Source organism: Schistocerca gregaria, chromosome X (assembly GCF_023897955.1).
Source record: "Schistocerca gregaria isolate iqSchGreg1 chromosome X, iqSchGreg1.2, whole genome shotgun sequence".
Classification (NCBI taxonomy): Eukaryota; Metazoa; Arthropoda; class Insecta; order Orthoptera; family Acrididae; genus Schistocerca; species Schistocerca gregaria.
The window spans coordinates 357,963,029-358,251,386 of record NC_064931.1 but is presented as its reverse complement, the minus strand read 5'-3'; the positions used below and the strand labels follow the sequence as shown (position 1 = coordinate 358,251,386).

General features: G+C 42.3%; 1 protein-coding gene across 5 annotated transcripts; it reads left to right on the top strand.

Moving 5' to 3' along the window:
- Positions 1-64,079: 64,079 nt before the first annotated feature.
- LOC126298991 (adenosine receptor A1-like) lies at positions 64,080-240,367 on the top strand. 5 transcript variants are annotated; one of them, XM_049990618.1, is made up of 4 exons: positions 64,080-64,301; positions 160,019-160,452; positions 198,506-198,706; positions 239,367-240,367. In XM_049990618.1, exons 1-4 carry the CDS (start codon positions 64,275-64,277, stop codon positions 239,368-239,370), a joined length of 666 nt encoding a protein of 221 aa, XP_049846575.1. In that variant the 5' UTR covers positions 64,080-64,274; the 3' UTR covers positions 239,371-240,367. The 5 variants fall into 5 exon arrangements, with proteins under 5 accessions (XP_049846575.1, XP_049846571.1, XP_049846574.1 ...); XM_049990614.1 differs by lacking the exon at positions 239,367-240,367 and adding an exon at positions 237,406-238,575; XM_049990616.1 differs by lacking the exon at positions 239,367-240,367 and adding an exon at positions 237,406-238,575 and having other exon boundaries at positions 64,103-64,276.
- Positions 240,368-288,358: the final 47,991 nt, after the last annotated feature.

Below are 288,358 nucleotides of genomic sequence, written 5' to 3'. Positions count from 1 at the left end.
ACACCAGTATCCAGCGATCACAGGCCCTATAGACCCTGCAGTACTCCAAAGAACTGCCTCCATTTCTTTTCTGTTTTGTCGTCGGTTCCTCCAGGTGTCTTCAATCCCCAGCGCTGCCAGGTCCTTCTCCAGGCCGTCAGGTTCTTCTGCTATTCAACTTCTGCGGGATTGTTGGTTGCCACAAGAAGAGGTATATTTGGTCATTCTTCTTCTTTGTTCATTCTTCTTTACCTAAGATGGGTCCCCATATGTTCGTTATTACTGTAAGAGAGCAAAAAATTAAAAAAAAACACTCATTGCAATGAAACATAAGGGTCATGTTCGGTTATTATTAGTTTCTTTTTACACCGAGAGGAATATTACCAAAACTTTTTAGTTGGTGGGAAACACCTCACCAAGAGTCATCATGTCTTAGATAAAGGAGTGCAACGTAATAGCCTGACATTCTGACAGTTAATTTACGGGCATGAGGTATTTCCGATATACTTGTTTCTTTACTCACAAAACAAACTGTGGCAGGCACTTCGGAGTAATCTTCACCTATTTATAAACTGAATTGGATTAACCCCTGCAGACTGTTTCTTGCCAATGGTTAATATTGCAAAGAGTAAGTGCGTTGAAGCTGCCTGTGCTTTTTCTCTTGCTACAATAGTAACTATGTGCTAAGTGAAACAAACGTGTTTGAAAAGGGGGGAGGGGGGAAATGGAAGGGAACAAAATTAAAAAGTAATAGAAATTAAAATTGTTGATGGTTGTCGCCTGTCCCATCTTATCTTAAAAATTCCTTAGAGCAGAAGGCTCAGGCAACTGATCGTCTAATCCAGTGACAGTCACGGCGATGCAGACAACCAGTTGCTAAGCTTCATCATTTCGGAGAATCTACTGGGTTTCTATACCTGTTTCAGGTGTGTGGAGTGTAAGTCGACAAGACTTCAAGTGGGTCTTTTGAGAAGATTAAAGCATTCGGAATACCTGAACGTAGCGGTTGTTGTAGCCAGGTTCCAGATGAAAGACTTTCAAAACAGATGCTTGTGTTCTGTCAAGGTGAGGGAAGATCCAGGCCAGACTACGAGGGCATCTTCCCACTCGTGTAATATTTATCAGTGCCCAAAGGCACTATACCTCGTTAAACAACAACGTTACATACATGGCAGACGCAATTGGAACTTGTTTCAGAATGCTTAACTCTAGATCGAGCATGCACTTGTCAGATGAATTAAGTGGTTTCAAAGAGGTTTCCGTGGGGTGACAGAACTATGTAGGATAAAATATAAAACATCCTTGAAGAATATTCAGAAGTCACATCTACATCTAGATCTAGTCTTCCCTGCCGTCCAGTATCAATCAATATAGCTATTTTGCTTATCTGCCTTTAAGAAGCTATTTCTTGAACTTACTATTGATATGGTTTCCACTATGTTCTCCAGCGTTTGGCTGAGGCAAAAACAAAGAGTCAGCCCCTACCCTGTTTTCTTCACAAAAATATCCAGGGTATGGAGGACTAAACTTAGCTCTCTTACTCTCCATGGTGACAGACTTTTCATGGCTGAACTAGGATCAAATCTGCCGTGCAAAGCTGGGTATACTTACGTAGTTCATCATGCCGTATATTCGTTTACTTCCTTTAACTCGTTATCTTTTCTAAAGTCGTCACAATCTTTGTTACCGCACTAGCCCTGTCCAAGGAAAGGTCAACATTTTTTTTATATGTGGTGCCGTTCCCCCACTTCGAAACATTAAGTCCTTATGCGGGGGTAAGCTGGTCCATCGAACAGTGATGCCGATTCTCTTGTGCACCGTATCTTAACTTCGATGCCCTGAGATCTAGTTGTCCTTCCTGCTGATGGAAAGTATTTCACACTCGCTATGCGCGTGACACATTGCATATACATTCGAATATTGTGCCTCGGCTCAATCCTCAGCGATCGCTAACTGCTGCGGACGTTACTAATTGAGAATTATTGTCATGGTCATCTTTGTGTAGGTGACTCGATCACAAGATTTTTTGACCGCCATTACGTTCCATTTCAATGAGAACTCATCCTTCGCCGTCAGTAGTTCTGACGCTCGATCTATCTCTCTCAATGGAACACTCAATAGCTGTCAACGGGCCCAATCAGGTACGCGTTCATGTTATGACAGTAGTCCCTCCTGGCCCATAAAGGGTGAGATTCTGGGTACCATACGCTTTTTAGAACCAAATATAACGCGTCGTTCCAAATTTCGGATGGTAAGAGGCTCCGGTCATAATCCGGAGCTTAACCTGCAGCTGTTGCGCCCTACCGAAGCACTGCAACAGAAATTCACTGTGTTATTCCCTGAGAATCCCGAAAAACTAATCTGTCAAATCTCGCCAAAGCTTTTTGTGTGATACGGGGTTTCAACTGAATTATATAAACTTCTGGGTATCTGTCAGCAGAGCAGAGGCAGATTATTCCCAAAAATATTCAACGAAATCAAGTGGGTGTGTTTGGAAGCCGAAACCTTCATATTTTTCCCATGTGAAACTTAAATTTACGCTTGGCGCAGCAATCACTTGCATGAGTTTGCTTGCGTTTTCCCTGCTAGCTATTCTAATTACTTTTTGGTCACAAATGCCATCAGCTATTACTGAGTCTGTTGTTGGCTCACAGCATTAAACATGTGCAAATCCCGCTCCTGGAAACGATCTGTGGGCTAGGTTTGCTACCTGCAGACGAGAGCCTGAAATCCTCCTAGGCCTATTCTAGAGCTCCTCCATGACCTTCCGAACTACGCTGCTTTATCAGAGCTCATCAGGGGACTGACCGCTTCTCCACACTTCGGAAATTGTGCACGATAGGCTCCTACTATCCGCTGAGAAATTCCACATGCAGAAACCTGCCTCTCTAGGGATGTGCTGGCCCTATTGACAATCAACAATCTTAATATTTATAGTGTTAACTACTGATTTAACGCTATTCTTGGTGCTACATTCTCTGAAGAAAGTTGATTGAGATTACTGGTGAGAGAATGTAATTCAGTTTTCAATCTCTTCAGTTTTCTCCCTTACTGAAAAGCTTCACTACGGACATCCCCAAATTGACAGGTCAGTGAAGTAAGGGCTGACTTCTGCCGATCTAACTGTATGTTCATGCTACCCATTTTTCTAGACTGCTAATTTAATTTTTATTGCATAACATAGTTTGTTTAAACTATCAGATTATTCCTTAATATGGTTTCTAGTACAATAGTGGTCATTTTCATAAATTTTGACGAAGATAGATTCTTTAGCACTGTCTTCTTCTAAATGTCAGGATCGGTGCTCTGACGACCTTGCAACACACATAAAATCAGCAAAAACTTACAGTAAACATTGAATATCTTTGAGAACCTCAAAGACTTGTTAGCCTGTAATCCTGATCTGGCTATAACAATTTGCCGGACTTAGAGAGTGTGAAATCACAATAAACTCCAGAAAGTGTTGCCACACCTTGCTGCCCTACCAGTTTGCAGCTTACGGCTTTAATAAAGAGTTTCTTTTCTACTCGATTAACAGTTGCTACTCTATTACCGTCACATATAGAAAAAAGTTGTGGAGTATATTGTGCTCATGTGAGAATTCCTGCGAACTTGGCTACCAGTTTATGGTTTTACATACACAAATCATAGCCATTACACAGTCAGTAGGTTACACGCCAAACTGTTTATAAATGTAAATACAGCAAAGATATGACATCTGACATCACGAAACACGCAAAAAAAAGTGGTTCAAATGGCTCTGAGCACTATGGGACTCAACTGCTGTGGTCATCAGTCCCCTAGAAGTTAGAACTACTTAAACCTAACTAACCTAAGGACATCACATACATCCATGCCCGAAGCAGGATTCGAACCTGCGACCGTAGCAGTCGCACGGTTCCGGACCGCACCCCTAGAACCGTGAGACCACCGCGGCCGGCGATACTCGCAAAGAAAGGAAGGAAAAAGTTGTAATAACCTCGACAAGCACATCATTCCTACAAACACACACACACACACACACACACACACACACACACACACACACACACACACACACCTGCGCGAGCGCGCTCGTAAGCACGCATCGTCCTTGTTTGTGTGTGGACTATGAACTCCTCCACGGTGGTGGAGAGCTGCCACTTTTCACAGTTGCTGGTCCAAATGTAGGTCAGGTCTTTTCTGGCAGCAAGCAGTGTGGAGAGGGCACTGCTATTTACGCAACTCGTAAAGTTACCACGGGTGAGCAGGTAAGTATAAACTCTGGATGGTGATTGGCATGTATATCCTCCGCTGGCACCTGGACAAATACAGAGCTCTAAACCACTGAAGGGTATTAGACCGCACACACCCTGATAAGGATGAGAGCTCAGGTTCTCGTAAATACAGCCGAATAATTACAGTCTTATTTCGTCAGGTGGTACCCACACAATTGTCCAGCCCCCTTTTCCTTTGCAAAGTTAGAAGATTAAGCAGTCAACCAATTTGGCGAGACTTGCAGTGGTGTGGTGTGTTACCAACTAACCTATCTCTGTCCAGAGATGTGTTACGGATGGCACTTATGTCGATGGAGAATGCTTAGGGCAGTTGCCTGGCTCATGCCACTTCCTCTTGTGATTGCGCGGGAACTAAAGTGCGGATCAACTGCAAAAGTAGCAAGAACATTAATTTCCCCGTCTTCTGTGGTCACTTGATTCCTTTTGGTACGTCCAGTACGTGTTACACAACACTTTTCCGTAACTGATTGAAGATGCTGATAAATAATAACCAAGACAGTTCACGTCTATGGGGATATCTTGCCAGATACACCGTACAACAAAAAATTGCATTCTTCTTACAGTCTGCAACAGCATAATCATGTCGGCTTTTTCTGCATTGATAAACCCCATCGCCTAATCACGGCCTACTGCCATCAAGTCGCAGTGCACTCAAGGAACACATAAGCACACTCTAAGAAAACATAACATCGTACCTAACAACTACGCGGATTGAGTAGCACAAACAAGAGTCGATGTGGAAACTTTTCACAACATGGTGCCTCGTAAACGAATCACACTGGACTCCTGTAACATATACCACTGACATTCCAATTTACCCAACTGATGTCTACAGGCATTGTTGCATTTAGAGACGTGTACGTCTGCACAAAAAATACACTTTATAACTATTATTACAGTCTGTTTATTGGTTAACAGTACAAACCACTGGATACCAATCCAATCAATCGCATATCAACAGAACTTTCACTTTACCAGAATATTTGCGGAGCAAGTTTTAGATGGTTCATTGGATATACAGAGTTTAGGTAAATTTTAGCAGATTAGCCTTCAATTTGCCTTTTACTACATATTGCAAATAGTAAATGACAAACACCTGGAGTTTCCATGGCGAATGGGGTGTATAATTGAAAATTTTCCATACCAAAATGAACACACAAACATGATTCGCGTAGGCGTCCAATTGCACTTAATGGTCCTTACTCAAATCCTCATGGAGGTTAGCCATTATTTTTATATCCAGACAAATGTAGTCGAGGCAACACAATAATTAAAAAAAACTGACTTGGTAGACCGCTATGTAACTCTTCTGAGCAGCAGAACATTTAATGCTAACATAGCATATATACATGTGTAACAGGCCAAACATCAAGGAATCACTTAGTCTAATGAAAGTTAAATGCTGTGTTCGGAGTTTACCTTGGACGAAGAGAGGAATAGTTGTGAGACCCTACAATGAGTGGATAACATAAAGCCAAGAGTAATCACCCTTGCTGTTTCTTCGTGGGATGGGCAGACAGTAATCTCTGGACGTATTCGCAGTTGTTTTTATGTTCATGATGTACTTTGGAAAAACTTTTTCTATTCTCACAAATGTAGAACTAATTACACAAAATGTTTTGTACACATCCTAGACGGTATGTTTCCAACAAATACACTCCTGGAAATTGAAATAAGAATACCGTGAATTCATTGTCCCAGCAAGGGAAAACTTTATTGACACATTCCTGGGGTCAGATACATCACATGATCACACAGGCACATAGACACAGGCAACAGAGCATGCACAATGTCGGCACTAGTACAGTGTATATCCACCTTTCGCAGCAATGCAGGCTGCTATTCTCCCATGGAGACGATCGTAGAGATGCTGGATGTAGTCCTGTGGAACGGCTTGCCATGCCAGTTGCCTCAGTTGGACCAGCGTTCGTGCTGGACGTGCCCACCGCGTGAGACGACGCTTCATCCAGTCCCAAACATGCTCAATGGCGGACATATCCGGTCATCTTGCTGGCCAGGGTAGTTGACTTACACCTTCCAGAGCACGTTAGGTGGCACGGGATACATGCGGACGTGCATTGTCCTGTTGGAACAGCAAGTTCCCTTGCCGGTCTAGGAATGGTAGAACGATGGGTTCGATGACGGTTTCGATGTACCGTGCACTATTCAGTGTCCCATCGACGATCACCAGAGGTTTACGGCCTGTGTAGGAGATCGCTCCACACACCATGATGCCGGGTGTTGGCCCTGTGTGCCTCGGTCGTATGCAGTCCTGATTGTGGCGCTCACCTGCACGGCGCCAGACACGCATACGATCATCATTGGCACCAAGGCAGAAGCGACTCTCATCGCTGAAGACGACACGTCTCCATTCGTCCCTCCATTCACGCCTGTCGCGACACCACTGGAGGCGGGCTGCAGGATGTTGGGGCGTGAGCGGAAGACGGCCTAACGGTGTGCGGGACCGTAGCCCAACTTCATGGAGACTGTTGCGAATGGTCCTCGCCGATACCCCAGGAGCAACAGTGTCCCTAATTTGCTGGGAAGTGGCGGTGCGGTCCCCTACGGCACTGCGTAGGATCCTACGGTCTTGGCGTGCATCCGTGCGTCACGGTCCCAGGTCGACGGGCACGTGCACCTTCCGCCGACCACTGGCGACAACATCGATGTACTGTGGAGACCTCACGCCCCACGTGTTGAGCAATTCGGCGGTACGTCCACCCGGCCTCCCGCATGCCCACTATACGCCCTCGCTCAAAGTCCGTCAACTGCACATACGGTTCACGTCCACGCTGTCGCGGCATGCTACCAGTGTTAAAGACTGCGATGGAGCTCCGTATGCCACGGCAAACTGGCTGACACTGACGGCGGCGGTGCACAAATGCTGCGCAGCTAGCGCCATTCGACGGCCAACACCGCGGTTCCTGGTGTGTCCGCTGTGCCGTGCGTGTGATCATTGCTTGTACAGCCCTCTCGCAGTGTCCGGAGCAAGTATGGTGGGTCTGGCACACCGGTGTCAATGTGTTCTGTTTTCCATTTCCAGGAGTGTATAAACAGAAGTGCTATTTTGTACGTATTTGTACAATGTAAGAAGTATCTGTGAGAAATATGGACATGACCTTTTGGGTAAAATGCTGTGTGATTTTAAATACACACGTCAAAAATAATTTGCATCACCTCGCTTCCGAGAGTTCAGGAACCTGTACAGAAAACTGGAATAGAGATCGACATAAACATCATTTCTGCCCTTTTTTATTGCTCATGAAAACCACACATTGCATGTTGTACCACTATACAGTGAGAACTTCAGAGGTGGTGGTCCAGATTGCTGTACACACTGGTACCTCTAATACCCTGTAGCACGTTCTCTTGGATTGATGCTTTCCTGTATTCGTCGTGGCATAGTATCCACAAGTTCATCAAGGCACTGCGTCCAGATTGTCCCATTCCTCAACGGCAATTCGGCGCAGAGTGGTTGGTGGGTCACGACGTCCATAAACAGCCCTTTTCAATCCAACCCAGGCATATTGAATAGGGTTCGTGTCTGGAGACCATGTTGGCCTCTGTAGTCGAGTGATGTCGTTATCCTGAAGGAAGTCATTCACAAGATGTGCACGATGGGGGTGCGAATTGTCGTCCATGAAGACGAATGCCTCGCTAGTATGCTGCCGACTACTATCGGTCGGAGGATGGCATTCACGTATCGTCTCCGACGACTGTCTGGTTGAAGGTATATGCGACACACATCGGTGACGAGAACGTGATGTCAGTCCTGAGCGGTCCATTCGACATGTTGTTAGGTCCATCTGTACCGAGCTGCAAGGTGTGGTGGTTGCAAAGATGCAACTCGCCAAGGACGTCGGGAGTGAAGCTGCGCATCATACAACCTATTGCGCACAGTGTGAGCTGTAACACGACGTCCTGTAGCTGCACGAACAGAATTATTCAAAATTGTGGCTTCGCTTTCAGGGTTCCTACGAGCCATAATCGATAGGAAGCGGTCATCCACTGCAGTAGTGGACCTTGCACGGCCTGAGCGAGGCATTTCATCGACAGTTCCTGTCTCTCTTTATCTCCTCCATGTCCGAACAACATCGCTTTGTTTCACTCCTAGCCGCCTGACATTTCCTTTGTTGGGAGCGCTTCCTGGTACAAAGTAACAATACGGGCGCGATCGAACCGCGGTATTGACCGTCTAGGCATGGTTGAACTACAGACAACAGGAGCCCTGTCTCTCCTTCCTGGTGGAATGACTGGAACTAATCGGCTGCCAGATCCTCTCCGTCTAATAGACGCTGCTCTCGCATTGTTGGTTGTATTTTTGGGCGGTTTTAGTGAAATATCTGAACAGTCAGAGGGACTGCGTCTGTGATACAACATCCACATTTAATGTCTTCAGGAGTGATGATAAACTATTTTTGATGTTTGTAATTTAGCTATGACAAACGTTTATAATTATGGAACCCGGTCCACTCTTCTCTTATAGGGGCCAAGGAAGCTGTTTTCACTGATAAATAAACAACACACAAGCAAATCATGTTAATGGAGTTTATTACAGTAATTCAATTGACAACACTTCCGTTTGTACATGATAGTTCGCCAGCAATTGGCGGCATGGAAATAATCAGTGTCCTTTGATAGATACAATTTCGATGCAAGCTAATCTCACAAGTTCATTAGTTACGGCAGTCGCTAATATCACTGCGGCTCCTCTAGTGTCTGTTCAGGTGCCGGTCTACTATTGCGGCAGCGGCTAGGTGGCGCGTCGCTTTTATTCTCTTCGTGCAGATGCCGCTCCTGTCGTGGTGACGTCCTAGTCAGCGTGCTATTCGTTGACGGCATCTCACAGCCCTCTCTGCTGTACCCTTCTTGGTATTCGTGCAGGCACTCGTTGTGAGGCCGGAAGAATGATGTGCTACGTTTTATCCACCTGGTGGCTTGTGAATGGCGTCAGAGTAAAATGAACATGGTTTACTACAAAAAAAAAAAAAAAAAAAAAAAAAAAAAAAAAAAAAAAAAAAAAGGTTTAAGACTTAAATGTGACAGCTAGGATTGTTGAACCGGTTGTCTTGAATAGAAAATATTTTGTACAATTTTGGCTTTTGAGTGGTATTAACAAATCAGATCACCCTTAAATATTCTCATAACGAGAAATTTCAATAAAAACCTGGCGCAGACACTTTGGTGCAATTTCGCAGTGTCAGTAGACTGAGCTGAATTAACGAATGTAGAGGCCTCTTGGAGTGGTCAGTACTGCAAACAGAAGGTGCAATGAAAGTCAGTATTCTTCTTGCCTTTGACAAACTTATTTTATGGCAAGTGAAAAGCATTACGTGGGATAACAAAAAGAATTGAGATCCACCACCTGTCCCAAGGAGATCACATCAGTTTGAAGATACTTATATGCAAATAATCGGACATTAAGAAGTGTAATAGATCAGTGACCGTCATGGTGATGTAGGCAGTTAGCTGGGTCTTGTCTTGGAGGTTATAAGACTAAGGCTTTAATGCAACTTGCTAAGTTGAAACATTTTGGAATATCCACTGAGTACCTGCTCTTGTTTCAGATGTATGGAGACAGTCTTGTAGCAAGGTGTAGACGAAGAACAAAAGGCCTAAGGTACAGCGTAAGTGAAAAACGAGCAGAATTGTTCTGATACAAGTTAGGTGGAGCTATCTGGGTGTGGGGTTAAAGTTCGATATTGCAACAAGTATTAGGAGCGATACAAAATTATGCAGTTTTTTGACAATCACCAAAAAAAGCTATAGTTTTGGTAAAAACGAAAATAACTAAAGATGTAAAATCATCGGAATCGGAAACAATTACAGAGATAGGTACATTGCAACTGAAAATAGCCACAGGAATAGGTTAGTTAGAATCAAAAACGACAAACGTAATATGTTCGCTACAATCGAGTGAAGTAAACTTAATAGCTCTGAGAATAGAAATGCAGGCAGACACTGAATATCAGAAAAAAAAGAGATGTTGGAATCTATTAACAAAGGCTTCGTTTCCGCGAGGACGGTACTGGTTGCTATGAAGACAGGTTCTGATGTGAAAATCGAGACAGTGGGGCAGGAAGGACAAAATTGCCACAACGGGCATGCACAAAACGTTAGGTTAGTGGCTGGGAAATGCAGGCGTTCAAACTGGGTTCGGAAGTGGAATGGGGACAAACAATGTTATAACCCGTTTAACAACCGAGATTCACAAATCACAATACGCAAAAATAAATACTTGCAGGCAATTCTAACATATTTAAAAAGTATCTACGGTAACATGTAACAAATGATATTGGCTTATAAGCTGATGAGCTATCGCCTGCTAAAACAATTTGCTCAGAAAATACAACGGGTATTATCGCACAGGCAAATCACCACCATAAACGGTCCACAAGTAGTCGTACCACAGATGAAAAGTACTGGACTGCCACAATTCCCATTACTTTTCAATACACATGCTGTCCCTGGAGTAGTGGTCAATATTCCGCGGTACGCCAGGAACGACCATTTGAAGCAAAATACTTCATATGGGCTCATGCCCAATTTGACTTGTTTCCGAGAGAGCACATTTAATGTACACTTATCTATTTTCTGTATTAGTCCATGCATTGTCAGGGTTACACATATACTCACGTAGAACAGTTTGTAAAAATTACAGTACTCCTTTTTTTCAAGAATGAATTGGAAATACGTATTTTAAAACACTTACCTCCAATTATTATACTACACATTGTATTACAAATGTTGAAAAGTTGACAATAAATGTTTGCATATCCCACCATAAATTAAAATGCATCTGTACGCTCTTGGAGAACAGGTTATATTGTTTGCTCGAGTTCTTCTACACATTCCTAAATGTTAGCATCAGGGTCTATGACGCGATCAAGCTGTTTATTTAGCGTATTCACCTTTCGTTTGTACGCCTCATACTTCATCCGGTCCACAAACAAAAATCTAATGGCGCAAGGTCTCGCGGTCTTTTGGACAGTTAATTTTAATTCCAAGAGCAATGGAGCGGGTAGAGGAAGTACAGATTCGATGTTCCATCATACGTCTCGTAAAATGTGGAGGAGCTGTGTGACGCTGGCAGTACATTGCAGTCCGTGTGGCCAAAGGAACGTTTTCAGGGTGCCTATATAACGAATTTTCAAAAAAAAAATTCTAGTAATTTTGTACCGTCATATACTAATGAAGAGGTATTGAATAGGATTGGGCAGAAGAGAAGTTTGTGGCACATCTTAACTAGAAGAAGGGATCGGTTGGTAGGACATGTTCTGAGGCATCAAGGGATCACCAATTTAGCATTGGAGGGCAGCGTGGAGGGTAAAAATCGTAGAGGGAGACCAAGAGATGAATACACTAAGCAGATTCAGAAGGATGTAGGCTTCAGTAGGTACTGGGAGATGAAGAAGCTTGCACAGGGTAGAGTAGCATGGAGAGCTGCATCAAACCAGTCTCAGGACTGAAGCCCACAACAAGAACATACTGTTCTAAAATGACTGGACCTGTCAACAACTGGACCTGATCATGCCGGACCAAAAACTGACCAAGAGACGAACTTAGAAATTTATTTCCACTGTATCGTGCCAGTTTTCCTGCAACGATCGCGATTATTACGTGAGTAGTAGATTCCATTCCATGACAAAGTGGCTTCATTAGTGAGTGGTATTAATGGACGCAAATGGTGATTGCCATTTACTCGGTAATAAAATTCCAATCGCTTGTCATTGTCTCCAAGGTGAAGTTTCTGGGCGCGTGTTTATGAAATGGTTACAAGTGTTCAGCATGTAATGTTAGCCATAAACGTGTCTGTGGGACATTGATATGAGCAGAAAGTTGACGTATGGTGGTAGCAGGACCATGTGCCACATTATTATACTGTGTTGCTATTCCAGCACAGGTTGTTGAACTACACGTTGAGAAGAAAAATGCGAACTCACAAGAATACTTTTTCACGCATTGTACTGAAAACTCTGGTAAACACTCGACGATCAGGAATTCGACAACACACCACGTACAACTGTGCCTTCAACGGGATGATTAACGGCAGAAAGACATCTCGAGCCAACGGGTTGAAAGCAAGAAAATACGTTGGGCTAGACTAAGCCGTCAGCGAGGTCGGGTGGGTAAGAGACATTCCAGAGCGTCACTAGCCCGAAAATATATGTACATTAAATGAGTTCTATCTCGCAAACCACTGAGAACAGGGCAGATGTCCGTTGAAGTATTTTGCTTCAAATAAGCGTTTGTGTCGTGTCTCTAAATATTGACCATTCATCCTGGGACACCCTGTATATACTGAAGGGATTTACACGATGTAAAGATTGATAACCATAACATCATGCACTTTGCTAACTACCTATGCATCTGTGCAAAGGGAGCGACACAAAAGTAGGTAATTGAGACATCTATGTAGAAGATTTAGGACACGATCTCACCAGCCGTCTTCGATTACTTGCAGACGATGCTGTAATTCACCTTGTAGTAAAATCATAAGAAGAACAAAACCAACTGCAACATGATTTACTTAAATTTTCTGGCTAGTGCGAGGAGTGGCAGTTGACTGTAATTAATGAAAAGTGTGAAGTTATCCTCATGCGTAATAAAAGGTATCCTTTAAATTTCGGTTACACTGTGAACACCAAAAATCTAAAAGCTGTAAAATCTTCTAAATAACTATATATTAGAATCACGAACAACATAAACTGGAACAATCACATTGAAAATCTTGTATGGAAGGAGAACCAAACACTGCGTTTGAATGACAGAACACTTGAAAAAGATGCTACAGTTTAACTAAACATATTGCCCACATTACGCTTGTCTATTCTCTTCTGAATATTTCTGTGCGGTATTAGATCTTCACGAAACTGGATTGACAGACGACATACAAAGTTCAGAGAAGAGCAGCTCATTTTGTTTTTATAGTGCTAATGGGGAGAGAGCGTCACAGACATAACAATTGATTTGGTATATCAACCATTGTTACAAAGAAGCTTCTCGTTACTGCGAAAGCCTTTAACAATATTTCAATCACTTACATTTTCCTCTGAGTGCTAAAATATTGCATTGACTGCAGCTTACATAGGGAAAACCATCATCGAAATAGAAGAAGAAAAATCACAGCTTGCATGGAAAGATTTAAGTATTTGTTGTTTCCTCGCGCTATTCGCGAAGAGAACGGTAGAGAAATAGTCTGAAAGTGGCTCGGCGAAACGTCTGTCGGCCATCTAAGCGTAAACTGCAGAGCAGATGTAGGACAACTTGCTACAATGGAAATAGCATTGAGCTGCTCGATAGAACTTGTTGCTTGGTAAAAATAAAATTAATAAAATTGTATCTAAAGTACTAATCAGATTTGAAACAACGTTGTGTTGATAGTGGATGCAGCAAATCTAAATAAAATACCCCAACTGCTTGCTGATAGGTTTCAGTAATAATATTTGTTTTCCTTAATATGACGTTAAATTTTGTGTGCTGGTGATAAACTCTACGTAATAAAATAAACTGAGATCTAGTTCGAGCCCAAAAATGGAGCTGTTAGCAAACACGCTATGTAAATAAAATTTGTGGAACACACAGGCGGTGTTCACAATTAAAATTAATCGATATGAAACTCCACACTAACATACGTAAAAGGTATTTTATTCAACACACGATGCAATAATCTTGAGTGCCGAACAGTCACTTTTTTAAACGTCATACTCAGTGCAAACAACTCAAAGCCTAAATCGGATTCTCACGTTAAAGGACAAGTTCTGCTGACCAACAGGAAGAAATAAAAGAAGTCCTTCCCACTACAGAATACCTCTGAGGTCCCAAAGGAATGATGTGAACTACGTCCGTCATGACCAATGACACGAGAGTTTCAGTCACCGGAAACTGTGTTGCTAGATCACCGCTAAGGCTAGCACAAGACAAAAGTCAACAAAAATGTTTCAAATACTGATAAAGATAAAAGGGGTCGAAGCCCTTTTCAGTGTTATTAGCAGGAACCAAAGTAATTCATGATCTCTTAGTCTTCACTAATTGTAGTTCAGACACGTGTGACACCACTACCTTACCGGAACATGCCTGCTCTTTGCACTACCACAATCAGAGGTAGTTTAAGTTTGGTCAGTTTTGAATTGTGGTAAAACCGAACAAATTAAAAAAAATTAAAAATATTAATCTTACAAAATAAATGTTGTAGGTAGCGAGTAATCACGTCTGCCAATACGTACTACCTTGCTATCTATACAGTTGTTTTATATAAAAAGATATTCTAGCTTTAAAAAGAACTTCCATTAAACCGTCTCTTAAAGTTTAATTAGTAATGTTATGAAACATGTGAATAACTCAGTCGGAGAGCATTAACGAGTGCTGCAAATAGCCTGCTGGATCTATTTTGTGTAATAAAAATTGCAAAATTTGTTAATTACTCATTAGATTGCTGTCAAACATATGGAAATGCCGTGAGGCTAGGGCCTCCCGTCAGATACACCGTTCACCTGGTGCAAGTCTTTCGAGGTGACGCCACTTCGGTGACTAGTCAAATGTATGTGCTTGGGGCTATCCAAAGCATAACTGCATATCAAGAAAATCGTCTTCACTTGCTATTGGACATGACATCGTGCTTTTCTGTTTCTAATATAGTTTGCGCTATGTTATCAGCAATACAGAAATTCACAAATATAAAAGCGTAATATCTTATGTTTTGACAGGCTCAGTACATTTGGTACGTTTTTGGCATTGTAAACTAAACATAGAAATATATGTATGTTTAACGTTTCAAAATGAAATGAAACTATATATTCTCATCCGGGAAGACTTTCGAAAGTGAACTAATACTGTGTGTATGTGTTCGTGTGAGACATTTGACACTGTAGTCAAATAAAACATTTAAATATAGACACTGTCTCAGATGTAAGCCAGTCCCTGTGCTCCATATGAGGTGATTAACACAACTAACGCGAATTAAAAACCCAAATTCTCTGGCTTTAAATGCCCCTGCTTTCAGTCTGATGAGGACTTTTGCGGTACTTAGTAGTTTGTTAACAATCGGTCTTTGAAATAACACATTCGAAACCCTTTACATTTACTCAACAAAGCACTTGATATGTCTAAATGCTTACTGTGTTAGCCGTTCCCATGTGTCGTCTGGCGGCACTGCCAGTCTCAGTGCAACCATCATTGTTGAGTTGTTCGTAAACCTTGCCAGCCAGAGCATTCTCTAATTAAGAAAAAGGAATCTGAACCACTAATCTGAACACGCCTCTCATAGGGAACCCAGGCATTCAAAATTCACATTAGAGAAAAATCACATAGACAGAATACTGACCACAACACTGCACCCATCTGAGAACGGCCTCTCACTTTAATCATGGTCTTCACAATGCGAACGGAAAAGTATCGAAACACCAGCTGTCACCATACACAAAAATGCAACAAAAATCAAACCAAAATAACAATTTAAAACAAACACAAATTAATGAACATGCAATGCTACCCCATGGCTAAGAATTTTAAATCACCAGATTAATTACAAAATACATAATAAACACACAATCAATTATAAAATTCACATCTACGTCTTAACATCTACCGTACAAGTTAGTCACCAATCTTTCACCAGCAAGCGAATCTTTACAAGCCTGGTCTGGTAACTGATGTCTGCATTTTTGGTACCAACAACAGTCTTTGTTCACAAATAACGATATCAGTATTTACTCTGATAACAGCTTCACTTTTAATTGGACTACTGTAACTTTCAGTAGTCTTTTTAAACATAACGCAAGTAGGTAGCAACGCTGCATTAACCTTACTATCTACATTATTAAATAATGATTCGGAGACACTACTATCGTTGTCTAACGTATTAATGCATACTTCGCTGCAAAATACAACTTCATCATCGTAACCAAATACTTCGTCAGAATCAAGAGGTGTTGTAGTGGTATAAACTGACTTTCACTTAAACTAATTAGTTTTCTGGCTACTTCAAACTTCTCAGCCGCTCACCTTTGAGGTAACAGCCAACTTTTTAACCTGACCTGCATACTGTAATATACCGATTGGAATTCCCACTCCCCTTTACTGAGCCAATCAGATGTCTACTCAACAACAGCAAATTACTCATTCTTGTCAAGAACAATGAATTCATTATTATCAACAGATATTAATGTTCTCTTTTTATCCTGGCCATCAGCTATGTTTAGACTATTATTACTTTTATCAGAGCCCAGTATTCCACTCACTGTTGGTGTATCATTGTTCACTGTAGTACCCTGCTGTTCAGTGAATATATTGTCAGCACACACAACACGTTTTGTGTGTCTGACCTCTACTTTTCTCGCGGTAGGTTTCACTTCCTGTACGCTAACCGCAAAAACTTTTACTGCTGGAACTGCTTCAACCCGGTCAATACAAAATTTCACACAGCATTCGCTATTGGTTGCCGATATTTATTTCACCCTCTCTTTGTTCAGCATTGGTGCTGCGAATCCGACATCATTACCCCCTTCACAAGGTTCGAGATCAAATAAATCACTTAAATTTACATCTATAAACATAACTTTGCCTCTGTTTCTCTCTAATAATTCTCTCTGTTGCCTCCAGCCCCTCCACCTATCTTCGCTCCTCAGCATTGTTTCCCTATTAAACAACCGAGTTTCCTTAACGTTACGACTATCATTACACATTCTTGCAAATCTATCTCTGGTCTTATTTCCGTCATAGCGAGTCCTACTCCCTTCACGGACCACAGTAGGGGGAAAAATATTTTTGTGGCTGCTGCCGCTGCTGACTTACATTCTACTGTCCACTGCCTCCTTACCTGCTACTATCTGGTCTTTGTCCGCTCAGCTGACTTCTGTGGTTAAGCAAATGATGCTGAAAATTACTTAAACCTCACTGAAAGCGCTCCTGTTCTGCACTCTGCAGTCCTTGCCAGTTCCTCTCTCCTCTGATTTCTTCAATATTTCTTAGATTCTCAGTTACGCTGTAGCGGTAAAATATGGCACCATGTATTCACTCAAGAAAGTGAACGAAACCGTCAACTGTTTTAGTGAGCCTGAGGACCAAATCCAAAGGTAAATAGTAAGGAAATCGTCTTAAGAGTGGAAAGTACGGTAAGAGTACCCAGCGCTTTGTCCATATGAACCAACTTTTACTGTTCACACTCACAAACGTCGTACACACTACCTGTCTGAACGACTACTAGAGTTGCCTTTTTACCCCAATATTTGTTTAGTAGAAGAGCCTCAAACAGAGCGTAGTCACAAAATGCTACCGCGTTTTGGTTCTCCAATTTCTGTGCGCCACTGCCGAGCTGCCGCTTCAGAAATTTAATTTTTGCCTTGTCAGGCATGCCCTCAATAAAACAATATTTACACAGTGCTAAATATCTACCGCGTGGTATTTGCTTTCCCCTCAATGTAGTGTAACTTAGGGCTTGCCATGAAATGGGTAGACACTGCCCCTACGTGACACGTCTAAACAATGCTTAATATCATCTTTAATATAGGCAGTTTCTTTTGATCAGACTTCAGCGTCTTTAAGCATGACAGAGTGTAGACTACTTGTCTGTAAATAGGGAATGGTCCAATAAGACAGGTCGAAACCTACCCTGAAATTTTTTACACAGGAAGAAGATAACGAAAAGAAATGTACTATCAAATTTTTTTGCTGATAAGAGACACTGCAAGTATTTAAAAAAAACTTGAAAATAGCCAAATTCATAGTGCACCAGGTGGTGGTAGAAATGTGCACCCCTACTGGAGCTGTAACAACTGCACATGCTCGACTAGGCACACACACACACACACACACACACACACACACACACACACACACACACACACAGCCCATTTCGGTGCTACATTTGTAAACAGCAAACAGAACACAACACGATCGTAATTTGCAAAGGATGCTTCAGGTTACCATTCGTTGGTAGTTTTTCTGACAGTACAGTACACAGTCACTATTCTCTCGAATTAGCCACTCAAAGTAACATCTGTTACAAATTGTCAGTTGCTTTTTGAAGTATTGGTAAGTACTAGTAATACAGGTAAGCTGAATTAATATATATTGTGCTTTCGTAAGGCGTGCCTGCCGATAGTACCTTTATCTTCTTCCAGTTTCACAGTAATGTTGAATCCAATTAACGTTCTCAATTTAGCAATGATGAAACATGAAGAACTTGGTTTCCAGGTGAAATCACCTAATTCTCCTGACGACGTACATATGTGTCATTTTTTAGTTGATATCTACTGATATCGACATTTCGTTTGACATTTTGGGTACTTTAGAAGCAACAGGAAATAACTGTGACGATTCCATGAATTGTGGTTGCGATGACGTCAGTGCCAGTAACAGTTCTGAAGAAGAATACCTTCCAAGCATAAAAAAAGGTACTGCAACAGCTTTCAGCGACAAAGAAAAGACGGTGAAATATTGGCTAAACGAAGGAGGGAAAGAAACACTTAAATTACGCAGTGTGCGAAGGCGTTTTTGTTTCGTAAAATCGTAGCGTGAACTGTACAAATGAAAGAATGTATTACATGAAGTAAAAAATATGCGCCAAACGGAAACCCGAAACCTCCTGAATAAAAAACTGTTCGGAAGATTTAGAACTGGTCGTGAGAGGATGTGCATCGTTACCGATGGAGATCTACGAGACTGGGCCCTCCCAATTGCATCTGACATGAACAGTGCCAATTTCCGAGCTTCGTCAACCTGGCTACACAGGTTCGAGAAATCGTATATAATGAGAAATCTCAAAACGAACACGTTTACATCACGTAACCGTGTAGACCAGCTGCCCGTGATAGACAGTGCTGTAGAGGAATTCACGTTTGACGTTAAGACGAAACTTTCTGTTCTCCCCGCAACTGCTGCTCCTAACGCTGATCATTCAGGTTTCGTGAAAAACTTGCGTGCACACCGCAGTTCATCATTTAGGGGGGACAAAATGACGGAGTCGGTTGCCCAATCAATGAATGCAGTGACACAAGCATATACGATAATTCCTGTGATAAGTATGAGTGGTTTACTGTTTCCGCATCTGTGCATCTGTTTTAAAGAACCGCAAAGCCAATTAGGACAAAAAATAAAAAATGGACTCTTTAGTGGCAAAAATCTTGTAACCGACGTTCCAAAATCTGTAAAAACGGGAAAAAGTAATTTTTAACATTTCGTTCAAAACGTATTCTTACCAGCTGCAGCAACTAATTCATTGCTTTTGTTGGATTCATGGCCTGGATGTAATGACGCCTCTGTTTTTGTGGAGGACGACGACAAATCTGTAGATGTTGTGTGGATTCCACCTAGAACTACAAGCGCGATTCAGTCTCTGGAGAAAGAATTTTTTCGACAGTGGAGGGCATTTTTGAGGAAATTATCGGACAACAAAATTTCCGGTACCTATCTCTCATTTCAGGTTTATCAGCTGAACAGTATTCTTAAACTGCAGTCATTTGTGCATTACCAGCTTTTTTCGCCACGCTTTAGGACTTTGATCAAGCATGTCTGGTATGCAGCTCAACATGCAGAACAACGGCCGGGACCATGTCTCACTCCTTCCCAGTTCTGTCTAAATAAAACTAGTGGTTACTGAAATGTGCCTGACTGCACCAAATTTTCCTTTTCCCGGTGTGCCTGGTGCAAGGAAATGTTTGTTTTTGTCATTCAATAGATACTTCGCATTTTTATGATGACTACAGGCAATAAACAAACAACTGTTTCACACATAGTCAAATGTACAAGATTCAAACATTATTATATGGAATTGTTATAAAATGTGGTACTGTACTGTGGTACTGTAATAAATTACAAGTCTTCATTGATGGAAGTCGTCTGTGGCATCAAACACTGCCATGATTTTATTTTCCCTGCTAGTGACTTATCAGTATTACATGCGCAAGAAATGAACTGTCGATATTAAATTATTCAAAAAAATATTTGTATAGTTCAAGCCAGGTTTTCACCAAAGCAGACAAGCTAACAAGCACAAGCAAAAGAATTCTTTCTGCTGTACCCCATAGGCCTCTTGCAGGTCTTTCAACTGGACGCCATTGCCGCTACTTACGTGTCCCTAACATTACCCAGTTACCTACTATGAAAATGGAGACCTGCAGTTTTGCGTGGTATCCTAACCACATGATTTTGTGTCCACTCCAACGTCTCTGAGAAGTTAAAGCAAGGTTAAAAATCATGGTGAAAAATTTGTGGTCTGAAAGGGATTTGATTTGCCACTAGACCATTTTTGTTTAAGAAAAAAATAATAATATGACCTTACATGCGTAGTGGAAGCGCTAACTGTGTGATCTCTGGAGATCATGCTCGACGCCGGTAATTAGTGTTCTGATAACAAATTTCCCCTCAATGGTAATGAAAAGCCAGGAAAAATAGCAGCCGACGTACAAGAAAAACTTTTGTGCACTGATAAGCCGAGATGGAGATGCAATTCCGTGTAAAGTGTACGATCTCCACACATACCACGCTTCCATACAAATTGAGACACTTAGATTCTTTCTTCCGTGCGCCATTTTACATACGCCGTCAAGAACAGTGCACTCGCCATGCAAAATAATCCTCACTGAATAGCAACGTTTCGCATTGTGGCCGAATATTGGCTCCCAATCTAAAAACTAATAACACAGGGTTCACGGGCAATGTTCGCTACCTCGTGTCCTCTTCCGCTCCATCTAGTATAAACAATTCTACCCAAATACAAGCAAATGGTAGTGAATTTTCTGCAAATGCTCATTCACACGTGTTCGCTTCCATTTGGTCCATTTTAAACCAGGCTTTAGGTGCTTAAAATTTGTGTCTGAACTCCGGATAATCCCATTACCCGGTGCTGGATGAGTGATTCGCCGAGTCGCGCTTTAGGTGGGTAGGGCTGTACAAACCGCTGTTGTAAGCTGTTCTTCCCGCGGCAAAAATATGTGACTTCAACATTTTTTACAAAATAATTGCAATGCCCCTTATCAGCTAAATTTTGGCACTGCATTTTTTTTGTCTTCTTCCTGTTTCAAAAACTTCAGTATAGATATCAACATGTCTTATTGGACCATTCCCTTGTAAGTTCACAGAGTTCATCTCTACTTTGACTTCCATCTGGTACCGATGAACCTGACCTATACTAGCGCACATTCATTTAGTGTAGACTCCGTCTCTTCTTCCTTCTTATCACATCCAATCTGTACAATATCTATCCTCCCACCCAAATCTTCTCCACTGCATCTGTATACCTCACGATTTTTCTCTGCATCACTATTTTGTTTACTAATCCCCTCCTAAATAATATGGGTTTTTGGAATTAACCTCAAAATCCTTTCTAAGCCACTCGGTTGGGCTTATTGCTGCTGACAATTTCTACATCATGCACCGCCAAAGCGTTTGTGCATCTTTGTTCCCCAAATTTATTTATTTATTTATTTATTTTCTTCCCACATGTATCTACCTGAACTTCCTATTTAACTATCTTTATGATCAGACCCACATTCAATGAGCAACTGCTTAATCCCCTCAGTCATTGTTAGCTGGCTGCATCGCCAAAGCTTGTACAGTCACAAATGTTGCTAAGGCTTAACTTATGTGTTCGGTCGCCGTTTGCTGCTGGTGTCGATAGCGGCATGTGTCACGTACCTAGCTCAACGGCGCTATAGATTCACCAACACTCTGAGCATGGACTTCTACGATAGGCTGATGTGGAGGCAACGATTGCGTATCACTGTGAGACGCGCTAAAGATGTACCCTTGGAGCACACATGGACTGAGCAGCTGTTATCATGTGACTACTGTTTTGATGGCGAGAATGCGCGTTCGCTGAGAGAAAATAAAGAAACCCAAGGACCTAACTCCTCTATAGCAGTCCATATCTGATAAACGTAACCTTCAGATCTAGCTGCCTGACAAACGAAATCCCAGAGGAGCCCCTCCCCTCCCACCCCCCCATTGTGACAACTCTAATAGAGCTACATTCTTCTATAAAACAGTTTTATTGATGATTATTGTTTCTTCAGTTATTATAGCTTTAATAATAATAATAATATAAGTAACAAAGTTGTGTCCTAGTACTCATCACATTTGAAATAACGTTAGGATGATAGGTAGCTGCTGCAAATAATAATTCCAACTAGTGGTGGACCGCCGTCTGCTTCACGTCTTCTGTGCAGCGAGCTACCTTAATCTAAGTATTATCTGTATTTTTCTTACTTGTCACTTCTTCTTCTGCGTGTTTTTGCTTTTAGGAAGCTTTAATAGTAGAGTGCTATTAAGTGTTCCATAGATCTAGTGTTTGTTTTGAATACAGTCAGAGAGAGTCCCTTTAGTCAGCCATAGTGCCAGTAGTGTCAGTGTCGCCCTAACCGCCGTCTGCTTCACGTCTGCTGTGCAGCGAGCTACCTTAATTTAAGTATTATCTGTATTTTTCTTACTTGTCACTTCTTCTGCGTGTTTTTGCTTTTAGGAAGCTTTAATAGTAGAGTGCTATTAAGTGTTCCATAGATCTCGTGTTTGTTTTGAATAGTCAGAGAGAGTCCCTTTAGTCAGCCATAGTGCCAGTAGTGTCAGTGTCGCCCTAAGCGCCGTCTGCTTCACGTCTGCTGTGCAGCGAGCTACCTTAATTTAAGTATTATCTGTATTTTTCTTACTTGTCACTTCTTCCTCTGCGTGTTTTTGCTTTTAGGAAGCTTTAATAGTAGAGTGCTATTAAGTGTTCCATAGATCTCGTGTTTGTTTTAAATACAGTCAGAGAGTCCCTTTAGTCAGCCGTAGTGCTAGTAGTGCTAGTGTTTGTTTTCAATACCGTCCAGAGACAGGTAGTGCTATTTTCCTTGTTTCTACAAGAAGTGGTTAGCAATCACAGTTTAGTCAATAATCAACCGCCTTTAGTGAATTAGCAGTCTAGTTAAAAGCTGATTAACACTCTATAGTAAATTGATTTCTTAGGATGGCTAGGATGTGTGGCTGCTGTGTACGGACGCAGGAGGAGCTGGCCACTCTTCGCGAACAGCTGAGCGTGTTGATGGCCGCGGTCAGCCGTCTTCAGGCTGCTGCCTCGGAGTGTAGCGGCAGTGGGGAGTCTGGTGCGTCGCATGGTGCACCCCAGGTGTTAGATGCTTCACCCACTGTCCCTGCTGTCGAGACATCTTCGCGGGTACCGGGCGCGGTTGGGCCACCCTCTCCCCAAGGGGAGTGGCGGGTTCAGCGGCGTTCGCGGCGCACGAGGCGGAGGGTCAATGTGGAGGCTGGCCGTGTGGCATCGCCCGCTCTGCCTGTGAGTGGACATGTGGCTGCTCCTTCAGCAAGGTCCGAGCAGGCACACGGGGGGAGGGGTTTATTAGTTATTGGGAGCTCCAACGTTAGGCGGGTGATGGAGCCCCTTAGGGAAATAGCGGAAAGGTCGGGGAAGAAGGCCAGTGTTCACTCTGTCTGCTTGCCGGGGGGTCTCATCCGAGATGTGGAGGAGGCCCTACCGGCGGCGATAGAGAGCACTGGGTGCACCCGACTGCAAATTGTTGCTCATGTCGGCACCAATGACTCTTGCCGTCTGGGTTCAGAGGTCATCCTCAGTTCGTACAGGCGGTTGGCGGAATTGGTGAAGGTGGAAAGCCTCGCTCGCGGGGTGGAATCAGAGCTAACTATTTGTAGTATCGTTCCGAGAACCGATCGCGGTCCTCTGGTTTGGAGCCGAGTGGAAGGCTTAAACCAGAGGCTCAGACGATTCTGCGGAGAGCTGGGGTGCAAATTTCTCGACCTCCGCTATCGGGTGGAGAAATGTAGGGTCCCCCTGAATAGGTCAGGCGTGCACTACACGCCGGAAGCGGCTACGAGGGTAGCGGAGTACGTGTGGAGTGCACATGGGGTTTTTTTAGGTTAGAGAATTCCCTCCCTAGGCCCGACAAGACGCCTCCTGAGACGCGGCAAGGCAGGAGTAGGCAAAATGCAACAAGGAATAACAATATTAATGTGCTAATAGTAAACTGCAGGAGCGTCTATAGAAAGGTCCCAGAACTGCTCTCATTAATAAACGGTCACAACGCCCATATAGTACTAGGAACAGAAAGTTGGCTGAAACCAGACGTAAACAGTAATGAAATCCTAAACTCTGATTGGAATGTATACCGCAGAGATAGGCTGGACAGTGAAGGGGGAGGCGTGTTTATAGCGATAAGAAGTGCAATAGTATCGAAGGAAATTGACGGAGATTCGAATTGTGAAATGATTTGGGTGAAGGTCACGGTTAAAGCAGGCTCAGACATGGTAATTGGATGTCTCTATAGGCCCCCGGGCTCAGCAGCTGTTGTGGCTCAGCACCTGAAGAATAATTTGGAAAATATTTCGAGTAGATTTCCCCACCATGTTATAGTTCTGGGTGGAGATTTTAATTTGCCGGATATAGACTGGGAGACTCAAACGTTCATAACGGGTGGCAGGGACAAAGAATCCAGTGAAATATTTTTAAGTGCTTTATCTGAAAACTACCTTGAGCAATTAAACAGAGAACCGACTCGTGGCGATAACATATTAGACCTTCTGGTGACAAACAGACCCGAACTATTTGAATCAGTTAATGCAGAACAGGGAATCAGCGATCATAAAGCGGTTATTGCATCAATGATTTCAGCCGTAAATAGAAATATTAAAAAAGGTAGGAAGATTTTTCTGTTTAGCAAAAGTGACAAAAAGCAGATTTCAGAGTACTTGATGGCTCAACACACAAGTTTTGTCTCAAGTACAGATAGTGTTGAGCATCAGTGGACGAAGTTCAAAACCATGGTACAATATGCGTTACATGAGTATGTGCCAAGCCAGATCGTAAGAGATGGAAAAGAGCCACCGTGGTACAACAACCGAGTTAGAAAACTGCTGCGGAAGCAAAGGGAACTTCACAGCAAACATAAACATAGCCAAAGCCTTGCAGACAAACAAAAATTACGCGAAGCGAAATGTAGTGTGAGGAGGGCTATGCGAGAGGCTTTCAATGAATTCGAAAGTAAAGTTCTATGTACTGACTTGGCAGAAAATCCTAAGAAATTTTGGTCCTATGTCAAAGCGGTAGGTGGATCAAAACAAAATGTCCAGACACTCTGTGACCAAAATGGTACTGAAACAGAGGATGACAGACTAAAGGCCGAATTACTAAATGTCTTCTTCCAAAGCTGTTTCACAGAGGAAGACTACACTGTGCTTCCTTCTCTAGATTGTCGCACAGTTGACAAAATGGTAGATATCGAAGTAGACGACAGAGGGATAGAGAAACAATTAAAATCGCTCAAAAGAGGAAAGGCCGCTGGTCCTGATGGGATACCAGTTCGATTTTACACAGAGTACGCGAAGGAACTTGCCCCCCTTCTTGCAGCGGTGTACCGTAGGTCTCTAGAAGAGCGAAGCGTTCCAAAGGATTGGAAAAGGGCACAGGTCATCCCCGTTCTCAAGAAGGGACGTCGAACAGATGTGCAGAACTATAGACCTATATCTCTAACGTCGATCAGTTGTAGAATTTTGGAACACGTATTATGTTCGAGTATAATGTCTTTTCTGGAGACTAGAAATCTACTCTGTAGGAATCAGCATGGGTTTCGAAAAAGACGATCGTGTGAAACCCAGCTCCCGCTATTCGTCCACGAGACTCAGAGGGCCTTAGACACGGGTTCACAGGTAGATGCCGTGTTTCTTGACTTCCGCAAGGCGTTTGACACAGTTCCCCACAGTCGTTTAATGAACAAAGTAAGAGCATACGGACTATCAGATCAATTGTGTGATTGGATTGAGGAGTTCCTAGATAACAGAACGCAGCACGTCATTCTCAATGGAGAGAAGTCTTCCGAAGTAAGAGTGATTTCAGGTGTGCCGCAGGGGAGTGTCATAGGACCGTTGCTATTCACAATATACATAAATGACCTGGTGGATGACATCGGAAGTTCACTGAGGCTTTTTGCAGATGATGCTGTGGTGTATCGAAAGGTTGCAACAATGGAAAATTGTACTGAAATGCAGGAGGATCTGCAGCGAATTGACGCATGGTGCACGGAATGGCAATTGAATCTCAATGTAGCGAAGTGTAATGTGATGCGAATACATAGAAAGATAGGTCCCTTATCATTTAGCTACAAAATAGCAGGTCAGCAACTGGAAGCAGTTAATTCCATAAATTATCTGGGAGTACGCATTAGGAGTGATTTAAAATGGAATGATCATATGAAGTTGATCGTCGGTAAAGCAGATGCCAGACTGAGATTCATTGGAAGAATCCTAAGGAAATGCAATCCGACAACAAAGGAAGTAGGTTACAGTACGCTTGTTCGCCCAATGCTTGAATACTGCTCAGCAGTGTGGGATCCGCACCAGGTAGGATTGATAGAAGAGATAGAGAAGATCCAACGGAGAGCAGCGCGCTTCGTTACAGGATCATTTAGTAATTGCGAAAGCGTTACGGAGATGATAGATAAACTCCAGTGGAAGACTCTGCAGGAGAGACGCTCAGTAGCTCGGTACGGGCTTTTGTTAAAGTTTCGAGAACATACCTTCACCGAAGAGTCAAGCAGTATATTGCTCCCTCCTACGTATATCTCGCGAAGAGACCATGAGGATAAAATCAGAGAGATTAGAGCCCACACAGAAGCATACCGACAATCCTTCTTTCCACGTACAATACGAGACTGGAATAGAAGGGAGAACCGATAGAGGTACTGAGGGTACCCTCCGCCACACACCGTCAGGTGGCTTGCGGAGTACGGATGTAGATGTAGATGTAGATGTAGATAATTTTCACTAGTAAGTTTTGTAGTTCTCGAAATCACACAAAATTTATATGCTAGTGATAAACTCTACGTGATTAAGTGAATTAAAACGTAGCGCGAGCCTCACACAAGTAACTAGCAAACACATTGCACAAGAAAATAAACTAGCAGGAAAACGCAGACGGTATTCACAGCTAACTCTGATCGAAGTCAGACTCCACACTAATACAAATAAATTGAAGTCTAATCGGCACACCATACAATGCTATAATGTTCTAATCAGTGACGAAAACTTCTGTCACCGGAAAGGGTGCAGCCAGATCACCGCTGACGCTATCATAGGTGTTGTTTGTACCAAACAGTCGCAAACAATACCAAAGAGAAATATGGCCCCATCCATTTAAGTCTGGAGCGCACACATCTCTAGAAAATTGGAGTATCATGGTCAATAAATGACTTCATACTATCATCCGCCTCTCCACCAACTTTTTACATACAAACAAAATTAGAAATCTTAATATGCCACCAGATACATTTTAAAAACCTTAGCAAAACAGGTACCTCATATTAAGTTCTACATTAAGTAGTTTGGCTATAAACTAATTTTAAATAATTGCAAATTTGTAGCAACATTAACCAAACTAATTCATAGCCTCTGTGCCTACATTAAGTGACGTATAAGCATGTATAGCACCTTCTGTAGTGATCTGGACACACTGCTCAGCCCAGTCACGCCCACAGTCACTTAGCAGAGGCACGCTCGCCGTGTTCCACGCCGCATTGTGCAAACCAAACAATGCATCCGACCAATATCAAACACTAGTATTCAGAAATGACACTTGGCCTTACAGACTGATGGAGAATATCGAACATTCGCTGCAAAATATCTGTTCGTAAGTATATCCTACTTAGACCTCCATCTGCATATTCACTAGACACAAATGTGGAGACTTCAGTCAAATAAAACTAGGCCCATATACGTTTCCGGTCAAGAGATATGCCAGGGATTTAGGCTTAGAAATGTAGTACAAACTGACATGAAACCCACATACTGGAAGAGTAACACAAAAGTGCGGAAGAGTAATAACTATCCTACTAGCACTTTCGGATATTCCTTAGAGAGCAGAAATTAATGTGACTAAGCATGTGCAGAGCACTGAAGAACAACTTAATTTTAAAAATTTATACAATAGCTTTTAATTACTTATTTGATGATTAGTTTCAGGCTTTTCCCCTTTTTAAAGGCCACCTGTTATTGAAATTTTCAGTACGTTTCGTCTTGTAGCTCTCAAATATTCATGAGCAGTTATTTTCTTTTAAAATTTTATTCCAAAGCTGTTAGTAATTTATTGGCTGAGTACTTTCGGCTTTGCCAATTTTCACAAGTCACGTATTTAGTATTTAGGATATGTTATAAAGGTTTTCAGTACATCATGTCTTCTGCAGCTCTTGAATACCGAAGGAGAAACTTTTTTCAAACTATATACCAAAGCAGCTAGTTAGTTATTGGCTGAGCTTCCTCCAGAGTATGAGAGCTGCAAGACGCGATGTACTGACAAAAAGCTTATAACATATCCTAAATACAAAATATGTGGCTTTTGAAATGGGCAAAGCCAGAAATTAATCAGCAAATAATTGACAACTTTAGTGTAAAATTTTATGAAACATTAGATTGTACTCATTTTAATGGTTGTTGAGCTCCATTCCTGAGGATTATATTTTCTTGATGAATAAAGGAACCACCCTCTTTTTTTATATATTTTTAATTATGCAAGTACGCGTCTCGAGCTTTCAGCCTTCTTCAGTTGGCGTAACAGATATTTGCTTCTTCAGCAAGTACACCTTTACAACATCGACGGCAGTTTGGACGCTGCAGCTAGCCTGTGCAAAATTTAAATTTGTAGTAAGGTCTTATGAGACCAAACTGCTATGGTCATCGGTCCCTAAGCTTACGCACTACTTAATCTAACTTAAACTAACTTAGTCTGAGGACAACACACACAATGCCCGAGGGACGACTCGAACCTCCGACGGGAGAGGCCGCGCGAAACCTGACAAGACGCCCTAGACCGCCCGGCTACACCGCGCGGCTATGCAAAATTATATACTAGCAAAGCTTAATAGGCAAACGAAATTGTTACTTTTGCACACGCCAGCCGCAGCTCCCATATTGCTATCGATGTTTTAGCGATGTGCTTACTGAAGATTCAGCTAGGTATTACCCCAATTAAAGATCGTTGAAAGACAAACGTACGGTGGGCGCTGATAACACTGCAGCCTTTGTCGTAACGTGGAAACATAGCTATTACACATCCAAATGGCCACAATCATTGTCTTTTGACCCAAGGGTAGAAACATTTCCGAATGGCTAAGTATGTAAACTGTTTGCGTGCCTCCGTAGTTAAGGTATGCTATGCATGGGAAAATGGCGTTACCCATAAATGGCGCCGAGGCAACTGCGATGCACCTCAGGCCACAGATGACAAGGGTGAACGAGAGCTGTGGACATACACTGAAGAGCCAAAGAACCTGGTACACGATCCAGTATCGTGTAGGGCCCCCTTGAGCACGCAGAAGTGCCACAACATGACGCGGCATGGACTCGATTAATGTCTGAAGTAGGGCTGGAGGAAATCGACACCATGAATTCTGCAGAGCTGTCCATAAATCCGTAAGAGTAAGAGGGGGGGGGGGGGGGGGGTGTAGAGATGTCTTCTGAACAGCACGTTGCAAGACATCCCCGATATGCTCAATAATGTTCATGTCTTGGTACATATGTGGCCAGCGGAAGTATTTAAACTCAGAAGAGTGTTCCTGGAGCAACTCTGTAGCAATTCTGGACGTGTGGGTTGTAGAATTCTCCTGCTGGAATTTTCCATGTGCGTCGGAATGTACAAGGGATATGAATGAATGCAGGTCATCAGACAGGATGTTTACGTGCATTGTCACCTGCCAGAGTCGTATCTAGATGTATCAGGTTTTTCATATCACTCCAATTGCACACGTCCAGCACCATTACAGAGCCTCCACCAGCCTGCACAGTCCCCTGATTACGTACAGGGTCCGTGGATTCATGAGGTCGTCTCCATATCCGTACACGTCCAACTGCTCGATACAATTTGAAACGAGACTCATCCGACCAAGCAATATGTTTCCAGTCATCAACAGTCCAGTGTTGACGGGCCCAGGCGAGGCGTAAAGCTTCGTGTCGTGCAGCGATCGAGGGTACACGAGTAGGCCTCCGGCTCCGAAAGCCCATGTCAATGATGTTTCGTTGAACGGTACGCACGCTGACACTTGTCAATGGGCCAGCACTGAAATCTGCTAGGGTCGAATTTCTTTCACATTGAAGGAGGCTCTTCAGCCATCGTTGCTACCGTTCTTTCAGTATCCTCTTCCGACCACAGCGATGTCGGAGATTTGATGTTTAATCGGATTTCTGATATTCATGGTACACTCGTGAAATGGTCGTCCGGGAAAATTCGCACTTAGTTGCTACCTTCGAGACGCTGTGTCCTATCGCTCGTGCTCCGATGATAACACCTCTTACAAACTCACTTAAATCTTGACAAAATGCCATTGTAGCAGCAGCATCCGCTGTAACAACTGCGCCACACACTTGTTGTCTTATATAGGCGTTGCCGATCGCAGAGCCGTATTCTGCCTGTTTACATATCTCTTTATACGCGTGTCTATAACCAGTTCCTTTGGCGCTTCAGTTTATGTCCAGGTAAACAGACGTGCAACTGTTAAACAACTGACCTCCCAAATGAACCTAGGGGCTAGTAACAGCGTTTCCTCAGCGAATATACTACGAACATGACTGCAGCAGGCGCCAGGTTCATGCTCCCATGCAGACGGTTGTTCATTGGCGACGAAGACTGGAATATGCACGACAATACCGCAACTGGCCGTGCACTCGGTGGCGATAGGTAGTCTTTTCTGATGAATCATGCGTTATTCTCCATAGGATGTTGGCGTTTGCCGTCTACGGCCCTGTAACCATTGTCGGAAGGGACTAGGCTGCAGGAGAAATAGTTATGGGCTGCGAAAAGGCGCAATGGATTTAAAAAAATACGCATCTATCTCCTTGGGGGCAGTACGTTTTTTTCCTCGGGACGATGGCCTCTACAAGCAGGACTATACAATGTGACGCAGGTCGCAGTGTACGTGAGACAACATCGATTGGCCTGTTCGCGTCATGTATCGTCATTTGCATTGGAGTTGGCATGGCTCCACACGCTGTCGGTACCTTCCAGAACCTCACTGACTGCCTCCCTGCAAATTCTCGCCGCACAAGATGGTTATTCGGTTTTTTGTCAGGTGGTCACATTAATGTGACTGGACCGTGTAATGGTCGAGTACTTATCAGTCTAACTGCACTATTCAAGCATCTGCTGTGGGTCTATAAGCACAACCATCCATTTAAACTATACAAAATACAGCACAAAGGACTGCGTATTTGTGCCGCTGTGACAACAACGAATGTACTGATATGGGAGACATTATTAGCACCACTATACCTCCTACAGCGTTATCTTGCATCGGAGTTCGTGCAAAGACGTAGCCAGTTTACGAGATAGTTGCTTAAGCGGAGTGTCCGTGTGGTATCTCTCGAATTTTACCGGACTATTATCTCAACAAACAAGCGCCGAGATAGATTGTAGATTACACTGAAATATAAGCTGAGTGTGATGCGCACCACAACTCCAACGTGTTACGACAATTGTAATACACCAAAAGTAAACCATTAAACTGACACTGGCCGGCCGCGGTGGTCTCGCTGTTAAGGCGCTCAGTCCGGAACCGCGCAACTGCTACGGTCGCAGGTTCGAATCCTGCGTCGGGCATGGATGTGTGTGATGTCCTTAGGTTGGTTAGGTTCAATTAGTTCTAAGTTCTAGGGGACTGATGACCATAGATGTAAAGTCCCATAGTGCTCAGAGCCATTTTTTGAAAATGACACTAATAATAATTTTCAGAGTATGTTAAGCCGATACAAGAAGTGTTACGACTCACAAAGGACGCCAAAATGCTATATGCAGGTGGGACCAAGAAAGCAAATGGATCCGGGTAGCCGCGCGTGATTAGCCGAGCGGTCTTAGGCGCTGCTGTCCATGGACTGTGCGGCTGATCCCGGCGGAGGTTCGACTCCTCCCTCGGGCATGGGTGTGTGTGTGTGTGTGTGTGTGTGTGTGTGTGTGTGTGTGTGTGTCCTTATGATAACTTAGATTAAGTAGTCTGTAAGCTTAGGGACTGATGAACTTAGCAGTTAGGTCCCATAAGATTTCACACACATTTTTTTGATACCGGGTACCGTTACACTGGCCTATCAACACAACCTTCTCGATGTCGTAAGTTACCTGTGGAATATTTATTAAGACAATAAAACCTAGTACCCATTTAGAAGCACTTAAGTCCGCGGGAAGCTGTATTGAGGGAAAACCATTATCTTCACCGTCTCCTACGCAGCATTCATGGTCCTGGAAAACAATTTTACGCTTCAAGAAAACGAATGAAGAAAAAATGGCTCTGAGCACTATGGGACTTAACATCTTAGGTCATCAGTCCACTAGAACTACTTAAACCTAACTAACCTAAGGACATCACACACATCCATGCCCGACGCAGGGTTCGAACCTGCGACCGTAGCAGTCCCACGGTTCCGGACTGCAGCTCCAGAACCGCACGGCCACCCCGGCCGGCGTACGTGAAGGATTTGGAAGATGATTTCATCCCCATTATCCAAAGTGACCCTCATTTCGACAAGATGTGGTTAATGGAAGACGGAGATAGACCCTGTCGAAGCAGGAGAGTGATGTCCTGGAGGAGCACTTTGGGGACCACATTTTGCTCTGTGGTAACCAGAGGTCACTGTCATGGACCTCGATTGGCTGTTATATTCTCTGTATCTGAACGCAGGCGACTCCTTTTTGTGGGGCTATATTAAAAACAATGTTTACAGCAATAACTCTAGAACCGTTGCTGGGGTGACAGCAGCCAATCAGGAGGTCATTTACAGCATCGATGTTCCAGCACTTCAGCGGGTCATTCAGAATTTCGCTACTCGTCTGCGACAGATCATCGCCAAGGATGGCAGGCATATCGAACATGTCATAACCTAAATCCGAGTATCTGTAGTGACGTTTACACGTTGAACAGAGTGTGTGCAAGCCACAGTTTGTAACTAGTTTACGTTTTTTCTTTTTCATATAGCGTAGTTCTACGTCGATGCTTACTGACGTAGCAAATGTCATGGGACACTAGGGCGAAAATAGCACAGGTGAGTTGTATGCGCACCACACGGGCCCTGTACTAATTGCAGGCCTACTGAGAAGTAGTTGTGAAAGTTATTTGTATAACATGCAACAGCGTCGTGAGCTGACGCCGTTCGAAATGGGTACGGTGGTTCCTGCCAGACGGATGGGAATTTCGATTTCGGCAGTGGCAGTGATGCTGGAATTCGGCTTCACGCTTTCAGTCATGTCAAGAGTGTATCGTGAATGGTTGAATGAGGGCATCACAATCCACAGTAAACACCCTTGACAACCGTGACCGATAACATTGAGACGGATCGTCAGTAGCGACAAAAGGGCAACAGCTCAACAAATCACGGCTCATTACAACACAGGACGTGCTAGACATATCTCCCTTTGGACAATCCATAGGCACATGGATTCCATGGGGCATGGGAGCCGGCGCCACAAACGAGTGCCACCGTTAACCCAACGTCATCGTGCACAACGTCTTGCATTTGTCGCCAATCACAAGCGATTGACACTGGCACAATGGCGTAAAGTAATATGATCGGAAGAGTCATGCTATCAACAACATACCGATGAGAGGCACTGTGTGTGTTGCAAACCATTTATATCTATGTATCGCGCCTGCCAAGAAGGTGTGGTCCAAGGCGGTGGTGTCTATTATGGTCTGGGGTGCATTTTCCTAGAGTGGAATGGGCCCCTATTTGTTCTGGAACGGATTTTGGGATTTGAATGGTTCGCGGTATGTTGCACTGCTCGGGGACCATCTCCACCCGTTTTTGATCTCCCAACACACTGAGGGCTCTGCAGTGTTTCAAGACGAAATTCCTTCTAATGATAGCTTTTTTGCTTCCAAATTTTGTAATTAGGTAGTATGGACGAAAATAAGAAAAAAATATTCCAGTAAATACGGTACCCAAAAGGCGTACCTTAAGAGCTATCAGCACTTGTTCGGCAGAAGAGTTGAGTTACACAGTAGCGAAGATGTACAAGTGGTTATAACGCATCAGGTATGCAGCTTAGAGGCCGTGTTTTGTCGACATTTTTGTTGTTTTGCTGTATGCCATCACCCCTGAAAATATGGAAAACAAAGAGCTTGCTGTAGAGCTTCTGGTTTCAACAGTATCGAAGATTAAGAGGAGCCCATAGCTCTTAAGATAAATATTTTAGATCCCATGCTTCGAGCGATCGTTGCTGTTACGTCCCTGAAGATTCATCATTACTCCTAGGACATTCTGTGTGTTACAAGAAGGATTTTCAGTCCCAACGAGTCATTGTTGCCTCTTTCCATCAAGATACCAGTTTAATAGGAGGAACTGGGAAACAGACACATCGCAATATGTAATCTGATGTTATTAAAGCGAACTTTTTGCTCATACAGTCCATATAGCACCTTCATATAATTACTTTTAGCACCTTCTACCCTGTACATTAATTATTATTGGAGTATTGCATGGGAATGCAGTCAACACTCCCATTTATAGGTATCGGTTTACTAAATAAGATGACGCACATCCTCGTCTTTATTTGTTTCCCATAATAGCGTGACTGCACAGTCTAGTGAAATACACTTATTTAAAGCCCTGAAGTATGTCAATGGCTCATTGTATAGGGTGACAAATGTAACTCGTTCAAAAAGTGGTTACGGTATTTCGTCAATATGCTATCTAAACAGCAAAGAGAGCAATATAAAACTACCGGGAACGAGTCTTAAGGTCAAAAGCCATCGTTCGAGTGAAGGACAAAAATTCTGTTAACATCACATCATTTAGCTGTGACGGCGAAGTTAAAAGATGGTCGTATCAGTAAATTATCAGAAAGTAATAATATGGACGTCTCACAGCTGTAACACTGAATAAAATGTTTTCGGGTTTCCAGCCGCGTCAAGTGGTTAAATTACCATACGCTTTCGGCCAAACAGTCCTTGGCTATTGAAGAATGTCATGATTGACAGCTCTAGAGCAGATCGTACAAGCTTGAATATTAAGCTCATGAAGATAAGTAATTAATTCATCAATAACTGTCAATTAAATGAATATTATACCGTAACGAAGGTACTGAGAGCCTGTTTTATACTATCTGTTGAAGGTTTCACTCGTTTCAAAGTATTTCTCGGAAAAGAACGTAACTTAAGGGCCGGTTTCCGGGTACTTTATACATAGGTTTTCATAGAAATTAAAGACATTTCTTTGAGTATTAATTGAAGGATTTATGTTGTTTTCATTACACGTATATTTAGTATTGCCTTATCGACTCAGGGAATTAAAGGTCTTAAGTTCTATCCTTTATTTCTGTTCACAACGCGTGAAGAACGTATCGCGCTTACACGATCTTAGGCCTTTTTTCGGGTATACAAGTTTTGATTTTTACGTTAGTTTCATTGCATTAAGTTACTATGTTAATAGTATACACAAATATTAGTATTCCACGTAACTTTAGTGACTCTTGTGATTTGTAGTTAATGGAGTATTACTGTTATTGCTTAAATAAATTTTGTAAAAATATTGTAAACAACCATGAGCGAGAAGTGTGAGCTGCAGCAGGAAAGTCAGTTCTGTGCAGCTGTTGTGGCGGATGGTTACATTGGGGTGAATGTAGTGGCATGGGAATCGGCGAAGTAAATGGGTCTGTTCCATTGTATTGCAGATTATGTGGAAGGGATAGGAAAATAGCGAAACAGGAAAGGAATGTTCGAGCCCTTCAGGATGATCTCTATAGTGCTAGGGAGGAACTGATGAGGTTAAGGGTGGCTAAGGGTGAAGACAAGTGGGAAGTAGTAGCAAGGAACAGAAGCCACAGGAATATAGCACTATCTGACAGTTTCATGATTGGCACAAACAATAGATTTTCCTTGCTACCTCAGTCAACTAAAGAAAAGGCTCAAGTAGACGTAAGTCTAGTCATCAGTCAACAGACTTTCACTAGGGAACCAACTCTTGCAAAATAAGTAGAAGGTAGGAGGAAAGTTCTGCTTTTAGGTAGTAGCCATGGGAGAGGTGTGGGACAGATCTTGCAGGAAAAATTACGTTAAGGTACCAGCTCACAACTATTTTCAAGCCTAGTGCAGTTCTTAGCCAAGAGATAGACGATGTAGGATCATTGTGCAAGCGTTTTACAGAGCAGGATCATGTCGTGCTAGTGGATGGAGCAGGAAACAGTACTGACAGGGATCAGGGCTACAATATTGTGTGTGACCTGGTAAAAATAGCATCTGCAACGAACCATAGAAATGTCGACTTGGTTCCTGCTTTCATGCAGTATAACTGGCCTTAACTGAACAGCTCTGTCAGGAGGGTAGATATGGAGCAAGATCAGCTGCTTCAGGCGGCTACTTTGTGAGGCATATGTTTGGTCCCTGTTGATGGTTTTGATAGGCGGAACTTCACAAGACATGGCCTGCTTCTCAGAACAAAAGGGAAGGGTAAACTGGTTGGGATGATAGAAAAATCTTTAAGGGGGGAGGGCACTCAAACTCATGGGAGAACTTTTTTGGGCTAAGATCTATGTCCAATCATCCTAAATTGATTGAAATTAGGCAGTTACTAGAGAGGTGAAAGTATCACAACATTCGCGTAATAGTATAGTGAAAAATAATGTTTGTATGTCACAAGATTCACATAAAAGCACAGTGAAAAATAATGATATATTGCATCAGAATACCAGGGGATTAAGAAACAAAGTAGATGAGCTTGTTTGCTTAGAAGATTTAGAAACTGAGGGTGGAATAGATGTGTTACGCCTGTCCGAACTACATATAGTCACAGGTATGGTAATGATAAATTTAGGTGGATATAGGCTTTCAGCACATGTAAGTAGAGACACTATGGAGAGAGGAGACTTGCCCTATATGTTAAGATCAGTAACAGTGTGAAAAATATGGAAATTAAAAAAAAAATCGTGGAGCAACATACAGGGGAACGTGCATGTGAGATTAAACTAAATAATGGCTCTTTCATAATTGTAGTAGTGAATAGGTACCCATTGCATTTTCTACTATTTTTGAAAAACTTGGATTCTTTGTTGTGCCATCTGTCAGAAAAAGGAAAGCAAATTATTGTTTCTCGGGGTTTCAATGTAGATTTTCTGAAAGAGTCCGATAGAAAGCTTGACCTTGAAGTATTACTTGGGCCTGCTCGTGTGGTACAGGTAAGCAGCTCACTGATAGATAATGTTTTCATAGACTAAGATAAATTTATTCAAATAAAAACTTCCCCTGTAAAGAATGGTCTGTCTAATCATGACGCACAGCTAATTGCAGTATATGATATATCTCCATACAGAAACTCAACAAAGTCCTCCAAACCAGTGCATTAAACTAACGATTTAACAATTTCAAATTTTAGGGAAAGCTTGCAACTGTTGGACTGGGATGAGATGTACAGTGAACATGATGCTACTTTGAAATTTAACCTATTTCATGATACCTTTGTGAGTATATTTGAGAACCGTTTCCCAAATGAAACAGTGAAATATAATTGTAAGAAACCATGTAAAAAGCCATGGCTTACTAAGGAGATAAAAATATCTTGTAATCGGAAATTGTAAATGTATTTTACAGCTAGGAGGAGTAATGATCCCGAAACAGTGAAATATTATAAAAACTACTGCACTATATTAAGAAAAGTTATTAAAAAGTCCAGAGGTATGTGCATTATGTCTGAGATTAGCACATCTGATAATAAAATGAAAACAATTTGGAATATTGATGTGATGTTTGAAATTTTCCCGGCGTACTGTTTGTTCCATAACAACACGGGAGAACTGCCGGAAGTCAGTAAAATCTTACCACGATAATTCGGCACAAAGTCTGTTGTTCACGTGAGTACAGCCGGAGAAGTACTGGCGAATACGCGCTGAGCTCTGCTATTTAAAGCCAAAGAGGGCTGCATTGCCCATGCGCTGCGCAAGTACTGTTAGGCGTGCGCGTTCACCACTCCGTGCTCTGCGCCTGGCGCCCTCCGCGGTGAAAACTTGGCATTTCCATATCGGATCGAATTAGATGCCGTATCAAAGGATATGTTCTATATACATCTGGAATTGGCAGCAAGATTATCTTCTCTGTCATGGGATTGGGTCGACGGTGTGACATGGGCGAAAGCAAATTGGAGCCATGACAAGGCTGTGACGAGGCAAACAGCCAAGATTAATAGACTTTCTACACAGATGCAACAGGGAGCTCCTCGACGATCTGTTGTTAACTTGACAGGGAAAGATTTTGATGATGCGACTATGTCTGTGTTAGAAAAATGCCTGAATTTTGCCGCCACACCTGTTTCACCGCCATTTGTAGACTTCGTCAGTGCCATTGAAGAAGCTGCACGCCGTCTTGATACAGATGAAGCGGAGGAAGTCCGACGTGAGTCTTGTCGTGCGCTGACTAGAGGTGCACCTATGAAGAGTAATATCTCACCTACGGAAAGGAGAGCTCTCCGTAATTTAAGAGCAGATGTGGATACAGTTGTCTTAAAATCGGACAAAGGAAATTCTACGGTTCTTATGACAAAGGATGATTACGTCAATAAGATCAATGTTGTATTATGTGATTCCACCTATCACAAAATTGATAAGGACCTCACGAGCCCAGTTATGCGAAAAACAGCAGAACTCTTGTCAAATAGCACACTGGACTCGAATTCGGGAGGCCAACGGTTCAATCCCGCCTCCGGCCATCCTGATTTAGGTTTTCCGTGATTTCGCTAAATCGTTTCAGGCAAATGCCGGGATGATTCCTTTGAAAGGGCACGGCCGATTTCCTTCCCAATCCTTCCCTAACCCGAGCTTGCGCTCCGTGTCTAATAACCTCGTTATCGACGGGACGTTAAACACTAACCACCACCACCACCATCTTGTCAAATAGTTCTCTATCGAAGAAGGTCATCAAGAGATTGAAACCAAATAGCGCGGTTCCTCCCAGGCTATATGGACTGCCTAAGATCCATAAAGAAAATGTACCATTACGTCCGGTCGTGAGCAACGTTGGGCCAGCCACCTACGACCTAGCAAAATTTCTGGCATCACTACTTAAACCAGTTATAGGCAAATGCCCTCATCAAATAAAAAACTCTAGCGATTTTTTCAGTCGTATTCAGTCTTTACAGCAGCATAGTACCGTCTTGCTGGTCAGCCTGAACGTGGTTTCTCTCTTTACCAAGGCGCCTCTTGTAGATTCATTACACCTGATCGGTAATATGTTTGATGCAGATATTACAACGTTGTTCGAGCATACTCTCTCTTCTACATATTTTACATTCAACAATGAATTTTATGAACAATCTGACGGTGTCGCCATGGGGAGTCCTTTGTCTCCCCTGGTGGCACATCTTTTTATGGAAGATTTTGAAGAGAGAGCTCTCAATTCTGCTACTTTTAAACCGACAGTGTTTTGGCGTTACGTGGATGACACCTTTATAGTATGGCCTCATGGTGTGGACCGTCTCCAGGAATTTTTACATCATATGAATTCCATACATGAAAATATGAAGGTCACAATGGAAACTGAAAAAGATGGTTGTTTGCCATTTTTAGATGTTTTGGTACGGCGCAAGAATTATGGCACACTTGGTCATTCGGTGTATAGGAAACCGACCCATACAGATTTGTATCTGCAAGCTACCAGCTGCCACCATCCGGCACAAACAATGGGTGTCCTTAAAACTTTAATCCACCGTGCCCATACTATTTCTGACGACGACAGTCTTCAAGCGCAACTGAAACACCTGCAAAAAGTATTCCTGATGAATGGCTTTCATCTAAGCCTGTGAATAGAGCTATGCAGTCCTACAAACGACGCAACAAGGAAGAAGAAGAGATCTTCAGGTCAATGTTTTATCTACCTTTTATTGGGAACATCTCGTCACAGATAGGTAGAATATTGAGGAAGCATCAAGTTAGAGTCATCTTTCACCCTCCTCCTAAAATATCATCACTGGTGGGATCCATTAAGGATGACCTGGGCCTACGTAAATCAGGTGTCTACAAGATTCCGTGTGATTATATATATATATATATATATATATATATATATATATATATATATATAGGGCAGACAACAAGAACGGTGTAGGAACGTATTGTGGAACACCAGCGGCATACTCGCTTTCTACAACCCACCAAGTCCGCCATCGCTGAACATTGCATTTCTACTGGCCATTCAATGAATTACAATGATACAAAAATTGTGGCTCAAATTTTAAATTTCTGGAGTTCAATTATAAATTAATCCATAGAAATAAAATTGTCAGACAGTGAGACTCTTATTAATCGAGATAGCGGTTACCAGTTAAATTCCGCTTGGAATCCCGTTGTAGAGAAACTTCGAGGTCAACGTAGTTACCGGTATAAAGATGAAGATCGATCCGATATCGAAATGCCAAGTTTTCACCGCGGAGGGCGCCAGGCGCAGCGCACGGAGTTGTGAACGCGCACGCCTAACAGTACATGCGCAGCGCATGCGCAATGCAGCCCTCTTTGGCTTTAAATAGCAGAGCTCAGCGCGTATTCGCCAGTACTTCTCCAACTGTATTCACCTGAAGATGGCGAAAAGACTTTGTGTAGAAATATCGTCGCAAGATGTTACTGACTTACGGCAGTTTTCCCGTGTTGTTATGGAACAATTTGAAACATGGTTAAAAGGAGGATAGGGCAATTGAGAGCATGTCATTACACACAATGAAAAGTTTAACAAGAAGTCAGCAGTAGAAAACATTTTTAGTAACCATTTTTCAATGTTGTACAGAAAATAGGATCCAGGTATTCGTCAGAAATTGCAAGACAGTATTTGGAAGAGGCAGTACCTATGCAATTTGATAAAATTGAAATTCAACCCACCTCTCCTCCTCAAATTAAGAACATAATAAATGAACTCAGAAATAAAAGCTCACGTGGAACTGATGTCATTTACAACAGAGTAACAAGTTGGTTCCCAACAAATAAGTAGGATTCTCAGCCACATATGCAGAAACTCACTGGAAGAGGCCATTTTTTCAGATAGAGTGAAATAAGCTACTATTAAAGCACTGCACAAAATGTGGGATAGATCTGATGCTAACAACCACAACCCAATGTCATTTATGACAGCTTTACTCAAAATTCTACAAAAAGTAATTTATTCAAGAGTAGCATCACATATTTGTAAAAAAGAAGTACTAACAAAATGTCAGTTTGGGTTTAAGAAAGGCTTTTCAACAGAAAATGCTATATATGCTTTCACTGATTAAATGTTAAATGCACTGAGTAACCGAACATCACCCATTGGGATATTTTGTGATCTCTCAAAGGCTTTTGATTATGTGAATCATGAAATTCTACTAGATAAGCTTAAGTATTGTGGTATGAGTGAGACAGTGCACAAATGGTTGAATTCATACTTAACTGGAAGAATGCAGAAGGTTGAAATTAACAGTACAGAGTCCTCTAACTGGGGAGGTATCAAGAATGGTGGCCCACAGGGTACATTCTTGGGTCCCTATTGTTGTTAATATAGATTAACGACTCGCCACTCTATATTCATGATGATGGAAAGCTAGTTACTTTTGCTGATGATAAAACTATAGTAATCACACCCAACAACCAAGAATAAGCTGAGGAAATTGCAAATAATGTCTTTCAAAAATTTATTAAGTGGTTCTCTGCAAATCGACTCTCATTAAACTTTGAGAAAATACAGTTTATACAATTCTGAACTGTAAATGGCATAACACCATTGATAAAGATAGACTATGAACAGAAGTCAGTTGCTAAGGCAAAACACTGAAAATTTCTGGGTGTGTCCATTGATAAAAAATTGAACTGGAAGAAACACATCGATGATCTGCTAAAACGGTTAAATTCAGCTACTTATACTATTAGGGTTATTGCAAATTTTGATAATAAACATACCAGTAAATTAGCCTACTATGCCTATTTTCGTTCGCTTGTTTTATATGGCATCATTTTTGGGGGCAATTCTTCACTAAGAGAGAAAGTATTCATAGCACAAAAGCGTGTAATCAGAGTAATAGCTGGAGCCTGCCCACGATCACCTTGCAGACATTATTGTAAGAAACTCGAGATATTCACAGTGACTTCGCAGTACATATATTCACTTACGAAATTTGTCATTAGTTACCCATCCCATTTCAAAAATAACATCGAAGTGTATAGCTGCAACACTAGATGAAAGGATGATCTTCACATTCTGGATTAAATCTCACTTCGGTACAGAAAGGGGTGAATTATACTGCTACAAAAATCTTTGGTCATTTGCCAAATAGTATTAAATGTTTGACAGATACCCAGCCAACATTTAAAAGCTAATTAAGAGAATTTTTGAATGACAACTCCTACTCAATAGATGAATTCTTATATATGAAGTAGTAACTGTAAAACCAAAATTATAAAATTAAATAATTTGTGTAAAGGAAACTTATGTTAAAGTGACACGTTCCACATCATTACGAAATGTCGTATTCATGATCTACGGAACAAGCATTAATATATGTGTGTTTGTATTGCCGATGGGCTGCTGGTACGCCCTTAGATACACTACCTGCCGGTAATGATGTCACTAAGCTCATGACATTGCCATATGTGGGGGCATACGTTGATTTGGTTTTCGCTGCCCCACTCCAACCTCGCTATCGCTGGATCCGACGCCAAGCTGAACTGCTGGCTGACGTCTTTATTAGAGGTGTTACCAGTGATTATTATTTCCATGGCTTCTATAATTACATAATCCCAGATGCCACTAGTGCGTGTGATGATAAAGATTAAAATTTGATCCGGTCACCGTTTTTTAGAACATGCTCAGGTGACACCTATTTCTCGTGGTAGCGTAAGCGTTAAACTCCTCACGCTCCTTCCTACGTTGTTCTACACTATACAGTGTTTTTCCACTGTAAGACTGGGTACGCTCGCAAGATATCTTGTGTCCTCAGACATTCCGATACTTTAAGTGTTCCCAGTAGCTGCCGTAATTTTCTCGCAGGCCTATTGATCGATTTTGTTTTGTGTCTTTCCAGCAGGACACGGAGCCACAGAACGGCAAAAAAGCAAGTTTCTTTTCTGTTTCTCGTCTGTGCTCTTATTGTGATTTTTGCTTTGTGGCTGCTAGTTCTAGCCTTCATTCCCAAAGACCTTGCGTTGGTTGTTCAACTCATAGGTCAGGGTATCGGCGTATGATAGCGTTCTTGCACGTTCTACCAATGTTTGTAACACAATTCGCGTCTGTGCCAGGTGATGAAGGATGATGTCGTGAAAGTATAGATCGGTGTGTGTGGGTTTTCTGTAGACGCAGAGGCTAAGAAATACATTTTGTTTGTGGCTGACAGTGACCTTATGGAAAGCCAGTGCATCGTCTTTTCCACTTCCATGGTGAAGTGGATATTACTGTTAATGCTGTTGATATGTTTCAAGAAATCGTCTATAATTACATAATCCTAGATGCTGCTTGTGCGTGTGATGATAAAGATTAAAATTTGATCCGGTCACAGTTTTTTAGAACATGCTCAGGTGACACCTATTTCTCGTGGTAGCGTAAGCGTTTGGGACCAAATAACGAACGTGTTGTCAGTTATTGGAAGAAGAAACTAGGCTTTAATGGCGCCACGTCTAAGGCATTATGCTTGAAATTACCCAGAAATAGCGTTGCAACAGATGGCACATCCCATCGCGACGCCGTCAGTCTGATCGTAATACTGGTCGTTGTACAGAAAGTAACATGATGGGAGAATATGCTTAAACAGATCGAAGACGTCAATCACACAGAATTAAGTTACTAAGTAGTAAGAGATTTTGAGGGGCACATTCGTAAATAACGCCTCCACATCAAAACCGACCGTAACGTCAGCCTCACTAACTCGAAGACGGCTGATTTGGAAGATAAAAGCGGCTCCGTTCTTAATATGACGTTCACAGTGGAGGACATCCAGTCGATACATGTCTCAAGGCAAATTTGCTGAAATAAGAATAAGTGGCCTGTATGTAAAGCGATGTGATTGCAGAAATATTTCGCTGTGTTGTATGTCGGTGAACTAATGGTGGGTACGATGAGATAAAAGAGCACCCCTTCCTTTTGGATCGTCGGTGAAGTACAAGCAGCAGGTGATACAGGTGCCTGAGGGAAAAGCTTCTTGACCACACTGTCTTCCACTAAACGTAACGTCAGCCTCACTAACTCGAAGACGGCTGATTTGGAAGATAAAAGCGGCTCCGTTCTTAATATGACGTTCACAGTGGAGGACATCCAGTCGATACATGTCTCAAGGCAAATTTGCTGAAATAAGAATAAGTGGCCTGTATGTAAAGCGATGTGATTGCAGAAATATTTCGCTGTGTTGTATGTCGGTGAACTAATGGTGGGTACGATGAGATAAAAGAGCACCCCTTCCTTTTGGATCGTCGGTGAAGTACAAGCAGCAGGTGATACAGGTGCCTGAGGGAAAAGCTTCTTGACCACACTGTCTTCCACTAAATTGCGCTTAAGAAGCTCAGATGTCTTTCTTATTATTCTCAATGTTGCGTAGCGTGGAAGCTTCCGGTAACCATTTTCGTCCATTTGCGTGCATATATTCGTATAGTTGTCCGGGTATACCATCATTACGACTGTGTTGCCCTTGTCAGCAGGAAGAATCACAATGCTTTCGCCGTTGCGCAGTGCACCCAGGCCACTGCGCTCAGCGCTGGTCATGTTGGGATGCTGGAAGCTTTGCTTTCGTGAGAATACGGCTATTTTCACGCCGTATTTTGTCCACTGTTTCACCGGGGAACTTGCGAATAACCTGTTCTACGCCACTTACTATTTCACAGGCAGCGATAGTTCTTTAAGTACTCAGCCTTCACTCGTGTGTTGGAGTATGTTTCTAGCCATCAATTTATGACGTTGACTTCTGAAGAGCAATGGTCCGCACCATGTTATGGTTCATAAGCCGGCTGAACTTTCCTTACTGCTTCTCTGTAGTTTGTTCCTGTTGGTGAACCGTAGTCGCATCAACCCAGTGGGTGACCAAACCTGTGAGAGTGCTTGATAGACACTTACGGAAGGACGTAAGATCGCACTTCGCCGAGGGAAGTTCAGAGCGGGTTCAGGTCCAGAGATCTGAAGGGTGAAGCGGGCGCACCGAAGGCCTATTCAACGCAAGCTCAGATATGGCGATGCAGTGAGCACCAGTGGTGTCACAGCCGACAGCTAGAGTGTATAAATGCGTACCGGGAGCCCAGCGACAGTCATGCCACTTGGTAATTGCGAAGGACTGCTTCATCGAATGCTCGTGGCATTTCAGCCAGTCACCGCGGTTTTAAGCTCTAGAACATTTTATTCCATAATGGAAAAGTATCTGAATTTCTATCTTTACCCCTGTTCAGTCTTGTGTTAAAACGTTTATATCAAACTACACGCGTAGATTTCTGCCACTGCGTTTCTGAATGAAGCGGGATAGGAAAAAAACTCCCCACTTTTTTTTAATTCTTGTGGTGAGCCCTTGTTCAGACTATCAGGTAAGGTGAACTCACAGAACACGTGTCATTATGCTTTAGAAAATCTTCATCATTACGTTGAACAGTCGTTGACGAAGTATTGCTACTTGTGTCTGGTGTGCTATTTCTGATCAGTTTTATCTCTGTTACCCCGTATTGCGTCGTATTTCGAGCTGTTGAGTCACCATAGGGTCTACTTAGTAGTAGCTAACGAGGGAGATGGAGCAGCGGTGACGGTAATATTCACATTCGGGAGGAGCAGATTTTAGGTCTATGGCTGGCTACACATATTTACATTTTGCGTAGGATCCATAAACCTGTTTAGGTGAATGACCCAAAAGATGGGTCGAGAGAGACACGTGGAGTCCCCTTCGTCTTATCTCGAGCTGAATAGCTATTTCATAAGCTTTTGACTACTTTATGATACAAAATCCGGCACTTATTCTAGCGCTTTCATTCTTTATTCAGTTATAATAAGAACCCCACTTCTTGCCTGAGACTTCAGTTGTCGTTCTTAGTGGGTTTTACATGCGGATTAACGAGATTGTGGATGTGTGTTTGATATGAACATCAAAGGAAAACTTTTGCCGTACGTTGAAGCATGTAGAATATCAATACAGAAAAGATAACAAAGAGACATAACTATGTTTCGGCCAAATTCCTTTACCGAAGGCCAAGGGAAGGTAGTGACAGGTTCTCGATTAACGTCCTTTTGACACAACGTTCTTAATCCGCCGCAAACGGTCGCTCTGAGTAAGCAGGTGTGTGATGGAAGAAGCACTGATCCTCGCACGGGTTTACAAGTGGTTTTGGCGTTATAAAAGTGGTTGCCTCGAGGTAAAGAAGAGCTGAACCTGAAGCTCTATTTGACTACTACACGAGTGTATTGGGCATTGACTTACTGGGCTGGTACGCCCACGCCTCCCTCCGGACTTTGAACAAACTTACCCACCCAGCTTTAGTGAGACCTACGTTTCAAGAGATGAAAAAGAGCCACCGTGGTACAACAATCAAGTTAGGAAACTACTACGGAGGCAAAGGGAACTTCACAGCAGACAAACATAGCCAAAGCCTTGCAGACAAACAAAAATTACACGAAGCGAAATGTAGTGTAAGGAGGGCTATGCGAGAGGCGTTCAATGAATTCGATAGTAAAGTTCCATGTATTGACTTGGCAGAAAAATCCTAAGGAATTTTGGTCATATGTCAAAGCGGTAGGAGGATCAAAACAAAATGTCCAGACACTCTGTGACCAAAATGATACTGAAACACAGGACGACAGAGTAAATTTCGAAATACTAAATACCTTTTTCCAAAGCTGCTTCATATAAGAAGACTGCACTATAGTTCCTTCTCTAGATTGTTGCACAGATGACAAAATGGTAGATATCTAAAATAAAAAGATGACAGAGGGATAGATAAACAATTACAATCGCTCAAACCCCCCCCGTCTTGCAGCGGTGTGCCGTAGGTCTCTAGGAGAGCGTAGCGTTCCAAAAGATTTGATGAGGGCAAAGATCATCCCCGTTTTCAAGAAGGGGCATCGAACAGATGTGAAGAACTATAGACCTATATCTTTAAAGTCGATCAGTTGTAGAGTTTTGGAAAACGTATTGTGTTCGAGTCTGATGACTTTTCTGGAGACTAGAAATCTACTCTGTAGGAATCAGCATGGGTTTCGAAAAAGACGATCGTGAAAAACCCAGCTCGCGCTATTCGTCCACGAGACTCAGAGGGTCATAGACACGGGATCCCAGGTAGATACCGTCTTTCTTGACGTCCGCAAGGAGTTTGATACAGTTCCCCACATTCTCAATGGAGAGAAGTCATCCGAAGTAAGAGTGATTTCTGGTGTGCCGCAGGGGAGTGTCGTAGGACCGTTGCTATTCACAATATGTGTAAATGACCTTGTGGATAACATCGGAAGTTCACTGACGCTTTTTGCGGATGATGTTGCAGTATATCGACAGGTTGAAACAATGGAAAATTGTACCGAAATGCAGGAGGATCTGCAACGAATTGACGCACGGTGCAGGGAATGGCAATTGAATATCAATGTAGACAAGTATAATGTACTGCGAATACATAGAAAGAAAGATCCTTTATCATTTAGCAAAAATATAGCAGGTCAGCCACTGGAAGCAGTTAATTCCATAAACTATCTGGGAGTTGGCATTAGGAATGATTTAAAGTGGAATAACCAAAAAAAAATTAATCGTCAGTGAAGCAGAAGCCAGACTGAGATTCATTGGAAGAATCCTAAGGAAATGCAGTACGAAAACAAAGGAAGAAGTTTACAGTACACTTGTTCGCCCACTGCTTGAATACTGCTCACCGGTGTGGGATCCGTACCAGATAGGGTTGATAGAAGAGAGAGAGAAGATCCAACGGGGCAGCAGCGCTTTCCGTTACAGGATCATTTAGTAATTGCGAAAGCGTTACAGAGATGATAGAGGAACTCCAGTGGAAGACTTGGCAAAAGAGACGATCAGTAGCTCGGTACGTGCTTTTGTTGAAGTTTCGAGAACATACCTTCACCAGGGGGTCAAGCAGTATAATGGTCCCTCCTACGTATATCCCGCGAAGAGACTATGAGGATAAAATCAGAGAGATTAGAGCCCACACAAGGACTTACCGACAATCTTTCTTTCCACGAACAATACGGACTGGAATAGAAGGGAGAACCGATAGAGGTACTCAAGGTACCCACCGCCACACACAGTCAGGTGGCTTCCGGAGTAGGGATGTAGGTGTAGATGCAGATGTAGATAACTGTCACAGATGAAAGATATGATAAGTGGCACATAATGTCATAGTAATGACCAGAGGCTGAACCGCAGACCTTCGGGTCTGTAGTCTGGCACTTAGCCAGAGCTTTTGTTATAAGACTAACTTCATTTCTACATGATCATTCAGAGGACCATAGTCATAATCATCAAGTAAAATGTGCTGAAAATTGAGAAAAGAAGTAATTATTAGTAAAAAAACAAGATGAAAGGATTCTGAGTATCTTTGCTCATTTTTTTTATTTATTTGTGAAAAAGAAAGAAAAGAATAAAAGAAGGCTTCACGTGATTGGGAACCAGAAACAGGGGTGAATAAGACATAATAGGGGAACTTAACCAATACCCTGTCGACTAAAAATTAAAAAAAAAGCATATTTGCGAAAACCCCTCGATGACGTGGCAACCACTGACACGTCCACCCTCCTAATACTCGCGAAAGACACAGGGATCAGGGTAGTTCCTTCCTTCAGCAACATAGTGAACATAGTGATCCAGGAGCCAGACTATCGTATTCATTTTCGTCCGAGGAAAAAAGGGTACTTCCGGACCAATAAGAAATTCATCCTATACAGCGAATTCAGGCCCTCGGGAAATAACAAGCAACAGTCGACGAATCCAGAGCAAATGATTCCGTCCACAAGAGATCAGTCTATGAATTAAGGTGTCAGTATGATGACGTGCGTCACATCGTACAGTCGGACGAATGCGTGTGCGAGAAAGACGATCGACAGTCGGTGTGAGACGATGACTGACACTCGTGAAAGAACGGGGGTGGGCTGCAATCCCAAAGGATGCATGGCAAATACAGGACGTCCTTGGATCAAGGAACAGTCGGAATTGTAGTTGTAAATTGTTGTAGTTGTGCTGGGAAAGCCCCTGAGCTACAAGCGCTAATAGAAAGCACAGAAGCTGAAATCGATATAGGTACAGAGAGCTGTCTAAATCCTGAAATAAGTTCTGTAGAAATTTTTACAAACTCTCAGACGTTGTTCAAGAAAGATAGATTAGACAGAATTTGTGGTGGAGTGTTTGTGTCTGTCAGTAGTGGTTTATCTTGTAGTGAAGTCGAAGTAGATACTCCGTGCGAATTGGTGTGGGTGGAGGTTATACTAATCAGCCGAACTAAGTAATTAATTGGGTCCTTCTACCTACCCCCAGACTCCGATGATATAGTTGCTGAACAGTTCAGAGAAAATTTCAGTCTCGTAACAAATAAATACCCCACGCATACGGTTATAACTGGTGGGGACTTCAACCTTCCCTCAATATGTTGGCAAAAATACTTATTCAGAACCGGTGGTAGGTAGAAAACATCTTCCGAGATTGTCCTAAATGCTTTGCCCGAAAATTATTTCGAGCAGTTAGTCCACGAACCCACGCGAATTGTAAATGGTTGCGAAAACACACTTGACCTCTTAGCCACAAACAATCCAAAGCTAATAGAGACCATCATGACTGATACAGGGATTAGTGATCACAAGGTCGTTGTAGGTAGGCTCAATACCGTTTCTTCCAAATTCACCAGAAACAAACGCAAAATAATTTTATTTAAAAAAGCGGATGAAGTGTCACTAGAAGCCTTCCTAAGAGACAATCTCCATTCCTTCCAAACTGACTATGCAAATGTAGACGAGATGTGGCTCACATTCAAATATACAGTAGCAACAGCAATTGAGAGATTCATACCTCATAAATTTGTAAGAGGTGGGACTGATCCCCCATGGTACACAAACCAGGTCCGAACGATGTTGCAGTGGCAACGGAAAAAGCATGCGAAGTTCAGAAGAACGCGAAGTCCCGAAGAGTGGCTAAAATTTACAGACGCGCGAAATTTGGCACGAACTTCAATGCGAGATGCCTTTAATAGGTTCCGCAACGAAACATTGTCTCGAAGTTTCGTAGAAAATCCGAAGAAATTCTGGTCGTATCTAAAGTACGCAAGTGGCAAGACGTAATCTATACCTTCGCTGTGAAGTGCCGATGGTACTATTACCGACGACTGTGCCGCTATAGCAGAATTATTGAACGCAGTTTTCCGAAATTGCTTCACCAGGGATGACGAATGGAATATTCCAGAATTTGAAACACGAACAGCTGCTACCATGAATTTCTTAGAAGTAGATACCTTAGGGGTTGCGAAGCAATTCAATTTGCTTGATACGGGCAAATCTTCAGGTCCAGACTGTATACCGCTTAGGTTCCTTTGAGATTACTCTGATACAACAGCTCCCGACTTAGCAATCATATACAACCGCTCGCTCACCGATAGATGTGTACTTACAGATTGGAAAATTGCACAGGTCGCACCAGTGTTTAAGAAGGGTAGTTGGAGTAATCCATCGAACTACAGACCTATATCATTGAGGTCGGTTTGCAGTGGGGTTTCGGAGGATATACTGTATTCAAACATTATGAATCACCTGGAAGGGAACGATCTATTGACACGTAATCACCATGATTTCAGAAAACATCGTTCTTGTGCAACGCAGCTAGCTCTTTATTCGCATGAAGTCGACGGGGGAACTCGGGTTGATTCCGTATTTCTGGATTTCCGGAAAGCTTTTGACACCGTTCCTCACAAGCGACTTCTAATCAAGCTGCGAGCCTATGGGGTATCGTCTCAGTTGTGCGGCTGGATTCATGATATCCTGTCAGGAAGGTCGCAGTTCGTAGTAATAGACGGCAAATCATCAGGTAAAACTGAAGTGATATCAGGTGTTCACCAGGGAAGCGTCCTGGGTCCTCTGCTGTTCCTGATCTGTATAAGTGACATAGGTGACAATCTGAGCAGTTCTCTTAGTTTGTTCGCAGATGATGCTGTAATTTACCGTCTAGTAAGGTCATTCGTAGACCAGTATCAGTTGCAAAGTGATTTAGAAAAGATTGCTGTATGGTGTGGCAGGTGGCAGTGGACGCTAAATAACGAAAAATGTAAGGTGATCCACATGAGTTCCAAAAGAAACACGCTGGAATTCGACTACTCGATAAATAGTACAATTCTCAAGGCTGTCAATTCAACTAAATACCTGGGTGATAAAATTACGAATAACTTCAGTTGGAAAGACCACATACATAATATTGGCGAGCCAAAGGTTGCGTTTCATTGGCAGGACACTTAGAATATGCAAAAAGTCCACTAAAGAGACAGCTTACACTACACTCGATCGTCCTCTGTTAGAATATTGCTGCGCGGTGTGGGATCCTTACCAGATGGAATTGACGTAGGACATCGAAAGGGTGCAAAAAAGGGCAGCTCGTTTAGTATTATCACGTAATAGGGGAGAGAGCGTGGCAGATATGATACGCGAGTTGGGATGGAAGTCATTAAAGCAAAGACGTTTTTCGCCGCGGCGAGATCTATTTACGAAATTTCATTCGCCAGCTTTCTCTTCCGAATGCGAAAATATTTTATTGAGCCCAACGTACATAGGTAGAAATGATCATCAAAATAAAATAACCGAAATCAGAGCTCGAACAGAAACGTTTAGGTGTTAGTTTTTCTCGCGCGCTGTACGGGAGTGGAATGGTTCAAAAATGGTTCAAATGCCTCTGAGCAATATAGAACGTAACATCTGTGGTCATCAGTCCCCTAGAACTACTTAAACCTAACTAACCTAAGGACATCACACACATCCATGCCCTAGGCAGGATTCGAACCGTCGACCGTAGCAGTTGCGCGGTTCCGGGCTGAGCTCCTAGAACCGCTAGACCACCGCGGCTGGCATTGGAATGGTGGAGAGATAGTATGATTGTGGTTCGATGAACCCTCTGCCAAGCACTTAAATGTGAATTGCAGAGTAGGCATGTAGATGTACACTCCTGGAAATTGAAATAAGAACACCGTGAATTCATTGTCCCATGAAGGGGAAACTTTATTGACACATTCCTGGGGTCAGATACATCACATGATCACACTGACAGAACCACAGGCACATAGACACAGGCAACAGAGCATGCACAATGTCGGCACTAGTACAGTGTATATCCACCTTTCGCAGCAATGCAGGCTGCTGTTCTCCCATGGAGACGATCGTAGAGATGCTGGATGTAGTCCTGTGGAACGGCTTGCCATGCCATTTCCACCTGGCGCCTCAGATGGACCAGCGTTCGTGCTGGACGTGCAGACCGCGTGAGACGACGCTTCATCCAGTCCCAAACATGCTCAATGGGGGACAGGTCCGGATATCTTGCTGGCCAGGGTAGTTGACTTACACCTTCTAGAGCACGTTGGGTGGCACGGGATACATGCGGACGTGCATTGTCCTGTTGGAACAGCAAGTTCCCTTGCCGGTCTAGGAATGGTAGAACGATGGGTTCGATGACGGTTTGGATGTACCGTGCACTATTCAGTGTCCCCTCGACAATCACTAGAGGTGTACGGCCAGTGTAGGACATCGCTCCCCACACCATGATGCCGGGTGTTGGCCCTGTGTGCCTCGGTCGTATGCAGTCCTGATTGTGGCGCTCACCTACACGGCGCCAAACAAGCATACGACCATCATTGGCACCAAGGCAGAAGCGACTCTCATCGCTGAAGACGACACGTCTCCATTCGTCCCTCCATTCACGCCTGTCGCGACACCACTGGAGGCGGGCTGCACGATGTTGGGGCGTGAGCGGAAGACGGCCTAACGGTGTGCGGGACCGTAGCCCAGCTTCATGGAGACGGTTGCGAATGGTCCTCGCCGATACCCCAGGAGCAACGGTGTCCCTAATTTGCTGGGAAGTGGCGGTGCGGTCCCCTACGGCACTGCTTTGTATCTTACGGTCTTGGCGTGCATCCGTGCGTCGCTGCGGTCCGGTCCCAGGTCGACGGGCACGTGCACCTTCCGCCGACCACTGGCGACAACATTGATGTACTGTGGAGGCCTCACGCCCCACGTGTTGAGCAATTCGGCGGTACTTCCACCCGGCCTCCCGCATGCCCACTATACGCCCTCGCTCAAAGTCCGTCAACTGCACATACGGTTCACGTCCACGCTGTCGCGGCATGCTACCAGTGTTATAGACTGCGATGGAGCTCCGTATGCCACGGCAAACTGGCTGACACTGACGGCGGCGGTGCACAAATGCTGCGCAGCTAGCGCCATTCGACGGCCAACACCGCGGTTCCTGGTGTGTCCGCTGTGCCGTGCGTGTGATCATTGCTTGTGCAGCCCTCTCGCAGTGTCCGGAGCAAGTATGGTGGGTCTGACACACCGGTGTCAATGTGTTCTTTTTTCCATTTCCAGGAGTGTAGATACCACGACGATGCGAGCTCCATCGGTAATATGGCAAGACTAAAATGAGACTAGACATTTTGCCAGGATATTGACCGGAAAGCTATTTCAATAGTGGAAGAGCAAGATGGTTGACCTCAACGGTATAAGACTCCAGTAGTGAGGTGTGTTTTTGAAACGATATCAGCATCCAGGAAACTGACAATTATGTTTTATTCGCTAATATATTGCTGTTTAGGGCTAATCCATCAGACATGAACAGGAGGAGGCTGGAGACATAAAAATAAATGACATGTAAAGAATACAACACCTGTGAGCATCTTAAGACATTGAGTCGTACAGACAAGATAGACGCCTTTACAAAACAGATGAAAACCAACGTGCATACAACAATGGTTTCATTTCTCGATGTGAAGGGGATAGTCCACCATGGTACCACAGTTAACTAGCGTTGCTTCTTTCTACTGCTATAGCGACAGCTGCCGAAAAAAAAAAACTCTCCGCGTTGTTGTGCTGAAATACTCGTAAATGTCTGCACCCTTCCGAGCACACAGCGTTGGGTGTCGTGCAGTTTTTGGCGAAGAACAAAGAGGAAATTTGTGTGCAAGCTTCTATATTTCCGGAATTGGTTTCTCGTAGTTTATTTCTCTTCTCTAGGGTGAAACGGAACCGAAAAGGACGAGATTCGGTGTTACAGAAGAACTGAAACGGGAATCGCTGGATGCGTTACTCCGATTAAATACATACGACTCTGAAATGTATTTCCATCAAATTTAAAACGTTCGATAAGTGTTTTAAGTACTATGGACACTACCGTGAATGTATCTCTAGTTTTCAAATTTTGTATGATGAACAAAAGGCATACAAGAATATTTGTCCTTACTTTTTCTTTCCCTCTTGTACATCTCTCATTTCTTTATAATAAAGTACTTTTAAAACAGTTGTGAGGTGCAGATAAGAAGGAGAGCATACACACGTAGGACAAAATATACTGAAAGAAATCAATGTTACCTTTTGATGCTTCATCAACATCGAAGTCATTTGAAACTGCTCAGCGTCTCAGGTCATACAGAATGACAAAAAGTATCGACTGTGAACTTTTCGGAGGAAAACTCCGATATTCTCACCCCTCTCTTCCTAGCGTCCATTCCATTGTATGGGCTTCATGATTTGTCAGATTTATTTTGTTTTAACCTTGTCGCAGGAATCTCTTCTGGACGCCACAGTTGTCAAGATAACGTAAGGGGGGCGGGGGGGGGGAAGTCGTGTGTACCATCTGTTTGTGAAAGTGCGAAATTTCATCTTTGTGTTATCGTATATTAACGGCATGTGTACCCAGTTTTTTGAAGTGAAGCTTGGAAACTCCTAAGCATTCATCTAAATGAATGTGGAAAGATGCCTAAGAATCTCAGACATGGTATCAGGTGTGTCAGACAAAAGGTCGTTAGTGCACAGCGCGGATTCGATCCGAGGTTGACTCACCTCACAAAGGGGAAATTGTTTTGCAAGCCTCCCTATCTACCGGAATTGGTTTTCCGTAGCTCTTTTCTGTTCTATAGGGTGAAACGGAACCTAAAAGTCATTCAGTTTGCTTGAAATAAACTACTCTCGATTTTGATTCTATTGCTGTAAGATGCATGATGAAACCTTAGCAATGTTTGTGTCTTTTCCTTGAGTTCCAGAAGGCATTGGATTCTAGTAACAAAATGCGTATTCATTAACATGAGAACGTGTATACTTTTATACTGAACTGAAGTCTGCTTACACAGTATTATCACAGTACATATAAATTATCCTTGTAGTTGAGGTCGATAGCTCGATGAACCTATCCACAGATGGCGCTGTAGTATACTTGAAAGTTGCACCGTTACAAAATTGCCAAAAAATGTAGAATGATCTTGTGAATGCTTAGGAGTTTCCAAGCTTCACTTAAAAAAACTGGGTACACACGCCGTTAATATACGGTCTTGTTGAAGACACTGGCAGTTGTTCGCATCATAAATTAATATACTGCCATGTACGTAAATACACTACTGGCCATTAAAATTGCTGCACCAGGAAGAAATGCTGATGATTAACGGGTATCCATTGGACAAATATATTGTAGTGGAACTGACATATGATTACATTTTCACGCAATTTCGGTGCATAGATTCTGAGAAATCAGTACCCAGAACAACCACCTCTGGCCGTAATAATGGCCTTGATACTCCTGGGTATTGAGCCAAACAGAGCTTGGATGGCGTGTACAGGTACAGCTGCCCATGCAGCTTCAACACGATACCACAGTTCATCAAGACTAGTGCTGGCATATTGTGACGAATCAGTTGCTCGGACACCATTGACCAGACGTTTTCAATAGGTGAGAGATCTGGAGAACGTGCTGGCCAGGGCAGCAGTCGAACATTTTCCGTATCCAGAAAGGCCCATACAATACCTGCAACATGCGGTCGTGCATGATCCTGCTGAAATATAGGATTTCGCATCCAATACCATCACGCTGGGTGATACGCCAGTATGATGATGACGAATACACGCTTCCAATGTGCTTTCATCGAGATGTCGATAAACACGGATGCGATCATCATGATGCTGTAAACAGAACCTGGATCCATCCAAAAAAATGACTTTTTGCCATTTTTGCACCCAGGTTCGTCGTTGAGTACACAATCGCAGGCGCTCCTGTCTGTGACGCAGCATCAAGGGTAACAGCAGCCATGTTCTCCGAGCTGATAGTCCATGCTGCTGCAAACGTCGTCAAACTGTTCGTGTAGATGGTTGACGTCTTGAAAACGTCCCTATCTGTTGACTTAGGAATCGAGACATGGCTGCACGATCCGTTACAGCCATGCGAATAAGATGCCTATCATGTCGACTGGTAGTGATACGAGGCCGTTGGGATCCAGCACGGCGGTCCGTATTACCCTCCTGAACCCACCGATTCCATATTCTGCTAACAGTAGTTGGATCTCGACCAACGCGAGCAGCAATGTTGCGATACGATGAACCGCAATCGTGGTAGGCTACAATCCGACCTTTATGAAAGTCGGAAACGTGATGGTACGCATTTCTCCTCCTTACACGAGGCATCACAACATCGTTTCACCAGGCAACGCCGGTTAACTGCTGCTTGTGTATGAGAAATCGGTAGGAAAGTTTCCTTATATCAGCACATTGTCGGTGTCGCCACCGGTGCCAACCTTGTGTGAATGCTCTGAAAAGCTAATATTTTGTGTATCACAGCATCTTCTTCCTGTCGGTTAAGTTAGGCTATAGTTCACCCTCACTTCATCACCCTTCTGAAGGTAAGAGCTCGTTTTCGCTGTTCTTTTTTGTTTCTGTTTATAAGAACGGAAAAAAACATTCTCCGAAATTACATATTTTGCAGCAGCAATTATTTCGTAATAAACGAATTACCACTCTGACAACGAGATGTAATCTCTAACCAAAATATTGTGTAAGTAATATCTGTATTCCAGCCGACTCTGCTTCAATAAAAAAGTCATTATCTCTGTTTTGTCCTTAGACAGCCGTGACAATGCTAGTTAATGCTGATTACTGGTGCTGACGAGGGTTTGCGTCTTTTAAGCTGTTGAAGTTCGCGTCCGGTGCTATTCTCCTCGGAACTTTGATTTCGTTTTGTAGAGTTTATGACAGCACGAATATCTTCTTTTTCTTTGGTTAGTTCTGATCATATGAATGCCCACAGTTGGATGTAAACCAAATCTGTACTGAAAACGTTACAGATTCTCTTTCATAATCATCTTGTGGTTGAACCTCTTTTCTTGTCCGTATTTGCTTCTTACAATCTAATACGAAAATGTTGCTCTGCCTTGAGCAAACACAATTTTTCTTGTTTGAATACCCGTACGGGTTTTGGAGATGTTTCTCCTTCTTCAGTGGGTTCAGTTATCCTTTGTTAAATGACACATAAAGAAGCTATGTATTATGACACATATCAGTCATTGAGGATACAGTATTTACAATAATAAAAGTATAGACAAGAATAGTAAAAGAAAAAATTATTATGTACCTTCGTAGTATTACATATTGGGGTTCACATGGCTGATGATATTTGCAACACAGCTACCTTTCAGTATGTCATCTGCAATTAAGAAGAGTTTATCAGTTTTTTGTTACCTACTTTGCCCAATTTTAGGACTAATATGAATTTATCGATGATTCTTATTTCTCCATTTTATAGCACTACTCTCTTTGTCCAGTCACATTAATGCGACAAGCTACCAAAAACTTGAATAATCACATGTTGCAGCTCGGACCGCTGCGATACTTGAAACAGAGGTGTCAGATTGTGCAAGGTGCCGACACGAATGTAGAGCCATTCCGACTTTAGTGACTTGGCCATCTGCGCTAGCTTTCTCTGTTGAGGATCCACGAGGTGGTCCCGAAGGCTCTCGATTGCGTTTTAATCCGAGGATTTTGATGGCGTGGGGATTCTGCTAAGCTCATCTCGGTCCTCTTCGAAACACGTACCTGCACTGTGATCAGTGTGACATGTTCCATTGTCTTCCTGGTAGATGGCATCGTGCTGTGGAAAAACAAACTGCGTGTGGTGTTGGACGTGGTGCGTCACGTTTCATGTATCATCCACAGCTAGTCCTTCCATGTGCCATCTGGTAGTGGTTATTACACGATAACATCGAACATAGAAAGTTGATACATTAATGTTACTGTGCAGTCTATTAGCTATTTTACTCTCTGACTTGTTTTTTTGTGTTAAAGTACAAGTGTACGTAGAATGCGCTAAAGTATATGCAGATAACGAATAGGCTTTGTGAACTGGTATGTGGGGACAGGGACTATGTATGTAAATATATGTTGTTATTTTAAATAAATTTAAGATTTTCATGCTTCTACAGTGTGTCTGCTTGAAGCTTCCTAACACACACTGTTTCAACGTTTGTGTGATGTTAATTTGTTCCGCCAGCTCGTTCTGTGTTCTGGGTGGGAATTTTGCAGTAATTGTATGTGTGTGTGTGTGTGTGTGTGTGTGTGTGTGTGTGTGTCCGTATTGTGTGTCTTGATCTGTTGATAGCTCTTGTACAGCTGAGAACAGAGTTCTATTGCATAGTGCTGTATATTCATTCATTATTTCTTTCTTTCCACTATGGCTTTTTCTACATGGTAATTTCCTTCTGTTATAAGCTTCTGTGAAGGGCTATTGCTACATTTCAGAATTTTAAAGTCTGCGCTTATGTCTGTTGGTCGTGTTTCTTGTGCGTGAGGTGATCCGCAAATGTGGACTGACTGCTGTTACTCTTAAATGCCCTTGTGTGTTCAGTATATCTTATGCTGAAATATCTACTTGCTTCTATAATACAAATTGAATTGCAGTCTTGACATGTAGGTTAGTTCGTTTCAGATGTGTTGTGTTTTACCGGTGTTACTGTTAGTTACCCCAGTTTCTTTGGTATGGAGTTGCCTGCTCTGTAGGGAATTTGCAGTGCTGGTTTATTAATATATTGCGTATCCTGTTGACTGCTTTGATGTTATAGGAGAGTGCGTGTCTTTGTTTTTTTTTAAGATCCTGTATGCCTCTTTTCAATGTGTTTGTTTGTGTTATAGCTGTTTACATTCTGTGTGCCTGTGGTTGTGTGTTGGAGTTAACATCTTTGCTGATCTCTGCTGGCTACGTTTTCCTTTAGCTTGCCTAACATGTTTGTTTTGTATCTGCGTAGTGTATGATCATTTTCTCATCCGTTCTCTTTGAGGGGAGTCGTATTCAGTCTGTGTAGCATGTGTTGAAAATCATCCCCCTTAGGTAATTGGATGGTTTGATTTTTGATATGTGGTGTTGCTGGTATTTGTGGGTTTTCTGAATATGGAAAAGTGATGTTAGTTATATTGTTTGTGTATTGTTACCAACCTTTCTGCTTATAAGCTGAATTTATCTGTGGTTTAACCGTGCTTATATACAGTACTAGACATTAAAATTGCTCCACCACGAAGATGTTCAGCTCATAAACCAGTATTCATTGGACAAATATATTATACTAGAACTGACATGTGATTACATTTTCACGCAATTTGGGTGCATACATCCTGAGAAATCAGTACCCAGAACAACCACCTCTGGCCGTAATAACGGCCTTCATACGCTTGAGTACTGAGTCAAACAGAGCTTGGATGGCGTGTAAAGGTACAGCTGACCATGCAGCTTCAACACGATACCACAGTTCATCAAGAGCAGTGACGAGCCAGTCGCTCGGCCACCATTCACTAGACGTTTTCAGTTGGTGAGAGATCTTGAGAATGTGCCGGCCAGGGCAGCAATCGAACATTTTCTGTACCCAGATAGGGCCGTACAGGACCTGCTACATTGCAGTCGTGTATTATCCTGCTGAAATGTAGGGTTTCGTAGGGATCGAATGAAGGGTAGAGCCGCGGGTCGTAACACATCTGAAATGTAACGTCCACTGTTCAAAGTGCAGTCAGTGCGAACAAGAGGTGACCGGGACGTGTAACCAATGGCACCCCATACCATCACGCTGGGTGATACGCCAGTATGGCCATAACGAATACAAGTTTCCAATGTGTGTTCACCGCGATGTCACCAAACATGGATGCGACCATCATGATGCTGTAAACGGAACCTGGATTCATCCGCAAAAATGACGTTTTGCCATTCGAGCACCCAGGTTCGTCGTTGAGTAGACCATCGCCGCCGCTCCTGTCTGTGATGCAGCGTTAAGGGTAACCGCAGCCATGGTCTCCGAGCTGATAGTCCATGCTGCTGCAAACGTAACCGAACTGTTCGTGGAGATGGTTGTTGTCGTTCAAACGTGCCCGTCTGTTGACTCAGGAATCGAGACGTGGCTGCACGATGATTTACAGCCATGCGAATAAGATGCCTGTCATCTCGACTGCTATTGATACGGGACCGTTGGGATCCAGCACGGCGTTCCGTATTATCCTCCTAAACCCACCGATTCCTTTATTCAGCTAACAGTCATAGGATCTTGTCCAACGCGAGCAGCAATGTCGCGATACGATTTACTGCAATGGCGATAGGCTACAATCCGACCTTTATCAAAGTCGGGAACGTGATGGTACGCATATATCCTCCTTACACTAGGCATCGCAACAACATTTCACCACGCAACGCCGGCCAACTGCTGTTTGTGTGTGAGAAATCGATTGTAAACATTCCTCATGTCACCACGTTGTAGTTGCCACCATCGGCGCCAACCTTGTGTGAATGCTCTGAAAACCTAATATTTTGTGTATCACAGCATCTTCTTCCTGTCGGTTAAATTTCGCATCTGTAGCACCTCATCTTTGTCGTGTAGCGATTTTAATGGCCAGTAGTGTAATGAATATATATCACAGATCACACAGCGACATATACACTGAGGTGATAAGTCATGGGATAGCGATATACACATATCCAGATGACGATAGTATTTCGTAACAATGTGTAAAAGGGCAGCACATTAGCGGAGCTGTCTTTTTTACTCTGATGATTCATTGGAAAAGGTTTCCCGCATGATTATGACCGTACGACGTCAATGAACAGAATTTGAACGTCGACTGGTAGTTGGAGCTAGAGGAATGGGATATTCTCTTTGAGAAATCGTTGGGAATCCAATATTCTGAGATCCACAGTGTGAAGAGTGTGCCGACAATACCAGATTTCAGGCATTACCTCTTATCACGGATAACGCAGTGGCCGACGGCCTTCACTTTACTGGGAGCAGCGGTGTTTGCGTAGAGTTGTCAGTGCTTACAGGCAAGTAAGACTGCGTGAAATAAACATATACATCGATGTGGGACTTGCGACGTTCGTGCCCGTTAGGATAGTTTGGCGAAATTTGGTGCTAATGTGATATGACAGCAGACGACCAATGTGAGTGACTACCTTAACAGCACAACTTGGCCTGCAGTGCGTCTCCTCTGCACGTGAGCGAAGCGGTTGGACACTAGACTTTGGCCTGGTCTGATGAGTTTGGATTTCAGTTGGTAGGAGCTGATGGTAGAGTTGGAGTTTGACGCAGATCCCTCGGAGCCATGGAGTCAGGTCGTCAACAAGGCACTTTGCAAGCTGGTGGTGGCTCCATAATTGTGTGAGCAGTGGTTACATACAATGGACTGGTTTCTCTGGTCCAACGTAAACGATCATTGATTGGAAATGGTTATGTTCGGCTACTTTGAGATCATTTACAGCCATTGATTGACTTTGTGTTCCCAACCAGTGATGAAATTTTTATGGGTGACAATGCACCATGTCACCGAACTACAGTTGTTCCTAATTTGTTTGAAGAGCATTCTCGACAGTTCTTGCGTATGATATGCCCACACACATAGCCCGACATGAATCCTATTGAACATTTATTGGACGTAATCGAGAGGTGAGTTCATGAACCAAATCCTGCACCGGCAACAATTTTGCAATTACGGACGGCGATAGAGGCAACGTGGCTTAATATTTATGCAGGGGAGTTCCAGACACTTGAGTCCATCCCACGTCGAGTTGCTCTTCTATACCAGGCAAAAAGAGGTAAGATATGATAGTATGAGGTATCCCATGACTTTTATCACCTCAGTGTATACAGTGTGTTTGTTTTAACTAGATAGCTAAATAGCTCGGTAACGACATATCCTATTGGAGAAAAATATTCTAGGTGGAAAGTTAATATTGTGAAAAAGGACATCAGTCCATGCTACAACTGGCCACCTCCTAACCACCTCTCCTGCGGGGGTGGGGAGACCTTTGTACTTTCCAATGGGAAACACCCACTTTTATTGCGTATTTGGATTCTATGCCAAAACCTACGTCCGGTTCAGCAGACCATTGTTTCTCATTCTACAAATAACAAGTGTGCCTGTTTCTACAACTAAGAAACGACGCACTTCATTCTACATTTAATTTAAGGTATTAATATAAATCTTTGTGTCTCGAAGATTGATGAAGATGTTCAAACGCTCCTTGAGTGTTTTCAGTTGTGACTGTATAATAAAAATAATATGGCTACACACTGACGTGTCTGGCAATTAAGCCGCTTGATTGGTAACATAGTTTACTGTTCCCTGCGAGTTTGAAATTGGTGAGTCTCCAAACCATCGGACTACTTCATTTCGATGGTCAAACTTGAGCCCCGCCGTCAGAGTGACTGATTTCGGTATGTGTTTGCGTCCAACTTCCGTCACTCTGACACTGGCCCCTACGCTGCTACTGGCGGAATAAAAACCACAGCCGTTGTAATAAGGTTGGTCGTCCATGAAGTGAGAGTAAGAGACGCACTTGCTATGGATGCTCACCGAAATCAAGCACCCCAATGATGAGAGGCAAGCAGACTCAACGAAGTCAAGCACCTCTATGGGAACAGAAAACTATTACACCGACCACATCGTTCCTGGGTCACGCTAAACATAGTTTCAAACCATATTTCTCTATACAATCAAATATGCAGCACGACAGTAAATTTCGACTATAAATATCAACTGTTAGAACACACACTTACAGTTACATCGTAAATGAAAGATGATTATGGAAATGAATCTTTGTAACGTTTTCAGTATATATTCTTTTCGTATTCCTGTGGTCTGTGTACCAAAATAGATTATGCAGATCAGCAAAGCCTTAAGGCCAGCAACTCATATGTTCTTACCGAAAAGAGATATTACAAAGATCAGTTAAACAGAAATGAGACAGACAGGGAAACCTAAGTAAGCTGTTTAATATCTCAAAATTAATGGCCGTAACTGCTAATACGTTTATCCTGCTTTGAAACAAGACGGTCAGTGTCTTCATGGAAAAATGTTTGCAGTTGCCTATGGAACCATGATGGCATCCCGGCACGCACATCTTCGCCCGCAGTGTCCTTCTCCAGTACTCCCAAAGCAAGAAAATCGCATGGGGAAAGATTTGGACTGTCTGGAGGATGTGTAAGTGTTTTCCACTGAAACTTCTGCAGCCTACGTGAAACAGCCTTGACAACATTGGGCTGTACAACATATTGCCAAAGTTGTCTCGACTAATACGTTTTCAGAAAAACGATTTAAAAACATTGATAACGAGTTCTTCAGGTGCTTTCCCTTTAACTGGATGATTTTTAGAACTTATGTCGTCTGCAAACATTATTGGCTCTACTTGAATGTTAGGTGGAACCTGAACAGAGGTAATACATGATAGCCAAATTTGGACGGAGACCTTTTCGCCAGCAGATGGTCGAAAAGTTCATCTCCTTGTCCAGAAACTACGGTCACGGTAATTTTACGACCTTGGCCACGGACGCGCGTGAAACTGTATAGTTACGATGACACATTGTTAAGAGCGCGGACTCGCGGATGACATTGAAACTTGTCTGCGCGTTAGGTAAGCGGCTTTCTAGCAAGCCGCTCCAGCCGCCGCCAGTTCTCCACCAGAGAGCAGTGTGAGCGCCGGTGCGGGCGGCAGCAGTAAACATGTTGCACCGAGTGCGTAGTTCCAGCAGCGCTACTTCACCTCATCGCGATTTGTTAATTATGCCGATTCCAACGCCTACGGAAGCTAACTCCCTGTGGAACTGGAGATAATTTGTCGTTCGAAGTGTTATCTTAAAGAACAATGTACGTCTCTGCAGACTGGCATATGGTAAGGCACTAAATTAGGGCAGGCACGGTGATGGGTATTGCAGGAGCGGCAAAGTAAAGAGCACGGCTGATGTTCAAATAATCATCACTTTCTCTTCCCCTTCAAAGTTACTTGTGCTTCTTACGTGAGTAGCTGCCTTCAGCACTGGATTGCAACTGATTTGATTTCATTCGGAAGTTCGTGATGTATCCTTGCACCTTAGATATATTAGGGTTTCGTTGCGAATCCATTTGAGTCATAGGGCATTTCCTCGTTCGTTTTCACTGCAGTCTGTGCAGAATATTCAGTACGTATAGGTTTACCTTAACAGGCTGCGACATGAACGTTTTAAATGCCAACAGTGTGGATGCAAGCACTTGTGATATCGTTCTCTGGTTAGTCAATGTAAATAAAGTATTGTGTGCGCGCTTCGTGAAAACTGTTATGCGGATCTGGCAGGCTGCTCGATGCGATGCTATGGCGTAAGATGAGACTTGTGATCGGGAGTATATTTTCTAATGATTTTCCACAAATTTTGTTGTGTTACAAAACGCTTACTCCTGCCTAGTCATAGATGAGGTTGAATCATGGTTTTAGCTACACTCCTGATAGCGAGAAGAAGTTTCTATGAATTGTTTCTTAGAAGACTTCAAGGAACCGAGGAGTGGATGAAGAACAGTAACCGTGAAGCAGCGTTTTCCAACATGCACACTGATGCTTCTTTTCCACGAAGTGTCATTTTTATTGCTAAATGTCTAGCGATGGTGAATTTGTAGACTGCAGTATTTCATTTGAAATATCGATAACAGACAAGTGAGAGAGCGATTTTGGGTAACAGTACGGAATACACTTCTCTAGAAAGAGTGTCCCTATTCTTCCAATAGATCACTGTGCAGTGTCATGCACACTCACTTCGGGAGACATCTGGAACCGAATCCTAGAAAGGGCCTATAATTTGGTGATTTACTGTTAACCATCACCTCTCACCATCGAGCGACATATGCTGGTGAGGAAAATGTTTTCTGTCAACCAGGTGTTCCACTAGTACATTAGCAACCTTAACCACAGAAACAGATTGTTTGAGGTAAAATACAAGCTTAACGTGAAAAACCATAATGAGCTAAGTTCTGGGATGTCCGTTGTGTTAGGGTGCCATTACTTAGCCAATATTCGATAACCTTGAATTACCCTGAAGAAGAAAACGTGGTGCGTAAAACTAAATGATATCTTAGTTTATCATTTCTTCCTTCTCTTGCTAGGCTTCGTCAAGTATTCAGTCTGTTTTCCAAATATTCCTGATATTAACTAGGAAAAAACCTTACTTAAATGAAGCAAAGTGCAGGAGCTCTCCACTAGAAATAATGTCATATCGAATGTTACTTAGCTCTGGCGAAATTGCAGTCGGCCTCTCTACGGCAGCGGATGTTCTTTTTTTTTGGAATGAAGAATCCATGTCCACAGGGTGCGCGTACCCTAACACACATTATAACATGCATTGCATGTGTACTTTATTTCAATAAGATAACAGTCACTAATACGATTTGTTAATAATTTGGTAGATGTGATTTATTTGTGTTTGTATCGCAATAAGTAACAACTTTGCAGTAATTCAGATTTCGGAAATGTTAAATGCTGGTGACAAGAAGGGCTATGAAACGCTGAAATTTCTTCCCATCATAAGGATAGTGATGATAAGAATGACTGTATATTCCAAACAAAGAAAACTGCTATTGTGTTTATTATGGAGTATCTGTCTTCTTGGAACATAAACAGTAGTGCCCACAACGATTACTATGAATAACAACAGCTATAGATAAAATCTTTCCCGTAAATTGTAAACATCAATGTGGCCACGTGTCCACCAAACGAAATTTTAAGCGCACTGGAGATAATTACACAATTAAAAGAAAAACATTTGGTACAGCGTCGATTGTGTTCAATTGTTCTATAATAGAAATCTGCAGTAAAGATAAACGGGTTGAATACAGGCTAAATTTCAGATTAAAATCACAAGTAATCATGGCACATAAATAAGAAAGCTTAGCTACCAATTCCTATGATCTTATAAGTAGGTCGAAGAACACTCCTATCGAGGCCATAGAGGAGCACGGAATAACATGATTTGACCATAACTTAATCCTTATCCCCACGAGACAAGTGTTAAAACCTGAATTACCAGACTGATCTATATGCCAGGAGCAACTGTTGATAGATCTACGGAAACCTGAGAAGCGGCAGCGTTAATTGAACATAGGCTTTCGTCAGTGGGAAAAACGTCCGTGAAACCAGTGGACGGCAAGGTCGGCAAAAAACCGAAATCTTTGGCTGCTCTATGCATGTTTTCTTCTTCGCACGATTCCTAAATGACAAATAAGAGCTAATGCGATTCGAGTGTCCAGCTGAACCGTTTATTGTAAGTAGATCTGGAAATGTTACAGACACTTTCTAGTATCCCTGTGAACACCTAAATTTTAAATGTACAGTCTTCTAATATCCTTTCCCATTCAGCTTTATTTTTTGTAATCATATAGTCGGGCAGTCAGCGGCCCTAAATTAAACTTCAAACAAAATCTGAGGCGGTGGCACAATAGTGATCGTTTTAAATGTACGGATGTATCAGGTCACAGGACGTCTACTGTGAGTTACAGTGCCTCGCTGAAGCCGAAATACAAGATTAATCTCGCAGTTTATCTCGTCTCTGACGTTTGTGAGTTTTCCTGCAGCATGACTGTACACTGTGTTTTTAACTGATGATTAATCATTGAATTAAAGGAGTGGTCTTTGTTGATACGGTTGTCGTTGTTGTTGTGCCGGACGCCCTTTTTTGCTTTTCTAGAGCTAGTTTAAAAACTAGAAAAAAAATACTTCTTAGCTCTTTGCTAAAATCTGTGTAGGAGACATAGGACAGAGAATTTATGTGAAAGATCCAATAATACGATAAAATCATTAAATGTTGTGGCCTTTTGACTACCAATATAGAACGGAAAGGAGCAAGTCTCTCTGACTTATTTACATATGCTTTCTTTTCACGCGACTCCCAAATGATGAGTAAAATACACACGCAGTTAAATGTTTAAAAATTCTGTAATAGTCAAAGGATGAAATACTTCGAAGTAAGTAATGAAATAAAACGAGTTAATTTTTTTCTAGAAATGGTTATGGTGCAACTCCTAAAGAAAATGGAAAAGAACCAACCATTCCTACGCAAGTTACACACCATTGCCATATTGTTATAGAGAATAGTGCTGTCACTTCACACTTCGTTGGAAACTCGTAGAATCGTCCTATACAATAGGGAGCGAGCCTATATGAAACTATTCCCCCCCCTCCCCCCCCCCCCCCACCCAAGCTCAGCAAATAAAACATAATCAGCGAAAACGTGGCGTAATGCATACTGGCTGGTCACCTCAGTGGAGGAGAAACCTATGCGTCAGCAGAGTGTGTTCAAAACGGAGGCACTTTAACAGTACTTCGTACCATCTCTGTGACTGGAAGCAACAGCACCTCTGTCGGGTGTCTGACTTTGCAAATCACAACTTGTTATGTGATACTTCCACACATTCTTCCTGCCAACTCTGGATTTGAATTTAGCAAGTTGTTGCGCCGAATTCTTGCGTGGCCCAAAAGACGATACCCGTAGGTCACCATAGCGCAGCCCACGTTTCCTCCTTGCTCAGATACGTCATTGTAGACTGCCACGTATCTGCAGAAGTTATATGCAACATTAATAAATATGACTTTAAAAATTTATGGAGTACAATCTCCCTTTTAATTTTTTTTTGTAAGATAATATTCGGCCTGAGAGCAGCCATGGTGACTGACAACTCTAACCTGTGGAAAGATTGATGTATCATCCTGACCAAGCGCCATGACAGAAGCTTTGCCTCTCATCTGTAGTTTAAGAAAGACGATTCCATGGTGACCTTGCACAAGGAGTTACTGCCAGAAGTGTTGTTATGGCTCAGCAGCCTCAGAACGAAAGCTAGGAATTGAGCTGGTCCCGCAGCAACGTGTGAAGTCTTTTATCCCCTCGTATTGGTTTGCATTTGAGATCATTAAACTTAAAGGTTTTGCTGATCCACACACATGGCATCCATTATACACTCTAGAACTCACAAAAACTTTGGCGGTCTCTGTTGTCTTTCCAGGACCTGTAGAAAATGTTAATTATTTTTAGAGACTGGGTTTACAAGTCTCTCAAGAGTGACATCCACATGAGATTTGTAAACAAGGCGCTGAAACATGGTTGAATCTGTCACTCTCAGAAGTGTCCCTTATTATCACGCTGCCTAAATAAATACACACCGATGACGATGGAGGTCTACGCACACTATTTCCTGCCGAGTTCTGTTCACTTTAGCATAACTTGCGACTGACGTGTTGCTGTTGCGTTGCAGTTAAAAGTAACACAGGAGAGAATGATGCTCAGTGTGATCCCTTGTGGGACGCTGTACCCCTATTCAGACCGCTCTGCTACGAGTTCCTGAACTCGTTATCTGAACAACTATGAACCGTTGACTGCGTAGGTATGCCTGCAGCTGGGTCAGATTACCTATGGAGGAATCATATTTCTTGAACTCAAACTAGGGTCAAATAGAGAACCCAAAGAACATGGCAATTCGCCACACATTCAAATAAATTTCCTACACTGTTATTCAGAGTAAACTTACGATAGCCATTCACGCTAGTATCAGATGGAATCTGTACCTCATAGTTCCATGAATCGGAATGAATATCTGTCTTGTTTCGAATATCCTATTTAACACGGCCAAGAGGATTTCTTTTGCATTCTCTACGAGATGCCACACCTTGGTAACAGTGTACTGTGACTATGTGTCGTGTCACTAGTCAAAGTCAAAAAATGGAATGATCGTAAAACGTTGATCGCCGGCAAAGCAGATGCCACACTGAGATTCATCGGAAGAATCCTAAGGAAATGCAACTGCTTGAATACTGCTCAGCAGTGTGGGATCTGTACCAGATAGGGTTGATAGAAGAGATAGAGAAGATCCAACTGAGAGCACCGCGCTTCGTTACAGGATCATTTAATAATCGCGAAGGCGTTACGGAGATGATAGATAAACTCCAGTTTAAGACTCTGCAGGAGAGACGCTCAGTAGCTCGGTACGGGCTTTTGTTGAAGTTTCGAGAACATACCTTCACCGAGGAGTCAAGCAGTATATTTCTCCCTCCTACGTATATCTCGCGAAGAGACCGTGAGGATAAAATCAGAGAGATTAGATCCTACACAGAGGCATACCGACAATCATTCTCTCCACGAACAATACGAGACTGGAATAGAAGGAAGAACCAATAGAGGTACTCAAGGTACCCTCCGCCACACACCGTCAAGTGGCTGGTGGAATATGGATGTAGATGTAGATGTAAATATAGACAATGCTGAATTCAGCTCCTCTATAGAAACCGCCATTTGTAAACTTCCTTTGCGTCATAACGAAAGAGCAACCTGCCCGACTCGGCCACAGTTCTCTTACAATGGAGGACTATAATGAATGAATGATAGTAGCTATCAGTTCTACAAAATGTTCCTTATTTGCCATAGTTATGTCTCCTTTGTTCTTGAGGTGAGAACCATTGGACATTATCCCATTATAGCAGTTACTCGATAGCCCCCATCTCAATCGCAAATACTCTTGATGGTCTCTAATACTAATGTATAAATGCTAGTGAGGTACTGAATTCTTGAATGCCACGATCTCTTTTTGCTCTCTTTAATAATTTTGAGATACTTTTCTCTACACGGACGGCTCCGAAGTTATCTGCAACTTACTGATGATTAAACCGTCGTTGCGCAGCACGCCTGAACCTGACTGCAGAACAGCAGTCCTCGTTCTACCAGGGGTTGGTCGTCTGCTTGGCTGATCTGCTGGCTGTAACGGATGCATCAGTGGTGCTGTGGTTCACAGTCATAATGTGATTCACCCATTCCTGGGTACTGACACCATGTCAGAACACAGACAGTTGGCTGTAGAGTGTCTAGTTATTAATAATTTTATTGTGTTACGCTGACTATGATGTAGGCAGTAAAATTAGCAGTTTGTAGCAACCACACAAATACTTCTGGTGGTGAGTAGATAAGAACATGCTATTTGTGTTAGCATATGGCTGTAGACTACTGTAACTTGCTGTATCAATACTGTGATCAAGTGCAGAGGACCGAGCGATGCCGATTGACCGCCGTGTTATCCTCTGCCACATGTTATCTTGCGAACGGTATATCGAGGGGCATGGCATGGGAACACCACTCTCTCAGCCGTTGTGATTTTTATAGACCTTTGTAGTCGCTACTTCCGAGTCAGGTAGGTCCTCAGTTGGCACCAGTAGGCAGTTCCAGTCCTTGCAACGAGGAAAAATCCTTAGTGGTACAGGTAAATGAACACGAGTTCCCCGCCAAGCTGTCACACATACTGACTACTCATCTATAGAGGCTCATAAAACATGCTATACAAAGTTAGTAAAATGAGTATAATCTTTCTGGGAAAAGCTTTATTTCACTGAAGCACATGTGGTGGTACATTTTTCCTAATTTTCATACTACGGAACAGGAATAGTAAGTTTTTCACTATAGAGATCCCATATTCACTTTGAACAATTGTTTACGACTTTTCAGTCATTATAACAGTTAATTTCCATTAGTTTCCCTTAATAAATACATTTTAATGATAATCATTTGCTTTAATTATTTTACTATTCACTAAATTTCTGTATATTTCACAATATATATAAATGACGTTGTGGAAAACATCGGAAGTTCACTGACGCTTTTTGCGGATGATGCTGTAGTATATCGACGGATTGTAACAATGGAAAACTGAACGGAAATTTCGGAGGATCTGCAACGAATTGACGCATGGTGCAAGGAATGGTAATTGAATCTCAATGTAGACAAGTGTAATGTGCTGCGAATACATAGAAAGAAACATCTTTTATCATGTAGCAACAATATAGCAGGTCAGCAACTGGAAGCAATTAATTCCATAAATTATCTTGTAGTAGGCATTAGGAGTGATTTAAAATGGAATGACAATATAAATTTAATCGTCGTAAAGCAGATGCCAGACTGAGATTCATTGAAAGCATCCTAAGGAAATGCAGTCCGAAAACAAAGGAAGTAGGTTACAATACGCTTGTTCGTCCACTGCTTGAATACTGCTCACTGGTGTGGGATGCGTACCAGATAGGTTTCATAGAAGAGATAGAGAAGATCCAACGGAGAGCAGCGCGCTTCGTTACAGGATCATTTAGTAATTGCGAAAGCGTTACGGAGATGATAAACTCCAGTGGAAGACTCTGCAAGAGAGATGCTCAGTAGCCAGGTACGGGCTTTTGTTGAAGTTTCGAGAACATACCTTCACCAAGGAGTCATGCAGTATATTTCTCCCTCCTACGTATATCTCGCGAAGATACCATGAGGATAAAATCAGAGAGATTAGAGCCCACACAGAGGCATACCGACAATGATTATTTCCACGAACAATAGGAGACAGGAATAGAAGGAAGAACAGATAGAGGTACTCAAGGTACCTGCACCACACACCGCCAGGTGGCTTGTAGAGTATGGATGTAGATGTAGATGAAATTTAGAATGTGTTTGACTACAACATTAAACAACATAAAGTCCGAGTGCAAATGAATTCCAGAAAATTAGAAGTGAAACTTCACCTCTATACTCACAAAATGGTTCCTAGCACTATGGGATTTAACTGCTATGGTCATCAGTCCCCTAGAACTCAGAACTGCTTAAACCTAACTAATCTAAGGACATCAAACACATCCATGCCCGAGGCAGGATTCGAACCTGTGACCGTAGCGATCACGCGTTTCCAGACTGTAGCGCCTAGAACCGCTCGGCCACTTCGGCCTGCTCACCTCTATACTCTGCTGTGTCTATACTACAGTTGCTCAGTCATATATTGACGAACGAGCTGTAGTTTATTGTGACCATGTGTCGTGTCACTAGTCAAAGACAATGCTGAATTCAGCTCCTCTATATATAAACGTGGTTGACGTCATATCGAAAGAGCAAAAGCATTTAACGGAGTTAAAGCTGTGTTCCTCTAGCAGCTAGATAATAAGATGAATACATACACAAGATGTGTGAAATGTGTCATTCTTATGAGACATTTCAACAGAAGTATTTATCTCGTATCTTAGTTGAACGAAGACTTTCACTTTGCTCTCAGTGGTGAGTTATTACATGTTGCAGCTATTCAGTTGTATCTGTTTTAATACGTGGCTCTTAGTTATAGATAGCAACTAAAAAGGAAACGAAATTAATTTGCTTTATTGACAATTCAAGGTCGATGGCTTTTTTATGAATGAACTATTGACTTAGTGTACATTTTCATATTTTCGCGGTCCAAAGACTGTTCCGTTGACTTACTCCTCATCCAGTGTCAAGAAATAGCATGTCATGAAGCAGTATTGGTATCGTAGAAACTTGTACTGTGTTTCTCACGAAGACTGTTGTCATAATGATGTATAATAATGCTTTATAAGATGCACGAGTAAAACTTGAACTATTGCCCTCCACACACTGTGGATTTAACGCCTTATTGGGCCGCCTGTATACTCGACGTGTTGTATCATTTGAAAAGAGCCAATATCGCGACTCGTTGGGGCACACTAGACGGCTCCTGTCAGCTACTGTCCAGTCTGTGTTGTCTGGCCCTTTAAAAATTTCTTGCGTGTTCGAGCATTTACGAGTGAAAACCACCCGTTGTAGTTAGTCGTGCGATTGCTACGGTCGCAGGTTCGAATCCTGCCTCGGGCATGGATGTGTGTGATGTCCTTAGGTTAGTTAGGTTTAATTAGTTCTAAGTTCTAGGGGACTGATGACCATAGCAGTTGAGTCCCATAGTGCTCAGAGCCATTTGAACCATTTTTTTGTAGTTAGTCTGGTGCAGGGTTTCGCCTTCGTCTGTATCACATCAGTCGCTTCTTTGTTGAGATATCTAGTGACCACTGTAGACGGCTTAGTCATGTCAGAGCCCGAGACAACGAGTCACGAAACTCCCACCGTGGTTTTGCTGATTGGCTGCTCTAGCGCTGCCAGTCAGTGGTACTTACGAACACACTGCAAAACGATTGTGTGTTAGGTATATGGAGTGGAAAAGCACATTCATAATACGGGTGATGTCGTGCTTTGGAGCTCATTGTGACGCTATAAATATGGGAAGGCGTTTTCTAATGCGGGCTCAAATAATTGTTCTACGTTTTTTTTAATGTAGTGTGGTATCGATAATAGGCAGGATCGAAACCCACTCCTTCTCTTCAAAGCGAATTAAAATACTCAGTACTGACATATTTGTGTAAGAAGTCAGAACCACGGAAGATGTAAGGCAAATTCACTGTCATCACTGATGTTTATTTGTGCAGTGAAAAGAGAGCGAGGGAAATAAAGGATTATTGTTGAGTGCCAATGACAGAAAACTAGCTATACACAATTCATTAGATCAAGCAACAGTAGTAGCTGAAAGTGAATAGGAACTGGAGTCTGGGCTGAATGTAATGGGATATGTGCTAGCTGTCAAAATGGTGAAGAACTAAATGTTACAGGTGGGATAGTGAATCTAGACTATATACATACAATTTCATACCTACGACGCAGAATACGTAATCATGATAGGTACAGGCAAGTCACAGAAGCAAGGACAAAGCCAAAAGGTTTTTTTTAACAATGGGTAAGACCCAATGGGACTCAGGGCAAGTAAGGTTAGCAACCTGCTTCCCTGGTACTTTAAATATGATGCTGGTAACAATCAGGTCAAAATGCCTCGGACCTTTGGAGGTGACGGAGTCCCACCTCTAACTGACAAACCATTGACTCCTATGATACGACTTGGCAAACAAATGGTAATGAGATGGGGAGCTATTAATATCAATGGGGGCCACTCTGGGAAGAAGGTAGAGCTGGCAGAGGCTGCAAGTAAGATGGGGCTGGACGTGTTAGCTGTTAGTGACATTCGGGTAAGGGGTGAGAAAGAAGAGGAAGTGGGAGAATACAAGGTCTACCTGTCAGGCGTCAAAGCAGGAATAGCACAATAGGGTGTAGGGCTTTACATCAGGAAAGAAATGGATCCCAGCGTAGTTGCAATAAGGTATGCAAACGAACGACTGATGTGGATAGATTTGACAGTGTCTAGCAAGATAATTAGGATTGTGTCAGTATATTCGAATTGTGAAGGGACAGATCAAGATAAGATGGATAGTTTTTATGAGGCACTCAGCGATGTAGTTGTTAGAGTAAAGGACAAGGAGAGTGTTCTGCTCATGGGTGATTTTAACCCCAGGATTGGAAATCGAACAGAAGGGTATGAAAAAGTTATGGGTAAATTTGGAGAGGATATGGAGGCCAACAGGAACGGGAACCAACTCTTGGATTTCTGTGCCAGTATGGGCTTAGTAATTACAAATTCCTTCTTCAAACATAAGAACATTCACCGGTATACTTGGGAAGGCAGGGGAACCAGATCTGTCATTGACTATATAATAACAGATCAGGAATTCAGGAAGGCTGTGAGGGACACACGTATATTCAGGGGATTCTTTGATGACACTGATCATTATTTAATCTGCAGTGAAGTTGGGATTGCGAGGCCGAAAGTGCAGGTGGTCAGGTCCATATGTAGCAGGATAAGAGTGGAGAAACTTCATGATAAGGAAATCAGGCACAAGTACATAACAGCGATCTCAGAAAGGTACCAGTTAGTTGAATGTAGTCTATCACAGTCATTGGAAAAGGAATGGACAAGGTACAGGGACACAGTACTAGAAGTGGCTAAAGTATGTATTGGAACATTAGTGTGCAAAAGCAGGAAGAAGCAAACAGCTTGGTGGAATGACACAGTCAAGGCAGCCTGTAAAAGGAAAAAGAAGGCGTATCAAAAATGGCTACATACTAGAACTCAGGTAGACAGAGAAAGTTATTTCGAAGAAAGAAACAAAGCCAGACAGATAATTGCAACATCCAAGAAGAAATCTTGGGAAGACTTTGGAAAGAGGTTGGAGACTATGGGTCAAGCTGCTGGGAAACCATTCTGGAGTGTAATTAGCAGTCTTCGACAGGGAGGTAAGAAGGATATGACAAGTATTTTGGACAGGTCAGGAAAACTGCTGGTGAATCCTGTGGATGCCTTGGGCAGATGGAGCGAATATTTTGAAGAGTTGCTCAATGTCGGTGAAAATACGATCAGTAATGTTTCAGATTTCGAGGTAGAATGGGATAGGAATGATGACGGAAATAGGATCACATTTGAGTAAGTGGAGAAAATGGTTAATAGATTGCAGTGCAATAAAGCAGCTGGGGTGGCTGAAATTAAGTCAGAACTCATCAAATATAGTGGAATGTCAGGTCTTAAATGGCTACACAGGATAATTGAAGTGGCCTGGGAGTCGGGACAGGTTCCATCAGACTGGACAAAAGCAGTAATCACACCAATCTTTAAACATGGAAACAGAAGAGACTGTAACCACTACAGAGGTATCTCTTTAATCAGCGTTGTGGGTAAAATCTTCTCAGGTATTGTTGAAAGGAAAGTGCGAGTATTAGTTGAGGACCAATTGGATGAAAATCAGTGTGGGTTTAGGCCTCTTAAAGGTTGTCAGGACCAGATCTTTAGCTTACGGCAAATAATGGAGAAGTGTTATGAGTGGAAAGGGAATTGTATCTATGCTTTACAGATCTAGAAAAGGCATATTACCGGGTTCCTAGGACGAAGTTATTGTCTGTTCTCCGAGATTATGGAATAGGAGGCAAACTTTTGCAAGCAATTAAAGGTCTTTACATGGATAGTCAGGCAGCAGTTAGAGTTGACGGTAAATTGAGTTCATGGTTCAGAGCAGTTTCAGGGGTAACACAAGGCTGCAACCTGTCTCCACTATTAATCATATTATTTATGGATCATATGTTGAAAACAATAGACTGGCTGGGTGAGATTAAGATATGTGAACACAAAATAAGCAGTCTTGCATATGCGGATGACTTAGTTGTGATGGCAGATTCGATTGAAAGTTTGCAAAGTAATATTTCAGGGCTAGATCAGAAATGTATGGACTATGATATGAAGATTAGCATCTCCAAAACGAAAGTAATGTCAGTGGGAAAGAAATATAAACGGATTGAGTGCCAAATAGGAGGAACAAAGTTAGAACAGGTGGACGGTTTCAAGTAGTTAGGATGCATATTCTCGCAGGATGGTACCATAGTGAAAGAACTGGAAGCGAGGTGTAGCAAAGCTAATGCAGTGAGCGCTCAGCTACGATCTACTCTCTTCTGCAAGAAGGAAGTCAGTACCAAGACTAAGTTATCTGTGCACCGTTCAATCATTCGACCAACTTTGTTGTATGGGAGGGAAAGCTGGGTGGATTAAGGTTACCGTATCAACAAGGTTGAGGTTACGGATATGAAAGTAGCTAGGATGATTGCAGGTACTAGTAGATTGGAAAAATGGCAGGAGGGTGTCCACAATAAGGAAATCAAAGAAAAACTGAGAATGAACTCTATAGATGTAGCAGTCAGGGCGAACAGGCTTAGATGGTGGGGTCATGTTACACGCATGGGAGAAGCAAAGATACCCAGGAGACTCATGGGTTCAGCAGTAGAGGGTAGGAGGAATCGGGGCAGACCAAGGAGAAGGTATCTGGATTCGGTTAAGAATGATTTTGAAGTAATAGGTTTAACATCAGAAGAGGCACCAATTTTAGCACTGAATAGGGGATCGTGGAGGAATTTTATAAGGGGGCTATGCTCCAGACTGAACGCTGAAAGGCATAATCATTCATAAATGATGATGATGATGATGATGATCAGGAAGTATGTGGCAAGCATGCGTATATACCCACAATCACTTACTTTCGAACTTAAACATATCATGTCACAATGCTGAACAATTTTTTACTATGCGGTTACGACTCGGCTACTGCGAACTGTATGTGTCGTATTACATTACACACAGTTCTTATTATCATGCGTTACCTTTGGCATTAAGTAAGATATTAGTTTAATTATATTTCTCCTATTCGTACTAGCAAATTCGCTACACCATTTAGTGACTGGGAATTATGGAAATAACGGCAATACAGACAGCTATTTCTCAGTTGACGTCATGCTATTCCTCTTTTATTACATGCCAGACTCTTAGAGCGCTGCCACCGTTCCCTTGTCAGTTGCAACCGTGTTCAATAGAACTGAACAAAGAGTATGGACACTTCGTGTTTTCCTACAAAGTACGTTGATAAAGTCAAGGGGCATGCCTCGAACGATTTGTAGGTTTCAAACTCGCTATTGTTTAAGCTATGAAGGAAAAAGGCACACAGAAACGAAAATTATAACATCGGGAATGGATTGCAGACTCAGCATTTTAAGCGCACTTGACTGGAACACTGTCCATAGTAAGACATTGCAAGATAACTTTCTGATTTGGTAGGGATGCATTTAAAAACAAAATCACGTTGTAGAAGGGACACACACTGAAAAACACAGTCCAATTTCCTAAGCTCACAGGTGCTAACGAAAATGTGAGGCTTGAAGAATTCATTTTGGCCTTGAAATAATTGCAGGGGTACTTTTATCAAGATTTTGAAAGCACTATCAATCTTACATCTGTTTCCAAGCTCTTATCGGGACCGTTTGCCACTCCAGTTGAAAGCGCCCCTGTGCATTTGCAGATGCCATTGATTGACTTGCAAGGTAATTCTAGTTTTAATTGTATATCTTTTAACGTTAAAACTGTTCAGGACGTCTACATTGCTTGGGTTTCCACGTCTCCGTGAAGACATTACAAAAGCGCTACAATATTTCCATCGACATATTTGTGTAAAAGTCTCTTTATCGATAAAATAAATCACGTATACATGGCAAACTGAATGCGAAACTCTCTTAAATTGTCTGTCTCTGTCCGTATTCTGACAGTTTGTATCAGATAAAAATTATATTATGCCTTCAGGGGGCAAAAAATTATTAAATAATACTGAAAATTTGTTTGGTTTGTGACCCATGATGTTGAGAAATGCGAAATACAAAACCAAGTTGCATGCACTGCGGCTGTTCTGCCATTTTAATTCTACGCGTTCGCAGTTTTCCCCTCTGCCCCCTCCTGGCACTCCGACAGCTTGGCGTAACGGTGGGGGAAATATAATGAGAGGCTGAGTGCGTTGGCACTCATGCCCAGGCATGGCCCGCGTGCAGAAGTCTTCGCTGCTCCTTCCCTATGGAGTTCTGCCGCTGTTTATCATGGACTATGATAGGTCCAGTCTTTGTTCCAGCTGCACCAGGAGAATATATCTTTCATGTGTTTATGATTTCTAGCTACAGGCAACTATTTTGCCTGTGCCCTTTCGTAGTATATTTCTTGAATTTCTCACGTATGTGTGTAATGCACATCTCCACCATGTTCAGTATACATATGGACTGTGAATGCTGCTTTCGGATGCGAACTGAACTGGGGACCTTTCGCTCATAGCTGCAAGCAGTGTTTACTTCGATCACGCTTATTGAGGCCGTTGCCAGTGGGTATGACAGTAGTGGGGAGGACCTGGGGTACCAAAAGATCTCAAGCACTTCAGATGTGTCTCCTGATCGGTCGGCTACTGCGGTCGGCCCTAAGATTGACCCCTTACGCGTCGTTGAGTGGAACTTCGTTTCAGTGTGTGGCGGGCAGCGAAAGACTTTTTGAGGGATCAATCAAAAACCTCCCAGATTTGTCTCACACACTTGTTTCATGCGCTGTCTGTGGCTAGTGAAGTTCCTGAGCCAGATGTAGTTGCTTTCCTTGTTTCAGAGGAAGCATCTTGACTTGCAAGCTCTGGGAATGCACAGAGAGCGGGATTACTGGCAGTTGGGAGCTCCTATGTGCAGGAATCTGTTAGACATATGGTTGCCAAGGAGGGAAAGAAGTCCAGTGTGCATTGCTGTTGCATACCAGGGAGAGTCACCCCAAATGTAGTACAAGTCCTTCTGGATGCTACAAGCAGTACAAGATGAAGCCGACTGTAGGTGGTGGCTTATTTCTACTAATGATGTGTGTCGCCTTGTATCAGACTAGATCCTCTCCGGTTTCTGGCGGCTATATGAAGTGGTAAAGACAGCCAGTCTCTCCAGCAACAAGAGGTAGAGCTCACCGTCTGTAGTATAGTTGACAGGACAGACTGTAAACCTTTCTTTGAGAGCCGAAGAAAGGGTCGGATGGTTCTGCGACTGTGTAGGCCGCATATACCTTGACCTGCTCTATACTGTGATAGATTATAGGATTCCACTTGGTAGGTCTAGGGTCCATTACACACAGGAGGCAGCTACACGTAGTGGGTGCTGTGTGAAGTGAAACTGGTTGTTCTATAGGTTACAGGGTAGAAAAAGTGTAAAAAGATGAATTTACTCTCAAAGGCTGAAGTCCAAGTACAGGATGATGGTAGAAATATTGGTTCAGTAGCAGTAAATTTTCGTAGCAGTGAAGCAGATATGGTATTAAGTACTGAAAGGTCGCTAAAGCAGGAGATATTTCACTCGAAGTTTTGAACTAGAAGCCTAATGCTATAGACAAAGAACACATTAAATTCACTTCGTGGTGGCCCATTTGATGCTGTCGGAAGTAATAGTTAATCTGAGGTAGACAGCTGCTTAGAGTTACAAGGTACGTTAAATAAGTACTAGAACAAAGTGTTTCTAGGCCACTTTCGGTTGGAAAAAGGCGTCATTTGCTGTAGGAAATTATAGTCTCATGAAGTTCGGATAGATGGCGGCGCTATATGTAGACTTCAAAATAGCGTCTGTAACGGAGGTGCGTTGTAAACAGAGAGCTTCTGGCGGGAAACCAGAATATCGCAGATGTTCATAGACACTTACAGGGTGCCTACGGAGACCTGACAGTGAAAAAAAGCACAGTGAGTCGTTGGGCGAAGCGTCTTTAATTATTGTAACAAGGACGCGCAAACCCGTCCGCTATCCCGCTTGGAGACCTGCCGCACATACTGTGAACAATTATTAAACTGTATGAAATAAAATCGTTATAAATTCTGAGCGATTTGCGTTAGGGCGTTCAAACTGCACGGTTTGCCGCGGGGCATGATGGGAATTAGTGTGCTCTCTATGGTTTGGCTTAGCGACGAAGCCCACTTTAATTTGGATTGATTCATCAATAAGCAAAATTGCTGCATTTTGGGGACTAAGAATCCACATTTCGTAATCGAGAAGTCTCTTCACCCTCAACTGGTGACTGTGTGATGTGCAATGTCAAAAAAAAAAAAAATGGTTCAAATGGCTCTGAGCACTATGGGACTTAACATCTATGGTCATCAGTCCCCTAGAACTTAGAACTACTTAAACCTAACTAAACTAAGGACATCACACAACACCCAGTCACCACGAGGCAGACAAAATCCCTGACCCCGCCGGGAATCGAACCCGGGAACCGGTCGCGGGAAGCGAAAACACTACCGCACGACCACGAGCTGCGGACAAGCAATGTCCATAAACGGAATAATAGGTGCGATATTCCTTCATGGCGCCATGACTACCGAATGATACGTGAAGGATTTATAAGATGATTTCATCCCCATTATCCAAATTGACCCTGATTTCGACAAGATGTGGTTAATGGAAGACGGAGATCGACCCTGTCGAAGAAGGAGAGTGATGTCCTGGAGGAGCACTTTGGGGACCACATTTTGCTCTGTGGTACCCAGAGCTCACTGTCATGGGCTTCGATTGGCTGTCATATTCTCTGTATCTGAACGCAGGCGACACCTTTTTGTGGAGCTATATTAAAGACAAGGTGTACATCAATAACTCTAAAACCATTAATGAAATGAAAGCAGCCTTTCAGGAGGTTATCGACATCAGTTTTCCGACACTTCAGCGGATCATGCAGAATTTCGCAATTCGTCTGAGCCACATCATTGCCAATGACAGCAAGCATATAGAACCTGTCACAACCTAAATCCGAATATCTGTTGTGACGCTTACATGTTGAATAAAGTGTGTTCAAGGCGTAGTTTGTAACTAATTTACGTTTTTTTCATGTAGTTTAGTAATAGTCACCCTGTAACTGTTACTCTTACCGTGTTGGAGTGTGCTGACAGTCTCATTCGAGATGAGCGACGGATCACAATCTAACTCTTGACTACACAACTGGACGCCTCTGTTGGCAGTGCTGAAGCACTCATCCACCAGTTGCGGTACTCAAAGGTGTGTACTCGCTGGCATTCTCGCCGCCTAACGGGAGAGCATAGAGAGCAACAAATGATTGTCTGTGTAGAACTGCTTGCGCGTTACGAGGCTGATCGTGACGATTTTCTATCGAACATCGTCACAAACTATGAAATATGAGTTATCCCCTTCGAACCGGAAAGAAAATGCCATCCATGGAGTGGCACCAAACCACAATCCTCAGAAGAAAAACTTCAAGTCCTTGCCCTCAGCTGGTAAAGTCGTGGCGTCGGTATTCTGGGAGGCTGAAGGAGTTATTCTATTTGATGCTCTTCCTCATGGTGCAATTCTTAAGTATATTGCACCACTCTCAGGAAACTAAAGAAACGATTCCAGTGTGTTCGTTGCCACAAAAATGTAGAAGTACTTCTCCTTCTCCATGACAACGCTACGCCTCACACAAGGATGCACACCCGAAAGAAGTTCACAAAACTTCACTGGACTATTCTTCCTCGTCCACCCAAGAGCCCGGATCTCGTATCTTCAGACTTCTCTCTGTTTGGCCCAATGAAAGGTGCACTCCGTAGGTAGTAGTACGGGGATGACGTGGAGGTTATAGATGCAGCAAGACACTGGCTCCGAAGACGACCATTAGAGTGCTACCATACGAGTATACAAGCTTTCCAAGTAAAGCGACCTAAGGTCATCGCATTGAACACAGATCATTCTGGAAAATAGGGTTTTGTAGTCAATAGAATGGGAGTGATATGGAGTACTGAAATCCTGGATAAAACCAACTTGCTTTGATAAAATAAAATATGTTGTATTACTTTTGAAACGCCCCTCGTAGTATGGGCAGAGGCTACCCTCGACCACCGGAATAAATTAACGATTGTATCCTTTTACCGAGCTCCTGGCTCAGATGGGATAAAGGGTGCAACGAAAATTCGAGTCTACTGTCGAATTGGTACGCAACTCCCACAGTTATAGTTGGTGTTGGCTTTGATCCATCCACTGTATGATGGTGAAAATACATTTTTCAGGTCGCTGGTAGCCATTAAACATTTACTTCAGGAGGCCTCGCAAAGTGTAAATGTCTGTAATGACATACGAAACCTCTTGGCAAGAAACAGTACTGAGCTAGTACGGAGCATGATGACTGGTACAGGGATTAGTGACCACAAGGTCGTAGTAGCGAGACTAAATAGCGTAACATTTAATTGCATCAAAAATAAAATATATAACTGTTTAAAAAAATCAAAAAAAGTTCGCTTTAGGGTTTCCTAAGAGACAGTCTCTATTTCTTCCAAACGAATGTGTAAGTGTTGGCCAGATTTGGCTCAAATTTAACGAAATAGTATTGACAGTAACTGAGATAGTCATACCAAGTAAACTGATAAGAGATGAAATATATTCCTTATGGGTCACAAAAGGTTCAGGACACTGTTACAGGAGAAAAAAATGTATGCCAGACTAAAAAGAACGGAAAATCTCTAAGAAAACATCTGTTTGACAGAAATTCGAAATGTAGCACAGGCTTCAATGTGAGATGCTGTTAAAATTTCCACAATGAAACACTGACGCGATATGTGGTGGATTTTCCAAACAGATTCTGGTCGTATGTATAGTACTGAAGCGGCAACACACAACAGTATCTTCATTGCGCGATAGTTACAAACAACTAAAACGAGCTTACTACAGACAAATTTATTAAATTCCTTCACCAAAACAGGTACAGTAAATAAGCCAGAATCCGAATCAAGAACAGTTGCCAATATGAGTAACTTAGAAGCAGATATCCATGGTGTAAAGGGCCATCTAAATCACTTACCAAGCTTTACTCTTCCAGTCCAGACTGTATACCAATTAGGTTCATTTCGGAGTATGCTCATGAGACAGCTCCATTTTTAGCAAACATGAACAACCGCTCACTCAATGAAAGATCAGTGCCCGTGGGCTGGAAAGTTGCGCAGGTCACACCTATTTGTTAGGCAGTGTGAGCAGCCTCTCAGATTGTTTACAGATAATGCTGTCGGTTTCTTGTCTGGTAAAGTCATCAGAAGATAAATACAAATTATGAAACATTTAGATTAGATATCTGTATGGTGCCAAAAGTGGAAATTTGCAACAATAAGAAGTGTGAGATCTTCCACATGCGTACTAAAAAGAATCGGTTAAATTTCGGTTACACGATAAATAGCAAAAATTAGGAAGTTGTCCACTAAACTAGATACCTAGGAATTACTATTACGAACAACTCAGGCTGGAACTATCATAATGAAATGTTGTGGGGAGAGGCGACCCAAGAGACTACATTTTATTATCAGTACACTAAGAAGATGTAACAAATCTACTAAAGAGACTGCCTATACTACGCTTCACCATACTCTGCTAGAGTATGGCTGTGCAGTATGGGATGCTTTCCACAAAATTAAAGAAGGGCAGCTTATTTTCCGTTATCGCGAAGAAAAGGGAGAGTGTAACGGATATGATAACTGAACTATTGTGGAAACCATTAAAACAAAGCCGTTTCTCGTTGCGGCGAGATCTTCATACAAATATTCAATTATAAAGTTTCTCCCCTGAATAAAAAAATATTTGTCTGACTCCCATCTAAGAAGGGAGAAAAGATCATCATATTAAAATAAAATAAATGAGAGCTCGCAGGGAAACACTTACGTATTGATTTTTTCCATGTTATATTCTAGAGTGGAGCTGTAGAAAAATTGTCTGATAGAGAAATAGTCTGAAAGTGATTATGTTAACATTCTGCGAAATACTTAAAAGTTAATTGGTGTGTATTGATGTAGATGCATATGTATATGCCCCTTTACACGCCGCTGTGAACAATAGTCTTCAGTGAGATATCTGACTCCAAATGTCCATTGCATGCTGATAACTTCGCAATGTTTACCGTTGATGTTTAACACTGAGCTGGTTTTACTAACAGCAGCTGTCCATGTCGAATTTTACCAATTGTTATTAACAAGGCGTGACACAGGTCTGCTCTCCCTGTCTTTCTACGACCACTTCTCGAACGCCATGTCACTTGTGTGTGAGCTTTACACCAGTCCTTGTACACGCGTTGTGCAGTTCGCGTTGATACACCAACAAATCGGGCTACTTCTTTCTGAATGTGGTCATGGGCATGTTCAAACACTATAGCTGCTTTCTGGCATTATGTCACGTCGATACATCTTACTGTGCTGATTCCATGCAACGGACTAACACATACGCACTATTTCATTGCAATAACCTGGGTCAGCTGTGAATGGTCGCTTAACTGCCTGGTAATAATTTCTATGCTATCTACACACTACAGCGCTACATAGGAAACAGCGTGCTCTTCTAAGGAGGTGATTAAAGTTTTATCTGTAGAACTTATGTGTATATACGTTAGATGGAAGTTGGTTTTGAGGACATGTATTCTTATTGGTTCTAGCACACGTTCTTGCATCCTCCATAAGGCTAATGACCTATCCTTATAGTGTGCTAGAAGTCTGTTTCTGAAAATACGACCTAGTTAACGCAGTTATAGGGGTGAATAAAATAAGGAAACAGCGTGATAAATGCACACATGTACATAAATACAGATGCTACCCAAGCCTCCAGGTTTCGCTGTTGTATTTCACCACAAACGATGCCTGTATAGTGTCCTCAACGTGTTTTAAGAGTGCCTTGTGGCCAGAACATTATGGTTGTGGGTGGATAATGGTGGACCTCAGTGATTTCGAAAATAGGCAAATGGTTGGTGTTCGTATGGTGGGTGCTTCCGTAACCAAAGTGGCGGAAGTGTTTGGTGTTTCAAGTGGCATACTATAGAAGATTTATACCGCATACAGGAAAAGCGGAAAACCTCATCTGCGAAGTCACAACACGGTCGAATGTGTGTGCTGAGTGATGGTGGAGGACTCATTGAAGAGGATTGTGACTAAAAATAACAGGACAACAGCTGCAAAAATCACTGCAGAAATGAATGTCGCATTCGTGAAACCTGTCAGCACCAAAAGAGCGCGAAGGGAGATCCAGAATCGGGGAATTGCAGAGCCAGCTGGAATTGCATAACAACTCATCAGTAGTGAATATTCCTGTAACACGAAAATGTGGCACCGCAGCCATAAAACTTGGATTATGGGGCTATGGAAAGATGTTATTTTGTCGGAGAAGTCTTGATTCAAACTGCTTCTAGCTGCTGTTAGAGTTTACATCCCAAGAGAGAAACATTGCCGTCCGATGATGATTTAGGCAGTCAGGTCGAGGTATTACGTGGGCCACGTGGTTACTCTGTAAGGTCTCACTTTTGTCAAGGGTTATGTGACCGTCTAGGCTGAGCATATGATACTGTACAGCCAGATGACACGGCCCCTGTTCAAATAGCACGCATCATCCAGCACTTGTTTTGTGAGCACGAGGATGAATTGTCGTATTTCCCCTGGCACCCAAGTCACCAGATGTCGATATTATTGAGTCTTTCTTTGTGGTCTAGTCTGTAGGGAAAGGTGCGAGATCGCTGTCTACCTCCATTATCGTTGCCTGATTTCGCAACTATTTTGCACGAAGAATGGTATAAGATTCCCTTGAAAATCATACAAGAACCCTATTTATCCAATCCGATACAAATGAATGCCAACGATTCTCCCACATCCAATTAAATGTGATAATGTGATGTGTTCGTTGCGTTTCCATATTTTTGTGGACTCCCTGTATGTTACTCGGCATGGGCTGCAGATGGAAGTCGACATAAGAAGAAAGGAATTCTTGGAACAACTGGTGATCGAGAACAAAATTAATTTGGGGGTGAGGTCGAAACGTTTAGGCGCTTACTGTACTGACGAATAATTACTTAAGATATTAGTAACTAATGACGATCAACATTTAGACGTTTTAAAAATCAGCAACCAAAGGCTAATAAGCGCAGTAACAATCAAGACGTTACGAAGACCTTCTAAGGCCACACGTCTGTCTGTGTACAATGTCGCATAAGCGTGTATTATCTAACGAGAAGAACAATCCTAGACACTGAAATTGTTGGAGTCTCAGTCCATGAGATTCCTCCACGTGTCTGTAGCTATTTACGTCACTTCTAATACAATATGGGAACCTCCCGCGGACACAGGGTACAGTTGCCCAGTAATTTCTGTGACCTTTACAAGGATGTCTCCCTGCTGACTTTCCAGAGGAAACTTACAGTTACCAACATGTGGGAGTGCGAACTCGACTCATTACAGTCCTCGGACACACATTGATTATAAGCTTCACCCTGAAAGTGTGCTCTCGTTAGGAATACATACGAAAGGTGCGGTAACTACTGTGATCTTATTGTCCATGAATCGCTTCACGGTTTCAGTGGCATTAGTGATCTTAGACCACTGAGTCTAAAGTAAGTAACTGATGCATGATTTTATTGAGTAATGATATTCGCTAGTATATCAGTGTATGTCGGTTAACATACTGTACATTAGATGGGATCTACATCTGCATCTACATGAGTACTCCGCAATTCACGCTGAAGAGTTTTGCATAGAGTTCCTACAACCACATTCAGGCTATTTCTTGATAATTTCGCTGTAGAATAGTACATGCGAAAATGAACAGCTAAATCTTTCCGAACGAGCTCCGATTTCTCGTATTTTATTAGGATTCTCCATTTCCCTGTGTAGGTGGAGCTTGAGTAAATAATTTTCGAGTTCGAAGAAGATTGGCAATTGAAATTTAATGAAAAAATTTCGACTGCCACGAAAAACACCTTTGGTTTAGTGACTGCCTGCCCAACTCGAGTATCACATCTGTAACAAACTCTTCCCTATTTCACGATAGTACAAAAATCTTTCGATGCTAACTCTTTTGACGGAAATTTACTCACTGTGGCGCTAGCTGATTATTATTGTCGTCTAGAACGGACTGATTCCCAGTTGCACGCCCTCCCTGCATACTTCTCCTTCCAAATTACTATACCGACCCGTTTCGTTACCTGACGCCCATCTTCCACTTGTCAGTATGACTGTCCTACTTTTAAGGCTCCGTAGAGGCTATCATTCTCACTTAGCACATTGAGAAAAGACTATCGTATTGGGAATGTCTTAGGTTCAGCTTTACAGTGTCCTTATGTGGCGAACTGTCACTCCCCTCAAGGTTGTTTCTCCGAGAGGAGACGGTCAGTAACGTTTCCAATCTCTGCACAGTTCGAAAATGGGGTAAGAGACAGTTTTAACTACGTAGTTGTGTACTGCACGTAAAATAAAAGAAAGGGACTGTCCTGTTTCATTTACGCTTATCATATTCTCCCAAATCCTTTAATACTCGTTTTCATGAGCATATCATTAATTACTTTTTGTTTGGTGTATATATCAATATGGAATTTTTTCTTTAAGTACTTTTAGAAGTTCCATATTCATGCAATATGCGACAAAATATCGTAGGTATGGAAGTACTTCATTGTAATTTACAGCGATGTGACAAAAGTCATGGGACTCCTAATATCGTGTCGGATTTCCTTTGGCCCAGTGCAGTGCAGCACCGCGGACGTAGAATGGCCTTAACAAGTCGTCGGGAGCCCCTGCAGATATATTGGGCCATGCTATCTCCATAGCCGTCCATAATTGCGGAAGGGGACCTGTGCATGATTTTGTGCGCGACCTCACCTCTCGATTAGGTCTATAAATGTTCAATGAGATTCATGTCGTGCTACCTGGTTGGCCAAACCCTTAAGGCGAACTGTCCAGCATGTTTTTCAGACTACCACGTAGAACTGTGGCCCGATGAGAACATGGCCGACCGGTGTGGCCGTGCGTTTCTAGGCGCTTCAGTCTGGAACCACGTGACCGCTACAGTCGCAGGTTCGAATCCTGCCTCGGGCAGGGATGTGTGTGATGTCCTTAGATTAGTTAGGTTTAAGTAGTCCTAAGTTCTAGGGGACTGATGACGTCATATCTTAAGCCCCATAGTGCTCAGAGCCATTTGAACCATGGGGGACCGTTTGCGTGCTTACATCGTGAGCATTTAAGGAAAGTGGCCTTAGGACTGTGGAACCAGGAGTAGACGACGGAGTGTTGGATGTACGCACCTCATCACAGTCCGTGGCGGTCGGAGACTTGTCAACACTGTAAAGCAGGGTAGGTGGTGATATGTGTCACAAAATCAGAATCATGCTATGGAAGGCTAAATAGCGTAATAGTAAACTGACATTGATGTCTTGCTGACCAGGAACGAACCTGGAACGCTATGGGCGCCAAATACGCGGCCACAATCCACCGACCATTAATTTAAGGAAACTGCGTGAGCTGTGGTAGATACTTAGTGTCCCATACCACCTACCGAGGACTTTTTCGAATTTATGCCACGCTCATCGGTGTATGTTTAGGGAAACTTCAGTCAAATTGCGGTGTAAACTGGGTATTATTTAAGAAACAACTGTGAAACCCAAGCCAAGTGTAATGTCAATGTGAGGAGTACAGAGTAGACGGGCTCAGAAAGAGAGCAAAGCGAGCAAAAGTGATGAAGAAAGCGAAATTATGCTCCCTCCCGGTCTACTGTCTAAAGCACTGCTTCCTGAGCCGGAAGTCGTGCCGGTCCCCGGCACGAATCCGCCCGGCAGATTAGTGTCGAGGTCCGGCGTGCCGGCCAGTCTGTAGATGGTTTTTAAGGCGGTTTTCCATCTGCCTCGGCGAATACGGGCTGGTTCCCCTTATTCCGCCTCATTTGCATTGTGTCGGCGATTGCTGCGCAAACAGTCTCCACGTACCAGTACACCACAATTACTCTACCACGCAAATATTGGGGTGTTAAACTCGTCTGGAATGAGATGTTGCCGTGGGGGGGGGGGGGGGGGGGGGGCTCCACTGGGGACCGACCCGCACTATAACCCTAAGTTCGCTGTTGGGCGGTCGTGTGGTAAGTGGAGTGCTGCAACCTGTTGTGGGGTTGCGTACCACTGAGGGCTACGGCGGGAACGAAGCCTCTCATTCGTTTCTAGGTCCCCAGTTCAATACATAGAGACATACGTACAAACATAATGAAACTTCAGAGGTTGAGCGAACATACGGTGTTGTGTTACTCATTACAAATCCGAGTCAAATTCATGAGGAACTTGGGAATATAAGCCCAGCTATCACTACAACATTGCTCCCCGTCTGACCTGGATACACGTAACGATCCAGTTTGGAAATGTGTCGCATAGTGGCTGTATCCTCTCCTAGGTAAGCTGGCCCAGAAATGTAACTGACCATTGGTTTCATGGGTACTGACAATGGGATGTCTGAGATGATCCCAGATATGTTCCATCGGGGGTAGACCTGAAGAACTCGTTGGCCACTTGAGTACATTAGCTTCACACACACGGTTCATAACACGAGGTATGAGTCGACAAGCGTTGTTATACGGAAAAATGGCACCATGATACAATCATGTGATGTACCGTAGTGGCCTCTGAATTCCATCAATCTCTATCGCCATGCCTTGAAATAATACCCAGCCTTTTCACACACCACGACGACCAGAGTGACTCCGCTGTGTCCTTCATAAACATTGAAAGTATAGAATCCACCCTAGCTCAGACACACACTCGCCGACTATGGTTATTACAGGTTATGCAGAACCACGTATAATTAATGAACACAATGTGACAGAATTATTCACCACTCCATGCTACAACACTCCAAATGAAAACGTTTGCACTGTGGATTTAGCAGCAGCCTACGAGCAAGACGGTATGCCTCTAGTTAGGCTGCTAGTAGTCTTCGACTAAAGCTGTGGGATCACACAGAATGAAGCAGGGAGTGTCTTCCTTTTTTTCGGATGGCAGGTGCACATTAGAAATTGTTCGACCATCTGGCCAAATGGAGTTCCACAATGAGTTCCCTTTCAAAGTTTGCGAGTTGCTGATAACGCTGCCTCAAGTAAGTACACGGCAGTTTTGTCTCCTTCACAGTGATCAATCAACACCAGACGCTGTCTATGCCCTTTATATACCCTATCTGGCAAGTAACACCGCTAAAGAACAAATGTTCAGTGTCGTTCATCTCATTTCGACGTGTCTCATCATATTACAAGACTACATTGGACTTGTGGTATGTTTTGGAAGGCGACAACGACTCTGAGTTACTGACCTAACAGCAATCACTTTAATTACTAAACTTATGTAGACTACCTGTCCCACGCATCTGCTAAATTTATTTTGCCATTTAATTGTATTGCTGTTGATAGCCTGCATTAGAGGTTATTACAGTTATCAGAATCTAAATGAACCAGAATACTGAAATGGTGTTAATGAAATGGTGGCCTTGTCATTATTTTTGTCTGCTGCTGATGGGTGATTAATATCCGTCACTGTACCCTTACAGGCCTGCCTCAGTGATGTAAGGGAATCTTAACCAGAAGCCTCTAACAATGTATTTTCTTCCAGCACAGTTAAGTATGTTAAGCTGCCAATGTTACTCATCACTGTAAAGCGATAAATGTGATGGTACTGTCACATCAGCCCACCTCCTCCTGTTTTTTAAGGAATAAAATCCTCTTGATGCGATTCACGATCGAGGCCTATTACTGATTCCACGAGACAAAAGAATTCCATTCCAAATTAATCATCGGAAATCAAAAGTCCCGAAACGCCCAGAGACTCCCATCTAGTGATAACAGAAAATCTGAAAATATAAACTATGAGAAACTTCGCCCCTGAATCAATGAAAAATTAATACAGTAGCATCTTCAGCCTGCGTTTTACATGAGAGACCTGTAATGACACATAAACAGAATTAATAACATTATCTGATTACAATGAGGTGACGAACGTCATATGATAGCGACATGCTCATAGACAGATGGTGGCAGTATCGAGTGCGCAAAATATAATAGAGCAGTGCACTGGCGTAGCTGTGATTCTGTAAAAACGTTTCCGACGTGGTTATGGCCGCACGACGGTAATTAACGTCCCTTGAATGCTGAATGATAGTTGGAGCTAGACTCATGGGGCATCCAGTTGCGTAAATCGTTAGGGAATTCAATATGCCTTAATTTACAGCATCACGACTGTGCCGAGAATACCAAATTTCAGGCATTACCTCTCGCCACGGGCAACGCGTTTGCCGATAGCCTTCAGCTACGCCCGAAAGCAGCGTACAGTTGTCAATACTAAAAGACAAGTAACGCAGCATGAAATAAATGCAGAAATCAATGTGGGACGTACGACGAACGTGGGCTATGGCAGCCTTTGCTGACAGCACGACATTGGCGGCAGTGCCTTTCCTAAGCTCGTGATCATGTCGGTTGGATCCTAGGCGACTGAAAAACCGTGGGCTGGTCAGATGAGTGTGGCACAGGCCACAAGAAGACATGGACCCAAGTTGTCAACAAGGTACTGTGCAAGCAACTGCTGGCTCCTAAGTCGTATAGACTGTGTCTGAGTGAAAATGAAAGGGTCCTTGTTATATTCGGCTACTAGGACCCCAGCTGCTGCCATTCATGTCCCCAAACGACGACGGAATTATTTTGGATGACATCATGTCACGGGCCACCATTGATGCAATTTGTTTGAAGAACATACTGGACAATTCTTACGAATGATTTGGCCACCCAGAAAGTCATCGTGAATCCCACTGAATATTTATGGGACATAATCCAGTGGTCAGTTTGTGCTGAAAATGGTGCACCAGCGACACCCTCGCAGTTATGGTCGGCCACAGAGGTGGTGTGACTCAGTGTTTCTGCAGGGGACTTCCAAGGAGTTGCTGATTCCATACCACTTCGTATTGCTCCACTACGCTCAGCAAAAGGTGGCCCGACACGACACTTTCAGATACCACAAGATTTTTGTAACGTACATCCACATCTGTATCTACATGGATACTTGCAAATCACACTTAAGCGACTGGCAGAGGATTCATGGAACCACATTCACAAGGGTTCTCTATTATTCCACTCACGAACTGTTCGCGAAAAAACACAGCACATATATCTACCCGTGTGAGCTCTGTTTTCCGTTACTTTATTATGATGATCGTTTCTCCCTTTGCAGGTCGAAGTCAACAGAATATTTTCGCATTCGGAGGAGCATGTTAGAGGCCGTAATTTCGTGAAAAGTTCCAGCCGCAACGAGATACGCCTTTGTTTTAATGATGTCCAACCCAGTTCCTACACCATGCCCTTCGACACCCTCACCCCTATTTCTTGATAGTACAGACGTGCTGATCTTCTTTGCACTTTCTCGATATACTCCGTTAATCGCATCTGCGAAGGATCCTATACCACGCAACAGAAATCTGAAAGACAGACGAGAATATTGTAGGCAGTCTCTTCAGTGGATCTGTTGAATCTTTAAGTGTTCTGTCAATAAATCGCAGTCTTCCCTACAACATTTTCTGTGTGTTCTTTCCAATTCAAATTTTACTTAATTGTAATTTCCAGGTATTTAGTTGAAATTACTGACTTTAGATTTGACTGATTTATCGTGTAACCGAAGTTTAACGGATTCCTTTTAGAATTCAGGTGGATGACCTCACACTTCTGATTACTTAGGGTCAATTGCCAGTATCTATTCTAAATAGTTTTGCCTCAGGTAGTATCCACCAACATGTTCTTTCAGAGATATTTGAACATTTGAATGTTTATAAAAAATTAAATAATGTTACTTCTCTCATAGCTTGTAATGCCATAACCTCGTAGTGGTTGCCTCATTCGGTCAGACATCTGCATAAAATCAAAAATCAAAATTTAATTTTTAAATTGCTACAGCATGCTCAGCTCAAAAAAAATTATTATTCCAATCTCCCAGTGCCTAATGTTATGCCTCTCTCGTAGTTAATCTAGCAATAACATCATATATTTATTAATAACTGATTGTGTGGGCTACTTTAGCATAATTAGGTACTTCAGTGTGTCTACGCCATTCGCCCAAGATGAGAATGCAAGAGGAACATTACAGACAGGGCACAGGCAGTGTTTACGAAACGTTAGCTCTCCTACGCAAGCCGAGAAGGTAGGAACGCGATTTGCCGCATTTTGAGGGATTAGTGTTAGGCAAGCGGTGCGCTCGTCCTTTCTTCTCGTGAACGCCACCCTCCTGGGTCAGATGTTGTCTGCAGGACCGGCGGTATCTCCTTATTTAAAACATTCGAAGACTGTTGTGAGCCCAAGAAATATTTGTTTTTCATTCTGTTTACAACCATGACAGTCGATCCTAATATTTAATCCTAACGAGGTATTACTTTTACTATTTGTAATGATCTCTGTTCAAGACAAACAAACACGGTTTACACTGTCAAAACGAAGTTACCTGTATAATGAAATCAAGAATAATATGTGACTTTCACATTCCACCCCCACCCCCTTCCCACAAAAAAACAAGTAAAACTTACATCTGAATATACAGTCCCTACTCTCATTCTAAAAACAATCTGCTTAATAGGCAGTTATGGGTTGAAGTTACTGTATGTGTGTTTCGGCAAGGGTGACTAAATTTATTTGCTGCATTTACGAAACAATTTATTAGGGTTACGGCGAGCGACTAAACACACATTATCCCAACGTAAATGCCTGGTCTGACACGCTGAATACACTCAGGGCTAAAACTGGCAGATGACAAGAAACATGATTAAACAGACGGCTATTTCCCTGAGTCATGCACTAGCAGTCGGTCGAAAGCCGAATTTTCCTTCCACGTGACCGCATCAAAAAGCCCTCTCCCATCAATAAAAGCATAAATGTCACACTCTTCCTAGCACTACTCATTCGTGGTAAGGATCAGCAGTTTCTCACTGCTAGAATACTTCCGAACTTCCGTAATAACAAAATATTGCTTTCAATAACAACAGAAAACACACACATAAAGAATGATGTAGCATATAAGATAATACAGAGAATGTAAGAATGCGGTGGAACGATACTCGACATTTCATTACCTCTCGCAGTAAGAATATCCGGAGCAAAGAAAATTTTAAATTTCTCAACAAAGAACACCCACAGTATTTGAAGCTTGCCACGGCTTTGACTTCATCTATACCCGCAGGAGTCCAGCAGGAATCCAGCAGGAATCATGTATTAGTTTTCTGACACTGAAAAGAACTCCATCAAACGATTGTAGGAATTAAAGCAAGCAACAATTCATTTATGCACAGACATACGCAAACTCTCCCAAATGACAAGCGAAGCGCGCAAGATATACTCCCAGCAAAGCAACTATACGCAATATTAACCTAGCAATGACAAATAAGAAACAAAATACAGCACATACTAAAGTAAACACTTATTTCTATGACTGGACACACAGTCCATCTCGGCCAGTAAGTCATTTCTGATATCAGCCATATTTCAATATATCTCGAATGCAAACCCGGCCCTCGTCTACATTCGTTATCTGTTGCGCTATCAAATCATGATTGTTGGCTTGCGGGCTGGAACAGGATCCCACAAACTCTATCATTTCAACAGCTCCATTTTCTCGCTCCATCTGCAGCGCTGACATTCCGTGATTTCTGAGGTGTCTCTTCCTCTTAACTGCTGCAGATTTTTGCAGCGCTACCTCGGCATTGTAGCACAGCCTCTGTTCCCTCAATATGTCCCTCTACAATCCTGTTCGTACCTCGCTACTCCAACCGTCTCCGTATTGGAGCGAGTCGTACGCAACCCCCTCTCTCTTTTCCTCAAACTTGGAACCACCCATTTCCAACAGAATTAATTTGAAAGGCTCAACGTCTTTCCTTTGCAAATCAGTGAGCGCTCGATTTTGCTCGGTTGGCATGGAGTACAATAATAATAGTAACTGGATCTTGTCGCTGCTGTTATGCTTTTGATCCACACGTCGATTCTTTCTAGGAAATTTCTCGAAGCATATGTTGCGCGACTGATAACGCTTCGCTGCAAGCGGCGGTGCTTTAATAATGCTCAAGCGTACCCCAGTCTGTTCCACCGCCCACTCGTACGACATCATTGTTTCGGACTCAAGAGCCATGCTCGTTGCGCAGTTTTGTATTACTGACAACACCCCAGCCATATCTTCACCACTCAAATGGTTACCAACGAATTTTAATTGTACTCGGACAGGGCATTAGCTTGTTAGGCTATTTTCAAATTTGACCACCCTAGTTTCGAGACGTAGATCCGCACCTACGGTGCTCATTAAAAGTTTCCTCGACGAGAAGCAGTGTCTCTTATGAAATGGTCTCTCGTATCTAGACATGGACGTCGACTCTCTGTTCTCCTCTCTAACAGAGCCTCGGTCCGAACCGGACAGGGTCGCGCTATTCGACTCTGAGTCCTCGTTCACTATATTCCTACCACGCGATACCTTTAAAAGAGGTTCCGCCACTTGCGTTCGCTCAGTTCTTCTTTTCAGTTTTCCATATTGTGTTTCAACGAAACAAACTGTTTCAGTTCAACGAGTTACACCAGCTCGGTCTCTTCGGAAACTGGCCGTTCCTCAAGATTTTGCACTGCATGTGCAAATTCTTCATTCGTGCCTTCACTCGTTTGTACCTCTTCTGTCTCGGCGCGGAGAAGCCTATCTTTGGCTGTCTTTAGACGAGATTCGCCTGTCCTTTCTTACTGTTCAATATTCTCTCACAACTGCCTCCCGTATGCTTCAACTCTGGAGTCACTTTCCTGCATTCTCTTTAACCACTGTTAAGCCCATAGTGCCATGGCTCCCATACCTCCAGATATCGAACTGCTCGGCGCAACGTACGTTTCGCTATCGTCAGTCAGATCATTTTCACTCTGCTCATAAACCTGTTCGCTTTCCTGTTTTTCAGGCTCGGTGATTTTTGCCGCTGCCTGCCCCTCAAGAAACTCAGCACTGATTTGTTCCGTGTCTCTGGGCTTTCGTCTAGCGTAATTTATCTGGTGTCTCTCAAACTACCACGATTTGCCCTTTTCATACACTGGAATGACTCAAATTTAATTTATTCGTCGATGAACAAACTCTACTAGAAATATAGTAAGCAAATATACTCTTTATACACATTAACCATCTTCACACGCACTTTTATCTGTCTTTACACATAACGGCATTAAGGAAAACAGAACGTCCAAAATACAAATAAAAAATACAAGTCGTGGTTGTCGTTGGCAGGCCAACCACTGCGGAAAAAGATTACAAGCAAGCGAATTGGCTTGCGAAAAACGGTCGCTACAACAATAATCCGCACACTAAATTGAGTATCACTGAACTGTTTTAACTGTGATTGTCAGAGGTAGGAATCCTGGATCAGGGTAGAGATGAAACGTGTAACTCGTAGGATCGTTGCTATGTAAATGTGACGTGTTCGAGCTCAGAAGGGGAATGTTCTACCTGCCTGCTACCTTTACTAGCTCGTGACATGAACAATATTGGTGTAAGTTTTATGTTGCCTTAACCAAGCAAATGGAAAGTACTCTCTGATTCCAGAACTGTTAAACCCAAATGAGAGCTATTCTCACCAATTGTGTATTAATGTATATTAATGAAATTTTATACCATCCATAAACAGCTGGAAAAAATTAGTGCACCCTTTTAGAGGTTTTCAATTCACTCAAGAGTTATTCATACAACAGTGTATATGGAGCACATGAAAAGATTACATTTGCAGACCAATAGGTTCTGAGGTACCAGGTATCGACCCATATTGAAACACCCATATTAGTACGTAGTGTAGCCACCACTGGCGGCAATGGAGGCGCTGACTCTGGCATCCAGTCGATCGTACAGATTACGAATCCTGTCCTTTGGTACGTAATTCCACACCTGCTGGACCTGCTCACGTGGTTCTGTAAGAGTTGTAGGATGACGAGTCGCACGACTCACTTCTCGTTCCATCATATCCCACACGTGCTCAATTGGAGCCAATTCCGGAGATACTGCTGGCGAGGGAAGTTGCTGTGCGTCTTGCAAAGCACGTTGAGTTTCATGGGCAGTGTGTGGGTGAGAATTGTCCTGTTGCAATAAATCATCACCTTCCTGTTGCAAGTATGGCAAAAGAACGGGTCTAACAGCATTTTGCATGTACCTAGCGCTGGTTAGTGTCCCCTCTACAAACACCAAAGGTGAATGAGGGGTGTAGCTTATCGCACCCCAGACGATAAGGTCTGGGATGGTGCCAGTATATTTTGGGTGAATGCACTCTGCTGGTGTTCGCTCACCAGGTCTACGTAGTACGTGCAAACTACCACAGCTTGTGTGCAGACAGAATCTGCTTTCATAGCCGAATAGCATAGTGCGCTGTCTTACTGGCTATAATTTGCTTTAGCATTGTTTCAAATTTGCGAATGCTATGGGGCCCTCACTGACGTAACCCTCATGTGTTAAAACTGCGCCGACACCCTATTAAAAGATGCCGACTGTATTTACTACTGGTTTCCTTGGATCAAAGTGTATAAGACGACTTCGACTAAGTAAGGTATCCATTAGTTTCCGAAATGATTGTTGCCAGTCTGGAGTCCATTTGAAAGCATCATTTTTATGTTCGATGCGATGCAATGATGCTGCAATTTTAGCTATGTTCAGTATAAACCTTGAAGTAATAATTAATATTCCGAAGAACAGGTTGTATTTTCTGAACATTGTCAGGAGAAGGTAACAGTCGGATGGCCTCCAAAAGTTTGGTAGTACGACGTGCAGCAAGAGTATCAATGATACGTCCCAAATATTCAATTTCTTTATTAAATAATGAGCATATAACTAGGTTGCATTTCAATCCTGCTTCTGTTAAGACCTGAAAAAAGCATTCCAAATATTACTCAGATATATATGCCTTTCTGGCAACTACTATATCGTCCAATTCGTATTATTAGAATATGACGGGACTTTCATCGTCTCTAGTTCGAAAAACCGCTCCAACAAAGCAAGAGGTGAACCGTTTCCTACGGAAACGTGCTAATACTGTTGGCCCACAAACTTTCAGGCGTGTTTATTACCATGAATTTTATTGTTTCTCCGTTAAGAGAATGTAGCAGGTAGACGTCTGCTAAATCTGTTTTAGAGAAGAATTTTCCTTCTTCCAATCTGTCCATTAATTCCTTGGTACGTGGCTGTGGGAATGGATCTATCACTGTGTGAGCGTACACAGTTGCCATGAAGCCTGCTAAGACTTAAATTTTCCCGTTTTCTTCCCTGTTTATTACTGGAGGAGGTGCTCACTGGCTTCTTGAAATGTGTTTCGGGATTCAAATTTGTTTTAGTCGTTTCAGTTGAGTAGTTACTTCTCATCAAACAAAAACTGTGTGGTAGGGAATGTGCTTTGTAAAATTTAGGTTTGGAATTGCCGTTAAAAATAATTAGAACTTTGAAATCCTTCACATAAATGTGTGTGCCATCGAAAAATCTTAATATTTCTCGCTTCACTGTTTAATGGTCTCTTGTGAAATTTGAAAACTGACTACATGCGTCTGTTATTGAATTCCCAGACCGAACGAATCAAATGTGTCCATTCCTAATGCGTTTTTGCTAGTGCTGGACTGAAGTACATTGAATATCACTGCGTTGTTCGCATTGTTATATTTTGCTCGTGATCTACACTTCTCGAGAACAGAAATTATTTCACCATTATATGGTGTGAGATGCAGATCTGATTGCTGCACGTTTGAGCATTCTAGTATTTCGTATGTTTTCTGATTAAGTAACTGAATCACCACTTTCTATCAGAAATTTCGAATTCTGACTGACATTTTGTAAAGTAATTGACAATTTGTGATTGTGCCTTCGAACCTAAGTGGTGTTAAATCTGAGAGACGGTTTCGATTTGAATCTTGATTGAGCTAAAGCGAATTTTCAGTAGCGAAGTTTTGTTTCGAGTTTTTTGTGTCGTGTTTCGTGCGACTTCAGTTGCCATTAGAATGACCATATTAGAAGGAACATCTTTGAATATCGATTATGAAATCAAGTATATTTCCATATCTGCAACAGAAGTCAATGTGGAACTAACCTCAATTATGTAAACACACTTGCTGAGTGCGTCAGATTTTATAACAATGTTGGCAATCTGCTTGAAGGAAAAAACAATGTGGCTGTCCGTTATCAAGGACTAAGCACGTGACTTCGTCACGCCAGGGCTGTTGTGCCGGCTCGATCCCGCTGCGATCTGTTTCCCCTCGCGGTGCTGAACAGTATGAATGGTTTATGATGTGCGGTTTCGCGTACACAGGGATTCATAGACATCTGTACGTGGGCCTCATGCGGCAACCCATTGACCTTTTGGCGGCACCTATTGGTTTGTGTGAACGTTTTTTTCCCTTTTTACTCATCTTTTGTTCTCTCCCTGAAAGGAGGAAGCGTGCTCTTGTAGAACCTAATTCTTTTGAGATTTTTTTCTGCAGTTCTTATTTAGTCACAGTGAAGGTTTTCGGCTCCGTGGTAATAACAGGTCTGTACAGCCCTAATGTAGAGCAGTTAACGTAAAAAACGGCAGCTATGTCCACGGGAGTATCCAACTCCACAAAATCTTGTACTTCAGTTACTCGTAGGATGTTGCTCAGGCACGGTATGCGATGTCTGAAGATTTCTGCTCTCCTTCTGTTATCTACTACACTTTGGACAATGGCATCACGAAGCATTTTGTCTCGAAATCATGCTCCACAAATACCACTAAAGATGCAGCTTGTAGACATGCATTTAATTTCTATTATCCATTCATTGCAGGACAAGTTTGCCTGTCTACGCAAGACTAAAAAAAATTGTACCGAGTAGCCACCTGGTGTTTCTGAGATTCATAATATTTGTGTAATTTGTTCATTAGAACATCATGGGATAAAGATTGCGGCTCAAGTTCAGAAAACAATCTTCTACAGAAACTAAAGGTTTCTGCTTCAACCCAAGACGAGATTCACCGTGAATGTTGTGTATGAAAGTGCTGCTCGAGCCGCATCTAATATTAGGATCAATCTTCTACTTTGACCTCGATACGCGAAATGATGCAGGTGTACTGGAACTCCGTAACTCTGAGCCTCATTAGTTTCTTTCTGTGCTTCTAGCTGGTTTTCATGTGTCTGAATCGATTTTGTAATGGATGTCAACAGTTCATTAACATGACGACTCAGAAATTGAAAAAGCATCGTTAGTTATCGCCCTCCATTGCGTCCCAGTTTTACACAAGTAGTCATTAAATTAGAGAATAGATTTACAAAGTACTTCAAGTACATGATCCCCTAAACGAGCCGCAAAACAGACAAAACAAAAAAAATAATTTTATCCTTCCAAATATGCCACTCCAGTCTGTAAAGAAATGTATAATCTGCCGCCTGAAAGAGAAGAACACTAGCAACTGTTGCGATTAGTTTCTGCCAACAGCTTTCTGTCGGCTTACAATACAGCACTCACGTCATTAACCCAGCTTCAGTTCATTGAGTTGCCATCAGATGACTCAGCTCGAGAGATGTTTCAAACCAGTGGATGTTTCTGTATGGTCTTCGTGGCTAGAGATGTCTGTTACGTCTGCAGTTGTAGGGGATGGATACTTAATAGACGTTTATACCACAAACACAAAGATTTATTCATCTACATCTACATCTACATCGACATGATTACTTTCCAATTCATATTTAAGTGCTTGGCAGAGGGTTCATCGAGACACAATCATACTATCTCTCTACCATTCCACTCCCGAACAGCGCGCGGGAAAAACGGACACCTAAACCTTTGTGTTCGATCTCTGATTTCTTTTATTTTATTTTGATGATCATTCCTACCTATTTAGGTTGGGCTCAACAAAATATTTTCGCATTCGGAAGAGAAAGTTGGTGACTGAAATGTCGTAAATAGATCTCGCCGCGACGGAAAACGTCTTTGCTTTAATGACTTCCATCCCAATTAGCGTATCGTATCTGCCACACTCTCTCCCCTATTACGTGATAATACAAAACGAGCTGCCCTTTTTTGCACCCTTTCGATGTCCTCCATCAATCCCATCTCGTAAGGATCCCACACCGCGCAGCAATATTATAACAGAGGACGAACGAGTGTAGTGCAAGCTGTCTCTTTAGTGGACTTGATGCATATTTTAAGTGTCCTGCAAATGAAACGCTACCTTTGGCTCGCCTTCCCCACAATAGTGTCTATGTGGTCTTTCCAACTGAAGTTGTTCGTAATTTTAACACCCAGGTACGTAATTGAATTGACAGCCTTGAGAATTGTACTATTTGTCGAGTAATTGGAATCCAACGGATTTCTTTTGGAACTCATGTGGATCACCTCACTTTTCGTTATTTAGCGTCAACTGCCACCTGACACACCATACAGCAATCTTTTCTAAATCGCTTTGCAACTGATACTGGTCTTCGAAGGACCTTACTAGACGGTATATTACAGCATCATCTGCGAACAACCTAAGAGAACTGCTCAGATTGTCACCCAGGTCATTTATATAGATCAGCAACAGCGGAGGTCCCAGTACGCTTCCCTGGGGAACACCTGATATCACTTCAGTTTTACCTGATGATTTGCCGTATATTACTACGAACTGCGAACTTCTTGACAGGATATCACGAATCCAGTTGCACAACTGAGACGATACCCCGTAGGCTCGCAGCTTGATTAGAAGTCGCTGGTGAGGAACGGTGTCAAAAGCTTTCCGGAAATGTAGAAATACGGAATCAACTTGAGATCCCCTGTCGATAGCGGCCATTACTTCGTGCGAATAAAGAGCTAGCTGCGTTACACAAAAACGATGTTTTCTGAAACCATGTTGATTGCGTATCAATAGATCCATTCCTTCGAGGTGATTCATACTGTTTGAATACAGTATATGCTCCAAAACCCTACTGCAAACCGACGACAGTGATATAGGTCTGTAGTTCGATGGATTACTCCTACTTCCCTTCTTAAACACTGGTGCGACCAGCCCGATTTTCCATTTCTGTAGATATAGATCTATCGCTTCCCCCCATGAACCATGGACCTTGCCGTTGGTGGGGAGGCTTGCGTGCCTCAGCGATACAGATGGCCGTACCGTAGGTGCAACCACAACGGAGGGGTATCTGCTGAGAGGCCAGACAAACGTGTGGTTCCTGAAGAGGGGCAGCAGCCTTTTCAGTAGTTGCAGGGGCAACAGTCTGGATGATTGACTGATCTGGCCTTGCAACATTAACCAAAACGGCGTTGCTGTGCTGGTACTGCGAACGGCTGAAAGCAAGGGGAAACTACAGCCGTAATTTTTCCCGAGGACATGCAGCTTTACTGTATGATTAAATGATGATGGCATCCTCTTGGGTAAAATATTCCGGAGGTAAAATAGTCCCCCATTCGGATCTCCGGGCGGGGACTACTCAGGAGGATGTCGTTATCAGGAGAAAGAAAACTGGCGTTCTACGGATCGGAGCGTGGAATGTCAGATCCCTTAATCGGGCAGGTAGGTTAGAAAATTTAAAAAGGGAAATGGATAGGTTAAAGTTAGATATAGTGGGAATTAGTGAAGTTCGGTGGCAGGAGGAGCAAGACTTCTGGTCAGGTGATTACAGGGTTATAAACACAAAATCAAATAGGGGTAATGCAGGAGTAGGTTTAATAATGAATAGGAAAATAGGAATGCGGGTAAGCTACTACAAACAGCATAGTGAACGCATTATTGTGGCCAAGATAGATACGAAGCTCACACCTACTACAGTAGTCCAAGTTTATATGCCAACTAGCTCTGCAGATGACGAAGAAATTGAAGAAATGTACGATGAAATAAAAGAAATTATTCAGATAGTGAAGGGAGACGAAAATTTAATAGTGATGGGTGACTGGAATTCGAGTGTAGGAAAAGGGAGAGAAGGAAACATAGTAGGTGAATATGGATTGGGGCTAAGAAATGAAAGAGGAAGCCGCCTAGTAGAATTTTGTACAGAGCACAACTTAGTCATAGGTAACACTTGGTTTAAGAATCATGAAAGAAGGTTGTATACGTGGAAGAACCCTGGAGATACTAAAAGGTATCAGATAGATTATATAATGGTAAGACAGAGATTTAGGAACCAGGTTTTGAGTTGTAAGACATTTCCAGGGGCAGATGTGGACTCTGACCACAATCTATTGGTTATGACCTGTAGATTAAAACTGAAGAAACTGCAAAAATGTGGGAAATTAAGGAGATGGGACCTGGATAAACTGAAAGAACCAGAGGCTGTACAGAGTTTCAGGGAGAGCATAAGGGAACAATTGACAGGAATAGGGGAAAGAAATACAGTAGAAGAAGAATGGGTAGCTCTGAGGGATGAAGTAGTGAAGGCAGCAGAGGATAAAGTAGGTAAAAAGACGAGGGCTGCTAGAAATCCTTGGGTAACAGAGGAAATATTGAATTTAATTGATGAAAGGAGAAAATATAAAAATGCAGTAAATGAAGCAGGCAAAAAGGAATACAAACGTCTCAAAAATGAGATCGAGAGGAAGTGCAAAATGGCTAAACAGGGATGGCTAGAGGATAAATGTAAGGATGTAGAGGATTATCTCACTAGGGGTAAGATAGATACTGCCTACAGGAAAATTAAAGAGACCTTTGGAGAGAAGAGAACCACGTGTATGAATATCAAGAGCTCAGATGGCAACCCAGTTCTAAGCAAAGAAGGGAAGGCAGAAAGGTGGAAGGAGTATATAGAAGGTTTATACAAGGGTGATGTACTTGAGGACAATATTATGGAAATGGAAGAGGATGTAGATGAAGACGAAATGGGTGATACGATATTGCGTGAAGAGTTTGACAGAGCATTGAAAGACCTGAGTCGGAACAAGGCCCCCGGAGTAGACAACATTCCATTGGAACTACTGACGGCCTTGGGAGAGCCAGTCATGACAAAACTCTACCAGCTGGTGAGCAAGATGTATGAGACAGGCCAAATACCCTCAGACTTCAAGAAGAATATAATAATTCCAATCCCAAAGAAAGCAGGGGCTGACAGATGTGAAAATTACCGAACTATCAGTTTAATAAGTCACAGCTGCAAAATGCTAACGCGAATTCTTTACAGACGAATGGAAAAACTGGTAGATGCGGACCTCGGGGAGGATCAGTTTGGATTCCGTCGAAATGTTGGAACACGTGAGGCAATACTGACCTTACGACTTATCTTAGAAGAAAGATTAAGAAAAGGCAAACCTACGTTTCTAGCATTTGTAGACTTAGAGAAAACTTTTGACAATGTTGACTGGAATAGTCTTTTTCAAATTCTAAAGGTGGCAGGGGTAAAATACAGGGAGCGAAAGGCTATTTACAATTTGTACAGAAACCAGATGGCAGTCATAAGAGTCGAGGGGCATGAAAGGGAAGCATTGGTTGGGAAAGGAGTGAGACAGGGTTGTAGCCTCTCCCCGATGTTATTCAATCTGTATATTGAGCAAGCAGTAAAGGAAACAAAAGAAAAATTTGGAGTAGGTATTAAAATTCATGGAGACGAAGTAAAAACTTTGAGGTTCGCCGATGACATTGTAATTCTGTCAGAGACGGCAAAGGACTTGGAAGAGCAGTTGAACGGCATGGACAGTGTCTTGAAAGGAGGATATAAGATGAACATCAACAAAAGCGAAACGAACACCGTGAATTCATTGTCCCAGGAAAGGGAAACCTTATTGACACATTCCTGGGGTCAGATACATCACATGATCACACTGACAGAACCACAGGCACATAGACACAGGCAACAGAGCATGCACAATGTCGGCACTAGTACAGTGTATATCCACCTTTCGCAGCAATGCAGGCTGCTATTCTCCCATGGAGACGATCGTAGAGATGCTGGATGTAGTCCTGTGGAACGGCTTGCCATGCCATTTCCACCTGGCGCCTCAGTTGGACCAGCGTTCGTGCTGGACGTGCAGACCGCGTGAGACGACGCTTCATCCAGTCCCAAACATGCTCAATGGGGGACAGATCCGGAGATCTTGCTGGCCAGGGTAGTTGACTTACACCTTCTAGAGCACGTTGGGTGGCACGGGATACATGCGGACGTGCATTGTCCTGTTGGAACAGCAAGTTCCCTTGCCGGTGAGGAATGGTAGAACGATGGGTTCGATGACGGTTTGGATGTACCGTGCACTATTCAGTGTCCCCTCGACGATCACCAGAGGTGTACGGCCAGTGTAGGAGATCGCTCCCCACACCATGATGCCGGGTGTTGGCCCTGTGTGCCTCGGTCGTATGCAGTCCTGATTGTGGCGCTCACCTGCACGGCGCCAAACACGCATACGACCATCAATGGCACCAAGGCAGAAGCGACTCTCATCGCTGAAGACGACACGTCTCCATTCGTCCCTCCATTCACGCCTGTCGCGACACCACTGGAGGCGGGCTGCACGATGTTGGGGCGTGAGCGGAAGACGGCCTAACGGTGTGTGGGACCGTAGCCCAGCCTCATGGAGACGGTTGCGAATGGTCCTCGCCGATACTCCAGGAGCAACAGTGTCCCTAATTTGCTGGGAAGTGGCGGTGCGGTCCCCTACGGCACTGCGTAGGATCCTACGGTCTTGGCGTGCATCCGTGCGTCGCTGCGGTCCGGTCCCAGGTCGACGGGCACGTGCACCTTCCGCCGACCACTGGCGACAACATCGATGTACTGTGGAGTCCTCACGCCCCACGTGTTGAGCAATTCGGCGGTACGTCCACCCGGCCTCCCGCATGCCCACTATACGCCCTCGCTCAAAGTCCGTCAACTGCACATACGGTTCACGTCCACGCTGTCGCGGCATGCTACCAGTGTTAAAGACTGCGATGGAGCTCCGTATGCCACGGCAAACTGGCTGACACTGACGGTGGCGGTGCACAAATGCTGCGCAGCTAGCTCCATTCGACGGCCAACACCGCGGTTGCTGGTGTGTCCGCTGTGCCGTGCGTGTGATCATTGCTTGTACAGCCCTCTCGCAGTGTCCGGAGCAAGTATGGTGGGTCTGACACACCGGTGTCAATGTGTTCTTTTTTCCATTTCCAGGAGTGTATTTAAATTTGAGCCACATCTCGTCTACGTTTGCTTACTCTGTTCGGAAGGAATGGAGATTGTCTCTTAGAAAGGCTTCTAGTGACACTTCATCCGCTTTTTTAAATAAATTTATTTTGCGTTTGTTTCTGGTGAATTTGGAAGAAACGGTATTGAGCCTAGCTACAACGACCTTGTGATCACTAATCCATGTATCAGTAATGATGCTTTCTATTAGCTCTTGATTGTTTGTGGCTAAGAGGTCAAGTGTGTTTCCGCAACCATTTACGATTCACGTGGGTTCGTTTACTAACTACTCGAAATAATTTTCGGAGAAAGCATTTAGGACAATCTCGGAAGATGTTTTCTACCTACCACCGGTTTTGAACAAGTATTTTTTCCAACATATCGAAGGAAGGTTGAAGTCCCCACCAAATATAACCGTATGAGTGGGGTATTTTGTTGTCACTAGACTGAAATTTTCTCTGAACTGTTCAGCAACTATATCATCGGAGTCTCGGGGTCGGTAGAAGGAGACAATTATTAACTTAGTTCGGCTGTTAAGTATAACCTCCACCCATACCAATTCGTACGGAGTATCTACTTCGACCTCACTACAAGATAAACCACTACTGACAGACACAAACACTCCACCACAAATTCTGTGTAATCTATCTTTCTTGAACAACGTCTGAGACTTCGTAAAAATTTCTACAGAACTTATTTCAGAATTTAGACAGCTCTCTGTACCTATAACGATTTCAGCTTCTTTGGTTTCTATTAGCGCTAGAAGCTCAGGGACTTTCCCAGCACAACTACAAGTATTTACAACTACAATTCCGACTGTTCCTTGATCCAAGCACGTCCAGTATTTGCCATGCACCGTTTGAGATTGCAGCCCACCCCGTTTTCGAGGTTTTTTTGTGTGTTCTTCTAGAGCTCAGTGAGCGACGAGTTAAACTGAGGTGCAGATGAATACAGTCGGCTCCATTGGGGGTGTCGCCATTAGCGGCGACCTCTAGCAGCATCTGTGGTCCACCGGTGACGAACCAGGATTTACGATACTGGGCTGACAACGGAGCGCCGTGCTATCAGCAGCATTGTGTGCGGTCGCAGTAAACACTGCCGATACCGTAAAGAACACTTTCTGTAATCAACCCCTTTACCTTTTTTTAAATACTGTTGCGTGCAGATTGTAGTTATTCTATTCAACGATACTCGTTTTGTTAGCTCAGCTTTCCTGTCTCGCAATTGCTGCAAACCCAGCTGACCTTGGTCGAACTACTTCCTTTTCTACCTATGCCTACCTGGCCCACTCGCACCTGTTCCACTACAGCTGACTGTGCCCCCTCCCATGGCATTTCTTATGCATCGTCTCTAGGCGAGCGTTGACCATATCTCAAATGTCCCATCTAACAGTGATACCCTCAAATACGTTACACCACAAGGCACCATATTCCACCGCGCAGATACAAATGTCTGACATATGCCACCTCATTTCTATCATTCACATCATGTATCTCAAGACGTAGACATTCGTGGAATACTTCTGTCGCAGACCTGACTCGAGCAAAGCATTCTCAAAAGTTCGTGAATCTAGAGAGCTATACCCTTCCAAATAATGACAGATCAGGGGCCTGTGTTGCAGCATACATACTCGTACTCTCTGACACCTACTATGCTGCCTGCATCTAACACTAACAAAGACAAAAAATTCGAATATACGTTTGGAGGGATAAAATCTCTTAACAAAAATTGTCTAATCCGCATCTGCTACAAATCCATGAAAGTAAGGTGGTTGGCCTGCTTCTAACCTGGCCTTTCAAGTCTCGCTTAGGCATACGAGCATTCAGTTAATGTCATTGATAATAAGAGCCAATCTGCCGTTAAAAATCAAGCAAATGAGTTTTCTTCAAATGCTATAATACTTCAGCTTGCATCTACACAATAGCCACAGTCTCATAGATATATATGCAATGTAATCACAGATCAGAGTGATTTGTTTCTCTAAAACATCAGCTCTTTCCATCTCTGTCCAAGTTTAAATTTTCGTAACGTATTTCTTAGGCTGTCCAAAAAAGACTCCACAACTGACTAGATACAGAAACCTTACATACACTCCTGGAAATGGAAAAAAGAACACATTGACACCGGTGTGTCAGACCCACCATACTTGCTCCGGACACTGCGAGAGGACAGTACAAGCAATGATCACATGCACGGCACAGCGGACACACCAGGAACCGGGGTGTTGGCCGTCGAATGGCGCTAGCTGCACAGCGTTTGTGCACCGCCGCCGTCAGTGTCAGCCAGTTTGCCGTGGCATACGGAGCTCCATCGCAGTCTTTAACACTGGTAGCATGCCGCGACAGCGTGGACGTGAACCGTATGTGCAGTTGACGGACTTTGAGCGAGGGCGTATAGTGGGCATGCGGGAGGCCGGGTAGACGTACCGCCGAATTGCTCAACACGTGGGGCGTGAGGCCTCCACAGTACATCGATGTTGTCGCCAGTGGTCGGCGAAAGGTGCACGTGCCCGTCGACCTGGAACCGGACCGCAGCGACGCACGGATGCACGCCAAGACCGTAGGATCCTACGCAGTGCCGTAGGGGACCGCACCGCCAGGCGTGAATGGAGGGACGAATGGAGACGTGTCGTCTTCAGCGATGAGAGTCGCTTCTGCCTTGGTGCCAATGATGGTCGTATGCGTGTTTGGCGCCGTGCACGTGAGCGCCATAATCTGGACTGCATACGACCGAGGCACACAGGGCCAACACCCGGCATCATGGTGTGGGGAGTGATCTCCTACAATGGCCGTACACCTCTGGTGATCGTCGAGGGGACACTGAATAGTGCACGGTACATCCAAACCTCATCGAACCCATCGTTCTACCATTCCTAGACCGGCAAGGGAACTTGCTGTTCCAACAGGACAATGCACGTCCGCTTGTATCCCGTGCCACCCAACGTGCTCTAGAAGGTGTAAGTCAACTACCCTGGCCAGCAAGATCTCCGGATCTGTCCCCCATTGAGCATGTTTGGGACTGGATGAAGCGTCGTCTCACGCGGTCTGCACGTCCAGCACGAACGCTGGTCCAACTGAAGCGCCAGGTGGAAATGGCATGGCAAGCCGTTCCACAGGACTACATCCAGCATCTCTACGATCGTCTCCATGGGAGAAAAGCATCCTGCCTTCCTCCGAAAGGTGGATATACACTGTACTAGTGCCGACATTGTGCATGCTCTGTTGCCTGTGTCTATGTGCCTGTGGTTCTCTCAGTGTGATCATGTGATGTACCTGACCCCAGGAATGTGTCAATAAAGTTTCCCCTTCCTGGGACAATGAATTCACGGTGTTCTTATTTCAATTTCCTGGAGTGTACATAAATCTATGAGATCTGGCAGGTGAGGAGCTGGGGTGAAAACTTAGGTTCCATTCTCTTACATAAACTAAAAACTTCAAGGAGCTATTAGCCAACGCGCTCGACTAGATTACAAATATGCTCCCGTAAATATCGCATAACTGAGATGGAAACTGCTCCTTGGTTAATGCATGAGATGAAACAGATCTCGAATCTCAGAACCATTGCACTCAGGACTACAAACTGCGACCTACCGCCGAAAAACTTATCGTTTACAGTCGGGAGTTGTGAGAAATGTTAAACTCAGGTATGTCTATAGATCAACAAGCCGCAGACAGGGATTATCTGTCCTAAAGCAAAACCTTCATGGTGTTCGGATAGGCATTTTGAAGCGTGATGCCTATATTCGCTGAAAGAGAAACTAAACTAATCGTTCACTTTGTTGGCAACTTCAGCTGAAGCGCAAGTAAAACGGAGACTAGTTAATTCGCGAGGATAAGTGACGATAGCCACGAAAAATGTAGAACATGCTACTGACAATATTGTCAGAAAATTCATTATGTGTAGCTCATTAGCATTCACTTGACACTATTCCACCAGTTTAAATGATCGAGGATATTATGTACCCGTTGTTGCCCGCATTACCGTATATTTTGGTTCACTTCGTGACTGCAAACGTTCTACTTGAGAACCGGTAAGAGGGACTTGTGAAGTCGCTATCCAAGAATCCCGCTGCTACAGCACCCTCTGGTTACCGTCCTATTTCCATTCTTCTGGCATTGTACAACACCTTAGAATAGCACGTACAGTCCATGAAAAAATAACCAACTAATTAATCGCAGAAAACTCACTGCATAAATACCAATTAGTTTCCTTAAATTTCGCAGGACTTTGCTTTACTAATAGTACGAAATGACCGGAGGCTAGCCATGTGCTTTTTAAATTTTAGTTAAGGTTTTGACACTGTCGGGTTTCATATTTTACTTGCCCAATTCAGCAGCCATATCGACAACAAAGCGTCATGTCAGGAATCACAGTCACATTGACGATAGGTGAAATTCTGCGTAGCCCTCTTGCTCGTTATTGGGATCCACACTCTTTTCATTGTACGTTAGTGACGTGTCATCAGTTTAGTCTAGTTGAAAATACAACATTAGTGCAGAGGACCTCCGTTTACACCTATGTGAAACTGTATCTGTCGCTAGTGTCAACGCTGACCTGTCTACATTACCGAAACGCGCACATACTAGGGGATTAAAATTTAGTCCATCAAAAACAAAATAGATCCCGGTCGTTCAGTCTATGTTCATTAATTAGAAATTTCGGAAATCCCTACCGTCGTTAATTCCAAACAGGACCAATATAAATTTCTCCCCTTCACCAAAGAGTGTAGAAACAATAACAGATGGAATCCTAACTGGATTGAACACATAACTGTATTCTACAAGAAGGCGTCAGTATGTATACGTATACAAAAAATAAAAAAGGTGTTTGCTTTTGACCTGAAAAGCAAAGCTGAGGAAATGATTGTCCTTCCAATGGAACGATATTACCCAGCAAGATCTCTGCCATGAAAGCTCCTGCCACTTTGTACTGGTGACGAACATCTACATAAGATATATCTGTGAAGTTTGACTTTTTGATCAAATTTCAGCATATGAACAGCTGTCTTGGTCACGTGCAAAGAAGCACAGATAATTTCATACACACATCTTCTTCGTAGTCTTATTAACGTATACAGTCTCATATACCTATTCTCGACCTCAGCGCTCCTTTCTGAACAACATGGCAGAAACACATCTTCCCCACTAGACAAAAATTTGTTCTGACTCATTCGATCCCTTCAGTAACAAAACCCCAATTCTGGAATGTTCTCTTACACTATATCAGAGAAATGAATACCATTTATAGTTTCAAAGATTGTTATGACATATAAGCATCCGATACTCAATTACAACCAAGTACCCGTCTTTTGAACCAGACCTTCCTTATTTTCTAAGCCGGAGGAATCTAATTAAATGCGACTCCCCCAGACCTCCCAATGTTAGAAAACATCACTTTTGAGCATCTGTAAATACATTTTGTATCTTCCACTGTCACTATTATTATCGGTGTTATTTTTAGCATTAGCAGTATTACATTAACAACAATTAACGCAGTTAATTCTTATTCAGTACTGTCATTCTCATATTCATTAGATATTTCAAATCTTCTTTCAATTCATTTTAATTCAATTTCAATCATTGGATTACCATTTATCATTTTAAAATTATTGACTTTTTAAATAATATAGGGTGTAGAAACTACTGGTACGATCTAAGAAAGGACATGCCAGCATTTGATCAAGATAAATGAAATATTTTAGATGTTTGTCTTAGCTGTAATTTTTTAGTATATACTGAATTCTGTCCCCATGCGCCTTATTTGACAAGAACATAGGTGACATGTAGATAATCATGTGAGTCATACATCGCCGCTGCTAACAGACCGTAATTGCCAGCTAAGCTGACGGGACATGGTATGGGCCGTAGCGACGGTCCAGTGGGCATTGCTCCAGGGACTACGACACACGGCCGACATGTCCCCTGGTAGCCGCAATCGAGCGTATCTGCTTCCAGCCACAACTGTCACCGGAGGTCCCAACGGAGAGGCGCGTCCGTCGCTAATGGTGATCTAATTGTTTTACTTAAGCTGGCGGTTGTTAATTATTTACTTGTATCTCCCGCACGGAACATCTGACATATTCCAAGTTGAATTATGCCCAGCGCTGAACGGAATAATACGTTTCACTCGGTCCATATAATTTGTTAAACTTGGCAAATAGATCTGGGCCAGATATTTCATATCCGACCACTAACGTAATTCATTGAGTTGATATATGAGTTTATTATTTTTATCTATTGTTTATTTAGCCTTACTAGACTAGGGTCCTCTGGTTCTCTTCAGCACAGGACATGTAACAATACTTATCGAATACAATTACAAAACATTTTTAATTTCTTCTAATATTCGTGGTTGAGTTTTATACATCTGAGATATTATTATGAGGATACTTATAATTACCAGTACATAAAAAATAAAGTTAACTAGTTTAGCAGCGTTGAGTACGTTTTAAATAACACCAGAGACAGTTGGGACAGTGATAGAGGGCACGACAGAAATAAAATTTACATTGACTGTTAAGAAAGAGTGGACAGTTACAATAGATGACTGTATACAAGATGATGAAAAAGTTTAAGTTAGATTAAGTAGTGTGTAGGCTTAGGGACAGATGACCTTAGCAGTTTGGTCCCATAAGATCTTACCACAAATTTCCGATTTTCTTCGTTGAGAACTAGTTTTTCAGCTATATTGCTCAGTGTTCGATTGAAGATAAATGAATTGGTAAGTTTTAAAATTCCATAAGTCACACTTCTTGACAAGTAAGTGTGCTGTGTACAATGGCCGTGGCGCGAACGTAAATATTTGCTTTGTTTCTGAAACATCGTATGTTTGAGCCGTGCGCCACTTTTACAACGTTTTACCGCTAGAGTATGTTGTTGGTATCTGCTGTTGGTAACCTGAAGTTCACTAAACACTAATCGCGGGAAGCACACTGTTATTGAAACTTCTCTCATTGTTTAAGCTGTGAAAGCTTCTTCTGACATACCAGTGTTAGTGACAAAAAGAAAACATGGAATCAGAAATACACACATATGTAAATGTAACATAATAAAAAACAGTGAGAATGGAGTCAACCTCATATGTAGGATACAATAACAAAGTAGTGCACCACGAAATTGTAATGTTATTTACAATTAAGTTTTCTAATTACTGTGTTACTTACACACTAACGAAACACGACTTTATGGTAAAAAACTACTGACTTACTCCAATCTTTTTGTTTATAACGTTGGAATTGGTGTAAGAAACTATATGTCACATTCAGTAAACCCTGAGGTGTAACTACAATTTTTGTTCTTAGTACTAGGTGACAAGAAATGTGATACGATGTACACTCTGATGGAGTACGTGCCACTGGTTACTAATGCATCCAGGAAATACAGAATCACAGTCAGTCTTGTAAAAGATAACAATGCTGTTGCTTGTGAAATTTTATTACTTCCCTTTTTCAACAAAAGTGCCCTATCTGTTGAATCGTACGGTAGAGCAGTGCCTGGAGGTGACAAAGTATCAAAAGATAACCATTTTGCTCACTCGAAGGTTAAGTCAAGGAGAGCCAATAGGTTGTATATCTCACTTTAAGCCTTCGAAACTGTGATCCCATCACAATTGCGTTGCAAGAAACTTGCAATTGATATAAAGAAATTGGAGTGTCAAAGAAAACTACAGGGATACCTCCATTATGAGGAGGAAGTTAATAATAGGAGACCCACTAGCAGGGGGTGAAGTGGGAATTTTTATTTTCATTTAAGAAGCAAGTTCTATGATTCATTAGCTATTAAAACATTTCTCTTGCGAAAATTGGGTGCATCGTGGCATTTGTCTGACGTAATTTAGGGAAACCAGGGAAAACCTGAAGTTAGTTAGTTTCATGTTCCATTGATCATTTGCATGATAAACCGTAACGATGTGGAAAGAGTCGTTTTACATCTGTGTCACAAATTAATTTGTAATATGGTTACACGCCGAACATTGATAAGTTTGATTTCGTTTATACTTCTTTTTGTTTTTTACTTCTTATTATTATTAAATACACTGATGATAGTAATTCCTACTCACCTCCTTTTGTTCAGTAGAACAACAGAAATTCTTATACAGAGCAGAAGGAATTCTGAATGAGAAACTTTTTCAGTTTTTTCTCAAATTTTACTTTGCTGTCTGTCTGTTCTGTTGCAAGTATGTTTGAGTCTTCACACCATGTTAGCTGAGAAATAATATCCATTTCCAGAAATTTTGCATCTGCTACACACTCTATGGAGGTGGCATCTATATTTAATTTAATGGTGTCAGTTTCTCCCTTCGACATTAAATTCGTGGAATTAGCTTTTTTTATGTTCAGGGCCATTTTATAGCTTATTCAGCAGTTGTAAGCTTCCTTAAGGTTTTCATTTACTTTTTTGTGAAAAATACTCTTGTATTGCAGAATCTATAATACTGCTATGATCAGCAAAGAGAAATTTTCCGTATGACTATCGCTACCGGGAAAGTCATTGATGTATATGAGGAGTATTTTTGGTACATAAATGCTGCCCAGAGGAACTCCTAAAATAATGTATTTTTGTTCTGATAAATGTGTACAAAAAGTTTATACTTATTTAAGGTATGTGTTATCTCCACTTTTTGTTCCATATCTGCTCTGTATCATTGGAACCATTCATTAGCCACACCCCTCCCCCTTACTCCTGAGGAGGATCCGAAGGATAACTGTTTAAAAAGCTTTTCAAAGACTTAAGAACCAGCTGGTGACACATTCATCTTTATAAAGAGCTTGACGTGCGTCTCTTATTGATTCTACTATGCCTCATTCCGTACATCTACCGCTTCAAAAACGAAGTCTGTTTCAATTAAAAGGCTGTATTTATTCAAATAATTATATAATCTGGCTTTTATAACTGATCTTATAATTCTTAAGAATGATAACAGCAGGAAAATGGACCCTTAACATCTGTGTCTTCTGTATTACTTTTCTTTCACAGTTTCAGGAGAAATGCACACACAGTGTCCTGTTAAGACCTACTGTTTCTGCAATAAAAATTTAAGAACTCTGGCTCATTACTGCTCTTTTTCATGGAACTGAGTCACTTATGGGTTTGAAAGGATATATTAATACCTACTGTAATTCATTGTTATGGGTACTTTTGGAAACGTCTTTCCAAAATTGGATTTAAATAATGTTGAGAATTTTGAGAATTTCACATTTACTTTAGGCTCTCCATATACTTCATCCCTGATTTGGTTCGAAGTTCTTTTGAAAAACCTTAAATTTTGATACATGTCTTTTCTAGGCCTGCAGGTAAGCAAATCTTTCCATGCACAGTTTTACTGTCATTATTTTGATGAAATAGTCAGATAGCCCTAAATCTTTTACAACTGCATCACACTTTATCCTGGCCATATTTGTAGCGACATCAGTTACTGACACAGTGAGAGCAGTAACCTATGTAGCATTATTGACATGGGGACATTTCTAAAATATATTGATGCTTGCACTACTAGTTTCATTTATATGTGTTTATGTTTATGGCTCCACACAAAATTACGTTGACTTTTGTACTGCAGACTTTATATTAAGCTTCTGTTAATTTAATGCTAAGGCTGTGAGCACTACCACTGGGAGATGGATACACACCGAAAATGATAAAATTCTTGGTCGTGTGAAACACTGTTAATTCAATAACTGATTGTTCAAAGTGTTTGTCTTCAGTTATTGTACTAAGGTCATGTATCGTCTGGAACTGTGTTCCTTTCCTGATATAAATACATGATCCTCCGCCCACTGAAATAGTTCTACAGTAAGAGCCTATGCTTTCAAATAACGATAATAATACATGTTGGATTTCTATGTCTTTACACGAGTGCTCAGTGACGAAAACTACTGAGCAATTCAAAGATTGGAGGTCAGATTCAGATTGCTGTATTTTAATTTTTATAGGTTGCATGTTCTGATGAAGGATTGTTAAGTCTGTGAAATGTCCCGCTCATTTTTTCGAATGATATCTTTCCCTTTATGAGACGTGGCATGCGTGTCATTAGATGTTTTAGAATTTAACTTGGGAGTAACTGTTCCTGAGTTTTTTTTGTTACTGGAGATACTCTTTAAGAAGGGAAATTTGCTATCCAGATATAGCCTAAAAAACACATACTTCTCCTACCAGTGAAAACAAGATATTTGACCAGATATGGCCTGAGATCCACGCAGTATACGTTCATGAATCAGGTGTATCGCTCTTCACTTCGCACTCTTGTTTATGTGTAGACATTGCCTATTGAAACCCTACTCATTGATAGTTCCAATAGGCACCAGTGCACTAGGATCAAAATATGTTTCGGTACACCACCTCTATTAACACCTTAATCCGCTTCATAACTCAATTAATGAGTAGCCGATAATGATGCTGGAACAGCTGAACGAAGTGTGCATTGGTACTCTCAATCAGGGTCGCTATCTTGTCAAGGTCACCGCCTGTGTCATATGCTCCATTCCCGTTCAAACTGTTTCCAGTCCCGGCCACCGCCACTACATGATCCTCTTTTAAGACACCTTTACGTAAGGACCATAAGCATCTCTCACTTGATTCAGCCCTGTATTTGGTTTGAAAATGATGCCGCCTGATACGGTGCCCCTAGGCTTTCCCGTAACTGAGGACATACACCTCGTCCATGGCTACTACCTAGCAACCGCACTTTCTTCTTCCAAACACTTGGTACATTCATAGGTTTCCTGATAGCGGATGAAGAGTGCTGCACATTTCCTGCCCCTCTTGGTAGCTGAGGGTCTTCTCTATTTGTATCTTGTAGTGATTGATACTTGTTTTTAGTGTTGATAATAAAACTGTCCGGTCGCGCTCTCTTTCTACCTATCTTCCTAAAAGTTGTCAGTTTCCAGCCAGACTCCAGGACAGAGCCTCTTCCATTCACCCAGCGTTCTCCCCACAACCCCCCCCCCCCCCTTTCTCCAGTGAAAATGTATCCTACGTTTCCCATTTGTGGTCAGTTTCGAAAGAGATATTAAGTTAAACTTTAAATAATGCATCAAGTTTGTCAATGACCCAAGTTTAGCTGTATGTAAACAAAAACGACACTGAAGTTTTATGTGCTGTTATAGCTGTTATTGTACTGATTTAGAGACATAATGACTGCAGAACGACCAGTAGTTACGCTGATAGAAGATTGTGGGACGAATAATCCACTCAGTCAGCACCAGTTGTTTGGTCCCTGCATTCAGCTTCACTGTGGATGAAGCTATTTGATTCGTTATGATGTAGTTAATCTCGATCCCTGCCCACACTGCACCATCTGCTACAGTCTCGTCATTGCATACTACCTTCTTTCGAGTCCTCGCCTCTTTTGCACTTGATTTCTGTGTTTCCTCCGTAATTTAATTCTAAAATTCCGTGTCTGTTTGTCTATTTGTCTATTTAAGAGGTAAAATCTCGAGTTTTTGTAACTGTATGAGTAGATTTTAGCGGTCTACACCGCAGTTGTTATATCGTTTGAACTGCCAGGTATACAGCTCAGTATGAGGCAGCCTCAATTGGCAACGCGTCAGCAGGGTAGCAACTTACACCTCTAGCTTTCTCTTTGTGTTCTTATGGTTTAGTACGGACGTTGGTCGTGCTAGGATTAGTAGTATGTGGTCGTGCTGTATGCTGAGCAGCCGAATGCGCTCATGGCTACTGTCAGCCGTCTTAAGGCTGCTGCCTATGGAACTAGCAGTGGCAGAGAATCTGTCGCCTCACATGGGAGACCTCGGGCGTTGCTTGCGTCGCCCATGGGCTCTACCGCCTAAGCACCACGGAGTGTACACGACGCGGTGGATTCGTCCTCAATGCAGGGTGAGTGGCAGGTGGTAAGGTGTTGACGTCGTTCGAAGCAGGGAGTCAAAATAGAGACTAACCCTCTGGACTCGACCATTCTCTAAATGAGTAGACAGTTGATCACTTCTGTAGCAGTGTCCGAGCAGGCACACGAGGGGTGGGGTTTTGGTACGGTCCGATTCACGAAAGGTGGTGGTTCGCTCAGATCGAGACGCGGACGAGAATTGCATTGATGCCAGTTCCAAGCGACGGTTACGGTAAGCAAAAATACGCGCTGTGCCCTTGAAGAAAGCGTCTATGCTGCAAACTATGCCTCTCGCTTGATTGTGCAGAATTTTTCGCTTACCACCACCATCAGCCGTGACACCTCGCAACAGTTAGAATAAAAATTATCTAAGTAACTTGCTATGATCATGTTTAATGCTCGGGTTGGCTACGACGTTCACAGCAGAGCGCGGAGAATACTACCTAACGCTCATTGACTGTCGACGAATGCGTGATATAGATGCGCAGAACAAGCATAAACTCTAGCTTTCATACATTCAACTGAGAATATTTTAACGGATTTTACTTCTAAACGAATTTTCTTGTAATTATTTTGTTTATATAGTAATACGTTATGCATGCATCAACGACCTCTAAAATCGCTTTGCGTCCTAAATACTGTTCAAATGGCTCTGAGCAATATGGGACTTAACATCTGAGGTCATCAGTCCCCTAGAACTTAAAACTACTTAAACTTAACTAACCTAAGGACACAACACACATCCATACCCGAGGCAGGTTTCGAACCTGCGACCGTAGCGGTCGCGCGGTTCCAGACTGAAGCGCCTAGAAGCGCTCGGCCACACCGGCCGGCCTAAATACTGTATAAATAGTTGAAGCATGCATGGCAGTTTCAACTCGAGTTATTTATACATATTATGGCTTGTTTCAGTACAGTAGAATGGGAGGTATACTGTGTTTTTTTAATAACTTCTGTCAGTTGTTTTTAATCTCTCAGTGTAGAGACTAGTAATGTACTTTCGCCTACTTATACTGTACAATATGAAGGGGGTACTGCATAGCCGAAACCAATAATTCTGATAAAGAAGCTGTGCGACCAATACAATGAAATAAAAATTATGTACACCATAGTCGATCACCATATCGTCATGTTGTGCCAGATTCTGTTCAACCAACTAAATTTCCGCTATGGACTCATTCTCAGCACACCGTGTCCGTGGTTCTCCAGAGTATTGTTGCACCATAAAATAATGTACTTGGTGCCACTGAATAACATAAAGGCATAGCCCTCGGATGCTATAGGAGACCAGAGGAGAGCGTCGAGTTAGCTGAGCTACGCAGTGCGGCATGCTGATTCGGCTGGAACTGCGGCTCTGACACTTACAAACAAACAATTCAGTCAGACATGTCGAAACCCGCCCTGCAATTGTTTCTACGGGTAGAATACAGTGAAAGAAATGCAATGTCAATATTTTAACTGCTAAGGCAGACTGCAAGTATTTCTTGAAAGAAACATTGAGACTTGCCAAATTCTTAGCTCGCCAGGCAGTTAGAGAAGTGTACTCGCTTACCATAGCTTCGCATACACAAAATCGCAGGCACATATGGAGCTGGCACAACTCGCTCGTAATTTTTAAATCTCTTTTCAATTTCCTCTGATAGTTTCACTGATAGAATTGTTCACAGTTACTACTCGCTCGAAATTGCAACTTATATAGTAGCCACAATAATTAGTAGTTGCCTTTGCGGAGATGAAACTTAATTACCTGTTTTGTGTTTCCTTCGTATGTGCTTTCAATAGCATCAGACTTTGTGCTGTTCCAGGGTTCCACAGGAATACAGAATCAAATTACTGTTTCCGACTATGCAAAGATGAAATATGAAGAATATGGTATACAACAGAAATCGCCTACTTCTCCTACAGACTTACGTATATCTCATGTATTAGTTAATTTAATGGACATTCATCCGAATGATGACTTTTCGTTAGATCTGGTGGAAACGTAAAGGAAATAGGAAATAACTATGAAGATAGACTGAACTTTGTTTCGAAAGATGATTGTTGTGTTAGTTAAAGTCCAGAACAAAAATACCATACCTTTCAAGACCCGTGAAAACATGTTCAGTAATAGCAGTCAGCGACAAAGAAAAGATTATAAATTTTTTGGTTAGCTGAAGGCGGAACGAACCGCTTAAAGTTAAGCAGTGTGAAAAGCAAATCTATGTGAATTGCATAAATGGAAGAAAGATTTACGCAAAGTATGAAATACACACCAAAATAAAACTCACAGAACTGTGAAATAAAAACTATTCTAAAAGCTTAGAACTGCTTGTGGGAGTCAGTCTCGTAGACATCCGCCAGTAATGGTGCACTGAGTCCTCTGTATTGCAAATAAGATGAACATGACTGATTTCCAGACTTCTTCGATCTGGTTAGACAGGTTGAGGAAAGAAGTCGCTATATTATGAAACTTATTTCAAGTAAACTTCTAGAGGAGATTTCATGAATAAGTAATAGCACAGATTTGAAGACAAAGCTCCTTGTTATACCCTAAAAGGTTGAGTATAAAGCCGATCAGCCTCGTTTTGTGCAAGAGATGCATGCATACATCACGTTATCATTTTGGACGAAGAAACAGAGTCGCTTTTCAGTCTATGAATGCTATGAAACAATTCAACAATACCAGTGATAAGTATCAGTGGATTACAGTTTCCGCTGCTTTATATCTATCTTCAGGGAGCTCACGGCAAGGACCAAAAATTTAAGAAAGGGGACTGTTAGTTGCAAAAGTCTTGTCAACAACGTAGTAAAATATGGAAAAATTGGAGAGAATACTTTTCAATATTACATCTACAATGTCTTCTTACAATTTTCAGGAAATAACTCATTGGTTTTGTTCGACTCTTGGCCTAGGTGTAATGCACCAGCGTCTTTAGAAGAATGGCGGAAAGACTGTTAAATTATAAGTTAGTCTCCACCTGGAACTAATACTGTGATTCAGCATCTCGATAAAGAAAATGTTTGTGTCAGTCATCTAATACTACACTTCACATTTTCGTGACGATTACAGGAAATAAACAACCAATGCATTAGCGAAGCAAACACGACACACGCTCCTATTTGTATTTCACATATTCAGCTAGAGGTATCTCAGTCCACCGTCATCCAGCTATGAGTAAGAACTCTAGTGATCCACAATCTTCGCAGCAACTGAAGTACGAGTTCCTGGGCCCTGCACGTCTTTCCCTGGCGACTTGGATCCGGCTAGCTACGGCTCTGTTCTCATACAGAGTCCGCTGCTCAGGACTTGCCGCTCAGCAACCTGAGGGCTGTTGGTGACCTGTTCGTGGCGGGACCCGCAGCTCTTAGTCCGCTTCCACATGTGAAGATACACTCTGCCACTGGGGGTTGCTCCTTCTGCAGAGTCCCTATGTCGTGGTCGTACTCGGGATCGTCTGCTCCCGAGGCTGCTAGCGGCCACTGGGCCGTGTGAGTGATGCTGCAAGTCATCTCTGTGTGGTCGGCAGCCTTTCACTGTTGCCGTTGCTGATGTCGCTGCTACATCCGCAACTGCCCGCCTGAGGCTGCAATCCACGTGCTGCTCAGCGCTTGCCTTAAGAGTGCACTACCGAAGCCCTGCGGGCACTGGCTTTCCTGAGAGACATCACGCGTAATTATGTATCCTCAATAATAAATATATGGTTCCCCAAAACTGTTACAGTGGTACCTAATCGAGAGTCTGGCACGTATCCTCTCACCTCAACACCACTCACCCAAGCTCTGAAATGGTGGTATGTCAACTTCCTGACCTCGAACTGCCCATCACCACCACCACCATAACGGCCAGCGAACTTGTCCGTTTGAGTGTATTCAAAATGTGAATTAAGATTTTGAGCTTTTCGGAAAATACCAAGCTATGGCTAATGAAACTGTTTCACTGTGTTGAAAACGTTTCACAGCCACAAATACCATTAGGTGTGGGAATAGTTAGAAGTCAGTGGATGTTCCGTCGATTCCTGATTCATATGCCATCAGTTTTCACTTTTTAAAGCTATGTTTCATTGTTGTTTTTGTTTTCTTTTCAATCTATCTACATCTACATACAAGGTGTCTGGAAATTTCAGTTACGAACTTCTACGACTTGTAGAGGGGACTGACTACATAATATTTAGGACAGGAACCAATGTCTGGAAACGTACCGTTACCGTTCTACAACTGTTTCGGTTCAGATATTTAACTCATCTACTTCTGCTTGAGGAACTGAATTCGGTATGGCCCAGTACAATTATTAGGAAACAGTGCGAAAGGAATTATAACGAGGCATCCCTTTATCAATTAAACACACTAGTCTGTATTAGAATATAAACATTACTTCATTACATCATTCAAAAACATAAAGAACTCAGCATACTGCAAGTACAAAACAGTACTGTTGCATTACAACAGCTGCTCGATTACTCTCCATCTCACCTGGTGTCTCCTCAGGCAGCGGCAAGAACTCAGGCCAGCAGATCTTCTTCTCTCTCTGCAGGAATATTGTCAGTTGAACTTAGCATACGACCCCAGAAGAAGTAGTTCATAAGAGTTAAATCCAGCGGTCGCATACCAGGACAAGCAACACTCTGACTTTTCTCTTTCCATCAGCACACGTGGACGCGTTACACATCTGAAACGGCAGCGGTGGGTTTCCGGGCGTGGATTTCTATTCAAACTATTACTTACTCACTCCCCTCAACGAGTCCTAGAAGTCTGTAACGGAAATTTCCGAACAGCCTGCATACTCTCCTCAAGCCACTGTACAGTGTGTGGCGTACCCAAAACTCCCTTATGTTACTCCAGTACCCTTGTCATAGAAGGCAGCCGCCTGTACTTTACGCCAATTCTGCACGCTGGTCTGCAGCTCACGGGGAACCAATTATGGGCTCTACTGTGGGTGATCAAACACGTCCCATCGTAAACGCTGAGGGAGCACCTACATAGCTACTGCAGAGTGCGACCGAGAATTGTCATGAAGAAGGTAACGCATGACGGTTTTGTTGCGTAGACTGAATGACATCAGACGAATTCCCTCGCCAGGTCCTCGTATTTGGTGGGAGCCTTTATTCTCTAGGCATGTTTAAGTGTTCACTGTGTGCTTAGATCTGAAGAGAGCGACGTGGCTCGATCGATGGGCGTATTAGAGACTCCGCCCTAAACATTGCTGCAAAACTTCATCGGATTTTCACTGTGGCTTCCATATCGCGCTCGATCGGATCATACTTTACTAACAGACCTCGTATTAGGTCTTCTTTTAGTTATGGGCATTAACTTGTAAATATTCACATTTACAAGAAGATGTCATTCATCACATGTTGGCATATCATCGCAGTTTTATTCATCTAGTTGGCCCAGAAGACATGCGTAGCACTCACTCCGTCTAGCACAAAGCTTTGTCGCAGTTAATTCTTCATGTAAGAAGCAGCACAGACTTCCAGCACCTCAGTCGTTTCACACAATTTTAATCCCCCATCGTCCGTTATCACACTGTGCTCTTTGCCAATGTTTCCATATGTGGTTGCAGTTATGGGCTGTTCTTTGCTTGGAAAATCTCCTACAGAAATTCAGCCGGATCTGAATAAGTCTGTACGTTCACTACTGTTTATTTTTGTGGTAAATTACTATGGGACCAAACTTCTGTAATCATCGGTCCCTAGGCTTACACACTACGTAATCTAACTTGAACTAACTTATACTAAGACAACACACAAAAACTCATGCCTGAGGAGGGCTCGAACCTTCGACGGCCGGCCGGTGTGGTCGTGCGGTTCTAGGCGCTTGAGTCTGGAACCGTGTGACCGCTACGGTCGCAGGTTCGAATCCGGCCTCGGGTATGGATGTGTGTCATGTCCTTAGGTTAGATAGGTTTACGTAGTTCTAAGTTCTAGGGGACTGATGACCACAGATGTTAAGTCTCATAGTGCTCAGAGTCATTTGAACCAATTTATGAACCTCCGACGGGTGGAGCCGCGCGAACCGTGGCACGGCGCCTTCCTGCTGTTTAAAGAGAAGGAGGAGCCTCCTTACAAAATTCATCAGTTATACATAAACAGTACGAAACACAAACATCATTTGCCTGCTGTTTCGATACTTCGTCGATTTGAGTGAAATATAGACAGCGTGACAGTTTTAAGAAACTTTATAAAGAACAATATTTCTCAAATCAAGTTGACATTTGGTAATAATTGTGTAATAGGTATCAGCATAACAGAAATCAAATTTCATTTATATCAACGCCAAAAGAATTTTACAGTCTGTCCTCAATTTTAATTCCGATTTTTCTTTTACCAACTAGAGTGGATGCTAAAACATATTTCCTCTGGCTTTCTGACTGTGAATTACCATGAATACAGCACCAAATTTCGTAAAAATATTCGCACTTTGTGACTGCACGTATTGCTGTAAAACACAAAAAATTTTGTATCATTTTAACAAGTGATTCATTATTTAGAAATGCTGCCTAAATGAGGCATGGAGTCCTTATTATCGAAATCACGCGACAAGATTCAACAAGTTTATATGTCTCTACATATACGCTAATATACCTGCTCTTTTTCCAGTGACAAGAAAGCATCGGAACGTAAAGCTAGATGAATAAGTTAAAAGCTGTCAGCAAATTGTGAAGCAATGTTCTGTGTCCCCAAAAGGCGAAAAATGGGCTGTTTTACTCATTGTTTCCAACGATACTTCTGCCTGAAGACACCTTACATTTATGTGACCTACATTCACACAGCGATGAGGAAAATAAGATCAATTCTAATACGTCAGTTACATAGAAGCAGTCTGTTTTCGTACACAGCACTCTTTCATATTATTACTGTTTTTGTAGTGTTCATGACCTCCTAGTAGGCTCTGACTCTTTAAGTGCCACTGGTAAAAATATCCCACTAGTTGTACATGCCGTTAGTAGACACCCTGGAAGAGTTTTAGTGCAAAATGCCCTATTGCCAGACTTCCAATTCATCGATGACATCATGCATTGTTGCCAGATTTCTATCTTCCCACCACCACCTGTGGCATTGACGAGTTGTCCTTGGCAATAAACGACAGGAAATTAAAAATTTGACAGGAGATTCAGAAGTAGTGCAACTGTGATTGTGGGACTTTACCCCACTATTATGATGTCAATATAGAAGCAGGACTATTGCCCTCAGTAAAAATGTGCTTGTGCTAAGTATAGAATTCAAGATTGAGGCTTGGTTTTTCCCTGACATCACTCGCCTAGAAAAAGAAAGTTTGTTTCCCCTGCAGGTCCAAGTATCATGGCTATATCCAGGATAACCAGGATATTTAAGCACGTTTTCGCATACAACTAGTAACTAGCCTACTTTTCTACTTCACAAATTTTCCCAAGCTGCAGTGTTGCAGACCTGCATTTAAGCAGCCAGTATAGAATTCCAGATGATCAGAGAGTTTTCCCCCCTGATAACATACATACTGCTTCTAAACTCCCCTACGTTTGGATCCATCCACTTATGCTATGTTGGGAATGGATAGGAATATTTATGACTTTATTTTAATTAAACACCATACCACAAGACGAGCCCTTGCACCACCGGCGTCTGTGGCAGCGGATTACAGGAAAGTGTGCGCCGTGCTACACCGGGCCAGCCATCTGTCGCCCTCGCGCTGCCCTTGTGCCTCCCCACTCTGCCCCACGCTTTCCCCCACCACCCCTTCTGCTGCTGCTGCCACAGCATGCGCGCAAGATCACACTCGGCCTTGGCTGTTGAAGCATTCTTGTCACTGCATGCAAGTCGCCAGCTGCACTGCGCCAACCAGCAGCTGCCGCCTCATCTTCCAGTTTCTGTTTTTATTCTTCTGTTGTGACTGTTGTTTTCACTATATATTCCAGTTTTCATTTTTGGGCTTTGAGGTCCTCGTTGTCCAGTTTTCATTCTCGTGTGTGTAGCACGATAACTGCTATTATGGGAGTAACTAGTTTCATAGGGAATGTTTTAACGCCGTTCGACACATTTGTTCTTTTTCTTTAGTCTTAACATTCTTTGTGGGAAACATGATTCTCCTGGTTCAGTAAAATTTTTATGAATAAATACTTACGTCATTTTGTAATTGACTGTGTTAACGATCTCTGTGTACTTAAACCTGTAAGCAGACTGTAATGTAACTGGTCAGTGCTGATAATTTTGTTATGTAGTGGGGAAAATACTACTCATGCTAAATTGAGGACACAATTCAGCGGAATCAAAATGACAGCTTTGGATTTAAAACTGAAGACACAATTCAGCGGAATCAAAATTATGGCTCTGCATTTATTGTAGTTCAGAACAACAGAGCTGAAGTAACCTTATATTTTTTATAAACCGAAATGAAACTCATGAAACTAGCATAAGAACTATTTTCAGGATACATATTTATTCTGCATATTTTCCATTTGATTTTGAATTGCTACTGTATTTAAAATTGTGGTCAGTACTTCTATTTTTATTGTTTACTTTGAAGATATTAGTAAAATAACTAATTCTGTATTAATATCTCTGGACGTAAATCGATACTGTTTAACATGGAATATTTTAACCATAGTGTAATGCGGGGGTTAAAAGGCAAATTTAAAACATTCGGCCGGCCGGAGTGGTCGAGCGGCTCTAGGCGCTGCAGTCTGGAACTGCGCGACCGCTACGGTCGCAGGTTCAAATCCTGCCTTGGGCATGGATATGTGTGATGTCCTTAGGTTAGTTAAGTTTAAGTAGTACTAAGTTCTAGGGGACTGATGTTTCAGAAGTTAAGTCCCATAGTGCACAGAGCCATTTGAACCAATTTTTTTAAATATTCGAATGCTCTTGTTAGAAATGTTACAGGGAATGGAGCTAGTTATTAAAACCATAAAAGAGATAATTTAGAAAAAATTTTTACATATATTGGAATTTGAGAACATACCTGCTTTTTATATAATACAGAGGCTGTATTTTACTAAAAACGTCAGTCTTACTGGTATTAATATGCTCACAGTTGTTTCTGTGACAGGTATTAATATCATTCTTACTCTAACTTGGTATTCTTGAGACATCTGCGACCAGGTGACAGAATATACTCTTCTGATAACTTCTGATATAAACGACAGCAGATTCAGTTCACAACAACTTTTTGTACGTTATGAGTGACTTGTAAGCAATTTATAGCTAGGTCTTTTTTATGTATCATGCACTTAAGCATCTAGATTGTGGTAAATTCATTTTCTAGCTACATCCAATTTACTGATTACTCGTGTATGCTGTGAAATGCTAATGAATAGTGGATGTTTCAGTAAATATTGTTTCACAAATTGTCTTGAATATGTTAGCCACTGTGACAATATACATGTTAGACGATTACAGAAAATATTCAACATGATGGAAACAGTTTATGCAAGCACTTGAACGTAATAGGCACATTATTTATTCAAGTTTTGTTGGTTTTTATATATGGTTAGATGATTCATAGTGACATACTTGAATATATCATATAGATGTATAAGAATGACATTATTGTGGTGGCCTAGTTTCATAAAAAATTAAGTTCTGGCTGATCGTCTAACGAACTGCAAGTGAGAGGTTACAGAAGAGCACGGAAAATATTCAGCTTTTGGACGAGACTCTGATGTAGTTGGTTAGCTACAGTTCCTACAGCTTCAAACACTATTGCAGTATTTGAGCTGATGGTAGTCTGAGTGATACTGTGTCAAGTGAATCAGTGGGTGAAACGTCTAGTACAGATGCTGTAGGAAGGATAAATCGTTTGCTGGTGCTTGGAGAAGCATTAGATAAACTCGTGAAACTGATTTTGGTACCGAAGCGATTCATATGGATGGTCTAAAGTGACTGTGTTTCCCAGTGCTTTGGGAAATAATATGGGATTGTGGGTCACCCTTTTGGATTGTGCGTCCACCTAGATGCAAAACACTTATGTTTCATTTTTATTTTCTTCTCAAAACTAGTTTCAGCGACAATGTTGCCATCATCAGTACGTTTTCCTTCATTTAAAAACATGCAAATTAATATTGTCACAAACATTACAAAACGTTACTGCAAGAGTACTGACTGGTTCCAGATACTGTATTTTATGGCTAGTTCTATAATACTTTATTTACTTTTAAACCATAGCACGGGTTTTACGCTTGTTGCAGTTTTTCGCTATATTTTCTGTGGTTTTCTTTTGCCATTTTTAGCACTCAGCTTATAATCTGCAACTGTTAGAGCGGTTTTTGTTAACAATTATGAAAATATGAACTAACATACGTCGGTGTTATACTTTAAGAAATTTCGGTAGTGTTTTGGACCCAATCCTTGTGGTCACTAGGTTGTTATGTAATCCGTTATGCAGTCACGTTTGTTGGTCGGCTTGCAGTTGCTTTAAAAACACAGAAAAACATAACTTTTACATCTTGTCGTCATTCAAAAAATTACGCCATATTGATGTTCCCATGGGTGGTGAGATGTATCGCTTACTTCGAAAAACTGTAGGGGGTATTCTGACGACTTCTGTTCCTTATGTAAGCCCATGTGTATGCTGAGGGATCGAGAGCGCCAGCGCGCGAGCGGGAGTGTGTGTGTGTAGGTGGAGGGGGGGGGGGGAGTGTGCTGTTTCTTTTCTGTGTCCAGTGTCAGTTATCTCACAGTCTTTAAGAGTGTGTTGTTGAAAAGTGTTATGTTTTCATTTATTAACGATTTTGCCTTCTACTATAGCCTTTTGTCAGTTTCGATATTACTTGGGTGGTGGTTTTCATTTATTAAATGTTCCGTGAAAGTGGAAAGCATTCTGTCGCTCTTCAATTCTTTTACGTATTCTGAATACCTTGTTCGGAAGTTTCTGCTTGCTCGTCCTATGTACTGGTCTTAAAAGGAGTTGCATGCGATTTGACTGAATTTGATTGAGATTCTTCTGTGTGATCTTAGCCTTTGATGAACTGTGTCCTTCACCTGAATGTTATTGGAATACTTTGTTTCTTACTTAAACTTCACATCTATGTGCCATTTTGTCATTGTATATTAGTGTGTACTAATTTGTTCATATTTCCTGATGTAATTTGGTCTGCTGTATTGTCTGTGTGTTTAGCCTCTGTGTTTCAGACCCTTTGTTTTAACTCTTGACTGGATAGCCACTATCATAATATTTCATTTTTATTTTTTGTCTGTTGTTGAGCTTTATATGGTTTTTTTTTTTTTTTTTTTGTTTCATTATATTTAGTTGATGTGTTCAGGTTTAAGAGCTGTTATGCTTATCCTGTGGAACATGTATGTGCAACTGGGGAATTTATTCCCCCTGAGGGCCTATTTTTGAGATGTCTCAAGCCGTAAATAGATGACATCCATGAGCTTTGTATGATAATTTACAGAAATAAATCGAGACCCACAGAAGTGGGCACAATGTTGTCGAAACAAGTTTGGGTAAAATGAACTATATATACACTGTGTTTTGCTGTAGGCTGAATTTAGAGACCTAAATGCTACGGGAGCTACTAACAAACCAAAAGAGTATGTCCAGGACAAGTTCAGCCAATGAGTGTTATTTAAATGATTGGAATGGCTAGAGGTGCTACAGTTTACGCCAACGAGCCACGCAGGTATCACATTTGAACGACTTAAGGAAACCACAAATATGCTGTTTCAAGAAGACCATAAAATGCTGAACGGTATGGATTATTCCGTTTCTAACGATGCCTAGGTGACCAGAATAGCACCCCATTACGCACTGTGCGTGGAAGCAGCGTCACTTCCTAACGTTCACCCAGGTTCCGGCGTGTGGCGGTAATGCGTGGACGTAAGAAAGCAGTCCGAGGAAGAATGGTGATAAGAGCGGACGCAGTATACCTCGGGGGAAATACCGGGCCGCAGTCACTTGGTCCCCCTCCGCTCGGCTGACAGCGCCCAGCTCTCACCCGCCAGTGGGACGAACGGAGACCGCGTGTTTGCGCCGCCGAGTACGCAACACGACTTACCGTAAAGTGCGAGTTCTCGTAACGCGCCTCATACTCTAGTCGATGTAACTGCGATGCAAGGCTAGCTGCCGTTCGGGGATGTGAATACACGTGACTTTCTTCATCCATACAGGTATTTATTGCAATTTCTCTCTGTGTGCAACTAACTGCGACAGGTAACAGAAGTCTGATCTTAAAGTTATCTTCTAGTAACTAAAAGCCTCCGGTCGCGAGACATTATGAAAAAAAAAAACATGAGTTCTTTAGTTTTCAGGAATTATGTCTTTCAAAATTATATCTGTAATAACACAGAAGTTATCAGTTACCCTGAATTACAAATCCTGACCTCCTAGGTAGCTTTGCTTCATTGTTTGCGAAATAAATTGTTTGTCCCAAAAATAATGTTGTGCACGCAATGGCCTAATATGCCATATTTGATTGCTCGATATTCTGCAAAAATCTTAAATTCACGAAGAACAGTTCAAAATAACATCTAACTCTATAATGGCTTAACAACTCCTGTAACATTTTTCTACTTATAGCTGTGATCAAATGTCACTTTTCTTTGCACCATATGTTGCAGCCAAAACGTAGTGTAGTCACTTAAGTTTTTTTTTCGGTGCTTGCTGCACTTCCAGTAAAGTATTTACTTTATATCCTGTATTGTTAAGCAGTTCTCTTATCTGCAGTATTGTACCAGTGTAATTATTTCTATATTTCATAAAAATGTATCATTTCCCAAACACTCAACTAAAAGACGCTTCTGTGCATTTCCTTGCGTACAAAAGTGTGTAAGTAGACGTATATACCACTTCGTTTTACTACTGTTCCTTTAAGCTCTTCCATCGAAATTGTCAGAGCTCCCCTCTACAGAGCCCACGTAAGTTCGACTAATGGTAAACTGAATGGAAATGGTTCCTTTTTATGTATTATAAATTAGCACTTAGAGGGTGGAGGGGTGTTGGATACTGAATTGCATAACGGATTAATATTACAAAATTTCATTGAGTAACTTTGGATAGTAATACTTACAGTGCCTAAAGCCATATATAATGCACAGAAAAGAAAAAGTGCTTTACTGTAGAGATAATTCCCCTGTGATTCATATTTTGCAAAATGTTGAAATGTTCATGTCTCATTTATTGGTTCCAACAGGACTATAAAAAAGAAGATGTGGCAGAAATATCCGCCGCAGTTTAAGGGACAACTCCCAGTAAGAATCGATACAAGGAATATACAAGGAATATAACAGCAAATACTCCATTTCTACGCAGCACACACGACGTAATTTTATCAAATCACTTTTAAAGACATATATTATCATTCTGCAAATCGCCGTAGATGTCTTTTGGAGATTACTCTCCATTAAACCATGTGTTAGGACTGCACCCTGTTGCATTCGGAAATAGAACCAATCCTACATTGCCCCACCAGCTCGTGGGGATACGTGCTTCCATTGTTTACCTTCTCCGATTTCTAGTGTTTATTGTGCCTTGTATGATCCCAGAAATCTATACTACTAATAAATATGAAAATCCATCATATCTGTCTGTTTGTTTGAATACGGTGATCTCCAAAACTACTAGAAGAATTTTCATTGGGCCTTCACAGGTACCTTGAGCATAGCTTGAAGCAACGTATAGGCTTTATTTCATCAAAACTGTATCACGAATCAAAAAGATATCGTGATTTGAAGTTTTATCTAAATCCGTTATGCCTGTCTGTTGGTACACGCTAATCTCCAAAACTACCATATGAATATTCATGGGGTTTTCACAGGGAATTTATGTGTAGCGCGTGGCAACGTGTAGCATTTATTTCACCAAAATCGGATTTCTTTAAGTTCTGTTATCGAAGACGATCGAGTCGGTTTGTCTCTCGAAACATGGTAATCTCCAAAATAGTTACCCGAATTTTCATCGGATTTTCACTGGTAACTGGAGCGCAGCTTGGGGTAACATACAGGCATGATTCAATCAAAGTCGGATCAGTGTGTGTTTCTCTCTCTCAATCTCTCTCTCTCTCTCTCTCTCTCTCTCTCTCTCTGTGTGTGTGTGTGTGTGTGTGTGTGTGAGTGTGTGTGTGTGTGTGTGTGTGTGTGTGTGTGTGTGAGTGTGCTTATGCGAGCTGGTTTTTAGCTGTTATTAGGATCTGTTTGTGTGTTAGGGGAAATCTGCGTAGTTGATGGTGCAGCTGGCTATTCGTACGTGGGGCATTCAATAAGTAATGCCGCACATTCTTCTTTCTCGAACAATTTCGCGTAAACAAATGCGTAATTTGTTGTGGGGCATCGCGGAATATTCTCGCTTCAGCCCCTGCAGTTCATGAATTTTCGATGGGTAGCGCGCTATACGTAGCCTTAAAAATGGCGTCTGTAAGAGAAGTGTGTTCCAAGCAAGAAGCTGTCGTTGAGTTTCTTTTGGCAGAAAACAAGAAAACTGTAGATACCCAAAGGTGCTTGCAGAATGTGTACGGGGAACTGGCAGTGAGAAAAAAGCACTATGAGTCGTTAAGCGAGGGGTCTGTCATTATTGCAACAAGTCTCGCAAACCTGTCCAATCTCCCACGTACTATCCGGCCGCCCACAGCTGTGACTCCTGCAAACTTGGAACGTTGGGACTCTCTCATTCGAGGTGATGGACGCATAACAATGAACCACCTCGCTGCAGAACTGGACGTCTCTGTTGGTAGTGCTGACACATTCTAACACACGTTAGGGTACTCAAAGGCGTATGCCCGCTAGGTTCCTCGCACCCGAACAGAAGACCATAAAGAGCAACGAAGAACCATCTGTGTAGGATTGTTTGCGCGTTACAAGGCCGATCGTGTCAATTTTTTGTCGAACATTGTCGCAGGTGATGAAACATTTGTTCATCACTTCGAACCGAAAACATAACGATAATCCATGCAGAGATGCCGAATCACCTCTCCTCGGAAAGAAAAATTCAAAGCCTCTCCTTCAGCTGGTAAAGCCGTGGAAACAGTCTTTTGGGACTCTGAAGGGATTATTTTCTTTAGTGTCATCCCTCATGAGCCGGCCGGGGTGGCCGAGCGGTTCTGGTGCTACAGTCTGGAATCACGCACCCGCTACGGTCGCAGGTTCTAATCCTGCCACGGGCATTGATGTGTGTGATGTCCTTAGGTTAGTTAGGTTTAAGTAGTTCTACGTTCGAGGGGACTGATGACCTCAGACGTTGAGTCCCATAGTGCTCAGAGCCATTTGAACCATCTTCCCTCATGGTGTAATGATCCACTAGTAAGTGTATTGTGCTACCCTCAGTAAACTGAACAAGCGACTTCAGCCTCAAAAATTCAAAAGTACTTCTTTTTCTGCATGACAACGCAAGGCTTCACACAAGTCTGTGCAACCGAGAGCGGCTCACAACACTTCATTGGACTGTTCCATCCTACATCACGGATCTCACACCTTCTGTCTTCCATCTGTCCATCTGTTTAGTTCAATGAAGGATGCACACCACAAGAAGCAGTTAGTGGGTTATGGGGAGGTTATTGATGCGGAAGACGTCGCCCAGTAGAGTGGTACCATGCGAGCACTCCGGCCAACCCAGTAAGATAACATAAAGTCGTCGCATTGAACGGAGATTGTTTTGAGATATAGGGTTATGTACTCCAAAATGTGGTGATAATATGGTGAATTACAATTCTGAATAAAACCGACCTGCCTTCTGAACAAAACGTGTTGCATTACTGAACATCCCTAGTATAATAATTTCTAGCTTCGCAAAACATCTAGTCCCTTATGAAGTTTAATTTACTATCCGTCTAAAGCTACATCTAGTTCTGAAAGTTACTATAACCTCACGCAGCGTATTAAAAATAATTGTGATATGATTTTTAGGAATGAAGCTTCCACTGACTAGCATCCGTAAACAAGTGTTGATTGTGCAGATTGCCCTTTATTCGCATGTGTAACAATAGATGAAGGCATTCCATCGAATGAGTTCCAAGAAGCGTCGTGACACAGTTGTGCTTGTCACCTTGCAATTGTTCTTGGAAATACTCCAGCGCCTATGCTACTGCTTGGCAGAGTACAGGATGTCGTCTATTTGCTATATTTTACGTGTTGCCGACAGGTAACAAACCTATTCGCCTCGACGGCCAACAGCGTAGTCAATACGTTGTACAGTTGTCTAGATCAAGAAATGTGGTAGAAATCGAAATTCCACGAGAAAATTATAGTCGCACTGAATTAAAACGAATTTTCGTAGCGCGATATTGCGGGTCGTTTTAGGCCTTGAAAGCATTTGTTACTTGCAACTTTGTACCACGAAGAAATACTTGCTTGTATGCCGTATGAAAATAAAGAATGTAGATTATAAGCCTCATTATTTTACTACAGCTACGGCTCTTGAAATGTCAACTTCTAACAAGATAGCGTGAAGTAAGTAAATAAAATGCATTCTCTAAATATCACTAATGCCGCGATGGAAGGAAACAATGAAATACTAGTTTACATAGAGCTTCTCTGTCTTGCAAGCATTGTAACTTCCGTAAATCAATCCCGAAACAAAAGTACAATGTTCTTAGTTCCCATCAAGAAACTGCCTTAAGTACAGGTGTAAGGTAAAATGGGTCCAATGGCTCTGAGCAATAAGGGACTTAACCTCTGAGGTCATCAGTCCCCTCGAACGTAGAACTACTTAAACCTAACAAACCTAAGGACATCACACACATCCATGCCCGAGGCAGGATTCGAACCTGCGACCGTAGCGGTCACATTGTTCCAGACTGAAGCGCCTAGAACCGCACGGCCACACCGGCCGGCAGGTGTAAGATAAAACAATATGACCACATCATTAAAAGATCTCAATTACTGACCACATCATTAAAAGATCTCAGTTACAAGTTAATTCCTCTGACAATTACAGCACATTAATTTTGTCTTTGGTTTCCGCTTGTGTTATAATATCTTTAAAAATAAACCGAACTGACGCTGGATCTACAACCTCTGACAATAAAGTTCGGTGAATAGTCCTGTAACATTAATATTGAGGCTTTTAGACATACTGTCTTGTCGAATCTTTACAGTTCAGAATAGAGCGCATCGTCGGTACGCCCTTAACTAATGCATCCGTGAAACAGTTAGAAACATGTTAAGGGCTTTTAGTGCTAGGGTCTCTACTTAATAGCAACACATAGAACTCACAGAAATACTTTGCCTGTTAATCTCAGTCGTCGAAGAAAAGATAAGCTAACTTGTATGGGAAGGAGGGATTTAGAGTGATAGTTCCTTCTGCAGATCTCATTGCTCATCTCAGTATGTGCCAACAAGTAACTAAAATAGCGAGGAGAACTGCATAAATAAAAGATTCATTGTAGAACTGTCTATTGCCGAATCTCCCGAAAGCTCGAATATGAATATAAAGTGAAGAGACGGTTGTGCAGTGGCGGGAAAGAACTATGGACTAGCGACCAATGTAAACATGTACTGCTCTCCATAATCTACCTTTACGTCTTTACAAGCCACGGAAAGTATTTACATCCAAGAAACTACAGAAAATGTATCATATAGACCTTCCTCATCAAAGTGTGAAACATTATCGAAGATTCTATGAAGATCTGGGATTTCATGTCTCGGTTTTTGGGACTGCTATGAACACACTGAAAGGGAAAGTTACGTGATATTTTACAATATATAGTGAGTCACATTTTGTGAGGTATGTTTATTATTTTAAAATATTAAGCTGACCTAGCTGGCATAATGGTTAGTACACTCGACTCGCATTCGCAAGGATGACGGTTCAAACATGCGTCCGGCCATCCACTGTTAGGTTTTCTGTGGTTTCCCTAAATCGCTGCAGGCAAATGCCGGAAGGGTTCCTTTGAAAGTGGATGGTTGATTTCCTTCTCCATCCTTGACATAATTCGAGCTCCAGCTCCGTCTCTAATGACCTTGACGGGACGTTAAACTCAATCTTCCATCCTTCTTTAAATTGAAAAAATTTTATGTCTGTTTATGAAATTCCTCACGTCACGCTGTGAACAGTCAGTGTTCGTTTCACGTAACTCAGTCATGTCAACAGTCCTGATCACCTACATCGGTATTTGTTTATGTGGTTGCCCATCCGAGAGGGTATATTACCTTTCCTCTGAGTTTTGATTTGCCTGTTCTATTTGCAAACACGAGTTGGTTGTACGTTTCACTAGCAAATGACTAGTCTTTAGCGTAACGAACAGTGAGAAGTTTAATGTGGGACAGAAGAATAAACATGACTAGAGGTCATGAAGGTCATGTCGCAGGACGAATTAGCAATTCAAGTGGAGTAAGAGTCACGTAGGGCATAATTCACTATGAAAGTTAAGTCTTTTGATGAAGGTATCATAGAGATGGACAAAGGCTTACTAATCAGACTGAGCAGATTTGTAAAGAATTCGTACAAAGTTGAATGTTTGACTAGCTGTTCAAGTAACTTCGACGACATCGATATTCTTAAACAATACACAAAGGAATTTAGTTAGATTCAAGTGCAACATAAAATGTTACTACACCAAATAATAGTGAAAGTTATTACGAAGCTTTTCTATCAACATCACTGTCGCCTTAATAGGAGCTTGTAAGGCACACAGTGTGATAATCATTGTCAGTAACCGTGATGGCAAATTGAAAGCATGAAAGTACTATACAAGTTTAGAGTCGAATGGAAAGTTATTTCGAATGGAGGAATCTGTTGAGCAAAGAAAGGGATCGCCTGCACCACATTCAGTCAATAATTCCTCCTCTATTACGCTCAATTAAAGCTACAACTTCAAGTAGGCGAGGGAAGACGTTGGGGGAGGGGATGGTTTCTGTCGCACGCGTTTGGATGTGTTCACATTTCCCAGCAAGGCAGTGGCCATGTCAAACAACTAAGATTTTTTATTTTATTTTTTTCTCCATGAGTCATCAGGAATGATAATTTATTGTGTATAAAGTCATCCTGTTCGACAATCATTTAAACGAAACTACGTGCCAAATTTCCTATGGACATACACTAGTATATCTATGTTAATGCCTGAATACTATTTATATTGATGCTGTTAAAATATGTCCCTCAGATAAACAAGTTCTGACCCTTGACGTAATAGCAGAATCGAATTCTTGAAGCTGTTTGTTTCATCGTAAATAGCTGCACGTATTTTCATCTTTTTTCTAGGATCACACTCTCGCTAATTTTGGTAACGAACTGTTACCCCTTGTTCGCCGCCACATGTCCACAGCTTATATTCTGAGTGAGAACTAGTAGGTTTTTCAAGCAGCCTGTATCTCATAGGCCCTCATTGTTCCTGAAAATACTAACGTCGCATACATTGTTCGAGGAAAGCAAAGTCGATCGCTTGGCTGGTAACATCACAGCTGCAAACAGTCGCTCAGAGCTGTGTTTGTTCCTGTCCCATGAAACGTCGTAGGCTGAACAATGCGTTACCTAAATTCATGGGGATCTTAAACATGCAGTCCACGGCGTTACTGCGAGGCAGCCACCTGCCACATGTCCTTCATAATTCTACATCAAACGCTATACAGAGAAGAAAATGTCTTATACTCTAAGTACATCATTTACTTACGTTTCCATTATTTTATATGAACGGGCAGTGTCATGGCTATTCCTCTTAAGTCATTTATAAAGGGAAGTAGTAGACTGAGGAATTTCATTGGAGAAGGATCTGGTTTGGTAGGTCACATCTACTAGAATAGGTAGATTTCAGGAATGATTTTATGGTCTTGAAGGGGAAGGTAGTTAAATCTACCGTGAGGAAGTGTGAGGATTGTTTGGAGATGGAGTGAAGGTGTGATGTGCTGATAATAGGCTAGGCAGCGGGCACAGATTTCACGTTAGAGATAGGACATGTAAGAATGTTCCGGTTGTGGAACACACTGAACTGGTACACACTATGGATGCGAGAAAGTTGTGAGTGGGAGTGCATGTCGTTGAAGGATTTGAAGAGAGCCGTAAAATCTTGGAGGAGCTGAAGTCTATGCGACGTTTTTAGAGGTGAGAACGGGACGGATAACTGTGTGCTGCGTGTTGATAATGAAGTTGGGCTTCAGTGTCTATTTTCGTCTGGTTATTAGTATGTGTGAAATCTTATGGGACTTAACTGCTAAGGTCATAAGTTCCTAAGCTTACACACTACTTAACCTAAATTATCCTAAGGGCAAACACACACACACACACACACACACACACACACACACACACACACACACACGCTTGCCCGAAGGAGGACTCGAACCTCAGCCGTGATCAGCCGCACAGTCCATGACTGCAGCGCCTTAAACTGATTATTAGTTTTAGTAGGTTTAGCCCATTGTAAGTTTCCTTTATTGAAGATTAGTAGGTGGGGATCCGAATTGGTTTCTCATAGAGTGGCAGCCCTAGGTACTAGTATTTAAGTGCTTTGGTAGAAGTGATGGGGCAGGATAGCTCGGGTGGGTTTTCTTGCAATTGCTGCCTGGAGTATGCTAGCTTGAAAGAGAAATGTCACTGGTCACACAGAACGGTGATGTTACTCAGCTGGAGTTATGCATCGTTATGATGACTGAAGATGGGAGGAAGGGTGGAGAGGGTGGGGTGGGAATGTGGGCAGAGAGGAAGGCGGTATCTGTTGGATGCGTTGCACGGGGAGGAATGGGTCATGGTTGTCATATATGTATTTATACATGCTACAAAAATTTATGTACTTACGACATCTCTTCCAGTACCTCAGGATCCATTTCTACCAAACTTGGTGCACATAACGTTTACTGTCTGGAAAGTAACACCGTGTGGTTAAGAACCACCTATCTCTTATAGGGGTGGGGGTAAAAATAGGGGGACATGGAAGCATAACTCAGAAACATCTGGAGCAATTTGAACTAAATTTCCTACGTTCAATACTCATTAGACGTATTACTTGTATAACATAGTGATTTATATAAAAATACAATATTCTCATTCCTAGGGGGAAGCAGTGACATACAAATATTTGAAAACGATCGATATCGAATCTATAGTTTTTGTGCGTCATAGGAATCATTGGTGACCGTAAGAACGAAATTTTACCCCGTGGGATGGGGCGGATGGTGTGGGGGGATGGAGGGGGGGGGGGAGGGAGAATGCGAAGACAGCTGCCAACGGCAGGAGGTGGAGTGGAAAGTGATGACACAAAAGCATAAGCCAGAAACGCCTGGAGAAATATGAACGAAGTCTGGTGTACACATGACTCACACTTTTTGCAAAAATACTGCGAGAGTAATGTACCTTTACTACCTTTAGAGCTGGAGGTATGGGTGAGAAAGGATAACAGTTACGAAAACAACCTGCCCGTATTTCTTTTCGGTATTTGGTTTTCTTGGAATATTTTAAAAGTTTGAAGTGCAAGCTGTCTCATATTTGTGTTGTTTAATGCATCAACTAGTTCGCGAGAATGAACATAACAGCGAAACATATTTTTATCAGTTGGTTTCGGGGCCAAGGATCAAGCCATACGACTGAATACGACAGATGAATTTTACGTCCTAACATACGTAATGTATGTGTACATAGGTGATGTCACGGGCTAACAGTAGTAGGAAATAAAGGTCGGGTAATATGAGTAACCCTTGTGACGCCCGTAGGGTAAATCGCAACATACGTCACATGCATGGTCAGTTTCATATTCTTAAGATAGATTTATCGCTGCAGAACACTCGACTTGCAAGATAAATATCCAACTACACTTCACCATGGAAAAGTTTGTAAAATTCATAATGAGAAGCGCTTGGAAGAAATTATTTGAACGAACTAACGTCAGCTAAGGCAATTCGTAAGTATTATAACGAAGTCAGTCGTCTGCATCCTTATGATAAGCACAGTGACGTTTGTAGTGCACTAAAGTATATCGTTTGTCCCTTGGTCACTGGAGTACTGAAAACACATCACCTTCCGCAATTGTGTAAGTAAACTGATTTTCGACTTAGCCGTATTGATTCCAAGGAACTGTACTTGTCCATGAACTACCACAAAAATAGAAAGCCTAGGATCCTGAGGATTCAGGTGCGGTCCAGCGAAATCTATATTAAAATCAGGATAGCTACTGATAAGTAACGCCTCTACAGACTGAGAGACTGACAAAACCTCCAAAAACGGAACTGATACGTTCTGTCAGTCGTCTAGACGTTCATTACTGAATATCTCATCGGTATTCATGAGTTATCTTTACAGTGACCTGCCGGCGTGTTGCTTTCAGAAGGATCAAGGTCAAATCAACCACGAATATCCAGATGTAAGTCTTCGTTGATTTTCGCAGATCGCTAAGGCGAATACCAAGAAAAGAAAACAACCAGTTTCCTTTCCTGTCCTTATAAAATCTGAGATTGTAATACGTCTGTACTGACCGCTTCGTCGATGGGAAACGGGAACCTAATATTCGTTTCTTATTGTGACTCTATGTTTATTCGTATTGGTGAGATATTTATGAAGTCTGTTACCGCTTGCAGTCATCAACGACATACTGACATAGCAATTCCATAAACGGACGCTGCTTATTGCACAGTAGAGTGTTAAATATCCAGATACATAGAATCTTTTTGTTGGACTTGGACTTAAAAATTCAAGCTTAACGTTTACCTGTAAAACACAGAGGTTTAGTTTGAGTATCGGTCCGCCTAACGATTTAATCTGTGAAGAAGTTCCGTTGCGGATGACACTTCGCTGCAGAGTGAAATTTTGGCTCTCTCTTTTTTTTTTTTTTTTTTTTTTTTTTTTTTTTTTTTTTTTTTTTTTTTTTTTGAGGTCACCTTGACCGTGTTCGGTGGGGAGGAAAACCTGTAATCGCGACTACAGTTTAACATCACGTTTTCTCATTTACGGTTAGAGTTTAATAGGACCTCCACATTCTGCTGCGACGCGATGTGAAATATATTGTCTTCCTAGATTTTTCTTAAAAGCTTCTGCTTCTTTTCGACTACGCTCGTTCTCCACAAAACACAAAATTGTTCATAGGCCGCCGGTAGTCAGTTGCACGTGCGTGAATTGCCACCACAACGTATTGTAGACCAGAAAGTTTGTCTCCGGTAGCTGCTGATACAGTAGTCTGTTATTTGTGTCAGCCTGCAGTCTGGTTTCCCTAGCTCATTCAGTATGAGGAGGCAGTAAACAGCTTCAAGGTCCCTGCCTAATGTAACGCTACTCGGACGAAAGGTCCTCTTGCTGAGAGAAGTGGCAGCAGGGCTTTTGGCTTCGACCAAACGGACACTCATCTGGCGCAGTGTTCATCTCGCGTTATACCTAAGCAAGAGAATGTCTCTTGCTATGTTGGGTTTACTGAAGAGCAGCTATATGCTAAAATATATACTACTGCCATTTGTGTTTTGGTGTAGAAGTCGAGAGATTCCTAATGAGATAATTCTCGTAAGTGGAATAATCTTCTGTTACATGTGTAGGGCTTCGGGATGTACGTATAATCCTTCAGAAACTAAAAATATTTGAAAATTGGCAGTGACGCCAATATTCTTTTATGGTACACAGCTACACTGCGAAAAAGTGTTAAGATATCTTGGAAAAGTCTTCGAAGAGCATCAAAACTGGGAAGATCAAACTGTAACAGAATGCAAGGAATCAAAAATTTAGAAAAGGTTTCTCTCGTAAAATACAGCAAAATCAAACTCAGTCTTTAGTCCAGACGAATCTTTACTGGTGTGATGTTGTTCGACATAGCCACATAACGAAAACTCTAGACGAACAACCAAGTATACTTACAGCAGATATGCGACTAGTGTTGAGCTGTTTGACAAAGTCAATGCAAGTTCTAATACGTTCAAAAGTTTTCATGTACCTATTCATGACAATAAATCTTTTTTCCGACTCTTTCTCTTTTCCAGTCATACGTCTCTCGAACAAAGAAACCAGTAACCTAAGTTTGATTGAAAACGACGGTACGTTCAAGAGGTCATTAAAGCTTTATCTGTTATCACCTGTGTAATTTCCCTGTCGGCATATGATTGTTTTCTTTCTTCTGTTCAGCAGCGTATCAGTATCTCTTTTATCATAGCTAGCACCGTCTCGGCATCCTTCGTTCAATTGTATTCCTGTTTTTTTCTTCCATCTCACCGGTTAACTTTATCCTAATACTTCTCGTTCTTTCCTAAACCATTCAACTTATTCTACATTTCTCAAGGCTTTCGTTGCTGCTGCCGTGAATTTCTGTTACCACTGTATTGCCATCATTTGAAAGTAACGTTATGTTATGAAAAAATTACTTAACACAATGTTAATAGGACTATCATTACTATATCCCTACATATTAATTAGTGGAACGTTATTACTACTACTATTATTATTGTTATCATTATTATTATGCACAGTTAATTTTACGTGCATCATGCTGCTATCTCTCTCTAACTACACATTATCAGATGTAAGAGAGGTTAAAAAACCCCTAATCGTACCAAGTGAATTAAATGCTCAAATAAAGAAATAAACATATGACATTTTATGTAGAATCTGTCTCGCTTTAAGATTCTTTACTGTGAGTATCAATCTTAATCCGAGTGACACCTCGGTTAAAAACGCGCAAAATATAGGCACCAGATTTACAATAAGAAACCTCGTGGGTAACCAATACATCGTTGCCGTGGTTAACAAATAGACAATCTGAGGAGGTCAATAGAAGAGACCGTCGTAGGCCACAGAAAACATGATGTTGAGTTACAAGCGTCCACAAAGAAAACTAGACTCATTAACCTTCAACAAATGAGATGCGAAGGTCAGTTAGAAAATGGGGAGACACGTACATAACAGGAGTACACTATAATTAAAAGATTGGAGAACATTTTAAGTAAGATAGCATTAGACCAGTTACAAACTGATCAGAAATTACTATAAACAATACCTGTAAATCTTTTGAAGTGAAAAGTAAAATCTACTACTTTAGACACTATAATGATAAATATATTTTCAACAGGTACTAATGTAAAATATCAAATAAACCATTTTGTGTGTGTACATGAACTAAATTAAAAGAAATATCGTGTTATATTTACCATAAAGGTAGTAAGGCTGATTATCACTTCCTGCGCATATTGTTGAATGGTTACTGAGAGAAAGATGTAATAAAAAATGAAATTTATATTTGGATCAAATAAAGACGACTGTAATGAATGACACTTTGTTAAACCTCCTATTACTGTGTTGCCTCTAGTTACCACAGAGCACAATCTTCTGTAAAATTGACCTTATTTTATATCCCTAAGATATTCGGAAAATCAGACTTTTCCTGGAACAGGTAATAGTTTAATACTGTATTAACATAACTTTTTGAATACATACAGTTTGCAGAAAATCGTGACCGAACCGTTGAATACCACTGGGATCATATGCTACTCCATTTCTTTCTTGGAGTTTTATAATGCATTGATACTGTTTTTACAATATACAATTGTTGCTGCATTTCCTTTGTTACATTCTTGGAAATAGTGCTCTCAGGACTTCATACGCCGTCAGTATTTCGTTCCACGTTTGGGAGATCAGTTCTGTGTCTGCTGCATTTAGCTGATAATGACTCATCACCTTTTCACAAAGGAGGCGCTGGAAATATTCCTGCTAGATAATCCTATCTTTGGAGAACGAAGTACTGATACCAGCGATGTATATTCTGATATCTCATGTAGTGAGGGAGAAACAGACGTCTTGGAAGAGAATATTCATGAACAAGACGGAGGTTCGGAATAAGATTTGGGCAGTGTAAACGTCCAGCCAGTAAAGGAAGTGATACAAACTTCTTAGTTTTATAGGCAACAATGCGTTGTATTATAAGTTAGTATATACATGCGACAGCGTCTGGTGCCACGATATATAATTTTTATCCATTTCATATAGATCAAAAAACAAAGGAAGTGTGGCACACAGTTGAGAAGAAATTCTGGATGAAAGGAAAGTTGCTACGTAACGCTAATAAAGCCAGGACCAATAAAAATGCAGTAAAAAGCACCATCAGTTTTCAGTTGTTTCCTTGGAAGAACGTAGTTGATGAAATACTAAAGTGGATTAACACAGAGGGAAGTCTTGTTTACGGCAGTAGATGGAATTCAGACGCCGCTGAACTGAAGTGTTTTATCGTTGCTAGAACGTAGCAGGTTCTTACAAGGCCCACAGTGAATCAATTACACATCTGTGGAATAAAGAGGATGTTAGACCAATTTTTGGTGAAGCAATGGCTTGAAATCATTTCACCCAAACTTCAAAATGCATTTGATTTGACGATGCGCATGCGAGACGTGGCAACCGTGCTCCTGACAATTTGACTCCAGTCAGAGAAACATTTGAAATGTAGGCAAAGGCACTTCGAGACACTTCAAGACACTTACGTTCCTGGCAGCAACGTAAGAATTGATCGGCAGCTTGTAATACTTCGTGGTAGATGTCTGTTTCGGTAACAAATATCCTCAAAACCAGGAAAATATGGGCTGAAATTTCGCGTTGTATGTGATGGACCAACATTTTACTTTCTTTCTGCAGGTTTACAATGGTCGACAAGAAAATGAATCACGTGAAATTGGTTAAGGCAAGAGAATTGCTTTAGACATGTTGAAAGGCTTAAGAAACAATGGAAAAAGTGAAAGAGGTGACAACTTTTTCATAAGCCTTAATTTGGCGAGAATCATTTTGGAAAACTATGTCCCACTTTCAGGGACAGTTAGAAGAGGTATTTCAGGGACAGTTAGAAGAGGTAAAGCAGAACTACTAGAAGCGTTCAATCACTCTAAAGGTCACGTCAAATATTCACCCATGTTTGGGCTCCAAGAGTTGTTTCTTATCGTCCAAAAATGGGCACAGGTGTAGTTTTGGAAGATCGTGAAAAATCCAAGACAATAATGATTCTAGAAAATAATGAAATAAGGTCAGGAGTAGATATGGTGTACAAGCAGGTTGGAACGTACAATACAAGAAGAAGGTGACCGATGAAATTATTTCAGAAAACGATTGATATTAGTGCAATGAATGCATTATAATAAATCTGCATATTACGAAAGGCTGATTAACTACAAGAGATGAACAATCCTAATGAAAGAAACTAAACAATATCAGTTCCTCAGTACTTTTAGTAATACAAATGACGAACAAGGAGAACACTGCCCCTATTATGAAAGTTTTGTAGATAGGAAATACACCGATAAATGTTCTAAATGTGGACGTTCTATGTGTGAAAACTACTCGGGATTTCCTTGACTTAAGAGTAATGTTTCGTACTTGACACTTCGGAATTTAATCAAAAACGTTTATAGTTTCATCAGAATCGTTTGTACATTTTACTGAAAATATTAAAATAATTTTACATTTTCATTTATGTTCGTGCCAACACCATCAAGTTTTATAACGTGGAAAAATATACGAAACGTGATTGTATTTAACACTTATTAAAACTTTCCTTAATAAGAAACAGGTTCTAGTGATCTCACTAGAGCACCAAAGGCACTCATTGCTCACTGGAGCAAAATTATTCGGTATTAGAAGGACTGAACAATGAATACGTTTTGATGTCCAATATTGATTATGAAAAGTCAAAGCAATATCAGAAAATACATGGGTAGAGCATGGAACTATACGAAAATGTTATTTTAATGATGGAAAACTCATATCTGGGCGAGCTAGAAGAATAATATGAAATAAAAATGGCGCTGAAGGAAGAGTTCAAAAACTTGGACAGGCAAGAAAAGTCTTTTATATGAAACAGGGGAAACATAATTATGTGAGAAAGTCGAAGTACCAGAATAGATGTAGTGCAAGATGGATCGTCTTTACTAATCTCGTTAAGGAACATGTGCTGTAGTAATTGGAGTAAATTTAAGACAAAGCAATATATAACACCGCTAGTGTAGAGCTTAAATGGAAGTAACGATGAGAAAACGGCGCCTCTTAATGATACACTAAATTGATATCACATTTATAGTGCTGATTAAATTTTGTAAAGAAAGTTTACTTGGTCTAACTTTGCCACTTACAACAAAAACTAATTTAACACAGCAAAACTTTCAATAGCTCATTGTAAACAATAAAATTTACGCAATAAATTTTATTTAACTGGCAGTGAGACAAAACACAACTATACGCCTTGTGTGAACGTGTAATAGGTTACAGAAGAGGTACTGTTGATGTGATGCTTCAGTGCGATATGTTTGGGATTGATAACGGATATGGTATCCATTAAGAGAAACTTAATCAGTAATGTGACTCCCTGTTCCGAAAAGATCAAAGGATTTGCGTACAAGTAGGTCGCTTTAGTTGAGTCATGTGCATAGCACCTTACCTGGATTACCTGTCGAACTAGAGACAGTTCTGAAGGTAATCGAAAGTACCCCCCTGTTTCACAGAATGACACAGTTCATATCATACATAAATTGACAGTTACTTTTCACTTCTTGAAAAATCTAATCTGCTAGTTACAGCAAATTCCTAACGGCACCCATACCAACCAAACGTGCCTACCAACTTTAGGGGCCGGGGTTGAGGCTCCAACTGTTATCTGGATGACAGAACATGAAGTGTGGTGAAGTAGGAAGGTTAGCCACAGGGGTGCTAATGATACAACAATTAGAGGAATAAGAATTTATTAAATTAAAGTTTAGAAACATATGATGATACAGAAGAAAACCTGGCGTCGACCTGAATGCTCTAAATTAAATGAATACAATTGTGTAAATAGTCGATGGAAGTCACCTTTCTGTTACACATGGAGGTCTCGCTCTGTGGATGTTGGATAATACCACTTCTTGGCTCGAGCGGATTTGAAAGTGATGTTTAATTCACAGCAACACCAATAACCCAAACTATCGTTTGATGTGACGGAGCTAAAAGAAATGAACTAAAAAATTAGTTCTTAATTTGTCTTAAAAATCGATTTTAGTGACCTCACGATCTACCTGATGTAGTCGAAAGGCAATGATTTTAATTCTAGGATTCTGTGTGTACACATGTTGAAGAGACAATTGGATGACAAAGTGGAACGGGGAAAGGGGGATGGATTGAAAACCGAATCTGGCACCTGAGAGATAAAACAAAGATCGTAAAACAACAACTTGAACAAGCAAAAGATGATGAAGAGCTTCAAAGAGCTAAACAAAAATATGCCGGGATAGACCGCCCAGGCAAACGCAGTTGTAGAGCTGACAAAAAACAGTGGTTTGAACGAAAGGATAGAATGGTGCATTACGATGTCTCTCGAAATTATAAAAGGACATTATACCGTATTTTTCGACAACTTACTGAAGCCCATACTTTTTCAAACGATTCCATTAAGGATAAAAATGGCAAACTTCTGATCAGAAAAGATAAAAAAGGTGCCCGATGGTTTGAGTATTTCGAAGAAACCTTACAACTTCGAAAAGGAGCAAAATGCAAGAGTTAATGGCAAAAATAGGTGATATGACACAAGCAGAGAGGTGAGCAGCAATCCTAACTCCTACAAAAATAAAGAATCAGATTGTTTGGAAGAAATATCAGCTGGAATTCTGAATATGGAGGTCCGGACTTAAGTCACTAACTTACTGAACTGTGCAATTCCTGCTGTCAAATACGGGAGTTTCCAGAAGACTGGAGACATTACATCATTGTTAAATAACCCAAGAAAGGAAATCTAAGCGAATGTACAAACTGGTGTGGTATCATTAATCTTTCGGTGTTGGGCAAAGTATTTCCTTGTAAAAAGAATGGAAGACGCAGCAGTTTGTTGACTACCTGCTGGGTATTTGAATTGGGAGATACTTTCCAGAACAAATATTCTGCGAAACGTAATAGAACAATGAATGGAATTTAACTGTCCACTGCACCTAAACTTCATTGATTTTCTTTATTTAAAACCGTTTGACACTATACACCGAGAATCACTATGGACATATTGTAATCCTATATGGAATTCTTGAGCATCTGACTTAATTTTTCAGGACCCGTATCTACATGCAGGTTTCTATATGAGAACACGAAAGGTGAACACCGCTTTCTTTAATATTCTAACAGGCATCAGCAAGGAACGCATTCTGTCACCACTCCTTCTCATATTAGTCGTAGAGTTTATAATCAGAAAAACCATCGACCACTCCAAGGGCATACATCTGAATGAGCAGTCTTATCTTACGAATCTGGATTTTGCTGATGACATCATTCTTCTGGTTAAAAAATCCACTAACACAAAGAGGGATGAAATGACCAGCCCTGTAGGGATAACAGAAATAGTGATAAAACAAAAACAGTTAGCACAAAAAGTGGATATTTATCTACTCAGATTGTACTGCAGCAGAAGGCACTGCAAGATGTTGACAGTTTGCAACCTCGGCATCCTTACCTATAATAACAGGGACGTATGTTTAGACATCACCAGCCAAACTGGGAAAGTTTCTGCAATCTTACAACGAATGCAATCGATATGACACTTAGATTCTATAAGTTCGTCGACAAAGCCTCAGCTTAACTCCACTACTATTCTACCAATGGCCATACTTGCGTTTGAGACCGGGAAGCAATAGCAGAATCGTCACATTAGCTCAGTGTTTTTCACTAACTTTGCTTAGGGTGAATTTTGAAGATCATCTATCGCCACTACGTTTCAAACGATGATGTGCTGAGAAGAAGCAGTCCACGCAGCCTGCATAAAATAGTTGCTAAAAGGAGACTGGAGTTTGAGGGGATGTTATACTCATGACAGATGGAAGACATCCCGACCCATCACAGTTATGGAAACCAACGGATGGAGACATAATACAGGAATACCTTGTGACGAAAGAAACGAACTTTTGCGAAGTATCTTCACTACACTTAAACTTATTGCCCAGTATGCTACTTAGCACTGGAGTAACTAAATGTAAGCAAATCTAATAACACACATAATATAGTTTTTTTTACGCCCTGTTTTTGGGTGATGGTTTAATTGCGTCAGTGTAGCACCACTATTGTAGGAAACGAAAAAGATCAGTGACTAACGTCCCGTCGCTGAAGAGTTGATAAGATACGAAGCTCAAGGTCAACTAGGACAAGGATGGGGAAGGAAGTCGGTCGTGTCTTTTTCAGAGGCACCATACCGGCATTAGTCTTGAAACGTAATTCTAAAAGGTGGCACTGGGATTTGAATCCACTTCCTTCCGATACTGCTAGCTAAGCATATTCGTCAGCGGAGACATTCTCCTCATGTTCCATCCTCATAATGTCGCCGTAATCGTTCCATGAGCTACTGCACAAAGGTTGTTCCGTCATTTTCAGTTAATGCACTTGATATTTCATAAACAATCACGGGCACTTGTCATCACGTATCCTGCCATGGCTGGTATTCCTTTTGGAGACGTTATGTCTACTACTTTCCAATGTTGCAATGTATCGAGATTCTCGTATGATTTCCTAATGGTCACGCTCAGTGTGCGATAAACCGGCATATAATGATACCTATTGGTCACTGATAAGTCGTTTAGTGCATTATCATGCTTCTCTGTTTTTATTGAAGGTATACTTTAGTTTGTCAATGTTATTACTACTGTTAGTTTTCTAGTCTTAGAACTTTCTCGGTCGATAATTGTCACACTCCCGTGAACAAAGGTTAGCACAAAGTTTCCATTTCGTGCACAAAAATATGTTTTCTAGTGTCGACATTTTTGCACATACCGCATTCATGGGACGTGCCTCTTTCATCGCTCAGTAATTTGTTGAAGCCCATCTTAAAACCTCAGTGCAACAAGTAAGTTTCTGCAAAATAACCACCGTTGCAGTTCCACAAAGAAGCATACTAAACCATTACTTCTAAGGAATCTTAGGAAATAACACTCGAACAGAGTGATGATGCAACAATACTAAATAGAGGGCGTACCCCACTAAGGCTGAGAGAGCCCGGCGTCATTCGAGTGAGGGGTCGAGCGGATACGGGAGTGCGTGGGAACCAGTTCTAGCATGTGCCAAGGCTGAAGGAAATGTTACTCCTGTCATTAAATTACAGTACACAATGAATTTTGTACATATTGCCTGTCGATCACATCCCTTAGTACTTAAGGCATTGTATAGAACTTCATTGGGTAACGTTATATTTCTTTAAAAACTTTTTGTTAAATCATGTTTCTTGATAACTAAGAACGACATCAACACTATTTGTCTTTTCCTTCATACCTTTCTAAAACTTTCATTTTCTCAGAATAAGCTCTTTTCCTCCGCTCTAGCCATTAGAGGCCAGATGTTTTTCAGTTTGTTTCATCCTATTTACAACTTTCAGGTTACTTGACTTTCAGTCTGAATCTATCTCAGTTGAGCAAGGTCTACAGTGCAGTCTGTGTTTATTTTGAGTCCATTTCTGCAATGCCTGCCAACCTATTTTCTTTGTCTGATTTCCTGTTTTGGAAGGTTATGTGGATCTTCCTTATTAATCTGTCTTCCTTAGTTCTCTCTGTATATCCTAAGAATGTACCACGTCCTTTCCTGATCACGTCTGTTATTTTATGGTAGAATTTCAATGTCTTTACTTACTTGGTCTCAAAACAGTATTTCTTTCTGCCTTTTTTATTGAAAATCATATTTATCTCAAGGTTTTCTTTTCTTTCTTTCCTAAATCTTCTAATACAGTTATGTAATACATTCCCCATACGGCGAGAGGCAGGAACAGGTAACGCATCCAGGGGCATTGTCGAACTTTATCGATTTCGTGATTCACCGGATGTGCTAAGGGGAGGCATAATGTTGTATGGCGGTACTGACCTTAAAATCTTTGAACATGGCACACTCACCGATCAAGGTTATTGGGACACTGAACTTCCTCCCCATGTGTGTCTTTTCAGGATTTATTTGGTCCTGACTTCATTTTTATTAATGACAATGTGCAGACACATCGATTTGAGCAGGTGGAGGAGCTTCTGGAACGAGAGGATATTAGGCGAATAGACTCGTCTGCCCGTTCCCCCAGATAAATCCCAACAACCAAGAGTGGCATTCGATGATGAGACCCATTGCAGCACGCCCACATGCGCCAACAACCATCCACTGGTGGCCAACCGCGCTGGTGGAGGGAGGTAAAGCCCTGTCACAAGAATCCCATATCAATATTTGATTTCTTTTATAGCAATACCACGTAAACACAAAACATCACTTCACAATACAAAACATACTTGAAAACATCTTCCTCACAGTTACTGTTAAAGTTCACATTTTATAAGCGGACTACAATACGCTTCTTTCCAGCATGATGTCCAAGACTTGACCTTCTCCAGGTCCGACTCTCTAACAAGTTAACAACTAACCAACTAATAATCGCTTACGTGCTCAAAAATCAGAGTTACAAGTACGTCAAAGATCACAGTGACAAAAGAAAGAATACACATAAGAATAATATCATTGCAATTTAAACATATCGATGTATCATAAATGAAATCAAATCTGAATATTGTCTCAGAAATTTTTTAACAGAAATAGAGTAGAATATTACTTGTATCGAGAGGTTCAGGTAAGGTGCCGTAGTGGTTGCGTAATTCAAGTAGCATTACAAGACGCACTCAACAATATTTAATCCCATAACGGAACTCATACGGTAGTAGAAGCCTTTAGCAGTATTCTGCCCCAGGTAACACCCTACACGTCAGAGTGTTAAAGAGCGTTAGATACTGTACTGCGAAAATGGGAATGTAACGAGAATGGTGTTGTAATCTGTTCCAAACGAACTGGGGTTTATTATTCTATGATACTGAAGCAAACGTTTGTGTGATAATGTAGGTGTTTCTTTGGTAGACCTCGAGGTCAACAGACACTAATCATATTGACAAACGACTGAATGCCTTTAATTTCCACATGGACCCGTTCTTCAATATGAAGCTATCTGGGCTCTGCTACGACAACTGTGACAACGTAGAACGGGCTCTTCCCACTTTATTAGTTTCACAGGACATTTACTTAAATGACAGTAGCTTTTTTTAAAATTTATTTAGGAAGAGGGATGGTAAATGTCCCATCAAAAATTAGGAACACAAGCACGAACTTGACAAACGATATGTAACTGACCATGACCTTCCCAAAGGATTCGCCGTGGTGATTGCCTTTAGTGATTTAGGGAAATCATATATTTCATTGGAAGGACAGGGATCAGAACCTGATTCCTCCAGAAATCAGACTCCTCAGACATCACAAATTGCGACACTAGTTTCATTACGTGGTATAACTCGATTCGTAATAGAAATTGGACGGTTCAGTAGAGCATCTGTCCACTGCCTTCCACATGCAGCGCAGATGTAGCAAACTAGAGACTTTCTTTTTCGAAACAACCCTCGTTCCAAGGGCTCTGTACTGACTGCCCCACTCTTTTAGTAATCATTAATGGTATCGTAGCAGCTGTGGTGTTCTCTTTATCCCCCTGGTTGTATGGTGATGATTTTTGTGTTTCTTTCTGCTCCTCTTCTATTGGAGTAGCTGAACGTCGATTGCAGGGAGCCATACGAAGGGCGCAGTCATAGGCCCTCACCCATGGCTTTGAGTTTTCAACCACCTAGACCTGGGTCATGCACTTCTGTCGCCATCGTATCGTCCTTCCGCATCCAGAACTTTCTCTCGATGGCCAACTGCATAATTTAGTGGAGACTTATCGCTTTTTAGGAGTGGACTTTGATGGCCACTTAACTTGGATTCAGCTTAAGGAAGTGTGCTGGTAGCTTCTTAACATTCCACGGTGCCCGAGTCACACTGACTGGGGTGCAGATCGTCCTACACTGTTGCAGCTGTACAAAGCCCTCGTAGAGTCCCGTCTCCAATATGAGAGCCTAGTGTATTGTTTAGCATCGCTCTCAGCATAGCAGGTACTGGACCGTGGGGAGTTCGACTTGCAACAGGGTTTTCCGAACGAGCCCAGTGAACAGCCTCCTACTGGAAGCTGGGGTTCCTCCATTGTGGATCAGGTGACAACAACTGCTTGCAAATTATGCCGTCCACATTTGCAGTTCGCCTCAACGGTCGCAGGTTCGAATCCTGGCTCGGGCATGGATGTGTGTGTTGTCCTTAGGTTAGTTACGTTTAAGTAGTTCTAAGTTCTAGGGGACTGATGACCACAGATGTTAAGTCCCATAGTGCTCAGAGCCATTTCAACCATTTGCCAAAAACTTTGGATTTTCTGTCAGTTCGGTAGACAGAATTTTACTTCCGAATTCGTTGAACTCTTCATGTATGACTTTCCTAATGCTAATTTCTGCTTAGTTTGATTTTTGTTTGTCTGTGAGACTTTGGCTACATTTGAATTCTCCGTGAAGCTACCTTTAGTGATCGTTTCTGTGATCGTATTTCAGTATATTAGGCATAGCTATCCTCGATACATGCATAGAACTTCAGATATTTCTATAAACTCCGCTTGCATTACCGTCTTATCAACGTGTACAGTCCCTCATAAATTTTCTGGAACTAAATGGTCTTACTTGAACAACACACCAGAAACACTTGTCCCCGTCAGAGCGAAATACTTTCCGTTCCACTCCGTCACTTAGCCACCTTCCCAAGGTAATTTTTGTCGGCTCTAAGTTGTGGTACGGTATGATATTGCTTACTTTATCCAGGAACCACATATCCAGCTTCAAAAGGCGGCTAATGACATATATGCTGAAAGAACTATGTCTATCTTACCACATTAGAACTAAGTACCCTTTTTTCCAACCAGACATTCGTAATTTGCAGTACATCTGAATTTCTCTCCGTGAGAACTCGCTCTGTCCTACGATCTCACTGTCGTACTCCCAAACACAGTTGATATCTCCTACTATCAGTATTATTACCATTACCTTTAAAAGTAGTAGTATCACTAGCACTATAGCTATTTGCTCTTACATAGCACATTCACAAACTTAGTTTCATGTTCTAAGGAGAAAATAGCACACTTCCAATATATCAGCCACAACAGCCGATCCCAAGAGAAAATCTGGGCCACAGTTTTGATAGTAAGCAATTTATGATCTTTAGAAAGTACAGCTTTTAAATTCTCGCGCGAACCAGTTGTTTCTCACTTACTCTGCCGCACTGTAACTAACTAATGCCCGAGCTCGAAGAGTGTAGTGGAATGATAACCAGAGCCCTCCTATTCCTGGGGTGACGAAGCTGAGCGAAAAGAAGGTGGGAGGTGCATTGATCCTTCAAGCAAGTGCTAAAATCAAGTTCGGCAACACATGTTAATCAACGTGAAAAATAGTGTGTAATATGAATACATAAAATATCAACCTCACGCTCACATATGTTCAGGCAAGCCGCTGTAACCGAGAGGTGCTAGGCGCTTCAGTTCGGAACCGCTCTGCTGCTACGGTCGCTGGTTCGAATCCTGCCTCGGACATGGATGTGTGTGATGTCCTTAGGTTAGTTAGGTTTAAGTAGTTTTAAGTCTGTGGGACTGATGACCTCAGATGTTAAGTCCAATAGTGCTTAGAATCAAATGAACAATTTGAACATATCTTCAATATTATTCAAACAGTATTCTACTACTGATATTGTGCCATTGTATATCACCTGAAAATCAAAATGAATAAACATAAGAAAATGAAGAATTAACATGAAGCGAAATTGATGATTGTCTATTTGTTGCTTAATCATGGACAGCACGTTGAAGAATAGCACATCTCCTGCAATGTACTTCACTTGAACACTATCATCTTTAACATCCAAAGAGCGATGTTAATAATTAAATGAGCTTACGCTACTTCTTTATCGACTGACTCATTCGTTTCGTTGATTTACACTGCGTTTATGAATCTCAACATAAAAATGTTCAAAACAAGCAGATCTCTGGTGGCACAACACACATTGACACAATGATCAAAGCATGTTAGCAATGTGAAAACGGTAATTCAGAAACCTCTTACTCACTCCACCGTACCGTACTTCGCGATCGGGCACTAGGCGGCTGCAATGGGGAGGAGCGAGTGACAGACGATTCGCGATCATGTTTAACAGCTGTAATTTGAAAAGGTCGTAACTGCGTACTGTCAGAATTAGGGCCCAGAGGTGATTTCTGAGACTTATATCTGACATGTGTTCTTTTTTCTCTCTAAAACTGAGGCCAGACTGGTTATGTTTTCTAGTTAAACAGTTAATTTGTTCCTAATGGCGTAACATACGGTCACATTTTGTTTCAAATCATTTTTTATTCTATTACTACCATTCACTATATTTCATTATATTAAAATTATTATAGTTCCGTACCTAAGTGGGATGCACACTGATGAGCCAAAAAGTTTTGGCCACCTATTTTCTCTATCTTTCGAACGAAATACACCACTGATTCTGCGCATCAAGGATCCGACAGTTTGTTAGTAGGTTCTGGCAGATATGTTGAATTAGTCTATGCACAGGTCATGTAACGAGTAAATAACGGGCCGCTGATTTGCGTAAGTGGTGATGGTGCCCGACAGCGGCTCAGATGGGTTCATAGGAATTACATTAGGTGAGTTTCGTTTCCAAGACATTAACATGAGTCACGAAAATGATCTTCAAACCGCTGTAGCACGGTTGTGGCTCCGAGACACGGACAGTTATACTGTTGAAAGATGTCCGGAAGGTTTCATTAATTGTGAAAGATGACATTGCCATCGGGGGAAACATCAAACATCGAGGGACGCAGGTGGTTGGCAACTGTCAGCGTGTCTTGGAGTACTACCTCAGGTCCCATGCAAGCGCAGGAGAATGTCTCCCACTGCATACTGCCTCTCCGACCAGCCTGCGTCCATGGGACTCTGCACGTTTCAAGCTACCATTCACCTCGATGACGGCGGATGTGGAGCTGACTACCGACTTAGAGTAGCAAAAATGTGATTCACAGACACATTTCCATTGATTAGCGGTTGAATGTCGATGGTCGCGTGCCTACTGTAGTCACAATTGACGACGTCGTTGGGTCAACATGTAAACGCGTAGTTGTGGTCTGCTGCGGAGCGCTATGTTCAACAATGTACGATGAACCGTGTGCTGCGAAACACTTGTGCGTGCACTGGCATTGTGCTCTTTCAGCAGAGATGTCACAGATCACCATATACACTTCCTTACAAAGCAGATAAGCCTCCGAACCTCACGTTCTTTGAAGAGTCGTGAACGTCCAACTATTTAGCACCCAGTAGTATTTTCGTTGTCCTTCCACCTCTTTCCGTGGATGCTCACAACAGCACGTAAATATTCGACTAACTTCACCGTTTTCAAGATACTTGTTCACAAGCTTTGCCTAATAATAATCTGCACTTCTCCAATGTCACTTATCTCAATCGATTTCTCCATTTGCAGCCGGTATCTGTGCTGTCTGCTGCACATACATACTTTTGTTACTGCCTCATGTATCCACAACGCCACCAACGGCATCCAACGTCGCGGTGGGCAGTGGTCATAATCTTTTTGCTTGATCATTGTAAACAGTGTTATGTGTGTAGAAGCCTGGTCTAATGTAAAGGAGAGTCTGTACGCACTTTTCTGATCATGCCAAATAAATCAATTAATTAAAATGAATCGAAGATGATTTGACGTGATGTGAAACCAGAGAAAAAATTTCAGAAATGGTGAAAATCGGAGTGTCGTGACAAATTATAATCTTTACGTAATCTGGGTTTCCAAATTGGTTAAATTAAATCAGTTAAGAAGTTAATGCTTAATAAACTCTTCTTTGAGTTACATATAAAACAACTAAAATTTTTCTGTGATTTTTAGCTTAATCGAAAAAGGACACAAACTTTATTGTTTCTCAATCACTTGATTGTGTTTTGATTGTTGTGCTTAACATCCCTTTTGCAGATTCATTTTTACCTTTGACGTAATGCTACTTCTGATCTCCATTGATAACTGTTCGTAAATAAAATGTTAACGATCCAGGTTTGTCATGACTGTAACATCAGTGTTTCTCATCATTCAGATTCCTACACTTTTACTGCTTTATTCTCTCTCTCTCTCTCTCTCTCTCTCTGTCTCTCTCTCTCTCTCTCTCTCTCTCTCTCTCTCTCTCTCTCTCTCTCTCTCTCTCTCTTCGTTTAAAGCTATATGCCGTTACCCTACGGAACCAGTATATGTTCTGTGTACGTCTTTCAGCCAGACTCAAACTTTCGTAGCTATTTGTTCGAGACACTACAACCATACCGTCTCTGACAGGGTGTTTGAGAATAGTACCACTGGGAAACTGATTTGGCGGAAGACCGTTACTTACACTGCCACTGAATTAAATTCGCTGAATTTTATCCAGGATAAAATCATGAAATGTTATCAGTGAACACAGTTCATAAATGCCAAACATGCAATGTCATCAAATGTTCATATCTGTGTGAATCCCTAAGGGACCAAACAGATAAGTTATGCTAAGAACAAGACACACACCCATGCCCGAGGGAGGACTCGAACCTCCGGCGGGAGGGGCCGCGCAGTCCGTGACATGACGCCACAAACCGCGGCGCAGTGTAATCACTGTTGGTTGTAGCTCCATGGCAGGATTACCACTTCCTTCTACCACATTCGGTACCCCTTGTTAGTATTTCTATGTACTCAGGAAAAGTTCAAGGTATTAATATTTGAAAGTTATGGGAGAAACTCCAGTGGCAACGTTGATCGCTTATTTCCGAATAAAGCCGTGTGGATCGCTTTTCGTACTTACTTTAGTCTTATTACGACGTTTGGGCTACTGCTGTCACAAGAAAAAGACTTATAACTCGTAAACAAATTACGGTGTTAGCGGCAATTAAAATTACGCCTGGTTAGACATTGGTTTTGTTGCAGCTGACACTGAACTTTGTGTTATGACTTCTATGTTTTGATCTGATGATAGCAGCAACCAAGACGTTGTAAATGTTGTGTACAGCTTCATACCCAACTGTAAGGAAATGTGGGCTACAGAGTGGTGAGCCAACTGTCGTCGTAGGAAAACTGGACAGAAGCAGTAATGATTAGCGAACGTTTTAACATAGTAAACAGGAGATTTACATACATTTCTCATTAAAAACAGAACAGCAAGATACAGAGTCCAGTTCTCAATGTCAACGAGGAAGAGGTCCACTGAACTATAGGACAAAATATGCTGCTAGAGCCGCGATTAGACGACGTCTGCATAGCATCACATAGCGAAAAGGTTAGACGTGCGTGTTGTGTTTGCTGAGTGGATGCTACCAACCATTCTACACACCTGGAAATGGAAAAAAGAACACATTGACACCGGTGTGTCAGACCCACCATACTTGCTCCGGACACTGCGACAGGGCTGTACAAGCAATGATCACACGCACGGCACAGCGGACACACCAGGAACCGCGGTGTTGGCCGTCGAATGGCGCTAGCTGCGCAGCATTTGTGCACCGCCGCCGTCAGTGTCAGCCAGTTTGCCGTGGCATACGGAGCTCCATCGCAGTCTTTAACACTGGTAGCATGCCGCGACAGCGTGGACGTGAAACGTATGTGCAGTTGACGGACTTGGAGCGAGGGCGTATAGCGGGCATGCGGGAGGCCGGGTGGACGTACCGCCGAATTGCTCAACACGTGGGGCGTGAGGTCTCCACAGTACATCGATGTTGTCGCCAGTGGTTGGCGGAAGGTGCACGTGCCCGTCGACCTGGGACCGGACCGCAGCGACGCACGGATGCAAGCCAAGACCGTAGGATCCTACGCAGTGCCGTAGGGGACCGCACCGCCACTTCCCAGCAAATTAGGGACACTGTTGCTCCTGGGGTATCGGCGAGGACCATTCGCAACCGTCTCCATGAAGCTGGGCTACGGTCCCGCACACCGTTAAGCCGTCTTCCGCTCACGCCCTAACATCGTGCGGCCCGCCTCCAGTGGTGTCGCGACAGGCGTGAATGGAGGGACGAATGGAGACGTGTCGTCTTCAGCGATGAGAGTCGCTTCTGCCTTGGTGTCAATGATGGTCGTATGCCTGTTTGGCGCCGTGCAGGTGAGCGCCACAATCAGGACTGCATACGACCGAGGCACACAGGGCCAACACCCGGCATCATGGTGTGGGGAGCGATCTCCTACACTGGCCGTACACCTCTGGTGATCGTCGAGGGGACACTGAATAGTGCATGGTACATCCAAACCGTCATCGAACCCATCGTTCTACCATTCCTAGACCGGCAAGGGAACTTGCTGTTCCAACAGGACAATGCACGTCCGCATGTATTCCGTGCCACCCAACGTGCTCTAGAAGGTGTAAGTCAACTACCCTGGCCAGCAAGATCTCCGGATCTGTCCCCCATTGAGCATGTTTGGGACTGGATGAAGCGTCGTCTCACGTGGTCTGCACGTCCTGCACGAACGCTGGTCCAACTGAGGCGCCAGGTGGAAATGGCATGGCAAGCCGTTCCACAGGACTACATCCAGCATCTCTACGATCGTCTCCATGGGAGAATAGCAGCCTGCATTGCTGCGAAAGGTGGATATACACTGTACTAGTGCCGACATTGTGCATTCTCTGTTGCCTGTGTCTATGTGCCTGTGGTTCTGTCAGTGTAATCATGTGATGTATATGACCCGAGGAATGTGTCAATAAAGTTTCCCCTTCCTGGGACAATGAATTCACGGTGTTCTTATTTCAATTTCCAGGAGTGTATATTGCCGCAGCGTAGGACTCTCGTAGCCCAGAACCACGGGAGGTGTGGCTCAGTGGGCGCACACGATTGTGTTCTACAAGTCCCGCACGACCGCTATGTGTGACTGACGGAAACTGGCATTTCCATTGCCGGCTTTGACGCTCGTTGGGTGGTATCAGTGTGCGCTGTCACAATAAAAATAACAAAATTCAGTAAGTGATCTAGACGGTTTTATTTGAAAAAACTCCACCATGGTTGTAGACCTACAGTATTAAAGGGATATATTTCGTTTTGTAATGATTAGGTTTGTATGAAATCTGGGGGCGTGCTTAGAAAGATTAATGTTTAAAGCTACTGATTACAGCAAGCTGAAGATTCGGGTTGAAATCCCACCCCAGTAAAAATTTTCATTACGTCGTTTGATGGTCGCTATACGTGCAGTATTGTTGTCTGGCCAGGACGTAGCTGGCATGGACCAGTCGTGCCTGCACGAGGGCCTGCCCGCCGTGCCCGGGGGGCTGCCGCTGCTGGCGGTCCACGCGGCCGTGGACGGCGTCATGCTGCTGCTGATGCTGGCGACGAACGCGTCCATCGTGGCGGCCATCGTGCGCCAGCGCCGCCGCCTCGCCGGCGTCTCCCTGTCGGCGCGCTTCGCCGCCAACCTCGCGGCAGCGGACGCGTTCGTCGGCGCTGCCACCGTCTTCTACCTGTCCTACCGCTACGTGTGCGCCTCGCGGGTGGGGCTCGGTGGCTACAAGTACACGTGCGTGTTACGCTTCGTGGTCGTCAGCAGCGCCCACATGACCTCGGCCTACAGCCTCGTGGCCATAGCTGTCGACCGCTACATCGCAGTTGTGCACGCACTCCGCTACAAGGAAATCATGAACGTCAGGTACGTGTAAAACTGTAGAGACCGACGCACTCACTGGGTGATTTTTGTTTACCTGTTATCAACACTGTTCAGTCAAATCTTCATGACCGCTTAAGAGTACAGGAACCGTATGCAGAAAATCAGAATTCAAAACCATCTTGATTGCAATTAATTTTTTAATAACAACACGTTTCGCAATACAGCGGAATGAGGCTTGCTGAGGTTGCACATAGGTGGGGCTCAAAGTAGTTCTGTAACAGTCAGCATATTTAATGCTTACAAAAATATATCTAACAATGGTCGATTAGCTATAATGAAAGTAAGCGATTACTATTAATCATACCAAAATTTCCCCTAACGAACTTTAAAATTAGTCCAAGTAGATAAAAAGTGACATCAGCCGTAACTAAATAAAACTGTAAGATAACCATCAAACGTGGACGTCACCCCGATGACTATGGATAAAAAAATTATTAAAACACCAGGTCCCGACCAGACTTTAAAAACATGTTGTCTAGGAATAAATCATTCAGAGGCATGGAGAAGGGTTGATGAGAAAAAGGGTAAAACCGAAACGTAACCCATTAAATGAGCATAACGAAATTAATGTAGAAGCTTTAAAAACTGGCATCACTGGGTCTTAATAGCCTTGGTTCCTACCAGCGAGCTGATAATTCAGCAATAATTCGTCGACCGTACACATATGTTTAAGGATTTCCAAATCTTCTAGTAAATCAGCCAAGGTTACACGATTTATTAGTTATTTTTGACTAGGTATAAGCGCCTCCGTCCTATTCGACTTGCGCTTCTGTATAGCGCAGAGCCGTTTTATGCTTTCTAAGATGCTGTAAATGGAATAGGTCTCCGCCTGTTCATCTGATAGACGCGTCTTTCAGTGTAGCACAGAGACATTTTTGGTTTTTATACGTTGTAAAAGGAAAACTTTGGGATTAGTAACAGCTCCTTATTCACATTTAGAACTGTGAAGCCAGGACAGTACCTAACTTTTTGCTTATTTTGATATCCTCATAGATAACCTGGAGATGCTTCATCAGCGCTCAACGCGTTGTCTTTAATGAACCATGGACCTTGCCGTTGGCGGGGAGGCTTGCGTGCCTCAGCGATACAGATGGTCGCACCGTAGGTGCAACCACAACGGAGGGGTATCTGTTGAGAGGCCAGACAAACACGTGGTTCCTGAAGAGGGGCAGCAGCCTTTTCAGTAGTTGCAGGGGCAACAGTCTGGATGATTGACTGATCTGGCCTTGCAACATTAACCAAAACGGCCTTGCTGTGCTGGTACTGCGAACAGCTGAAAGCAAGGGGAAACTACAGCCGTATTTTTTCCCGAGGACATGCAGCTTTACTGTATGATGAAATGATGATGGCGTCCTCTTGGGTAAAATATTCCGGAGGTAAAATAGTCCCCCATTCGGATCTCCGGGGTTGAATTACTCAGGAGAGCGTCGTTATCACGAGAAAGAAAACTGGCGTTCTACGGATCGGAGCGTGGAATGTCAGATCCCTTAATCAGGCAGGTAGGTTAGAAAATTTAAAAAGGGAAATCTATAGGTTAAAGTTAGATATAGTGGGAATTAGTGACGTTCGGTGCCAGGAGGAACAAGACTTTTGGTCAGGTGAATACAGGGTTATAAATACAAAATCAAATAGGGGTAATGCAGGAGTAAATTTAATAATGAATTAAAAAATAGGACTGCGGGTAAGCTACTACAAACAGCATAGTGAACGCATTATTGTGGCCAAGATAGACACAAAGCCCATGCCTACTACAGTAGTACAAGTTTATATGTCAACTAGCTCTGCAGATGATGAAGAAATTGATGAAATGTATGATGAGATAAAAGAAATTATTCAGGTAGTGAAGGGAGACGAAAATTTAATAGTCATGGGTGACTGGAATTAGTCAGTAGAAAAAGGGAGAGAAGGAAACATAGTGGGTGAATATGGATTGCGGCCAAGAAATGAAAGAGGAAGCCGTCTGGTAGAATTTTGCACAGAGCATAACTTAATCAGAGCTAACACTTGGTTCAAGAATTATAAAAGAAGGTTGTATACATGGAAGAATCCTGGATATACTAAAAGGTATTAGATCGACTATGTAATGGTAGGAGAGAGAGTTAGGAATCAAGTTTTAAATTGTAGGACAGTTCCAGGGGCAGATGTGGATCCTCACCACAATCTATTGGTTATGACCTGTAGGTTAAAACTGAAGAAACTGCAAAAAGGTGGGAATTTAAGGACATGGGATCTGGATAAGCTGAAAGAACCAGAGGTTGTACAGAGTTTCAAGGAGAGCATAAGGGAACAATTGACAGGAATGGGGGAAAGAAACACAGTAGAAGTAGTATGGGTAGCTCTGACGGAAGAAGTAGTGAAGGCAGCAGAGGATAAAGTAGGTAAAAAGACGAGGGCTGCTAGAAATCCTTGGGTAACAGAAGAGATATTGAATTTAATTGATGAAAGGAGAAAATATAAAAATGCAGCCAATGAAGCAGGCCAAAAGGAATACAAAAGTCTCAAAAATGAGATCGACAGGAAGTGCAAAATGGCTAAGCAGGGATGGCTAGAGGACAAATGTAAGGATGTAGAAGCTTATCTCACTAGGGATAAGATAGATATTGCCTACAGGAAAATTAAAGAGACCTTTGGAGAGAAGAGAAGAGAACCACTTGTATGAATATGAAGAGCTCAAATGGCAACCCACTTCTAAGCAAAGAAGGGAAGGCAGAAAGGTGGAAGGAGTATATAGAGGGTTTATACAAGGGCAATGTACTTGAGGGCAATATTATGGAAATGGAAGAGGATGTAGATGAAGACGAAATGGGAGATACGATACTGTATGAAGAGTTTGACAGAGCACTGAAAGACCTGACTCGAAACAAGGCCCCGGGAGTAGACAACATTCCATTGGAACTACTGACGGCCTTGGGAGAGCCAGTCATGACAAAACTCTACCAGCTGGTGAGCAAGATGTATGAGACAGGCGAAATACCCTCAGACTTCAAAAAGTATACAATAATTCCAATCCCAAAGAAAGCAGGTACTGACAGATGTGAAAATTACCGATCTATCGGTTTAATAAGTTAACTGCAAAATATTAATGCGCATTATTTACAGACGAATATAAAAACTGGTAGATGCGGACCAAGGGGAGGATCAGTTTGGATTCCGTAGAAATGTTGGAACACGTGAGGCAATACTGACCTTACGACTTATCTTAGAAGAAACATTGAGAAAAGGCCAACCTACGTTTCTAGCATTTGTAGGCTTGGAGAAAGCTTTTGACAATGTTGACTGGAATACTCTCTTTCAAATTCTGAAGGTGGCAGTGGTAAAATACAGGGAGCGAAAGGCTATTTACAATTTGTACAGAAACCAGATGGCAGTCATGAGTCGAGGGGCATGAAAGGGAAGCAGTGGTTGGGAAAGGAGTGAGACAGGGTTGTAGCCTCTCCCCGATGTTATTCAATCTGTATATTGAGCAAGCAGTAAAGGAAACAAAAGAAAAAATCGGAGTAGGTATTAAAATTCATTGGAGAAGAAGTAAAAAGTTTGAGGTTCGCCGATGACATTGTAATTCTGTCAGAGACAGCAAAGGACCTGGAAGAGCAGTTGAACGGAATGGACAGTGTCTTGAAAGGAGGATATAAGGTGAACGTCAACAAAAGCAAAACGAGGGTAATGAAATGTAGTCGAATTAAGTCGGGTGATGCTGAGGGAATTAGATCAGGAAATGAGACTCTTAAAGTAGTAAAGGAGTTTTGCTATTTGGGGAGCAAAATAACTGATGATGGTCGAAGAAGAGAGGATATAAAATGTAGACTGGCAATGGCAAGAAAAGCGTTTCTGAAGAAGAGAAATTTGTTAACATCGAGTATAGATTTAAGTGTCAGGAAGTCGTTTCTGAAAGTATTTCTATGGACTGTAGCCATGTATGGAAGTGAAACATGGACGATAACTAGTTTGCACAAGAGAAGAATAGAAGCTTTCGAAATGTGGTGCTGCAGAAGAATGCTGAAGATAAGGTAGATAGATCACGTAACTAATGAGGAGGTATTGAATAGGATTGGGGAGAAGAGAAGTTTGTGGCACAACTTGACTAGAAGAAGGGATCGGTTGGTAGGACATGTTCTGAGGCATGAAGGAATCACTAATTTAGCATTGGAGGGCAGCGTGGAGGGTAAAAATCGTAGAGGGAGACCAAGAGATGAATACACTAAGCAGATTCAGAAGGATGTAGGTTGCAGTAGGTACGGGAGATGAAGAAGCTTGCACAGGACAGAGTAGCATGGAGAGCTGCATCAAACCAGTCCCAGGACTGAAGACAACAACAACAACAACTATCAAACTATGACCATTTTCTTGTCAGCGTGTGTGTCTACCTTCGGAATGCAATACAGCTGCCATTCTGCGTAGGATGAATTCAACAACTGATGTAGATACAGAGTAAGTGTTTAAGCAGACCACAATGGTGCGGCCATCAGTCTCCTACTCAGCCCCCAACACAAGTAGTGTAACCAGTCTTTCTGTGGATAAATTCTGCATAAAAGTGTGAGAAAGTATTATAAATGTAGGCATAGAATGTAACTAATATGTAACATGGAAACAGCTTTGTACTCACTTAGTGGGACGTAGAAAACCGCCTAAAAACCACATCGATGCTCGCCAGCAGACAGAAACCTCTTCTTAATCCGGGTAGATGCGGTAAGGGGTCGGCATACCTCCCCGTCCTGGAAGCGGTCGCGTTAACAGATGCAGCTACCCGGGCGGTTGATTCGACAACTCCTTGGTAGTTTTGTGGAGGTATGTTTCACCGGACGTCTATGCTCAGTTCATTCAATTCCCGTAAATTACGGACCGATAGTTTGTATGCACAGAGCTGGCTCCCAACAGCAATCCACTCGGTTCTGAAGGTGTTATGGTCAAATGAATTACGTGACCAGAAATCAAAACCAATTCACTATCACTCCCCGCATACTGCTGTAACACATTTCTGACTTTGTTAAACAGATATTTATCCTGCTGGAAGATGTTATCGTCATCGAAAAATACATCAACTATGATGGGATTAAAGTGGACTGCTGTAATGTTCGTGTAGACCACAGTTGTCACGATACATTTGATGGCTACCACAGCAGAAGACTCTCCCCACTGGACTGCGTCTGTAGCACAGTGCATGTTTAGAAGACCTGTTCGCCTGGATGATGGAGTATCCAGGAACGGCTATTGATTTGGTGTAACTAGAAACTTAATTTATCCGATCAAGCTGGCTGGTGTGTCCGAGCGGTTCTAGACGCTTCTGTCCGGAACCGCGTGACCGCTACGGTCGCAGATTCGAATCCTGCCTCGGGCATGGATGTGTGTGATGTCCTTAGATTAGTTAGGTCTAAGTAGTTCTAAGTTCTAGGGTACTGATGACCTCAGATGTTAAGTCCCATAGTGCTCAGACCCATTTGAACCATTTTTATCCGATCAGGTGACAGGTTTATACTGATCTTAGGTCCATTTTGGATCATCTTGCGCCTATTACGATCGTTATAGACGTTTGTAGGTGAATCAACATCGGAACGTGGCCGCGCGGAGTGGCCGTGTAATTAGGGGCGCCATGGCACGGCTTGCGTGGCTCCTCCCGCCGGAGGTTCGAGTCCTCCCTCGGGCATGGGTGTGTGTGTTGTTCTTATCATAGGTTAGTTTAAGTAGTGTGTAAGTCTAGGGATCGATGATCTCAGCATTCTAGTTCCTTAGGAATTCACACCCATTTGAACATAGAAACATATAGGCCTCGTCTACCTTGGAGCTCCACATTTAACAATGTACACTGAACGGTTCGCTCCGAAACACATTTGCCTGCGACAGTATTGTACTCCGTCGTCAGATCTGTCATAAACTGCCGCTTGTAGTGCATTAAAGATTGGCCAAGCTCTGTTTCTATTGTTAGTGTAGCAATCACCCATTTGTCAAAGCCACTTATATCACTGTGTTTCATCATTTGTGACCCATGTCTTAGCTAGAAATTTCTCATTCGTCTCTGCTCTGTATACACATAGGTAATAGGTATAAGTGCATGTATTTCCATTGGTGACAAAAGACGGTGTAGTGATTAGCATTACATCAGTATTTATGTCATTTGCAGACTAATTATTATGATCATTACAAATCATATACTTTTAGATTGGTTAGCACCAGCAAGGGCATGCTATCAGTGGCTATTTTTTTCTGGGCAGCAGTTCATATGTTGAAGTGGGGACGGATGGACGTAAAACAGTTATACTATTCTCACAGGCACTGCGACCACGCAGAAGAAAATCAGATCGTAAGGTTCGTGGCGTGCTTGTGGGAAGATTGTTGCAGGCAAAGGAAAAAATCAATCGGAACACAGATGGGAGTACATATTAACGTACCACATATAAAATTATCTGCACTTACACCCGTTACGACCTGCATATTATCCGTTTTGCTTTACATGCCCACAATGGAATTCAGTCTTGCAGTGAATGGCGTTCAAAATTCTTTGGCTCGTCAGTGTAAACCCATTGTCACTTTATGTATGCAGCCTGCATTTGTAGAAGACATGTTGTTAATTTTATGTTTCAAAATACGAACCTTAGCTTGATTGACTGCTTATGTATAAACTTACAGAAACCTGGATGTGAAATATAATTTTCATAAACTGTAAAACTCAGTAGTTGTAGAGCTCTACATAGAACGACAGTAGCGGTAGGCCGTTCGTGAGCTTCGGGAAGTGAAATGGATGATCAGGATTTAATTGCTCCTCGACGATAAGATAATTAGAGATGGCGCACGAACTCGAATCAAAGGAACTGTCTCGGCATTTGCCTTTATATTTTAGGGAATCCATAGAGAACACAAGTGTTGATGTCCGAATGGGGATTTGCGTCTCGTTACTCCCAAATCCCTGAGTAGAATTTACGGAACGTGGTCAACATACTTACGGAGACGGTCAGCTGTTTTTGACTCAGTTAGGCTCCACTCACGTTGAAATCCCTATTTCTGGAGGCTCATCTGTTGTTATACAATCCCCGACACACATTCCTTCCATAAAAATTAAAAAAAGTAATTTGCCAAACGTTTCCTGCATCTCTAGTTACTGATAAGCTTGCGCTAGTTTTTCGTTTTGTCCTGTCGGTTGAGAAATCCATGCTGCAAACAGGGCTTGCTTGCATTTCTCTTGTCTGCTTGCTGCCTCCTTCACGTCTTCCGGATGAGCGAGCTACCTCAGTCAGATAGTATCCTTCCTTCATGGTCCTGGCCACTGTGCGACTGGTCAATAGGTAACATTCATTGCAAAACATACTAGGACAGGAAAGGGTGGAGTGGAAATCCTAATAGCTCAGATATAAGTCTAATTTGCGGCTGATTAATTCCAGGTAACCACCTGTGTGGTATTTATGCAGTCAGCCTTATAAATCACAGCTGTGCCCTGAAAGGAGAACGGGAAGATAAGAGTTTAATGTCCTTTAGACGAAGAGATCATTAGAGACTTCTGGAGCCACCACATAAATCTAAATATTAATCTAATCGTTGATAAGGTAGGTGTCAAACACACATAAATAACCGTAGGAAAGAAAGGTGCTGCACTAAGATTCACCTGAAGGATCAGGAAGTGAAGTGTAGTCTACCAACTACTGAGGTATCTTACAAAACCCTCATTTAATTGATATTTGAGTATTGCTCCTCATGCTTGAGTCTTTACCGGGTAGGATTGATAGACGAGACAAGGAAGAGTCAAAGAAGAGCAGTGCGGTTCGACATGCGTTTGTTTAGTAAGGACGTAATCGTCAGGGGGTCCAATTCCATGGGCATATAGTACCAGAGAGACATTATCTATCACGATTTGGTTTATTGTGTCAATTCTGAGAACGTATACACCCACATCAACCAAGCAATGTATATCTTCTTCAGCCGGCCGTTGTGGCAGTGCGGCTCTAGACGCTTCAGTCTGGAACCGCGCGACCGCTACGGTCGCAGGTTCGGATTCTGCCTCGGGCATAGATGTGTGTAATGTCCCAGGTTAGTTAGGTTTAAGTAGTTCTAAGTTCTAGGGGACTGATAACCTCAGATGTTCAGTCCCATAGTGCTCAGAGCCATTTGAGCCACTTTTTATAGCTTCTTCCTACAGATATCACACGAAATATTATGAAGGTAAAAGTAGAGATTTTCGATTTTACACGAATGTTTATCATCAGTAGTTACTCCCACACAGCATTTGCGACGGGAAGAGAAAATGGTAAAGTGATAGTGATACCCAAGATATTCTCTGTCACACACTATAAGGTGACTGGCAGAGTATAGCTGTGGATTTAGATGAATTTGTGATGGATCTGTTTCTACCATCTTTTGGCCGCAATGTGATTTGAGAATTTCTAACGATTGACACTCAGTGCAGTCACGTAAAATCTTTTCCTTTGACTAATGTTGATACATACAACACAGACATCTCAGTTATCTCAGGTTGCACCTGATAATTCGCTGTCAGTTTTACAAATTTCCTCAACCAGCTGTGTTGGCTTTGGAATTCAACATGAGCTGTCAAATTCTCTAGCAAACATTCAACACTTTAGATAGATTGTATAGTGATCAGATGACTTAATGTTGAATGACAGCAGGTACCAACTTATATGCAAGAGGCGCAGCTGTATTTAAAGAAATATTTCTGTATAAAAATTGGAGGTGGAGAGGGGAAGAAAGGAAAGGAAAGGGAGAGAATCACTGTTGTCAGCTGAATCCGGACATTACGCAGAAACAGAGGCAACGAGTGGAAGTGTGTACGATACCATGACTCGAACCAAAGACCTCCTGCTTACTAGACAGGTGCGTTAACCACTGCACGATTCGGGACACAGCGTTAACGCAACTGCGCAAACTATCTCGGCACGAATCACTGCCGATTCATATTCCCACTGAGCGCTACCTATCTGCAGTCTCTGTCCATTTTCTCAATGTTCGCTCTCTGAGATTCTCAAAAGAGGTCGGACATATTTGTGCATCCGCAACGAAGAAGGTGGATCCATTGCCCAACTAGGCCTATTAAATTAAATGAATATGTAGTGTGTGTTCTCTCGAACGTGTCCGAAAGAACAGATACCACGAATTAGCTGCGTGTGGAGCTGCCACCTTGTTTGTAAGTATTATTCAAGTTATATCAGCCTCCAGGTATATAAAGGGTGTCCCATGAGAAATGATCAGTATTCAGGGATATTCTTGGAGCGATCATTTGAAGCAAAATTTCTAGTAATCGTGGGCTCTAAAATACATACCTTGACAGCTGTGACCACGTGTTCATCTTCGCTGCTGTGAAATACAGGCTGAGGATGCACTTAGGTGGGGCTCAAAGTAGTTCTGTAACAGTCAGCATATTTAATGCTTACAAAAAAATATCTAACAATGGTCGATTGGCTATAATGAAAGTAAGCGATTGCAATTAATCATACCAAAATTTCCCCTAACGAACTTTAAAATTAATCCAAGTAGATAAAAAAGTGACATCAGCCATAACTAAATAAAACTGTAAGATAACCATCAAACGTGGACGTCACCCCGATGACTATGGATAAAAAAATTATTAAAACACCAGGTCCCGACCAGACTTTAAAAACATGTTGTCTAGGAATAAATCATTCAGAGGCAGGGAGAAGGGTTGATGAGAAAAAGGGTAAAACCGAAACGTAACCCATTAAATGAGCATAACGAAATTAATGTAGAAGCTTTAAAAACTGACATCACTGGGTCTTAATAGCCTTAGTTCCTACCAGCGAGCTGATAATTCAGCAATAATTCGTCGACCGTACACATATGTTTAAGGATTTCCAAATCTTCTAGTAAATCAGCCAAGTCTACACGATTTATTAGTTATTTTTGACTAGGTATAAGCGCCTCCGTCCTATTCGACTTGCGCTTCTGTATAGCGCAGAGCCGTTTTATGCTTTCTAAGATGCTGTAAATGGAATAGGTCTCCGCCTGTTCATCTGATAGACGCGTGTTTCAGTGTAGCACAGTTGTAAAAGGAAAATTTTGGGATTAGTAACAGCTCCTTATTCACATTTAGAACTGTGAAGCCAGGACAGTACCTTACTTTTTGCTTATTTTGATATCCTTATAGATAACCTGGAGATGCTTCATCAACGCTCAACCCGTTGTTAATGAAAGAATTAACTGTCTTTAATCAACGATGGACCTTGCCGTTGGTGGGGAGGCTTGCGTGCCTCAGCGATACAGATGGCCGCACCGTAGGTGCAACCACAAAGGAGGGGTATCTGTTGAGAGGCCAGACAAACGTGTGGTTCCTGAAGAGGGGCAGCAGCCTTTTCAGTAGTTGCAGGGGCAACAGTCTGGATGATTGACTGATCTGGTCTTGCAACATTAACCAAAACGGCCTTGCTGTGCTGGTACTGCGAACGTCTGAAAGCAAGGGGAAACTACAGCCGTAATTTTTCCCGACGACATGCAGCTTTACTGTATGATGAAATGATGATGGCATCCTCTTGGGTAAAATATTCCGGAGGTAAAATAGTCCCCCATTCGGATCTCCGGGCGGGAACTACTCAGGAGGGCGTCGTTATCACGAGAAAGAAAACTGGCGTTCTACGGATCGGAGCGTGGAATGTCAGATCCCTTAATCAGGAAGGTAGGTTAGAAAATTTAAAAAGGGAAATGGATAGGCTAAAGTAAGATATAGTGGGTATTAGTGACGTTCGGTGCCAGGAGGAACAAGACTTTTGGTCAGGTGAATACAGGGTTATAAATACAAAATCAAATAGGGGTAATGCAGGAGTAGGTTTAATAATGAATAAAAAAATAGGACTGCTGGTAAGCTACTACAAACAACATAGTGAACGGATTATTGTGGCCAAGATAGACACAAAGCCCATGCCTACTACAGTAGTACAAGTTTATATGCCAACTAGCTCTGCAGATGATGAAGAAATTGATGAAATGTATGATGAGATAAAAGAAATTATTCAGGTAGTGAAGGGAGACGAAAATTTAATAGTCATGGGTGACTGGAATTAGTCAGTAGGAAAAGGGAGAGAAGGAAACGTAGTGGGTGAATATGGATTGGGGCTAAGAAATGAAAGAGGAAGCCGTCTGGTAGAATTTTGCACAGAGCATAACTTAATCAGAGCTAACACTTGGTTCAAGAATCATAAAAGAAGGTTGTATACATGGAAGACTCAGGGTGATTCAAAAAGAATACCACAACTTTAGGAATTTAAAACTCTGCAACGACAAAAGGCAGAGCTAAGCACTATCTATCTGCGAATTAAGGGAGCTATAAAGTTTCATTTAGTTGTACATTTGTTAGCTTGAGGCGTCAGCGTCAGTTGATGCTAAGATGGCGACCGCTCAATAGAAAGCTATTTGTGTTATTGAGTACGGCAGAAGTGAATCGACGACATTTGTTCAGCGTGCATTTCGAACGAAGTATGGTGTTAAACTTCCTGATAGGTGGTGTATTAAACGTTGGTATAAACAGTTTACTCTCCTAAGGTGAACGTTTTCTGTGCCATTTCAGCCAATAAAGTTTTTGGTCCCTTTTTCTTCGAAGGTGCTACTGTAACTGGACTACTGTATCTGGAGATGTTAGAGAATTGGCTGTTCCCTCAGCTCGAACAAGAAGTGCAACAATTCATATTTCAGCAGGATGGAACGCCACCACATTGGCACTTATCTGTCCGTAACTACCTGAACGTCAACTGCCCGAGGCGATGGATCGGCCGCCAGGCAGCCCGTGACAGAGCACTTCATCACTGGCCTCCAAGAAGCCCTGATCTTACGCCCTGCGATTTTTTCTTATGGGGGTATGTTAAGGATATGGTGTTTCGGCCACTTCTCCCAGCCACCATTGATGATTTGAAATGAGAAATAACAGCAGCTATCCAAACTGTTACGCCTGATATGCTACAGAGAGTGTGGAACGAGTTGGAGTATCGGGTTGATATTGCTCGAGTGTCTGGAGGGGGCCATATTGAACATCTCTGAACTTGTTTTTGAGTGAAAAAAACCTTTTTAAATACTCTTTGTAATGATGTATAGCAGAAGGTTATATTATGTTTCTTTCATTAAATACACATTTTTAAAGTTGTGGTATTCTTTTTGAATCACCCTGTACATCTCTTCCACTGAACAAGTGCTCATAGCTCATAAGGTATGCTTTTTAGAGTCCATGTTTACTGGACTTATTTTCGTAGAATGGTAGTTCCTGTCTTATCCCTGAATGCTGACCATTTCTGCTGGGACATCCTGTAGAGACGGACCCATAAAGTGCCAGCGATATAGTTTGTACGGTCCGTAGTTCCAACTACAGTAGCAGCAGGGCCTAAGTGTCGCTCATATTGATCACATGGGCATAGCCGTTAGTCCTCTACCTGCCTTTGATGCAGGTTTAATAGTCTGTCTTTGATTATTGAAGCCATAATTATGTCAGCTCTCGACTTCAGCTATTAACTCACTTTTTAAACCCAGAAGTTGATTTTGGAGCCCTGCTGCCGTCTGTGACACTGTGTAAGACGATTCTGGGTATTGTTCGCAGCACTGATTCGGGCACACGTTAAATGATATCGTACTGTTTCCTCGCCACAGTGTTTTCGGATATCGAATCATCTTCGATCTAAGTTTCCAGACACTACATGGCCAGCGACAATGACCTGCCTATCTTACTGACAGGCTACGACACTAGAGTTACGATTTACAGAACGAAGTATGTGCACAGTCGTAAACATTCCCTGTCAATAAAACTGGCAATTCTGGGAACTTCCCCATAGCAACGCACGAATTGTATTCGAGACTGACAAATGACACAAAACAGAAGAAATTTACTCTCTGATTAAAGAGCGTTAGTCTATGGATGTGATTTTAAGTGATTTCCCAATGCTCATTCTAGTTTTGCTCGTGAAACAAAGCATACCGACAGTTGAATAACATAATACACACATCAAAAAAAGTTTTTCATCACCCCGGTTTCCAGAACTCCTGAAGATAGACGTTGACTGTGGATATTGTATCACAGACGCAGTCCCTTTGACTGTTTATAGACGTCGCTAAACCGTTGCAAAGATGTAAACAACCATGCATGAGCAGCACCTATTAGACGTAGGAGGTCCGACAGCCGATCAGTTCCTGTCATTCCACCAGTAAAGAGGCTCGTGTTGTCTGAAGTTCAACCATGCCTAAATGGTCACTACCGCTGTTCGATCGCGTCCGCAATGTTACTTGGTGCCAGGAAGGGCTCTCAACACGGAAGAGTCCGGGCGTTTCGGAGTTAACCAAAGCGATGTTGTTCGGACATGGCGGAGATAGAGATACAGAGATACAGGAAGTGTCGATGACATGCCTCGCTCAGGCCACCCAAGGGCAACTACTGCAGTGGATGACCGCTACCTACGGATTGTGGCTCGGAGGAACCCTGGCAGCAAAACCATCGTGTTGAATATTGCATTTCATGCAGCAACAGGACGTCGTGTTACGACTCAAACTGTGCGCAATAGGCTGCATGATGCGCAACTTCACTCCCGACTTCCATGGCGAAGTCCACCTTTGCAACCACGAGGAAATGCAGCACGGTACAGATGGGCCCAACAACATGCCGAATGGACAGCTCAGAATTGGCATCGTGTTCTCTTCACAAATTAGTGTCTCATATGCTTTCAACCAGACAATCGTCAGAGACGAGCTCGGAGGCAACCCGGTCAGACTTAACGCCTTAGATACACCGTCCGGCGAGTGCAACAAGGTTGAGGTTCCCTGTAGTTTTGGGGTGGCATTATGTGGTTCCGACGTACGCCGCTGGTGATCATGGTAGGCGCCTTAACGGCTGTATGATATGTGAATGCCATGCACCGGCCGATAGGGCAACCATATCGGCAGCATACTGGCGAGGCATTCGTAATCATGGATTACGATTTTCGCCCCCATCGTCCACATCTGTTGAATGACTCAGGATAACGACATCGCTCGACTAGAGTGGCCAGCATGTTCTCCAGACATGATCACTATTGAACATGCCTGGGATAGATTTAGAAGGGCTGTTTATGGACGAGGGGACCCATCAGCCTATCTGAAAGATCTACGCCAAATCGCCGGTGATGAGTGGGACAATCTGGAGCAACAGTGCCTTGATGAACCTGTACATATATGCCACGACACATACAGCCATGCGTCAATCGAAGAGGTCGTGCTACTGGGTATTAGAGATTCCGGTGTGTACAGCAATCTAGATTATCACCTCTGAAGGTCTCGCTTTATGGTAGTACAACATGCAGTGTGTGATTTTCATGAACAATTAAAAAGGCGAAAATGATGCTTGTGTTGATCTCTATTCCAATTTTCAGTACAGGTTCCCGAACTCTCTAAACAGAGGTGATGTAAAATCTTTTCTGATTTGCGTATATATGTTTGTATTACTAGGTCTCGCCGCGCGGGATTAGCCGAGCGGTCTCAGACGCTGCAGTCATGGACTGTGCGGCTGATCCCGGCGGAGGTTCAAGTCCTCCGTCGTGCATGGGTGTGTGTGTTTGTCCTTAGGATAATTTAGATTAAGTAGCGTGTAAGCTTAAGGACTGATGACGTTAGCAGTTAAGTCCCATAAGATTTCACACACATCTGAACATTTTTGAACTAGATCTCGATGAAAGCTAAAGCGCAATGCCTCGTTCTTGGTAGAACAATGATGTGGGTTCATGAGGGCTATCGTGTCACAAAAGAGAGGAGCACACCCGCCATGAGGAAGTCATCGACAGGCGTGGAAAGCGCAGTTTCGGAGCTACTCGACGAATAACACAAATAACGTTGAGGTACTGATTGGAGACTGCAGAAGTTAGGGAGGTAGGTTAGATTCTTTTTTTCTTTCTCGCTTCGGAGCACGGACTACACAGCGAATACCACCTACACATGTGTTTTTGTTTACACCCATCAACACATACGTATGTCTTCTGCATACAAGTTTTCATCTTTCACGTTTAATAAGTACATATTATAAAAGTGGATGTACGTAAGTTTATGTAGGCACGTATATAAGTATGTCTCTCTGTATGTATGAAATGAAAACTGAGGTGACAAACCGTGAGAAGTGGCGCTGTGGTTAGCTCAATGGACTCGCATTCGGGAGGACGACGGTTCAAACCTACGTCTGGCCATCCAGATTATACCTTCCCGTGATTTCCCTAAATCGCTCTAGGCACATGCCGTGATGTTTCCTTTCAAAGGACACGGCCAATTTCCTTCCCTATCCTTGACGCAATCCGAGTATGTGCTCCGTCACTACTGACCTCGATGTCGACGGGACATAAAAGTCAATTTTTGTTCCTTCCTTCCTGAGATGAACAAAAGTCATGGGGTAGCGATAACATATATACAGATGACGGTGTTGTCGCTTCCACAGGGTATAAAGGGGCAGTACATTGGCGGAGCTGTAATTTGTACTCAGGTGATCAGGTGAAAAGATTTCCAACGTTATTAACAAACTTTCAACGCGAAATAGTAGTTTGAGCTAGACGCATGAGGCAATCTATTTCGGAAATCGTTACGGTATTTAGTATTCTAAGATCCTCAGTGTCAATAGCGTGCCGACAATACCAAACGGAAGGCATTATCCGTCACCTCAGACAACGCAGTGGCCTTCGCTTAACCACCGAGAGCAGCAGCTGTTGGGTAGTGCTGTCAGTGCTAACATACGAGCAACACTGCGTGAAATAACCGCAGAAATCAGTGTGTGTTGTACGCAAACGTATCCGTTAGGACAGTGCTGCGAAATTTGGTTCTAATCGCCTATGGCAGCAGATGATAGACGCGAGTGCCTTTGGTAACCGCACGACATCGCCTACAGCACCTCTCCTGGGCTCGTGACGATATCGGTTGCACACTAGACTGCTGTAACACCGTGACTTGATCAGCTGAATTCCGATTTCAGTTGGTAATAGCTAATAGTAGGTTTTGAGTGTGCCGTAGACGTCACGAAGCCGTTGGCCGAAGTTGTCAACAAGGCACTCTATAAGCTGATGGTGACGTCATAATGGGTGGGTTGTGTTTGCATGTGATGAACTTGGTCCTCTAGTTCATCTAAACCAATGGTTGAATGGAAATGTTTGTGTTCGGTTCCTTGGAGACAATTTGCGGCCATTCATGGGCTTCATGTATCCAGAGAACGATGAAATTTTTGTCGATGACAATGCGCCGTGTTAGCCTGTCACAGTTCTTCGCGATTTGTTTAAAGACCACTCTGGACAATTCAAGCGTATTAATTGGTTATCTCTTTGGCCCGACATCAATCCCATTGAACTCTGATGGGACATAATCGAGAAGTCATTTCGTGCATAAAATCCTGCTCCAGCAGCACCTTCGAAATTATGGATGGCTAAAAAGGCAGCGTGGATCAATATTTCTGCAGAGGACTTCCAGCTACTCGTTAATTCCATGCCACGTAGAGTTACTACACTATGGAAGACAAATGAAGGTCCAACACGTTGTTAGGAGGTATCCCATGACTTTTGTCACCTCAGTGTATGTATATATGTTAACTATCTCCTCCAATTGGTTGATTTCTGCCAAACTTGGGACACCTTTCACACTCTGTCCGGAAAGAACCACTGTGGGTGAAGAACCATCTAACTCGCAAAAGAGTGGCGCTGGGGCTGAAAGAGTAGCGTTGCTCATGTCGCGCAATATAGGCAGACTTCATTCGTTCAGTATTTGAGAATGAGAGCACACAGTAATTTTGAACCATGTTTACACAAAATGTCCATCCTATACGACCCTTTATCTCACTGACACACGCCACAAAACGGTGAAAGAATAAAAATTTATCGCTTAGTACATTTTCCCCGTTCATGCAGTAGAACTATCGCATCAGGCAAAACCTTATAATTTATTACTTATTTGCTGTTAACTCTATTTTTAACGCATTTTACAGACGGCATTACCATATACAACTATATGTACCTGCAAAAATATATCGCTATACAATACATGGTTCAGGAGATATGACGTCATAAAAACTGTGATGCATGAAAAACTGCAACTTCATATAAGACGTTTTAATTTATTGCGTCTTTATTACTGTTTCTAATCGCAACAAATTTTACAGGCAGTATCCACATGTTCCGCTGAATGTTCGTACAAAAGTATGTCATTTTATGGCACATATATCACGAGATATGATGTCTAATAGTGAGATGCGTGACAAACTGCTGCATTTTGCATGACTTTTCAATTTATAACATCTTTATTACTAACTCTACACAAAACACACTTCGTAGACACTATTCAAGAATACCACTAAATGTACCTGATACATTTTATGGCTGTGTGAAACATGCACCGGTGGCTCTGAGCACTATGGGACTCAACTGCTGTGGTCATCAGTTCCCTAGAACTTAGAACTACTTAAACCTAACTAACCTAAGGACATCACACACATCCATGCCCGAGGCAGGATTCGAACCTGCGACCGTAGCAGTCCCACGGTTCCGGACCATGCACCGGTGTCCAAAATTAAAGCAGCGAACCTCTATTTCACCTTCTTGTGTCTAATTCACGGCATAATCATACACACTGGCAACAGATGTCCGTACGATGGTGTTCTGCGTGGAAGGCGGCATTCCGGTCAAAGGACAACCACGCTAACGATGGCACTAGGGCACCTATCAAACGGGGCAGTGTTTGCCACTTAGTCCTACATCCACAATAGCTGTGTACACAGTCAAAGTATGGCACAAGGAAGACGCCTACCAGACTCTCTGCTGTGGAGGGCCATGAGAAGAATGGAAGAAATGACTCTGAGCACTATGGGACTTATCATCTGTGGTCATTAGTCACCTAGAACTTCGAACTACTTAAACGTAACTAACCTAAGAACAGCACACACACCCATGCCCGAGGCAGGATTCGAACCTGCGACTGTAGCGGTCGCGCGGTTCGAGACTGTAGCGCGTAGAACCGCTCGGCCACTCCGGCCGGCAAAAATGGAAGAAGAACAGTCGCAAACCTATGTGGCCGAGACCGAAACAGTATCCCGAAGATCAGAAGATCAGGGCAAGGCCGACAAAGTATGATATCAAAAGGAGAGGAGGGTTATTTAGCTGTAAATACACGACTGTACCCCCTTAGTACTGCACGGCAACTGGCATCTGACCTGGCATGGTCCTCTGTACGTGTTGTATCGAGATAAACGGTGAGAGAAGGCTTCGGCAGAGTATCCTTTATTGTTGGAGAACTGCTGTGTGTATACCCCTGGTGCGTTTTCGTAGAAGGAAACGTCTAGAGAGTGGTCGTCAACATACCACGTCGAATAGTGGGTCAATGTTCTTTTTTCGGAGATGAGTCCCGATTGGGTCTGGAGAGTGATTCTCCAAACATTCTTATCCGGAAGGAACGTGGAAAACGATTTCGGGACCCAAAAACTTTGAAACAGATCGATATCGAGGAGGATCCCTTACGATGAGGGCAGGAATTATATGGACCTCTCGAACACTAGTTCTTGAAATTGTAGGGATGTGTCGGTAAGGTTTAAGATCTTGGGACCTTATAAGCCGTTGTTGCGAGGTGGTGTGGACCCAGACTTCGTATCGTTCGACGATAATACTCGACCTCATAGAGAACGGATGGTTGATGTTTTCATAGAAACGGAAAATGCTGCAAACATGGCGTCACCTGTTCGCTCTCCCGGTTTGATTCCCATAGAGCATGTCTGAGATGCACTAGGGACACAGGTTGCATCACGTCAGCAACTACCAACCGCTCTCCAAGACTTGCGAGCAGCTGTGCAGGAGGAATGGGCGTTATTGCCTCAACACGAGATTGATGACGTCATTCATAGCATGCTCGGTCGATGTCGGACCTGTATTGATGGCAGAGATGGTCACAGCTTGTACTGAGCACATTCATCACTTGTCAGAATTTGTGCGCAAATCCGTGTGGGAAAAAACGAGAAAATTTTCGTTTACCGTTATACATGTAGCAGCTATATATGTTCTACATCTGCATCTACATCATACTCCTCAAGCCACCTAATGGTGTGTGACAGAGGGTATTTTCGGTACCACTATCTGATCCCTCCAACCCTGTTACACTAGCGAATAGTGCGTGGGAAGAATGATTGTCGGTAAGTCTCTGTATTGGCTCTAATTTCCCGAATTTTCTCCTCGTGGTCAATGCACGAGATGTATGTGGGGGCTAGTAATATGTTGTCTGGCTCCTCCTGAGAAGTGCTGTCCCGAAATTTCAATAGTAAATCTCTCCGTGATGCACAACGTCTCTCTTGTAACGTCTGCCAGTGGAGTTTTTTTAGTATCTCCGTAACGCTCTCTCACCAGCTAAACGATCCCGTGACGAAACGCTCCGCTCATCGTTGGATCTTCTATATCTCCTCTATCAATCCTACCTCATAGGGATCCCAGATAGATGAACAATACTCAAGAATCGGGCGAACGAGCTCCTTATAAGCCACTTCTTTCGTGGATGAGTTATATTTCCTTAAGATTCTTCCGTTGAATCTGTGTCTGGTGTCTGCTTTTCGTGCTATGTGTTCTATATGGTCATTCCACATAAGGTCGCTCTGGATAATTACGCCAAGATATTTTACGACAAACACTGTCTCCAGCTGTATGTCGTCAATAGTGTAGCTGTACAGTAGTGGATTTGTTTTCCTACGTATGCTCAAAATTTTACATTCATTTACGTTCACGGTCAACTAACAGAGTCAAAATGTTACATTCATTTACGTTCACGGTCAACTAACAGAGTCTGCACCATTCATCAATTCTCTGCAGGTCGTTCTGCAAATTCTTACTATCTTCTGCCTTTGCTACTTTGGTATAAACAACTACATCATCCGCGAGTAGCCTTAAAGAGCATCCGACGCTTTCTACTAGACCATTTATATATACTGTAAACAGCAACGGTCCTATCACACTTCTCTGCGGTACTCCGGATATTACCTTTACATCTGTCGATTTAGTTCCGTTAACACTTATGTGTTGAGTTCTATCTGCAAGATAGTCTTGAATACAATGGCAGATCTTCTATCCTTAAGCTCGTATTTTTTTTTTCATTAAACGTTAATGCGGTACGGTGTCAAATGCCTTACTGAAATCAAGGAACACGGCATCAACCTTAACGCCGTTGTCCACTGCACTGTGGATCTCATGGAGGAACAGAGCGAGCTGAGTTCCGCAGGATCTCTGTTTGCGGAATCCATGCCGATTTTTGTAAAGGAGCGGGAATGTCCTGCGCTTTTTTCCAGTCATTAGGTATTTTTCTTTGCTCAAGCGATCTACGACAAACTACTGCTAGAACGGAAACAACTTCTTTCGCATAATCCTTATAGAATCTTGGATGTATCTCATCTGGTCATTAATCCTTTCCACTACTAAGCGATTGTAGCTGCTTTTCAGTTCCGCGTTAGGTTAACTCACTATCTGCCATTTCGACGTTCGCACTACGATTGAAAGGAAGGACAGTGTTACGATCTTCGACTGTGAAACAGCTTTGGAAGACCGAATTCAGTATTTCGGCCGTCTCTCTGTTATCTTCCGTTTCGGTGCCGGTGGGGTCACTGAGATAATGAATAGATGATTTTGACACACTTACTGATTTTACATACGACCAAAATCTCCTAGGGGATTTACTCAGATCGGTTTACAACGTCTTCTTTTCAAATTCATTGAGCGCTGCTCTCACTGCTCTCCTTACGCTCATTTTCGCTTCGTTCAGCTTTTGTTTGTAAGCTAGATTTTTACTTAAATCTGAGATGAAGAGTTCTTTGTTTACGTCGCGCTTTTCTGACACGGATATTAAACCATGGTGGATCTTTCGCATCCCTTAAAACCTTACTCGGAACATACTTGTGTAGGGTATATCGAACGATGCCCTTGAATTTTTTCCATTAGTTCTCCACATCTTCGTCCTCAACGCCGAATATTTGATGCTCACTTCTGAGTTATTCAGAAATTTTTATTCTATCACCCTTGCTGAGCAAATATATCTTCCTCACTTTTTTTACATTCCTTGTAGGACCCGTCGTCATAGATGGTGCCACAGCCTTATGATCACTGATACCTTCCTCTACGTTAACTGATTCGACAAGTTCAGATCTGTTTTTTCCCAGGAGGTCTAAGACGTTACCCTCACGAGTTGGTTCTGTAAATATCTGCTCAAGGTAATTTTCGGACAAGACACCAGAACAATGCTACACGATTCTCTGTGTCTGGCACCAGTTTTTATGGTATAACACTCCCAATCTATACCTGGCAGGTTGAAGTCACCCCCTATTACAGCGGCATGATCAGGAAAATTGCTAATGATATTCTGCAAGCTCTGTCTGAAACGTTCTACAACTACAGATCCTGACCCAGGTGGCCTATAAAAGCATCCGATCACAATTTTTTACCGTTCTTTAATATTCAGTTTAACCCAGACTAATTCACATTCGGAATCCGTAATAACCTCGCTAGATTTTTATCGAATTTTTTACTGCAATAAACACGCAGCAACCATTGCCGAGTAACCTGTCCTTACGATAAACATTCCAGTCTGAACTTAGGATTTCGTTGTCACTGACGTCTGACTTCAACCAGCTTTCTGTTCCCAATATTAACTGTGCATTGTAACTTTCAATAAGCGATAATAATTCTCGGACCTTTCACAGTTCTTTACGTTGTTTCTACTTTACTATCACCTGTTTATACCGTTTCGTGGCAAAACAAACGCAAACTTGCAAAATTTACGCTTGATACGTTAATTCTGGACAGTAGTGTAGTCCACATGATGTGACGTCATAAACATTGAATTGGGTGGAAACGAAACAGCAAGGTGAAATTCGCTAGAGATACAAGTGAAATATGTGTACAAATACGTGTGAAATGTGTTAAATATATGTGAAGTACATTGGAATTGTGCGTACACAAGCAAAGCAGTGGATAAATGCTGCTCCTAAACCGCTGGATAGGTTTTAGGCATTCTTGGTACAGGTATTATTTACTATCTAGAAAGAAATATTTTGTGGACAAGAACCAGCAACACTCTATTGAGAGGAGGTGACGGCTTGGAGAGAGAAGGGGAGGGGAGGAGATGAACAAACAGAGGGAGTGAAGTAGCAGATGCACAGAAAGGGATGAGTAGGAGATGGACGCCGTGGGCGAGCAGATATATATATATATATATATATATATATATATATATATATATATATATATATATATAGAGAGAGAGAGAGAGAGAGAGAGAGAGAGAGAGGAGGTGCAGATGGACAGAGAGAGGTGCAGGAAGAGATAGAGAGTGGAGGGTGGAGGAAGTGTGCAGAGAGAGAGGGAAGAAGATATGGACATAGTGATGAGGATGGAGGAGAAGGACTAATACATGACCGAAATAAGTACATACCTGGGCAACGCCGGGCACTCAGCTAGTCTTTCGTTAAACGTAGGAGTCCATTGTTGAAATTTATTATAAGTAGTCTCTCGGTTATGTAAGTTACTTCGTTAAATTGTCTGTACATAGGCAGTTAGTGCAATTAGAAGAAGCTGCGTTGATTTTTACTGTCATAGCATGCCTTTGCAGTTTAGACATAATTTCATTCCATTCCCAGTAGCTGTTTACTAAATATAATTAATTCTCTTTACAAAGTAGTACTAAATACAGTGATAGACAGCAGGCCAGAACAGCTTTTTCTCTAGCACTACAGAAACAACAATTAATTTGTTACCCTCTAATCTAATGATTTTTCTCTTACATTAATAAAGGGAAACTTGAGCACAGTTCATTTAAGAAGATCTTACGACTCCTCTTCACACTCTACTTTCCTTATACTACAGAGTGTTTCTTTTTTTTAAATCTAATGTCGAATCGTTTTATTCAACGTCTGCTTTGGTTGTTTTGAGACTCGCAATTCGAACAGTCCTTATCTGCCCTAAGACGATAAAGTTTCGTGGCAAAGAAAGTACACCAGAAGGCTAGCCCCACTATTAGCAGTCATGGTAATTCTGACTTTCGTTCTAGGCAACATAAGGAAGACGTTCTCTCACATAACGTCCCGCTATCACTGATGACGTAAGAACGCTGCAGTACACGTAACTCATCTGTTGAAACTCCTTAGATATAATGCAATGCGAACATTTGCAATTTGAATGTTAGGAATGAAAGATAGTGTGTTCCACGTGAGTCACTGGTAAAAGTTCAAAGATATTACTAAATGTAACATTGATATTTGAATTACAATTAGCTAACTATTGAAACTGTTACATTAAAGATAAGTACTGTCACTAATCACACCGTATAAATATTGAATAGTTGATGAGACTTACACTTTGGATCCCTCTAGAACGTCATAACTAGCTTTTTTAATGACTGAAGCCATGACTAGATATTGAAGTAAATATATCAGAATGTGTATTGGAGTAAATCTGTGGGAGTGTTGTGGTAATGAAATATATGCTATAATTTCGATTTATAGTATGTTATGTGAAATAGTTTTACTAAATTTTTTCCTAGATTACTGTATGAAATTAATTAATACGTTTACTTTCATGCTGCAAGTAGCTTTTATTGGGATGACCTCTTGTGATGTGCCAGTCCTCTTAACCCCCTGTCACAAGATGGGCTCCAGGACTTGATTTAAGAGTGGATTTCAAGCATTTCATTAGCATGATTACATAATTGTCACTTCATTGGCTAAGATGGACGTACCATATGAAGTCTGTTGCCACTTCCGTGTAAGTTAACGGTGCGTTCTTTAGCCTGTGTTTAGCGATGACTCATCTGTGACCGCTTTTCATGGGTTAGTCCCATCCTATTTCATATTCATAGCAGGCAGTGTCTTGTGCAGTTAAGTGTTTCTGTCCCACCTACTTGGCTCATAAACGAGAAGTAGCAATTTCGACGTTTTAAATGTTTTCTAAGAAGCATCAAAACTGCCTTCATCAACTCAAATGGGTAGACTAGTCCGTCTCTGAGAGGATAACCATATATTTGACTTGACACGACAAGGGATGAATTAAATACATAAACATGCAAATGACTCACCGTAAATATAGTATTAGAGTAAAATTTGTCACGTGATTCCACAAATGCTCTAATGATATAATCAGTAATAAAACTTGCTGTAGGGTATTCAGTAGTGAGTGATATTGGAATACACTGTTCCAGAGGAAACTTATCAGAGGCCATTATTCTAAGTGAGAATTTAGGAGTACTTGCTTAATAAGTTTCTGATTAATTAAATAAAAAATTACTTCCTTTGTTGTCGAAGGAACTAGCAGTACTGCGCGCAAACTAGAGCAACTGCGAAGACACAATTCAACGGTGCTTATATTATAAGTAAAGGAGCAGTAATATTCTGATTCTTCCACTTACAAGGGGAGGCCGCCAATTGTGAAATTCAGATTCGATTAATACTGCGTGTAATAAAAGCTCATGGCCAGAGGTGTAATGTGGCAAAGCACCACGATGCTATATATAGAGGAACTACTTGTACATGCCGGCCGCGCTGGCCTCGCGGTTCTAGGCACGCAGTCTGGAACCGTGCGACTGCTACGGTCGCAGGTTCGAATCCAGCCTCGGGCATGGATGTGTGTGATGTCCTCAGGTTAGTTACTTTTAAGTAGTTCTAAGTTCTAGGGGACTAATGACCACAGCAGTTGAGTCCCATAATGCTCAGAGCCATTTGAACAAGCTTATGCATGTTGGTGAAGGCGGATCGCTCTCCAATTGTACCGCCTCCATTTTTTCCGTTTGTTTAACAGGGTGTACCAAAGTTTTCACGTCCGCACTGATTTCCGACGATGTTATAAGTTGCGCTAGGGACCGCATCTATCTTCTTCCGAAGTTTGCAGGCAACTACGCTGTTATGCGGCGGCTCGTTTCGGCCCATTCAACATCTGTCCTTCAAGTGTAAGGAGCGAGTAACGGACTTTATATTTCATACCTGCCACAGCAAATTTGTGTTTGTGGGTGTCTCTATTCTAATTCGAACGTTTGACTTACGCTATACGTATTCGTTTCGGATTATCGTTTCTACGTCTTCCGTTAACTATACGTGGTTAACATTATGAAGACAATTAATAACATTTTTGAAATAAAACTTTGTTTGCGGAAAACATAATGATGTTCGAAGTGGTCAGTTTTTCCACGACAAACGACTTTCAAGAACTTATTACATGCATAATTGTTGCAACTGATTTATATATATATATATATATATATATATATATATATATATATATATATATATATATGTGTGTGTGTGTGTGTGTGTATACATTTGAATTACAAAAAACAAATACTAAAAAAAAGGTTGCACAGCGCGAGATTCGATTCGGCGACCTTTGGATTACGAACCCGAGTGCTTACCACTGAGCCACGATGCTGTAAAAAACTGTTAATCGTCGAGAGTATTTCTCCGAAACGGTTTCTTTTAACTGTCGATTTTCTCGACAACGGCTGAGAAGTGCATCTTTGTGCTTTGCCACATTACACCTCTGACCATGACCTTTTATTATGTGCAGTATGAATCGAATATGAATTTCACAATTGGCGGCCTCCCCTTGTTAGTCCGAAAGACGTAAGACTTTGAAAGAGAAAGTAAATTTATTAATATTTTAATAGGACTGTGCTGCACCGATTTTCAGTACACTAGGTGTGTAAGTGCGTCACTCTGAGCAGTTATCAGCAGACGCTTACTTTTAGTGTGGCTACCAGAAAACCGAAAGCACCAGTGAATAAAATCGTTCTATCTTTAGGAACTTAACTTGTATGTCTTACATGATAACTTAGTCACTAAGATACGCAACAAAGGGTTCAGAGCGCTCTAAATTATTCTGTAGTTGCTTTAATATTGTCATCCTACTAACGCTATACATTTACCAGCAGCTAGGGAGAAGTTTGTTTTATCTTGAGTACAAAACTCCATTACATAAGATATCACTATAAACACGTCAGCAAGTTAGCCGAAAACCACAGAAATGCTACGTGGATGCTCGTCAGAGAAACCCATTACGCGAGCTACAGCGTTCTGCGCCAGCGTCGGGTCCCTGAAGTCATTAAGACGACCAAGTCAGTCTCAGCAGTTGTTTTCCATTCGCTGCTTCTGCACCGCCTCTCACCGTGTTCCACTTTAGCGGTTCCAAACAAAGCTACTTAACCGCATGTTAGACAAATGTCATTTCCATGTTAATCGGTTCTTCAGACGAACTGATTTATCGTCTTACCGGGCAGATCTCCAACCTGCCCCTCAAAAAAACATGAAACATACAGAACGAAGCTTACACGAGGCAAACGAGTTTCCTGCCTTACGTTAACTGGTGGATGCTGAAGCGGTTAAGTCACCAGAACCACCAAATCATGCAGTTTGTGTACAAGCAACACTCTTCTTTCCTTTTTTAGTGCCTTTGTTGCGAATCGGCGCAGGGTCGACATGATTGTTAACGAATTTGGCATGGCTGATTTAAGAAGTGGCCGAATGCCCTAGAAGTGGCCGAATGCCCTTATTATCGCCTTACCGGGCAGATCTCCAACCTGCCCCTCAAAAAACATGAAACACACAGAACGAAGCTTACACGAGGCAAACGAGTTTCCTGCCTTACGTTAACTGGTGAATGTTGAAGCGGTTAAGTCACCAGAACCACCAAATCATGCAGTTTGTGTACAAGCAACACTCTTCTTTCCTTTTTTAGTGCCTTTGTTGCGAATCGGCGCAGGGTCGACATGATTGTTAACGAATTTGGCATGGCTGATTTAAGAAGTGGCCGAATGCCCTAGAAGTGGCCGAATGCCCTTATTATCGTCTTACCGGGCAGATCTCCAACCTGCCCCTCAAAAAACATGAAACACACAGAACGAAGCTTACACGAGGCAAACGAGTTTCCTGCCTTACGTTAACTGGTGAATGTTGAAGCGGTTAAGTCACCAGAACCACCAAATCATGCAGTTTGTGTACAAGCAACACTCTTCTTTCCTTTTTTAGTGCCTTTGTTGCGAATCGGCGCAGGGTCGACATGATTGTTAACGAATTTGGCATGGCTGATTTAAGAAGTGGCCGAATGCCCTAGAAGTGGCCGAATGCCCTTATTATCGTCTTACCGGGCAGATCTCCAACCTGCCCCTCAAAAAACATGAAACACACAGAACGAAGCTTACACGAGGCAAACGAGTTTCCTGCCTTACGTTAACTGGTGAATGTTGAAGCGGTTAAGTCACCAGAACCACCAAATCATGCAGTTTGTGTACAAGCAACACTCTTCTTTCCTTTTTTAGTGCCTTTGTTGCGAATCGGCGCAGGGTCGACATGATTGTTAACGAATTTGGCATGGCTGATTTAAGAAGTGGCCGAATGCCCTAGTAGTGGCCGAATGCCCTTATTATCGTCTTACCGGGCAGATCTCCAACCTGCCCCTCAAAAAACATGAAACACACAGAACGAAGCTTACACGAGGCAAACGAGTTTCCTGCCTTACGTTAACTGGTGAATGTTGAAGCGGTTAAGTCACCAGAACCACCAAATCATGCAGTTTGTGTACAAGCAACACTCTTCTTTCCTTTTTTAGTGCCTTTGTTGCGAATCGGCGCAGGGTCGACATGATTGTTAACGAATTTGGCATGGCTGATTTAAGAAGTGGCCGAATGCCCTAGAAGTGGCCGAATGCCCTTATTATCGCCTTACCGGGCAGATCTCCAACCTGCCCCTCAAAAAACATGAAACACACAGAACGAAGCTTACACGAGGCAAACGAGTTTCCTGCCTTACGTTAACTGGTGAATGTTGAAGCGGTTAAGTCACCAGAACCACCAAATCATGCAGTTTGTGTACAAGCAACACTCTTCTTTCCTTTTTTAGTGCCTTTGTTGCGAATCGGCGCAGGGTCGACATGATTGTTAACGAATTTGGCATGGCTGATTTAAGAAGTGGCCGAATGCCCTAGTAGTGGCCGAATGCCCTTATTATCGTCTTACCGGGCAGATCTCCAACCTGCCCCTCAAAAAACATGAAACACACAGAACGAAGCTTACACGAGGCAAACGAGTTTCCTGCCTTACGTTAACTGGTGAATGTTGAAGCGGTTAAGTCACCAGAACCACCAAATCATGCAGTTTGTGTACAAGCAACACTCTTCTTTCCTTTTTTAGTGCCTTTGTTGCGAATCGGCGCAGGGTCGACATGATTGTTAACGAATTTGGCATGGCTGATTTAAGAAGTGGCCGAATGCCCTAGAAGTGGCCGAATGCCCTTATTATCGTCTTACCGGGCAGATCTCCAACCTGCCCCTCAAAAAACATGAAACACACAGAACGAAGCTTACACGAGGCAAACGAGTTTCCTGCCTTACGTTAACTGGTGAATGTTGAAGCGGTTAAGTCACCAGAACCACCAAATCATGCAGTTTGTGTACAAGCAACACTCTTCTTTCCTTTTTTAGTGCCTTTGTTGCGAATCGGCGCAGGGTCGACATGATTGTTAACGAATTTGGCATGGCTGATTTAAGAAGTGGCCGAATGCCCTAGTAGTGGCCGAATGCCCTTATTATCGTCTTACCGGGCAGATCTCCAACCTGCCCCTCAAAAAACATGAAACACACAGAACGAAGCTTACACGAGGCAAACGAGTTTCCTGCCTTACGTTAACTGGTGAATGTTGAAGCGGTTAAGTCACCAGAACCACCAAATCATGCAGTTTGTGTACAAGCAACACTCTTCTTTCCTTTTTTAGTGCCTTTGTTGCGAATCGGCGCAGGGTCGACATGATTGTTAACGAATTTGGCATGGCTGATTTAAGAAGTGGCCGAATGCCCTAGAAGTGGCCGAATGCCCTTATTATCGTCTTACCGGGCAGATCTCCAACCTGCCCCTCAAAAAACATGAAACACACAGAACGAAGCTTACACGAGGCAAACGAGTTTCCTGCCTTACGTTAACTGGTGAATGTTGAAGCGGTTAAGTCACCAGAACCACCAAATCATGCAGTTTGTGTACAAGCAACACTCTTCTTTCCTTTTTTAGTGCCTTTGTTGCGAATCGGCGCAGGGTCGACATGATTGTTAACGAATTTGGCATGGCTGATTTAAGAAGTGGCCGAATGCCCTAGTAGTGGCCGAATGCCCTTATTATCGTCTTACCGGGCAGATCTCCAACCTGCCCCTCAAAAAACATGAAACACACAGAACGAAGCTTACACGAGGCAAACGAGTTTCCTGCCTTACGTTAACTGGTGAATGTTGAAGCGGTTAAGTCACCAGAACCACCAAATCATGCAGTTTGTGTACAAGCAACACTCTTCTTTCCTTTTTTAGTGCCTTTGTTGCGAATCGGCGCAGGGTCGACATGATTGTTAACGAATTTGGCATGGCTGATTTAAGAAGTGGCCGAATGCCCTAGAAGTGGCCGAATGCCCTTATTATCGCCTTACCGGGCAGATCTCCAACCTGCCCCTCAAAAAACATGAAACACACAGAACGAAGCTTACACGAGGCAAACGAGTTTCCTGCCTTACGTTAACTGGTGAATGTTGAAGCGGTTAAGTCACCAGAACCACCAAATCATGCAGTTTGTGTACAAGCAACACTCTTCTTTCCTTTTTTAGTGCCTTTGTTGCGAATCGGCGCAGGGTCGACATGATTGTTAACGAATTTGGCATGGCTGATTTAAGAAGTGGCCGAATGCCCTAGTAGTGGCCGAATGCCCTTATTATCGTCTTACCGGGCAGATCTCCAACCTGCCCCTCAAAAAACATGAAACACACAGAACGAAGCTTACACGAGGCAAACGAGTTTCCTGCCTTACGTTAACTGGTGAATGTTGAAGCGGTTAAGTCACCAGAACCACCAAATCATGCAGTTTGTGTACAAGCAACACTCTTCTTTCCTTTTTTAGTGCCTTTGTTGCGAATCGGCGCAGGGTCGACATGATTGTTAACGAATTTGGCATGGCTGATTTAAGAAGTGGCCGAATGCCCTAGAAGTGGCCGAATGCCCTTATTATCGCCTTACCGGGCAGATCTCCAACCTGCCCCTCAAAAAACATGAAACACACAGAACGAAGCTTACACGAGGCAAACGAGTTTCCTGCCTTACGTTAACTGGTGAATGTTGAAGCGGTTAAGTCACCAGAACCACCAAATCATGCAGTTTGTGTACAAGCAACACTCTTCTTTCCTTTTTTAGTGCCTTTGTTGCGAATCGGCGCAGGGTCGACATGATTGTTAACGAATTTGGCATGGCTGATTTAAGAAGTGGCCGAATGCCCTAGTAGTGGCCGAATGCCCTTATTATCGTCTTACCGGGCAGATCTCCAACCTGCCCCTCAAAAAACATGAAACACACAGAACGAAGCTTACACGAGGCAAACGAGTTTCCTGCCTTACGTTAACTGGTGAATGTTGAAGCGGTTAAGTCACCAGAACCACCAAATCATGCAGTTTGTGTACAAGCAACACTCTTCTTTCCTTTTTTAGTGCCTTTGTTGCGAATCGGCGCAGGGTCGACATGATTGTTAACGAATTTGGCATGGCTGATTTAAGAAGTGGCCGAATGCCCTAGAAGTGGCCGAATGCCCTTATTATCGTCTTACCGGGCAGATCTCCAACCTGCCCCTCAAAAAACATGAAACACACAGAACGAAGCTTACACGAGGCAAACGAGTTTCCTGCCTTACGTTAACTGGTGAATGTTGAAGCGGTTAAGTCACCAGAACCACCAAATCATGCAGTTTGTGTACAAGCAACACTCTTCTTTCCTTTTTTAGTGCCTTTGTTGCGAATCGGCGCAGGGTCGACATGATTGTTAACGAATTTGGCATGGCTGATTTAAGAAGTGGCCGAATGCCCTAGTAGTGGCCGAATGCCCTTATTATCGTCTTACCGGGCAGATCTCCAACCTGCCCCTCAAAAAACATGAAACACACAGAACGAAGCTTACACGAGGCAAACGAGTTTCCTGCCTTACGTTAACTGGTGAATGTTGAAGCGGTTAAGTCACCAGAACCACCAAATCATGCAGTTTGTGTACAAGCAACACTCTTCTTTCCTTTTTTAGTGCCTTTGTTGCGAATCGGCGCAGGGTCGACATGATTGTTAACGAATTTGGCATGGCTGATTTAAGAAGTGGCCGAATGCCCTAGAAGTGGCCGAATGCCCTTATTATCGCCTTACCGGGCAGATCTCCAACCTGCCCCTCAAAAAACATGAAACACACAGAACGAAGCTTACACGAGGCAAACGAGTTTCCTGCCTTACGTTAACTGGTGAATGTTGAAGCGGTTAAGTCACCAGAACCACCAAATCATGCAGTTTGTGTACAAGCAACACTCTTCTTTCCTTTTTTAGTGCCTTTGTTGCGAATCGGCGCAGGGTCGACATGATTGTTAACGAATTTGGCATGGCTGATTTAAGAAGTGGCCGAATGCCCTAGTAGTGGCCGAATGCCCTTATTATCGTCTTACCGGGCAGATCTCCAACCTGCCCCTCAAAAAACATGAAACACACAGAACGAAGCTTACACGAGGCAAACGAGTTTCCTGCCTTACGTTAACTGGTGAATGTTGAAGCGGTTAAGTCACCAGAACCACCAAATCATGCAGTTTGTGTACAAGCAACACTCTTCTTTCCTTTTTTAGTGCCTTTGTTGCGAATCGGCGCAGGGTCGACATGATTGTTAACGAATTTGGCATGGCTGATTTAAGAAGTGGCCGAATGCCCTAGTAGTGGCCGAATGCCCTTATTATCGTCTTACCGGGCAGATCTCCAACCTGCCCCTCAAAAAACATGAAACACACAGAACGAAGCTTACACGAGGCAAACGAGTTTCCTGCCTTACGTTAACTGGTGAATGTTGAAGCGGTTAAGTCACCAGAACCACCAAATCATGCAGTTTGTGTACAAGCAACACTCTTCTTTCCTTTTTTAGTGCCTTTGTTGCGAATCGGCGCAGGGTCGACATGATTGTTAACGAATTTGGCATGGCTGATTTAAGAAGTGGCCGAATGCCCTAGTAGTGGCCGAATGCCCTTATTATCGTCTTACCGGGCAGATCTCCAACCTGCCCCTCAAAAAACATGAAACACACAGAACGAAGCTTACACGAGGCAAACGAGTTTCCTGCCTTACGTTAACTGGTGAATGTTGAAGCGGTTAAGTCACCAGAACCACCAAATCATGCAGTTTGTGTACAAGCAACACTCTTCTTTCCTTTTTTAGTGCCTTTGTTGCGAATCGGCGCAGGGTCGACATGATTGTTAACGAATTTGGCATGGCTGATTTAAGAAGTGGCCGAATGCCCTAGAAGTGGCCGAATGCCCTTATTATCGCCTTACCGGGCAGATCTCCAACCTGCCCCTCAAAAAACATGAAACACACAGAACGAAGCTTACACGAGGCAAACGAGTTTCCTGCCTTACGTTAACTGGTGAATGTTGAAGCGGTTAAGTCACCAGAACCACCAAATCATGCAGTTTGTGTACAAGCAACACTCTTCTTTCCTTTTTTAGTGCCTTTGTTGCGAATCGGCGCAGGGTCGACATGATTGTTAACGAATTTGGCATGGCTGATTTAAGAAGTGGCCGAATGCCCTAGTAGTGGCCGAATGCCCTTATTATCGTCTTACCGGGCAGATCTCCAACCTGCCCCTCAAAAAACATGAAACACACAGAACGAAGCTTACACGAGGCAAACGAGTTTCCTGCCTTACGTTAACTGGTGAATGTTGAAGCGGTTAAGTCACCAGAACCACCAAATCATGCAGTTTGTGTACAAGCAACACTCTTCTTTCCTTTTTTAGTGCCTTTGTTGCGAATCGGCGCAGGGTCGACATGATTGTTAACGAATTTGGCATGGCTGATTTAAGAAGTGGCCGAATGCCCTAGAAGTGGCCGAATGCCCTTATTATCGTCTTACCGGGCAGATCTCCAACCTGCCCCTCAAAAAACATGAAACACACAGAACGAAGCTTACACGAGGCAAACGAGTTTCCTGCCTTACGTTAACTGGTGAATGTTGAAGCGGTTAAGTCACCAGAACCACCAAATCATGCAGTTTGTGTACAAGCAACACTCTTCTTTCCTTTTTTAGTGCCTTTGTTGCGAATCGGCGCAGGGTCGACATGATTGTTAACGAATTTGGCATGGCTGATTTAAGAAGTGGCCGAATGCCCTAGTAGTGGCCGAATGCCCTTATTATCGTCTTACCGGGCAGATCTCCAACCTGCCCCTCAAAAAACATGAAACACACAGAACGAAGCTTACACGAGGCAAACGAGTTTCCTGCCTTACGTTAACTGGTGAATGTTGAAGCGGTTAAGTCACCAGAACCACCAAATCATGCAGTTTGTGTACAAGCAACACTCTTCTTTCCTTTTTTAGTGCCTTTGTTGCGAATCGGCGCAGGGTCGACATGATTGTTAACGAATTTGGCATGGCTGATTTAAGAAGTGGCCGAATGCCCTAGAAGTGGCCGAATGCCCTTATTATCGCCTTACCGGGCAGATCTCCAACCTGCCCCTCAAAAAACATGAAACACACAGAACGAAGCTTACACGAGGCAAACGAGTTTCCTGCCTTACGTTAACTGGTGAATGTTGAAGCGGTTAAGTCACCAGAACCACCAAATCATGCAGTTTGTGTACAAGCAACACTCTTCTTTCCTTTTTTAGTGCCTTTGTTGCGAATCGGCGCAGGGTCGACATGATTGTTAACGAATTTGGCATGGCTGATTTAAGAAGTGGCCGAATGCCCTAGTAGTGGCCGAATGCCCTTATTATCGTCTTACCGGGCAGATCTCCAACCTGCCCCTCAAAAAACATGAAACACACAGAACGAAGCTTACACGAGGCAAACGAGTTTCCTGCCTTACGTTAACTGGTGAATGTTGAAGCGGTTAAGTCACCAGAACCACCAAATCATGCAGTTTGTGTACAAGCAACACTCTTCTTTCCTTTTTTAGTGCCTTTGTTGCGAATCGGCGCAGGGTCGACATGATTGTTAACGAATTTGGCATGGCTGATTTAAGAAGTGGCCGAATGCCCTAGAAGTGGCCGAATGCCCTTATTATCGTCTTACCGGGCAGATCTCCAACCTGCCCCTCAAAAAACATGAAACACACAGAACGAAGCTTACACGAGGCAAACGAGTTTCCTGCCTTACGTTAACTGGTGAATGTTGAAGCGGTTAAGTCACCAGAACCACCAAATCATGCAGTTTGTGTACAAGCAACACTCTTCTTTCCTTTTTTAGTGCCTTTGTTGCGAATCGGCGCAGGGTCGACATGATTGTTAACGAATTTGGCATGGCTGATTTAAGAAGTGGCCGAATGCCCTAGTAGTGGCCGAATGCCCTTATTATCGTCTTACCGGGCAGATCTCCAACCTGCCCCTCAAAAAACATGAAACACACAGAACGAAGCTTACACGAGGCAAACGAGTTTCCTGCCTTACGTTAACTGGTGAATGTTGAAGCGGTTAAGTCACCAGAACCACCAAATCATGCAGTTTGTGTACAAGCAACACTCTTCTTTCCTTTTTTAGTGCCTTTGTTGCGAATCGGCGCAGGGTCGACATGATTGTTAACGAATTTGGCATGGCTGATTTAAGAAGTGGCCGAATGCCCTAGAAGTGGCCGAATGCCCTTATTATCGCCTTACCGGGCAGATCTCCAACCTGCCCCTCAAAAAACATGAAACACACAGAACGAAGCTTACACGAGGCAAACGAGTTTCCTGCCTTACGTTAACTGGTGAATGTTGAAGCGGTTAAGTCACCAGAACCACCAAATCATGCAGTTTGTGTACAAGCAACACTCTTCTTTCCTTTTTTAGTGCCTTTGTTGCGAATCGGCGCAGGGTCGACATGATTGTTAACGAATTTGGCATGGCTGATTTAAGAAGTGGCCGAATGCCCTAGAAGTGGCCGAATGCCCTTATTATCGTCTTACCGGGCAGATCTCCAACCTGCCCCTCAAAAAACATGAAACACACAGAACGAAGCTTACACGAGGCAAACGAGTTTCCTGCCTTACGTTAACTGGTGAATGTTGAAGCGGTTAAGTCACCAGAACCACCAAATCATGCAGTTTGTGTACAAGCAACACTCTTCTTTCCTTTTTTAGTGCCTTTGTTGCGAATCGGCGCAGGGTCGACATGATTGTTAACGAATTTGGCATGGCTGATTTAAGAAGTGGCCGAATGCCCTTAGTCTCGTCACTCCCTTACCAACCGTGGCGGAATATGTGTACCCAAACTTTCTGTATGTAGCGTGATTCGTGTGAGTGCTCTAAATGTTCACGAATCATGTAACTGTGGCGTGATTTGGATGCCAACCCGTAATTTACTTACTGGTATGTTGGAAACAGCCTAGAAACCACATCCAGGCTGACAGGCACACCGACCCTCGTCGTAAATCCGCTCGCCGGATTCGATCAGGGGTCGCCGCACCTCCCCGTCCCGGAAGACGCTCTATAACACGCCTAGGCTTCCCGGTCGGTTTATAACCATGATAGTAACAACAATAATCTAAATAGCAACAATAATTTATCCATTCACATAACAAATTTAATATGTTTCATTTGTAATAACACTACGCATATCGATGTTTCGTCCATCACCTAGTTACACATTATATACAGAACTGTCAGACAATATATTTCGTACCCTGTATAATAGATCCTACCTCACTTTAACGTACTATAATAGTCCATGTTTTGCAACGATGGCTACCCAGTGTTTGTCAGATGCTGTGTGGCTTCTGCGGACGCACTAAGTTCAATAATGCTGAAATAGATAAAACAAATTTTCAGCATATTGTGTGAATACGGACAACACAAGTAACAAACTGATGGTATTACCTAAGCGTACAGAAAGTTTCAAAAGGTTCATCCTATTTCACAAGATCATGCATGAAGACAGAAAAAATGGTTAAAATGACTCTGACCGCTATGGGACTTAACTTCTGAGGTCATCAGTCCCATACAACTCAGAACTACTTAAACCTAACTAACCTAAGGACATCACACACACCCATGCCCGAGGCAGGATTCGAACCTGCGACCGTAGCGGTCGCGCGGTTCCAGACTGTAGCGCCTAGAACCTTTCGGCCACCCCGGCCAGCTGAAGGCAGAAACTTGAGATGATTTTCAACTTATGCTTTTAAAGTAAAATTTTACTGTGGAGACAATTGTAAGTTTCTGCCGGTAGGGGGTTTCCTGGTGCAGCTCTCTCATTCTTTCATTACCCAGTATGAGTCGAGTCTTGATGCCGATAAAACAGGAAAAAGTCGAGTCCTGCAGTCACCGTGTCGTCATATGCAAGTAAATTATATCACGTTTTAGTCTTATAGTCATATAAAGAAATTCAGTACAGAGTAAGACCTTACAGTATAAAAAGAGAGTAATAAAACTTAAAATTGAAACTTCCTATCAGATTAAAACAGTGTGCCGGACCGAGACTCGAACTAGGGACCTTTGCCTTTCGCGTGCAAGTGCTCTACCAACTGAGCTACCCAAACACGACTCACGCTCTGTCCTCACACCTTTAACTCCGCCAGTACCTCGTCTCCTACCTTCCAAACTTCACAGAAGCTCTCCTGCGAACCTTGCAGAACTAGCCCTCCTGGAAGAAAGGACATTGCGGAGACATGGCTTAGCCACAGCCTGGGGGTAGTTGAAATTTTCTCTCTACAGCGGAGTGTGCTGATATGAAACTTCCTGGCACATTAAAACGGTGTGCCGGACCGAGACTCGAACTCGGGACCTTTGCCCAGGCTGTGGCTTAGCCATGTCTCCGCAGTGTCCTTTCTACCAGGAGTGCTAGTTCTGCAAGGTTCGCAGGAGAGCTTCTGTGCAGTCTGGAAGGTAGGAGACGAGGTACTGCCGGAATTAAATCTGTGAGGACGGGGCGAGAGTCGTGCTTGGGTAGCTCATTTGGTAGAGCACTTGTTGCTTGGGTAGCTCATTCGGTAGAGCACTTGCCCACGAAAGGCAAAGGTCCCGAGTTCGAGTCTCGGTCCGGCACACCGTTTTAATCTGCCACGAAGTTTCATATCAGCGCACACTCCGCTGTAGAGTGAAAATTTCATTGTAAACTTAAAATTATTTGTAAAATCCAATGCATTCCACTTCAGTCAGTTACTGAAAATAAGGGCCCCGCAATGAATTTAAAATGACTGACAGTGCTACTCAATCCAGTACGCTGTGGGTACTCTGAAACAGTTTACTTTAAATGGAAAAAATGGAAATGAGCGTTTGGCGTCATCGGCAGAGAGGCCCGTTGCTGGCGGGTCCGACGGCCTTGGTGCAGGTATTATTACATTCGACGACACATTGGGTGACCTGACCGCCGGATGGAGATGAAATGATGAAGAGAGCACAACACCCAGTCCCTGAGCTGAGAAAATCGCCGACCCAGCCGGGAATCGAACCCGGGTCCGTAGGACGGCAATCTATCACGCTGACCACTATTATTTTTAATCTAATTTTTGATCTATATTTTTCGTTGAATTTGTTCGGGCGGACGTCCGATGACTCTCGTTTAGGTTCTACGTTGATCCATTCACTCAGCTTTTTGTTACAGAGGGTAGCTAACCCTCTGACCCAACACGCTGAACTGCCGTGCCGGCATAAAAATCTCATTTTGTTCGCTTTCGTTCGTTGCATCTGGTCGGGGCGGACGTCGTAAGACACCCGTTCGTCGCTGATCGGTTAATTCAGTTGTTTTATTACTCAGGGCAACTAACCCTCTAACCGAACACGCTGAGCTACCGATCTCTCAGCTACCGGGGCTGACACTTTAAATTATCACGCATGAGCTGGAAACAGTGTCAATGCCAGGACATACTGTCAGAAGTAACAGCATAAGGAAAATCTAACGAAGTTACGATCGGTATAAATCAGATAGCAGCAGAACAGGTTTCTCAAGAAACAGATCGTATGACGAAATATGCGACCAATATATGTTACGAGGCTTCTGGGGTGGTCATGACATTTGGATGAATTCCCTGTATTTCTTGACAATTGTCGTACAGTACTTCCTATATGAATAACAATCATCTTCAACTCAACAACCAAATCCATTGTTTTACAGGCGATGGGCTGTCATAATCGCAACTGTATGGCTGGCCTCCATAATGATAAATCTATCACTCTTTGCGTGGAATAAATGGGAGCCTGGAGCTGAATGCGAACTGGACAAAATCGTTCCTCTGGGTTACATGATAGCAGCCGGGATCGCAACCCACGGCGGCATCATCGTTGTCGTGGCACTGGTGCATTACCGGATTCACAGGTTAGTCTGCCTATCAAAGCACATTCTGTACTACAGTTGTTAAAGCTCGAGTAATTTTCACCCAGGGTCGAGCGAAAAATTTATCATCATTAGATCTACCTGATTAAAATATGAAATATTGTTGTTATATCCTCCTCCATGCTGTGAAACGAAAGCACAATATTCAAATACTGGTGAACATTTATTCCTGAATTGCCTCTGTAACCAGGATTATTTAATTACAGTATCGTTCTGATAGCTGACCAGCATAGTCGAATGGCGTTTACAAAATAAATTTTCCTTATCAGTATTAGGCAATCAAAAGGGGTATATGTCTTGATCTATGCACTGAGAACACTAGACTCGTAATCGGGTGGAGCTGTTTTCTGAACCCCGATCAGCCGACTTGCTTTACATTTTCTATATTATACAGATGTCATTTGAACCAAACAGTGAAATAATTTATTCAAAGAGACAAAGACTTGTTTCCTTCACCGTCACTCTGCAATGAACCTAATAATCAGTCTCTAATAGTCTTAAGGTCAACGGGACGCTAAATTACAAACATTCTTGATATTTCTCTGCAGCGGGATATGACAATGTTTATTATTACTGTTCCACGAGATATTGACAGACCGGGCTGAGACTCCCTTAGTGCCCTGCTAGAGAAGTACGTAACGAGCCGTCACAAGGTTTCGCCTAGGCCTGTTGATTTTTTAAAAATATCGGTAATTCGATATATCTATATTTAAAAACATCTTTATTGCCTCTCGATATATAGAAAAAAGAATCTATGTGTCGCGGGAAAAAATACCGATGTACCGGCCTATAATAATATCTGCAGCACATTGTAAATATAGTGCCAGTTTCAGAGCATTATACTGAAGTATTTTATTATAAGATATCCTGTACATCAACAAGCTAGCATCCTGCATGTCCCCCTTAGTGCAAGAATTGAAAGGAAAACGATGCGCGTTCACGACTGACGATAACCACTTTGCTAACAGTGGTGAAGCTAAACGTTGCAGTTTCCGTCCGTACCGCCGAACGCCGATTACGTCACAATTTCACCTCACACGTGCCCACCTATCACAAAGACCAATCTCGCCATTGTGATTTTTGTTCACTATTTCCAGAAACTGTTTTTGAAGAATGCCGATGTGGAGAAATAGCACACTACTCGCTCTAAAAATCGTTTTTTAACGTAACTTTCTTGTTATTGCTATTTCTTCACATCGGAAATCTCGTTATTCCATTCACTCCGTCACTCCTCCCCCCCCTCCCCCCTTCCCAGACCCCAGTAAAATCGGACTGCCTCTTTTGTGCGACATATACTTATTTCACATATTCATATAGAAAGATTGGACATAACGAAAGCTAACAAGTAGTAAGACTCCTTCACACAGTAAAAGTGAAATTATCCTCTATCACTATTTCAAAAGAAAATCTTTAAATATTTACGGAAAATTTTGAGAAAAATATAATTTAAAAAAATCGGCACCTGACATTAACTCTTTTATAGCGATATATTGATGTATCTGGGAAGATCCTCGCCGATATATATCGATATTTTTTGGAAAATATATGGATGTATCGATATTTTATCAACAGCCCTAGTTTCGTCCATTCACTCTCTCTCGATCCGATAATCACCGTTAACAATGGAAAAAAGTTTCTCTTCCCAAACTAATTGTTCCTCACAGTGGCATGCTACTACAGTAAGTGATAGAGCTTCCTCGATGTAATATGATTGTATGCATTGGACGCTTTGCTGACGTTCGTAAAGATGCGCAGATTTACGTTTACGCTGTTAGCGTGCTCATTATTTCCGTAATATTAGGACTATCAACTTCGACATGCCTCAGTGAACTGGTATTATTTCATAGCTACTAAACGGAGTAAATCTATTACCATCTTCTAACGATGTATATGTCGTTGTGTCTGCAATCAGAGGAATTTCTGAAACTCAAACACGTATGGTGTTTCGAGTTGAATCTGGGATGAGGCATGTTCTAGGTAGTGAAGAAATGTTTCTCTAATTATGATAAGACAAACTTGTTTTAGCAGTAATTCAATGCCTTAATAAGTAAATATGCAGAGGAATATAAACATAAACAGGTATATATCAAGAAAAATAGCAAACCATCCGTGAGTGTTACAACCATTTTTAATATCAATTCAGTGGATAGTCTTAATCGTAAATAGTAGCTTCTGTGTTCGGAGTGTACTTCGCTCACGCCCTTATCTCAGCTCTTTGTAAAAATCATCATCATAATCTTCTATTAAATTCCTCGCATATTGCAAACGTAAGAAAATGTCCTCTTTTTTCTTTGTTTCAATCCATACGAGTTTTTCCTATAAAAGATATATCGTTAGTTTTCTTTTTGGCACTGTTATGTTGGAAGAACCATGCAAACCGTCTCCTTGAAACTGGACAAGATGGTTTTCTTTTCTATCAGACAGCTTAAATCAAATCAGTCAAGACTGTTGAGCTATGATTGTGCCCTTAAGCAGGTTTCGGATCTCTGTTTACAGCATTTCAGCATTTTTCAAGGGGAACTCGGAACGTTCGTAAAATACAGCTAAGACTGAAGCTAAATTTAATTCGTCTAGTTCTAACTTTAAAAATACAAACAGGATACATTTGATGAAAGAAAGAAGGAACATTACAGCATTATGATTATCTTTCAGTCGATAACGAGACATGTAGAGACAGAAAACCAGTTGGAACTGAACGAAGATGAGTCAGGAAGCTCAACATTTTCGTCTTGGTTGCTAGACCTTCTATAGGTACTCATTTCTCTATGGAGTCACATCTTTTAGTTCTGTATAGTCATGTTTTATAGCACAGAACTCAGTTTGTGTTAATTGCAGGGATGAAATCTTATTCACATAACAAAAATTGTTGTAACGCATATGAAAGATGTTCATTAAAATTAGATTTCGGCTGAGCCAAAATTCCTGTTTTCTCGTAATTTTAAAATCCGTGTATTCAGATAATATCTGTAAGATTTATATTTGTTCAAAGCTATTTAGAATATAAACTGATTTATTTTCAACAGATTAACATCAGTTGTCTATAGCCTCATTTTCACAACTTCGTAGCAGAAACCCCTGGTCACATTGGATGAAAACTGAAGATTCATAACATAACAGTAATTTACAAACGCATTCAGACCACTCTAACTGTCATAAAATGTCATAAATAAATGTTAATAGTGAAATAAAATTAAGGATTCAGTTTAACCGATAAATCTGTTTTCACCTTACCGAAGGAACTATGTTGGAGTTGGCTCACAATCGCCAAAACAGCTGAAAGCACAGATCTGTGTTGTCAATCTGGAGTTTGAGTCCATTTCTCCCCGAAAGCGACATCATTGCCCTAACAACTGATTCAGACACTCAGTTATATGTAATGAGGCAATACCAACAGTCACTGGCGGGAAGACACATAATTTTCAGCAATCATCTGCACACAGAATTTTCTAACTTCTACCTTAAATCCAGTTCATCATCAGATTTACAGGAGAGCGTCCATTCAAACGTACAGATTTATTTCATAAGATTGGAGATGCCACCTTAATCTCAAACATAATTTTAGGAGGCGCATCGCTGTGGCCGATCTTCTTATTTCTTTGACAAAGGTGGCAGTAGAGAACCTGAGACGGACATCGTCCCAGAGCCGGATCTCAATATGAATTCAGATAAGGGTTACCACCTTGAGAGCTATGAAAACTTGAGCTACGTCCGTAAAGCTTAACTGTCGGGATGAGTCAACTTCTGTTGTTATCCGAAGCTATTTCTGAACAGCGACGCTGCAGGAGCTCCACACGGCTCCTAGGTGTCATAACGTACTTTTTTTATCTGCTTGGGCACAACTGTGTTGGCCGTACAGTTTCAGCACTGTGCTACCTTCTCCTTGTGCAGTATAAACTACTTTGACACGGTCACTCTCACTCTCAATATCCGTATAACAGAATCGGTATTTTAAGATACTTCGGAAGCTGAACACCAGTTAACTAAATATTAACTTGAAATAAAATCTTCTTTAATACCGTTATTGGCCCAGCATTATCATATAATTATATATTCCCATACAAAAATAGTAAGTTGAAACAAGACACATATATAAACTACACAACAATTCTGCACTCTATTTTGTCTCAAAAATCAAAGATAAATTACAATATTAACGATAACCGAAACATTAGTGCACAAGTGCCGATCATGGTTCAAATGGCTCTGAGCACTATGGGACTCAACTGCTGTGGTCATTAGTCCCCTAGAACTTAGAACTACTTAAACCTAACTAACCTAAGGACATCACACACATCCATGCCCGAGGCAGGATTCGAACCTGCGACCGTAGCAGTCGCACAGTTCCGGACTGCGCGCCTAGAACCGCGAGACCACCGCGGCCGGCTGACCCTTCATTTTGGGACACTTTGTGTACCGTGTAAATGACTTAACTTGGACACATCGAAGCTGCACTGCGTCGTTATGTATTATTTTATCCCACATAGCCCTTTCTTAAATGCTACATGCACAATTGCCGTGTGTCACATAAATATTAATAAGATGATTTCCGTGGAATAAAATACGTTACATAACGGAAATTGGCTCTGAGGTTGCTTTTGAATGAGAGTCTTGAAGCCGGCCGCAGTGGCCTAGCGGTTCCAGGCGCTTCAGTCCGGAACCGCGCGACTGCTACGGTCGCAGGTTCGAATCCTGCCTCTGGCATGGATGTGTGTCATGTCCTTAGGTTAGTTAGGTTTAAGTAGTGTTAAGTTCTAGGGGACTGATGACCTCAGATGATAAGTCCCATAGTGCTCATAGCCATTTTTGAAGAGTCTTGAAGTTGTATATCACGTAGCGTAGACGAGCTCAGATAGTCATCTGCCGACACTGTCATTTAAGATACAATTTCCACCATCGGAGTCAATACAACTGTTCAAATGTTTTAATGCGTACCACAATTTACATCAGTCCACTCACGACAGAACAAACCTCCCATTCATTGTCGATGAAATAGGCTAATGAGCTTACGTGTTTCTAGGAGGGACGTTCAGTAAGTAATGCAACACATGGTTGTCATTTAAGATACAATTTCCACCATAGGAATCAATACAACTGTTTAAATATTTTAATGCGTACCACAATTTACATCAGTCCACTCACGACAGAACAGACCTCCCATTCATGGTCGATGAAATAGGCTAATGAGCTTACGTGTTTCTAGGAGGGACGTTCAGTAAGTAATGCAACACATGGTTGGAAAAAGGCGGAATTTTTGGGGGTACATCGTAGAATATTCCTGCTTCAGCTCCCATAGATTCCTGAAGTTCCGCTAGGTGGCAGCACCAAACATAGCCTTCTAATTGGCGCCGGTAATGGAGGTGGGCTGCAAGCAGAGAGCTGTCATTGAGTTTCGTTTGACGGAAAAATAGGGCATCACAGGTATTCACAGGCACTTGCAAAACGTCTACTGAGACCAGGCAGAGAACAAAAGCATGGCGAGTCGTTGGATGAAGCGTCTGTCATTATCGCAACAAGGTAGCGCCAACCTGTCCGAGCTCCCTCTAGCCAGCCGGCAGTACACAGCACACAGCAATGGCTCCTGCAGTGTTGGAAGGTGCGGGGACTTGAATTCAAGGTGGTCAACGAATCACGATCAAACAACTCGTTGCACAACCGTACGTCCCTTTTGGTAGTGCTCGCAGAAATTCATTGGTTGGTTCTTCCTCATCCACCATACAGCGCGGATCTCGCACTTTCCGACTTCATTTGTTTGACCCAATTAAGGATGCACTCTGCGGAAAGCAGTACATGGATGATGGGCGGGTTACTGATGCAGCAACACTAATTAATACAACGTATCTGAATCCTGAATGAAACCAACCCGCTTTCAGAAAAAAATGTCTTGCGTTACTTATAGAGCGCACTTCGTACACGGAAGTACAAGGTAAAAGTATTTCTCTCAAATTTACCTGCTCAGTTACATACCTCTACGTACGTATCTTCATGTCGCGAAAGCTATGTTGCTAAAATACTGTATCTACTATCACATCTGTACGCTGTAAACCACTAAAAAGTACACGGCGGAGTATACTTACCATCATACTACATACTAGCGTTTCTTCATTTTCCATTCTACATCTACATCTACATCTACATCCATACTCCGCAAGCCACCTGACGGTGTGTGGCGGAGGGTACCTTGAGTACCTCTATCGGTTCTCCCTTCTATTCCAGTCTCGTATTGTTCGTGGAAAGAAGGATTGTCGGTATGCCACTGTGTGGGCTCTAATCTCTCTGATTTTATCCTCATGGTCTCTTCACGAGGTATACGCAGGAGGGAGCAATATACTGCTTGACTCCTCGGTGAAGGTCTGTTCTCGAAACTTCAACAAAAGCCCGTACCGAGCTCCTGAGCGCCTCTCGTGCACTGCCTTCCACTGGAGTTTATCCATCATCTCCGTAACGCTTTCGCGATTACTAAATGATCTTGTAACGAAGCGCGCTTCTCTTCGTTGGATTTTCTCTATCTCTTCTATCAAATATATCTGGTACGGATCCCACACTTCTGAGCAGAATTCAACCAGTGGGCGAGCAAGCGTACTGTAACCTACTTTCTTTTGTTTTCGGATTGCATTTCCTTAGGATTCTTCCAATGAATCTCAGTCTGCCATCTGCTTTACCGACGATTAACTTTATATGATCATTCCATTTTAAATTACTCCTAATGCGTACTCCCAGATAATTTATGGAATTAATTGCTTCCAGTTGCTGACCTGCTATATTGTAGCTAAATGATATGGGATCTTTCTTTCTATGTATTCGCAGCACATTCCACTTGTCTACATTGGGATTCAATTGCCATTCCCTGCACCATGCGTCAATTTACTGCAAAACCTCCTGCATTTCAGTACAATTTTCCATTGTTAAAATCTCTCGATATACCACAGCATTATCCGCAAAAAGCCTTAGTAAACTTCCGATGTCATCCACAAGGTCATTTATGTATACTGTGAATAGCAACGGTCCTACGACACTCCCCTGTGGCACACCTGAAGACACTCTTACTTCGGAAGACTTCTCTCCATTGAGAATGACATACTGCGTTCTGTTATCTAGGAACTCTTCAATCCAATCACACAATTGGTCTGATAGTCCAAATGCTCTTACTTTGTTCATTGAACTACTGTGGGGAACTGTATCGAACGCCTTGCGGAAGTCAAGAAACACGGCATCTACCTGCGAACACGTGCCTATGGCCCTCTGAGTGTCGTGGACAAATAGCGCGAGCTGGGTTTCACACGATCGTCTTTTTCGTAACCCATACTTATTCCTACAGAGTAGATTTCTAATTTCCAGAAAATTCATTATACTCGAACATAAAAAGTGTTCCAAAATTCTACAGCTGATCGACGTTAGAGATATAGGTCTATAATTCCGCACATCTGTTAGACGTCCCTTCTTGAAAACGGGGATGATCTGTGCCCTTTTCCAATCCTTTGGAACGCGACGCTCTTCTAGAGACCTACGATACACCGCTGCAAGATGGGGAGCAAGTTCCTTCACGTACTCTGTGTAAAACCGAACTGGTATCCCATCAGGTGCAGCGGCCTTTCCTCTTTTGAGCTATTTTAATTTTTTCTCTATCCCTCTGTCGTCTATTTCGATATCTACCATTTTGTCATCTGTGCGACAATCTAGAGAAAGAACTACAGTGCAGTCTTCCTCTGTGAAACAGCTTTAAAAAAAGACATTCGCGTTAAAAGCCCGTGATGATAGGCTGCTTGAATGTCTGTGAGAACCATTAATGGACTGGCCGGTGTACCAAGCCAACTCTTATTAGTCAGAAGGGCGGTTTCGGTACGCGTCTGTTGTCTCGTTCAACGAGCGCTAAAAAATCTTAAATTCGTGTAATTGCAGGTTCTTGTTTAGTGGTAGGTGGGGTGCCACGAAACGTATGCTAAAAACTCTGACCGGTGGGGTGTTACGGGGGGATGGAGGTCGTGCGGGGGTCGGGTGGAGGTTTGTTTGAAGGTAAATTTTTACGTGTTTCCTGAACAAACGAAAAACGACATCCACTAGCCAAAATAAAATTAACTTCAATTTACTACAAAAACAGATCTTACTAATTTTTTCCTTAGGACAAATAGTTCACACGATGCAGGAGACTGAAAAACCGCAAATTGTAGAAAATGATATGTTAATTGTACACAGTTACAGTTCGATGTTAAATTAAGTGAGTAAAGAACAAATAATAGATGAGTGTACCACGTTTAAGTGCAGCAGAGCCATATTAAGGGATACATTGTCTTATGTAGGTGTGACGCCATGGAAGGGGAAACGGGTGTAGGATAGAAACCTGTGGGAAAGAACGTCTTCAGAACCACTTCCCACCTTCAATGGTCTGCTGCCTGAACAGAGAACAGGTCAGTCTTCATTTTTTCTACCCCATTTTGCTACAATAAGCAACTGTTGCGCTGGCTCTTTCACAGTGACCAATACACCAAAAAAGGGGATGTTTATTTTTCACACAATGGGGATAAACTAGATGGAATGCAGATATGAGGTACTGATAATACAAACGCGAGATACACATACAGACAGAATCTACATAAATCACTGCACACTGCTAGTGGGGAAATTAGTTCTTAGTTATCCTATAGAAAACTGTAGCGTACTTCTGCGGAAAGTCACTTCACCCACCACGATCTCTGCTCATTCTGCAGAGTTTACCAATAGACCATACCTCCGCAGCATTTTCCATCCATTTCTCTAATATAAGTATACAAAATTCCACTGTGATCCCCTATATATAATAGTATCTTAATTGTACACAATTAGAGTTCGTTGTTAAATTAAGTGAGTAAAGAACAAATTATATATATAGGGTGAGGCAGCTAAGTCATAACACCACTTATATCTCCCGAACCGTAATAGGTAGCATATACAAAGATGCCGTTTGCATAGTGAATTGCAGGGACAGGGGCTACTTGAATACAAAGTATTTCATGTTTGTGCTATTTTTTATTACAGAGATATGAGGCCATCTTTCGTTTTTTTAATGGAGCCCTATGTTAAATTTTACCGTAAGATGATGGGCTTAAAAAGACGGTTTCAAATATGTGTAATTTATAATATTTAGGAGAATGGTTTTTGAGACACAGATATGTTCTTGTATCGTGGTCGTCCTTCGAAGCGGCGTTGACCAATGCGACCTTTCCTGTTGTGTGGACTACATCGTAAACATCGCAAGTCCGTCCTTACACAAACACGCCCATTTACCAGACAATAGTGATACATACTGCAATATTTTGCGCAAAATTAACTGATGATGTCGCGCAAATATTATTCAGTTATTTGACAAGTGTGATACCAAAATAACAGACAACATACAGTATTAAAATACTAAAATATGTTGTTACATTTTAAGTAACAGAAATCCAAATTTATATGACGAGGGCTTTATTGGTCACAATTATTTCCTAAGTATTTCTTTTTTATTTGAAAATACAATTGATCACAATACAAAGTAAATACACACCAAGATGCAAAATACGTACCGTACTGTACATGATACAAAACTTTACTGAAGCATCTGCTCAAGATGCTTCGCCTCTGCTGCAATGCACATTTATAGTGGCCGTTCGAATGATTTATGAACGGCTGCGAGGGTGTCACATAAGATATCAGAGCACGCTTCGATGATACGTTGCTTCATATCGTCTGGCGTAGTTGGTATTTGAGCATACACTTAATGTTTGATTGCTCCCCATAGAAAAAAAAATCAAGAGTGATCAAATCAGGAGACCGGGCTGGCCAATTCACTTCGGCACGACGTCCTATCCCACAATCCGGGAACTTTCTATATATATATCCACTTTTCGCAGCAATGCAGGCTGCTATTCTCCCATGGAGACGATCGTAGAGATGCTGGATGTAGTCCTGTGGAACGGCTTGCCATGCCATTTCCACCTGGCGCCTCAGTTGGACCAGCGTTCGTGCTGGACGTGCAGACCGCGTGAGACGACGCTTCATCCAGTCCCAAACATGCTCAATGGGGGACAGATCCAGAGATCTTGCTGGCCAGGGTAGTTGACTTACACCTTCTAGAGCACGTTGGGTGGCACGGGATACATGCGGACGTGCATTGTCCTGTTGGAACAGCAAGTTCTCTTGCCGGTCTAGGAATGGTAGAACGATGGGTTCGATGACGGTTTGGATGTACCGTGCACTATTCAGTGTCCCCTCGACGATCACCAGAGGTGTACGGCCAGTGTAGGAGATCGCTCCCCACACGGTTGCGAATGGTCCTCGCCGATACCCCAGGAGCAACAGTGTCCCTAATTTGCTGGGAAGTGGCGGTGCGGTCCCCTACGGCACTGTGTAGGACCCTACGGTCTTGGCGTGCATCCGTGCGTCGCTGCGGTCCGGTCGCAGGTCGACGGGCACGTGCACATTCCGCCGACCACTGGCGACAACATCGATGTACTGTGGAGACCTCACGCCCCATGTGTTGAGCAATTCGGCGGTACGTCCACCCGCCCTCGCTCAAAGTCCGTCAACTGCACATACGGTTCACGTCCACGCTGTCGCGGCATGCTACCAGTGTTAAAGACTGCGATGGAGCTCCGTATGCCACGGCAAACTGGCTGACACTGACGGCGGCGGTGCACAAATGCTGCGCAGCTAGCGCCATTCGACGTCCAACACCGCGGTTCCTGGTGTGTCCGCTGTGCCGTGCGTGTGATCATTGCTTGTACAGCCCTCTCGCAGTGTCCGGAGCAAGTATGGTGGGTCTGACACACCGGTGTCAATGTGTTCTTTTTTACATTTCCAGGAGTATATATATATATATATATATATATATATATATATATATATATATATATATAGTGGTGTTATTTTTCAGTTTATTGAATGATTACTTATTTGCAGTAATTAAGTGAGTTTTATTGGGAAATACGTTCCAAAAGCTATATCTGGGAACTGTTTAACCTGTAAGTGTGATATTGTTAGTGACCTATTTAATGTTGGTGGGAAATTGATTGGACTGGTAAATACAAGTTATTTGGGGAAGAAATTCGAGTTATGAAAGTTTCAGAAAGCAAAAAGTTTGGTGTTGTTCATTCATCTTGCTGAAAAGAGTAAACCAGTGCAGACTCAATTAAATGAGGTGACTCATTTCTGAAAGAAGCTCTGGAACAGTAACAGCCTACATTATAGAGCTTCAAATTTACATTCAGCCGACATAAAATTTTTGTTCTGTAACTATCTATTCTGTGCGGAACGTGGTGATGACGAGTTTCTTCATAAAAAATGTCAGAAACTCAACAAATGCCGCGAAGGAATTTTATGTTGACTCCTTCATTTAGGGCAATATAATTGCAGCTTGTGCACAGCAGAGGACGGGCGTATGGGGAGCCACAATCTGAAGACATATCGGCTCTGTTGTGGCTGTGCAAGCAGCAGATGCAGATCATCACGACGATCACTATACAAAGTTCTTATATATGATTTACATCTTATATATCTTTACTTATATATGATTTACATCGAGAAGAAGAGGATACCCTGACCATGAAGAAATTTCTGCATCAATGGAGGTGATTTTTAGTTACATAGTGATAAATGACAACTGCTGATTCACCTTGGATGAGCTGTTGGCGTTAATTTGCGAAAAAATACGTCGTATTATGTCAGTCACGGTCAGAACGAAAGACACACGTGGAGTCTGTGGTATTATTTGTCGATACCATCCAAGAGGCGTGGCGAAGGTAGCAACGGAACTGTAGGTTTCCGTCAGATGTCGATAGCGGTGTGGGCAGACCCAACAGTCCACGTTCACTGAGCCACCCCTTCAACGGCTCTGGACTATTAGCGTCCTCTGTCTCTCCGATATAGGACGGCCGGCGGCAACCAGACGACCCACTTGCATTTGGAGCCCATTCGATGCAACGCCATCATCTGTGCTTAGTACAGCGAGCATCTTCGTTGTTGATTCTATTTCTTGCTGCTCTATTTGTAATAAGTCTTCGTATATCAATAATTTTAATTTGCAGATCCTTGTATTGGCCACGTCTGCAGTTAAAATTGTTGGCTGTGAGGTCGGCCAGTTATGCAAAACACCGTTTTTCTCAGTACCCAAACATGTTTCGGCACCACTGTGCCATCGTCAGCGGGTTTTGGTTTTTATTTGTTCTTTACATTTGGTGTGAGTTAATTTTCTAGATCACTTGCATTACTACAGGTATCTTGTAATGTTTTCGTGTGGCAAGTACTTCCATTCTCCGCATAATGCTGCGATAATGTGATGCACACGTGACTATAACACACTGTGTTCTGGTAAAGTGAAAAGTGTTTTACTACGTTCGTTGTGAAAAATACTTGTTATAGCTACTTGTACATCACAGCAACCCAGCATTACGCGGAGAATGGAAGTACTTGCCACACGAAAACAGAACAAGCTACCTGTAGTAATAAACACACAAGTAATCCAGCAAATATATGAACACCATTAGTAAAGAATAAATAAAAAAAGAAATCCACTGATGGTGGCACAGTGTTGCCGAAACATGTTTGGTACAGAGAAAAACGTTGTTTTGCAAAACTGGCTAACCTCACATCCAACATGTCTTCGTATGTTTGGAGAAATGCAAGTTAAGTAAATCTTCTGTGTGTCAACTTGTTGTTGTTGTTGTGGTCTTCAGTCCTGAGACTGGTTTGATGCAGCTCTCCATGCTACTCTATCTTGTGCAAGCTTCTTCATCTCCCACTACCTACTGCAACCTACATCCTTTTGAATCTGCTTAGTGTAGTCATCTCTTGGTCTCCCTCTACGATTTTTACCCTCCATGCTGCCCTCTAATACTAAATTGGTGATCCCATGATGCCTCAGAACATGTCCAACCAACCGATCCCTTCTTCTGGTCAAGTTGTGCCACAAACTTCTCTTCTCCCCAGTCCTATTCAATACTTCCTCATTAGTTATGTGATCTACCCATCAAATCTTCAGCATTCTTCTGTAGCACCACATTTCGAAAGCTTCTATTCTCTTCTTGTCCAAACTATTTATCGTCCATGTTTCACTTCCATACATGGCTACACTCCATACAAATACTTTCAGAAATGACTTCCTGACACTTAAATCTATACTCGATGTTAACAAATTTCTCTTCTTCAGAAACGCTTTCTTTCCCATTGCCAGTCTACATTTTATATCCTCTCTACTTCGACCATCATCAGTTATTTTGCTCCCCAAATAGCAAAACTCCTTCACTACTTTAAGTGTCTCATTTCCTAATCTAATTCCCTCGGCATCACCCGACTTCATTCGACTACATTCCATTATCCTCGTTTTCCTTTTGTTGATGTTCATCTTATATCCTCCTTTCAACACACTATCCATTCCGTTCAACTGCTCTTCCAAGTCCTTTGCTGTCTCTGACAGAATTACGATGTCATCGGCGAACCTCAACATTTTTATTTCTTCTCCATGGATTTTAATACCTACTCCGAAATTTTCTTTTGTTTCCTTCACTGCTTGCTCAATATACAGATTGAATAACATCGGGGATAGGCTACAACCCTGTCTCACTCCCTTCCCAACCACTGCTTCCCTTTCATGTCCCTCGATTCTTATAACTGCCATCTGGTTTCTGTACAAATTGTAAATAGCATTTCGCTCCCTGTATTTTACCCCTGCTACCTTTAGAATTTGAAAGACAGGTTTCCAATCAACATTGTCAAATGCTTTCTGTAAGTCTACAAATGCTAGAAACGTAGGTTTGCCCTTCCTTAATCTAGCTTCTAAGATAAGTCGGAGGGACAGTATTGCCACACGTGTTCCAACATTTCTACGGAATCCAAACTGATCTTCCCTGAGGTCGGCTTCAACTAGTTTTTCCATTCGTCTGTAAAGAATTCGCGTTAGTATTTTAAAGCTGTGACTTATTAAACTGATTGTTCGGTAATTTTCACATCTGTCAACACCTTCTTTCTTTGGGATTGGAATTATTATATTCTTCTTGAAGTCTGAGGGTATTCCGCCGGTTTCATACATCTTGCTCACCAGATGGTAGAGTTTTGTCAGGACTGGCTCTCCCAAGGCCGTCAGTAGTTCCAATGGAATGTTGTCTACTCCGGGGGCCTTGTTTCGACTCAGATCTTTAAGTGCTCTGTCAAACTCTTCACGCAGTATCGTATCTCCCATTTCATCTTCATCTACATCCTCTTCCATTTCCATAATATTGTCCTCAAGTACATCGCCCTTGTATAGACCCTCTATATACTCCTTCCACCTTTCTGCTTTCCCTTCTTTGCTTAGAACTGGGTTTCCATCTGAGCTCTTGATGTTCATACAAGTGGTTCTCTTATCTCCAAAGGTCGCTTTAATTTTTCTGTAGGCAGTATCTATCTTACCCCTAGTGAGATAAGCCTGTACATCCTTACATTTGTCCTCTAGCCATCCCTGCTTAGCCATTTTGCACTTCCCATTGATCTCATTTTTGAGACGTTTGTATTCCTTTTTGCCTGCTTCATTTACTGCATTTTTATATTTTCTCCTTTCATCAATTAAATTCAATATTTCTTCTGTTACCCAAGGATTTCTACTATCCTTCGTCTTTTTACCTACTTGATCCTCTGCTGCCTTCACTACTTCATCCCTCAAAGCTACCCATTCTTCTTCTACCGTATTTCTTTCCCCCATTCCTGTCAGTTGCTTCCTTATGCTCTCCCTGAAACTCTGTGCAACCTCTGGATCTTTTAGTTTATCCAGGTCCCATCTCCTTAAATTCCCACCTTCTTGCAGTTTCTTTAGTTTTAATCTACAGGTCATAACCAATAGATTGTGGTCAGAGTCCGCATCTGCCCCTGGAAATGTCTTACAATTTAAAACCTGGTTCCTAAATCTCTTTCTTACCATTATAAATCTACCTGAAACCTGTCAGTATCTCCAGGCTTCTTCCATGTATACAGCCTTCTTTTATGGTTCTTGAACCATAACTTGTTCGCTAATAATTTCGGCTCCCGTCCAGTTTTCTCTATGAAGACAGTTGCCACACCACTCTGTAACACACACCTCCGTATCACTAAGTATGAAGTAGTACACAACACGGGGCACAATTTTTTCAGCACAATTCGCACCAGAAAATCTTTGGTGTGCTTTTGTAGTTCAAGGGAAAATTATTAAAATACGTATGCCATTCTTCAATGAGCAAAGACGAACAAGCAGAACAGAAGTGAATAGTAAAATCATCTGGCACAGTTACATTGGAAGATAATTGCACATGATAGTTTGCAGACACCTTTTTTTTCTACAAAGTTTGACAGTTTATAGGGTATGTCGACGACAGAGAAAGAATCCTGCGATGACTGCAGATAGTGCCACAGGTTGCCCCAAATTCGTAGCACAACACACACATCTCATACTAACACGTTTAGATCCAACTGATGATGGAGGTATAAACCATAGAAATACACTCCTGGAAATGTAAAAAAGAACACATTGACACCGGTGTGTCAGACCCACCATACTTGCTCCGGACACTGTGAGAGGGCTGTACAAGCAATGGTCACACGCACGGCACAGCGGACACACCAGGAACCGCGGTGTTGGACGTCGAATGGCGCTAGCTGCGCAGCATTTGTGCACCACCGCCGTCAGTGTCAGTCAATTTGCCGTGGCATACGGAGCTCCATCGCAGTCTTTAACACTGGTAGCTTGCCGCGACAGCGTGGACGTGAACCGTATGTGCAGTTGACGGACTTTGAGCGAGGGCGGGTGGACGTACCGCCAAATTACTCAACACATGGGGCGTGAGGTCTCCACAGTACATCGATGTTGTCGCCAGTGGTCGGCGGAATGTGCACGTGCCCGTCGACCTGCGACCGGACCGCAGCGACGCACGGATGCACGCCAAGACCGTAGGATCCTACACAGTGCCGTAGGGGACCACACCGCCACTTCCCAGCAAATTAGAGACACTGTTGCTCCTGGGGTATCGGCGAGGACCATTCGCAACCGTCTCCATGAAGCTGGGCTACGGTCCCGCACACCGTTAGGCCGTCTTCCGCTCACGCCCCAACATCGTGCAGCCCGCCTCCAGTGGTGTCGCGACAGGCGTGAATGGAGGGACGAATGGAGACGTGTCGTCTTCAGCGATGAGAGTCGCTTCTACCTTGGTGCCAATGATGGTCGTATGCGTGTTTGGCGCCGTGCAGGTGAGCGGCACAATCAGGACTGCATACGACGAAGGCACACAGGGCCAACAGCCGGCATCATGGTGTGGGGAGCGATCTCCTACGCTGGCCGTACATCTCTGGTGATCGTCGAGGGGACACTGAATAGTGCACGGTACATCCAAACCGTCATCAAACCCAACGTTCTACCATTCCTAGACCGCCAAAGGAACTTGCTGTTCCAACAGGACAATGCACGTCCGCATGTATCCCGTGCCACCCAACGTGCTCTAGAAGGTGTAAGTCAACTACCCTGGCCAGCAAGATCTCCGGATCTGTCCCCCATTGAGCATGTTTGGGACTGGATGAAGCGTCGTCTCACGCGGTTTGCACGTCCAGCACGAACGCTGGTCCAACTGAGGCGCCAGGTGGAAATGGCATGGCAAGCCGTTCCACAGGACTACATCCAGCATCTCTACGATCGTCTCCATGGGAGAATAGCAGCCTGCATTGCTGCGAAAGGTGGATATACACTGTACTAGTGCCGACATTGTGCATGCTCTGTTGCCTTTGTCTATGTGCCTGTGGTTCTGTCAGTGTGATCATGTGATGTATCTGACCCCAGGAATGTGTCAATAAAGTTTCCCCTTCCTGGGACAATGAATTCACGGTGTTCTTATTTCAATTTTCAGGAGTGTATGTTGTGGATATAAATAACCAGGGACTGGGGACAGCAAACTTGTTGTTTTATTCGATATTTTGAAAGATATTAAGTCACTATCTTATCAAAACGTTTTTTCCACCTTGTGACAAATTCTGTTGAGGGCTAAGGAAATAGTACCTCATACAGTATTCTTCTTCATGGACTGCATTTCAATGAAAAGTAAGGCTGAATAGGAAATTGAAGAAAGTGGATACCTATATCTCATTGTAGCCATTCCCCATCAGTCCTCCATATTGCCAACCACATCACTCACCGGAAATATGGATCAGTGACTTGATCAGTCTCCTTGACGGTTTGAGTTTCAGCGGAGCTTACTACAACACTCAACAATTGGAGCTATAAGCTGTCTACCACACTGAAAATACAGTACTAAGTGAGATATTCGAAAATGTCGACTTCCTTGTCTCAGTGACTGGGATGCTTTCCTCTCCATCGTGTGAAGAGGTGCATAGCTTAAATCAACTCTCTCTCTCTGCCCCAAAAGTAGACCATCTAGGTATTACGGAATTTAAGATATCGGTGTTCTAAACTTGAAAAAGATCATTCTCATTTCACCCGACATACTGACACGCAGCTTGGAAGATGTGTTGTGGATGTCTGGTAAGTGACAACAGTCAGTGTAACCTACTCTATAAGGACCAATAATTTCTGTTGCTAGGCTTTTATTCAGTTTACCAGTAACACAATTGATGGTGAATGAAGTGCAGTAAGTTTGCTGCCATTCATCAGCAAGTAACTACATCACGGTGTACACAGGTTTACATATCTATTCCATTTCCCATCAGCATTACATAGGTCACTGACAATATCATACTTACAGTTCACTGTTCCTCGGCAAATATTTTACATAAAAACTAGATAACTGTAAAAATGTACTAACTCAATAACTGAAAATAACGCCAGTATTTAAACATGAGCAGTCTGCAAGTTTGTCTACTCACGTTAGAGAACATGGTGGGAAATCTATGGATGTCTGGTTTACTGCATGGAAGAGGGACTTCAGCTGATGATATATGTGAGAAAAAGTACCACCACAGCTCTATCTTGTGAATGTCTTTATTCTATCACACGACTGGTTTCGGCTTCACATTGCCGCCATCCTTATGCCCCACGACTGTCAAAAAAGTATTTGATTTCCTTGGCGCATTTACCGTGGGATACTTGTTACTAGCACACGTGTCTACGAAACGGTGTCGAGTATAGACTCTTGATGAAAGCTAGCCCACGTGTGGTAGTAACAAGGATACCATAGTAAATGCGCCAAGGAAATCAAATGTCCTTTTGGCAGTGGTGAGGCCTGAGGATGGCGGTAAAGTGCCTCCGAAGCTACTCGTGTGATAGAATAAAGACATTCTCAAGATATAGTTGTGTTGGTACTTTTTCTCATATAGGATGGGAAACGCTCTGGAGGCACTCTCTGTAAACCCCAGTAACAGCAACGCTTGTTATGGGCAAAGAGGCTTTTCCAACAAGAACGCTATAACTGCCATGAAGGATGACACGTACCACACTAGCACTGTGCAGCGATTTATGTAAATTTTCTCTGTACGTGTTTCTCGTGATAGTACTGTCAGTAACTCATGTTTGCATTTCCTATAGATTTGGACCCAGTTTATGAAAACTAAACATCCTCCTGATGGTGTATCTGCTCACAGTGCTGCCACTGATTTGTAAGGTGCGCTGTGAAAGAGTTGTTTAACCTTGTGAAGCATACTGTAGTTGCTTCTCGTGGCATAGTGGGGTAGAGAAAGTGAGGACTCGCCTGCTCTCCAGTTTGGAGGCGGAGGTGTTTGACCACATTCTGGCAACCTGCTTTCCCTTACGCTTCTACCCTCCACACCATTACAGCCCCAACACATGATTTATTGGTTAATGCGACTCTGATGCCATTAGATAACGTACACATTTTTAATATTTGTTCTTAAGACACTTATTTTAGAATACTTAATTTTACAATAAACATAAATATTATATCTTTAAAACACTACTTTTAATAATTTGTGTTTCTATCCCCAGCATCACTCAAACTATTTTCACAAGAGGAAAAATGATCGGTATATCTTTTAGTAAATTTAGTGTAGTTTAATTTTGTATTGGAACACTTTTCGCTACAGGATATAGCTTTAGAGTTAATCAAAAACTTAAAAAAGTCGACCTTGATACGCCACGCTCACACCCCCTCTTCTCCTGCAAGGAATTTTAGTGTGTTATTTATGGCTCTCCCACCTAAAAACAATTGTGACTACATGAATTATGTATCCTATTTTTTATTCATAGGCTGTACTATGTTGCGTAACGTAGCGTGTTGCGTGTTAAGCTAGGCGACTTCGGAGGTTAACTGGAGAGTATGGTCCCAATTCCAGGTAGTGCTCCTCCTCCTACTCCCCTTTTCGACAGCGTGGCGAGCTGACGAGAAAACGGAATAGGCGCTTATGTGACGAAAGAAAGCGTACAGGCATTGATATGGTGGTTGTAATACACCTTGCGTTTGATACGAAGTAGCAGATATTTTAAAATTCATGTAGATTCGCAGATTCTTCTTGCAAAACTGCTTTACCTGAGAATAAGAGGGTCTCCTGGAAAGTAAGGCCTCAGAATATTTTATATGAAAACCCATAAACATTTTAAATAAACAAATGCTGTTAAGATTCTACAGATTTAGTCTTTATGTTTACATATATTTAGTCTTCTACCACTAGAGGGCTCCGAATTGTAGCGTGTAGCATCGTGGTGTGTAACGAACTACGTCGATGCTCGAGAAACAACGTGCTGTAATCGAGTTTCGAATTCGAAGAGTTCGTCCACACATGGAGCGCCCTTTCCTTCAGACACCCGGCCAGCTACTCGCTTGTGGCTAGAAAGCGCTCACGATACTGTTTCTTCATCGCTGATCAGCACGTTCACCTACTTTGGTGCCACTGTGCTTTTCTTTCTTCGTCAAACTCAAATTCTATGCCCAAGTCTCGAAAACCCGATAGGATCTAAAACATAGCGTTATGGCAGCATGTCCGATCACAGCGAATGAATATCTTCAGTTTATTCACGCTTCCTTGAACCAGCGATTGAAAACAAGTATTGCAATAGTGGCCATTCCGGGCACCTGATGACGTAAATGCTATTTCAAGGTAGTGTTTGTGACCACACTCTTTTGCGATTTCCTTTTATTGCTATTTCTGATTTATTTTTTTCCGATTTGAGTGTTTCTCTTCAGTTTAAACGAAGTTATTATGTAAAAATGTTTATACTTGTTTTCTGTTTTAAAAACACATGTGACTGTTGGCAGATATCTATCTTGCAAGTCTCTGGCAGAAACAAGTGCTGAACATATGAACAGTTAACTGGTGATTCATCTTCAGATGCCACGTCCTTTGCTCCAAGTTGGTGTGTTGGTCCAATTTCATGTAACCACGTGTGATTAGCATCAATTTCAAATTAAAATTTTCTCCACTATTCTGATTTTATAAGCAGATTCTGTTAGTAGCGTCAAGCTGGTGAATTTCACCAGTCTGACGCGACGATTCCATACAAGTACACCATCTTCCATGGAAGGCAGAAATTACATGAATGTTAGAAACCGACAAATCTTAAGTTATAAATACAGCAATTTCTTCTAACTACTAGTCGCATTTTGCTGAAAGAAACGTGACCGAATTTGTATATTTTAGATCTACTAAATTAACAGCAGAAATTACTACAGTTTTACCGGAAAAAATTAAATTGATTCTCATATTACTGTAGCAGATACAGCTATGACAGGAGGCAATATTTCATCAAGTGAACTTTTTCATACTTCATTTGGGTGAAAACCGAATTACGATATCATGAAAGGTGTATTGAACCCTCTGCCAGGCACTTTATTTTGAATAGCAGAGTAATCACGTAGATGTAGAAAGGTTCGGGAAATTTCTGAGGTCAATAGCTGTCCTGAATTGTCAGGTGTTCAGATTGAACTACTTAAAACGAGGATCCTTTTTATTTCATGAACCGTCCCAGATTACAAAACTAAGTTCTCGGCATATAATTGTACGCAGAAGGTAACGCAACTTGGTTGCATGTGTGATCCACTTAACTGTTCCATCAACAGAGGTACTGAAGCAAGTATGTATTTCTTAAAGAAACCATTATATTTTTGACGGTATTAGAAAGTACGTGAAAAGTCGAGTACAGTGAAATAATGTTTGCGTTGAAACTTTTCACATAAAAGGAGAAAGGAGGTAAAATTAAAACGTAAGGCGGTCGGAATCGGGTATTGCCAAACGAAGACGGCAAAGCGGACCTCTCATTCCACGCTCCGTCGGCATACACAACAGAAAAGTAGTGGATTAAACTCAGAACTAAATTACTCGTCTGTCTTTTCACTACCAAATGCATAAAAATTCGTGTCGATATCTTGAACGGTTCACGCAGTAAAAAGATAAATGTACATGAGAGCGAGAGAGAGTGATAGGGGGGTGGGGTGGTTGTGGGGGGGGGGAGGAGAGACTGTGTGTGTGTGTGTGTGTGTGTGAGTGTGTGTGTGTGTGTGTGTGTGTGTGTCTGTGGTTGTGTGTGTGTCTGTGTATTTGTTGTGTTTGTGTTTGTATGTATGCACAATTCGCCCGACCGTTTTACTGGTCTCACCAATACAATGCTTTGCCAAGATAGGTGATAAGTGATTAATTGCGTATTGATCTTCTGAAGCCTTCAATGAAGTGCAGTGGAAAAAATGGTTCAAATGGCTCTGAGCATTATGGGACTTAACTTCTGAGGTCATCAGTCCCCTCGAACTTAGAACTACTTAAACCTAACTAACCTAAAACATCCATGCCCGAGGCAGGAATCAAACCTACGACCGTTGCGGTCGCACGGTTCCAGACTTAAGCGTCTAGAACCGTTCGGTCACCCCGGCCTGCCGAAGTACAGTGGAATCAGCCTACAAAGGTCACTAATACTGAGATAAAGCCAAAGTTTATTTAATGTGTGCTGTTCGTTAGATATTTAATATCGTAGCATCATACACTCCTGGAAATTGAAATAAGAACACCGTGAATTCATTGTTCCAGGAAGGGGAAACTATATTGACACATTTCTGGGGTCAGATACATCACATGATCACACTGACAGAACCACAGGCACATAGACACAGGCAACAGAGCATGCACAATGTCGGCACTAGTACAGTGTATATCCAGCTTTCGCAGCGATGCAGGCTGCTATTCTCCCATGGAGACGATCGTAGAGATGCTGGATGTAGTCCTGGGGAACGGTTTGCCATGCCATTTCCACCTGGCGCCTCAGTTGGACCAGCGTTCGTGCTGGACGTGCAGACCGCGTGAGATGACGCTTCATCTAGTCCCAAACATGCTCAATGGGGGACAGATCCGGAGATCTTGCTGGCCAGGGTAGTTGACTTACACCTTCTAGAGCACGTTGGGTGGCACGGGATACATGCGGACGTGCATTGTCCTGTTGGAACAGCAAGTTCCTTTGGCGGTCTAGGAATGGTAGAACGTTGGGTTTGATGACGGTTTGGATGTACCGTGCACTATTCTGTGTCCCCTCGACGATAACCAGAGGTGTACGGCCAGTGTAGGAGATCGCTCCCCACACCATGATGCCGGGTGTTGGCCCTGTGTGCTTCGGTCGTATGCAGTCCTGATTGTGGCGCTCACCTGCACGGCGCCAAACACGCATACGATCATCATTGGCACCAAGGCAGAAGCGACTCTCATAGCTGAAGACGACACGTCTCCATTCGTCCCTCCATTCACGCCTGTCGCGACACCACTGGAGGCGGGCTGCACGATGTTGGGGCGTGAGCGGAAGACGGCCTAATGGTGTGCGGGACCGTAGCCCAGCTTCATGGAGACGGTTGCGAATGGTCCTCGCCGATACCCCAGGAGCAACAGTGTCCCTAATTTGCTGGGAAGTGGCGGTGCGGTCCCCTACGGCACTGCGTAGGATCCTACGGTCTTGGCGTGCATCCGTGCGTCGCTGCGGTCCGGTCCCAGGTCGACGGGCACGTGCACCTTCCGCCGACCACTGGCGACAACATCGATGTACTGTGGAGACCTCACGCCCCACGTGTTGAGCAATTCGGCGGTTCGTCCACCCGGCCTCCCGCATGCCCACTATACGCCCTCGCTCAAAGTCCGTCAACTGCACATACGGTTCACGTCCATGCTGTCGCGGCATGCTACCAGTGTTAAAGACTGCGATGGAGCTCCGTATGCCACGGCAAACTGGCTGACACTGACGGCGGCGTTGCACAAATGCTGCGCAGCTAGCGCCATTCGACGGCCAACACGCGGTTCCTGGTGTGTCCGCTGTGCCGTGCGTGTGATCATTGCTTGTACAGCCCTCTCGCAGTGTCCGGAGCAAGTATGGTAGGTCCCGACACACCGGTGTCAATGTGTTCTTTTTTCCATTTCCAGGAGTGTAATTTTTTAACACCTTTTAGATTTGCGAATGAGCTTTAGGAATAAGTATTAAATGACAATGTACTGACTTATGGAGAATGCATAAAATGCATCAGAACATACCTAGAACTGCTGTTCTGGAAACAAAACTACCGTACAGTTTTCTTCTAAAAAGCTGTTGGTATCCATTTCCCGGAAACATTGTTTGGAGCCATTTTGCCTCAGTTTGCAATCATTCGAATATATTTTAAGGTGCTGATTTTACATTTTACCCGTACTCCTGAACGATTGTATTTAACATTCTCTTCTGTAACCGTGTTCAGTTTCTTTTGTGTTGCGCTGTGTTTCTTAAACGAGATACCAGTGTCACGTTTTTGAAAATGTTGCCAATCTTACAACATTTAACTGCAACACGATATGGTGCACCATATTGGTTTCCGTTATGGTATAATTTTTTTGGTGTGATTTCCATTGTGTGTTACTGCTACGTGTTGCTACATCGCGCTCCATAGAAGTTGAATCTCCATCGATGAAAATCTACCTAGATGGCCGTTAGGAGGCATGGTATTGCCGCACCGTTGTGCTCTCATTGCGAGCGCTCCACCATCCCCAGAGTTATTTCTGTACTCGCTTCGGATATTGTCGGTTAATATCATCACTACTCGATAAAAACCTCGCTCCACACTTGGTTCTTCTCTTTGGACATGTCACGAATTGTGTCTCTCTTTGTTGTTGACCAGTTGACATCGTTGTGGCAAAGTTATTGGCTTTGCACCTCGTTGTTGTGTAGGCTGTTGTGGGGTTATGGTAGTCTGAGTGTTATTGGCCGTCAATCAGCCTTGCTTAGCTCGACTGCTGCATGTTTTCCTCCGCAGGCGGCCTTTCCTCCTTCAGACTTCACCAGTTTCTCTCCTGGGTCATCGTCGTAAGTTTCTAAGGGACCAAACTGCTGAGGTCATATGTCCCTAGGCTTACACACTACTCAATTTAACTTAAACTGACCAGCGTTAAGGACAACACACACACCCATGCCCCATGCCTCCGACTGGTGGGGGGGGAGGGGGGGGGGGGGAGCAGTGTGAACCGTGGCAAGGCGCCTAACACCCCGCGGCTACTACCCGCGGTTTTTCTGGTTTCCGACGCCTCCACTCATACCCGACTACTTGCAGATTTTGTATTTTATTTAATTTTGCTGTCTCTGTATCAGTTTCAGTGCTGTTGTGTAGCTTGTGTCCTGTCTTGATCATAGCGTCCATTATTTTCTACAGAGCTGATGATCATAGTTTTCCTTGATAGTCCTTTTTGCCTAGAGGTGTCCTACATACACTGATAGCTGCCATTTTTTCCTAATGAATAACACTGAAAAGAGATTTTTTGAAGATATAATAGAAATAAAGAGGTACATATATGATTCATTGACAGACCACAAGAACATACGAACAGTTAACAGGCATATAAATACTATACACTACAACATTCAATCGACTATGGAAATAGAGACAGAAAACACAATACTGTATCTCATCATCCAAATCACAAAATCTAACAGAAGACACAAATTCAACATTATCAGAAGCGAAACAGCTACTGACATGATAATTAGCTAGGAATAAAACCACCCACATTCTCAAAAACTGCAGCCAGATATATGATATGCCGACTATGCAGAACAGTCGTAAGCAAAAATAACTGTCAAGAACAACTAAATATTGTTCAAATGTGTGTGAAATATTATGGGACATAGCTGCGTAGTTCATCAGTCCCTAAGCCTACACACGTCTTAACCTAAATTATCCTAAGGACAAACACACAATGCCCGAGGGAGGACTCGTACCTCCGCCGGGAACAGCCGCACAGTCCATGACTGCTGCGCCCTACACCGCTTGGCTAATTCCGCGCGGCAACTCAATATTATCATCAGTGTAGCACATTACAATGAATTCAACAGCAACCCAGTATGAAAGCTTCACAAAAGCCTTGAAATTAATACAAAAACAGAAAACAGTTGTCCCATTTTCAAGTAAGACATATATGACGCCTGACTATTGCAACTAGATGTGGCGAATGGCGCTGTGTAGATAATGAACAGTCTGTTACACAAACGTTTGCAGGGACCGTGGCGACACGTAGAGGGTTATCCGACTTTGAAAATGGGACGGTAATCTGTGCAAGGCGGACAGGTCATAGCATATCTGCGATTACATACGAATTCAAGGTCAACTGTCTCTAGTGTAGATTCTCAGTTTCGCAGATGCAATGTTTCCACACGAATAAACTGCCACACAGGAAGATCACAAGTGTTCGGGGAATTTATGTCACATCGCCTCTACAGAGCCATGCTGTGTGATCAACGATTTGCTCTGGGTCAAATCACCACGGAGTTGAATGCGTGGCTTCGACTTACCATTTCTGTCACAATGGCACGGAGACAAATGCGCTGCATAGGCTTCAGTAGACGACTACCAACTGGTGATCACGGCCCATTCGCAAGATTTCGCGGCACTCATTGCACACAACGTTTTTTTTTTAAATTCTATTTCGCTCGTTTTGTAAGTCTATCCTGATGACTAAAGTACCGAATACTTCTGCGCTACTATTAACTACATTCCTTGCCTTTTATTACAGTTTGCTTCCATTCACAAAATGGCTGCGGTAACTACTGAACCAGCATTGCATTTTGTTCAGATTTTCAGCTTTGCTGCAGGCTGCGTTATTCTGCTAACTTAATGTTACGTGGTATTTCGAAAATTTACTGTTCTTCTCATTCTGTTGTACTTTAATGTATTTCTTGCCCTTGGTGGGATCTCTGTTTCTAGAATTAAGCTGACCGTTAAGGGTAACCATAAAAAATACCACTCAGTGCAATTTCTGTTAGCTCTTATCAGTTTTGTTCTGTTTTGTATTTTGATCTGTTGTCTAACTTTCGTCATCGTCCATTGTAATTACATTTTCTGGTCCAGGGTTAACGTTTGACAAATTACCAGTATTGTGTTTCTATCCTTTGTATAATGTTTTTTGCATTTCAGTGACATAGATGTAGCTTCCAAAGATGCCATCTTACTTGCGTGTGAGCCTTCCTTACTCTTCAAGATAACAGAAGGAGTGCTATACTGCGTAACCACCTGAGACTCTTAGAGAAGCTAATGTCGTTACAGCAACCACTAATGCGCGTTTCGTGTAGCTCGAGACTCGTTTGTAACTGAGGCAAAGAAATGAGGAGCCTTTAAGAGCCTTCGGCCACCGCAACCAAATGTGAAGCAACTTACTGTAGTAAGCGCGCATTAAAAGACAGTATTCTTCATTCTCCTTTAAATACATAAGCACAATTTGGCGTGCAGTACCTTCTGTGCAAATCACTAACGATATGGTAGAATAAAGAATCTCTTTTTCTTCTCTTCTCAGCACGTACGAGGGTGATATGTTCGAGAAAATGGGTGAACGCTGGTTTTCTCATTAGAAGTAGTTATCAAAATATTTGGCCATAACTCACAAACTAAACACACCACCTAGGAGCAATCATATATTTAGTCGTGAAATATGAAGAATATTTGCCTACAACAGACATAAGTGGACATAGAGCTCACTTTTATCAACTACGTCATCATTATGACCTTATCTTTTCTTCTAAGTCCCAATTCATATACCACTTTCTTCCATAAGTTCTATATAAATACCACACAACAATGTTTTAATTTCATTAATTTCAGTAACTATTAGATGACATTACGTGTAATTCATTGAATAAGTTTATTACTCTTCCGGGTGTTCAGAACATATAACTGGGATGCACACAATATGACAAACCTGATAGAGGATTAATCACATCTGAATATGGCAATGAAGTGCTGAAACCAGTTATTAACACTGTAATTATAAGGCGATCTTGACGTGATAAGTAATCATTATACACTGCACAACACAATTAAAAGTTAACTTCTTCGAAAACCTGCTGTTGTCTCACATTGCGACGCATAAGTTTGAAATTTGACTCAAATTTTCCTACAAAATTCTTCTGTAATTGTGTAAAACTGCGGCGCTTTGCGATGTCACCCTTTTGACGGCGGCGATTCGAACAGCAAGGCCATAGCTCAGAAATCGCATGTGGTTTAAAGTGGGTTAATGATCTCACATTGGCACCAAACTTCAGCACAATTCTGACCAACGCCATCGTGGACTTGTCACAGGATGGGATGGTCGTCACACCCACTCCTACCCATATGTCAGCCCTTCTTTTAAGGCCTCTGCGACGGAGGTCAGCACTGCGACACGCAACGCTGAAATCAAGCGGTTATCTTACGGGTGACCAAGGAAAATATTTCAGACAAACCGCCATTCAGAATCGACATGAAACTTCGTTAGGATCTGGCATAAAGGGCAGCAGTGAAACACCACTTACCTTGGGGCTTTGAGTCCCACACATTTCTCGTTCGAAAACGACAGTTCGCAATGCGATGAACTACTGGACGACATTCTTGACAATTTTCGATGCAGCCGACAACCCCCACCCACTCACCCACTCTAAGGATATCGTAGAGCTGCAGCCCTAATGAACGAGGTCTGGACACTTTGGAGCGTTTGCTTTTGCTCTGGTATATACTTTGAAACCACAAAGGACAGTTCACAACCAATGTACGAAATTTGAACGTGATTTGAAGCCTCAAATGGTGTTTATGCTTTTTCAGCCCTCCTGTTTGTTTTAGCCCTCCTGCTTACGTTGGGTACCACATTGTTTCCGAAATTAGATTTAATGATGAGTCACGATGTTCTGACGCTGTGTTCGAGGTTTCATATAATACTGTAATTAAACATGACAATATTTCGATGTATGAAGAAATTCCTAAGCAAAGGATGGTTTCACTGGAGGCTACCTGGATATTTACGGCGCTGGAGGTGATGTAAATATAAGGATGAAGTAAATATTTTCTACGAACCGACGAACGGGGTTCTACGAAAACTAAAGATGCTAAACTGCTTACGGATTTCATATCAGGATTATAACTGCATTATAAAAGGAAAAAATCTTGTCAGATATCGGCTATTTGTTTATCAGTGTAATCAATAGTCCATTCGACCCATAGTCGGTTGTGTTAATTTCTGGTTGAACCAAGGTTAGAAGTAACGCACAGAACAGCAGAAACTTTCACTTACAGCGGACAATAGACAGGCCTCCTCAAAGCTAAGAATGTATTGTTAATAGCTGTTTCAGATATTTTTATGTCTAAAGTATTGTCGTGATGGACAGCATTCTTCGAAATACTTTGACATTTCCCACAATTTTCATGAACCTCGAATCTTACAGGTCTTACACCAATGAATCGAAAATTTCATACAAATAATCCGTCTATTAAAATAATCGAGCAGCACTTGCTAATCAAATGTCAACTTTGATGCAGCTGTTTCCACCGACTCGTTTCGTAATGACACCCTCATTCATGAAGTCCTTATCTCCTAATTCCACAAAACGTTTTATTCTTTCGATGCTCACTACGTTACTGTTAATTTGCATTAATGAAAGTTGCTTACCGTGGAAATAAAACAGTGCACTCATTAATTCTGCTTCAGGAGGATCTTGACGAGCTGAGATGGCGCTGTTTCCAGTAATGTTATTTCTTTTCTCAGTGAATTTCAGCGGTACGGTCTCAAAACAGACAGTTCGTTTCTTCATAATGTTTCGCACATTTTAACAGGCTGGCCTTTAAACTTGGAAAATTCTTGACCCCGTAAGTTGCACTCTCTCTCCTTTTTTTGTTAGTTTCTGTCAATGCCGTCGTTTGATCTGGAACGCTGGTCGGTGTTGCACTCCTGATATTATTCATATTTTTTACAACATTGTATCATTTCATCCTTGTAAATTCCCACATAATATGATATATCTCCGTGAAAAAGTTGCAAAGATCGAGTAAGCGTAATCCAGTTAGGACAAGAGTAAGGCTCGACAGAGAATATTTCGCTTCAACAATCGTTCATCTCCTCGACACGTAACTCGGAATAATGATGACAACAAAAACTCTTATTTTTAGGGCTCCGTTCCTCAGTCGGCAGGAACGGAACACTTATAATACTACTGCGTTGTCCTTCTGTTTGTATGTCTGTCCTACTATTAACACCCCTTTTTCTCAGGAACGGTTAAAGATATTAAGTTGAAGTTTATATCACATGCTAAGATCTGAAATGCAAAAACGTTACGCTTCTAAGCCAGCTCAATAAAAATATGAAGCCATTTTTTGATACTCACAGTCTATTCATCCAAACGTATAGGGTACTTAGCGTTAAACTAAAATCATGAAATTTGGCAAGAAGCACGCTTTAACAATAAAAATAAAGGAAAAATTCAAAAATTTTTTGTTTGTAATTAGATCACACAAACATTTTTTTTGCGATTACAAACTTACACTGCATTTGTAACCTGTCAAAAATCTCAGGAAGTACTGTATTGATTTTAATATGGGTTTTTACTAACAGGTAGATTGCATCACGAGGAAGTTTTCTGTGTATAATTTCCAAATATTTCGTGACAATTGGCTGAGCTACGATGAAGTGAAACCTCCTGGCTCTGTGAAAACGATGCATTTGCTATCTAGCGATGACTGGCGTAAGGACGCCCGACTCCCGAGCCACGCCGTCTCATTCTGTCAAACGTTCCCTGACAGTCTATGCGTCCGACACGTACAGCATCTGTAATGTTTCAGAGCAAAGTATTACTCGTAAATGATGCACCATTGCACCTCCATTTTCTGGCATGAGGTTTCAAAAGCCCATGAAATATCCATTGAAGTGTTCCACAGAACAATTCGAGATTCGCATGACACCAGTAGCCCTATGGCCTGCTGTACCGTTCTCTTCTCTGCTGACTTCCACAGATCTTACCAGTAATCGAAAAAGGGAGGTGATCAGACGGAGTCAGAGAATTTGTAATGAGAGAGAGCTTACGTCGCCCATCGAAATCGCAACAATGTGCTTACATTTCATGTCGCGCGGTTGCAGCTGTAACGGTTCTAAAGCTAAGTGCTGACAAAGTCATTTGTGCACTGTATTTAAATATTAAATTTTAGTAGTTTTCAATCGTTCATCCAAATGTTAGCAATGTGTTTACATTTCGCGGAGTGCAGTTGCAGCTGTAACAGTTCTTATGTTCTGACAAAATTGTTTGCGCTCTGTTATTTGTTTATTAAATTTAGTAGTTTTCAACGGTGTCTCGTGTTGTTTCTGATGAAATAACAGATTAATAAACTTACAAAACTTTCTCCCACTGTGTTTTATAGAGCTATTTACGCACTGATGTCATCTATTAAATTTTGTACGGTAGTTTTCAGTTGACGTTTCTTATTGTTTATAGCGAAATATTTCAGTAAAACTTTCGTTCACTGTGTTCAATTTCTTTGAGTGTTCCAGTAGTCGCTGGGAATTTTGGTTTTAGCTTTTAGATAAAAAAATTGTGTGAAGTTTTTGTGGTAGCGGTATTAGTTGTGGTTCAATAGTATAAATTAAAGTAGTTGGTTTTTTAGTAAAGAGGGAATTTCGAGATCACTATTGTTAGTTCTTTAACTAGTTCTACTGTTGTAATTGAACATAGTTATTGTAATTTTTTCAGTAATTTTTAACATTTTACTATGAGTGAGAAGTGTGGGCTTCATCGTTGGTTTATGAGTAGTGGGTTACGGTGTGAGATTTCTTCAAAGTATTTTCATTGGGGGGAGTGCAGTGGGGAAGCCAGTGGGTATTCTAGCGAGATGCTCTTCTGGAAATGCAGATTTTGTAGCAGAAATGAGTCGATAGGGGAGTAGTGCGTAAGACCTTGCCCTCCAGGTGCAGTTACAAAAAGCAAAGGCGAAACTACATAGGTTGAGGAGGCTGTAGGGCGCTGAGGATTGGGAACTGGCGGTTGGTAAGAAGGCAGCTAGGAGGAGGAGACATTCGGACAGCTGTACTTTCCATATAACTAATAGATTTGACGAGCTTCAGAGTTTAGTGGAGAGCAGCCTCTTGTAGTTGTAGGTGTAGGAGACATTCAGCAGTCCACAGGAGTTAGGATGCCTAAGCCAGTTGCAAATTGTAACAGAAAGAAGAAGTTCCTCCTGCTGAGAAGTTCGCAAGGCAGAGGTGTGGGCCAGCAGTTGTAGGAAGTGTTGGCGAGTGAGTACCAGGTCACCAGCAATGTGAAGGCTAGGGCAAGGTTGGATCAGGTGACTGAGAACATAGGGGAGTTACGCAGAAATTTTACGAAAGAAGCCGGTCGTTGTGGCCGAGGGGTTCTAGGTGCTTCAGTCCGGAACCGCGCTGCTGCTACGGTTGCAGGTTTGAATCCTGCCTCGGGTATGGATGTGTGTGATGTCCTTAGGTTATTTAGGTTTAAGTAGTTCTATGTCTAGGGGATTGATGACCACAGATGTTAAATCCCATAGTGCTCGGAGCCATTTGAACCATTTTACGAAAAAGGGTCAGGTAGTGGGTGGAGCTGGGAACAGGCTTGAAAGCGACGGGGAGTATGATTTGGTGATGATCTGATGAAATACACTCCTGGAAATGGAAAAAAGAACACATTGACACCGGTGTGTCAGACCCACCATACTTGCTCCGGACACTGCGAGATGGCTGTACAAGCAATGATCACACGCATCTGTCGCCTGTGTCTATGTGCCTGTGGTTCTGTCAGTGTGATCATGTGATGTATCTGACTCCAGGAATGTGTCAATAAAGTTTCCCCTTCCTGGGACAATGAATTCACGGTGTTCTTATTTCAATTTCCAGGAGTGTAGCTATTCAAACTAGTGGCATTAATGTGCATTTCGTGCAACTGTTTCAGCATCATGCCCGGCTGCTGTTAGGCGTGTTAAAATTGGGCTTGTTGTGTTGTGTCCTATCGTCTAATAAATGCTGCTTAGGAAACCTGTTTTTTCGGATCGCTAGACAACAAGTCAAGCAAATCGTATTAATGGAGTTTATTACAAAATGAAATGATTATAATACTTATCTTGGTGAGATATAGACGTGTCGCAAGCAAGGAGCGACAGACAAACATAAGGGAGCTCTTCAGTATGTACAATTCGTGATACAAGTAAACCAATACAGTTTGGGTCACTGCTGTAGCGTTTGCATGCCAGGCGACCAGGTGGCGCGGCTCTTATATTCCCTTCTCCTACATGCCGCTGCCGTCTCGGTGTCGTCCTAGAGAGGGATCCGTCAGAGCACTATTGGCTGACATCGTCTCACAGCCCTCTCTGCTATAACACTTCTGGCCGACATGCCGGCGCTTAACGGTACCCCGGATCAGGGCTGGAGAAGGCGCTAATGGCGGATAGCATGGCTCACATTTCAATGGTGCCAGTTGAGTCTATCAATAGACTGGGATCCACTAGGCACGGCCTGCACCTCAACAGGAATGAGAAGGGGAGGCTCGCAGAGCTTATGGTTGACAGTGTAATAGGCGGTTGTGGGATTACTCATGGGAAAATTCCTGCATTAGTCGGTGTTAGAACTGCACCTTTTGTAGACTGGAGTCAGCTGATACGTATCCCTACTTAAAGGAAGTCCCTCTAACAAAAGAATCACCTTGAGAGGAGGCCAGATATCCGAGTAGTAAAGGAATTAGTATATTTCATCAAAATGGAAGAAGTATTAGGGATAAAGTTAGTGAACTGCTAATATATGTTGACTAACATAACTGGTATATCGGAGGACCAATTAAATAATCTGACAATTCAGAGGCTTCCTTCACCAGGATACAGATTAGCTGTGCTTTTGTTCTTGCTATAGGGTTTTCGTAAAGGTTCCGAACTGCTTTAAGTATGATAGAACTTATATTAAACGCGTTTAAAGCTTTCCACAATTTACATATGGATATATTATCTTACGCTTTTTCTACACCTACAAATACTAACTGATGGGGTTGATTTTAATTTTTTTTCTTTTCAAATATTTGTTGCAAGCAGAATATATGATCTATAATTGATCACCCTGCTCTGAAGCCAGCCTGTACCTCGGCCTTCATTTCATTAAACTTTGTTTCCAAAAATTGTTTGATAATCCTTCCATAAAGTCTGTTAAATATATTAGTTGCCGTTAATCCTCTGTAGTTCTCGCACTCATCTTTTCTTACTTTATTGTGAATTGTTGATATATATCCTACTCTCCTGTCTTCTTGATGGGCTTGCCATTTAAGCATTTTTCAAAAAGACTTCTCGAAAGTTCATGTTACTTATCTATATGGTATTTCACCAGTTCAGATGGTACTTCTTCAGTTGCAGTAACACTTCGTTATAATTGATGTTTTTACTGCTTCTGTGACCAGTGAAATTCTGCCATTGTTTTCTGTTTCTTCTATATTGTTATTAAGTGTATCCAAAAATCTTCCCTGTCTCTGAGCCTCTCTTACCTCTAATTAAATTATTCACTTTATTACAGGTATTTTCCCAATTATTATTTTTTGTTGTCAACATTTTCTAATTTTTGCTTGTTGTGCTCTTAATTATATCTTGTCCTGGATACTTTGTGTATTTAGCCATTTTAAAACATTTTCTATCTTTATTGGTACCTCTTTCGCTATTTCTGTATGAAAATAGTGTAAACATTTTTTCTCATACTTAATTTTATTCGCCAAGGGCTTTTTTGGCTGCCTGATGCAGAGCATTAGCAATATATTCATAATGTGTATCTGTACTGTCAAATTCTGCTTCGGTTGACCTTTCATCTAACCTTTTTTTTTAAATAAATATACCGTACGTTCATTTCCTAGGCTATGTACGTTATGATTTCGGATGCTTATTTCAGTTTTAAAAACTTCCTCTTCATTAACAATTTCTTCTTTACTTTTTACAATTGCATATGGAAATACAATTTTATAGTTAACCAGATTATGCTCGTTCTGGATCACTCCGCTGAATTCTCTGAGGTCTTAGGTCACACAGAAGATAATGTGTTAAATATCTGAAATTAAGCATGCAAGCGAGAAAAATTTTAGAGAATGGTTTAAATGATTTTTAAAATCCGTTGGAAGTCGTAAGTGCACTTTGAGAGGTATGTGGTTCTAACTACCACAACGCATGTTTCCAGGTAGCGACTGGTATGTGTACCAAGTAGGGTTGGAATCGATTCAGTAGTTCGGGGCGAGATGTTGAACATACATACACAAATACATCCGTACACCTACTTCTATAAGATATTAGCGACCCGACCGAGGTTCGCATGCGTAGCATTAAGTATCTACTGAGAGATGATTCATGTGGCGTAGCATATTTTGCTTGCGACAACTGTGTAGAGATATGAATAAATTACATAGAACAACTTTAAATAACGGACTATCACCACTTTCATATAACTTCTGCTATGTAAGCAGTGCACCAGAATAGTTGTCTGGAGGCCAGGATGCTGAGTGTTCTATATTGAATTGCTGCTTGGACTGACATCTTATGGAAGTGAGTGGAGCACTTCGTGATGTAAGTAATACGTTAACAACGAATGTAAATATCTTATACTAATCATGGGTGTATGATTCAGTATGTATCGAAAGCTGGCTGATGTGGCATAAATAAAAGAAGAAAAATTTAAAACATACATCACGTACATGTTTAGCAAGTGTTGCAGCACACCTACTGTGAAAGCTAGTACGCACTGTGAAGCTTTGTTGAGACTCATTACCGCAGTTCCTTGTCGTGGATCCGTACTGGTAGCATTCTCTGATGTGTCACAAAAAGAATCGAGTCCACGTCTAGATTTGATTCAAGCACAGCAGAGAGCTGAAATGAAGCAAAAGTTGCTGAATTAGTTTCTCGGAAAACGTTTTATTGGTAGCTTAAAAAATAAGATACACACATTTTGGTTTCGTAAGTTTTTTCATCAGATAATTGTTCTTAGACGATTGTAGGGAAACTATTGGATAAAATATCGCACTATTTCAAACTGTAAATCTTACATCACAATGTCTTCACGAGATGGTTATCTTTTCGTTATTGCTCATAGTTATTACGATGCTTCAAAGTTAGGTAACTTACTACGAGTTTTCTAAACTACTCCCAGTGAATTAAGATTGTGAACTACGATTGCTTATCTAAGAGAAGCAGAAATTGGCAATACGAAATTGTCATATTTCGAAATGAATATTTCCTTATCATTGACAGATGAATGCTAGGTTAAAATGCAGAGTGAACAAAAGTCGATGAGACGAGATTCGATTCTACAACGTTCCAGGTTCCAGCTACATGTTTGCTACACCCCCAGACCATATATTAGCTAGATGCCACATGCTGCGTTCCCGGGTCACCGCGGCTATCTCAAGTTGTGTTGGCTGTTCGCTAGGTGGTAATATCGTAGATTTCACAACTTAAACTTACTCCATCATAATTCCGAAATTTTATAGGAAATATTTGTAAATTACATACAGAAACCGTCCCCATTTATCAAAGTTTCTATTAATCAACATTAGATCTAAATTCCTACAGGAGTTCCCGAGATAAGACTGCATATACAGAAGGTCGCGAGCAAGTGACTTCAATTTATGTACAGGGGAAAAGAACAGAAGAAGACGAAGAAGAGCAGGAGGGAGAGGATAAGAGATAACAGCTGTAATTTTGTGATATCAGCCTATGATTTTTCCCATTTTCCACACCACTATAGAAAAAGAGGACTTATAGTGAACCGCATTCTGCAGCTGCCTATTGCTATGTCGAACAGGTGGCCTACAATTTTTCGCTACAGAGCCATGAAGTTCATCAAAGAACATTTTTCTCCTGGTCAATAACAGTGCAGACTACGAAATGCTGAAAACTGACTTCCAAACATTCGAACTGGTGGTTTTCAGATAACCCACATTACGTATTCAATGAATGATGGGACTGTCACGGAGCAATTGTCCTTATATTCTTGCAAGGTAAAGTATAATCTGTTCAAATAGCATGCATATTCTGAATACATGACTGCCGCACACAAACACGTCATAATATTCTTCATGTCAGTCTGAGCTTCACGCATTTGCTTTAAATTTTATGTTCTTGTTTACACAAAATAAAAACGTCAAATGTAAAGCACATGTGTGACTCAAAAACTGACATGAAGAATATTATGAAGTGATTTTTTAGAATACGTGTGCCGTTTCAACTGTAACCTGTCCTGGAAATGTGTGAGGGACAAAGCGCTGTCCACTGGATCACTTTGAAGGCGCGGACGACATGCTGCTGAACGAAACACTAATGTAATCGTAAACAGTAGACGTCTAAATATGGACGTGATAGCATGAAACGGTTTATGCACCTAAATAAAGCATTTTAAAATAATTTGTGGTTGGGAGCGTCATTTACCAATAATCATTGGGATTGTTCCTGTCGGTATGAGAGAACTACAAGTGACGTTAGCACGCCTGCATGGGAGCTGCATTATGCCACTTTCAACAACAGGTGTGAATTAATGATGAAAGTTGCACAGATAAATAAGATTACATATTACAAAAGTGTGTCTACTTGATTTCTTATGATCATCATCAGACTGTGCGTACATAGAATTTCACATTTTGATGTATAATTTCCGACTTTTATTCCAGAATCGAGTTTCCCTATCTCTGTTTACGCTTCTCCACCAACCCGAAAAATTATTGATGGAAGGTGTGATAAAGAGGCCACTTTAAAGGAAACTGAATTTTCACCAAATAATTTTTACTGATAGAAGCTTGCCGCTTACACAGTTTGAATCTACATACTATAAGGTGTCATACAAAATATTTTTATATGGAAAGGGAAATAGTATATGGGAACTGTGTGCATATCTCGGAAGACTTACGTAGCGGGCATTTTCCACTACCTAGTGGGGTTTCTTGGCCAGTGACATCGCAACAGCATCCCATGTTCGTCCTGCCGAATTCTGGACGCCGTTTCTTGGCATCTTGATGTCCTTAGAACCTGAAACAGTACCAAGGGGCTGGAGGAGACCATTTTCAATAGTATTTTTCATTAGGCCAAATTTACCTGAACAGCGACAGTTTTAAATATGACAAAGTAATTAGTCACAGGGCTATAGAATGACAGTATGTATATAAGTAGGTTTATAAGTGAATCTGATCACTAATACTATCATGGCATACAAAGTTTCTGAAATTTGTGTTACAAACTTCTAGGACTAGTAGAGGGGAGTACGTAGATAATATCCTGAATTAGAACCCATGTCCAGAAACGTACCGTTTCCGTGCTACAATTATTTGAAAATATGTTGGTAACGTGACCACTTTTACAAGTAACTGACTCGGAATGACCCAGTTTATTACTTGTTTTGCAGTTCTGCTCATTAATAAACAAAGAAATTGCTCCGGTAGTCGTTGAATGGTTCTCTTGAAGGTGATGCAGCACGAGATCTTGCAAGTCGGATGTGAGATGTCTCCATCGAGCACCACAGTCACGCTTGGTGACAGTTAAGGTACTCTCCCTCGAAGAAGTTGCGTAATTGTGGAAAAAAGGGTATGCGAAGCAGTCGGACATCTTGAAGAACGGTCTTGACACAGGCGACGAGCAGCTCTTCCACTATCGTAAGCTTTGCCATTCAAAAGGATCATGTCGGTGTATTCTGCAAACGTGATCTCAGTCATGTTGCTCCAACACTCAGATACGTGAATGTGGCTCGAACCAGGTCAGAGATACAGGATAGAAGTCAAATGAAGTAGTTATTTCGATGTAACTTCCACCACCATCACTACACTGCTGCATATCTACCTAAAAACATGCTTTCAAACGACTGCAGCATGGAAACAGTATGTTTCCGAGCATGTGTTCCTGTTCAAAATATTATGTATTCGCTCACCTTTACAAGTTCTAGAAGTTTGTAACGGGAATTTACGAACACCCTGTGTGGAATTAACTAACTTTTATAGGGATAAAACACTGGGCCACTCTTCCGGACAAGTTGTGTGGCCGATTCTCCCGCTCTTACATACCGTTGACATTAGTGGTTCACAGATGAAACGAGCAAACCGAAAAACACTGCAAGGAAGTACATTTGTAGACAAAAAGTTGTTTAACCTTTTAAATTCTAAAAATGTATTACTCTGTGTGTAAGTGAGATATTAAGAACAATAAAAATGTCGTTTCTGGCATCAGGTGACTTAAAATCAGAATAGCTTTTACTAAGAAGTGACGGAAGCAGATTCTTCTGTCAAACTCACTGACGATAATGATAGTACATATTGGAACTAGTCTGACATCTTTTCTGCAAGCACCACTAAAGGTGAGGGCAAAAAATATGCAATGACTGCTTTTCCCGCCCTGGACTCTTTACTAAACCTCTCCCACGGTCATCCCGCTTAAACAGCGTATACATTTTTTTAAATATTTTGTGCCCACCCACTGAACTGCCTTTGAAGTAGGTAGAATTAGACTCTTTTCGTTTTGTTTCGCCTATGAGAGTGATGAGAATGCTTGTGTGTCCTGCAGGGAGGCAGTTGCGGTGAAGTGCCGACGACTGACGGGCGACAACCAGCCATGCCCCGGGGGGTCGGCGGCCAACGTGCTGCGACGCACAATGAACACAAAGTCTGCTCGCGTCCTCCTTCTCGTTACCTGCGTCTACCTGGGCTGCTGGGCGCCCTACACGCTTCTCTACCTCGTTAAGGTGTCCGGAATCTCATCCCCAGCCATCGACCTGGCCCAGAACCTCGCCTATACTTTCGCCAACATCAATTACCTCGTCAACCCATTCATCTATTCGTGGAAGAACGCGAATGTTCGTCAGTGTATTGTAAGGACCCTCCAAGACCTGGGACTGTACGACAAATCTGTATTGAGTAATGCAGTCAAGGGTAATGTTTCTGACAGGAGGACTAGCAGCAGAACACCGTCGAGTGAGCAAATTATTCCTACTTAGTGGTTCATCATTCCAGTGTTTTGCTTATCATTGAGGATTCAGCATTCGATTCGTATCGAAGTGTGCTGCCGGTATTTTGTAAATGGACGAAGTAGCAGGAGAAACGACCTGCTGACGAATGCCGTTTGTCCTTCGCCAATGTCAGTATAATGTGCAAAATCTGTTGAAAAATGTCTATCCAACGTGCATTTCAACAACAGTCACAGAAATATGAAAAACATTACCATTCCATAAGAAAGACATAGCATATAATTAGTAAGTGCTAGTCTGAAAAAATTTCTTTTCCTTTTTTGTGTATATAATGTTGTAAATTATCAGCAGAGAACCTCTTGGAAAACGTGACTGTAATTAATAACTGAGTAGAAGGAAGTTATAAAGCACACTTACGTTCTTAGAATAATAATTAGTAACAAAAATGTTAGATGTTATGCAATGGCTTTCCTGCCCTGCCCTTTTTTAGTAATAACACCCTATGTTTAAATTTTATTACATAAAACATGAATTTCGAATGTGTGTGTGTGTGTGTGTGTGTGTGTGTGTGTGTGTGAGAGAGAGAGAGAGAGAGAGAGAGAGAGAGAGGGAGAGGGAGAAAGGAACATAAGAACATATTGGTCCTTGTATAAACACTTTCAGTTTGATGATGTGACTACGGTCAACTGTTTTCTGTGTCAAATATACATTTGATTTACCTGTTTTACTTGTAAAGTATTTGTAGAATTTTTAAATATACAATCAAACGCTTTCCTTCTTTTTCTACATTTTGTCTCTTGTTGCATTAGTTTCTTTAATTATATATTTGAGATTTTTTACTTTCATGGATATAATTCCCAGTTTAAATCTGTGAGTGTTTCTATTTTTCTACATAATCGTTCTGGCATACCTCTAGTGATTAATAACTCACAAAGTAGTTGTTCTTATTTCCATTATCAGACCTCTAGTTGAAGAATCTACGTTTTAGTCCTATCTCTACACTTAAGATACATTGCACCCACATCTACTATGTGAACTTTCGTTACATCATGCTGACTGTTAGCAAACATACACCAAAATGTAAACAATCAGGCAACGCTGTCACTGATATACCAGTGTGAACATAAACACATCTTGCATCAAAACAAATGAGGCTCTGAGAACCATTATAGCCTTAAGCGCAGAAACAAAATGTGGAGAAAAATAGATGTTTGAGAAAATGAAATTCATAGGCCAACCAACAGTCTCACAGGTGTGAACTGTGTTTCGATCAAGCTCCAACATCGTATATTTCCTACGAAAAGTAGTGTGCATCCATTTTATGTTATGAAACATTAATTAATATTTAGTATTTTGTGTATTATTAATGTTAATTCACAAAATTTAGATATTTAGGATAGTAAGAACAGTACCTTTTAAGAGTTGCAGTGTTTGTGATTATGTGAAATTAGATTCAGAACATAAAGAATAGATACTAATTGTGCCACACACACAACTATGACCTTTTTCAACATTTCATGGGCCTCGTCGTCATACTCGTTAAACACATTCTGTGTTTCAGGTGAAACTGCTGATACACATCTAATTGTGAAGTATTACTACAGCGTGCATGATGTAGCACTAAATTATGTTGTCAGTCCTAGATGGCAACTGAGAAGTGCAAAAATACAAATTTATGCTTTGTGCCTTTGGACCATACGGAAATTGAAAATCCAAGAAATCATTGACACAACTTTTTGTAAATTTTCATATATTAAGTGTGGATACAGATATAGTGTGGATATTGATGGAGATGAAGCTGGTTCACCATACAATTTACAGGTAACAGGATGATGCATAAATGCCATAGTCTCAAAACTGATAATAGTGTGCATCAGACCCTTGCGGTTCTCAGCACCTCAAATGTTTTATTTTATCTGCTACACCATCAACTTATTTTTCACAATTTATCTGGCTGTGGTTCTTGGTACTAGATGAACTGAGTTAATTTAGATGATATAAAATTATTTCTGTGTAGATTGTAATTCTTGCCTCACCACAGAATAATGAAAACTTCAATCTACTAAAGTAATTGTTGTGCATTTCAAATTATTTTATGTACCCAAATTGATATCTATTGTATACCATTTTCTAAACTGTCTCTTTTCTCCTTCATCTAATTAATAATAGTAATATGAAGTAGTTAAACATCAAGTTTTTAATAAGTTGCTCTACAAAAGAAAATTATGAAACAATCAGTACACAAATTTGTACATAAAATACTGCATTTCTTAAATTGGACTACCTGTCTTCTATTTTTCAAGAAAGAAGTTTCAAATCGTCTACATATTCTCAGAAATATCTAGAGAGTACGATGAATGTCGTTTTTGATCAGGTACTTTTGGGTTAACATGTTCTGTGCTTATCTTTGCTTGATGAGGTGCAAAATAACTTTCTTGACATTTGGAGTGACTAATTAAAGAAAATTGTGAATACTGTATAGCAGTTTATTGCAGTAACATGTATTTGGAAGAAATAAATGCATAGCACAGTTGATGATCCTAAAACTTGTATTTAGTAACATCTGTGGCGTTTATGTTCACTGTTCATTAATGGAAAGCTTTCATTGCCTCAGTAAAGATATTTCTTGGTTCTTCAGCTGCATTCTTTTACACAGGGAATCTCAGCTTACACTGATTCTTTTGATTATAGTGAAACAGGATCACTTCAGTTAATTCTGTAAGCCTCTTTGTGTTCTTCAAACTTTAAAAGATACTTTTTATATACCTTCATTTCGCAACTACGACAAATCAGAATTGTTATTTATTACAATCTTCACGTAACACAGTATGTGCAGCTTTGTGAGGAAATATTTAGCGTTTATGTTTCAGCAGTTATTCCAATGTATAGGACCCAGTTAAGGCAATAACTAAGGCTATTTTTATTTCTTAACATTTTGCTATTATTACTCTAAAAGATATAAGATCTACTTAGAATGCCAGTAGAATTAACTGTGAAATTTTACGTTGGCCAAAATGTAATGAATTAGGAATTCCCTGAAAGTATCTGAAATCTTGTTAAGCATTCTGCCTGAAGTGCTATCAACATTTTCACATTAGTGTCAATTAAAGTCTCAGTTGCAGTCCTTCGTTAGAGCCCTATAAATCTGAACGACTATACACAAGAAAAGAAGTTGTGAGAGTTTGAAGGACCGGACTATTTTCTAATAAGAAAACAGTAATTCTGAATTCATTTTACAATAAGTGAGGGAAATATCAATTTCTTAATTTTCATATACTTTTTTGAAATATTTCATTTGTGATGATCTCAAAGAATCATGTAAAGCATGAAACTTCTTCATAACCACAGTGATCATATTTGCTTCACATACTTTTAACATATCTGTTTCAAGTAATTTCGTTTTAGTGTTTCCCAGGTATTTCAGTGGTTTTTAATAAATAACAAACTTATTTTGCTAACACAAATTATGTTACAATTAATAAAATGTTTCATGTTGTTATACTGTGGTCTAATGAAATTCACTCTAAAACCCACCGTTTAGTACCTATGTGGGAGGACGTTTTCAAGGGGATCGTAGCTTTGTTGAACGTCCGATTCACACCCTAGCTCGCTACTGACTACAGCAGAATTCCGCTTCCGCGGGCTTCCACGTAGCGGCGTGAAGTCACATACTTCGCATACGAGAGCGCATTTGGCAGCTGTCCACTAACGTCATCTGCGTTTGCTGTCACCCCATTGTGGAACACTGTTGCACTTCTCCTTCATCACCGGAATCCAAATGTCATTCAATTTCACGCTCTCTTCTTACCTACTGAAATTCCTGGAGTATTTAGCAGTCTCTGTGGCCTCTCTGTATAGCACTCGTGATGCCCGCTCGTGGCGGCCAGTATTTGAATCCAATCAAAATGTATGTGCCGGTCTCCTGACTGCAAGGCATGTTCCGCAACAGCTGATCTGTCAGTCTCCCCTCTCCTGCAGTTGCCTTTGTGCTCTTCGAGTCGTTTTTTGACAGTTCTTTTTGCAGTACCACATACACCTCCCCATAACTACATGGAGTCCTATAAATTCCAGATTTTTTCCGCAGTTGGCGAGCGGTGATCTTGTATCTTACTTGTAGGAGTGTACATTACCGCGATGTTCCACTTTTTCATGATTTTTCCTGTGCGGTCAGTCACGTCCTTAATAAATGACAGGAGAACTTTCGATTTCACCACCTCCTGAGCGTCGCTACGATTTGGTCTTAACGAGCTTTTCACATCAGTGAACGAATAACCTTTCTTGAGCAATGAATTGGTGAGATGGTTGAATTTTGCGTCAAGTAGCTCTGGTTCGTATATTTTCATTGCTGTATCCACCAACGTTTTTATGCTATCTCGCTTTTGTTGTGGGTGATGGTTTGGAGACCGGTGTAGGTAATGGTCAATGTGCGTGGTTCTTCGGTAAACCGTGTAACCCAAGCTACCATCTTTTTTCTTAAAAACTTCTACGTCAAGAAAATTTAATCTTCTCCCTGTCTCCTCCTCCTCGGTAAACTGAATCTTCGGGCTGACTCCGTTCAGATGTTAGTGAAAACGATCCAGTTCCTACCTGCCATGCTACCACAGAACAAACGGTCATCCACGTAACGGAACGACACATTCAGTCTCTTGTTCGCAGTTTCCAATGCCTGCTTGTCGATTTTTTCCATAAACAAGTTCGCAATACCGGACTTAAGGGGCTCCCAATAGTGACACCATCCGTCTGATCATAGAACTCTTCGTTCCATTTGAAATACGTGGACGTGAGGCAATATAGCGTAAAGAAGACAGCTTAGCAATTTTATCAATGCTCAAGCGCTGGAGAAATCGAAAGTTCTCCTGATATTCATTAAGGACGTGACTGACCACGTAGGCAAAAATCCTGAAAAAGTGTAACATCGCGGTAACCTAGACACCTACACCGAAGATACGGAAAATCGACCAACAATGCTCGCCAACCCCTGAAAAAAACTGGAATTTATACAATTCCATGTAGTTGTGGGGAACTGTAGGCAGTACTACAAAAGGAACTGTCAAAAAAACGATTCGAAGAACACAGGGGAATTGCAGAAGAGGGGAGACTGACAGATCAGCTGTTTAGGAACATGTCTTATAACCATTAGACCAGAACATTCAATTTGATAGGACTCAGTTACTGGCAGCCGTAAGTGGACACAATAAAAGTTTATACAGAGAGACCATAGAGATTGTAAAGCACTCCAGGAATTTCAGTAGGAAGTTGAATGACATTTGGATTCCGGTGCTGAAGAAGAAGTGCACGTGTTCCACCATGGGCTGACAGCAAATGCCGATGACGGCAGTCGACAGAAGTATTCAAAACATGTGACGTCACACCCCTGCGTGGAAGCCCGCGGAAGCGGAATTCTGCTGTAGTCAGAAGCGAGGGAGGGTGTGAACCGAACGTTCAACAAAGCTACGACCCTCCTTGAAAATGTCTTCCTCAGATTGAGACGAAACGTTGGGTCTTAAAGCGAAATCCATTCGACCGCGGGATAAGAGCCCGGAACGCTTTATTAAGTGTGACAGTTTCGGCAGTTGAACTTCACACTTTACACAAACTATGTTAATCTAACTCCAAAAATGGGACTGTCTTTTCTGGGAAAATATCTAGTATCCGTAAAGTGTTATTATATTTGTCGATCTCAGACACTTGAGTTGTTTCATTAATGTCTTTTACGAAGAATTTTTCCCTGATTATCAATTTCCTGTCTATTACCTAGTATTCAGCCTTATGTTTTAGTTGCATATGCCACTAATTTCTTAACTTATTTGTATACATACATATTTCTTGTATTAGAATGATAGTATAACTTTCTTCTTTTAAGGATTGCTGAGGGCTGAATGTTGCTTTCTTATGGAATGAGAGACTCCTATCTCACTCCTTATATAAAAGTTTTTGTAATATGAACATTATCATGTTGTACTTTAGAGAGAATTTTTTTTACCCTTTCTAAGATTTTGCCACATAGCTAAATTTAAACATGTCTATTTTCCTGTCTAAAAAACATTTCAGTTTTATACGTTCACATATTTTATCATAATCATTCGAAAAGCTTTCATACATAGATACTTTTCTGAAGAGTCTCATTTTGCATAACTTTTACATTATTTTAATTGTTTACCAAATCATTAATACTTATTCTGAATGTTGCGATAGTATCATAGAACAGAAGATATTTTTCACAAGACTTCTGTTCAAAGTATATTTACTGTTGTAGAGGGAATCGTCAACTAAGAATAATGTACATTCTATGGAAGAGGGGAACCAAACTGCATTTGAGTCAAAAAGGTACCAAAAAAGGAAAAGAATAGATAATAAGCTTAGCCTGTTCTTATTCCTATGCACAAATTGAAATGAATTTTTGTAATATGGAATGGTACCTGCATCTGATAATCGTGGAAGAATGAGTAAATCTGGCACCTAAAAATTACGTAAAAAACATCAAAGGGTAGTTTGTCACGTTTATCTAATAGGAAATCGCTACTGTCAATTTAGTATATTCAGTTTAATTCAGTGTATGATAATCATTTATAGTAAGTGATCTCCTACTACACTACTATCAATTCCTGTTGTTCAATGTGTACAATCACTCTTCAGAAAAGTTCAGAACTTTGTGCAATATATTATTCTATTGACAGGAATGTTTCTCCACAATGTTTATGCTAATGTCTATTAATTTAGAGATTTCTGTTAACTTTCTTCATTTTAGTTCCCTCACTAATGGAAATTTTTATCTCTATACCAATTTCATGAAACTAAGATTAACGAGTGAAAAGAATAGTAATGCATTCTCCTTTCAAGATCTTTTGAACAATTTTAGCATAAATGTTAGCATCCCCAACAATGTCACATAATCATATGCTAATATACATCTACATCTACATTTATACTCCGCAAGCTACCCAACGGTGTGTGGCGGAGGGCACTTTACGTGCCACTGTCCTTACCTCCCTTTACTGTTCCAGTCGCGAAAGGTTCGCGGAAAGAACGACTGCCGGAAAGCCTCCGTGCGCTCTAGAATCTCTCTTATTTTACATTCGTGATCTCCTCGGGAGGTATAAGTACGGGGAAGCAATATATTCGATACCTCATCCAGAAACGCACCCTCTCGAAACCTGGACAGCAAGCTACACCGGGAGGCAGAGCGCCTCTCTTGCAGAGTCGGCCACTTGAGTTTGCTAAACATCTCCGTAACGCTAACACGGTTACCAAATAACCCTGTGACGAAACGCGCCTCTCTTCTTTGGATCTTCTCTATATAAGATCATTAAACATCACTTGATGATGGAGAGACATCATATTTTATGTTTTGTCTTCCACTTACACTCCTGGAAATGGAAAAAACAACACATTGACACCGGTGTGTCAGACCCACCATACTTGCTCCGGACACTGCGAGAGGGCTGTACAAGCGATGATCACACGCGCGGCACAGCGGACACACCAGGAACCGCGGTGTTGGCCGTCGAATGGCGCTAGCTGCGCAGCATTTGTGCAACGCCGCCGTCAGTGTCAGCCAGTTTGCCGTGGCATACGGAGCTCCATCGCAGTCTTTAACACTGGTAGCTTGCCGCGACAGCGTGGACGTGAACCGTATTTGCAGTTGACGGACTTTAAGCGAGGGCGTATAGTGGGCATGCGGGAGGCCGGGTGGACGTACCGCCGAATTGCTCAACACGTGGGGCGTGAGGTCTCCACAGTACATCGATGTTGTCGCCAGTGGTCGGCGGAAGGTGCACGTGCCCGTCGACCTGGGACCGGACCGCAGCGACGCACGGATACACGCCAAGACCGTAGGATCCTACGCAGTGCCGTAGGGGACCGCACCGCCACTTCCCAGCAAATTAGGGACACTGTTGCTCCTGGGGTATCGGCGAGGACCATTCGCAACCGTCTCCATGAAGCTGGGCTACGGTCCCGCACACCGTTAGGCCGTCTTCCGCTCACGCCCCAACATCGTGCAGCCCGCCTCCAGTGGTGTCGCTACAGGCGTGAATGGGGGGTCGAATGGAGACGTGTTGTCTTCAGCGATGAGAGTCGCTTCTGCCTTGGTGCCAATGATGGTCGTATGCGTGCTTGGCACCGTGCAGGCGAGCGCCACAATCAGGACTGCATACGACCCAGGCACACAGGGCCAACACCCGGCATCATGGCGTGGGGAGCGATCTCCTACACTGGCCGTACAGCTCTGGTGATCGTCGAGGGGACACTGAATAGTGCACGGTACATCCAAACCGTCATCGAACCCATCGTTCTACCATTCCTAGACCGGCAAGGGAACTTGCTGTTCCAACAGGACAATGCACGTCCGCATGTATTCCGTGCCACCCAACGTGCTCTAGAAGGTGTAAGTCAACTACCCTGGCCAGCAAGATCTCCGGATCTGTCCCCCATTGAGCATGTTTGGGACTGGATGAACCGTCGTCTCACGTGGTCTGCACGTCCAGCACGAACGCTGGTCCAACTGAGGCGCCAGGTGGAAATGGCATGGCAACCGTTCCACAAGACTACATCCAGGATCTCTACGATCGTCTCCATGGGAGAATAGCAGCCTGCATTGTTGCGAAAGGTGGATATACACTGTAATAGTGCCGACATTGTGCATGCTCTGTTGCCTGTGTCTACGTGCCTGTGGTTCTGTCAGTGTGATCATGTGATGTATCTGACCCCAGGAATGTGTAAATAAAGTTTCCCCTTCCTGGTACAATGAATTCACGGTGTTCTTATTTCAGTTTCCAGGAGTGTATAATTACAATGGTCGATGTTTGCAGTTATTTATAATTTTATTGCAAATTAAATAATTTTCAGAATTTTGGTACGTTGAAGAAGTGTGGTTAATGTTTCATGATTACTACTGAACACTATCTGTATGGTTTCTTTTCCTAGGGTTTTCATCATTTTTCATGTACTATTCATATGTGCATTTTAGTTTATTGAGATAATAATAATGGCGTGTGATGAGGTCCTACCGTCGGGTAGACCGCTCGCTTGGTGCAAGTCTCTCGATTTGACGCCACATCGGCGACTTGCGCGTCGATGGGAAATGATGACGATTATTATTATTGTCGTTCTTCAACTACCTCAGATGCAGAATCAGAAATTACAGAAAAAGACAATGAGAAGTGCTTGAAGATTATTTTATACGCACACCGACAGTTTAGCTCTAATTAACGCCTACTTTTGACATTCTACTTGCCGATAAATGATGTAACAGTGATCGTACTGCAACACAGAAAGCGTATTAGCCATTGAGAAGCTGTAATTTTGCTTTCAGTTACAGTAAATCTGATAGGAGACATAGAAAGGCGAATGCTACTTTTTAGAATCTGGGAGAGAGACTGCGAGAACTAATTTAAGATCTCGATTGATGAGTTACTGGGTGTGAAGATTTTGTTGAAACACATTCTTGCACTAAGGAGTGACGTCTTGCTTCGTTAATAAAATGAACCTTTACTTGTAACCACACCGTCTCGTTTCACATCATACACTTATGGATATTGCACCACAGTATGGCACATGATATTCGTGGAAAGTATACTTCTCGGAGCGACCATTTTTGCTGTGCTGTTTAGAGGTTGTTTGTTGTTGTGGTCTTCAGTCCTGAAACTGGTTTGATGCAGCTCTCCATGCTACTCTATCCTGTGCAAGCTTCTTCATCTCCCAGTACCTACGGCAACCTACGTCCTTCTGAATCTGCTTAGTGTAGTCATCTCTTGGTCTCCCTCTACGATTTTTACCCTCCACGCTGCCCTCCAATACTAAATTGGTGATCCCTTGATGCCTCAGAACACGTCCTACCAACCGATCCCTTCTTCTGGTCAAGTTGTGCCACAAACTTCTCTTCTCCCCAATCCGATTCAATACTTCCTCATTAGTTATGTGATCTACCCATCTAATCTTCAGCATTCTTCTGTAGCACCACATTTCGAAACCTTCTATTCTCTTCTTGTCCAAACTAGTTATCGTCCATGATTCACTTCCATACATGGCTACACTCCATACTAATACTTTCAGAAATGACTTCCTGACACTTAAACCTATACTCGATGTTAACAAACTTCTCTTCTTCAGAAACGCTTTCCTTGCCATTGTCAGTCTACATTTTATATCCTCTCTACTTCGACCATCATCAGTTATTTTGCTCCCCAAATAGCAAAAATCCTTTACTACTTTAAGTTTCTCACTTCCTAATCTAATTCCCTCAGCATCACCCGACTTAATTCGACTACATTCCATTATCCTCGTTTTGCTTTTGTTGATGGTCATCTTATATCCTCCTTTCAAGACACTATCCATTCCGTTCAACTGCTCTTCCAAGTCCTTTGCTGTCTCTGACAGAATTACGATGTCATCGGCGAACCTCAAAGTTTTTATTTCTACTCCATGGATTCTAATACCTACTCCGAATTGTTCTTTTGTTTCCTTTACTGCTTGCTCAATAAACAGATTGAATAACATCGGGGATAGGCTAGAACCCTGTATTACTCCCTTCCCCACTACTGCTTCCCTTTCATGCCCCTCGACTCTTATAACTGCCATCTGGTTTCTGTACAAATTGTAAATAGCCTTTCGATCCCTGTATTTTACCCCTGCCACCTTCAAAATTTGAAAGAGTGTATTCCAGTCAACATTGTCAAAAGCTTTCTCTAAGTCTACAAATGCTAGAAACGTAGGTTTGCCTTTTCTTAATCTAGCTTCTAAGATAAGCCGTAGGGTCAGTATTGCCTCACGTGTTCCAACGTTTCTACGGAATCCAAACTGATCTTCCCCGAGGTCGGCTTCTACCAGTTTTTCCATTCGTCTGTAAAGAACTCGCGTTAGTATTTTACAGCTGTGACTTATTAAACTGATAGTTCGGTAATTTTCACATCTGTCAACACCTGCTTTCTTTGGGATTGGAATTATTACATTCTTCCTGAAGTCTGAGGGTATTTCGCCTGTCTCATACATCTTGCTCACCAGATGGTAGAGTTTTGTCAGGACTGGCTCTCCCAAGGCCGTCAGTAGTTCCAATGGAATGTTGTTTACTCCGGGGGCCTTGTTTCGACTCAGGTCTTTCAGTGCTCTGTCAAACTCTTCACGCAGTATCGTATCTCCCATTTCGTCTTCATCTACATCCTCTTCCATTTCCATAATATTGTCCTCAAGTACATCGCCCTTGTATAGACCCTCTATATACTCCTTCCACCTTTCTGCTTTCCCTTCTTTGGTTAGAACTGGGTGTCCATCTGAGCTCTTAATACTCATACAAGTGGTCCTCTTTTCTCCAAAGGTCTCTTTAATTTTCCTGCAGGCAGTATCTATCTTACCTCTAGTGAGATAAGCCTCTACATCCTTACATTTGTCCTCTAGCCATCCTAGCTTAGCCATTTTGCACTTCCTGTTGATCTCATTTTTGAGACGTTTGTATTCCTTTTTGGCTGCTTCATTTACTGCATTTTTATATTTTCTCCTTTCATCAATTAAATTCAATATTTCTTCTGTTACCCAAGGATTTCTACTAGCCCTAGTCCTTTTACCTACTTGATCCTCTGCTGCCTTCACTACTTCATCCCTCAAAGCTACCCATTCTTCTTCTACCGTATTTCTTTCCCCCATTCCTGTCAATTGCTCCCTTATGCTCTCCTTGAAACTCTGTACAACCTCTGGTTCTTTTAGTTTATCCAGGTCCCATCTCCTTAAATTCCCACCTTTTTGCAGTTTCTTCAGTTTTAATCTACAGGTCATAACCAATAGATTGTGGTCAGAGTCCACATCTGCCCCTGGAAATGTCTTACAATTTAAAACCTGGTTCCTAAATCTCTGTCGTACCATTATATAATCTATCTGAAACCTGTCAGTTTAGAGGTAACCCAGGTTAATTCTTTCTTTCACTATTTAACTTTAAGTTCATGCAGTTTTCATACAAGTACTAATTTAGGTAGTTGTATTAATATATTGCAAGACCTGCTGCTTCATTCTTCTACTCCATTCTCACAATGGTTTCCCACTGATATCACTTCATACTAATAGTCAGTGACACTGAAATCCTGTAAAAATGTAGGCCTTTATGGAAGAGATAATCCGCGTAATCTCGTGTTTATGTAATATTTCTCCAATGGCCATATTACAAGAGTTTTCTCCATCAAAGTCCAAACGTCCTACAAGAAAAAAAAACGAACACCGGCCTCGGTGGCCGAGCGGTTCTAGGCGCTTCAGTAGGCGCTTCAGTCCGGAACCGCGCGACTGCTACGGTTGCAGGTTCGAATCCTGCCTCGAGCATGGATGTGTGTGATGTCCATAGGTTGGTTAGGTTTAAGTAGTTCTAAGTTCTAGGGGACTGATGGCCTCTGATGTTAAGTCCCATAGCGCTCAGAGCCATTTGAACCATTTTTTGAACCGAAACCAAACCAAAAAAAGTAAAGAAAGAAATGTTGCAAGACGAATAACCTGAAACGTTTTAACGATAATTGTTCGACACTAGTTCGATGTTATGATTACTGATCTACATCTAGACGATATATATACTTTGCAAGCCACCGTGAATTGCGTGGCTGGGAGTAAGTCATACCATACTACTCATTTCGTTTCTTTTCCAGCCGAAATCAGAGCGAGGGAAAAACGACTGTCTATAAGCTCCCGTAGAAGCCCTTAATTCTCTTGAGTTTGTGGTCCTTACGCGTTATGTTCCTTGCCGCCATTAAAATCGTTCTGAAATCTGCTTCAAATGACAGGTCTATAATTTTTTTCAATATTGTTCCTCAACAAATACGTAACCTTGCCTTCTGGAATTCCCATGTGAGTTCCCACTGCACCGCTGTAATAGATCTGTATTGATCTAACCTACTGGAAACAAATCTAGCAGCCCACCTCCAAACTGCTTCGACGTCTTCCTCTCATCTGATCTCTTTGGGATCCCAAATACTCGAGGAGTACCCACGAACGGATATCACTAGTGTGGTATATGCAGTCTCATCTACGGATGAACCAGCCTTTCCTATAATTCTCCCAATAAATTGAAGCCGAGCATTCGCCTTACCCACTTTAATCCTTACACGCTCGTTCCATAACATATCGCACTGCAGCATTTTGCCTAGATATTTAATACACATGACTGCGTCAAGCAGTGCACTACTAAAGCTGTATTCGCATATTAAGTGATTGTTTTTCATACTAATCGGCATTAACTTACGTTTTTCTAAATTAAGAGCTAGATGCCATTCATTACAGCAATTAAAAATTTTTTGTCGCCCTACACTTACTCAACGAGGAAAACTTTCCGGACAGCATAGAAGCATCAGAATACAGCCGCACACTGCTGCTCATCCTGGCCGTCAGATCATTTACGAATACATAGAATAACAGCGGTCCTATCATATTTCCCTGGGACATTCCTGGCGATATCCTTGTCACCTTCGATCCATTAAAACAGATCTCTTCCACTGAAATCTATTTCCTTTCCATATTTTGCAAAAATTATTATGGACAAAAACTAGAAAAAATTGTCTGGTAAACATAAGACATAAAGCGCATAAATTGAGAGTTATGAGCACTTATTTAATGAAATAGCTTCTCTGTATCGAAAATGAACTAGTAGTCACAGCTACTATTTAATTTGTGACTGTACTAACCAGCACCTCATACCGGTACCTCTGACGAAAAAAAAAATCGGAATCTCAGGTTTTCAGATGTAGTACGGTAGAACTTTATTTCTTTACCAGTAAAAATGATGTTTCCGCACTTTCAAAACACACAGAACTTGTTAAAATCATGAAAGAAGGTTGTATACATGGAAGAATCCTGGAGATACTAGAAGGTATTAGATAGAGTATAAAATGGTAAGACATAGATTTAGGAACCAGTTTTTAAATTGTAAGACATTTCCAGGGGCAGATGTGGACTCTGACCACAATCTATTTGGTTACGAACTGTAGATTAAAACTGAAGAAACTGCAAAAAGGTGGGAATTTAAGGAGATTGGATCTGGATAAACTGAAAGAACCAGAGGTTGTACTGAGTTTCAGGCAGAGCATAAGGGAACAATTGTCACGAATGGGGGAAAGAAATACGGTAGAAGAAGCATGGGTAGCTCTGAGGGATGAAGTAGTGAAGGCAGCACAGGTTCAGGTAGGTATAAAGAGAAGGGCTACTAGAAATCCTTGGGTAACAGAAGAAATACTGAATTTAATTGATGAAAGGAGAAAATATAAAAATGCAGTAAATGAAGCAGCCAAAAAGGAATACAAACGTCTCCAAAATGATATCGACAGGAAGTGCAAAATGGCTAAGCAGGGATGGATAGAGGACAAATGTAAGGCTGTAGAGGTTTATCTCACTAGGGATAAGATAGATACTGCCTACAGGAAAATTAAAGAGACCTTTGGAGAAAAGAGAACCACTTGTATGAATATCAAGAGCTCAGATGGAAACCCAATTCTAAGCAAAGAAGGGAAAGCAGAAAGGTGAAAGGAGTATATTGAGGGTCTATACAAGGGTGATGTACTTGAGGACAGTATTATGGAAATGGACGAGGATGTAGATGAAGATGAATATGAAATGGGAGATACGATGCAGCGTAAAGAGTTTGACAGCCACTGAAAGACCTAAGTCGAATCAAGGCCCCGGGTGTAGACAACATTCTATTAGAACTACTGACGGCCTTGGGAGAGCCAGTCCTGACAAAACTCTGCTATCTGGTGAGCAAGATGTATGAGACAGGCGAAATACCCTCAGACTTCAAGAAGAATATAATAAATCCAATCCCAAAGAAAGCATGTGTTGACAGATGTTAAAATAATCGAAATATCAGTTTAATAAGTCACAGCTGCAATATAATAACATGAATTCTTTATAGACGAATGGAAAGAGTTGTAGAAGCCAACCTAGAGCAAGATAAGTTAGGATTCCGTAGAAATACTGGAATACGCGAGGCAATACTGACTCTACACTTATCTTAGAAGAAAGATTAAGGAAAGGCAAACTTACGTTTCTAGCACTCGTAGACTTAGAGAAAGCTTTAGACAATGTTAACTGGAATACACTCCTTCAAATTCTACAGGTGGCAGGGGTAAAATACAGTGAGCGAAATGCCATTTACAATTTGTACAGAAACCAGATGGCAGTAATGCGAGTCGAGGGACATGAAAGGGAAGCAGTAGTTGGGAAGGGAGTGAGACAGGTTTGTAGCCTCTCCCTGATGTTCTTCAATCTGTATATTGATCAAGCAGTAAAGGAAACTAAAGAAGAATTCGGAGTAGGTACTAAAATCCATGGAGAAGAAATAAAAACTTCGAAGTTCGCTGATGACATTGTAATTCTGTCAGAGACAGCAAAGGACTTGGAAGAGCAATTGAACGGAATGGACAGTGTCTTGAAAGGCGGGATGAACATCAACAAAAGCAAAACGAGGATAATGGAATGTAGTCGAATAAAGTCGGGTGATGCTGAGGGAATTAGATTAGGAAATGAGACTCTTAAAGTAGTAAAGGAGTTTTGCTATTTGGGGAGCAACATAACTGATGATGGTCGAAGCAGAGAGGATATAAAATGTAGACTGACAATGGCAAGAAAAGCGTTTCTGAAGAAGAGAAATTTGTTAACATCGAGTATAGATTTAAGTGTCAGGAAGTCGTTTCTGAAAGTATTTGTATGTAGTGTAGCCTTGTATAGAAGTGAAACATGGATGATAAACAGTTTGGACAAGAAAAGAATAGAAGCTTTCGAAATGTGGTCCTACAGAAGAATGCTGAAGATTAAATGGATAGATTACATAACTAATTAGGAGGTATTGAATAGAATTGGGGAGAAGAGGAGTTTGTGGCACAACTTGACAATAAGAAGGGACCGGTTGTTAGGACATGTTCTGAGGCATCAAGGGATCCCAAATTTAGCATTGGAGGGCAGCGTGGAGGGTAAAAATAGTAGAGGGAGACCAAGAGATGAATACACTAAGCAGATTCAGAAGGATGTAGGTTGCAGTAAGTGCTGGGAGATGAAGCTTGCACAGGATAGAGTACCGTGGAGAGCTGCATCAAACCAGTCTCAGGACTGAAGACAACAACAGCAACAGTTAAAATAAAATTTTAAGAAGTGTAAATTTAAAAAAAAGAGAACCTTCCCCTCCCCCCCTCTCCGGAAGGTCACAGTACCGGAACCTAATTATCTTACAAATTAAGCACTGCTCATAGCTGTTGACGTATGGACTTCGGAGCCCATGTTTAATGGATTTTTTTGTTTTGTCGGTCCATTCCTTTACCTCTCAAAAAATGGAAAACAAAGACCTTGAGGTTGAAAAGATTTGTTTGGCAGTAACGAAGATGAAGAAATGCATATAGCTCTTAAGGTAGGCGTTTTATATTCTGTGTTTACCAGACATTTTGTTTCGGGTGTTCGTGCCTGTAATGTATCTGAATTGTCACGTTTCCTCTTGGGACATCCTGTATACAGTTGTTCCTGACACGACAGCAATGATCATTCGAATCAAAAAAGTCAAGTAAACATTGGCTCTAAAACGTAAACCTCAAGAGCTATGAGCAATTCTTGATCTTCTGTGAGACTAATCTCTTCTACTGCAAGTTCTTTGCTTCCCATATCTTGTGAAATGGTAGTAAGGAGCAAGACAAAAAAGAAAGCAGTAAACATGTGCTCTGAAATGCATACCTTAAGAGACATGATTACTTGTTCATCTTCGCTACTTTGAAGCACAGGTCTTCTAACGAATAAGTGCTCATACCTTTTAACATATTCATTTTAGAGCACATGTTTACCGGACGTTTTTTTCTTGATTTGATCCGTACTACTACTTATAAAATACGGAAAGCAAAGAGCTTGCAGTGGAAGAAATTTGCTTCATAGTATAAAAGGTAAGAATTGCTCATAGCTCTTAACTTCTGCATCTTAGAGCTGTGTTTACTTGACGTTTTTGTTTCTAACATTGTGCTCAGTACGAAACACATTAAACTAAATTATTGTTTCTCTTGTGAAGTGTACAAACGTTAGGTGAAATGGAAACAACACAGATGCAGCGCAAGAAAAAGTGGATTCATAAAAGACAAATATTGATCTCCAACCAGGTTTGTTTCGACTTTATCCTCCACTAACAATGAAGGAAGACGCAGTGGACTTCAGAATATGTAAACTCGAACCATTGTAAGTGAATTGTACGTTAATTTTATAACGACATATTCTTCGTTATCTATTAATATCAGCTTGTGGAGATATATTACGTATATCATATTTTCAGAATGATAATAAAAGTCGCTTTATAAATAACAGTTAAACGTGTTGAGTGGAACATAGTTTGTAATTTGCAGAGAGTTTAAGACAAAGACCAACAATAATGGCATTAATGTACAGTTAGAGCCTAAATGACAAATGTGGTCATTTCATCAACCGTATCATATTCCACTTTAGCACAAGGTCCCTCCTCATCTAATTATGGAAAGAACGTTAAAAGCTATCAAAGTAATAGACAGCAATTCCTACCTGAATTACATCTTTCATAGAAAATTATTTTTCTCCATGTCATGGCTTATTGTACACTCCTGGAAATTGAAATAAGAACACCGTGAATTCATTGTCCCAGGAAGGGGAAACTTTATTGACACATTCCTGGGGTCAGATACATCACATGATCACACTGACAGAACCACAGGCACATAGACACAGGCAACAGAGCATGCACAATGTCGGCACTAGTACAGTGTATATCCACCTTTCGCAGCAATGCAGGCTGCTATTCTCCCATGGAGACGATCGTAGAGATGCTGGATGTAGTCCTGTGGAACGGCTTGCCATGCCATTTCCACCTGGCACCTCAGTTGCACCAGCGTTCGTGCTGGACGTGCAGACCGCGTGAGACGACGCTTCATCCAGTCCCAAACATGCTCAATGGGGGACAGATCCGGAGATCTTGCTGGCCAGGGTAGTTGACTTACACATTCTAGAGCACGTTGGGTGGCACGGAATACATGCGGACGTGCATTGTCCTGTTGGAACAGCAAGTTCCCTTGCCGGTGTAGGAATGGTAGAACGATAGGTTCGATGACGGTTTGGATGTACCGTGCACTATTCAGTGTCCCCTCGACGATCACCAGAGATGTACGGCCAGCGTAGGAGATCGCTCCCCACACCATGATGCCGGCTGTTGGCCCTGTGTGCCTTCGTCGTATGCAGTCCTGATTGTGCCGCTCACATACACGGCACCAAACACGCATACGACCATCATTGGCACCAAGGCAGAAGCGACTCTCATCGCTGAAGACGACACGTCTCCATTCGTCCCTCCATTCACTCCTGTCGCGACACCACTGGAGGCCGGCTGCACGATGTTGGGGCGTGAGCGGAAGACGGCCTAACGGTGTGCGGGACCGTAGCCCAGCTTCATGGAGACGGTTGCGAATGGTCCTCGCCGATACCCCAGGAGCAACAGTGTCCCTAATTTGCTGGGAAGTGGCGGTGCGGTCCCCTACGGCACTGCGTAGGATCCTACGGTCTTGGCGTGTATCCGTGCGTCGCTGCGGTCCGGTCCCAGGTCGACGGGCACGTGCACCTTCCGCCGACCACTGGCGACAACATCGATGTACTGTGGAGACCTCACACCCCACGTGTTGAGCAATCTTTAACACTGGTAGCTCCACAGTACATCGATGTTGTCCCAGGTCGGTGGCAAATATTTCACAGCTGTCTTCCATTAGGAAAACTTCTTCGTTTTATAGTGTAGTCATTCCCAACATAGGTAAACCGAATAACCTCATTTTTAAAGCAACCATCGCGTATGTCAGCATTTGTGCACCGCCGCCGTCAGTATCAGCCAGTTGCCGTGGTATACGGAACTCCATCGCAGTCTTTAACACTGGTAGCATGCCGCGACAGCGCGGACGTGAACCGTTATGTGCAGTTGACGGACTTTGTGCGAGGGCGTATAGTGGGGCATGCGGGAGGCCGGGTGGACGTACCGCCAAATTGCTCAACACGGCCAACACCGCGGTTCCTGGTGTGTCCGCTGTGCCGTGCGTGTGATCATTGCTTGTACAGCCCTCTCGCAGTGTCCGGAGCAAGTATGGTGGGTCTGACACACCGGTGTCAATGTGTTCTTTTTTCCATTTCCAGGAGTGTATTTTTCCTGTTTCTCAGTATACACACTGTGGCAATGACATGATAGTAAGAATTTACTTTAATTCGTATACATTTCCAACAACGAGCGGCTACATTAGTCAGACACCCTACGAGTAACTTGTGGTGTGACAATAATGATAAGCCCCATATGTTTACTATATTTAATTAGTTGTTCAATATGCTGCTTTATTTCTGAAGGCTTCAAGCCATCCTACTAATAGAAAACCAAGTCTCTTCTGAGCTAAATGTAAACGTTGCAACAGTCGCCGAAACGTCGGAATTTTATAGATGACAATGCGGCCCCCAATGCAGAAGAATTATACTGCCTCTTCTGAGCTGTTTTACAATATTCGGCGGCAAATATTTCACAGCTGTCTTCCATTAGGAAAACTTCTTCGTGAAACACGTTTTTAGGTCGTTGTATCTTGCAGCCTTAAATATTCTAATAAAGACGTTCTCCTGCGTGAACCAAAGTTGCTATTTATTATGTTGGCTGACTAATTTCGTATTTAATCAGTATGGACAGGCAAGTAGAGTGTGTTTCAAGTAACAAATACTTTGTCTGGACAAGTAAACGTAAGTCATTAAAAATATTGTGGTAATTTTTATGCATTCAGTATTACGTTATTTGATCAACATGATAATGCAAAGAGTGATGTAATTCACCAAAGCTGTTGATTTACACGTCACTTTCCTTTATAAAATAAGCCAGGGTGACATACCATACAGAACAACTGGAACATAGTCACCATGTCATGTACACCTACCACAGATTTCAAATAACGTAATGAAGAATAACAACCAGAAATTGGAAGAAAAATGTAATATTTTCCAATCAAAGTAGGTATTGTGCTACATACAGTTACATCTATTGTGAATACACGTTATGACCTCAACTATTCAGTGAACAAAAAGAAAAATAAATAGAAAAATGTTCTTCTCTCGAGACATGGAAAAATTCTTCAAATGTGGGAAAACAGATAGTCACTTTAGGCGATCTGGCGTTCGTTCATAATTCACGTTGAGGATGGATTAAGTTCTCAAGGCACTGCAAGAGGAGGACAAGGCGACACAGATTATTGATTTGCCAATAAAGCGTAACCCAGTTTCCTCGGCGTCTTGTAGTTAACTGAAACGCTATTAATAACGCGTCGTGCTGGGGGACCTAATTCAGTCAAAAGCCACAGGGCGCATTAGGCTCGGGCTGACCCTAAATTATCCCAGCTGCCTGGCGCAGAGCTGTACACAGAGTTTCCACTGATTATACGCCAACTACACTTACTACGTTCAAGTTCTCACTTGATACTTAGTTTAAATGTAATTATATCGACTTCCCACATTTCCACAACGAACAGTTTCCAAATTTTCATCGTTGTCATTCGCATTAACAGAGGTCTCAAACTTATGACAAGTACTTCGCTCTCGGTGGTGATGACAAGATTCTAGGCAATTACGTGTCGTCCATTTGTGGCTTCATCCATCAAAATCGACTTGCTTGTGTTCTGCTGGCCTTATCACGGAAAGCAGATTGCAGCTTACGGTGTTAAATGTGTTAGTTGCTTACAGCCTTGAGCATTTAGGCCGTGCTTTGAAGCAAAATCTTACGTTTACCGATCCTCGCAGTGCTGAAGGGGACTTCAGCAGACGATATGCAACGTGCGTTCAAGTTCTTAGACTTAGATTTTTTCCACAAATTTATTCTTTATACTTAACCAAGAACAGTTACACTGATTTTCCAAATTCAAAGTTTGCGCGGATCGAGAATGACTGGGTTGTAGACCTCTTTCAGCAGCCGAATTTGCGCTATTTGCGCTATTTGCTCCCCTCGGCCAGACCGAGTAAAATGGTTATACATTCTTCCCATGATGTGTGGTGGCTGTGGCCTGGAATCAGTAGAATAAAAGTTATTTCCTAAGCTGAATTAATTATTTTTCTTTCCTTTTCAAGTTGTCCCCATCTTCTTCAATTACTGATAGATTTTTAGATATTTTGTATAGCAAGGATGAGTCCTAAAACAAAAATTAGTTTCTGCAGCACCAAAACATAGACGACTCGTATTTAACATAAATTTTAGTGATTATGAAATGTGGGATCTATTTACTGATAGCCGTTTTCTATATATCCTGCAACCTAGATGACTACCAACAAAAACATGTAATTTGAGTACATCTAGCTTTCTGTTATTTAAAAATTGAAAATTCAAGACAGAAATAGTGATACAACGACAGAATTTTAACATATTAATTAAAAGTAAGGATTTATTGACTGTAAAACTATGTTCCTGCAGGTTGACGTAATTTTGTGCTGTTACTAGTATTTTGTAAAGAGTATTGTAATCCGCTTCGGCTAAGCTTACCATTCTCAGTGGGAGTCTCTGCCTGGTAAAAGACTTATTATGTCCTGAATGTGTGATGCTATTACTATTTGCAGTGAATAATACAGAATATTGACCGTGGTTTCTATCTTAAGATTGTGTTAAAAACATCCGTCACGTTGTTCGGCTTTTTTCCGACTTAAAAGACAGTATTTGCAGTTATTAGCGTGATCTACATATGGACTGCAAAGACGCCACAAAAAACCGGAAGAAACACTATTTTCCCCTATTCGTTTGCCCACATCCCGCAAAACATACGAAATAGTAAGATATGTGAGTGATTGTTACGTGTTTCGCTCCCGTTTTTTTGTCAGTTCAGCAATGTTGAATGGTAAGAAAATGTGCAGAAGGCCTTCCTGCTGCAATAGGCGATTGTCGATATTTTTTATAGATTAATACAAAAGTGTTTCATATAAGCAACACTCACAACTACTTTTCATGTTTTGTGTGTAAAGTGTACTTTCGGTTACGAATAACTAAATTGTGTATTTAACAATCTAAATGTGGCAACAGCCACCTTTATAGTTGCAGTACCCAAACCAGAGTCTTAAGTGGATGAAAGTAATAACAGTAGCAAGAAAAACGATCTCCCCAGCTATTAATGCCTCAGCCCGTGAGAATATAGAAGTACTTTTGTTGTCATTTTTATCTGTGGTTACCAAATTCAGGCAGACAATAGATGATCATAAAGTAAGTATTTTGAGACAAGGAACCAATGGTCGGAAATGAATATTTGAAGTACCAAGAGGACATTAATGACAACGTGTGAGAGTCACATGACTGTAGATTACATTAGATTAGATGTACTTTTCGTTTCAATAGATCATTGTGAGGAGATCCTGCAGCATGCACGACACGTCCGAAAAACAAAACCCCTTACGTTGCTGCCTCGACGTTGGTTACAATACTTTATAAAACAATGATGTGGACGTTTCCCACTGAGTTACATGGAGTATCTGCAGTATAAAACTGCAGTAATATCTGAAAAGCAAATGTTTTTTAGGGTGCTAGTTGTCTGTTTCTTAGTTCAACATGAAGTAAAGGTATTTGAGAGAGCTTGTTGACATTTTGTATGACTTAGTTTCCGCCGGAGGTTCGAGTTTCCCCTCGGGCATTTGTGTGTGTGTTATTCTTAGCGTAAATTAGTTTAAGTAGTGTATAAGTTTAGGGACCGATGACCTCAGCAGTTTGGTCCCTTAGAAATTCACACAAATTTGAACATTTTGTGTCTTAGTAAACATACACTGAGACTGGTAGTCGGCACGTAGAAGTGTTGTTATGTTCTTAAGCTGTTCCTGTTACATGTGAGTTTTTGTACCAATAAAAAATTATATAATCGTTTACGATTGTAAGCTCTTTATCCCAAATACCCCGTTTTGTGTCCTCTACACATGTATATTCTGACGGTGAAGACCTGGGGCAGCCTACTGAAATCTTTATCTAAAGACAGAAATTTCGACTGGGAAAGCATTCGAATCAGATGAAGTTATCTGTAAAACCGGTGACTGAGGGCGCACATGTGTTAGCAGTCTGTGGGCATATAGCATTTCCAGGAAGTAACATCAGCACCCGAGCCGGTATCTTACATAATGAAGTTTTTACTATGAGAGTGAGTTTAGTACCGAAGTATCTGCAAAAAGACAAGATCCTGCGGAGGCTCTCATAAAAAGGAACGGCGTTGATGCACACTCATACGGCTCCCTAACAAGCGCTGAGAGTTTCATGAGCCTTCTGCTCTTCTGCCGCGTGTAGCCAGAGATAATAAGACGCTGGCCGCAGTTCGTGTTTTCACACCACTTGTACGACGAGAAGGAGTGTTCCGACCACAGAAATAAGCGTCCAGTCCCAAGCTGTGAAACCGTGCCTCGTCTAACCGGCAGGGTTCGAAAATACCGCGTCTTGCTTTACTTAGCTTTAGTTTAGGTACTTTCCTTAATCCCCGTTAGACAGTATACATCATCCACACATAATTAAAATGGTGTCTTTGTTACATTACAGCCTTACATAAAATACTAACGCTGCTCACAACGGAAGTACGAACTCAACTTCGATAATGTAGGTTCAAATCTCGGCATTTTTATCTTTAAATAACTAGCCTGTTCGAATTTCGTGGTACTTCTTTTCTATACACACAGCACAATACCTGCTTGACGATCACTGAATTGAATACTTATCTATTTCCTTTCACTTTAACTATTTTCTATTTATGATTATCTTGTACTACACTATCTGCCTCACAGCAAAGTTAGTTCTCTTGAATACGTAATAAATATTGACCCTTTCCTTCTCTGCATAAATATTTGTTACTTCACCTAAACCTCTTTGTTACTAGGATGCCAATAATCCTTCTGAAAAAAAAAATTCTCCATTCAACAACATCTAGTTCTTTGTCAAGACCATTTGCTCTTATACCAGCAAATATTTTAGCACAATCATACTACAAGGTAAATAAATTCTCTAGGTGAAATAACGCAATCAAGCACTACGTCTACAAACTGCAAAACGAACTGGAATCTCTTAGAACAGTTAACAATCATCTCCGGTAGGAAGTAATCTCGGAAACACACCTCACAGTGTTTTACGTTATCTATGGAGTGAACTGTGCCCATTAGGAGTAATTACGTTTACTTCACTTATCGTAACACCTATTTGAATTGTTACTGCACCATGTTCATCAATAGAGGACAGTTTCTAAAGGCGTGTACAAGAGTTCAACATAAATTTATAAAAAAATGAAAATGGAAAGGCAGAAGTAGAGTAATCACCTCAAACGACCAAGATTTTCCCGTAAACAGAAATCCTTGTATGTGCATAAGGGATCCCAAACCTTTAGACTCAAATTTATGCGCACTATAGGCGGTTAAAAAATCTTAAACTGAACTAAGCTCATGGTCAGCTCATGGTTGGGAACGATTATGTAGCTTTTTGTTGACATAAATAATTTATGACTTCCAGAAAAAGTCTAAGCTCAAAGAAAATGTTCAAAGTGACGACCACCAGTCTCATTTCTTGCGTTGCAACAACGTCTAAAGTTTTGTCCCGTTCTCTGAAATATCCCTTGCATCTGATGTACATTGCCATAGACAGCTAGGACCCAACCAACAAATTCTACCCGTAAAATACATTCTGACGGGTTTCATTTGCCACCGATTTGATTTTACCCATGTGAGAATCCCTGTCTTGAAGGCGACGTTCTTCTCAAGGAACACTATTGGGGAATTGAGATAACCGGCATTTAATTTTACTGGCGCCATCATTCACTGCGCTTGAGGACCACGACGGTAAGATACGAGAAATTGGGGCACAAGTAGTGGTAGAGAGTGCCCTCCGCTTCGCGCAGTACCGTGGCTTACGGAGTATCTGTGCAGATTTAGTTATGGAAATAACAGTGTACAAAACATTATTGTGACACCGATGGTCATGAGGCAAATCATCCGACTCCATCCAACGACGAGAATTATTACATATATCGAAAGTATCCTCTTACAGACAAAAGTAGGTATGACTACAACAAAATCATTCGAACGAGGTGGCAGAAAATACGGGGCTACTAGTTTATCTTATAAAACTGCAGCCCGTGAGCTGATAGAGAATCGTTAAATGTGTAGTAGGCGGCTACAGGGGTAACGGAGGCTGTGTGGCGTGGACTGGGCGGTTTTTTTTAGGATAGAAGGCCTCGTGAAAGTACGTGGTGGGCTGCAATCTCAAAGGGTGCATGGCAAATACAGGACGTGCTTGGATCAAGGAACAGTCGGAATTGCAGTTGTAAATTGTTGTAGTTGTGCTGGGGAAGTCCCTGAGCTTCAACCGCCAATAGAAAGCAAAGAAGCTGAAATCGTTATAGGTACAGAAAGCTGGCTAAAGATTGAAATAAGTTCTGCAGAAATTTTTACGAAGTCTCACACGGTGTTCAGGAAAGATAGATTATGCAGAATTGGTGGTGGAGTGTTCGTGTCTGTCAGTAGTGGTTTATCTTGTGGTGGAGTCGAGGTAGATACTCCGTGCGAATTTGTGTGGGTGGAGGTTATACTTAACAGCCGAACTAAGTTAATAATTTGCTCCTTCTACCGACCCCCAGACTCCGATTATATAGTTGTTGAACAGTTCAGAGAAAATTTGAGTCTCGTAAGAAATAAATACCCCACTCACACGGTTATAGTTGGTGGGGACTTCAACCTTCCCTAGATATGTTGGCAAAAATACTTGTTCAAATACGGTGGTAGGCAGAAAACATCTTCCGAGATTGTCCTATATGCTTTCTCCGAAAATTATTTCGACCAGTTAATGCACGAACCCAAGCGAATTTTAAATGGTTGCGAAAACACACTTGACCTCTTAGCCACAAACAATCCAGAGCTAATAGAGAGCATCATGACTGATACAGGGATTAGAGATCACAAGGTCGTTGTAGCTAGCCTCAATACCGTTTCTTCCAAACCCACCAGAAACAAACGCAAAATAACTTTACTTAAAAAAGCGGATAAACTGTCACTAGAAGCCTTCCTAAGAGACAATCTCCATTCCTTCCAAACTGACTATGCAAATGTAGACGAGATGTGGCTCAAATTCAAAGATATAGCAGCAACAGCAATTGAGAGATTCATACCTCATGAGTTGGTAAGAGATGGAAGTGATCCCCCATGGTACACAAAACAGGTCCGAACGCTGTTGCAGCGGCAACGGAAAAAGTATGCGAGGTTCAGAAGAACTCTAAAGCCCGAAGATCGGCTAAAATTTACAGACGCGCGAAATTTGGCACGAACTTCAATGCGAGATGCCTTTAATAGGTTCCACAACGAAACATTGTCTCGAAATTTGGTAGAAAATCCGAAGAAATTCTGGTCGTATGTAAAGTACACAAGCGGCAAGACGCAGTCAATACCTTCGCTGCGCAGTGCCCATGGCACTGTTACCGACGACTGTGCCGCTAAAGCGGAGTTATTGAACGCAGTTTTCCGAAACTCTTCACCAGGGTAGACGAATGGAATATTCCAGAATTTGAAACACGCACAGCTGCTAGCATGAGGTTCTTATAAGTAGATACCTTAGGGGTTGCGAAGCAACTCAAATCGCTTGATACGGGCAAGTCTTCAGGTCCAGATTGAATACCGATTAGGTTCCTTTCAGATTACGCTGACACAATAGCTCCCTACTTAGCAATCATATACAACCACTCGCTCACCGATAGATCTGTACCTACAGATTGGAAAATTGCGCAGGTCGCTCCAGTGTTTAAGAAGGGTAGTAGGAGTAATCCATCGAACTACAGACCTATGTCTTTGAAGTCGGTTTGCAGTAGGGTTTTGGAGCATATACTGTATTCAAACATTATGAATCACCTCGAAGGGAACGATCTATTGATACGTAATCAGCATAGTTTCAGAAAACATCGTTCTTGTGCAACGCAGCTAGCTCTTTATTCGCACGAAGTAATGGCCGCTATCGACAGGGGATCTCAAGTTGATTCCGTAATTCTAGATTTCCGGAAAGCTTTCGACACCGTTCCTCACAAGCGACTTCTAATCAAGCTGCGGGCCTACGGGGTATCGTCTCAGTTGTGCGACTGGATTCGTGATTTCCTGTCAAGAAGGTCGCAGTTCGTAGTAATAGACGGCAAATTATCGAGTGAAACTGAAGTGATATCAGGTATTCCCCAGGGAAGTGTTCTGGGACCTTTGCTGTTCCTGATCTATATAAGTGATGTGGGTGACAATGTGAGCAGTTCTCATAGGTTGTTCGCAGATGATGCTGTAATTTACCGTCTAGTAAAGTCATCCGAAGTCCAGTATTAGTTGCAAAGCTATTTAGAAAAGATTGCTGCGTGGTGTGGCAGGTGGCAGTGGACGCTAAATAATGAAAAGTGTGAGGTGATCCACATGCGTTCCAAAAGAATCCGCTGGAATTCGATTACTCGATAAATAGAACAATTCTCAAGGCTGTCAATTCAACAAGTACCTGTGTGTTAATATTACGAACAACTTCACTTGGAAAGACCACATAAATAATATTGTGGTGAAGCGAGCCAAAGGTTGCGTTTCATTGGCAGGACACTTAGAAGATGCAATTAGTCCACTAAAGAGACAGCTTACACTACACTCGTTCGTCCTCTGTTAGAATATTGCTGCGCCGTGTGGGATCCTTAGCAGGTGGAATTGACGGAGGACATCGAAAGGGTGCAAAAAGGGGAGCTCGTTTTGTATTATTATTTAGTAGAGGAGAGAGTGTGTCAGATATGATACGCGAGTTGGGATGGAAGTCTTTAAAGCAAAGACGTTTTTCGTCGCGACGAGATCTATTTACGAAATTTCAGTCACCAACTTTCTCTTCCGAACCCGAAAATATTTTGTTAGCCCAACGTACATAGGTAGGAATGATTATCAAAATAAAATAAGACAAATCAGAGCTCGAACAGGAAGGTTTAGATGTTAGTTTTTCCCACACGCTGTTCGGGAGTGGAATGGTAGAGAGATAGTCACACAGCTTTGCATATATTTATGTCCACGTCGCCAAATTTGGTCAAATTAGGATGACGCCTATGGTGAAAATTTTCTGTGTTCATTCGTATAACTCTACGGCCGTTGCGTCCTGTCGCACCATGCATTAAATACATGTCTTCAAGTACATGTTGACAACCGGTCATTAACTATAAATGGTAGTAAACTCCACCGTAGTCATCGAATAGACGACTGCATATCGTTTCTCGAGGTAACACCGCCAAGTTGTTTGTTATGAAACGAAGGGCTTTTAGTAACTTCTGTCCCATACGTATTACTCATACTGTTTTAATAGAATGAATCCGGGAAGGATTGTAACCGGGGAATTATGCATATTTGCTCGTGTTACTTGACTGTAACAAGAGGGCGCACCATCCAGTGGTCCACTGCTTCCCTGAGTCCAAGTCCCGAGAGGCCAGCAGAAGGCGCAGTTGAAAGGGATATTTTTCATTTTCGAGAGCAAAAATACTGCAGTGTGTTTATGTATTTAAATGTGTGTGGCGAAACAGTCACTAATAGTTGTTTCTTGAAGTTCTCCTAGTGGATTGAATAACCGATGACGGAATAATCGCAGATATATTTAAAAACAAAGATAGTGATTTATATACATTTCTTTCCAATTCTAGCCTTGTGTTTAGCGTGTACTCTATGTCTTGAACTATGTGTGTGTCTGGTTACTGAACTTTTGCTGTTACACTGGAACACGTAGTACAATTTGCATTTCACCCAGATACGCGGGATAGATAGTGTGGCAGACGATGCCTAGAACATACTGAGAAGCATTCTAATCGAAACAACATTCTTGGTGGATCTGGCAAATAAGAAACCAACACTCTTATTGAATATGTAACCCCAGAAATTACGTATAACGCAAATGTTCCAGCTAAGGCTGTGACCTTTACCGAGTTCTAAAATATTACACCGATACCAAAAGTGGAAGCACCCCGAAAAGGAGAAAGAAATCTGCATCTGTGTTGACAGACCAGGAAAAACTACGGATTTTGGAAACAGTGCAACACAAAAAGACTGATACAAAAAAAATTTCTCCATTCACCAAACGAGGGAGAAAAGTAAATTCGACTCCTGAAGATAATTAGTGTGTTGTATGTAATAGAAGCTATTACGTAAAAACGGACGGTAGGCGGACTGGATTCAGTGCATTCATGTAAGAGGCGGCTTTATAAAACGTGCGCAGATAAGGCAGATATGTTTAATGACAGTTCTGCAGAACAGTAAATATCAATCGTGGAACGGTCGGTAATTGCAATACAAGCTTTAATTTTGTATTACTTGAGAGTAAAGGTCTAACGCGCTGCAGCCATGGACTCTGCGGCTGGTCCCGGCGGAGGTTCGAGTCCTCCCTCGGGCATGGGTGGACGTGTTTGTCCTTAGGAAAATTTAGGTTAATTTTCACAAGCATTTGACTTTTGGACATTTGAGAGTAAAATACATAATAAAACTGGTGAAAATTTCAAATTTTATTTTACAATCTTAGGCTGATCTTCGGGGTGAGATGTCTACTAATGTAAGCTCTAACAAAAACACTTCGGGACATGAAATTTATGATTTTGTCATACAAATCGTTATTCACTTTCAAGGAATCTTGCTGAACAGCTGTGATTAACTTCGTTTCTAAAACCTCGAAATACCCATCATAACTTCATGTAGAATCAGAAAGTATGGCATCTTACGCAGACGTACTATACGTACCTTTCCGAAAATGGTTTCTAATCTCAAAATACTCTATCTGTATAATTTGGTCTGTAAGGGCTTGGGACACGCTATGTTGGAAACGAATACTACCTGCCTGAACAGGAATGTTACTCAAACATAACGAAAAATAGTGGCACTTACCCTTTTTCCGAATTTTACAAACCAATGCCACAACGAAGACATTTTGCTTCTATTTTGAATGATACTCTCCTTCGAAACGGAAGTAATTCTCTGTACCGTCCGTCGTGTCTTTGTCGTTTCAAGGCTTTTTGTATTGTAGAGGGAGGCATGAAATGACTGCCGTAGGACAGCACAAATTCAGCCAAGGTTAAGGAGTTCATATGAGGACAGACAACTGCACCACTGAATTTGAACATGTCCCCAGTACTGATATCTGAAGAGCTTATGGCTGAATCAGGATACGGTGAGCACAGAGCTTTAGGCGCGTATTCAAGATTAAAACTCCTGGAGGATTAAAACTGTGTGAGGGACCGAGCCTCGAACTCAGGACCTTCGCTTTCGCGGACAAGTGCTCTGTCGACTTTTTTAGTCTCATTTTTTTCGTTATTGTCAGTTCTATTTGTTCGATGCTGACGTCCCATGACGCTTGTTCAAGTTCATCGTTGACCCATTAGCTCGTTTTTTTTATTACAGAGGACAGCTAACCCTCTGATCGAACACGCTGAATTCCCGTGCCGGCATCGACTCAGCTACACAAGCACGACTCACGGTCGCTGTGCAAAGCTTTACTGCTTTACTTCTGTCAGTACCTCCTCAGCTACTTTCCAAACTTCACATAAGTCTTCCAGCAAATCTTGTGGAGCTAGCACTCCTCGAGTTCGAGTTTCGGTCTGGCACACAGTTTTATTCTGCCAGGAAGTTTCATATCAGCGCACACTAGATTGCATAGTGAAAATTTCACTCTCGAAATATCTCTCAGGCTGTGGTTAAGCCATATATCCGCAAATATCCTTCATTCTAGGCGTGCTAGTCCCACAAGTTTCGCAGAACGTCAGTGATGCTGGGAAGGTACGAAGAGCAGTACTGGTGGAAGTAAAGACTGCACGATCAACTGTAGTCCGCTCATGCCACCACAACCAGGTTGGCGAGGTCGACGTGCCTGTAAACCTTGTACTTCTCTTTTTCATGACGCGGTTTGTCGACAACTCATGGCTGCTACATGAAGATCCTGAGAGCCACAGTTTCCTCGGTACGCCTCGACGCTGACTCGGTGGAGTTGTGCGAAGCCGGCAATCAAGACGGAGTTTATCCAGTGAGGCATAGATGCGACGGCGTGGCACCGGGATACTCAGCACTATTATTACACTGTATTACGCGAACCTTATGTCATCTTACCGTTATCGGATGTCCGTCGCGAACGCCAACGTATCAAAGTCAATTTTCTGTCCCGTCAGGGCAACAAATTACGAGGCGTGGTGGTGCGGTCACACCGTCAAGACACCAACGATGAGGAGTGTCCGTCCATGCTTCTTGTCATATACGACCTCCGTCGTCGTCGACGTTCCCTCTTCTCATCCCTTAACATCCAAGAAGGCAGCCGCTAATCGTTACCGACGATTTTACAATCATGAACCGGTGGCGGTGGCGGTGGCGGTGGCGGCGGTTCTCCCACTCGTCACCCACACCCTTAGTAACACGGGGGCGGCTCCCTTGGTGATAGCGATCACAGTGGACGAGGTATCGAAGAATAAATCCCCAGTCTCTCGCGGCCTTCCGGTTGAATTTTATCTGAACTTCAGCGATGGACCCAGATGTTCCAGGAGATGTTCTGTCCTTCCATTGGTCCATCCATCTTTTTCAACGGCGTTCTCATACCATGGCCTCAGCCGACAGGGCGAGTGGACCTCACCAATTTTCGCTTCTTGAAATTACACAAAGCAGATTACAAAATCTACGCGCTCTGCACATGCGTGCAGAGTTACCTGCAGTATTTTCTCCAGAACCAACATCGCGAGGTTGCGTGTCCACCCTCCAGACGTTCACAGGTGAATGTCGGGACCTTATTGCACTGAATGCGTCCTGCTGCCGCCGTGCAGCGTTGACGTGGTTAGATTTCAGCAGCGCCTTCTACCGAGTATGCCATCATTTTTTCTTCTTGAATACGGAATGCATGTTGTTTCCCAAACCAGTAGTAGACGCCATTCACTGCTTACTTTACAATGCAAGTCCATGGTCCAGCTGAACTGACGATTGGCTAGACGTATCACTGTCTGATTTACGGTCAGCCAGGCATGCTCTCTTTCCACTATTTTGCACAAGATCACCACGAGCCTCCCATCAGAGGCCTCCTCACATTGCACAGCCACATGTTCTACTGCCCGGAGTATGTGGACGATCTCCTGTTTCTCGCACGCTCTCCCACAGAAGTACACGATGCCATAGCATGGATCTAATATCACAGAGAATTGTCAGATGATCACCTCAACGTTATTAAATGGATGATCATGACAGCTATACGGGCTCCACCCAGCGTGCCACAGCGAAAACATGGTGTTGAATGCAGCAGTCAGTTCCACTTCGTTACCACATTCGCCACTACCCCGCATGTAGCCTGAACTCACTACATGTAGGGCACCTTAATTGGTCCATGCCATCCAAGTATTCCCTCTACGATGGCTCCTGGGACGTCAACACCAACAGACCGTTGGGTACTTCATTTCGGGTGGCACCATATTCAAAATAAGATAATAGATCCTCACCCTTCCCCTTACAAAGGGTGGCCTTGGTCTCGTCCTTTTCCTGGCCAGAGCCATAGCATTAGGTATATACACCATGCTGACACATTGGGGGAAGTTTCATCATTACTTACGAAATATATCTCTGAAATCCATATGCCACACTCACGTGCGCAACCAATTAACGTGGCTCACGATATTCCACCGCTGTCCTATTTTTCCACATATTTCCTTGAGCTTAGTTATGTACACAATGCTCTTTCAACAATGTGCCCACAGTGGGCGAAGGATTTTTATAAGTTGTTATTGATGCACACACCTCCATCACCGCCACATTGCATTGGAGGCACAATGCCCTGACTTACAGTGGCCGACAGTATGGAAGACTGTCGACGCACTTTTCCTTCCGTCTGACTTCGTGCCATTTCTTATCACATTCTCAATGGCAAGTTTCCCAGCAACCAACAACTACACCCTATCGGTCTGGCTGCATTGCAACTTTGCAGAAGTTGCCTGTGAGAGGGCACTGACAAGCACCACCTTACATGACCTACCAAATGTGAGGTCTGGTTCCTAACACAATGTATATTGCCTTACTACCCCCATGCTCCACCAGCAACAGTCCCCCAATCTCCTACTTCTCCCACACACTTCTCATTTTCCGTGAGCTAAGCAGCATGCTATCACGTGGCTACAAGGTCACTTTTTGGCCTGCCTTTTCTGTGATCCCCCACACTACACACTTGAATTTTGATGTCATATACTGGAAGCTCACGGTATGCACAAATGTCCTCCCACTCACCGTCGGCCATTTGAAAACTATTTGAGCAATGAGGTCAACAATCTCCTCCTGTAGATAGTGAGCACCCAATCTCCTATGTTGTTGACATGTGTCTGATCATTCTGGAACGGTGTAGCATTCCAATATCTCCAGATGAGCTATCGGAATGTTTGCAGGGAGAGCAGCACACACGAATGCGTATTTCTTATTTTTTCTGAATTTCAGTTTTGTTTCATATGATGTCGTTGGCCTGTCCCATAAAGCTGACTCAATCTGGTCTCGAAGATACTCATGTTCAGAAGAATCAGAACACCTTGAACGACTAGGGGGACGTTCGCATTCACAAGACATGCACATAAGTATATTCTGCAGAAATTATTAGCTTTTGTACGTTGTCTGCCCGTGGGTTCAATGTCAACATCGAGATCATGATGCAACACCACCTATAGGTAAAATGTTCCTGCAACTCTCGTTGTCGCCATAAACCGAAGGTTATGGATCAGCTTGACTTAAGCAAACATACAGGATGCCTCGCAGATGTATGCCCGAACAGTGCCATCAGATCAGTGTGTTTGAAAGAGGGTGCATTATTAGCACGAGAGAATGTGATGCATCCGTCCGAGAAACTGCTCCTCGTGTGGGACGAAGTGTTTCGGCAGAGTACCGTGAGTGGGCAGAATGGTTCAAGGAAGGGCGTAGATCATGACGAGATGGGTCAGGTCGCACAACCGAGACCACCCCCCGAGAAGATCGACACCTAATCCGAATGGTATTGTAGTACAGATCTGCTTCCTTTTCGGCTCTGGCGCAAAAGTGCAACAGTGTAACACATTGTACACTATCAGTGGTGACAGACCATCGCCGTTTACTACGACGGGGGTTACGTGCAAGTCGTCCATTTCGACTCCTACCTTTGACATATGGGCAAAACATACTAGACGGCAATGGTGTATGGAACGATGTCGCAGGGGACAGGAATGTCATCAGAACATGTTTTTGGACGAATCCAGGTTCTGTCTGTTTGAAAACTATGGCCGTATATTGATTCGCCGCAAACAGTGGAAGTGGAATCACAGTCACTGTGTTAGTTGAAGACATACAGTGCCAACCCAAGGACTTACGTGTGGGGGCTATAGGGTACAACCGTAAATCACAATTTGTGCTTGTCCAGTTTACTGGGACTATTGTGACCAAAGGAAATGACATCCTGCGACCTGTAGCTATACACTGTCTCCACAAAACCCATGGCGCCATTTTTCAGCAAGACTATGCACAACCACAGGTTGCTGCATGAACACGTGTCTTCTTGGCGTCAAAAATGTCAGGCTTTTGCCCTGGCCTACGTGGTCACCAGATTTGTAGTCAATCGAAAATTTGTGGAACATGGTGAAATCACAAGTGAAGTGCTGTGATCCAGTGCCAACCACCACAGAAGAACTTTGGAACCAAGTGGATGCAGCATGGAAGGCTACACCACAAGACACCATACGTGCCTTATACACATCGATGCCACTATGCATGGAACAAGTTATCAGCAACCATGGTGGACCCTTTGTCTACTAGGCAAAAGGACGCATGCTGAAGCGAGATGACTGAAATGCTAATCACTTCTGCAGGACACACGAATGTACATGTCCTGTGAATATAAGCGTCCTATCTCTAGCCATTCAAGTTGTTCTTTTTTTTAAACATGAGTGTATATAAAAATTAAAAAAATTAAAATAATAAAATTAATGAAATAAATGAAAACACGGAAACCAATGTAGTCAGTTATCGTCATCAAAAAATTTACAGTCATAGCAGAGAAAGAGAGGACGTCGCAGCCAGGCTTTGGGTTGTGAGCTTTGCCTGGTTTGTGCTCCTGCCCTCCGCACCACTGTTCAGTTTTTGAGATCAGGTAAAAACTGTTTGTAGGTCACTTGTTTGCGAAATGAAATGACTCCAGGTTCGAGTCTCAGTCCAGCACACAATTTTAACATGCCAGAAAGTTTCATATTAGCGCACCCTTCGACGCAGACTGAAAATTTCATTCTGGAAACTACCCCCGGCTGTGGCTAAACTACATCTTCATTATATCCTTCCTATCAGGAGTGCTAGCACGACACGTTTAACAGAAAAACTTCTTAACTTTGCACTTATTTAGATAACCTATTCAGTCAACTAGGGCTGGTAATGGGGAGAGGTGAATCTGTTTGCTTGGCAGGGTGAGGGTCAGTGATATGAGGAGGCCACTCGACTGCTCCATACAAGCTCAGGAACAAAGGCGTTCAACATGTGGGCAGACATGGGTAATTCCAGAGGAAAGAGAATTTGGACAGCCGTTGTTTGCATGGTCGGAGTGCAGAAGAGGCACCAGTACCGGTGCATTGGAAATTGTCTACTTACAACTCTTATTCAATAATAAATCACAGTTCCATAGTAAAGCAAATCTGAGGCACATTCAATAACACAATAATATTGAGAATATCTTAAATATTAAGAAAAGTAAATAATTTACAGTTACTCAATATACACACAAAACACCTGGAAATTGACAATTTATAAATACTTCATGCAATTTCAATGAACACTGCCTCGGGTGGTAATGTAGCTCTATTGCAATCATCCCTGGAAGCTATACAAGCGTATCTATATGATTAATTGATTTATTGCGTTTTCATACATTTTTCTATATTTATATGTCTGTCAGAACATCATATTCTCCACAATAACACAGTAACTGACTGCTGCATGAATCCCTCATATCTTGCCATATTTATATAGTTATTTATTTAATATTTTGCTATCATTTCAGTAAATTTGAAACGTCCCCTTAGAAAAATTGTGCAAGACTGTGCTTAAGCTGACACACAATAATTTTTAGCGCAGCCCAATCTGACTTTCAATAATCCCTACAAAAGAATGGCCCTATACCTTTCACAAATCACTTACCTCACAAAAATCTTCGCTACTCGAACTACTGCTATACAGCGTGCGCCACTACTGCCAGCTAAATAAAAGATGCAAACTACTGAAGGCACTAACTACTGATAGGCACAGTTGGAAAATGAAAGATTTTAATAGAGAACAAACAATGTATTTACCTCAATAGTGTTCAAAAGTCATAATATATACAGCAGTTCATGACATCCAGTCTTACAAATTTCAAAACTCCGCCATCTCTCTCCCCACATCCAGCACTGCTGGCGGCTCACCTCCAACTGCGCAACGCAACACGCTGTTAACAGCCAACTGCCCAACACTACAATGGCAAACAATAATGCAATCAAGCCACAGACTGCGCACAGCACAGCCAGTGATTTTTCATATAGAGCGCTACGTGGCGTTACCAATAAGAAAACCTAAACAGCCTACTTACATAGCCCCCATGCTCCCCACAAAAAATTTACAAATTGTATTGGGCACTGGCCAATACAGATTTGAAAAAAAATTTCATAAATATAATTACAATATCAAAGAAATCAAACGCACACACTTATTGATACAATGTTGGTAAAAAGCTAAAATTTTCTCACAGTCCATAAAGACAGTCCTGATCGTTCATCACAGTAAAATAGCAGTGTTTTTCTCAATGTCTGAGCAGTAAAAGAAAATGCTCACAGAAGTAGTGGATTTCCATGCAGTCTTGAAGAAGTAGTGTTGTCTTTCCAACAGAAAGACAGTGCTGACTCTTGACATGCAGACAGGTAATGGGCCACAACAGAGCAAACCCACAGCAGAGTCAATCGATGTTGAAGAATATTGGTAGGTTGGTCATCACAGAGGAGACCCACTGTAGTCCTGGTAGAGAGTATGGTATTGGTGGGCCACCAGAGGTGCAGACCCACTGCAGTCCTTGTAGGAATAATGGTATTGGGGGGGCCATCGAAGGTGCAGACCCACTTCAGTCCTTGAGATGGCTAGCAGCAATCTGTTGCTGCTGTTCAGGTGCACAACCACCATCGAAGAGTCTTGCACAGAATATAACAAGTCTGTGAACAACCACTTGTGCACTCACAAAAAAATTTTTTGAAATGCCCTTGAACCAGCAACGCTGTTATCCAGTCCCTTGCTGAATTATTAACACACGTACAAACACTATCAGTTCCTACTTCTCACATCTTGTCCACATACTATGACCAACAGAAATGTGTGCAGTGAAATGAAACTTAATTTGAATAACTGGTGTCTATACAGTTATAAATTTACAACATTAGAATACAATTGCAAAGGTACAATATATTTCAATAAAGAACATAATAGTACAAACAGCATTTGCAGTAATACAGGCTTTACAAAAGAATAGAAATAAACATATACATCAGAGTTAAAGGAATTAGGACATAAGTAAAAACATAAAATAATGAGAATAGTTTTCAAAACATTAATTTCACACATGAGCATTGAAACAGAACAGGATTAATAATGTCTAAACATCTTTACAAAGAAAATAACATAGTATTTGAAAAGTTCTACAACATAAATCTTATTAGCTAAACACATAAAGACAGGAAAAAGACAAATACACAAGGATACATAAACACAAAGCGGAATAAACACAGGAGGAAAGGACAGGGTTTATTTTCAGTGTAACATTCGGTAATGGAGTCCAACCCAAAACTTCATTCCATAGATCTTTCATCTTATTTCAACATTTGTTTCCAACAAAAAAACCCTATCCAAGCATGTTTTCCGTATTTATATATTCACATATTTCTTACCTCATTATTTGTTTTCCAGTATCTCACCTTATCATTTTTATCCAATAAAAACCTACCTACACCTGCTTTCTGTACTTTTTTCATATAACTTCTCAATGCATATCTTCCAATTCATTGCTACTCATTCTCTTATATAGTCTACCCCCTCTTAAGCTAACTTAAATCTACTGAGCTCAGATGCTAAACTAAGAGACGAGGCAATGCAACAGTACAAAACAATTAATACAACAGCAATGAAAAAAATGGAAAATGTCAAAGCAAGCTACAGTATATCTAAATTACCAAGCAATGCAACATTACAACTAATATGAGCTAATGTGCAGCAACAAGAAAAATAAATTAGTAGTAAAACTAGCTTAACAGAGTAATACAAAGTCAAATGCAGTAACACTATGGCTGGCAAACAGCAGCAGCAAATGCAATAACATATCTAAACATGACAAAGCTCAAGCACAAAAAATATTGCAGTAAAAATGGCCATGTTTAATACCTATATCACATCTTAACACTAGAGTGATGCATCACAAAAACTTACTCTGCAAGATAGTTACCAAGTCGTTAAAAAATTAATTGTAGAATTCCTGTGAGGGGAAAGTTGTGTTCCTCCTTTTATACGAAAGTACATCATAAAATTATTCTTTACCGGGTCTGAAGACAGAAAGTAGTTATATCAGTACATGTATTAAATTTTAATTTAAACAATGCTGCGGTGCAACAAGAAACTCGATATTAAACAAAATAGCTAAAGCAATGTATGAAACATCATTCACTAACCATAAGTCATTTCATAATGCAGTAAACAATCTTCCAACTAGCAGACAATAGACATGACATGTATCTCATCATTTCATTTCTGTAAATATCATAAATTAAGAACTCTACAGTGTAATCATGTTTTCAAGTTTGAGGGTGTCGTATTTACGATGCTTTCTACAAAGAAATGTCAATAGTGAGGATATTGGCCTCTTTTTTTTATTTTTTCCTCCACCTGTGCCTCTGACAGGCACACACTAATGGCTTTTTTCCAGGTGGCTGTCGTGCAGCTGGGTGCCCACGACGCATTACGTGCAGGTGGTCACTTAACTTAACACCAGTTTCCGCTACAGTGGCAGTCTCATATAAAAAATTTCACAGGTCAAGAATTTGTGTTACAAATCTGTAGAAACAAAATCCTATTGATATAACAGTGTCCAAAAAAAATTTTCTTCGGCATTGTAATACATTCATGCATTTACATACATTTTCATAACTCTAAAAGTACGATTCTTGGTTTCCAACAACCTTTTCACAAACAAGAGTCCCTAACCACTACTCATTATTCCATGCTTTATTACACATATACATATTCATCAACACGTCTTCAGTATTTCATCATAATAAATACATAGCATAATCAGATTCCTCATATAGCATCATATCATTGATCATAAACATACCTCAAAAGAATAATGCACTTCGTCGTCGTAATAATAACATCATAACACCTCAGTCAAATCTCAAAAACGTTGTAGCTTTCTGCAATAATTTCAAAATCTAAAAAAAATCTCTGCTCATTTCAATAGTGTCATCTACCTCAAACGTACTTTAAGAATGATGATCCCATACCATATGAAACGTTCCCTTAGAAAAATTGTGCAAGACTGTGCTTAAGCTGACACACGATATTTTTTAGCGCAATGCAGTCTGACATTCAACAATCCCTACAAAAGAATGGCCCTATACCTTTCACAAATCACTTACCTCACAAAAATCTTCGTTACTCGAACTACTGCTATACAGCGAGCGCCACTACTGCCAGCTAAATAAAAGATTCAAACTACTGAAGGCACTAACTACTGATATGCACAGTTGGAAAATGAAAGATTTTAATAGAGAACAAACAATGTATTTACCTCAATATTGTTCAAAAGTCATAATGTATATAGCAGTTCATGACATCCAGTCTTACAAATTTCAAAACTCCGCCATCTCTCTCCCCACATCCAGCACTGTTGGTGGCTCACCTCCAACTGCGCAACGCTACACGCTGTTAACAGCCAACTGCCCAACACTACAACGGCAGACAATAATGCAAACTAGCCACAGACTGCGCGCAGCACAGCCAGTGATTTTTCATATAGAGCGCTATGTGGCGTTACCAATAAGAAAACCTAAACAGCCTACTTACAAATTTATTTAACTGTTGATTACACTTGATGTTATTCACCATTGTAACTTGGAAGTGGTCAATCGCATGTTTTTGATGACACCTCCATTGCAAAGAGTGCCAAAAGACGTTTCTATTGAGCAGGTCTAAGTAACTGTTTAATTAATATCTAACAACATTTTACTGTCAGTTATCACAAGAGCACATGCACTATAATGCTGGCTTATTTATTTCTTAAAAGACTATTGCTTACGCTTATTATAAATTGTCTGAGACTGACCAAATGATTATAACATTCCTTTTTATTAAACATTGTTATATTTTGTTAGTTTAGCACAGGGAGTGGCGAATTTTAATCAAACTCTGTCTGTTACGCACAAGAAAGTTGTATTTTTGGTGGAGTTGGCTTTTAGCCAATGAGAATAAGGCACTGGGGAACACTACTGGAATCAAGTGAAGACAGGAACTTCAGGAACTTTTTGAGTGGTGCTCTGATTCAGGACACCTTACGTCGAGATATGGAAGAAGCCAGACCTACTTGATGTACCGGGTGACATACAGTCCTGCAGGTTACTGATTCTGGACGGTGAGCAGCCGCTGGAATACATTAACTTTTGGATTGACTTCAACTTTCGTGAGGTCTGAATGTACTCCAATTCTAGACTTTAACTTATTCTGTTTGCATTGCAGAACTGAAACTAGACATACTATGAGTATGTACTCTTTGTCTCTTGTGAGTTGATGTGTAAATCGTCACGCTGAACTCTGAATTATTTTGAGCTGGCGCGTATTTCGTTTATTGTGATCACGAAATTGACTTAGTTTTCGTGCATCTACGATGACTGTTTAGTCTGCGGACTCTGCTGCCATTTTTGTAACTCACTTAACACCATTTTATTGTATTTTAAAAAGGTTATCTTTCTGGCTGTTCTATAACTAGCGAGTGTAGGACCACTTTCCGTTCATTTTAGGTTAGTTACTTGAATAAACGTTATTCAACATAATTCTCTGATGCCGTCTGCAATAATTTCAGATGACAGAATAAAACTTCTTTATTAATTATTCATTTGTTTTTTATTTATCAGTTCTAATTGTTTTACCGATAAGCAATTGTGGCATAGGGATAGATTATTTGACCACAGGATCACTGGTACATATTATTATATGCAGATAGTATAGATGCAGGGCATGAAAGCAGAGTTGTACGGCTCCTCCTTGTGTCTTTATCGAGCCATTCTTTTTGAACACGACTGTGCATTGCCCAATTACACAGGTGGGTCAATATGGAGGTAAACTCACAGCTTTGTGAAATTTTTAAGGTAGAAGATGAGACACTGTCGGAAGGAAACGTGTTTGGACTGGGCGTTAGTAGTGGTTGGGTAGGTCGTCGGCGGAGGAGTGCTGACGAGGCTGTTTACGTTCTCGCCACAGCGCACGTTTTCGACGCGTTTACGTACTACAGCAGCTTGAGTGTCTTTCGAAGTAAATAGCCAATTCATATCGGAAATTGAGGCTAAAATTCAGTTTCTCGAATGAATATACATGTCCCAAAGCGCTGGAAGAGGATTAGTTCCTTCGAGACGATGTGAAGATCTCCTGTCCTGATCTTATTGGAATCCACCTCTCAATTGTGAGTAGCCTGGTTTACATTAAAGTCGTAACTGATGCTGTATGCGACGCGATTTTAGAGAAGACGAGGGACATCCAACATTCTGACTGCAACATTGGTCCAGTGACTGTGAATCATGTGGGTCTCGGACTCAGGACGATTCGCCTATTCGAACTCCTATTCAAAGTGCCATCAGACGATATGGTGTCTGCACTCACGCCCAATGGAACGATTCACAGCCACATCGCGAAGAAATGGGGACAAATAACTGCCTACCCTGTAATCGGTCGAGTGCGACAGTTGAGCATTGGATCCAGCAAGCATCTTTCACGCTGCCTTTACACTGTGGGATGAAGAGCAATCATCATATACGATGGCCAGCCAAAGACCTGCTAAAGTTGTAGAAAAGATGCCCACATTGGTTCAGAGAATCCGCAGCGACGGATTGCCCTGTTCCAACCTACGGATCTGATACCTTCCACTACCCCGACTTCTTCACCTCTCACATATGCAACGGCACTCCAGATTGACCCCAGTGAGATGCATAGGTCTTACCACTCCCAGGATCTTTCGCAACCAGCGATGTCAAGATGAAACGAGTAGGGGCCACCAACGCCTAACACAGTTCTCCCTCACAACCGACCAACTCTTGAAGGAAGTGATGCTTTTGTGCCTGGACGTCGGTGCTCACTCCCAGTTCTTGACACAGACCCATCCTTTCGGAAACAGTGGTCCCCAAAGAGACATAAGAAGCGGTAGATGCCCTCAGCCAGTGCGCCGACGACACAGTCGTGAACCAATACAGTGTCTCATTACCGCCGTGAACTTCCAATGGATAACTCAACGCCGGATTCTGTATGTGTCCTTCCACTGGGCCGTCTACCGACTCGCTCTAGTCGAACGTGCAGCCGTTGATTGCCGACCAACGCGATGAACGCTGCCCTCCTTTACGTGAAGTATCCCTGAAGCCATTACGTCCCGTTGGGAAGGCGTCTCAAGATTTTACTACTCACCTGATGGCATGGGCACATCATATAATCCCCGAACCTTTGGCCGAGGATGCACAGGCGACTGTTGCCTCGGCGTCATAGAACGATAGACTGTTTTTTGCGCTGAAGCGGTAGCTCGCTATGATTGATCTGCTGCTGCAATTACAACTCCTACACCTGTTGTTATGAACGTCCCATTACCTACAGGCAAGATGCAAGCCTACAAGGTGGCTTCCATCAATATCAACATAATCGGCATACCTATGCATCAAACTTCAACTGCTGCGCAGTATGCTCAGTGTGGCAGACGTGGATATCGCTCTGTTGCAAGAAGTTAGACTGGGGACCTGAACAGCCATCTACAGATTTACTGCTCACATTACTCCTGCTGCTACAGGAGACAGTGGAACAGCTCCCTTGTGTGAGATGGAATAGCGGAACCAATGTGATGTACTTGCTGTGAGCATAAGGACTAGCATTCGATATGCAGGAGACTCGAACTGTTAACGTCCATACCCCTTCGGGAACTGCCGAGAAGTAGGACCAGTCACGGTTTTAAATGGAAGAAATTGGACCATTGTAACCACATAATTTTTGGCGGAGACTTTACTAGTGAACTACCTCATAAAGACCAATAACCACGGTATATTTTGTGCCCTGAATTGTATTTGTTGATACAACATCTGAGTCTTGCTGATAGTTCTGAAGTGTTACGTGGTCATCGTCCTGGCTTTACTTATGTTATCTATCGTTCCGCCAGGAGACTCGGTCACATCTGCGTCTCCTCCTGACAGCGATTTAAGCAGCAGAGTGCTGGCCCACACTCTCTATGACCACAGTGCATACGTCTGCACCGTCAACCTCTGGAGGCACATGGTGTGGAGGAGTCGAGGACTAAGAAAACTGAATGTGGCACTACTATGGGATCAGGAATATATGCAACTCATACTCTGGTGTCCAAAATTAAAGCAACAAACCACTATTTCCCCGTTGGGTACTCACACCAACTGTCAACAGATGTCTGTATGATCGTGTTCGGCACAGAAAATGGCATTCCAGTAAATGGTCAACGACGCCAGCGGTGACGTCAGGACACCCATGAATCGGGCTAGTATTTGTCAGGTAGTTCCACATCTACAACTCCTGTGTAAACAGTCACAGACAGTGCAGTAGGGCACGGAGAAGACGCCTAAGTACTTAACGGAAACTAGCATCTGACCCCGCAGCATTCACTGGACGTGTTGTATCGAGACAAACAATGTACAGAATGCTTCTGCTCTGTGACCTTCATTGTCGAGGACTTGCTATATGTGTACCTCTGACGCGTCTTCACAGAAGGGAACGTCTATAGAGGAGTCGTCAGAATGCCACCTGGGCAGTCGAAGAGTGGGTCAATGTTCTTTCCACAGATGGGTCCTGAACTGGTTTGGACAGTAATTAGCATCTGGATGGATCGTGGTACACGATTTTGGGGCACAAATACTGTGGAAAGAGACCGATATCGAGGAGGATCCCTAACGGTGTGGCCAGGGATTTCGAACAGCTCTTCATGAAATTGTATGGGTGAATCGGCAAGGTTTAAGTGCTGTCAGATATCTTGGGACCTCATGTGTGGTTGTTCCTACGTGCTGTATACCTACACCACGTATTGGTGGATAATAATGCTCGACATCATAGGAAGTTGGTGGTTGATGTTTTCTTGGAAACGGAAGGTATTACAAGTATGGTGTGGCCTACTTGCTCTTCCGATTTGAATCCCACACACCATGTCTGGATGCACTGTGGAGACTGTTGCATCACGTCAGCATCCACCAACTACACTCGAAGACTTGAGAGCAGCTCTGCATTAAGAATGGGCGTTATTGCCTCAACATGAGATTGATGACATCATTCACTGTACGTTCAGTTGTTGTCAGACCTGTGTTGCTGTCAGAGGTGGTCACTTATTGGAATGTGTGTGCAAAACCGTTAAGCCAGAAAAAACGAAGAAAATTTTTGTCTACCATTATGTAAGTTTCAGTTGCTTACATTCTTGTAATCTTTACATGTTTTTTGTTTTACTATGACCTGTTTATACTGTTATGTCGCAAAATGAAGGCAACCTACTCGCTCTTGTACAAAGTGTGCTGTTTGGTTGCGGCTCTGGCCCTGACGAAACATGGACTTCTAATATGCACTTTTCCAAGAACTTACGGCACTTCTGTCATTCACTGATCAATGGGCAGAGATTCATCGCCCTAAAGCAACAATTCTCCCCATTACCTGTTATAGGCTCGATTGTGTCACGAGATGCCAGGACTGGATTGGAGAAGAACCTCCCTCGATGCCTCACATTGTCTCTGTACGGCTACAGAGACGACGAATATTGGTACACACTCTGCACCTCCCAAATTATAGCAGGGTGGCAACCCAGACGGCCCTCTCCATGTGTTTGTCAACCACTGTCACCGACTTATCAAGAGGTGTGCCACGGTGATGTTGCCTTGCATGCAGTCCCGCAAACCCTCACTGGCACACTTGTTGGTATGGCATCAGCATCTCTTTTGGAGGAGATAACGAATGATGACGTTGCGGACGCCCTTGCCTAGGAGACAGTAAGTGAATCACCAAGACCAGATGGTTTTCCAATGGAATTTTGCTGGATCTTTAAGGATCTGGTGGTCGCGCAACAGAATTAAAAGTACGAAGAACTGCTGTCATTAGCAGTCCCCGCTTAGCCAGCCTTCCTGGCTTTCTTTCTGGTGCCCGAACGACCTGAAGGCACGCGGATTAAACATTACCACCTTCAACTGTCGTTTCAAGAACCTTTCAGAATTTTGGCGATGCACCAGATTATCTCATATTAATAGACACCTTTCGAGCGGGAGCGTGGGGGGGGGGGGAGGCAATATCCTGACAGCCCTTAGCGACTATCAAGATGCGATCAGCCTTGTATCGGCCAGTAGGTTGCACGGTGCCCTGGTCGCTGTGGACTTTGATTGCGCATTTGATAATGTGAACCATTCTTTCCTGGTTGCCATGATGGATCGTACGGTCTTCCCATCCGCCTTTACCAGAATGATCATGCACATTTTACATGGAGCCTTCTTGAGGGTGATGGTTAGCGGTAGGGTGGAAGGACACATCTCTATCTTACGTTCGATGCGGCAGGGCTCTCCTCTCTCAACGATTCTCTTACGCAATGGCGACAGTGCCGCTTCTGTGTGGGCAGAAACAACATTTCCTGGAGATCACTCTGAAAGGGCACAGTTTCCAACGCCGAGTTTATGTGGATGATCTAGTCCTTTTCGTCGATTGTTAGGAGTAGACTCGAACCACTGTAGACTGTATCGAGCTGTATGGGAATGAGAGGGGCAGCAACATGAGCATAGTCAAATCAAAAGGCATGGAAATCGGCAAAGGGTGCTGCGAGGGGAGTGTGGTTCCTCTGCAGACAGTGGATATAGTTCGGAGTTTGGACATCGTAATTATGGAAAATAAGAACCTTGGGACGCTCTGAATCAAAAAAGCTCTCTGCCTGGGCGTCAGGTGCCATCTCCCCCAATCTTTACATATGGTCCGAAGGGTCGCCTTAATTGACACCCACATGGCGTTCCAGATACCTCATTCGGCGTAGATCGTACCGATGACTCCCGTGGTGACACAGTGGATCCTGTTGATCTATGGTTACTTAATTAGTAATGGACTTCTCTTCTAGATACGATATGATGCCCACACCCTCCACCTCTCAACAGACGACAGGGACTTAACAATGTTCTAGAGCGTGCGACGGCCCTTAACATCAACACCATGCTCAAGATGTGGATCAGTCGTTGACATAATTTCACCGGCCTCTTCACAAATGAACTGGCGCCTCCGTCCTGTCGCCCCCTTTTGCACGCGCTGAAATCTCGTTTGCGCTCTTCCGCGTCAGAACATTCTTCCTCCATTATAAATATGTGCTTACAAGTCTCCCGTGTCCCAAGGCACCTATAGCCCGTGATGTGTACTGCTAGCTGATCACGAATCACCTTCAGAATTTAGTTGAAAGACGTCAACCAGGAATGGCGTGGCCGGCGGTGTGGCTAGGGATTCACCAAAAAAATTTACGAAGGAGATTCGCGCCATCTGATACCTCGTCGTCAACGAATAGTTTCCGACAACACGTACACTGCACAAAATTGCTCTAGCTGACTCCCAATGTGCATTTGGTGTCATAAGACCTACTTTTCCCAATTAATGATACAAGTGATAAACTGTATCGAAGGAATTTCAGTGTACTACGAGTTTTCGGGACGCTCTCAAAGAAGCGCTTCACTTTGGAACTTGCTTACAGGAAGGACGTTCAGATATCGTCGGACCCTTGCTAATTACTTAAAGAGTGTATTGAAAGAGCCCCCTCACGACTGAGTAGTACCGGGTGAGAGAAGCTGATTCTGGTGGACAGTGATCTGAATCTCGAAATGGACAATTGAACAAAACTCTATTCCAAGAGAACGTGCCCCAGTTGTGGCCGGACATCGATTATTTTCTGATGTTTAGATTGGTCGTCGTTCTTGTATTATACTAGCAGAAGGCTGTCCTCATTTGGTTGTATTTTCTTTTATACTGTTTACTAATAAATTACAACACTGTCCCACATGATTCATTTTGTATTGTAATTATATTATGCACACCATTGTGAGGTCGATGATTTTCCACATTGTCACTGCTGTAAAATTTTTGTAATTGTGATAAAAATCAATATTACTATAATATTACTATAGTTTGGCAATAAAAGAGCCAAAAAAGTCAAAGCTGGTAAAGTATTTGCCCTTGAGAAGCAAGATTTCTGAATTAAAATCTCCGTACATCACACAGGAAAATTTCTCTCAGCACACACTTAATTGCACGTGGAAAATTTCACTTTGTATTGAAGATGTTTGCATCTGTATTTACAACTCTACTCCTAAACCACCTAACAGTGTGTGGCGGGAGATACTTCCGATACCGCTACAATATCCTCCTATCACTCGTTCCGTTCACGAGTGATGGAAGGATGAACAGCTGTCGACGAACCTCCATATGATCCCAAATTTCTCTGATTTTCGCTTGATAGTCATTTCGGGAGGTATATGTGGAAGGATGTAATATGTTTCCCGATTCTTCATGGAACATATGGTCACACAAACGCAGGAATAAACATCGTCATTTTGCGCAACGTCTCTCTTGTACCGTCTGCTTCTGGAATTTGCTGAGCATCTCCATAAGGCTTTGAGCTTATTTAACATTAAAGTGTCCAAACGCGCAGCTTTTCTTTGGACCACCTCTATCTCAACTATCAAATCAACTTCGTAAGCGTCGTATACTCATGAGCATTACTCATGAAAGAGTGTTACTAGTGTGAGCCACTTCTTTCGTGGATAATTAACTTTTCCTTAAGATTTTCTTCAGTTTCTCAGATTGGTATCTGTTTTCAAATGGTATATATACAGTACCGAATTCGGAAAGTAACGAATCTCATCGCATACTTACGCTACACGTTACATTTATTTATGTTTACGATCAACTGACAGTGCCTATACCAGTTACCAATTTTGAGTATTTTGTTACAGGCTTCTAGAGTTGCTACCTTGCTACTGAGAACTCCCTAGTATACGAACAGCCTCATAGAGTTTCCAGCTTTATCCTCTAGAACTACATCATTTGTACCGGATGTCTTTCGTATGGGACTTCAGCGGCATTTTCTCTCGTGTTTCGGCAGCTATTTGTAATTTCGTTTTTGCAACATGTAACTTGTCTCAGCCCAAAACAAATTCTACTCATCACGTATTTCATACGACGATACCGAGTGAGGTGGCGCAGTGGTTACCACACTGGACTCGCATTTGGGAAGACGACGGTTCAATCCCGCGTCCGGTGATCCTAATTTAGGTTTTCCGTGATTTACCTAAATCGCATCAGACAAATGGAGTGATCGTTCCTTTGAAAGGGCGCAGCCGACATCCTTCCTTGATCCGATGAGACCGATGACCTCGTAGTTTTGTCTCTTCCCCCAAATCAACGCCCCCCCCCCCCCCCCCTCGCACCCCGTCATACGACGGCCACCGTCGACGAAATGCATCGGTTTGTTTTCTGTTTCAAACAAAATTATTTTTTAAATTAGGATTACATGTGCCTATTCCATAGAGCGCTACGAGATTTGTTTACCGTTGTGTACTATCAGGAACACGAGGAATAATCAGCACTTCAGCAGTGACTGAAGAGAGCGCTTGTGCGTCGTTTCTCCTGTTAACTCGCCATTTTAATACATATCGGTAAAACGCATATTGCAATATACTAATTAGGGACCGCTTTGTCGAATGGACACGTAAATTTCCACCTTAAATGTAATTTTTAAGTAATGGGAAAGAAACCAACGCTTTCCACCAACGTTTGGCGTCGCACAGAGGCATGAGGAGCGGGATTTATTTGGGCTGACTCCAGCTGCGCGTTACAAGAACAAGTCTACAAATATCTACCGCAACCCCATAGAAAATGTGCCTTACTACTCGTAAGAAATACACTCTGTACATACTATGAACACTAACGGCCTCATAAACGCTAAATTGCTGTGCTCCCGAAATCCCGCCCCGCTAACAACGTGTTTGGTCTGATCTGCTAAGCAGTCCTGCATCTGGCCTCAAATCCGGTCCGATACTCAGTAAGTTAGAAATATTTTCACAAAATGCCGGTGTGAAACTGTGTCGATGCCTTCCGGAAATCATGGTACATGGCATCAACCTGGACGCTAATGTTTACGGCGTTCTAGATTTCACAGACGAACGCAACGAGCAGAGTTTTTCTTGATCTCTGCTTACGGAAATAATTCTGACGCCCATAGCCGAGATTTTTGTTCTCCATAAACGTTACAATGCGTGAACATAAAACAAATTCCATGGTTCTACAACAGACTTGCACTAGCGACGTAAGTCTAAGATGACACGCATCTGTCCGACCAGGCTCCTGGAAAACCAGAGTGACAAGCACTATTTCCCCGTATATTGGTTCTCTTTGTTCTCTAGCGACCTATGACAAACTGCTGCTGGAAGACGAGCCAGTGATTCTTCACAAACTCTAAAATTTCACAGTTCCTGAAGCTTTGCCGCTTTCGAGTGTCTGTCGTTGATCCTGCATTCAGCTTTCACGCATCTCAGTATCTGCCATTTCAGTGTTCGTGTGATCCTTAAGAGAAGGTACTACGACCTTTCGGAGTCAATCAATTTCAGAATACCAAATTCAGCATTTCAGTTTTCTCTCTGTCGCCTGTCGTTTCCGTGCCAAGACGGTCATTACGTTACTGAATAATTATGCCAGATTATTGACTTTAGAAAGGACAAAACTTCTTAGGATTTCTGCTCAGTTCGTTTGTCAAAATTTCACTATCAAATTCTGTGAAAGCTTCTAGCATTTTTGTGCGTACCTTCATTTTCCCTCCGTTAAACTTTTATTTGTGAAGTTGGCTTTGACTCACTCAAATCTGTAATAAAGCCCTCTTTTCTTTCTAAGGCAGCTATTGAACCACGTTTGGTCTTCTCCAGCCCGCAAAACCTCTTTCGGCATATAATGATCTAGGGCATATTGAACAATGATTTTTAATTTCGTCTGTTTGTGCCGTACATCTTCGTCCTCAGAGCTGAATATTTTATCCTCACTACTCACATAATGTGTACTAAGCTAAAACATCTTCCTACTTTTCTTAACATTCCTTTTAACACCTGTAGTCAATGATGCTCTATCAATCTTACGATCTCTGCGTTAAGTGATTCTTAAGGTGTCAGGCTTTGACGTCATGAGTCGGATCTCTAACTGTCTGATCTAAGTAATTTTCAGACAGTACATTCAGAAAAATCTCACATGAATCCCTCCCTCTCTCTCTTACAAACTTCAATCATATGATTTTGCCACCGCATAGCTAGC

Excerpts from the sequence above, each read along its gene's own strand:
- LOC126298991 (XM_049990614.1), top strand. The coding sequence starts at position 64,275 with ATGTACGTCTCTGCAGACTGGCATATG. Across the intron at positions 64,302-160,018 it reads TCTCTGCAGACTGGCATATG|GACGTAGCTGGCATGGACCA; the intron begins GTAAGGCACTAA and ends TTGTCTGGCCAG. Across the intron at positions 198,707-237,405 it reads GTGCATTACCGGATTCACAG|GGAGGCAGTTGCGGTGAAGT; the intron begins GTTAGTCTGCCT and ends TGTGTCCTGCAG.